The 285,653-nt window shown below is 39.2% G+C and overlaps 1 protein-coding gene across 5 annotated transcripts; it reads right to left on the bottom strand.

Annotated features, from left to right (window-relative positions):
- Positions 1–49,588: 49,588 nt before the first annotated feature.
- TP63 (tumor protein p63) lies at positions 49,589–271,712 on the bottom strand. Of its 5 annotated transcripts, none has more exons than XM_087861513.1 (14): positions 271,453–271,712; positions 189,928–190,056; positions 188,778–188,910; positions 130,504–130,758; positions 81,198–81,384; positions 78,984–79,099; positions 77,683–77,792; positions 76,877–77,013; positions 74,998–75,080; positions 72,538–72,674; positions 59,009–59,166; positions 56,729–56,873; positions 55,301–55,394; positions 49,589–52,357 (listed from the first exon to the last, which is right to left on the bottom strand). In XM_087861513.1, exons 1-14 carry the CDS (start codon positions 271,461–271,463, stop codon positions 52,061–52,063), a joined length of 1,992 nt encoding a protein of 663 aa, XP_087717639.1. In that variant the 5' UTR covers positions 271,464–271,712; the 3' UTR covers positions 49,589–52,060. The 5 variants fall into 5 exon arrangements, with proteins under 5 accessions (XP_087717639.1, XP_045667213.1, XP_045667212.1 ...); XM_045811257.2 differs by lacking the exon at positions 271,453–271,712 and adding an exon at positions 271,150–271,418 and having other exon boundaries at positions 76,889–77,013; XM_045811256.2 differs by lacking the exon at positions 271,453–271,712 and adding an exon at positions 271,150–271,415.
- Positions 271,713–285,653: the final 13,941 nt, after the last annotated feature.

The raw sequence follows: 285,653 nt of genomic DNA, 5'->3' as shown, positions 1-285,653 counted from the left end.
GCCAAAGAAGGTACTTGTTCCCCAGTCTCTGGACCCACGGAGGGCTGTGTGTGTACAGAAGGGGTGCCTTTTTCTCATATCACTCGGCAGTGCTGTCTGTGCTGGACACGGCCCTGGCCGAAAGGCCCCCTTTTTATGACCTCCAGCCCAGGCCTCTTCAGCGAAACCACTTGGGGAACTACCGTTTGTCTGATGACCATGGGGTGAAAAGCCTGCAGTTTTACAAAGTTTTTATTTTCACCCTCTTATTGTGCTGGATGCCTTCTAACACAGAGCATGCGCACACACTAGTCCTCCGGGAGGTGTTCTGGGTGCAGATCCCGATGTCCACTTTCCAGATGAGGAAATGGACAGCGGTGAAGGGAAGTTGGGGCCTGTGATCACTTGGCTTGGAATGTCTGTGTCGGAGGTAGGAGCACAGCCTTTTGAACAGGAGGGAGAAAAAAAGTACCAGGATTGTTTGCTCCCTTGGCCATGCTTCCAGGCATATTAAATATAAATAATACATTAATATGAAAAGTACGATTTTTATAAAATCTGAACTTTTGCTCCTCGCTCATCTTCCTGCTGAGTGATACATGAAGGCGTATTTCCCCTTCTCTCCTCAGAGATGTATTGAATACAAGGTTGCGTAATTCAATGAGATCAGCTCCACTTTCGAAAAAATACCATGTGCCAGGCTCTGCCTTCATGAAGCTCACAAAGGAAAGAAGGTTCTAGTCAGGTGTCTTTTTCCTCTTCCTTCAAGCAGAGAGAATCTTGAACATAAACTTCTTCTTGAGGAAACACGGACACGGGACAGAGTGATGTTCTTGGATATGTGAGGTGCTTTCTTCAGAGCCCTGAATATAGATTATTTGACAAGAAATTTTAGTTATAATGCGGTCTCCGTCATTACTGGGCACATAGCACTTTTTGGCACTTACTCAGCTGAGGAGAAGCCATGGAATGAGTCACCACCATTTAATAATATATACCTGTGAGTTTTAATTGAAGTACAAATGCTGAATTATTTCACATAAGACAGCCACAGGGAACAACTCCCTCACTGACGTCAAGGAAGGAGGTAATGGGGGCCACCTCACCAATTCCTTATGCCAAATAATGAAACATTCTGAGGTGACTGACAGTGGTATGGCTGAGAAGTGGGGAAAAGTTTAACTGTTCCCACATCCAGAATTCCTCAGGGAAACAGGAGCCATTTGGCAAAAACTCCAAACCACAAGTTAGATTCGGGCCCATGGTTACGATCCCTCTCTTCCTCCTGCCAAGAAGCCTGCGATGTGAAGTGACCTCCCCACCTAGTCCCACAGCCCACCCGCAAATCCCCTACTCCCAGATAATTTGATGTTTCCAACATGAGACATAGGGCTGTTTTGTTTGGGACCTGGTTGATTTCTTCAGACACATTGAGACACGTAACATCTACCACTCTTTGAGCTCACTGCGGGGCTGGAGCTGCAGACTCATGCTGTCAGACCTTCCCCCTCACCTCCTATCCCCAGAAAACCACCATGTTCTCTGTACCCCCTGCTGACCTCTGAGGCCAAACAACGTCAAGTTTGGAACAATCTGATCATTGAGCTTGGCTTGCTCTGGAATGGATGGCATCCACCATGCAAAAAATTGGCATGGCCAGTCACCTCTGCCTTCAAAAATCTGGTTAAGGGCTCACGAGAAAAATAACCAAACAAGATGTTCCTGCCCTCTCTTTTCCTGCCACACATTGCTAGGAGGAAAACCTGAGTGCTCCTTTCATTCATTTATACAACACACCTTTTCTAGCCACTTGGTATGATGGACTTGAGGGGAAAGGGAACACAAGGTGACAAGAGCAGAGTTTGAGAGCCTTTCCACTTTATGGGCCCTCCTCCGTCATCTGGTCTGGAAGGGCCACCCACCTGCTTTCTTGCTGCCGGTCTCCACTTGAGCAGTGAAGTGGGTGTCGTCCATCTATCTGGGAACTCTTGCCTTGGCCCCTCTTGTCAGATTTAGGTGCTTTCCCCTCTTGATGGCAGAGCTTGAAAAGCCTAGCCAGCTTGTAGTTAAACCCTCCCTTTCTCTCCCATGTTGATGTGTCTACCTCCGAATTACTACCTGATGGTAGGTGGGGATAGAAATGAGAACCAGCGAAGAAGTATTACCTGCTATGTCTCATCTTTTTCCACTTGTAAATCATACAGCCCATTGTTTCAAAGGGTTGTAATCATGGTTGGCATTTATAAAGCTTTTTTATGGTCTTGAAGCACTTGGCAATCATATGTAACTACACAATTATCTGGAGAGACACATCAGGGCAATCTTCATTTTGTAAACAGGGAAAAGGAACGGTCGCAGCGGAGGGTTGTGGTAAAGCTCTGGTCACCCATGAATTCATTGATCAGGCAGCTTTTGAGTGGCTACTCCGCAGTGGGTTTGAGGAGGTAGTCAAAGATTACTAAGATCCCGTCCCTTCCTTTGAGGAATTCAAAGTAAAGTAGAAAAATAAATACATATAAACAAATGAAACAATACAAAATGAGGTAAGTGAATGGTGTGATAAAAACGGTTATAATAGAAGCACGGACCAAAAAAAAGGCCGCGTGAAGGGAGGGACAAGGGAGTGGTTGCAAAGAGGGAAAGCTTCACAGAAAAGGTGACAGTTCAGCGGTTCCCGCTCAGCGACCGGTAAACAGACGTGAGCCATGTGACCTCTCATTCTACCACAGTGTCCTCCACTGAGAAAGTACGGGGTTTGACCTGGGTGATTTCTGGGGTTCTGAAACGTTAAGCTGTCAGAGAGAGTTCATATAAATGTTGGTATTCTGGAGGGGAACGGAATGGGATCTTTACTGCGGATCACCCTGGGAAAGCACTTTAATGAATGCTGTGAAAATCCAAATAAATACCAGTTGAAAAGGAAGGTTTATTTTATTTCCTTATGAGGAGGTATATTTAAGTGGGTGGGGAGAAGCTGCCAAGGGCCGTGATTCTTACTAAAAAGCACAGGAGCAGCGAGTGTCGGGGGAAGCGGAAATGAACCCTGTCCTTCAGGGGGCTCTTCCATGGCCTTGCCCTCTGCCCGCAAGTCCGAGAAACTTCCTATCTCACATGCCCTGGAGGCAGTCCACTCTCCCAAATTCTTCAACTTTCATCTCAGAAATGGGAATAATGAGCATATCCCAGCCCACCTGAGGATAGTCAGGTGCGTTGTCTGAAAAGCCTAAAGCATTTGGGAAAATTAGTCAAGCTTTTAGCAAAACCAGAAAGCTATGCAGTACTTTTAGTGAAGACATGTCTTCCAATGTTGAAAAGGGAATAGGATTTCAGAGGCTTTGGGAATCCTTGGAAGCAAATCATCTCCAACAGGAGTTAATGGGGCCCATTTGCCTCATTTCAAATCAAAGGGCTGAATAGGATGTCATGTAAGTAAGTGTCCAATCACACTTACTCTGTTTGGTCCCTGTGCCTGTTTTTGGTTTGTTCAAATTTTTAAATGCCTTTGAAGGTCTTAAGCAATTACACTGCTTGGATTTAGAATAAATTATAGAGCCCTGAGGCTTAGAAGCCAACTTCAAGGCTTCTGGTCAGTAATATCCTGGGCTCTCGTGATATTCCAGGGTTCAGCGATGTTTACTGAACAGACACCAGTATTTCTACTCAATTTGAAGTTCAGAGTTTCAAGACCTGTTCTTCTCACAAGATAACATGAATTAGAATTAACTTCTTTGAAGTGACTATTGGTAAGTAAATGAGGCCTGTTTAGCAGCTTTTTCTCCCTTCGGTGTCCAAGATAAAGCTATGAAAACGTTTTTTAGTAAATTGGGTTTTGAGTAGTCATGATCCGAAATTTGTTCTGAGTTTAGCTACTTAGTACAAGTGAAGAACAGGCAGGAAGGCATTGTTGGTCCTCCCTTGACTGGGCAGTGTCAAGATTCCTGGAAGAATGTCCACTCTCCTTCGTTGTTGATAGCATGGTGGCCGCTAAGTGTTTTGCTACCTTCCAGTAGACAAGGTCATGATTCACATACAGGGAAAAAGAAGCCTGGGGTAGAGGAATACTTTGCCTTAAGTCAAAGTCACGGTGGAAACTGAGTGGTTGGACTCTCTCAGGACACTTTGCAGTTCTGACCATTTTTTTTTAGAAATAGGTAGGAGGCAGGAGGAACTCATATGGACTTATGTGACCCCAGGACTCACCACTCCTCACACCCCAGTGGTGATCTAGAAGGAGGCTACTGTCTTCAGCAAGATGGTTGCTACCAGGACTCTGAGTGTGCCAGGTATGATTATGGCTCTGTTCAAACACGCTCTGGTTTCCTCCCAGTGAGCAGTTTGAGCCTCTGAACTTCCAGGCCGCAGGGCTGGGCACAGGGTACAGATTTTTCTTCCAGACATTTGGCATCTCTGTAATGATTTTTGTCTCTAAGGGTAATAAAAGTACATCAGATGTTGCTCCCTGTACCATGAACTTGGCTTTGAAGCACCAGTGAGCCACTTCAAAGGCTCGGGCACCATGTGGAGATTTGGTTTCTGGGGACTCTTTGCTGTCGAGGTGTGCCCATCAACCTGGGACACAGTGCCTACTAAGGCACTTACAACTAAAGACTGGTTGTCAAATATGTCATAGGTGACAAATTGGCATGCTGGGAGCTTCAAACCACGCAGCCTTCAGAACCAGCATGGAATATACATCAGGCTTTGAACTCTGTGGAAAAAAAAATGCATCATTTACATGCAGAATGATTTAAAAATTAAATGAAAAGAGATCGGAGTGGCCTTCAGAGCTCAGCACAGGGTGCTTTTGGTCATCGTTTGTCTGAAGTCCACGTTGACCTGTCCAGAGCTGTTTAGACTAGAAAGATGAAGCCAGTGGTGGAAGCTCAAGGGAGAATCACAGACACAATAAAGTTCTGTATTTATAATTCAGCAAATCAAGGCCACTGCAAACAGCAGACTCCAAGTTGGAAAGGGTTTGGAGAGCATCTGGTCCTACACCCCTTATATAATTTAGAGTTGGGGACACAGAGGACCAGAGAAGAAATTAATTAACTAACTTATTTATTTATTTATTTATTTATTTATTTATTTATTTATTTATTTTCAAAAGAATTCATTTATTTGACAGAGAGAGCACAAGCAGGCAGAGTGGCAGGCAGAGGCAGAGGGAGAAGCAGACTCCCCGCTGAGCAGGGAGCTCGATGTGGGGCTCGATCCCAGGACCCTGGGATCATGACCTGAGCCGAAGGCAGACGCTTAACCGACTGAGCCACCCAGGAGCCTGAAGAAATTTATTTACCCAACTTTCTACAACAGTGACTGGTAGAATCTGGACTTAGACCCAGGTCGCCTGATTCCTGGCCCACAGCACCATCACGGAGTCAGGGTAGAGCAGCAGGGAAGAGTGCAGGCTTTGTACCACTCAGACATGGAATATTTGCATTGCAGCCTCTTCCCAGCTCTCTGATTATGGACATATTTCTTATCCCCTCATATTCAACGTTTTTGTGTGTAAAAGAGCAAGTAATACTTATGTGTTGAGTTATCTGAAGATGTAATTGAGCCAATAGAAGGAAAATGTCAAACACCTAGCAGGCAATCATTAAAAGCCAATTGTTATTTTTACTACATGAGAACAAGTAAAAAGAAGAAAAACGAATAGGACTATGATTTCTCTAACAATACGTTTTCAGCTCTCATGATTTTTTTTTTAAAGTGCATTCTCCCATGAAGCATTTTGGAGTCTTCAAAATTAATTTTCATACAGTTAGATTTAAAAATGATCTGTGATCATAAAAAACACACTTCATGCTGGGGCAGGGGCACAGGAGAAGGGAAACTTGCACAAAATTGAAAAGGTGTTTTAATTCCAAATTGGTTGCCAATCTCCAGTCTAGAAGGAGATGCTGGCTTTCCTGCAGCCACCTCATTGGGCCCTTCTGACTTCCTTACCGCTCTGCACTGGGACATTTCAGTGGCTTTTCTGAGCCAACTCTTTGGAAGGCACATTTTTTTTTTCCTATTCTTTTTCTTAAGCATTTTCTCACTTTCTTTTCCATGGTGTAGAAAACACAGAATCAAAGCTTAGCAGCAGATGGCACTATCAGCATACTTTGCAGGAAGGGGTAAAAAAGATTCATTCATTCATTCATTCATTCATTCATTCATTCATTTTGGCAAGTCTTGAGTTAACATCGAATGTGTGTTCAACATTGAGAGGGTCGCTAAACAAACAGAAGAGGTAGCACTTACAGGCCAGGTAGGAAGAGGCAAACTATGCAAGGATCCGCAGGGGACCTGTGTAAACACGGAGGATGTCTGTTCTGGTGGTTTTTGGAGAGAGCAGGATCAGGGCAGCCTTCAACGGCAAAGGAAGACGTTTTGAGGGAGTTGATCTAGAGCTGTTCCTTTAAAGGATGAGTAGACTACGGAATGGTGGAAATGAAATCGGGAACGTAAAATGGATTGTAAAAGCGAAGAGTCATCCAGCGCTGTGGCCGTCACCACTCTCCCGGGCAGCCGCCGCTCCAACAGGTCTGACCTCCATCGCTTCCGCCAGCCTCGTGGCTCACGTGGGTGGCTCTCTCACAACCGTGATCTCATTGGGCCCTCACTGCTATCCTGTGACTTCAGCTTCACCCCCATTATTATCCTCATTGGATTAATAAGAAAATTGAGGCCCTCGGAGGGAAAGTGACTTGCTTAAGGTCACAGGAGCAGTCTCTGGTAGTGCTGGGGTCCGAAACTAGATCTCATCCCAGCTCACGCAGCAGGAAACCGAGGCTCTTATGACACAGACGGTCACAGCGAAGAGAGCTGGGGACGCAGACGAATAGGATCAGTTTCAGCTGTCAGGCTGCTTCGGGTTACCGAGGGCCTGACCAAGGGCTAGACGAGACTGTGGTATTGGGGCTGATCCTGTCAACCTCAGGGAGGGTTCTGAGGTTTGGGGAAGCTAGAGATGGGGGTTAGATGCTGCAGCTGCATACGAGAGACTATAAGAAAAGGGACAGGAACCAGGGAGACCAATGAAGAAAATGTTGCAGGAGTTAAGGCCAGGGGTGGGGAGTCAATGGGAGTGCTCTGCTCTAGTGGGGAGGACGTTTTATGATTGTCATTAATTCCTGGCTTGTAGAAATGAAACAAAGCCGACTGACTTTTAAAATGACTGGTTTTAAATTCCCTACAGACGGGGCGCCTGGTGGCTCATTCAGTTAAGTGTCTGGCTTTGGCTCAGGTCAGGATCCCAGGGTCCCGGTATAGACCTGGATCGGGTTCCCTGCTCAGAGTGCACGTGTGCTCTCTCTCTCTCAAATAAATAAAATCTTTAAATAAATGAATTCCCTGGAGACAACATGTCCCCTTATTGCCTGCACCCAGAGAGGTCTACTGTCATTATCCACCACCACACCCTCACCCACTATCCTCTGTGACACACACACACACACACACACACACACACCTTAGTCCCTTACTGCCGAGGCACAACACGAGGACAGCCTGCATCGGGCTGGCCGCAGTGGGACGAAAGGGTAAAGGATGAAGGAGAGACATGTTGAAGAAAAAAAAATAAGGACTTGGTGGCTGACAGAGTCACCAAGGAAAAAAGATTAAAATCCTGAGTCTGAGATTTTGAGCCTAGGAAAAGAATGTCATTGATGCAAATAGAGAAAAGAGGGGAAAAAATAAACTGGTTCCGTAGAGAAGATGACCTGATTGGACATGAGGGCTCCTCGTCGCTGCTGAACACTCAGCGGGAACACAAACTTATTTCCTACTCTGGTGATGGGTTTCTTGCTCTTCACTTTTGATGAAAAACATAAACGAGGGAGGTCTTTTTATAGCTCTTTTACAAGTAAGAAAATGAGAGAGAGAACTACCAAGTTATTAGTGTTACCGCTCCTTGTTTAAAACCCGCCTGCTGACATCAAAACAAATTCTATGGCTGTTTTATTTTTAAGGCTTAGAGAACCAGGCACATGGGGGCCCCTGTCTGCAGCCTGTCCTGCCCGTGATCCGCCCCATGCACTGTCCTCTCTTGCCTCTCAGATGTTTGCCATCTGTTCTCTCTGCCTCGAGCACGCTTAGCTCTCAGGCTTCTACCTCCCCAAGCTTCACCAGCTCCCCGAGGCAGGCATTGTGGCCAACTGTCCCGGGTCCCGGGGACGTGTCGATAGGCAAACCTGGACAGCTGGTCACGCTACACCCCATGTCCTTTCTAGTCTTGGATGCTTCTTCCTCCAGGAAGCCTCCTTTGGCCTGCTATGGCCCTAAACTAAGCCCAGTCTCCCTGCTGAGTAGTCAGGCTCCAGCGTTTGTGCCCTTCCAGGACCCTTCTCAATTTCCGAATTACTGAGTTCAAGTCCATCTTCCCTGCTTTCCCCAGTCGCTGTCTTAGGGCCACCTCCTCTCTCCCCACCCTGGTCCAAGCAACCTTTGTCTCTCACTGCATAAACACAGCAGTCTCCTAACTTCTCTCCTACCTTCCACTGTTGCCTCTGATCAGTGTACTTAATACAAAAGCCAGTCATCCTTTCAAAACATAAGCCAGGCCATGTTACTCCTCTGCTCCAAATCTTTCACTGGTTTTCCATCTCAATGGTCCATGAGACTGAGCCAGTCATCTCTCTGCCCTCACCTCCTTTATATTCCCTCCTTACTCAGCCCCAGCAGCACGGACCTCCTTACTGCTCCTAGAACATGCCCAGCGTGTTCTTGCCTCAGGGCCTTTGTATGCACTGTTTTGCATGCACTACTGTTTTGTAGGCACTGCTGTTTATGCCTGTACCTTTCTCCCTTCAGGTGTTCACGCGGCTCATCCCCCCTGTCCAGCAATCAGAATCAAAGCTCCCGTTCTTCGGAAGGTCTTCTGTGACCTCTCCTTATGCTTGAACTCCTGCAGCTGACATTCCCTCTCTGCTGTAGTTTTTCACAGCACTGACGACCTCTTTACAGTTTACCTAAATTATTTTGTCTGCCTGTCTCCCTCCACTCTGAAGTTAGTTTCTAGGGCAGAAATTTTATGCATTACTGTATTTCCAGACTTTGAAATTGTACATTGCACAGAGCAGAACTCAAGAAATACTTACTGAAAGCATACATACATGATTCAGTGAAGGAGTGAAGGCACATAGTGGAGAGGGCACCTGGCTGAGCCTCAGAGTTTTAGGTGAGCCACTCTGGATTATCCCTTTAGCTCTTACTTTCTCCAGCTGTGGAGTGAAGGCACTGGACTCCGTCTTTAAGGATGCTACAGGCAGTAGTATTCTCCACCAGTCAATGCTAGGGAAGAAGCAGAATCCGAAGTTATTATTAAACTGGGCTTGAAAGCCAGAAAACATTAACAGGCAAAGAGAAGCACCGTGCAAGTTACAGCTGAGAAAAAAAAAATACATACAAGAGACATGAAGATTCCATACGTGAGGAAAGGCAAAGAGGGCAGATGACTGAGCTGAGCTGACACGGATAATTCATTACGGGGCTAACATTGAACCTCAGCCCAGGGATAAATTGTCCTGGAAAATGACACCAAGGGCGGGCCAATCCCCATCAGATTACAAAGCCCTGCACTGATACAATGTGTGATTAGAACGCCACTTGCAAATCTTTCCTCACACCCACCAAATGGCCCCCAGAGTGGGTGGATTCTCAAATTAGTCATATGAGAACGGAGGGTTTCACAGAAGGGAGATTCTAGGAGGTTCTAGGCTGTTCCATTTGGAAATGCCCTTCAGAAACGGCAAATAATTCAAAATGCGCCCATTTTTCTACCCAGAGCCACGCTTTCTCGGGTGGGAGAAAGGAGTCAGCCGCCATCTTAGGGAGGGTACTTGGAAGGATGGTGGAAGGGGCTGGGTTAGTCCGTTTCAAGGAGACACTTACTTACGTGCCGCAGCCACCACACCCTGCGTGTGGGGGCCCGGACCGGTTATTCAACTTCTCCTGCACAGCTACCGTGCGGCTGCACACCCGAGCCCGGGAAGGTCAGCCAGTCACACCACAGCCACGGTGGTGCGGTCCTTATCAGCACGATCGCCCTCTGTAGTTGTGGTTGACTAAGTTTTTGCTGTTGTCATCTTGTTTGGGAACACAGCAATAGCAAGTGTTGCAAGTGTAATTGTTACTTTGGAAATGAGCTCTTGGCAGTTCCTGGTGGTGCACCTCTCTCTCTCTCTCTCTCTGTGTGTGTGTGTGTGTGTGTGTGTGTGTCTGTTCACCATCCTTCTGAGTCTTCCCAGAGCGGCTCTGGGAACTTGGATCCCACCTCAAGGAAGTAAGCACCGCTTGGACTTAGATTCAGCTAACAGACAACAGGGCCCTAGCTTGTGCGAGACCTTGTGTTGAATGCTTTGTTGTGCTCTCAAACCTTTTAAGCTTAGTACCATTGGTTCCATTTTACAGATAAGGAAATTGATGCGCCAAGAGGTTACATAATCTAGTCAAAACCACAGTGAACACAGCTTGGCAAGCCACGATTTAAGGATTTTAGGACTTGTTCCCTAGACATAGAAACATTTTTAAATAAAATCTTAGGAAGAATACTACTCTATAAAGCAGGAAAAATCAGGCTGTTTGGGTTGAAGCAGGAGTCTGGACCCTGTCCACTTGCCCCCCTCATCTGCCTCTGTGGTCTCCCTAGAACATTCCAAAAAGCCACCCAGGGGGACTGCAGGTTGAGCCCAGCCTGAAGTGCTATGAATCTACGATTCTGAGAAGTTCCTACGTATTTCAGATGCAGACTATCAACGCCTCCCCCTGGACATGTTCTGGAACCAGCGAGACCGCAGATACAGAGTCCTGAATTTCTTCGTAAATGTACAAAACCATAGAACGTTAAAGGTATAAAAGACCCGAGAAATCAACAAGTCTAAAAATCCCACATACTTAATAAAATGATAATAATTTTTACTCTTATTGACTAATAGAAGTCCAGAAAGAAGAAATGATTTGCACAGGGAAGACAGTTGATAATTGTCCTCTGTCTTTTAGGGAGACATATATTTACAATATATAACAACTAGTTATCCTTTAGCCAATCAGAGCAAATAAAGTGCTGGGGCAGGGTCTGAGGGATGCCTTTCATGGCAGGTTTTACCCCTGTCAGTTGCTGGATTATGAGGCTGTCCCAGGGCTTCTAGAAAAGGGATTGAGGTACTTAGGGTGGCAGGGTTTGGGGTGGTCCAGGGGCCAGGCTGGGAGAAATGGCTATTCATAAATAGCCCAGAACATTTAGTAACTAGTCTATCCACCATGGTGCCTCAGACTAGAATACAGTCCTCACCTTTAAGCACAAATTCAGCAGAATACCCAAATTTGCAGGATTTCCTTGTAATTGCTGAAACTCTATTAAGGTCACTGGGGCTTTGTCTCACTGCTCATGCTGCTTCCTTTCCAGGAGAGGAAAGAAGAGACAGAGAGAAATCGAACTTCTGCCAACCGAGTGTCACATCAAAGAATTCCACCCAGATCTCCACAGGTGCAGATAGCTGAGGGCCATCACCAGGCAGATAGTGCTGGCTCTGGTAATTGGGTGACATCATCTAGCAGCCTTAGAGGATTTGAATCCCTTCAGTGACTCCTGCTACCTCCCACCTGGTGGTGAAAACCTCAGGCTGGAAGCTGGGTGATATGCAAACGCAAATGCAAGGAATCTACAAGGTCACACTCCTTAAGGGAGAGTCCTTCTCATAGGTTTTGGCCCAGATACTTAAGGGGAAAAGCGGACCAAGGCCCCAGTAGCCTACAAGTGGCTGCAAAGAGGGAGCCAAGGATGGTCATAGAAATATATACTCATAGGATGAGAAGGCTTCTTAACAGTCCCTGAGTCCACCCCATGGCCAATGCTTGAATCTTCCAAATGAACCAACCCCAACCCCAACCAGACTGAAAGATGCTGTGTTCCTGAATGAGCCTTGGTCTCCCTCACTTCCAGATCTTTCTACATATTGTTTCCTCAGCCTACAGTACCGTTCCTCTTCCCTGGCAGCTTCTTGGACCCAACTCCTTCTTGTCTTCCAAACCTCATTTCAGAAAATATTTAGGTAAGGGGCTACCGTACATGTCCTTAGAAATGTTTCTGAAGCCACTGGGACTTGACTTATGTAGCATTCACTGCACTGTTCTCATGTCCGTCTTGCTTCCTGGACTGGGAGCTGCGTTAAGATGCCACTGGCTCTATTATGCTGATCCAACGGGGCCTCCAACTGGACTAACACAGCAAAGGCATTAAAAAATGTGAATGAATGAATGAATGGCCACATCTTAAGTCCTGATGAAGTATTTGTATTCATAATCTCATATTATCATCGCACCATTCTTGTGAAGAAGAAAAAACTTGTTAGGTTTGTAAGAAGTAATATGTTAATGCCCATTTTATGGATGAGGAAAAAAGCCTCTGAAAGAAAGGAAAAAAAAAAAAACCCCAACAACCCAAACATGCTATATGTTTGGGAAATACATGGGCCATTCATTATGCCAGGTACTCTCAAAACATTTATCATCTTTATCCTTGTGACTGACCTGTGGAAAGTTATTTTCATCACTCTTCTACAATTTATGTTGTAAATGTACACACCCTTTTCCAGGTACAGTTCTATGGGTTTTGACAAACCCAGCAGGCCCTGTGGTTGCCACCCCAATTGCAACACAGAAAGGACCCAGACCCTCCACAGGCTGCCCTTGTAGCCATGCCCCCCTCCCCTCAGCGCCCTGCCAGGCCCAGGGTGTTCTCCATCACTACAGTTTGCATAATCACATTTATTAACAAATACGAAACGGAAGCTCAGAGAATTTAGACAACTCACTCAAGGTAAGCAGCTAGTGGGCCCTTAAATTTTGCCTTTGAGCCCGGACTTCTGATTCCCTGTGAGGGTGGAAAGTGAGAGTGTGAAGCCAAGGAAGACCGATGTCCCGTTCTCCAGCCCGCCTCCCACCTCCACAGACAGGGCCCTGTCCTTCGTCCCTGTTCCATGGAGATAGGGCAAACACAGCCTCGTTACCCAAGACAGAATCTGATAGAGCTCCACCTCTGATCATTCACGAGGTGCTGAGGGAAGACTGTGTTCCGACCCAACGCACTGACCTGAAAACCATTAGGACGGGCTGGCCGCTTATTGCAAGAGGTTGGTCTGCTCCCAGTTCCCTCACTTCTCTCTAGGACAAGAGGGCTCTGAGAGGAGGTCACTGCTCAACATTTACCTCTCAATTCACCAGCTTCCCCACCAAGGCCCGGTGGGGCCCTTTTTCAGACAGGGGTAGGGCGGCAGGTGAGCCCTGCTGGCACAAGGTGGGTGCCACTGCTAACTGGGCTGATGTAATTAACTGTCGAGTTCCGCCCCCCCCCCCCATCGCACCCCTGGGAAGCCAGCCAGGGTCTCAGCTCCAGCGGACCGGCCCCCATCTCCCTGCAGCGCTGAAAGCAAACAGGTTCAGAGGCAGCTTCAGAAGTGGCGAGTGGGACTGCCACTGGGAGAGGGCCATTTCCCTGGGGGGGGGGGGGGGGGCGAGACGGCTTCATGGGACAGAAGGGATAGAGAAATCATTTCATCTTCATCCTGCTTTTAATAAGGGTGGCAGGATATTGGTGCCACTTTTGTCTAAAGGTAATCTCTTTTCTAAATAATAATAAAACAAGTACTTGTTTGGGGCTGAAGGCAGATCAGTGAGCTCTGATCTGCCCTGACACAGACAGGAAATAGCCCTAGGCCTCCGGCATCCCACCCAGGCCCTGCTGCCCCTGCCCCCGCAGCCCTTCTTCCCAGCAGGCAGTCTGACGCCCCGCCCCTGCCTTTCCCCCTCCCCTCTGCTCCGAGGACCCCTCAGGAAATAATCTGCCATTGACAAGGGCACATGCTCTCCTTCAGGCTGCGGCCCGGGCTGCCCCATGTCCCCCAGCTCTGCCACCTGATGAAGCTGGATCTGCTCCTGAGGGCCTTGCAGGTCTGGAGCCCTGACACTTGCGGTGCGGAAGTCTCCAGAGACCCCGGGCTTTGCATCCTGCATTGTCTGCAGAGGGGCTGCTGCAGAGACAATGGACCAAATGCAAGGCTCTCACCCAAAACTGGGACAGCAAATAATGAAAGAAAGTTCACAGGCTGTGAAAACCCCATTTTCTGTCCCAGTTCTTAAGGACCTGGGTGATCTTGGGAGATTGGTTCACCTTCTGTATGGACAACATCTTTCTCATCTGGGCAAGTGAAGACGCCAAGACTGATCTTACAGAGTTGTAGAAGGGATGATGCCTGTCAAATGGCATACAGAAAACACTGGATAGGATAGCAGTAATTACAGTCACTCCCACCATCGTCATCACCGTTCCTCCACAGAGTTTGGTTTAAACACCAGTGTTTGGGTATCTTTGTAAATTACAGACCTGAGATGTTCTCTGCCGTTTGCTGGCAATTCACAACATGATGCGCTATGAAGAATGCCCCAGCTCATGCCCCGTCTTCATTCCTGGATGGAACTTCTGCCCTGCGAGCCTGTTGTTTTTCACCTTAAACTCGGTTCTACACCAAGTAGTAGATAGGAAAGTTTTCTCTCTCTCTGAGCCCGGAGCCCAGGACTAAGCCAATGCTGTCGGCTCGGGCCCTTTTCTTCCACATCCTATTCTGGTTCTTCTACCCTCCCCACCCCCCGATCAAAGTTCCTTCCCGAATAGAAGGAAACTTCTAAGCAAAATAAACACATGGAAAAAGAAAAGAAAAGAAAAGAAAAGAAAAGAAAGAAAGAAAGAAGAAAGAAAGAAAGAAAGAAAGAAAGAAAGAAAGAAAGAAAGAAAGAAAGAAAAGGAAATCTCAAGAGATTACAGAACAGTGATGAAAAGATGAGAACCAGAACGCTTTCCTTTTCCTACTTCAGCCACTTTCCCAGTCTGGAGATGTATGTACTGCAGGTGGCTGCCATTCCTCTGACCACAAGTGGACATCGTCCCGTCTCCTTCAAACTCTGCCTATAACAAGTGGAGTTCCCTTGTCGGGATACCTGGGCACCGGAGGAGAGGATGTGAGCCCCACATAATATGGGTGTTCAAATCATGAGATGTGAGGTCATTTGAAAGTAGAAAACTACCTTTTATGCTATAGCTAACTATTAGTGCATGGCTGGTTGATGTCACGATCCATTCATTGGCTATTTCCTGGATCAAAATGATAACCTAGACACTCGGTTCACTGTCTTTTGAGCTACCTTCCCACCCCCACCCCAACCTTTCCCTTCTAGACTGTGAAATTTGGGGTCAAGTGGAAAGAGACATGGATCAGGTAAATAATTCATAAAACAGTCCCTTAATTCATAGGAATTCTGGCAGCATGTCTAAAATTAAAGGTTAATTTAGCTGGTGTCTTTGCCCATTAAATGTACATGAATTTTCCATCACACTAATACTTGGAATTTAAAGATCAGCTTTCATCTCAGGGCTTTGAGCTAGTGCTGACATTGGCTTTGAATTCTCTTATGTTCTTTGGGGGAAAAAACTGAGGATCAATAGAAATTTTAAGTTGTAGCCAGTATCACATTGTAAATGATCAGACTATTTAATCTTTCCATTCTTTTTTTTTTTTAAAGATTTTATTTATTTATTCGACAGAGAGAGACAGCCAGCGAGAGAGGGAACACAAGCAGGGGGAGTGGGAGAGGAAGAAGCAGGCTCATAGCAGAAGAGCCTGATGTGGGACTCGATCCCGTAACGCCGGGATCACGCCCTGAGCCGAAGGCAGACGCTCAACCGCTGTGCCAACCAGGCACCCCAAATCTTTCCATTCTTAAACCACTCTTCCAGGCACCTTACAGTCTTAGTTCCTGTAACCCATAAGTTAAGGATTATAATTATCCTTTTCTTTATTTTTATTTTTTTTATTTTAATGTTTTTTATTATATTATGTTAGTCACCATACAGTACATGCCTGGTTTCTGATGTAAAGTTCGATGATTCATTAGTTGCATATTACACCCAGTGCACCATGCAATACGTGCCCTCCTTACTACCCACTACCTTTTCTTATACTATGAAGAACTATGCTAAAAATATGTAAAGCAGAAAATCCTAAAACCAACAGTAGTTATTTTTAAATGGTAGGATTATAAGTAAACTTTTTTCTTTTCATGTTTTCCAATTTTTAACACAAAAGTACTTATTAATTTTATCCTAAAGAGATCATATTTATTTTTTTATTTTTTTTTATTTTTTAAAGATTTTATTTATTTGACAGAGAGAGAGATAGCCAGCGAGAGAGGGAACACAAGCAGGGGGAGTGGGAGAGGAAGAAGCTGGCTCCCAGCGGAGGAGCCTGATGCAGGGCTCGATCCCAGAACGGTGGGATCACGCCCTGGGCCGAAGTCAGACACTTAACGCCTGAGCCACCCAGGCACCCCATAAAAAGATCATATTTAAACTTTGTATTGCATAAGGCTGTATACAGTGGAACATAAGTCTTTTAAATAGTCAAAAGGCATAATGTGCAAAAGTGTTGCTGCTGTTCAGTTTCTCTACCATTTCTCTACCATTCTATAAATTCTTAGGTCTCAAGGTACCCTCTGCCTGCGGAGAAGTCCCGAGCAAGAAATCTAGGGGATTCAATGAAGCATCCTATACCCTTCTAGCCATTTACAGACAAATCACGTAACCTGTGTGTCTTTGTACCAATGCAGAATGTAGCCAGTAGCTCAGTCATAGACTCACGTCACTCTTGTTCCTGAGGTTCAGGCCCGGTGGAATGAAGAGAGCTGGTGGATAAGGACACCCAGGGTGGGAAATAGAACACTGAGTCATTCCATTCTCACCACATGTTAACTGTGAGGCTTCAGCCCACCCAAGAGCCTTAGGCAAAGTCTGTTGGCCACTGTTTCCCCATCTTTGGGCCCCAATGCTGACCAATCGTCCCCTCTGGCACCTTATAAGGGAAAGCTAATTAGAAAGCTCACCTCGCAAGAATGCTGCAGAAAGACCTTTCACACGGAGTAGAACCACAGTGCCCAGAGGCACTGTGACTCAGTGGTAAAGCTGACTTCCAACACCCAGGTCTGATCACTCTCCAGCCAAAAAGAAAAAAAGGGAAGATCTACATGGCAAAGGCTGGGCGGATTCCCACGGGACGAGCCACAAAGTCGGTGCACGGGAGTGGCGGGTCCTCAAAGGACTCTAGAAAGTAGTGGTTACACGTATAGTGACAGGGAGAGAAGGGAAGAGATCAATAAACCCAATTATGCATTTGCTATTTTATTAGTGTATATTGTCCGCCCCTAATGTATCAAGGGCTGTGTTATTTGCTGTGGGGAAAACAAGGATGAATCAGATAGCCCTAGCCCTCAGGTCTAGTTAGAGGGAAAGATAGATACTAAATACGAAATGCCTTATAATTTCTAGAAATGAAAATATATATACAAGAGCCATGAAATTACAAAATCAGGAGTACCTTTAGGCTGAGAGGGCAAATGAAAGCTTCACAGGGGAGTTAAATCCCAACCGGGTCTTGAAGAGTGACTAGGAGTTCACCACACAGTGAAAAGCATTCCAGAAAGACAAGTGTGCCTAAGTAAATAGGACCAACTAAGGCAGAGTAAATGATCCAGCTTTTGAAAATTAATATCATTTCCCAAATATTCTAGAGCTCTCCACAGTCATGTCATTCTCTAAAACTGTCACGGCAGTTTCTCTGTGCCTAAAACCCACAGGAAGTTTGGTACTCCCAAAGTAGTCCAGTGAATTGAGAGAAAGAAGGGGGGGGAAAGGTCAGAGTTGAGCAATAAAAGGCACCCTTAAAAAAAAAAAAAAAAGCCCCAGATCTTTCACTGCAGGCTCCAGGAGCTCTATCTTCAAGGCTGTGTCAGAGGCTGAGCCTAAGCTGGCTTGGGGTCATTCTTCCACTCCATCTGCCAACTTTGGTACAGTTTTATACTAAGCTGGCTGGGAACAACTCAACAGCCATCTGCGTGTTTGTGTATTTTTTAATGTTATTCCTTGTGTTTTATCTTTGCTTTGTTTTTGTTTTTCCTATTTCCCAACTTACCCTGGCCTTGGGTATGTAAGGAGGTGTCAACTTTCCTGTTTGGCACCTTTGGGAGACAGTTATATGCCTGTCACTACCTTGTGTGTATTACTTCCTCTCCATTTCTCTCCCTCTCTTAACAGTAACTATCACGAGCAAAGCTGTGGTATCTTCTACTCCTTCCCCATGCTTCCTTATCTTTTCAGCTTAAAGAGATTTAAAATAATAATAATAAGGCGCAGGAATAACTGCTGAGATGAAAAGGAGCTAGATACTTGGGAGACCAAAATGCCCTCCCTTTTCATAGAGGCAGATAAGAGCAGGGAGGTAGAGTCATCATTTTCATACACCGTTCTGAGCGTGGACCCATAGCCACCCATGACTCAGCAGACGGGGGGGACTTTGAAATCATCCTCCTGAATGACTGTTATTTGAGTCCCTAGAGAAAGTAGAACCTCCTCTGGAATTTTATAAGTGCCATAAGAGGCAGTGATGGCTTTCTAGAATATTCTTCTCTAGTAGAAGGCACCAAGAGGTGCCTTCTCCAAGCTCACAAACTTTGATGCATGGCCCATGGAGACAAACATCAGCTTCAGTTCTTAGACTAAAATAGGTCCACATGCACATTTATTCACTATTTTAAATTAACAGAAAGATGTCTTGGCTTCCAGTCCCTTTCTCTTGTCCTCAGTGACACTACCACATCCATTTTTCTGAAAACACCACCCTCCTATTTTAAAATCTCCGCTAGCTTTCTTCTGCCTTTAAGACAAAATCCCAGCTACATAGTCAGCACTTCAAGTCCCTAGACTCTCATGTAACTCTCCAACTTATGTCTCCATATTCCCAGCCACATACCCAACCCACCCAGCCACAATAAAGGCTTGACAATCCAGTACACACGCGCCCGCCTGCCTCACTGAAGACTGTGACTCACCTGTTCTTTTCTGCTTGAACTGCATTTCTTTTGAATCTCCAAAAAAGAAGAGAGAACAACATAAATTGGGACTGTAACTTACGGCTCACCTTCCTTGACTCTCCTTAATCCAGTGTAATGACTCAATCATTCCTAGGATGCTAGTAACTTTTTATCTGTATTTCTCATTTTATCTGTATTAGAATTTCTCTTTCTCTCTCAGTACCCTTAAATTCTTCCCCTATTAGAATAGAAGTAATTTGGAGGCAGGGACTATTGTCTGTTTGGTTCAGTGCTATATCCCAAGCACCTAGAACAGTATCTGGCAAGAGACGGATGCTCAGTAAGTAAATATTGAAAGAGCACCTATGTTACGCTAGACCCTGTTAGTTATCTATGTGCATACCTACCTTTTTCCATTGACTGTGTGTCCTTGAAGGCATGAAAACCATGGTTTCTTCTTCTCTGATGTACTTAGCATAGAGCCCAGCACATACCAAGAGTTGGTAAACATTTGTTCAGTAAATGACATCCTGAATGAAGGAATATCTTTATGAACAACTAACCCCACCCAATACCTTTTTAATTCTTAAATAACTACTTTCTTTCTGCCTCTATGCTTCAGAGTCCTGTGACAAGGTTCTTTGTTGCCCTTGAATAGAAAAGCCCACAATAGACATTCGTCGTACCTTTGCTAATGCAACCACTTCTTACCAGACCTTTACTCATATTGTGAGTATCCATGTCATTGTTTACTATGGTGTTTAGATCAATGTCGGTGGTGAAATGGGGAAATTGGGAAAGAACTAAATTAAAATGAGTGATTATAGAAGTAAAGAAAAATCCCACACTCACTGTCCCCACAAGCTGCACTTTTCAACCCTTTTATTTGTGCGCTAGGTAAATATTTCACTTATAAATTGTGCTATTTGAATACCCTGAATATCTGCTGGAAAACTTATTTTTCATTCTGGAGAATTAGCTTTCAAACAAGGATTTTGCTGATTGGTCCATTTTTACATTTACTAATACTCTGAAATTAAGGTACTTATCATATTTATAACAATTCTAAGTCATTATGACTCATATAATATCAAGCAATGCCCATTAAGACAGAGTCTAGGTTTATTTACCTTTAGTCCCCATTAGCTAATCCAGTTCCAGGCGTAAGGTACATGAGGTCTAAATGTACTTAATTATAATACAATTGATCATTTAATTGGTCAACTGACTGAATGAACTTTTATTCATATATTACTGTCTGTCAATCAGTTTGCTGCATTCTGGAATAACACAAAAACAAACATGAGAGTTAATGCTCCTGAGTTATTCATAGGCTAGTGGATTAATACATCCACAATGAGTTGCACACTACTTGAAATAATTTCACGATACAGTTACAACTGCAGTTACGAATCTATATATCAAAAGGTAGTTAGCATTCATGAGCACAGATGCAAGAACTTTCAAGAATATATCAGCAAATCAAATCACCATCCTTCTGTCCCTGGTTTGCTGAGAATGGTGCCCTGACAACACGTGAGTAGGATGAATAAGATCAAGAGTCTGAAATCGGGGAGGTCTAAGTGCGCCACTGCAGTAATCTGGGGGAGAGGGACTGATGGTAGAAATTAAATTGTTCGTCAGGGGAGGTGCAGAGGAGAGAACGTGTCTGAGAAATATCATGGAGGAGACATTGTCAAAATTTGGCCACCACTTAAATTAAAAATGCATTTACAGCCTGGAAAGTTGTAGGACCACTAACAGAAGAGCAAGAGGTGAAAAAAGTCAATGTGGGAGAAGAGTCAGGTGGGGCATGCTAAGGGTTGTTTTATGTTTTTTGTTTGTTTGCTTATTTATTTATTTATTTTAGTGCTTATAGGAATTTGAGATGTCTACCACGGAATTTAAATTGTGAGAGTAGAAGAGAAGAGAAATTAAAATACTAAGGATAGAGATTTAGAAGTTACTTATGTAAAGCACAAGGGTTGGCTGATATACTCTTAATAAATGCATGTTAGGCAAAGCTATGAAACTAAGTAAGCATCTCTAATTAAAAAAAAGTGTGGAAAGAGAAGGAAAAAAAAGCTGTGTTAAAAATTACTTTCAGGGAGTGAAAAGAAGTAATGCCAGGGAAGACGAGATTAAGAGAGATGTTGGAGAATGCGGAGTGTGTCTTGGAAGCAGGGGAGGAAGCAGAAAGCCAGATCCTTGGTGAAGTAAAAGGCATGCGTGTGAATCTGTAGAGGTGGCTTTGGGACTATTCAAGGATCATTCACTTTGTCTCTACACTTCCCCATATCTGGGTCCTAAAACCTCAATATTATAATCACCCAAACCCAAATAGTTTAAATGAGTATCTCAGAGATTGGTCTGGGCATTCTCAACCAGCGTCAGAAAGTTTAAGAACCATCACCCTGCATCATCATCTGATGTTCGCATAGTTTTAAAAAATGACTTATAAGCACTTTCATGTACATTTCCCATGTAAATCCTAAAACAAGTCTTTCAGATAGATCTTTTATTCCCCATTTTCACAGGTGAGAAAATAGGAATTCAGAAACTTAAATTACTAGTAACAACCAAGAGTAAACCTCAGATCTTCTGATATTATCCAATGTTCTTGTTGAGTCATACTAACTTCACCGTGCACAAAAGGGACCGTAGAGTTTCAAACACAGGAGGCATTCTGTTTCAGATCCCGACACACTGGGACCCCTTTAGGAGACAAGATGAAGGGGTAATATTCCAAAGGAAGAGAGAAAGTCCTTGGGCATCTATCTGAGTGTCTTAATAATGATAATAATCATCTCATTTGTAACAGGTTTATAGTGTAGAAAGTGGTCCCTTCACTTCAGCGTGACATTGAAGGCTCCCAACACCTCATTGAATCATAATTGTCAGCTCCATGTTACAGATGAGGAAAATGAGACTCAGAAACAATATGTAAACTACTAACAGTTAGATAGCTGGATTAAGAGTGCATTCAACTGTACTTCATCACATTCCTAGTTGGAATTAAATTTTAAGAGAATATGGAAAAGAGAGCAGCCATTTTGTGATGTTAGAATGAGAGCTACTGGTGGTGGCGGCGGTGGTGATCGTGGTGGTCGTAGAGGGTTTGGGGATGGTTCCAAGCTGCCAGAACCGTGAGAGGAGACGATTGTAAAGTTGATGTTCTGGTGCAGGTAAATATGGAGAAAGTTGGAGCAATGCTGCAAGTCCTAATTCTTTGAAACTATCAGAAGGCTGAGAGTGATCAATTCTCCTGCCAGGTCATTCTGGTTGGACATGCTCCCTCAGTCACATGGCACTTCTTCTTAATTTCAAGATAGGGTTGGGGATTATGTGTTGATCTCTATCAGAAACAAACCATTGCCTCCCTAAACTTAAATGAATCTTTTATGAGGTAAAAGACCTTATCTATGCTGGTGCCTGAATAATTTAATGGTTTTCTGAACTAATTGTACCCAGAGGCATGAACGTTGAATAAATTAAGTGAGATAAGCTATCCTTATCCCTGTGTTGGTAACACATTTCTTCTTTCCACCGTCTTCTACTGTTGTCATCGTTCTAGAAAAGTGACTCAGTCTCACCTAAAGGGAAATGGAACTGAGCGGTTGGTAAGGCTGATGACATGTGGTTTGTGACTAAGCATTCCCAGAAATGAAGGGTTGATCTTTTCCCTGTGGCAATATACAGTATGGCGGTTGTTTTCCTGAGACTCCCCTGACTTGGTTGCCAATTTCCTTAATCCATCTTCAGTCAGTACCTAAAACGATGATAAGGGACAATAAGAAAATGGCTTGTTTGGCAGCTGTGCCCGTGCCCATCATAAAACATTGCTGATTTGTGGTGAGAGCAGAGTTGATCCCAAGAATCGGATGAATTGATTTTATAACAGTAATTTATCAATGCTTGGTAATTTCTAATGAATTTGAACCATTCAAGAAGGTAAAAATGCAAAGATTGGTCTAATCCACTCTTCTTAAACTTGGCTGCACTTTGAAATCTACTGTGGAGTTTCAAAAAATTACTAATGCCTTGGCATCAGAAACTGAAAGATTCCCCACGTTCTAATATGAAGCAGAGTTTGAGAACTAATTTAACGAATACCCTTTCGTTGTAGGAACTGGTTTTCAAAGCCTTCTCACCCTCTACTACCCAATCTCATTGCTATAACCACTGTGTGCTCTGGTCCAGGTAGATTATTCCCTTCGTTTTACCCGATGTATCAAGGTCACACAACTAGTCAGCGCCAACATCTTCATTCTAGGTTGACACTGTTTTCTATTTAATAGCTAATGCTCTCCTGGGGGAGAATGATGGACAAGAGTTAGCGGTGTTCATGCTGAAAAGGACACGATTATATGAAAGTTATTCTTTGTGGGAGAATACTCAAACTCAGAAGCCTTTTTACTGTTTTGTCAAACATTCCATATTCAAAAAAGAAATCTAGCAGAGAACTGTTTCTAATGAGTCCCTGTGTTAAATCCATCTGGAGATCTTGTTAAAATATAGATTTTAGGGGCGTCTGGGTGGCATAGTCAGTTGAATGTCTACCTTTGGCTCAGGTCATGATCTCAGGGTCCTGGGATAGAGCCCTGCATTGGGCTCCCTGCTCAGCAGCGAGTCTGCTTTTCCCTCTCCCTCTGTGCTCTCTCTCACTCTCACTCTCTCTCAAATAAATAAAGAAAAATCTTTAAAAAAAATGTAGATTCTAAACACAAACCCAAGAGACTCTGATATGGTCCATCAGAGATGGTACATTTGAATCTGCATTTTAAAGTTCTTTACAGTGATTCTTATATCCGTGGAAGCTAAAGAAACATTGCACAGTGTAATTTTCAAACAGAGCTACCCATTGTCCCAATGGCAATCTAGGGATTCCTCGCACTGGGATTTAGAGTAAGTTTTAGCAATCTGTTAGGACTTTTCTATTGTAATTCTATTGCACTTCTGTTGTAAAGCAAGAACCTAGAAGAACACTCCTCAAAATCTGACTGTTGAGGCATTAGAAATATTCCCCCTAGAATTTCAATATGTCTGAGGATCAGATAGACAAACTGGTAAAAACCAGAACTGCAACAAAACCAAAATAAGCCTTCATATTGATGTACAAGTACTGGCTATTTATAATCAAGAAATACTTTATGTTTCTTATGCAAAACCATTAATGACGTTTTTTGTTTATTAAAGAACAGTACCATGGCAGATCAGAAGAGATAGTGAAAAAAACATTGAATTTATTGTCAGAGGAATTGAGCCATGTTTCCACCATTAATTACCTGTATGATTTGGGTAAGTCACTTAACTTCTCTGATCTCAGTATTTTCATTTCTAAAATGGGATTAATTCCTGCCATGCCAATGTAACAAGGTTATTGTAAATTTCAAATGATATACTCAGTAGAAAAGGGTGTTGCAAACTAATTCTATACAATTCATTCTGTGCAAATATTGTTATTTTATAGTAGACACAGTGGAGTCTTCTTTGGCGGCCTTAGAGAATTAGAGATTTGCTTCCCAGTGGGTTCCTTCCTTCCTCCCTCCCTCCCTCCCTCCCTCCCTCCCTCCCTTCCTTCCTTCCTTCCTTCCTTCCTTCCTTCCTTCCTTCCTCCTCCTCCCCCTCTCCTCCTCCTCCTCCTCCTCCTCCTCCTCCTCCTCCTCCTCCTCCTCCTCCTCCTCCTCCTTCTTCTTCTTCTTCTTCTTCTTCTTCTTCTTCTTCTTCTTCTTCTTCTTCTTCTTCTTCTTCTTCTTCTTCTCCTCCTCCTCCTCCTCCTTCTTCTTTTCTTCCTCTTCTTCCTCTTTTCTTTTCTATAGAGTTGGATGTGTAAATCTTGAGAGAAATTTTCTGTGATAACATTTATCAATATGGTAGAATCTGGAAAAATGTTGGCTATATTTTTATCCTGGAACCAACATGATATATTTTATTATAGTTAGTCCAAAATTGTTTACTAACATATACTGAAATATCATATAGTCACTTAACAGTCATGTTTTCAAAGAATGTTCACAGATATGTTCAAGGCAATTAATGGGAAAAAATCAGCATATAGGTTGTATAGATAGTATTATATTGATATATATCAATATTTTTGATATAAGCTACATGATATTATAAGCTACATGAAATACAAATCGACAAATATTTTTGAGCATGTACTATATATAATAGTGAAATTTCCCCCCAGTCTTTGCTTGTGAACATAACTGTTGGATGAAGAATAGTCTATTATATAGTAATATATAATAAATAAATCTCTATTTTTTATCTATTTATTTTATTTATTTATTTATTTATTTATTTATTTATTTATTTATTTATTAAAGATTTTATTTATTTATTTGACAGAGAGAGAGACAGCCAGCAAGAGAGGGAACACAAGCAGGGGGAATGGGAGAGGAAGAAGCAAACTCCCAGCAGTGCAGGGAGCCTGATGCGGGGCTCGATCCCAGGACCCTGGGATCACGCCCTCAGCCGAAGGCAGATGCTTAACAACTGAGCTACCCTGGCGCCCCCCAATCTCTCTTTAATGACTATTTTGATTGCTAGCATTTGTTGTTGCTTTTATTTCAGAGTAGGATCTCAAGAAAAATCCTCACGCTTTGGAGGATCTTCTCTGGGTTCTTTGAGCCTACACCTCACATTAACCAATTAACAATGCTATAAAATTAGTGTGTGTGTGTGTGTGTGTGTGTGTGTGTGTGTGTGTGTGAGAGAGAGAGAGAGAGAGAGAGAGAGAGATTGCTTGATATTATGAAATTACAAAGTTAGTTAATGGACTATGCATATCTATAAGCAACCTAAGATGGTGGAAAGAAAAGCATTAGTTAAAATGTAAGCCACTATGTTGAGATAGTGCCTAGAATCTAAAGAAGAGAGACAAAGGGATCACAAGAGCATGTAGAGAGAAAAGGACACTAATGTTAACAGAGAAAGCCCAACTGGTAAAATGTGGAGCTTAGCTTCTGGTTAGCACTTGCCCCATCAGTGCTTTACTGAACTGAATGTACAAAAACTTGGATCAAGTTACTCCAAGCTACTTCTACTTTCATGGAAGATGGTCCTCTTTGAAACTCTTTGAAACGTATAGATATTTTTGTTGTAGTTTTTCATCCGCCTATGAGCTGTGAGCCTCCTTCGACCAGTCTTGCCACCCATCGGGAACTTTCTTTGTCACTTTAAAGAGAGGTAAAAGAATTGTTGTACACCTTTCCTTTCTCTTTGTGGGAAGAGGAGGGAATAATTGAGTCCCAAAATAATTGTGGAGGTAAATTATGTTCTCTAAAGGGAAAGTTAAGGAACCTGAATTACCATGGTTTTAAAGTTCAGGTTCAATATATGGTCCTATGAATAAAAACAAATTATTCAGTGAACTTTCTTACACATAAATATTTACCTACGTCCATGATAAGATTCGCTAGTAGATTCTAGGATGTGAAAATTCTCGGTCAAAGGGTATGATCATTTTAAATCTCCCTGAACTTGTTGCTCTGTTGAGTTCCTGAATGATTACACCAGTTTGTATTCCCACTGAAGTGAATGAAGTGCTCAGTTGGCCTCAAAAGAAACAGAACAAAAACACAACAGTTGTCTTCAAATCTTTTATAACCAGTACGGTTTTGTCAGTTTCTCCTTTACCATAAAGTCATCTCTTTCCGTTGGATGCCCTTCATCCAATTAAAGAAATTGTCTTCTATTGTTAGTATTAGGAAAGTTTTTATCATGAATAGGTGTGGGATTTGTCAAATGTTATCTCTGCATGTGTTCAAACGATAATCTTTTCTCATTTATTCTGTGTATAATATGAATTGCATTGACTGAATGTCTAATCTTCAACCAATCTCGCATTCCTGGGAAAACCCCTTTTATGGATATTTTCTTAGCATCCTAAGATGAAAACTTAAATCATGATGTACAGCTTTTGGTTTTTTCTACTATATGTCTGTAAAGCCCAAAATTTTCCTTTTATCAGTTTTAGCTGCACACTACAAATTTTAATATGCCATTTTTGCATGCCATGAAAGTATTTTGTAATTTATTTCATGGTTTATTCATTTAGTCCATGAGTTATGTGAAAAGGACATCAATTAATATGGAAACATTTGAGATTTTTACTTTTTTTTTTGGCTAGGATACTATGTAGTATATTCTTTTAGCAATCACACTCTACATTATTTTAATACTTTGAAATATTAAGATCAAATTTGTTAATAACATGGTTCAAAACTTCTCCATTTGTACTGACTTTTGTCTGCTTATTCTATGTTGTTAAGGGAAAGTTTTAAATCTTTCACATTGACTGTAGTTTTATAGTTTGTCATGTGTAGTCTTACTGCTGTTGGGTACAGACAGATATATAATCGTTACGAATTTTATTTCTTATTATTTCTAACAATGCTTTTTGCCTTAAAGCCTGCTTTGTCTGATAGTAACAGAATAAGAGTAGGTAAATTTTGGCTAGTATTTGCATACTATATCTTTTTCCACTCTTATTTTAACCTCTCTACATATTTATGTTTAAGGTGTGACTCATAAATTGAATGTGCATTTTTATTTTTATCAGATCTGAAATATGTAGTTTGTTTACAGACAATTTATCACTGATAATTTTAAGTTTAACTCTACCATCTTGCTATTTGTTTTTTGTTTGCCCCATCTGTTCTTTTTTTCCCTTTAGTTGTCTTCTTTTTGATTAATCATTTTTAAAATTATCATTTCATTTTCCCAGGTATTAACTTAGGAGTTATACATTATTTTTCTCTTCTTTTACTGTTTACCCTCGGAATCACAACGTGAACTTTTGAATTATTAGCGCCTACTCAAATTTGTGTTTTGTCCATTTCTAGAAAATGCAAGAAATTGAGGACACTTAAATTCTATTTTTCCCATTCAGCCTTTTTTAATATTATTGTCAATATTTTGACATATTTTAAACCCTGCCTTATATTGCCAGTATTGTTTTATATTATTCATATTCATTTTATTATTCTCTCCTATTTACATTTCTGTTTGGGATAATTTCCTTTTTGCATTTCCGTTTAAGATTGTTTCCTTCTGCCCAAAGAACACCTGTTAGTTTTAGTGCATGTCTGCTGCCAAAGAATTTTTGTACTATTTATTTGAAATTTTCTCTATTTTTAATGTACTTTTGCAAGATATTTTTGTTTGGTATAAAATTTTAGATTGTGAGTTTTGTTTTTAGTACATTTACAACCCCATTCTCTTGTCTTCTGGCTTTCATCATTTACTCTGCTGAGCTACCTAATCAGTATTTTACTTCTTCGAAAGAACTGTGTCTATTTTTCTGGATGCTCTTAAAATTTTCTTTTTGATTTTTATTTGTTTTTTAGTAGTTTTCCTCTGATGTGTCTGAGGGTGTTTGTTTGTCTTTTATACTTATCCTGACTGAGAAACATACAGCTTTTTGAATTTGTGGATAATTTCTTTTGTCAGTTTTGGAAAATAATTTTTTGTTTTTTAATGTGATTCACCTGTTGGTAAATTTTTATAGTGTTTTTTCCCCCTCTCCTCATTATTTTATCATATTTCTGGCCTAACTAGTAATTTTGAATTGTTTGATGTTGTGTACTAAAATTATTGTATCTCTGTATATTTTTTCCTCCTGCTGAGCATTTATTTTCTTTTAGTTCATAGATAGATGATAGGTAGATCATCTCAATTCTATAGGGGATTGTGATAACTTGAGGCTCAGTTTCAATCTTTGTGAGGACTGATCTATTGCAGTTTCCCCTGACTCCTAAGCAAGTCATGTGAGTAATGTAATCCTTAGTTCTCTTTTTCCCATTGGTCACCAGGAAGCTCATGTTCAGTTTAATGCTCAAGTACAATAACTATATTGACCTTGCTCTGTATTTTATCCTTCAGTCTTATAAACAAATATTTCTTGTATTTTTCATTTAGTTCTGTTATTGTACCTTTATCTATTAATGTAAAGATTCTTGAATACTTTTTAGAATTCATTCACTCATCATTGAGTATCACCTGTCTACACTACTGAGGCTTAAACTGGGCTCAGGTAGACCCGTGCATATGAATTCCACAGTTTCTGACTTAAAGAGGCTTGCAATCTAATAGCAGGAAAATAACAAACAGATGAGTGGAATGTTTGAGGGTAGGAAGACTAGCTAACAGTACATAAGCCATGTGCTATAGGAAAGAAGACAGAGGAGTAATGCAGTTTGCCTAGAATGATGATGGAGACCATGAGAGTGGCATTTGAGTGAGCATGTGAAGAATAAGTTGGATTACCAGGAGAGGGGCATTTCTAAGGTAAGAGCATGAGTAGAGGTAGAAGAGAAAAATCTGGTGTATGAGAGAAGAGTCTAGTAAAGGATGGGATGAATAATGTGGGAGATACTGTTAATGGGAGTCAGCGGGGATGGGTAAGGCTGGTTTAAACACTAGTTTCCGAGATTCGTAAGCCAGTGATTCTATTGCTTGAAATAGGACCGAGTGTTATTCTTTGGTGATCTTAAGATTTGTGCTAGTTCTTTAATTACCTCCCAAGAGCTATGTTCACTAAATCAAAAACAAGAAACAATTGGTGCCTCCAGGGCTAAGAGTAACCAAGGAAAGAGAAACACACCTGCCTTTTTGGTCACCAATACTAATATTTTACTTTCTTGGGTCTTGAAAGTTAAGCTGAAGCCACGAGTTGGAACGGAATGCAGGCCGCTGTAGGGTGATGATTCAAGCTGACTGTTAGCCTTGCAAAACTAAATGTGGGTGGTTTTGTTGTGTAATCTTTTGCCTTAATCTTTCTGCCTTTAATGAAGTGCTTTGACTGTCTCTTTATGTGTATGCCTGTTAGATGTAGGACATGCACGGAGTTCTTAATGGAACCTCATCAAATTTAAAGTCATGATTGAAAAATTGCTTGCCTTAGGTTAAAAAAAGTCCTCTTTAGTTATAGGAGAAAATAAAATTTAAAAAGAAAGAAAGGAAAGGGAATACTAATAATCAAAGCCAAGCGAAGCCATTAGTATTATTTTATTTGGAAATTTTAAGTCCAGAGAATCAAATAACTTGGTGAAATTTACTTCTCATTGCAAGTGAGTTCCAGATCTGGAATTTATTGCAAAGAGCTAGTGCTCACATGCAGTGTTGGAGGGAAATTTGAGATCTGAAGGGGAAAACTTGATCAAACAGTAAGTAAAATCACAGACTGAATATTTTGTTTGACATTTTGAAAAACAAGGAAAATCAAACATTTTCCCGAGCTGAACGCTGTCACTTCAACTGTTTCCTTAAGATTTCAGTCAGTAGTCCTTCAACAAACATTTGTTGAACATCTATATGCCAGGGTCTCTACTGCCTCCACGGACAGGGATGACCAAAGACCCGCCCAATTCCTGATCTTTCAGAGTTTAGAGTCTCATGAGGATCATCAGACGGTTGTCAAATAAACACACATATGAAAAGAGAATTCCAAATATGAGGAAAATGCTGTGGAAAATAAAACACAATTCTATAAAAGCCAATAACAAAGGGATAGTAAATAAATATCTCTACTGTTTGTGGGCATCGGGAGTGGATGGCATATCGGAAATGCATACCCTGAGCTGCTTGGTACTGTGGACAGAACAGGAGTCAGAGTTAGATTCTTGTTCTCAAGACAGTGAGGGCTTTTCCATCATGTCCTGCAAGACCAGATGTTCCTAGGACATTCTTGAAGTTAGGTTTGTCCCTCTCCCACCTCGACTAGTACCTCTACTAGTCCGCTCTATTCCTCTACTCCATCTCCACAAGACCATCAGAGAGACACTTCTCAAACTCAGCTCCCAGAGTGCCTCACTCCCCCCAGCAGCTCCTGAAGAAGCTTCTCCTTTACAGGGTTACTTTCCACTGCTCCCTATTCACATCAAATTTGAGGTCCAGGCAGACGGGCCCCTCTGTGATCCTAGCACCTTCAACCAGCTTTACCAGCTTTGCCTTTCATCACTCTTGTCCACACCCACGCACCTCAAGGTCCAGCCTCAGTATTTTATAGCAGCGATGCTCGCTTCCCTGAGGTAGATATGCTCTGTTTTCTTTTTCTGGGAAGCATTCTCTCCCTTTTTTGCCTGGAAAGTCCCCACTCATTCCACAATACTTAGGGCAAATGTGACTTCCTTACTCAAGCTTTCTCCTCTCCCCTAAGGCAGGGCTAGTCACTTCTTTCCTGGTGCTTCCTCAGCACTTGGTACCAGTTATTCCTCTCATCACATCGTGTTGTTACTATTTGTCTTTGGGTTATTTCATAAATCAGATTGTGAACTTTCTGAGGTGAACACAAGGTCTGATGCAGTTCTGTAATCTTACTTTGGCTCCTTTTGGGTGGTTACCTAATACCATGTTTTGTAGAGATTAATATGTGATTGTGGAAGGAGAGAAAAAGTGAGGGGTTCCTGATAAATGGTGGCCCGTGGTGCACTCCTAAAGTCTGATGGGATGAATAAAATCAAAGGCTTAGGTGGTTCTTAAAAGTAAAATTTTGAGGGCCAAATTAGAAAGCTCTTCGATACTTAGGAGGAAGAACAGCCCGCAGACTGTATGGCAACTGTGTAAATTATAAAATGCTGCCCTTTTCTCAAGACCCTTTTCTTCTACCTGTAGGGAAATTGCCATTATAGGTGGGTTTTGTTAGAACAAAGCACTTTCTTTTTCTAGCTGTTTATAATTGCTGTCAAAAATATACAGATAGGGGCACCTGGGTTTTTCATTCGGTTAAGCGTCTGCCTTCAGCTCAGGTCATGATCTCAGGGTCCTGGGAGGGAGCTCCATGTAGGGCTCCATGCTTAATGGGGAGTCTATTTCTCTGTTTCCCTCTGCCTCTCCCCCTTCTTGTGCTCTCTCTCTCTCTCTCTCTCTCGCAAATAAATAAAATCTTAAAAGAAATATACAAGTGTATGATGTCTATAGTCAAGGTCACAACTGTGGATTCTGTGCCTGTGTTCAGTGCTGAATCTTCATAACTCTAAGATGCCGTGAGCTTTTGGAAAGCTAATCTGCTCTTTAATATAAACAACACCAGATTCCTGCTTTAAGAAAAAAAAGAAAATTAAAAGTTGATCTTCAAATAAACAACAAGGTCATTATCATCATGAATAAATGCTAACTGAATGTCTAGAATATGTGGGCAGTTGTGTCAGCCTTAGGGAAGACAAGAGACCATACGATGGAATTGATTTCTCCTCCTATGAATGTCTAGATCTCACTATCTCTACCTTGAATTTTTCGATTAGTTTATTCATGTATTTCTCACAAGCAGAATCTTCTGGGGCTTAGTGACAATGTTGGACCAATATTAGGCCACAGAGCAATCTTTGGTATTGGTTTTACCTGCAAGAAGATCAATCTTAATGGGTAAGAAGAAAAGGTCTAAATTATATCCCAAGTTGGTGGATTAAGTGGAAGAGAAGAAAAGTTGGTGTTACTTATTAAAATAATTGTGATAACATAATGATTTATGACCACGATCATTATTTTTTTTTCCTGGCAATTTATCTATATGTTCATCTACCTTCCTAATCAAAACAGTAGGCAATTCTAGTCTTGTTGACTTAAGATAGAGACATTTCAAGGTAGAATTAGAGAACGATGTGCTAGTGTTTCCTAGATTTGATTATAAATCTCTAAGGGTAACTCAGAGAATTTGGGCAGAGACAAAATATTTGAAAAAGAATGAGATTTGGCTTCCTTCAGACCATAGAGGCTTCCCTCACTGACAGAGCAAGAGTAGATTCCCAACTAGACCCTTTGCCTTTACTACGACTTCTTCCCAGAACACTACTACTCAGGTCTTTCTATGGCTCAGGGCTTCAACTCATTCAGGTATATATTCCATTGTTCTTCCTTGAGAGGCTTTCCTTGACTTAGTTAATGATGTGAAAGAGATGAGAATATAGGCATTGGTTGGTACTGAAGAAAGGAGATGTACTTCCTGCTTTAAGAACAGAGCCCTGGGACAGTAGTAAGACTTCAGTATGAGTAACGTGTGTGAGTCTTGGCAGGTGGAGCCCTAAATAGCATAAGAGAGATTACCATGTTTCTAAGGTTGGTATGGAGAGAGCTGCAGGCCAGGGATGGACATTGGCACGGCAGAAAGAAACTTCTCATAAGTAACACTCATGGATATTTGAGTAAGGGCCAAATGGGATCATGGAATCCTTAGTGAATATCTGACCGGACAGGTGACTGAATGCACCTGAGCACCTCCCCAAGCCCCCCATCCCCACACCAATGTAATTTGGACTAACCACCAGGCAAAGGAAGAAAAAAACCAGAACTGACTGAGTCTGTTGCCGTGTTGGCAAAAGAGGGGCTTGAAGTAGAAATTAAGTCAAGGTGTAATAACAATAAAGGAAAATAAATTTCTTGCACATTTAGGTTTGTGGGCTGAGATACATGCATTCTACAAAAGGAAAATAAAAAAAAAGAGTAGGTATGCTGATGGTGGAAAGAGGTGTGAAATTAGCATGACTGAAAAATGATGAGTTTGTTGGGAAAGTCAAGTGATATATGCAGAGGACCTGGTGTACAAAGACATGCAAAGTGTAATCCCGACCTTCAAGAAGATCACAGATGGCCCATAGAAATAAACGTGTCCTTTAGAAGATCAGGAATAATCCAACGGATCATATGTTAAGTGTAACAACTGCAGAAGAAGTTCAGATGAGGGAATAACCAGAGAAGGTTGGTTGTCAGGAAAGACGCTACAACAGAGGTGGGACTTCACCTTGGCCATGAGAGAAGTATAACACTGAGACAAATAAAAGATACAATGATGTGACGGTAAAACTGTGTGTGTTGTGTTTGAGAGACTGGGGAGTACGGCTGTATTTTGGCAGATGTGTTAGAACATAGCTAGCTAAGGCGTATCGAAGGGGTCTGCCTGGTCCGGGGAAGAGGAGGTGTGGAACACTCCGCTGATTGAACTTTAATCCGTAGTCAGTGAGCAGCCATCAGAGGTGTCTGAATAGAGGGAATTTCTGTCAAATGGAATACATCAAAAAATTAATTTCCAACAGGGTGCCATTTTGCTTCTAGCAAACCAAGCAGACTTGTTACATAAGATCAACCTACAGCATTTGGATGAGAGAGACAATACTCCAAAAAGGCGGAAAAACTAAAGGTACAAACTGGAAACCAGCAAAATGAGAGGAACTAAAGATGAAAGATACTCTGATGGTACATCCACAGCCTTATGTTGATATTAGAGATGGCCTCTGTAGACTCACTTTGCAAATATTACAGGCCGTTACTATTATTGTCTGAAAGACAATATAGTCACGTGAATGAGTGAGTAACCCATGTTTACTATTAGAGTTTAGTTTGCTCACTGATCTTGGGGATTATGTGAGATCAAGGGCTGTCCCTAGGAAGCGATGCTCTTGTGCCCTATGCGGGCATATGGGGAAAGAATACGCTTTCAAAAATGTAACTCTGATTTGTCACTTTCTGTGTCACTGTGACCCTACACTTATTTCCTATCACAGTCAGATAAATAAAAGTCTCGCTTCTTACCATGGGTTACTTGGCTCTGTAAGATCTGGTTTGGTTCTTGCCACCGTCCCTGACTTGATTTCCTCGCACTCCCGGCCTGGTTCACTCCACTGTAGCCACACTGGATTCTTCCTATTTCTTTTAACAAGCCAAGTATATTCCCATACGGGGCCTTTGCTCTCACTGTGACCTCTTCCCAAAACACTCCTCAGATCTTTTTGTGGCTCAGGCCCTCGACTCATTCAGGTCTCTGCTCAGTTCTTCTTCCCCAAGAGATGCTCCTTGGCCATGGTATGGAACGATCACCTCCATCTCCAAGCCCACCACTCCTCTTGATTTTTGCCTAGCTTCAGTATTTTTTATTTATTTTTTAGTAACTGACACTGTAGTAGTTACTTATTTGTGTGCTTATTATTTATTTCTCTTACTAGAATGGAAGTTCTGTGAGGCCTTTGTCCAATACCTCTGTAAGTCCTGGCCTGGAAGAGGCTCTGACACCTCGTAGGGGCTTGACAAGTATTTGTTGTATAATGAATAAATAAATGAAAAATATATCATTATTGCTATCATCATCATTCTTTTTAAATTTTTAATTCCAGCAGAGTTAACATACAGTGTTATATTAGTTTCAGGTGTACAATACAGTGAGTCAACAATTCTGCACTCTCGTCATCATTCATAATCACCAGTATTGACTCAGAATTTACCCAACTGCCATGACTGGGTCATTAAAGGCTGTACTTGGTTATTTCATTGATTCTGCACAACCACTTCCCTACTCCCTGAGTCACTTTCCTAAAGTTACTCAGCTAGCAAAAGAATGAATCAAGAGTTAAACACCACTGAGCTCCAGTGGTCTTGCTTTGCCATCAAGTGTATGTGGGAACCACCGTTCTGTATAATAGCATATCGCATGAGTGATAGCACAGTGCCTGCGGATTTGTAAATGAAGGTAGCTAAACTCTCTTGAACACGGATCCCCCAAGTCAAAAGAAAACTTGGGGGAGTGTAGCTGGTTGTATGCCATGATGGGTTAAGGTCTAGAAGCTCTCAGAACAAAGATTTTTGTTGTTGTTGTTGTTGTTAATATCGGGTATCACCAATGATATTTTTTAATTTTTTTTGTATTTCAAGTTTTTATTTAAATTCTGTTTAGTTAACATATAGTGTACTAGTTTCAGGTGTTGTTTTTTGTTTATTTGTTTGCAGACTTAAAAAAAAAACAACAACTTTTGTTCTTAAATATATGCCCTGGGCTTTGGAATATTTCACTTCCAAAAGTCTGAAATTGTGGCTATTTTTGGAGGACGACTCTTGGTTAAGGGAGCCCTTACCGGAAAGCATGGATGGCTAGAAGTGCCTGTGAGTTTACATACCCCTTGGATTGCCGTTTACCAGTAACTGATAGGTGCAAGGTTATGAAACTCAAACTCCATGGCCTCAGGTTGGGATCTCTTTGAGGCAACCTGACATTCCAGAGTTCACCTCCAAGTTCAAGTTGGAGCTGCTTTGCCCAGGGCTTTGCCTAACACCGAACCCCTGCCTGGTTGGCGTTCTCCCCTTCCCTGTTCCGCTTCCCCCACTCTCTTACTGTTTTCCCTTGGAGCAGTTTGTCAACAATCCGCTTGTATATTATGAATTTTTGTTCCTGGGTCTGATAGTAGGGAATCTAAGCTAAGAGAGTGAACCACCCAGTTCCCTCCTAGTGCAAAGGAGACTACTTTGGCCACACCTAAAGTGCCTTTCCCTAGGCATCCATACCTTTCTCACCACTCACGTTCTTCCCAGACTTGTAAATGTGAGATTCTTACTCACTGGAGCCAAGTGCTAGGGAGGATTCACTGTAAAGAAACAGCATTTTGTAGGAGAATCACCTTGGGTGTGTATAGATTCTCGTTCTTTGCTTCCTGGAGCTCAAGCCTAGATTTGACCTAACTCATTTCCGCCCCGCATTCCTGGCTGGTTGACAAGCGCAGGGAAGAAAGAAGAGCTGAGTCACCGTGGCTTAATTCGCTTGTCTATTTCTTTGCCCCTCGAGCTTGCTTTAATTGAAGAAGCATTCAGTGGGATTAATTTTGCTACAAAAAAGCATTCTGGGTCTCATTTCAAGGCCGGCCTTGGGCTTTATTGGAAGAGCAGGAACACTTAAAGCCTTTGAACAATGTGGGTATTTTGGAGCTCTGATTTGGGCCCACGGAACTCACTTTCCCCTGCATAGTCTCTGTGCCTTTAACTGCCGAAAGCAGTATATGGGGGCAGTGACGGAAGCTAACTTCATCCGATAACTGGGCCAGGCCCAGGTGGGGTTCCCAAACATCAGGGAGGTTTAGAGAAGAACAGATTTGCCTCTTTACCATGGAAGACTGGAACACCGAGGGCAGATTGCCCTCATCTAACATCCTGGGGAGTAATTTCCACTCTCAGGATCTTGCTGGCGCGCTATTGTTTGGCTCAGGCTGAACTGGGCATGCTTTGCTCCGGAAAGTCAGAGAATCAATTAGAAATGCTATCACCATGGAGTGATGGGAAGGGCACTGCGATGGACATGAAGAAGACAGCTGGGAAGTTGCTCTAGGCTGATCACTGATGGATTGTGTGAGCTTGGGAGATTGACTCAAACTACCTGGGCAATGAGGTCCCTACCTGTCGAATGAGGTGGTCCCCGTCAGCTCACCATTGTCAGTTTTCTATGATCATGTCTTTCTTTCAGTGGTATCCAGTGTTTTTATGGACATTGGGTGGTTCCTGTATCAGCTAGCCTCAGCACAGAAGACGGGACAATTCCTCATGTGGCATTCTCCCTAGGGCATTAGAGCTTTCCTGCTCCTTGTCTCATATCGTGGAAAGAGTAAAAACTGCCAAGTTGATCCAAGAGTGACAGAGCAATCGTCCAAACATTCTGAAGGGTGTCTAGCCCGTTAGCATTTTTTATTGTTGTTTTTTTTCTTAAGTAAGCTCTATGCCGAATGTGGGGCTTGAACTCATGACACCAAGATTAAGAGTCCCATGCTCTACTGACTGAGCCAGCCAGGTCCCCATGCCCCCCTCATTAGCACTTTTTAAATGGTCAACTGAGCAGTAGAGCACCAGGAAAATAAACTTTTTCTAAAATGCTGTAATCCTTTCAGAGGAAAAAATGCCCTGAAAAAGGTCATATACAAATGGTCATATACAAATATGACACTGCAGGGACCCATTCATGTCCCTAGCCTCATGAAAGCCATGGATTGACTGGCTCCCTGTATTCTCATGCTGTTACAGCTTTGCCTGTGATGCTTACCACATGAGAGAATCCCAATGCCGCTTCTCCAACAATGCCTCACACCTCTCTAATTGGGGCCGCCTTCTTTCCTCCAGAGTCTCCCTAGTTCATACTGTAACGTCTCCCTGAAAAACCTTACAGATTTGTTTATGTTTCTGTATCTTCTACTGCCTTCTCCCCAGCTCTAGACTTTATGCACCTAAAGGACAAGGGCCAAGTCTAACACTTGTCTTGCTCCTAAAGGTATCTTCTGGAGCCTGGAACACATTGGAAATTAGGGGCTTCCAAGTTCAGTAGCATTGGCGCAGGTTTTATTCAACCATTTTAGAAGAGGCAACAAGAATCAGAAGAAAGAACAATGATTTTAGAGTAAAAAAACTGTGTTTCACTCCTGGTCCTTCTGTTTACTCTCTATGTGGTCTTGTTCAAATTATTTCAAATATTCAAAGCTCCGTGACAAATCCACATCCAATCTGCAACATGGCAATATCGTCACTAAACTTACAGGACCGCACGAGGGTAGAAAACCTGGTGTAAAAATAAACCTCAATAAATGGTAGCAGATGCCATGATTATGTCTATGATTATTGTTTGTCTCTATGGGATGTATTTATCTGTACTGTGAAAAGTGACATAAAAATGGATGGGATCTAAATTGGTGATTCAGATTTTTTCTGGTCCAAGGTAATGGGAGGAGGTCACAGGGAGTGACGTGTAGGCTTGTAGATGGGTGGTAAATAAGGGGGCTTTAACTTTGCTGGAATGTCTGGTTAATAATCACACACACAGAGGTTACTAGCAAGTCTGAAAAAAAATGCTAACAATCATAATTTCTGGTATATGCATGGACATGTATCACATTATTTTTTAAAACCTTTCCATACTTTTAAAAGTACAAATGCTATGTACCCTAAAAAAAAAAAAACACTTCCATACACACCATAGGGCTTAAGGTATTCTCTGCTGATACTAAATCTTTTTTTTCCTCAATGCGATGCATATCTCTGGTAAGCCAATGGCCAATCAAGCAGAAGCCAGAGTAGGTGTCAGTGGTGTTTCTGACTCTGGGAGGGAATCCAGAGGAAGATGGAAAGAACAAGGCAGATCTCGAATCCAAGGCTTATTTTCCCAGTTGGGAATTGGGAGCTCCCCATTGTCACAGCTCCTTCTCTTTGATACTAGACAGGAGCTGAACTACGGCTTCACGCAGTGTGATTGAGAAGAAAACCTTCAAGAAAAGACTGTAAAGGTGCATGAAGGGAAACGTTGACTATGCCAACTGGTTTCGTGTCTCTTCACCTTTTTACTTCCTTATCCTGAAAGCCATTTAGAGAAAGGAAAGCATACTACCTGTTTTTCCTGTTTATTATAACTGGAAAAAAATTCCTTCAAACCTTTACTAAATACTTAGTATGTTTTAAACACTTTACTTAGAAATTGGGATAAAAAATTGAATAGTAAATGGCCACTGTGTGGGAAAAACTTTCAATAGCTATAAGGCCACCCAAACCCAAACATAGTAACAATAAAAGCACGTTGTGGTGACCTCCACAAGAGTGGGGGTGATAGTCAAACCATAAACCACCATGCAGAATGGGCACAGACCCCTCAGGACGTACACACTGACCAATGAGAATAGGTGCCTGCCCTAAAAAATTAACATTTACTGTTCTGAGGCGAGAATGATCATTCTTGCATCAAGGAATGCCTGGGTTTTAGAAAGCATTTTTGTAGGATAGTGTAATTGGAAGTAGTCTATTTATTTCATTTTCTTTTTCACTTTTTTTTCCTCCCAGAGGGTAAGAGAAGTATACCGTTCTACATCACAACAATTAAAATGCTTTTTAGTGCTGAGAGACAACCCCCTGCCAAAAATCAAAGTGAGTAGTGGAGGCCATCTATGCCGCGTCATGGGAACAGGAATACAAGCTAGTGCTGTAAAGTCCTACTTAGGGTGGGTAATCAAGGAAGCTTGGCTGTGGAGGTGATGTTTGAGTTCATCCTGAAAGATGGGGAATCTTAAAGATACATGTGGAGATGGGCAAGAGTAAGGTCAAGGCATTGTGTTGGAAAGAATAGCTGAGCAATGCACAGAAGCGTGGGAATCCAAGGACTGTCTGTTCATTTTACGGTCATTGAGTGACTGCTGTATCGAGACTCATCAATGAACGGCATAAAGAAGCCTGCCTAGTGAAGTTACATTCTAGCAGGGAGTGTTGAATAGTCAGAATTGGTTGGGTGCCGTTAGACTTGAAGAGTAAGCCCATGGCAGACTGTAGATGGGCTTTATGTTTTTAGCAATGGCCAGCAGTTGAAGGGTTCTCCCTCCCCTAAGGCATTGGGCACATTGAATATAATCTCAGGAGGACAGATTCTGGAACTGCCAAGCACAAGACCACAGGTTTCTGCATTCTGGATGTGTGTTTGTGTTCCACCAAAGGGGAGTGACCCACTGAAAAATTACTGGCTAATTTAAAGCTCGTAGTACCATGGATAAGAGCTCTGAAATAGATGAATGACCTGGTGGGACCCCTCACTCCACTCCTGCCTCGCTTTGTGAACTTGAGCGTGCACCTGACCTCTCAGAGCCTCGGCTTTCTTAACTGTGAACCATAGCCAATAATATGTGCTCTGCCTATTACACAGGGTTGTACAAGTCAAAAGAGACAATTTATATGAAATTTCTTAGAAAACTTTGAATCAGTATCTATGAAGAACAGAAAGATTTTAAACTTATTTATGCAATCAAAGTCATAAGGTCTTTACCAGATTTTCTTTAGCTTTGTTTTTCTTTATTTTATGTGTGTGTGTATATGTATGTTATATATACATATACATGTATATATATGCATGTATGTGTATACATATATACACATATACATATACATGTATATATACATGTATGTGTATACATATATACACACATTCGATTATATATATATATAGAGAGAGAGAGACTAGACAAGGGTGTCTCAGCTTGGAGAAGCATGTTCTGGAGGGATATTGTTGTGGAAAATACCAAGAGCTGTTGCACAAATTTTTGCTTTTATAGCAGCAATTCCCATTAGCAACTCCCACAGCTTTCCCCTAATTATTATTAACCCTTCTGACCTCTTAATTATAGCTATGTAATGTCAGTATGCAGTCCTGTAGTCGTCTTCAAATGGTGGGCTACCTCATGTAGAAGACACACTTCTAGAATACTCCTGGTAGAAGAAAACTTAAAGCTCTCCTCTTCTCTTAGGGATAGAAAAGACCAAGACTTACCTGTCTTGTCCAAGGATTCACATGTGTTCACAGCACAGGGACAACTAGAACCCAAGGTCTGAACTCTAGAATCCTGTAGTTCAGCTCCTCTCATTTCTACTCCTGTCATCTCTTCATTCCAGATTTGGATTCCTGATGCCTCTGGGCCCAAAGTGGAAAAGACAACCTAAAGTTTCCCTTCCAAAGCATGAGAGGGTCTCTTTCAGAGAAATCCCTCTGCAAAACTTTGAAACTCAGACTAGAAGCTTTAATCTGGTAGGTTCCCAGGATTCATCTATGACAGATGTGTAGAAGTCTTTTCATTAATAAATAAATAAGCAAACAAATAAATTAAATAAATAAAATTGACAACTACAGACCATTAACTACGCTTCTGGCTTTAAAAAAGAATGCTTGGCAAGTATCAACTCATCTAGTTCTCATAGCAAAGTTACAAGGTGCCACACTACCCCCAATTTATGTATGAGGTCCACTAGGCAAGAGAAGTTCAGTAGCTTTTCCAAGGTCACCAGCTGGTGGTGGGAACCTACAAGGTCCCACTAAAGAGAAGCTTTCATTCATATTTCCTACACACACTTTTCTTTTTTTGAAGATTTTACTTATTTATTTGATGGAGATAGAGACAGCCAGCGAGAGAGGGAACACAAGCAGGGGGAGTGGGAGAGGAAGAAGCAGGCTCTCGGTGGAGAAGCCTGATGCGGAGCTCGATCCCATAACGTCGGGATCACGCCCTGAGCTGAAGGCAGATGCTTAGGGACTGAGCCACCCAGGCGCCCCTCCTACACACACTTTTCAATGCCGACATCGATTTGCCTGTGGTGTGGGAGTGGTGATACAGCTTCATTGGGCTCAGGTATTCTCTGGCCTCTGGAGATTGTCCAGCTGGGAAGGACACTTGGCTTGGTTTCTCTAGGAGGTGCGAGTCTTAAAGTAAGAATGATGGCTTTCTCAGGTCAAGGAGCACCTAGGGTTTTCAAAAGGAATTTTTGGTAGAAACGCAATGGAACTGACTATATAACTTTTTTTCCTTACAAAAAAAAAAAAAAAAAAAAACACTGAATGCCAGAAAGTGCTTCAGGTCAGGGGTGTTTGTGGCTAAACAAAAGCATGGCAGTGGGAAAAACAGTAAAGCAAATAGAGAGGGAGAGAACGATCCATTGGTAGGCAGCACCCAAAAGTACTCAATGCCGGGTTCCACTGAGAAAGAGAATCAAAAAGAACCAGAACAAGGAACAAGGGCTTTGCTGTGGCAAGGAAGAGAGACCTCTTCTGAGCAGAGGTTGTGTTGCACTAAAAGTTGGAAAGAAGGTTGGGACCAACAGTTCTTCCTTGTTGTTACTAGTTGATTGCAGTCCGGCTGTCAGACGCTGGGTATTCCTATTTCCTGCCTGGACCTCAGTTTCCTACTCTAGAAACTGAGGAAATTAGACTAGATGATTCCCAAGTTCCTTTTGGTCTGTACTTCTAAGATCATAGCGTTGTGTCTTTCTCCACCCTGAGTTTTCCACAGCGCTTTGCAACAGACCAGAAAGCATCAAGGGAAGCTGAGCAACCCTTCGGACAGGAAGCACCAAAGCCCATGTGCCACTCTGTGTAGACCTTTGATGAGTTCAGCCTGTCTGGTGTGATTCTCAGACCTTGACAAAGTTGACCACCTCTGATTCCCTCACCACAAATGCACACAACCCATTCAACACGAGGAGGGCCTGCCATTACACAAGAGCACCATAGAAATAATTGGGATGGAGCTCATAAGAAAATAGTCTTTCAGCCAAGAGACAGGGGAGCTCTTTTCCTCAGGAAAGGAAAGAATGCATTACAACCATGGGAGAGAGGCAGACATTCACCACTCCTGCCACCCTCACCGAGGGAGGTCAAAGTGTTACAGAGGCTGTGATGATGAGCAAAGACTGTGGTATTGTACCCCAGGACAAGAAGTAATGAGGCTAAGGAGATGAAAGACGGAGAGGAGAGGCAGCCAAGCTACATTCTCATGAATGGGATATTATATGAGGAAAGAAAAAGGGCAGTATATGAGAAGACAGAACTCCCATTGATTACTGAATCCTGATTGAACACCAGCCAGCCATGGGACAGCATCATGCCTTCTGCCGAGCCCTGGTGAGACTACACTTAGATATGACTTACTGCCCTGCATGGGACTCTTGAAGCTATCGTAGGTCTGAGGGTGGAGGTCAATAAGAATGAGGTGGCGGGCCATGCCTCCAAGGAATGGCTTGAAACCCCGGCAAGGTGTTACTTACCCTGAAGCCCTAGCCACAGTAGGGGAAATTACCACTCTCCTAGGAACGTCAAGGGCGCGTGGAGAATGAAATACCACATGGATGTCTTTGGTAGAGAAGAAAGGGAGACAGGCAAAGAACTGGGACTCTTCCAAAGACAACTTTCACATCATCTTGCTGAGTTTGCGCTGCTTATGGGTAAATCAGGGTGAAAGCAAAAGGCAAGGGGAAGGGACCTTGAAATGCCCCGTCCCAAAAGCAGTAAGAGAAAATACACACACACACACACACACACACACACACACACACTTCCCAGTGGCCTGAGAATCACTTTGAACACCAGATGTTAGAAATATATTTCCTAGGGCTTCTCCTGCCTGAAGTGAGTTTCACAAAAGTGAATTTCCTAGAATATTCTTTTAAAAGAATATTGGATAATTACGAGTATCAGGATTCGTTCTAATATGCCAGACATGCTGGTACCTTGATGCCACTCTAATTCCAGAATCCTTGAGAACAGACGTCTGAACATATCCAAAATGCGTTTGGCAGGAGGCCTTGAGAAATGACACAGCAGAATTCCTATTTGTTTCACAGCCCAGAATCTGACAATGAGTTGATCTTTGTGTTCTTTCTCTTTTCGCTCTCATTTAAAACCCAGCCTTCTCTGAGCCCTAGGTATTGTGAGTGATTTCAAATGCTTTCTCTAACTTTTAGGAAGGTATTGGTTAGCTGAAGAAAAATTAGATATAGCTTGATGTGCACCTAGCTGAAAAAGAGTAGGGCAGAATGATCAACTTATAAAAGGTAGTATCTAGAGTTTAGAAATATAAAACCATTATTATTGCAAATCATTATAATTTCTTTTACAGACAAAATTGTGGTATTCCCTCATATTATGGAACAAATTTCAGAGGAGTTAAAGTGCCACAAAATTCTTAATATACGATCTGCTATTCCCTATATAAAGCTTTCTTTGCTTAGAAATCTCTTCTTGTCTCTTGGCCCTCAGCACATAACTTTTACTCGAATTACAAAATACTATACCTCCAAGGTCCTAGGCCTAGAATTCTGATCAGAATGGCAAAGGAGAAATCTACCTGTCAGTACTTGCCACCCACTTGGCACATGGATTCAGGATCAGTGTGCAGAATTACAAATCTCACAAATTTCAAGTGCACGCCCAACATTGACTCTAAAAACTATACTTTACACTAATGAACTATTCTTATCTAAAAATATATATATTTTTTGAACTTCGAGGCTGTAATTTGTCTTAAAGCTATAACCTCATATCTGCTTCAGCAGAATTGTTTTTATGGCATCCTTCAGCTCTTTTTTAAAGGATATTACTGAAATACATGTTAGGGGTTCACACCTCTCAGATTACGGATGCTGAAACTGAGGTACAGAAGGTTAAGCAACTGGCCCCCGTCACCAGACTTCTTTCAGTGCAGTGTTCTTTCCACTCTGTTTCTTTGTATCTCCGCGAAAATCTGTATGTCTGCACAACCGTTTTTGGCATGAGCCCAAAGCACTGGGAGAAAAGACAATGTCGATCAAGTTCAGGGTAATAATAATGGACACTAAGGTTTTTATGGGTACAAGGAGGATGCTGGAAAATCTAGACTTATGGCTGGAAGTGTCCTGTATTCTAGTTTATCTGGTAAGAGACCTATAGGATATGAAAGAGGAAGGATCGTTGAAGGGAGAATGCCAGTCTGTGGGTGCCCTGACTCAAGATTAAGGGTGTCTTCCCTTGGTTAGAAAGGCTCCATTGTGCACCCACCACTCACGTACAGCCCTTTGTTCCATCCTTTTATTCTGCTATCAGGAGTGCCTTGTATACCAACTAGGATTCCTGGGTTACCTTCTTAGATAATTCAGACAATGCACCCAATGGAAGAAATATAGTCCGTGGGACTCAGACATCCTATACAAATAGTTGGGTAATTCAAGAATCTTAATTGACATGACGTCTCTGGTGTTCTGTAACTATTAATATCATGGAAGGTACTTGAATAACATCATAGCAGGAAAAAAAATGTCATTGCCCATTAGCATCTGAGTCTAATTCTTTTAAAATATTTTAGTGATTATGTGAATGAAATACAGAAAAATAAAGGCAGCGTGAAAAACATCATCAGAAATTTTAATAAGAATGTTAGTATAGTAAACCTAAAATTTTGTTCTTGGTTTTCATGATTTTAGTGGTACATGTACACAAAATGGGAAATATCCTCTGAGTGCAATTAACGGCTCATGAACTGTCATGCCATCTGGAACATACCCATCTTGTAAGTACTGACTTCAAATACATCTCTGATATGTGCTAGCTTATTATTGCTTCTGATTGTTCATCTTGCATTTGCATCACCAAAATGCAATACTCGAAAAAATTATGGAACATTTGATGGCTCATGATTTTGAGGAAGAGAGGATGACCATGTTGTTTGCTCCAGAAGTGCAACATGTTTTTATTTTTACATTTATAAACCCCAACTGGAATGACCAATTCAATGAGTTATATTTCTACACCATCCATTTTTTCCCCCTAATTACCTCTGATACACACCTACCTTCAGCATTTGTCCACTTGTGAAGCACCTGGGGTAAATTCTGGTGTACAAGAATTATTGAAGAATAGTGTTCCATGTCATTTTAGAAAGACAGGGTGGTCAAGTTCTTGTCCCCCAATTTTATATGGCAAAATTCTCCTTGCTAAATAATTAATAACTCTATGAGTACCATACACCCTTTGTATCTCTAGAACTCTATTGCTCCACCATTGAGCCTTTTGTTTGAGAAAATTCATCTAGGAGATCATCACATGAAAACTCAGTCTGAGACTGGACATAGACAATCTGTTTCACCATCTTCATTAGCGTCCAAAGTGGCACTGCCTCTTTATATTCATCTTCTGACTTAAAAATTTTGAAACCTCTTTCTCTGTCAATTTTAATCTTTTTGCCCTTATGGGGAGAAAATGAAAAAAAAAAAGGAATTCTTATGAGAAACTAAAAGCAGACTACAAAGATAAAGGTTACAAAGACGACTATACCTCCTTTAAAGATGATTCAGTACTCTTGGGCAACACAGCGAAAAAACTAGATAATTGTGCAACAGTAGACTCATCTTGCCACCCTTCTAGATTTCTTACTGCATCATTGTTCTAGGCCAGTTGTCCAATGGAACTGTCCTGTATAATTTTACATTTTCTAGTGGCACATAAAATATAAAAGGAAACTGATAAAATTAATTCTAAGAATATATTTTACTTAATCCATAATATTATCTTTTAACATGGAACCAACATAAAAAATGATCCCTGAACTATTTTATATTCTTTTAATCTAAGTCTCTGAAATCTAATATGTATTTTGCACTTAAAGCACATCTCAGTTTTAAACAGCCACATTTCAAGTGATCAGAGTCACATGTAGCGAGTGGCTACCATATTAGCACAGGTTGGGACAATTCCACCATTCTTCCCTTCTTAAACATTTTAGTCTTTTGTTTTTTGGCTCATTGGAATAGAGAAGTATGAATAAAGTAATTCCTACAACGGTAAAGAGAGAAAATGTCTCAAGATATGAAAAGGCAAAATCACTACATTTTCATACTGCACTTTAGATTTATAAAGGGTCTAACAGACCCTATGATAATTGCAAGATATACATTTAATTGTTTGGGGTTTTTTTTAAAGATTTTATTTATTTACTTTTCAGAGGGAGAGAGAGAGCACAAGCCAGGAGAGCAGCAGGCAGCGCAGGCAGAGGGAGAAGCAGGCTCCCTCTCCCCTGAGCAGGGAGCCTGATGCGGGACTCAAGCCCAGGACCCTAAGATCATGACCTGAGCCAAAGGCAGACACTTAACCGACTGAGCCACCCAGGTGTCCCATTTTATTGTTTTTTAAAAGTAGTTTTGGAATTGTTAAAACAACAAGAACATAAAACTGAAAAACAAAGGGGGGGCAAAGGCTTTAACAGACATCTCACTGAAAGAGATATACAGGTGAAAAAAAAAGCATGTGAAAAGATGCTCCCATATGCCACCAGGAAAATGCATGTTAAAACCAGGAGATACCACTGTATCCCTATTAGAATTGCTAAAATCCAGAACACTAACAACACCAAAGGCTGGCGAGGATATGAAGCAACAGGAAGTCTCGTTCATTGCTGATGGGAAGGCAAAATGGTACAGCCACTTTAGAAGACAATTAGGCAGTTTCTTACAAAACTAAACGTAGTCTTACTGTGCAATCCACCAATCACGCTCTTTGGAATTACCCAAAAGAGTTGAAACTTTATGTCAATGCAAAAACTTGCACAATCAGTGCAAAATTAATTATTCAGCAAGGGGAATTTTGCCATGTAAATCTTGGGAACCAGAACTTGACCATCCTGTTTTTCTAAAATGACATGAGACAGTATAATAATTCCTGTGCATGAAAAGTGACCCCATATGCTTCACGAGTGGACAGATGCTGAAGGTAGGTGTGTATCCGAGGCAACTGGAAAGAAAAAAAAAAAAGATGGTGTAGAGACTTTCTAGAGACTTTATTTATAATTGCCAAAACTTGGAAGCAACCAGGATGTCCTTCAGTAAGTGGAAGGACAAAGACAGGGTACATTCAGACAACGGAATACTAATCAGCACTAAAAAGAAATGAGCTATTAAGCCATTAAAAGGCATGGAGGAAGCTTAAGTGCATATAACCGTGGGAAAGAAGTCCATCTGAAAAAACTATATGCTGTGTGATTCTAGTTCTATGACATTCTGGAAGAGGCAAAATCATGGAGATAGTGAAAGGATTGCCAGACAGTAAAAGTGGTTGCTGGGGGTTTTGGGGTGGAAGGGCTGCATAGGCGAGGTACCGAGCAATTTCAGGGCAGCGAAACTACTCTGTATGATACTATAATGGTGGATACATGTCACTGTGTATTTGTCCAAACCCACAGAATGTTCAGCACCAAGAGTGAACCCTAATGTATCTCGTGGACTTTGGGGGATAGTAAGGTGTCAAGGCAGGTTTCTCTAGTGCAACACATGTACTGCTCTGGTGGGGGATGCTGTTAACGAGGGCGGCTCTGCATGTGTGGAGTCAGAGGCCACATGGGAAAACTCTGCTGTCTGTACTCTCTGTATCTCTGTACTCTGTACTCTCAATTTTGCTATGAAACAAAAACTACACTAAAAAAGTCTCAAAAGGTTTTTTAAAAGTTTTTTTCTTTGCACTTCAGAAGACCTCTAAAAGACAATAAAAGCCGTGAAGTAGACATCTATAGAAATGGCTAGAACTGCTCAAAAAAATCAACTACAGTTGAGTCCAAAGTGCCTTAATAGTCTATCAAGAATTAACCATTTTTTTTTAAAGATTTTATTTATTTGATAGAGAGAGAGACACAGTGAGAGAGGGAACACAAGCAGGGGGAGTGGGAGAGGGAGAAGCAGGCTTCCCGCTGAGCAGGGAGCCCAATGCGGGGCTCGATCCCAGGACCCTGGGATCATGACCTGAGCTGAAGGCAGACACTTAATGACTGAGCTACCCAGGCGCCCCAAGAATTAACCATTTTCTTTGCTTTTAATTTTTCTTTTCCTAGAAACATTGTATCCATCATTTCATTTTGGGGAATCTATCACCAAGATTTTAAGGAATGAGAATTTTGAAACTTTTGGTACCCCTAATTTAAGCTGAACCTGCTTTGCCTATAGGAATATATATATTCATGATGTGATTCTGTATGTATTCATAATGTGATTCTATATTCCTGTAAACAGGAAAACACAGTGATATTTTTAAGTTTGATATATTATATATGATGTTATTCTGTAAATTATTTATAAATCTAAGGTATTAAGCTGTTTTTATGCCATCTAATGTGAGCCCATAAAAGAACAAACTTTCTCATTTCTTTAGTAAAAATCATTAAACCATTTTGAAAGTATTTTATTGTCTGAATCAATGTATGTAATTGAAGGGTGATATTAACACTAAGTTTAAAGGGGAACATACCCAGAGCCTAGCGTCCACAGTGCCGTTTCCACATACAACCAGGTAATCTGCATCCCTCCCTCATGCTGCTGAGCTCATTGCCACCAGAAAGTCACTAAACAGACATTAGGAATTTCCATAGTCTAGTCCCTGTTCCAAAGCAAACTCATTCTGATTTCAATGAAATTAAGTATTATATCTGGGAGTATCTCATGTACCAAAGGAGGACAGCTTCTTGGTCTTTCCTACCTCATAGGTTGGCTAAAATAAGAAAAAAATGATTATTTGGCCTGAGATGAGAAACATCAACATTTGAACCTCTGTAATATTTCCTCCAGTGCCTCTTCCTCTTCCTCAATGATAAAAAAGCCAAAGGACGGACAGACAGATGGACAGGCAGAAGACAGACAGACACACACACCCCATCGACACTATTTCTCAATGCATTTTTTATTTATTTTTTAATTTTATTGCATGTCCTGGTAAACATAAGTGTCTTGAAGATTTGCCACTGGCTCACCAAAAGCCCATTACACAAAATACAAAAAGACGAGCAACAGAAGCTTAAAAAAAAAAAGTATCACATCTATAAGAAAGAAACTTTCAAAACATTAATAAAGCATATAAAACATTTGACATTAAACTTTTGTACAATTATAAAAATAATAAAAAAAACACAACCTTTAACATTCAACATCCCACATAATGTACTTTAGGTGATTATCAAGAAAACAAAAGGCAAATGGATTTAATGAAGAAGGTTCTATTCTCCCTTTCTGTTTCTCATCACCTCCAAATAAAAACCTAGGCACTTGTCAGCAGACTGCATTGAGCTGAGGCCCCCACAGAACTCCACAAAGTCCACTCCGACTGGTCGGTGCTGAATACGCATGCACCCCTTATCCTAGCTACTCATACACTCAAAGAGCAGAAGTGGCCCCCAGGACATGAGGCTAGTCATGTGCTTAGCCTTGGCTGGGGCCAAACACATAAGATACGATACAGAAATTTCTGAGTCCCTAGTGCTAACTGAACAGTGCTGAAATAGCTCAGAAGAGGTCCTAGGTTTGTTCAGACACTCAGGACAGTCGGGGAAGCCCTCTGCCCTCCGAGCATTGCCAATGCACAACTTTCATTCTTCCCCTCAGTAGGTTTTCAAAGCCGAGCCACATACTTACTCCACACATTAATAGTGCGCATTACCATTGAAGCACAATAAAACTTTGAAATCAAGGACTCACTCTCTTGAGCATACAAAATAAAAATAATAATAAAAAACAACATTCCCTTCCCCCTATCTTACAGTCACGGCATTTTTTTTTTCTTGTTTTGCATTGCAGTCTTACTAAATGGTGTTTCCATGAAAATATAAAAACAATTATAATAATAAAAAAAAGTTTCAACTGTGGTTCTGGAAAACCCACTATCCCAAGAAGAAAATAAAAATTGAAACACAAAGTCTGCAATTTCACACAAAAAACATATATACACTTTTCAGAAGAAACTCACACATTATCTTTTTGAGTCACGTTAACCCTTTTGCACTTTAAAACCTAAGTGGAAGCTTATGTGCAATCATAGCCCTTTATCAGAAAGCACAGAAGGACTTTAGAGCTCATTAGCATATGTACAAAATATTTGTTTTAGAGTTCAGGAAAAAAAAATCTTTCTGAAAGATCTAGAGGAATACTGTCATTTACCCAAAGCTGAAGTCATCTTTGTTTACATGGTTTAAGCAACACGTCTGTTCCAAGAATGAAAAGATCAATACCTTGATCAATAGGAGTCTGATTTTGATGGAAAATAACTGTGAAAATCCCATTTCCCGTCCATCTCTCTTCTGGACTATTAGAGACATAAAGAGGTCCCCAAATATCAGGGGATAATCCTTCCAAATGTGTCATTGACTTAGTCAATGTATTGAAACTTCACTGCAAATATTTTCCTAGTACGTACCAAGAGATAAGGCATCTGGTATTAAATGTAAGGGGCTTGTTGATATACCCAGATACACGATACCTGATGTTTTTGAACAAGCTGCCAGGGAACTTTTAAGGATTTTAGCCATGACCCCCATTCCCCATTCCCAACTAAAAGCAAGAGAGGATATTTCCTTTCTTCTAGGGTGTGATAGTGTGAACATGGACTTTTTCTTGTAATTGGACTAAATAAACCCCAACTTGAACCACCATCATTAGTAGCAACGTCAGCAACATAAAGTACCTCAACATAGAGAACCATGTACATATGTACACAGTCTCACCCATACAGTATGCAATGGTCAATACAACTGGATCCATCCAAAGGTTTGGTGCGGCAACTGCTTAGCATCAAAAGAACTGAAAGGACATTTTTGTCGCTCATATGTGCTATCAAGCTCTAGATACCTATTATCCATACATGATACCCTTGAAAGAAGGGGTATAGATGAGGCATCCAAATAAGTACATTAAAAAAATAAGTTGATAAGTGCAACTCAATTTTCTTTCCTTTAAATTACATTTAAACAATACTCCATGCCCCCCACCCAAAAATATATACTGTATATTTATATATTTATATATATAGTCTTAGACTATAAGGGTGAAAATGCTTTATAAAAGTCAATGAGAAATCTTTGCAGCTTAAGGAGGCACCCACTGCTCTTTTGCTCACTTCCACCTAGCCAGGATAACTTCAGTCCTGCAAGCAATAGATTTGAAGGCTTAAAGCCAGAACTGGAATCAGATGCCAGGTTGGACATTAGATCAAAGACAGCCTCTTACCTCTTCTTCCATTAAGAAGGCAGACTGAGAAGAGGAAGGAGAGGAGCTAGGGAGGACACTTTGAAGGTCAAGCGCTAGAGCCTTGTAGGGAGGTGGACAGAGGGGGAGAGGATGGGAGGAGCTCACACAGAAGTGCTCACTCCCCCTCTTCTTTGATGCGCTGTTGCTTGTTGCGACGAGCATCCATGTCAAAGTTGAAGTCATTCCACTCATCGCGGGGTGGGAAGGAGATGGTCTGGCGCAGGGTGAAGCGCACGGCGTCAATAACGCGCTCGCCCCGGGTCTCACTGGAGCCCACGCTGACTGTGGAGGCACCACTCGGGGTCCGCAGGAGGTGGGGAGGGGAAGAGAAGTCATGGAGCTGCCGGTGGTCCAGGATGCCCTTCCAGATGGCATGTCGGAATTGCTCAGGGATTTTTAGACTTGCCAAATCCTGTGCAATAGGGAAGGGAATCAGGAAGAATTAGCACAGAGGGACAAATGGACATTCAGTCCACATCATTTTGTCATTCCCAGTGTTCTGATTTAACCAACTTGAATTTACTGATCTCTACACTGGAAAATAGAATGGGTTCTCGGATAACCCTTGGCATTATATGTAACTAAGCAAAAGGTACAGTCTTGATGTGCCATTTCTGCTTGTGGCTAATACTTCACTTATTCTCTCCTGGTCTCAGTTTCTTCACTGGTAAATAGGGATAGTAGTTAGATCAGAGGGCAAAGATCCTGCAACAAAAACATAAGATAAAGGTACCTTCCAACTCTTAAATCTACCTGGCTCTAGTCACTAGAAGAGAGAGGTTAATGGACCATCAGCACCGCTCAAATGAGTTGATGAGAAGAAAAGATTACTAACAGGTAATGAACACTTTCCACATGCCAGGCACTGAACTAATTATTTTACATTCATGATCTCATTTAATGCTCAGAGTAGTGGTAGATACTCTTACACCTGTTTTATAGATCGAAAAGCTGAAGGTCAGAGAGGTTGACAAGTCTAAAGTTACACAACTAAGTCAATGAACTGGGGACTCATCACAGCCTCTGAGCCCAAAACTGCCCTAATGGCCAGAAGGTCACTTGGTGTTCGGATAAATCAGGGTATGCAAATGCAGAGTACATGTCCATGTTCTGTGAATGGGAGTGGAAAGCATTATGAATGTGCTCTACCTTAACTAACTGCAGTGGCATCTGTCACATTTATCTGCATTCTCTCTTCATTAGCTTGTTACAGTAATGGCTCACATCTTTTATGGAGCAGCATGGCAGGGAGAAAGAACACTGTGCTTGGAGTAAGACAACCCTGACAGATGTTCTTATTCTGTCACTGACTGGCTCTAGGTCTTCATCAAGTCACTTTTCCCCTATTGGTCTCAGTTTCTTCCTTGGTAAAATGGGACAGAACTCCTTTTTTAGGTCAACACATATTCAGGGCTCAGGTGTAAATATGGATGTGAAAGTATTTTGCAAATGAGAAAGCACACTGTCTAAAGCTAAACCATTTGCATTATCATTACATTACATTGTTATTAACCCATCCTGGCATCTTAGAGGGAATACTCAAGAAAACTTCCAAATTGAACCACATTCTTCTTCCAGGAAAGGATGCCAAACAACTCAGACAGGTATTGAGAGACAAGCTGGAAAAGAGGTTTCTGTTCCCAGTAATGAGATGGAAAAAGCGGAGGCAAAGATGCAGAAATGAGATAGCCACCCAGTTATTTTCCCCATTTGGATGTCCACAGTATGGGTCCTCCGATTTCCTAGTCTAGCAGAAGAAGACATTACAAAGAAGGCGACCCACACGTAGATAAGGAAGTGTAAGACTTTATGCTTCTGAAACTCTCAATAAGTCCAGAATTCTGTAAACTGGCCTCCATCAAGCTGCATGATTCTCTGGATAGATCTGAACTTAAAACTGGCAGGCGAGGAAGCTGTGGCCCAGACATGGGCACGAGATCTAGCCAACACCAGCAGAGAGGGACTTGTGCAGGACATCTGCATATCCTAATAGCCAAGGGAACATCCTGACACAGTCCCTGGTGGGGACAGTCAGCAAGTGGAAGGCATCATTTTAAAAATATAGGGAAGGGACACACTCCCTGTTCTATCACCTAGGACTGTCAAGCACAGGGCAACTCTGTTCTTCTCAATGGATGGACATTATTGTAAAGTGACCTGAAACCTGTCAAACTTACTCCTAAAGCTTGCTCTATAGTTTTCACTTAATTTATTCCACCAGGGAGCAGCAGCCGGGGTGATTTATGGGGTGGGGGGGAGGGGTGGGCAGAGGGGCGGTACGGCGTATTCTTGTCATCACGGGGCTGGGACATTCTCACGCTGCAGGGGCATCTCTAGCATTGGTGCTCAAGGAGGGGAAAGAAGAGATCCCAACTAGAGAAGCAGCAGCAGAGGCAGACAGTATCTTCTTCCACCAGTCCAAAGGGCCCTCTGGAAGCTGGAAAGGAGGATAGTAAACCCCCAAAGAGAGCAGCATGAAGAGCAGCGTGGGAGGAAAATCAGATTGCTGTAGTAAACCAGAACAACAGAAGCTCCCATGTGAGCAGTTCAAGAAGCGGTGCAGGAAAGAAGAAAAAGTCCCCTTCTATCCAGCTTGCTCCAAAAGACAAAGGACATCAAGGCCAGCAGGGAGTGCTTTTGAATCCCATTTGATAAACTGAGGCTCAGAGAGGCCAAGTGATAACCCCAAGTTCTCATTATTACTAAAAAAGCATGGATGGGACTTTTGTCAATGGTCAGGGATGGCTTGACCCTATTCTGATGAACAAAAATGAATGAACACACGGTTCTAGCTGAGAGGAACAGCTGAACCCTCCTTAAGGTCTGACTTTAAGGAAGGGTAGAAGAAGCCAGTTAACAGAGTTAAAGACCAGAAGCTTCCACCTCAGGGCTCTATTCCTGGTTCCGTCAACAACTCATGATGTAAAAGATTATACTGTTGTCTCTCCATGTTTTAAAGTGAGAATAATATCACCTGTTTCCTGCTAGCTTCCCTGTGGTCTCACACCAATTAATGAGAATATCTAGAAAGTTCTCGGAGTTCTTCAGAGATTATAAATCTCATGGAAGTAGGAATTGGATCTCCTCTTTCCCACTCTGAATAGAGTGTGTGTGCAATAGACCCGTGTTGGCTGAGCTGACGAGATGAGGAAGACTGATTGCTATGGTCCTCATGTATAACAGGCTGAGGCCTGGGGGTCTTTCTAATCTGGTAATGGTTTCCACCAAAATTGAGGATTGAGGGCATGCTAAAAACAAATGTTAAAACCAGGGGGAACTGAACTACCAGGTGGATGTCACCAGAGGGAGGAAAGGAAGAAATCAAACTCAAGAGAAAAGTCTAACAGTTACTTACATCCATGGAGTAATGCTCAATCTGATAGATGGTGGTCAGCCCCTGGGTCGTGAAATAGTCCAGACATGATGAACAGCCCAACCTTGCTAAGAAACTGCAGAGGGAGGCGGGAAGAGGAAGGAGGAAACAGAAAAAGAAAGTTCACCCCAACTGCATTGGCGAGATAAAGGAAAACCCAACATTTTGCCCTGGGATGCCCTACAGGAGAGACTAGGGGCAGATGAGATCAATCTACGTGGGCCTTGGATTTAAGGTTTGGGAATGGGTAGTGACTTGAACTTTAGGTCTATAGACATTAAAATCACCTCCGAGGATTCCTGCAGAGCAGCGATTTTCAAATGGTGATTGGTGGAATTCTAGAGGCTCTATATAGATAGGTGCCTCAGGAGCCATTGCAGGGGGTGAAAGGAAGGAGTCCAGTGATCAGGTTCCCAGCGCTCTTGCCTCCTGCCTCTTCACTTCAAAAAGAGCCTCTCTACTTGAATTTCTTTGTATCGGGGGGTTTCTGAGAATGGTTCATAAGGCTAAGAAAAACTGGAGGCCCCTAAACTATGAAGTCATTCATGCTTTCTGATTTACGTCCTAGTCAGAATACAGACCCCTCCTTTTCGGGTGCTGGCCTCAGATAGAGGCTGCCGCCATCCCAGAGCCCCAGGCAGGGTGACGCAAGACGGCCATGCACTTGGCCGTCTCTCTGACTGACACTGCTTAGTCCTGCTGCCTCAGTCACAGGGGGGTCAACGCACAGTATTCCAGCAGCCAAACGAGAGGATCATTCTGCACATTACGCAGGGGCAGGCGATGCGCACTAGGCACGCGATGCGGCCCCCACTCTTGCCTCTGGGGGAGAAGGTCTTCGAGGCTCCGTACATTTCTTTCTTCCGGCTATCTGAACCCCCTTGCCTGGAGTGTGCGTACTTTGCCTTTGGCAAAGCAGCAGCAGCCATCAGGTTCTTGAAAGTCCCTGTCGTTTTTGCACACATTCAACCTTTTTAATGCACATCCCCCTCCAACATAATGAGGCCATGGGGGCTGAGAGCTAGGAGTCCTGGAGAATGGGAAAGGGAGCGAGATAGCAAGTTTACCGCCCTTCTGGGAACCCCAGCCCCGAGCACCAGTTTGAAGGCCCCAACTGACTGTGTAAAACTGTGAGGGAGGAGAGGGGCAAGTGAAGATGGGGGAAACAGGCATGAACAATGGTATGCCTCTCCACTCACATTTTCACTTTTTCCCATGCGGCACGTAATGCTTTTCCTTGATGAAACGCTGCTGACCACCCACAGATCAGAGATAACAGTGCTGAACTGCCACCAGAGGAAGGGCTACTTTCTTTTTTTCACAACTGTGTCATGAACTCTGAGAGTGTCCACCCTCCGCCACCCAGAGTTGCTTAGGACAGGCCCCCAGGGGCTCATGCTGTGGACTCACCTGACAAGGCTGCAATCTGTGGGGTACGGAGGTGGGGGAGTGCAGTGGGAGGTGGATGGCATGGAGAGTGGGGGAGGGAGGGCCTGGGTGGGGCTGAGTCCATTCATGTCTCCAGCCATTGGCATGTGGGTGCCCATCATAGGAACTGGACAGAAGCAGGAGGAACAGAGAGGGTTACTGCCATCATCAGTACCAGCTTCCCAGTGGTCCATCTTGCCTGGTTTAATGTTACCAAGGGCCGAATTCACCAGCCTTCCTAGTCACCCTACATCTCATCCAAAAGAACAGAACAGTCACCAAACGCCAAACTAATTGCACACTTCTCGACCTTTGCACATTCTCTTAGGACAATCCCCCCCCCCCCCCCCGCTTCTTTCCCTACTTCTAATGCTCTAACTGTTCATTACGCCTCATGTTAACAGGTTCTTCTTTTCATTTGCCTTCACGGATTATATTTCTGTCTCTCTCATTAAGCTAATTCCTCATGCGTGGAGATTAGATCCTGCGTGTGTCTCGATCCTCACAAACCCTAGCTCAGTGTCTGGTACCAATCACATGTAAACTGACGTGCAGTGAACAAATGCAGAAACCTGTGAATGAGAGCGTGAGCTCTGGAATATTTGTCTGGGAACAGGAGGATTTATTGCAATATTTGGGAACCATAAGCCTAATAAGGAAGGATGAAATTAAAGATTCCAGCTCTTTCTTATGGCCCATTTCTGGGATGTATTCAGGGACACCAGCAACCCTAATTGGCTTTTTTACTAAACTACAAACTGGAAACGTTCACTTCCAGAGAAGAAAAGCTTAATACTGATAATATTTATGAAGCAAATTTTGTCTTCAGGTCAAAAAAAGAGCAAAGGAACATATCTACAAAAAGATTAATGCAATTTGGTTTTATTTTAGTGGATACAAATATGCCAAAAAGGGAAGGCCACTGATTGGCCAGTTAAGGAGCATGGGCTTATCATATCTCATCAGTTTTCCCACTGACTTTGTTGACAATATCAAAGAAAAATTGTGAAATATAAATGAGAAAAAGTAGGCAAACTATAACTTTCACAAACATGAAGGAACAGAAGGACTCTAAGATGTCACAAGAAAGAAAATAAAGTAAAAATATACATAGCACATTTTCCTCTTACTGTCAAGGCAACAGAGCTGTCAAGTGGTGAGGATTTAAGCCTTAGGATGCATTGGTCACTAGTGAGAGAGCAGTGTGGCTCCCAAGTCTTTGTTGCCAGAGCAGACAACCGTACTGCATATACTCTACCTTTGCCATCAGACCATGGAGAGTCACAATCCTAGCTTCCCTTACCTTCTTTAAACAAACAAAACAAAACAAAAAACCCTAGTCTCCTCAAGGCAATACTGAAATGCACGTTGAAAGTCTTTATCAGAATGATGATTGATTTCAAAGGACAAGGTTGAGGCACTGTTTTCTGAGGGGCGTTATAGGATACATGTGCAGTGTTCAGGCTTCTGCATCCCTGAGGATATGAGACATCCTTCTGCACTTTACCTTCCTTTTGGGTTTCTCTAGTTTGGGAATTCACTCTGCTAGGTTTAGTTCTAGTGGATAAGATAATTCTATTTACAGCGAAGCTATATAGCAATCATCATCCGTTTGGAGGCCCGATTCTCACATTGCCTCTTACAGTTATACTTAGTCAATGTGGGGACTCTGTGCATGAGTAAGTAAAAGGGAGACTCCCTTCTCTATGTCAATTCCTTAATGACTGTATACAAGATGGAGTAGACAAGCTGAGAAGACCAAGATCATAGGGATGCAGAATCATAAGATGTTAAATGTGCAGAGTGATAATTTTATGAATGGAAACTGAGCAGTAGAGCAGAGAGGTAACTTGCCCACAGTTGCACAGCCAATTCTGCAATAGAGTCCAGACTGCAATCTATCTACCATGCTACTTCCCACATGTTGGATAGATCTCCTTTTCGCTTTCTCAAAGGAGGTAGGAGGTAGGTCCCCATCCAGGTTGACAGGAGGTGGACTGTTGTTATCACAGAGATCGTTTTCCCCACTGAAGGAACAACCTCCTCTATCTCTACCACTGTGCTTTGTAATGAACCATACACGTCAAAAGTGCCAAAAAGTTCACCATGAGAAACTCAAGCCATCCAACTATGATCTGTTCTGTCCCATTCTGCCTCTCCTTAGTTTAGGAGCAAGCTTCCCCCACCCCATCCCAGATCAGAGTCTTCCCCTACACTAGCCCCGTCGCCCCCGAAGATGCAGCTAAAGGGAGATGCTCTTACTGTTGGCTCCCATGCCGTCAGGGATGGTGGTGGGGGTGAGGGCGTTGCGCTGCTGAGGGTTGATAAGCTGGCTCACGGAGGGCAGCTTGTTCATGCTGTTCATTTTGTTCAGAGGCGGGGAGCTGTTACCGTATGTAGACTGAGACTGCATCGAGGTCCTAGCAACACAAACAGGGGAATAACGGTGAGTGTGTCACCCTGGAGAGGGGGGACTGGTCATATCCAACAGGTCTCAGATTGAAACATGGCCTGGAACTATACGCTTGTAAAAATACTCCTCCAGCACCTATGACAAGAAGTGATTTGTGTTTCCATATGAGCAATTTTTTTTAACTAGGAAAGGATTGCAAGGCTATCATCAAATCATATTTTTCCTGAATGTATAGAGTACAAAGCTCAATATCTTCCTAAAGAATCTCTTTTGTGAGGGGGGAAAATAATTACATCTTCTTTTTGCCTCTATATTATTTTTTCTCTATCCCTTTCCCCTCTCTTGCCCTTCAAGTCAAACAAGCTTGAAAATCAATGAGTGAAGACCCACAGGCTTATGAAAGACATGCAGAAGCCAATTTCAAACCGCAGCTGAGGCCCTTCATCTACAGCTTCCTGGGCCATTTGGGATGTGCAGAAAATAAGGGCAAAGCCAATCAAAGAGCGAATTTGGCAGCACAGCCTGCTGTCATGCAGAGGCCCCAACACGGAGCCATGCTTTCTCAGCTTAGATGCTCATGGGCCAAGAGAGAACCCATGGGGTTGCCAACAGCCTCTCTACACAGAAGCCCGGAGCCCAAACAACTCTTCTGTTGACTTTTGACAAGTCTCCTGGGAGACAAAGGAATAAGAACAATTCCATTTAGCATGACTTCGACTTGGAAACTTACTGGGATTGGACTGTCATTCTATGCATTATATTACATGCAACATTCCCTACTCAACTGCTATTCCTCAGTTTTTCTCTGATTATAGAACCGGTGATATCTACTATAATCACAGAAGGATAGAACATCAGAAATCGAAGTTTGAGACTTTCTCTAGCATATATTAGAAACCTTGGGTCCCTGTGTGGACCACAAAACATCCATGTATTTGTTTTCTCACAAGAAAACCCTATAAACTAAATACATATACACTTACTTGAGTTGGAGGATAGAGGTAGAAAAACTGGTAAGAAAGAGTCCCATCTGCGAGAAGCTCATAGAGTAGTGGATACATAAGGATAATAATCCAACCTACCTTGTAGGGTCGGGAGAGAACCGGAAAGGAGAAGGTGAGGAAGAGTGTTATAGACTATATGGCATTTACAGTGAGTACTGTGACCACAGAATGAAGATTGGCCTTGAGCCTGTTTCTAACCCATGGTAGGAAATGCTCCCCTTTTACAATCCTCAAAGAAATGCATTATTTTGTTCCTGTCTCTCTCCTCCCTGCAGTCATAGAGGAGAGAGAGAGAAAGAGAGAGAGAGAAGTTTTCTGAGTTTTATTATCAATTTATAAAATACAAAATTTTGAAGGCTCTACAAATACACCCAGGTTTCAGACAAACGTGGTATAACAATGTCTGAAAGAATAAAAGGGGGCTCTAGCACTTGAGTGCTACTGTGGGATGACACTTGGTCTTTGAGGCTGCCGCTCTGTGTTCTCCATAATTACAGGAAACAGGGAAGGCTCCATTCCCTGTCTCTGAAGAGCCACGGCTAGAGGCATTCAAACAATATGCTGAGTATACACTTGCAGATGACAGTCAATAAACCATTCACAATTCAGTTGCATTTTACAATTACTGATTTTAAGGTAGGAGGGTACTAATTTTTCTCCTTAGACCTTTTGAAGAACTCACAATTACAGGTCCATGTTGTATAAACAGGTGTTTACATAATAAGCCCTCCCAACTGTAAGACACTTCAGGTTACCAAGCTCTCCTTTATCCATTTTCTGAATGACCATCACATCCCCATGGAGGAAAACATGGTCTGGCAGGGCAGGGATGGGCGGAAATTATTCTATTTTACAGATATGTAAACATAAGGTCCTAAGAACAAAGGTGTACAAGTCCATATTACTAAATGATGAGTTGCGAGGTCTCCTGGCTCCTAGTCCAAGAGTTTTTTCTTTCATTCTGTGGCAACTTCCTAGAAATAAGACAGTAGTATGCAATAAGTTACAGAATCAAGAAATAGGGCAAGTGGTAAGAGAAATGTGGGGCACCGAGGTATAGCAGGGGCAAGGGATACAGCAAAGGCAGTCCCCCCCAACTGTCATCAAATCCACTCCATCCGTGTGTGGAAGCCTTGAGTTAGGAGTCAGCACTTTGGATATACTTAGGAACCTTTATAAATCCATATCAAAGTACAGAAAAGCTCAGCGCAAGGTGGCCAAGAGATGCTTTGCCAGGTGCTTTTTCTCTCGGCCCACAACAAAGTACCTAAGTTGCCAGGTGGTTCAGACTCCAGAGGCAGGTTGGTCCTCTATGACCTGAAGAGACTTCTACCTCTTTCACTCTCCCGAATCAGTCAAATGCAAAGTAAGAGCTAATGGAAGCATCGCTTGAACTACTGATGTCTACCATTACGAAAACAAAAATATTTTTAAAAGCTTTGCATGTTCCTGGGCCCTTTATTATAATACATTCCTTCTTCCAAATCCTGTTACACTTCTCTTTTCCATTTCTTTTTTGTGGGTCTTTGTTTTTGACCATTTTACTAGGTCATTTATTATAAGCAGCCTAAACAATTTTAGAAAGTTAGCCCAAAAACCAGAGCTGAACTAAGAAGGAAAATAAACTTGGAGTCAACCAAAACATCCAGGTTTAGATGTTTTGGTTCTAACTGACACAAATTAATTGATCTGACACAAATAAATTGATTTCGGATATTATGCAAAGTCTCTGGAGTCTCATTTTCTTAATCTGTAGAACAGATATTATACTCATTCTACAAGAGTTGCTATGAAGACTAACACGAAATGATATGGATATGATAACGAAACAACTGAAGTGTCCGCTGATATGTGAATGGATAAAGATGTGGTATATATATGGATTATTACTCAGCCATTAAAAAGAATGAGATTTTGCCATTTGTGACAACATGAATGGACCTAGAGGGTATTATGTGGAGTGAAATAAGTCAGATAGAAAAAAACAAGTATTGCATGATTTTACTTACATGTGGAATCTAAGAGTAAAATTAACAAACAAACAAAACAAAACAAAACAAAAATAGACTCATAAGTACTGAGAACAAACTGGTGGCTGCCAGAGGGGAGGAAGGTTGAAGGGATGAGCTATGTAAGTGAAGGGGATTAAAAGGTACAAACTTCCAGTTATAAAAGAAACGTCACGGGGGTGTAAAGTACAGCACAGGGAATATAGTCAATAATGTGGTCCTAACTTCGTGTGGTGACAGATGGTGACTGCACTTAACATGGTGAGCATTCCGTAGTGTTATATAAATGTCAAATCACTATGTTGTGCACCTGAAACTACTCTAATATTGTATGTGAACTATGCTTCAATTTTAAAAATAATAGATTTGTAAAAATAATTTAAAAACTAAAAAAAGATATCACATTTTTTGAAAAAAAAGATTAGATTATATAAGAACTCTGGACATTGTCCCGTAATTTACAGATACTCAAGAAACACTGGTACTTTTTACTCTTAAGCTGCAGGGCCAAATGTTTAATACTCTAGTGTTCGGTCAAGGAGATGAGAGGCATCAGTTTAAGAATTAACAGGAGGAAGTGGTGAGTATTCTCACTGGAAGAAATGCAGGAATTAGGTTGAGTGGATGAATGGGGGGGATAAGAGAGTGCAAAAAAGTCAAAAATCCCAAATGCCTCTCCTTTAATGTGGAAAAGAGGGTTAAAACCACAGGGAGCAAGGTCAGGGCAGTCTGTTTATTATTAAGGTTGCAATGTCTGAAATACAAAGAGTATTCTGATAAGCTCTCTGTACTGTGGAAAAGGGAGCAAGGCTGAATAAATCTGTGACCAACTTAAAGGCCTTGAAGAACAAGCTTTTTTTTTTTTTTTTTTTTCCCTTTACACATATAATGTTATAGTCCTTGAGTAGACAATCCCAAAGATTACTGGGGAATCTGGAGAGAAGGAAAAAGTGTTCAAGGACAACAACTGTGACACTATGGGTTTCTTACCTACCACCCCCCAACACACACCCACACCCACCCCCCCCCACACACACACACCTCAAACCTGAAAAAAGTGAGAAAATAGCTATCCTCAGAAAAATAACCAGACATAAGTTCAGGCTGTTTTCTCTAGAGCAGTACACCATAGCAGAGCTACAGAAAGGCAGATTTCATGTATTTCTAGTTTTGAGGAGAAATCCAGAAAAAGTCAAGTCCCAGTTCTTAACTTGAATGACTGAGGCTTCTGTGAAGAAAATGCAGTATCTCAGAGCTGTAAGTGACCTTTAAATCATCCAGGATCAAAAAACAGTTTTCCTGATTCCAAGCCTAGTGACTATCTATGTGGCAGAGAGTCCAAATTCTGGAAAAGATGCAAATTCAGTCATCTTCTCCATCTTGCTGGAGATACCTACAATTCCATCAAAGGATTCCCCTCCCCCTCCTTTTTTTTGCCTTAAATCTTCCATTGCTAGTTAAGAAGTAACTCTCTGGTAGAATGTGGTGATACCCCAGGGTAAATCTATTTCAGCAAACGGTTTCGGGAGTGCAGGACTTGAAAGAGGGAAGAGATAGTGTGGATAAAGCAAAACACCCCCTATACGAGGAAGGTCAAAAAGAGGGAAGCCATGTAAGATCAGAAATGGGGGTGTTCCTCTTCAAAATGTTGCCCACTACATTCCTGCCTGTCACCTTACTCTCCAGCTGGGTAATCCTGCCTCCAAACACAAAAGGCAGCATTGCTTCTCTAGAGGGGTCAACTGTAATTGTAGAATATTTTCCATTAGTTCAAAGATATGAATTTATACAAGTCACTATAAACACATTAAAAACTTACATAAAAATGGGGTGAAAGAAAAAAAAAACCATGAAAGAAAAAGCAAATGTCAAAAAACTAAACACAGAGGCGCCTGGCTGGCACAGCGGTTAAGCGTCTGCCTTCGGCTCAGGGCGTGATCCCAGCGTTACGGGATCGAGCCCCACATCAGGCTCCTCTGCTATGAGCCTGCTTCTTCCTGTCCCACTCCTCCTGCTTGTGTTCCCTCTCTCGCTGGCTGTCTCTATCTCTGTCGAATAAATAAATAAAATCTTAAAAAAAAAAAAAAAAAACTAAACACATTCATTAACCCTTTCAGGGATTTGTGAACCCCTTAAAGGGGTATTAGAAAGTTATTAGATGAATTGAAAACACCTTGCCAATGTAATGAGCTCATCTGATTTTACTAATATGCTTTTATCTCAAACATAAAAATATTTTTTCTTAAGTATTGATTCAAGCTATTATATTCATTATTTTTATTCAGAAACAATTGTTGAAGCTTTTAAAAACAATTACTCAAAGATCGGAACAAAATGTAATAAAAAGAATTGGACAACAGGTTCCATTGCGTATTTCTGGATGAATATTTGCTAATGCCTATGTCACAGAAACCAAATTATTTAATAAACTTGGATTGGACTTAAGTTTGGCAACTGAAGATATAGCTCGAATCTTGTTCAGAGAGGTGGACAAATGATAACTATCGTGCCTGGCTCCGTACGATAAAATGAAACACCCACAGGGCTAAAATATACTTCAAGTTGGTGTAGACATTGAAATGTATTTTTAGGAGCAATGACCTTAATACAGAGCATCTTAAATAAAAACACCAAATAACGACAAAAGTGGAGACAGAACCAAAATGACTGTTCATTATTCTTGTTCTTTAGACTTCCATGTGGTACTTCACACACTCAAATGAAAATATTCTATTATTTAAGGAATTAAAAAAAGGAAGAGAGACAGAAAAGAAAAACTGCAAGATGAACCAAGATGCAAAAGTTTATTGAAAATTAAAATCACACATCCATAAAGCAACAGCCTCAAAAACAAGAAATCATTGCTGTGATAACACAGAAAAAAGGGCTGGTGATCTGGTGTGGGGAGACGTGGGGGAAGATTTTCAAAGTCTTCATACCATGATTTTAAAATACATTTTTAAAATGGAAAGGAATAGATTCTCTAAACTCTTCGAGGAAAAAAAAAAAAGTCAGCTACTCTTTCTAAGTTTCAGATCAGGAGTTGATTTTAACATGTGTCTGCTTGGACATCACTTAATTAAAACATAAGTGTCCTGGACAAAGCAGTGTAAACAGACCCAGCCGTATGGCTAGTTCTATGGTGGGACTGACAGACAGGGACTCCAATGAGCAAATTAGTCATAGGTTTTGTGGAGAGGACTTTGAACTCCGTTTTGGCCTCTTAAGAATGATCTATAACTGCCTGGAACAATATTACTGGGGTGGTTTTGCCCTCCTATTAAAATGACAAAATAGGTTTATCTGCCTTGGGGTCTAGACAACCACTTTGGGTGTAGGGCTCAAGGGTTTCCATGAGCAAGGAAGGGTATCAGTCAGATGCCAACAAGGTGGCAGTGGTAGGATCTGACAGTGTTCATGAACTTTCTATTTACATATGAGGGGAGGAGACTGATAATGCAAATTCTCAAAACGAAGAAAAGAATATCCCCCCACATTGGCTACTTATAGTAACTATCATCTCTCTGCCCAGCAGTACACTTGACACCTTAGTGTGTTACTATTTGCAATATCATTGCATGACCAGCATTAAAAGGGCATGACTGAGGCTCTCAGTCGCCTACAATTTCCTTACGCACAGACAATAACAACTTTTTGCTCCTTTTCTTAAAAAGACATCTTAAGTTTGAGACCCGCTCAAAAGCTTCTTTAAGAGTTTTAGAAACACAACAGAAGGTAACAGAAAAGGGTTCCAATAAACATCTTAATGCCCCTCTTTCCAACCTGAGCCCCTCCCTTCTAAGAACAACACAAAAGCTCACAGACAGACACGGGGGTTCCTGACTGCCCAGTGCTAGATCTAAGGCTGCAGAATCCGCAGAAAACGTCCTTTCTTGTAAGTTTTGAGTCCCTTCAAAAGATTTTCTTACTAGTGGCTGTGTGCCTTTGAGCAGTTAGGTCTCTGAGCCAAAGTGTCTTCAAGTTCTGCTTACGAAGGCGGGACACACACACACACACACACACACGCACACACACACATGTGCGCACGCACACACGTACATGGAAACACAAGAAACACACGCTCCAAATACAGATATGGGGCTCTACGGGTACACTGATCGGTTTGGAGGGCTGGAATGTCTAAAGAAGACGTCAGACTGTTTCGGGGTTTCTCTCCGGGGCTCCACAAGCTCATTCCTGAAGCAGGCTGAAAGGAGACTGCAGAGAGGAACCAGAGAAAAAGAAGAGGTGAAGGCTTCGGACTTCATATATTCACATCAACTGAATACAGAAACACCCTCCTACCTTCATGATCACAGTGAGAAAGAACAGAATGCCTGGGAAGCTATCCCTGCTCCTTCCTCGCCACCCTCCTTTAAAATTTCTCAGAGAGGACTTCCCAAGATTTTTAAGAAGAAATGAGAGAAAGCCGTGGTTGTTAACCAGAACCATCAGAATCACCTGTATAACTTAAAAAAAAAAAATTTTTCCCAGATCCCCCAGAGACCAGGCAGGGACCCAGGCAGGTGTATTTTTAACAGGTTCCACAAGTGATTCAGTCAAGGACTACTGTGTCAGGGTAGGTCATGGTGCTTCGTACTGTGCTTGGCACGTTGGACTCGACAAATTGAAAACGAGAATGTAGAGACAAGAACTAATTTTGATCTTCGGTAAAATGTCATCGGCCCAATTATGATCCCTCATTATTGTTCCTGTCTGGCCTAACTACGAAGCATGAAGAAAAATGATCTTATCAGTCTGGGGACTGCATCATCATGCATTTGTAAAGAACTATTAATGAGCATTTTGTATGTGCCCAGATTGAGATGGATAAATATCTTAATCCTTTCAGTCACAAACTTGGCCTACAAATGCACATCTCAAATTCATGAAAGCAACTTTTACATAATTAAGAAATCAATTATGCCACAAGAATGCCAGGAACAAATCCTTTTATTTTGCTAAAGATTGTGCAACCCTGTGAACTGTTTGGGAATTCCTTCCCAGATGGCTTTTGAGTCATATTTGGTTACTCCTTGCAAAGCAACAAAGCCATTTTTACTTGCTTAGGGCTGGAATTCAGGAAACCAACCTCACCAGCAAGAATTGAGATCATCTTAAAGAATATGCCAGCATACAAATTAGCAGGGAAGCAATTAATTCTCAGGTAAAGAGCTATAGGTTTGACTTCTTGTTTGGACATTCCACTTTGGGGCTTCTCTTGGAGCAAGGGCTGAATGAGACGACATGCAGAAATCATGTTTCTGTTATGATAAGAGTATATGGACCACAGGGGTTCAAACTTTGAGACGCAGAACTGAGATTAGTGGTGCAATGAGATGTGAGAACTTTGCAAAGTGATTTAATCTATCTGAATTTAATTAGTCTGAGTTTTTTCCTCATTACCAATTCAGACCTAATAAATCTCTGCCCTGACAACTTTGTAACCTAGCTATGAAATTCAGAAAGTAACACCGTGTAAACTGTAAAAACTCTGCAGGTCCTTGACCTCTAAGGTTGAACCAAGTGAAACTCTGAATATCTACCTGTTTTTATCTATGAGACTGGAAATTTCAAACAAATACCCTGGACATGTGAGGGATTTCTAACTCAAACCTAGAAATATAGTCTAAACCACACCTAATGAAGAGATAGAGATTTGTGTATTCTGCTCTCTCTTCTATTGATAATGCTGAAACTATTGCTTGCTTCCCCTGCAGATATGCAATCTGAGGAAAAATTATCAATATTCTTGGAGAAAGGCATAGCCAAATGAGCTTAAATAGGTAAGACTTCATACTGAAACCACAAGGATAAATACCAACTGATACAGAGACCCAGAAGTGGGCATAGAGGCTTGCTTTAGTGTTATTATTAAAACGTTCTTAACTAATGAAACAGACAAAACACTGCAAAGAGCTTAGTCTTCCAAATCTGATTCTCATCTTAGCGTTATTATGAACTGGCCATGAAATCACAGGTGTAGTTCATTGGGCCTCAGTTTCCTCAGCTGCAATAGGATGAGATCAGAACTGTGACCATGAAGACCCCACTATGCTCCAATATTTTCTGACCTGCATTACTGATAACCTACAATCGTCAAGGGATCATCAAGGAGAAGGAAGCACTAAGGGCTCTTCAGGATGCCACGTATTTGTACTACGATTAAAATAAATCCATCTGGTAGAAACTCAAAAATAATTTTCCAAGGGAAAACAAGAGTTCAGCTAAGTAAAATTTTAACAAAATGATGTTGGCCTGAGATCAGAGGAGGATAAACTACAGGAAAAAATGAAAAAGCAATACTATTGGTCCAAAGTGCACACATCAAAAGATTGCTAAAAAGGTCTCAAGCAGCTTCTGCAAAGCTGTCTTAAGAGTTAATGTCCCTTGAAAATGTGAAGGTAAGGAGTCTACTGTCAAGAATGGATCCAGTTCGTCCTCCCACTAGATTCTGGCTTCTATAAACATAACCTCAGATGTTTATTCCAGCGTGAGCAAATTAACTAAAATCAAATTTCTTTGTATATGGTATAAAGCCTACTTATATCTATAACAATTTGATTCATAGAAACTCAGTGTAAAATTTAGCCTCCATAAAGCCTATGATCATGAAGGTAACTGAAGGGATTTTTGAGAAAGGAAAACCATGCACAATGAAAAGCGAGCAGAGAGAAAACACACCGTGAGAAACTAATAGAAGTAATTCAACTGAAAATATTTGATTGCCGCTTAGTAGAAACTGTGTATTTCCTTCCCACTAATTTTTCCTCTACTAAAAAGAAAAGCACAAAATTGATCCCTTACCAGCATAAAATTGGTCTGTATTTTTGGAAAGGAAATCACAGGCTATTACAGGCATTTTCCAAGCTGATTTATTCTTTTCAAATGATTGCCAGGGAATTAGATTTCCATTTTTCTTTCTCTAGTCATTCATGCTCTTTCTTGGAGATTTGCATGAAAATAAGAGAGCTGAAAAAAACCCAGGGGTAGAACGCAGCAACTGGAGAATTTATATAGACGTATATTAATCACCAGAGACCCATGTATATATAATATAACAAAGGCGAAATTAGACCAAACATCTGTATTTTGCGAAGATTTCCTTTTGCAGTCTGTCACATTTCCATGCACAAGTCGTCACACTGAAGTTAGTTCTTGTACACTGGGAGATAACAACTCGAAAACATGCAATAATGCTTTTAAATGGACACCCCAGGGACCCATGAGGCTCTATTCTATTCCCTCACTATTTATCTGTGGCTACACTTGTAAAAAAAGGGACGATATGTTTCTAATATGTCTCGGGCTTTTCAAAATAACAATTTTAATATGCATGTTCTTCTTTGATGAAATAGATTGCTTTATGAAAGATGAATTACAAAATAATTTCCCTTCCGAGCAGTGCCAGCCACTCAGACTAAGCACTGGAGAACTCATCCCGTGTGAATGCAGGGTTACGTATGCTCACGTACGCCATGTCAACAAACACAAATTGTCCAAGCCCCCAAATGCCTAAGGTAGATCTTCCTGCTTATAAAATCTCTAAAACTGTGACACTAAACAATTCCTTTTATTGTGTGATCTAGAGGAATTGTTTCAAATTGTCCTATTAATTTACACAGTGCTCAGAATGAATTTCCAGAGCTTTCGTAAGATTCAAAGGGTGGTCTGGTTAGGAATTCACCACTAATTCGTAAGCACTGTGAAGGCAGGAACTTCATCTTTCTCACCCCATCCTTAATGCTTTCCCATAACAGATCTTCAATAAAAAGTTTGCTACATGAACCAACTCAACTATTTCAGTCTTAGCTGATGATAAGGTTTCATCATTAGCCATATTTTGTGTCTGGATGGGCATGACTAACTTTCTCAGATGAAAGAGATCTCTGTTAAAGGCTGTCATTTTGTTAGATATCGAAATACCACTTTAAAAATCACCGTACGCTTTCCTAAAACATTTCCATACCCCTCTACTTAGGATTCACATACTAGCTTCCAAATATTCCTATAAAAAAAAATCTAAGTCATGGGGGCCTGGATGGCGCAGTCAGTTAAGTCTCTGACTCTTGGTTTCAGCTCAGGTCGGGATTTCAGGGTCTTGAGATCAAGCCCTACATCTACTTAAGTTTCCCTCCCCTTTTCCCTCTTCCCCTCCCCCTCCTCTCTCTAATAAATAAATAAATCTTTAAAATTAAATCTAAGCCTTCAGAGGCAATGAAGGAAGAGCCACCAATTTACCTAGAACAATAACTGGCAAATTTACAGTGAATGGGCCAAATCCGGCTTACAGGCTAAGAATGGCTTTTATATTTCAAAAGGTGTGACAGTTCAAAAGAATTATTTCATGATTATGTGGAATTCAAGTTTCAGTGTCCATAAAAAGTATCAGCCACTCACATTCATTTACACACTGTGGTTGCTTTTGTGTGAGAGAGGCAGAACTAGGTAGCTGGTTGCAAGAGACCATATGCACCAGAAAATCGAAGATGTTTACTACTGGTGTTTCACAGAAAAAATGTTTGCCAACCCCTGTGCTAAAGGGTCCGATTTTCTAAACCACATCATTTAATAAGGATCAGTTTGACCTGACAGTACTTTTCCTGTTAAATGGGAAAAAGACAGGGAAGACTTTCATAGAGTAACTAGTTCAGCATGATATACTGATATATAGTTCTTCTGAGGTCATTTTGGCTGAGCCAGACATTTCCAGAGTGAACTAAAGGCAGTTTGGGAGTGTTTCTTAATACCATCACATGCATATTTCCCTTTTAAGAGAGACACACTTAGCCTCTCATGGTCTGTAAATGATGTTACAGGTCTGTTTCTTTGATCCCTGCTGTAAGATTTTACAAGAACTAAATCAGTTTTACACTTGAATATATTAACATATATTTCCTTCTGATATCCTAAAGAATATATAGGATTTGCAATGGGAACTCTGTCTGCAACCCTGAGTCCTCATTCTCCTTTGGAATATTCTGTGTCCCCAAGAAACCTCCTGATTAAACTTCCCACTCAGCTTTACTATAAAACCTTATAATTATGATTTGCAAAACTTTCATGCTCAAAGTAAATGGTGAGGTCCCTTCCAGGCAAATGAGGTCTTAAATGCTCAAGGAGCCTGAAGTCCTTTAAGGGAGAGCACACTTCTTTTCCACCCCTCTGCTGCCCACCCAGTACCCCACAGCCAGCAGGTGCTCAGAAGAGGTCTCCTGAGTATCACAGATGCAGTCGAACTCCTTGGCTGGCTGCATTTATGTCGATTAAAAAGAGGGTGATGAGCCCTCTTTCTTATACTTCCCATAGCTATCCCTGTATGACAGCTATTAATGTATCAGAAAATAACCATTATTGATTGCTTATTTACATTTCTATTGTAAAAGACAAGCTTTGCCTGAGGTAAGATAAGATTTTGGCTTCGTTTCTTTTTGTCTGAGGAGTAGAGCTGAATGTTTGAATCACTTAAATGGTCCCCAAATGTATACATTTTACATTATCTACAGAGATTCTGCCATATTTCCAGTATAGACACTTAAGCTAACACGTGATTATTCTTAACCACAGAAGGGTGAGTATCAACAGAGTCTTGATTTGACAACTTTCCTTTCTCCCGTAAGAGCTATTCTATTCTGATTAGTCATAAAACAATTTATAACATCAAAGATCCGAGAGTCAAGGTAAACATTAACATATAAATATATAACATCTATATTGCACGTAGATCTAATATGGTTGCAAAATCTGGCCCAATTTATGTAAAAATGTGTTGCTGGAGGACAACCTAGAACAGAGATGCTAAAACATGGCAATAAGATGCTACTTTGCCCTTTAGAGCCACATGCTCATGTGCTAGGGTCTCAGAGTCCTCAACGGAGCTCTCCAAGAAGTCACTTAGTAAAGCCGATGTGCTATCCCTAGTCTACAATGGTTTTCCCAAAAGGGGATCGTGTGCATCCCAGGTGAGGTACAGGACAATCCACTGGGATGAGGGAAGGTTACGTGTTGTTAAATATACACAGTATGACCAGAGTAGAGCGTATACTCAAAATTCATCTATTGATAGATGTGTATGGATGAGGGGTTGAGAGAACACACTCTATTGGCGATGAGTCTCTTTGTAATTCACCTGAAATGTTTGAGCTTCAATTTCGGAAGCTAGCTGGACCTTCTCCAGGCTATCGAAAGAAACTTAAAAGGTTGTTGAAACTGAAAAGGGACCCCCATACCAGTTCATGTGAACCTAGGATGTTCTGTTGTCTCACAGCCTCCTCTTCTACATCGCCCACCCATCACCCCATGTCGGACCCCCACGAACGGTCACTCTTACTCACAACTCCTAAAAGGACACACGGACACACTCACTGTTTCTGAAGTAGGTGCTGGTGCTGCTGCTGCTGCTGCTGCCTGTACGTCTCGATCGTGTGCTGAGGCAGGTACTGCATGAGTTCCAGGGACTCCTTGATCTTCAGCAGCATCTCGTAGGTCTCGCGGCCCCTTACCTATGTGAAGAGCACAAGGAAAGACAAAGGAAGAATGAAGAACTCTAGACGAATGAGCAGTCCCGTCAATCCTCCTTATCTGCAGATTCCATGTTGCCGAACTCGCCTGCTTGCTAACATTCATTTGTAACACGGGAACCAATGTTCGCGGTGTTCTGCGGCCATTCACAGACACGCGCGGAGGGACACGTGGCAGCTGCTCGGGCATGTTCCCAGCTCAGGTGCACAAGGGCCTGCTCTGCTGTCCTGTTCCAGCTTTCATGCCGCAAACAAGTTTCCTTTCCATGGTCTGTTTAGTGCCACATTTTTCACATGTGTGTGTGTGGTGGGTGAGTTTGGGTTTTTCTGCTTTTGTTTTTTGTCAGTGAACCTGCTCTTTAAACTGGTCCCCAAGGGTAGTGCTGAAGTGCAGTCTAGGGTGCCCGGTGCCAGAAGGCGGCCATGAGCCTTATGGAGACAATGTGTCCGATAAGCTTCATTTCGGCATGAGTTTTAGTGCTGTTGGTCATGAGTTCAGTGTTAATGAATCAATAGTATATATGAAATAAGGGGTCTTTAAACAGAAACGCACATCAAACAAGGTTATGGTTGCAGAAAATGTTGTAATCAGAGGCTCACAGGAACTTCATCCTGAACTTCCCCACGTTTCAGTATTTGTTACAACAGCACTTGCAGTGATTTTATAAGAAACAGCTACCAAAAGTAATGAGAATTAATGGTTCTTAACTATTTCTGGAAAGACAGACATTTTCAGCTGAGGCAAAATATATTTCTCTCTTTGAGAGGGTCTTTTAAAATTTTTAAAAGTATGATCAGGACCAAGACTGGAGTGAGATAAGTGGGGCACGTGAGTGCTTGCAGGGTCCCAAGAGTGAGTGCCTATTTCGATTCTGCCCCCTAGGCATTTTGCTCCCCTCACCCCAGGCCCCTCCCGGAGAGGCAGGATTTGTCAGAAATCAGAAATGGAAAGGTTTTCTCTACTGTACATCAGATTAACTCCTACTTGTCCCAGCCTGCGGTCACCTCTGCAAAGCTTCCCCTGACCTCAGTCTTTGGGTGAGTCTTCTGTCCTTTCTATGTGCTCCCACGACATCATGCCCAGCTCTGTGGAGGGATTTATTTCATTACATTCTGTCTCCTCACTAGAAGGCAAGCTCTTTGAAGGTAAAAATTATATTCTACTGATCTCTAAACTCTCAGGGTCTAGCATATTTGCCACCCAACAGACACCAACTAAATTCATGTTAAATTAAAAGGTTTTTTTTCTTAATTCATACGTTCCAGTTTGGCTAATTCTTCGCTAAACATAAGATGTAACTGATGACAAGGGACCTTCTACCTTAGTATAAACTGGCTCCTGTCTCAGCAGCTGAAAATGTATTAGGTCTTTTGGAATATTTGGTGTATCAGGATAATGTTGAACTTCAAGTTCACAAGTCCATTTCCACTCGTAGCCTGAGAAAAAAGGCACTGAGAATCTTGGCTAACTCACCGTCTCATTGTTTTACTAGTAAGCAGTCTGTTGCCCCGAAGGTCAGGGCCCAAAGAAGGCAGGAAGCAGGTGTGGCACACCCAAACCTGCTGAGTTGCTTTAGTTCAATACAGGGGCGGCAGCTCCTTCAAATCTCTTGGCCTGGCTTACCTGGGTCTCAGGTACCTTAAGACGGCGTCTACGGTTATGCTGGTTACCAAGACTCTGCTGCCACTCTCGATGGCTGACACCTAAGGTGCTAAGAATCCAACAGACTGCAACCATAATCTAAAAAGGGGACCTCAGTGACCTTGAGAGGACTCATGTTCCTCATAGGAATGAACAATGCTCTTATGCAACAACTGGGCTGCGTCTTCTGGCCATTCACATATAACTGAGGATCCTGTCTGGCTCGGCTTTCTCTATAGCACTTCGTAAAAGAAATCACAGTCAACTCTGGACCTGGTTGTACTGTCAAGTCTGTGAGCTCCTTCTGACAAAATCTCAGTCTTGGTCACGGGGTGGTATGGCCACACTGTCTAGGGTAATCTTATCATTCTTAAACAATGAACGGCAACTTAATTTTAAATATTTGGGTAAGAAAGATCATATTAGAAGAGTAGCTTTGACTGAGTGAGTAGTAAGTACAGGAGTCTGTGCTGCTGACAGATTTCAAAATAGGGGAAGAGAGGGATCTTTTCCTGATTTTTCAAATTATATTTTCTCCCTGTTTTATCACCCTAGTCCCCACCATCCCTTTCTCCTTATCACAGATAATAAGAGGACGCAGAGGAAAAGCTCAGTCAGAGAAGGTAAAAATGAAGCAATCGTGGAGACTCAAGGGAGACTCACTGGTAAGTATAACAGCTCATCGTCTGGGGACCTCCGTTTCTTAATGGATGTCATCTGGATGCCATGTGTGTTCTGACGAAAAGCTGGTGGAGGGAAAATGCAAGTTTCATCCTGGGAACATTTCTGAAGCACTAGCACATTTATTAAACAGACAGTAGCCTCAGCAAAGCTGTGAGATTAGCGTTTCCAGTCCTAAGCCTCCATTTCCTTGGTGATCACTGCATTGATATTAAGTGTATGCCTAACAATAATGAGGTGGGGGGAGGAGTCAGTAGAAGGAAGACATCCAGGAAGCTGGAAGAGAGCCTTTGGCCTAAGTGGTGCTGCAGGAATCCCCGTGTCTTGCTGGCGTGTGTCTGTGAACAGCTGTTAAAGGAAGGAAGATAAATGGGTTTCGGTATTGTATTTTTCAGATCATTTATCTTCCAAGGAGGGAAAGGGGTATTGCAGAAGTTGTCTTGCCCACGCGTTCAGCTTGTGTGTTCAGCTCTCCCGCAGTAGTGCGTACGTCACGCAACTTCAGATGGGCATCCGCTTCCAGGCCCTCGGTTTTCCCTTTGGTAAAGTGAGTGAATGCAGTTCATAAATCCTTAGGGGTTCCAACATTAGAAACTATACCCGGGATCCAGGATATAGAGAGGATTCTTTTGCCAGAGTTCCGATAATCTATTCTTACTTCAAGTTATTAATTTGTAGGTAACTGAGGTGCTAAGGGAAGCATATAGAAAGGATGCCACCAGACAGACTCAAGAGCAAAATTAGGGTGGAGATAGAATTATATAGATATGTATGTATTTTGTATATGTACAGATATATAAGATACATCCTACATATATACATTTTGAGGAATAATCAGAGAGAAGGAGCCTAACAGGAAGGGCAAGTCATACAGAACAGTTAGAAGTTGAGGATGAGTAGCTGTTATAACATTCTGTCGTTCCGTAAAACGAAGTACAATTTATATTTCTTCTGTATACTAACCAGTAATAAGATTAAAATGTGTTTTCAGGAAATAAGTCCTAGTGTGGTGTATTTAAAATACTTGTAGTGATAACAGTCTTATGTGAGGCACCTTCTAGAATCAATTTCTTCTCACAAGTTAGATGCACATGTGGATCAGTGGCTTTTACACTTTGTTTCCTGGAGTAGTCTAGGCCCCTGTACCACACGGGTAGGGGTGGTTGAGAGCCACAGACCACCCCTGACTCCTGTCCTCTTCAAACACGGCCAACCTACTTTAATCTGTATGCACTATAAGAGTCTTTTTCGAAATATTTCATTAAGAAAAAAAAAAAGCTTTTACTGTTTAACAAAAGGAGTTTGAAAACAACAGACCTAAATCATTAGTCTCATTAAAAATGAGGTAACTGAGGCCCCAAGAGGGTCATACATGCCAAAACTCCATGAAACCCAGATCTACATATTCCCATGACCATGCTTTGTGAAATACATTTGTAAATCTCACTGTTCCCAGGAATTCATAAGGTAGACAGATGCTATTTTCAGCCCTCGGGTGCAATTACTGAAAAATAAACTGGTATCAGTAGCTCATACTCAGAGCTTCTAATCCAGCAGGTCTTGAAACTAAGAATTTGCATTTCTACCCAGTTGCAAGATGATGCTGATGCTACTGGTCTGGGAGTCACAGTTTGAGGACCGCTGGACTAAGACATCCTCACAATGATGATCTGCTTTTGCAAAGCTGTCGTGCACACCTGGAGTCCTCCATCAAATAGACAGCCATTCGCACTGTGGGAACTCAAGTCATAGTGCCCCCGAAGCCCTGAGGTCTTCCTATGCAGCTCCCCCACTATGGCTCCTGGCCCGCACATCTGGAGAAGATTTCACCCTACCCCGTTTGGCTACTACAGCTACTTACGGCGCTTCGTACCGTCACCGTTCTTTGCGCTGTCCGACACCTGCTGCTTCCTGATGCTGTCTTCATCCGCCTTCCGGTCCCTCCCTGGGCAAGCACAGATCCGGGCCTCAAAGCAGCGCCGGCCCAGGACCTGCCCACTGGGAATCAGAGAGGAGGGAAAGAAAGGGTGAAATGGAAAAGAATTGTAAAAGTCCCTGGCGTTCTCGCATTTCCATATCCAGTGCCAGCCATCACCCATCCACCATCACCACCAGCTCACTCATGGCTGCTTTGAGGATGGACCCAGAAGCACTTGGCAGAACACGAAAGGACTTACAGGCCACAAACAATACGAGTAAATAACATTCCATTTGTTCTGCAAAGAACCTCCAAGCCATTAACTGAACAGCTGTATTTAGCTACAGATTTTGAAGGAAAGTTGAGTTAAGCCAGTGGATGTTTCTGGATAAAACCCCCTTAGGCAGCCCAGACTTACTCAAAGAAACTGTTAACTGCCTTGGGAGTCACATGAAAACAAACACTGTCTAATCAGAAACTACTGCAGTCAAATGTCAAGAATTCAGGTATGAAGTGACTCGCATGCCTTCCCAGTTCTTTTCTTCCCTCTACCTTAACGCACCCTGTTCTGTCTCCACCTTCTTAGATCTTTTATGTCAGTGTTTGCAGCCAGGATTTAAAGCACAAAGGACAAAATCAAGGGTAGCTCTTTGCTGTACATGGGAAGTTAATGATAGAGCAAACACAATTTCACGTTGCCCTCTGCCCACGGTGTTTTGCAGAATGACAATTCTGAATATGCCACTTACTCTCTGGTTTCCAGAGTAACAATGATTAAAATTGGACGGCGGTTCATCCCTCCAACACAACTGCTGTTACACATGAAATTGTACAGGACTGTCGTGAATTCAGTGCCAACCTGAACACAGGAGGAAGAAGAGTCTGGGTTAACAACAGTTTGAGCTGAAGTTCTTCCTTCTCACTTCTCTCTAGTTAGCCAACTCACTTCTGGTGAGGTGATATGCTTTCCTCTAGCAAGACAAGCACTAAAACCCATTGTAAATTCCTCTTTGCCTTGCCTCTTGGGGAGCTTAAAACTAATGTTTGCAACACGGGACACTAAATTAGATGAAAAAGGCTTTAAAACATAATATTTAAAAAAAAAGATTGATGTATTTTTTTAAAGAGAGAGAGTGAGCAGGGGGAGAGGTATAGGGAGAGGGAGAGAGAGAGAGAGAGAAGCAGGCTCCCTGCTCAGCGCAGAGCCTGGCATGGGCCCCAGCTTACGACCTGAGATCACAACCTGAGCAGAAATCAAGAGTCAGTCTCTTAACCAACTGAGCCACCCAGATGTCCCTAAATCATAAGACTTTGACCCTATTGATCCTATTCATTTGCAAGCTAATCCCTATCACCAATGGGGAGAAATGAAAAATTTATCCAAAATAGCAGCAACACCCAGGGATATTTCCCTTATGGAGATAAAAGAGTATAACACAGATTTAAATGTCCACTTCCATAAATAACACTCCAGAGCTGAAAAGGTCTTCAGGATTAAATCATCTATTCCAAAGTGGTCATTTATGGGCAAGGCAACTGAAGCTTAGAGAGGGAGAGCCACAAGCTAACGGTCCACACGGCAAGCTGGCAAACCAGAGACTCTGGTTTCACTACTCCAGTGTTCTTACCACAGAACCAGTCTGCTTTCCTAATCTGCCACCTGTTTGTCCAAACTTCAGCTAAGAGATCCCCCTCAGAGTCTCCCATTCGTAGGCCACTGGGAGTATACTGGCATCTGGTCCACATCTACTACCAGTTCAATTGCCAGTTAAATTCTCTGGATGAGAAAAGGTCAGGTATTTACCCAATTGCAAGTTCAATTATGATTGGCCTTTAAGAGTGGCACATGGGTACAGAGCAATGTTACCAAGCTAACAGTACAAATGCAGGAGTTCCGAAGGGGATAGAGAAGCAGTGTGGTAAAGAGGGAGAGGAGAAATGCAAGAAGGGTTGTATTTGATGACAAACACTGAGGCAGAAAGAGATCCTCGGAACACTCTAATACCAAAAGAACTGCTCTCCCAAGTCAGCCCAGTACTTATCATGTTACCTGGGGTGGCTCATAAGGTACCAGCACGCTCTGTCTTCCTGTGATGGGGTCTTCTACGTACTGGGCGTGGCTGTTCCCTTCTACTCGAATCAAATGACTAGGAGGAGCAATCTGTCCTGCAGAACACAGAAAGACAAAATAGTTAGTTCTTTGCCTTCAAAAAGGAAAGAAAGAAAAAGAAAGAAAAGAAAACTGCATGGGCAAAATATTGGTGGCTAAAGACATGGTTTGTTTAATAGAGGAAACATACATCCTTGAAGAAAGGAAGAGTCTCATTGCCAGATAGCTAATAAATGAAGGTATACCTCTGTAGCAATAGAAAGGGCTGGAATGCTCATCTATATTTAATGGAATAGTCCTTTGTTTCTGGAACTGTAGGTTAACAATTCAAGCTTTCAAGGAACCCTATGACTGTGTCTCTGCTCTAATCCATAGAGGGGATTCTGCTAGCTCCCATGGGAAAGGGAAGGAAAAGGAACAAGTTCATAAAAAAACAAATAAAAAAAACCCCAAAACTCAGCCTGAGAATAGATGCTTCCCCAAAACTGACTAGGAAAAATATTAACAAGAGGTAATAGATGGCAAGGATATACCTTTCACTGCCTGTTCTTTTCTCTGTCATAAAGTCTCCACATTTACACCTGCCATTTTTTTTTTTTTTTTTTAGATCTACATCCAAGGTGGGGCTTGAACTCATGACCCTGAGATGCTCTACTGACTGAGCCAGTCAGGAACCCCTGGTTTTATACCTGCTTTGGTCATAAAGATGAGAAACTTACTCATTGTCTAGTGCTGACAGAGTCCCAGGTTGGAGGATCAGAAAAGGGAAGCATACTTTCAAAAGAGCACAGGCCACATTTCACAAAATCGGGATACTTGACAGAGCTCCAAAAAAAAAGCAGCTGATCTGAGAATTGGGAGCTGGAGCCATAAAGGTTCTTAATCTTTGGGTACATATTACCAGTCTATAAAAATTGTTACTCTATAAAAGTCAAAAGTTAAATGTGAAAACGCTCTCCGAAGAATCATTTATTTGGCAAAAACTAAAAAGAGGTGTTATGTCAAACAGTGAGAAAGCAAAACAAAACAAAATATAGTTATATCAACTTAATACGTCAAGGGCAGTTATGGAAACCTATAATGGAGCCTAGCTATAAGGAGTCATCTTTAAGGCATGTTATTAAGTGAAAAACAAGATGGAAAGGTATTGAAAATGAGGCCGTGTAGACAAGGACTGGAAATTAATGTGTAAGAAGTAGTTGTGTTAAGGTGGGAGGATTTTAATTTATTCTGTTGACATTTCTATCCGTTCTCTTTCTTCCTCCATTAATTTTTCTCTACCATCTACTCCTACATCATACTAGCTACTTACCAATATTTCTTTTTTTTAAATATATTTTCTATATAAAGTGTCCTAACCTCCAAGCCTCTTGCACCCAGATCACTCTTTTGATGAATACTCATGTGTTCTCTTATCCTTCCTTTCTACTCTTTGCTGCTCCTTACTTAGCCTCTCTTCATAGAACCTTAGAATATCCAATGTTAGAGAATGCTTGGAAATAGAGACCTCCTCTGTAAAGCTGTTGTTGGATCTGAGGCTCAGAACATGGGGCATGACTTATCCATGGACACAGAGCTTAAAGGAGGCCCCAAAATACCTGCTCCCTGACTCCTAGTCCATGACTTTGCTGTCCCCCCTCCCAGCTTATGTCCTAGATCTTCTCTTTGCTCCTTTTGTCTATTATTTGTCTTCATTCCTTTTTCTTTTTTCCCATTTTCCTCTTCTAGTTTTTCATGCTTCTCATCTTTTATGCTCCCTCCAGCTCTCAATTGGTATAGTCTTGGCAACCACTCTAGGAAAGGCTCTAAAGCTGAAGGTTACCCTCTCCTGGGCTGAACAGGTCTGATGTCAGGTTGTCCCTCCTACACGCTCTCATTTAAAAAAAGAAAAAAGAAAAAGGAAGGAAGCAGTAGGGAGTGAAGAGGCAAGTTCAGGTCACCTCGTAATTACCGATATTAAATTACGAACGGTCCAATTGGTATGGAGCCATAAATGTATTTATCATTATTCTCAGACAGTTTGTTAGAAAGGTAGACTGAGCTGTCCTCAGACTGCAGAATTTGGAACCAAATAGATGGACCCCAAAGAAAAATCTCCACAGGATGTCTATTTTTCAGGAGCTTAGCTGAACAGCCCCAGATCCCAATCCTTACCCTCATTGAATTCACGGCTCAGCTCATGGTTGGGGCACCGTTTTACCACTTCGGTGACATGCTCGGCTTTCTTGTAGACAGGCATGGCACGGATGACAGCGCCCTGCGGAGGTGGGGTCATCACCTTGATCTGGATGGGACATGTCTTTGCAATTTGGCAGTATAGTTTCTTCAGTTCAGTGGAATACTGCTTAGAGATGGGCCGATGGTAGCGGGAGGAAAGAACCAATAGGGGATATTGTTACATGCCAAATCAGAGCAAGGAAAACAGGTCCACTTTCTATAGGTGTACGATTACGACTGGCTACTACATGCCTGACGATGACAGCAAGCAATCTTATCAGAAGGAGATATATTCACTAATCGAATTCATCTTATTTTCCTACTTTCAATAAAATCCTGTCAATAAAAGAGTTCAGATTTATCAAAACACATTTATGTCATTATTTTCTGGTATCTTCTCATTAGGATGAAAAAATTGAGTCTCAGAGGGGTTTAAATAATTCATACCATGAACAGCTTTATAGAATCCCAGAACCTAAGTGGAAAACAACAATGTTCTCATATATTGAGTGATATTAAACAGATTATAATTTATCCTGCCCTTACAATACTCTAGAGAGACTCATAAGAAATACGATTTATGGGGAAAAAATTAAGATGCACTATCTGGCAGAGTAAAGAGATTTTACCCAAGGTCAACCAGCCAGAAAACGTCAAAGCAAAAGTTCTCCCAAACTGTTGCATTTATATTCTCATGCCACAGCCTAAGACAGTGGAAAAGCTGAAAGGGGCCATTTGGTCCTATATTCTCATGAAAAGGACTGGCTGTTGCAATGGCACAAATCATGATGGCAAAAGCCATCAAGATACGGATCTCTTCACTCATAAGCGACTGAAACTTCTATTCCCCACACTTCCTTCTGAGGGAGAGGAAATTCGGTGATTCGTGGGTTGGTTGGTTGTAGAAATGGCAAAATAGGGGGAAAAAACATGAGACCTAGAACCAAATAGAAGAAAAAAGTCCTATCCTGCGTTTCTTCCCCTCCATCTCTGAACAATGTAGAAAGTCTCCGTTCTAATCTTTCCATTCTATTAACTGTTAGCATCCCTGTTCTCTGGGCCAATGCCCCATCACTGCATTCTTCCTCATTCTGCTGCTGCAGTGAAACCACCAGGCACCAGCACTGCCAGCCAAGAGTGGGGCACCTAGTAACACTTACCCAAACAAAGGTAAACACACACACACACGCACGCACGCACACACAGGTTGCAATCCTAAATTGGCAGCAACAGTCTTCCAGGGGAAAGACACTAGGGACCAGGAGCCAAGTGGCAAAAAGATTTATTATTGGTATGTTTCAACCCAACTCTGACTAAAGGCAAATGTCTGACTAAAAAGTGCATTTAAAAATAATTGCTTTATTTCTTCCTTTTGAAATATTTTATTTAATCCTTCTTTTTATCCCAAGCCTTTTAGTATGTTAAATTTTGTTAAAAATTTCCTAATGCTAGGAGTGCGTTGCATAATCAGCTCTCCATGCCCACAGGTCAAGGATTAGACACAGCAAACGGGTTTTATATAGCTTGAGGAAACAGGGAGCATGCCAAAAATCAACCACAAAAGTAAAATTCTACTCAGGAATCAATGAACGAAAACTAGAAGACTATTTTTGTGCTAGTGTTTTTAACCAATGACTTTACAAGCAAAAACACTGCCTTAAGACATGTTAAGAACTCACTTTTACTGAGAATGCTCAGAAAATAAGCATAACCATTTGTGTTTTAGTTAGAAGATATATAACCTAAGCGTGAGTTTCATAAGATCTACCTCAGGAAAAATTACTGAAATATAAGGTTGTCACCTGAAGGCAAATAAGGCACCTACCCAAGTATGTCAAGATTGGCAAAAAAAAAAAAAAAAAAAAAAGATTAGTGTTCAGAGTAGTACAGTTCAAAGAAAAAAAAACACATCTTATTTCAATAATTGATACACTATCAATCAAACTTGACAGACAAAAATGTAGAAGTACTAAAAACAAACATAGGCGTCATCAGCTGTTACTCTCACTCATTCTCAGGGATAGGAGAGGGGAATCTCATTTCTGAGTCCGAATAATGGTAAATAATAATGGCTTTACCTTTTCCTGAGTTCTGTCAGAAATGGAATCCTCACAATCCTCACACAACCCCATGAGGAAGGTATTACAGGGATACAGTCTCTTATCTGAAACCCCTGGGGCCAGATATTTTAGAATCCAGAATCGTTTTGATTTTAGAAAAGGAGTAGAGTTCATATAACATATATAATAAACACCTCCCGCAGGATTTAGGTCAGCACCTCAGAATCGAATGTTAATGTTTCTTCAGAATTCATGACTATTCACACCAACTGGGAAATGACTTTAGAGCTTCAAAGTTCAGGCCAGATTTCACCACCAAATGAGTCCATCACAAACTTCATGAAATTAAAACCAAACCAAACCAACTTTCGGTTTTCAGAGCTCTTTGGATCTCAGAATTGCAGATAACAGATAAAGAACCAGCACTATTATCCCCATTTTATAGATAAGAAAGCTGAGGCACACAGGACTTGCCTGCGGTCACAGAGAAGAGCTGGTTAGCAACCAGTATAGGAGGGTGCTAATCCCAGCCCTGTAACAACAGTCCCTTGTCTCGATTTCTCTTGACTCCCTGGTGCAAATCTGTGCACTTTTACCTTTTTCTAATTCCCAACAGCATGGCTATACTCTGAATCAACTTTAAAGGTATACCATCTTCTCCAACATTAAAACAAGCTCAAAAGTGGTTGACTCACCATCAACAATTCCTCCTTATTTATTTCTCAGTGTAATCATGTTGGCTCATTTAATTGCAGAGAGTGGCAGCAAGTGATGGAACTGAAAAAATCCTGGGCTAGGAGGAAGCCAACCTTGGAGTCCAGTACCAGCGGTTCGATTACAGCTCAGGGCAAGTCATGCACAAGGCCCTGATCTTTCCGGAACATGGTTTGTTAAGGCCCTTTGTGGTCTGACCCCATCTATTTCTCTTTCCCTCCCCTCACCCCCCAAACACACTCACTTCCCACTGCACGTTCTACCCATGCAAACCTCTTAGCACCTCCAACACACCGTATATGCTTCACCCTCAATTCAATCATGCCACTCCCTGTCTGGAATGACTCAGTTTATTTCTCCGTTCTCCACACCAAGCTCGGACAAATCTAGATATCCCCCTCTCGGCTAGGACTGCATCTAGTACTGTAGACCACATTTTCCAATTTTAATGATGAAAGTTTCATATTGACTAAACCGAAATATCTGACCAGGGCCAAGATCTATTTTGATCATTGCTAACAGGTCTGCTGCTCTGTAACTAGGGGGGCTGAAGTGGCCTGGCATGCTCGGTTCTTTAAAAGCCAAGCTTCTGCTGCTATATTTCCTTCACTGGCTGCGTGTTCAGTCTGTGCTGATGTTTAATATTTTTCCAGCACTAAATTCAGGCTCCCCGGCCTATGGGATATTCGTAATTCTTTCGACTTCCCCACTTCCCTTATCCTCTACCAAATGGCCACTATCTCTACCAATTTTCCAGTCTTCTGCAGGATCACAAAGAATGGCAATCTGATTTATGCCAACATTTTAGAATACACTGGCAATTCAAGTTGGCACATGGTGAAAAGTGAAACACATCTGGCTCCTTTTAATGTTTCTCTCTTTTTCTCTGGGACTTCTAAAATCTACCTCTAAACAGTCCCAACATTGACTTGAGACTCTTTATTTCTAAGGTCTAATTTTTGGGGGGGTATGTATTTTTTGTTTTGTTTCAATCAGCTTTGAGGTAGAGTTTACTATAATTACACCACTTTTTAAGTATACAAGTTGATGACTTTTGACAAACATACACAGTTGTATAACCTCCTCTCCCAGCCCTGTCGTCAAGATTATCTTTTGCCACTTTTACAGCTAATCCTCTTCCTGACCCCTTCCTAGACAACCGTTTACCTGCTTTCTCTCACTGCACGATTTTAGAATTTTCTAGAGATGGAACAATACAGTACATGATCTTACGTGCTCAGCTTCTTTCATTCGGCATAATGTTTTCGAGGCTCATCCATGTTTTTGCATGTATCAGTATTCCACGTTATTATTTAGTGGAATTCCATTATTTATCTACTCATCAACTATTTCCACTCTGTATTTACTATGAATACAACTCTTGTGAACATTCATATATAAATCTTAGTAAGGACATATGTTTTCATTTTTCCAGACAGGGACCTCCAAGTATGATTGCTCGGGAAGAGTATGCTTAGCTTTATAAGCAATTGCCAAGCTGTTCTACAGAGAAGGTGTGCCACCTTACATCATCGCTAGCAATGGATGAGGGTTCACATCCTTGTCAGCACTTGCTAGTGTCAGTTTTAATGCCATTGTAGCAGGCATGTAATGGTTCTATGGTTTAAATTGGCATTTCCCTGATGATTAATGATGTGGAGTATCTTTTTATACACTTATTTCATATACATCAGATTTTTATATAATATTTTACATAATAAAAATTAAAAATAAAATATATTTATATTTATATTCAAAGAAATTAAAATATTTAATTAAAAATATAAATACATTTATATTCATTTATATTATTTCATATACTTATTCACTATTCTTTTTTGAAGGGTTTGTTCAAATCTTTCAAACATTTTAAATTTTAATCTTTTAAAATTGGGTTGCTTGTTTTCTTGAGTTGAAAGAGTTCTTTATAGAGCCTAGATAAAAGTCCTTTATCAGATACATATTTTAAAATAGATTTTCTCCCAGTCTGCAGCTTGTCTTTTTTACCCATTTTGTGGGCTTTTCCAAAACAGTTAATTTTGAGAAATTATCAGTATATTGCCTTTAAGGCTTATGCTTGCTGTGTCCTAAGCAATCTTGGTCTAATCCAACGTCAGAAGGATTTTGCATATTTGCGTGTAAAAGATTTATAGTCGTAGCTCTTGCACTTAGTCCTAATCTATGTTGAGTCGATTCTCCTCCTCCTTGTCCTCTTCTTTTTAACAGCTATCCAGTTGTTCCAGCAACGCTTGTTGAAAAGTTTATCTTGATCTTTTTCCTCTGTTCAATTGCCTTAGAATTTTTTTTGAAAATTAATTGACCACAAGTGTTCATATCTTTATGTGGACACTGCCCTTTTCTATTGACCTATATGTCTATTCATACATCAGTGTCACGCTGTTTGGATTACTCCAGTTTTATGGGAAGTCTCAAATCAGGGAACCTGCATCCTCCAATTTTGTTCTCTTTCAAAATTGTTTTGGCTCTTTTAGGTCCTCTGAAATGCCATTTAAAATCTATAAGCAACTTGCTGATTACCACGGAATTCTTGGTAGAATTTTGGATGAAATTATTTTGAATATATAGGTGATCTTGAAAAGAACTGATATACTAGCAATATTATGTATTTTAATCTATGAACATGGTATATATCTCCAATTAGGAACTTTTCATTTCTCTCAAGAATGTCTCATAGTTTTTAGTGTGCAAATCTTGCAAATATTTAAAAATTGTTTAAACTTTAAATTTAAATTTTAAAAATTATTTAAACTTCAAAATTTTTAATTTCTAATTTTATTTTTCTAGTATATAAAAACATAATTGATCTTTGTATATTGACTATGCATCCTGTCACCCAGCTAAACTTACTAGTTCTGGTAGCTTTTTGCACCTATCTTATGATTTTCTACATAGATGATTATGTTAACTGTGAGTAAAGACAGTTTTATTCCTTCCTTTCCGATATGCATGACTTTTTTTGAACTATGGTTCAATTTGCCATTGAATTATTTTTATTTTTTAAATTGATATTCTAGATCATTGATTTTAGACCTTTATGCTTCTCTAATATAAGCATTCTACATTCTACAAAGGTGCCTCTGAAGCACCCCTTTAGCTATATCCATAATATTTTAATATATTCTTCATATGGAGGAACACCTGAAGCATTTCTTTTGGAGGTTTGGTTAGTCTTCATATCCAATATAATAAGGGACCACATTTACATTCCTGAGAAAAACAATTCTTTCTCTAAGACCTACGCTTATTTAATGGGTTCTGTTTCTGGTTTTAACTTATTTCCCCTTTGTACCATTTTCTTATCATTCTAAATGGATTTTTTTTTTATTGCTGTTCTAAGGTTATTTTTATCTCTAGCTAGGTTTTTTTCTACTTACAGGTATCAAAGGAAGAAGCCAGTTGATTCTATATCTGAAAAGAGAATCTCCTATATCTAAGAACTTCTTTGGTGATGCAAGTCCATTGCATTGAATTTCCAGCAGCTCTTTGGGTGGACATTATACATTCCAACCTTTACGTTTGAAGATATAACGTATCTCTCCCTATAGTGCTGTCTCTATTAGAGGCAGTTACGAAGGATTAAAAACTTATAAACTTCTTTTCAACGTCTCCTTTTCCATAAAGTTGTCTGTTTTTTCATAATTATACAACACATGCACATAGAAATTCTGGAAAACAAAGGAAATATATAACGTATTTCCCCTACCCAGAGATATATACCATTAACATTTTAGACTTATTCTTATGCATATAAACACATACATACACACAAACACTCTCTCACAAACACACACACCTTATACAAACTGGAACATAACAAACATTTTGGTATTATCCTTTTTATTTATCATGAGTGTGTTATCATGAGTGTGTTCTATTTAAAAATATAATTTTAAGTTTTTGCAAATTATACTATTAAAGAGATATGCCATGATTTACTTAATCATGCTTTTCTTATAGAGTATGAATTTTACTCTAATTTTAAAATATTAAAAATAACACTGCAGAATATATTTTAATTCACAAATCCTTAGTATGTAAATTAGTTTTAGTTGGATCCCTTGAAACTGGATAATTGAGTCAATGCATATTTTAAGGTTATAGAGAAGTCCAAAGTCAATTTGAATTTTCTTCCCTTAAAGTAGGTAAGGTGCTTATTTCTCCCTAGTTCCTTGCAGGATTTTGTTTCCTTCTTTATTTTGTTTCAAAAAAAGTGAGAATATTTCTAATTTTTTTTTCTTGAAATTATTTGTGGATTGGTGAGCTCTTTCAATTTATATGCTTGAACACAACTCAATATAATTTTTCTTTTCTTGTTTTACTTACATTTTTGTTTCTTCTACTCTTAACTAATTTTCAGAAACATTTTGATCTGCATTCTCTATCATACATTTTATATACTCAAACACTAACTGTTAGCATTTATTCCTTTTGTCTGCATTCTGGGAAAGCTTGTCAAGGTCGTTTTCCATATCATATGTACGGTTTTCTAGAGTTAGTTCTGTTCTACTACAAATAACTGTAATTCTTCTATTGCATTTCAAATGCTCCTTATCTACTTCATCTCCCTTTTTACCTTATCCAGTCATCAGAATCTGCTGTTCTAGGTATATTATTTTCTTCTAGCTTTATAGTGCTTCTGTTTTATTTTTTGTACTGAAGCAATCTTCTGAACTTTTTTTTTTTTTTTTTGGCTAGGATGCTTTTGCTTCCTTTGATTCATTAAAATGATGTTCCCTTATATTTAGTTCTTTTACTTTCTTTTTCTTCTCCTTCTTCTTCTTCATTTTGGTTGTCGTTGTTTTTTGACATAGGTCTCTAATTGCTTTTGTAGTTTTCCGTGAACATAACAAGATATAGCTAGAGCTAGTATTTGCATCCCTCATGTCTCTTTGACAACTTTCAATTTGGTTCCATAAGCCTTTAAAAAAAATAAAAATTGGTAACGGGTGCTATCAATATCCTGAGTGCCCAATTTAGTTAAGCATTTTTCTGTAATTCATAATATTCTGGTGGGAAGTTAAGATTCTATATTAGAATCTATATTAGAATCTATAGTAGACACATTTACTAAGCACATACTACACAATGTCAGGTAACTGGTTCTGTACAAGGAAGAGAGAGAAACAAGATTAAAAACCCTGGAATGCAGGAATTCATGTATTCTTACTGTGGATGCCAGTCTTTGAAATATAAAATAAATGGAAAGAAATGCTTACTCAGTCTTACCTTCAAGTTGCTCAGTTTAGAGCCAGAACAAAACACACAAACAACAGAAATATACTGTGTAGAGCAGAGGCATGTACAACATAAATGGGATTATAGAGGAGAGAGGAATAAATTACTTGTTAATAAATTTCCCATTTTTGAGCAAGTATCATATTCAAGGCTCTGTTTTAGGTATGGAAATTCAGAAATAAAGAAAAGCAAGGTCCATGCTCTAAATATTCTAGAATAAACAAATAAATACTATGTCAGACGGTGATAAGTGCTATGAAGAAAATGAAGTCGGGGTAAAATTAAAGGAGATAGAGAGTCAAGAGACAAGAGTTGGGGAGTGTGGTGTGAGGGCGATATTATTTTATCAAGGGATATCAGGGAAAGATTTTTTGATAAATTGATATTTAAAGAAAGATTTGAAGGAAGTACAGCAGTAAGCCATGCATACATCTAGGGAAATAATATTTCAGTTACTGGAGACAGCAAGTACTAAGGTCCTGGGATAAGTATGTCTATCAAGGAGACCAGTGAGCAAAGGCTACAGTGGTAAGGGATAAGATCTGAATCAGACCACATAAAAGACCCAGATCATATAAGGTTTTACAGGCCAGGAACAGACTGCAGCTTTCCTTGGTGTGAGCTAAGAAGCCGTTGGAGAGGCCTGAGAAGGTGACATGATCTGATTTCCACTTTAATAATATTTTGGTTGTTATGTGAAAAACAGACTTCATAGATCAAAAACGGAAATGGATTGATCAGTAGGGAACCTACTGCAAACGATCTAAGTAAAAAATGAGAGTGGCTTAGACCAGAGGTAGAGTTGGCAAGAAGCAGTTGGTTTCTGGATATATTTTAACCAGACATGCTAACAGATTGGTTGGAGATGCGAGAGAAAGAGAAAAGCAAACACATTCCACTGGAGAAGAAAGATTTCACAGTGGTAAAGTTAAAGGCAAGTTATTCACCAACTAGATGGTGTACCCAAGAACACGAGAATGGGAGAGTTTTCCACAGACAAGCTTTCCACAGATAGGGAACATCATGAATATAAGCAGATAGGCTTTATTTTTTTAAATTATTATTATTATTATTTTTAAAGATTTTATTAATTTATTTGACAGAGAGAGAGACAGCCAGAGTGAGAGGGAGCACAGGTAGGGGGAGTGGGAGAGGAAGAAGCAGGCTCGCAGTGGAGGAGCCTGATGCGGGGCTCGATCCCAGAATGCCAAGATCACACCCTGAGCCAAAGGCAGATGCTTAATGACTGAGCCACCCAGGCACCCAAGCAGATAGGCTTTAACTATGGCTGAAATATAGGTGGGGGCAGGGTGGGAGGGGGAAGGGCAGGAGGGTGAGGGGCAGAGCAGAAAGCAATGAGGCTAAGCTAGGAAGGCAGCTACCAGATTCTGAGGAGCCTTGGATATCACAAGAAACACTTGGACTCTACCAACAGGCAAAGAAGAATCACTAAAGGATTGCAAAGCAGGGGAAAGACCTAACCGCTTCTATGTATTAAATAAAGCAAAGCTGGTAGAGGCAAGACTGGAACGGAGTAAGAGAAAGGAGACCTATCAGGAAGTGTTCAGGAAAGAAATGAGGAGGGCCCAAACTTGGGCAATCTAAATAACCGAAAGGGTGGAATGATAGAGGAAATTTTGGGGACTTACTAAAACTTAGTGTTCTAGTTTTCATCATGAACGTACCGAAACAGACTGAGAACTATTTATCATTGGAACAAAAGATGCTTGCAAAAATAATGCCAGTTATTTGCTTATCCCTTTCCTAAAATCAAAGGATGAATGAGAGAGTTAGTTTAGGGCTCCCTAAAGAGTCAGTAGTAAAATGAGACCTGGCTTAGTCAGTGGACTCTTCAACAAATAGAGAAAAGAAAAGATAATTAGTTTTAATTCTGGACAAAGTAAATAAAATAACATGAGGTAACACTGGGATTAATAAGCCAACTTTGTTGTGAAAGAGGAAAGCGGTTAGTTCTCAAAGCTGAGAGCATTAAAGAAGGACTCTTACCCAACACCATCAATTGAAATCAACAGTTACTGAGCTAGGGGTCAAGAGACAAGATTTAAATTCTGCCTTTTCTACTCATTCCCTGGGTCTCTAATGTAGTCACTTTACTTCTCACCAACATAAAATAGAAAAAAAAAAAAAAAAGGAACATAGAGTATGTATCTTTTAGAGTAGAGAAGAAAAAGGATGGATGGTTATGGGAAGCCTTAGTCAACTGCAAAGACCAACATAAACACATGTATTATGATTATTACTGAAGCCTCATATTTCTAAGATCTTCCAATTAGAGTATTTAATGTAGCTTAAGTAATTTGGGGAACACTGTGAAAATAATATTTTAACCTGGTCAGGAAGTAGTTGTTGTCAGATAATAAAAATCTCCTTAAGTTTGAATATTAACCATTTATAATGAATCATATAGTTCATATTTATCTGCTAGTAATTACTAAGTTCTAAATAATGTCAAGTTACTAAACTCATTTGTTTAACAAAATGAATGGATTTGGCTTATCCACTTCCATATATTTTTTAAAATATACGTGCATAGATTCATAAGTAAATACAATACAATATTATGTGTCCTTAAAATTTACTTAAGCTACACTGCTCAAAATTTAATCTCAGCCATCTATTTTCATTTCCCATATTATCAACATTTATCCATGTTCTTACATTATAATAGTTGGAAGGATAGAGGGTAATGAGATAGAAGGGAGGGAGACCTTTTGCTTTATCTGTCACATTTTATTTAAAAAACTAAATATTTGAAGGGTGCCTGAGTAGCTCAGTAGGTTAATTGTCCAACTCTTGGTTTCGGCCCAGGTCATGATCTTAGGGTCGTGAGATCGAGTCCTGCATCAGGCTCTACACTCAGCAGGGCGTCTGCTTGAGATTCTCTCTTCCTCCCCCTCTCTGCCCCTTCCCACCCCCCACACCCTCTTTCTCTTTCTCGAATAAATAAATAAATCTTAAAATAAATAAATATATATGTTAAAAAATTTAAAAAATATTTGAAGCAATATGAAATTTTTTAGCATCTTGGTAGATAACTCAGGTATTTAAATTTATTTGCTGTTTTTGTAGGCTTGAAATATTTCCTAATAAAAAACTTTAATCAATAAATTTAATACGGGCAGCACCTATAAAACTCTCGCAGACTTACGGTTTTAGAAGACAGAGAATATAGAAATAAGATGTTAGAACCCAGAAGGAACATTATAGCAGATCTTGTCCAAACCCTTTTCTCTCCACAATTTCCAGATGTAAAACTTAATGAAATTGGTTCATTAACTCAACAAATATTTATTGAACACCCACTTCATGGCAGGCTCTGTTCTGAGTTCCAGGGAATTAGCAGTATCCTTTAGGCTAAGGGAGTTGGATTAAAGGGAACATGGACACTAACTAAATGATTTCTAAAAGTGTGATATATGTTCTGAAGAAAAAGCAGAGGGATACAAGGCGAAACATGAAGCTCTATTTAGTTAGTGAAGCTCTATTAGTTCTTCGAGTCACCCCCAAAGAAATGATTTCTAAAGGTTGTACAACGAAATCTAGGCAATGTGGGAATGAACTCAGATTTTCTTACTTCTGGAAAGCTATATACTTTTACAATGACATCATACTCCGATGACTGAGTCTCCATACAAAACCAAACTGACATTGTAAGCCAAGGACTTGGTTCTCAGTTTCTATTATGGAATTGCTTGTTTCAAGGCAGTGTTAGTTTAAGATACGGTGGCTAAGCTTTTCTTACAAAGTTAGACCAGGAAAAGCTGAGAGATTATTTGGTTCAGCCCCTCCAGTTACAGAAGAAGGATCCAGGTTCTGAGAGGAGATGAAAGTTGCTCAAACACACTCAGTAACAAGGACCATCTTGACACACAGGCTGATTTCCCTCCCATGCACCATGCAGTCTTAGCACTCCTCGTATGGGGCCCACGTGGAACTGGGTATTTTGTGCCAGTGTGAATTTCCAGAAACATGCAATAGGATTAGGAAAACAAGTACAAGGCTCAGAGCTCATCTACAAAATAAAATATGATCACCACTTTCCTACAAGGTTACAAGGATATTCCATACTGCTATTTGCCTCAATATCACATGCTTTTTAGTTTAGAAAATAAGTTTGTCTAGGAATTGAGATTTTCTTCCCTAAGTTGTAAGTATATTTTCAGAATGGGATCTTGAACAAAAGAATAATATGAAATGCCCACCAACTTTTTAAAAACCAATTCTACCCTATTGGGTCCTAGATTTGCTAAATCAGCAATGGACAGTGGACTGTAATCAGTACTGCGGATTTATCAAATCTAGGACCCGATGGGGTAGAATTGGTTCTAGGTAAGACACCACAAGAACTTGTGGCTCTTAAAATTATGTAAATCTTCATGTAAAATTAGAAAATGAAATCTTGTGATAGTGAAAAAGGAAAAAAAATTAAAGAAAAGAAAGAGAAAGCATTTGTGAAAGAATTTACTTCCAAAGATAAAGTAATTGATGTCTCAAAACAATGTCACAGACTTCGGACACTCAGTCCCTGAGGAATTTCAGGCCACTCACATGATCTCCCCAAGCAATGAGCTAATAATCACCCATGGGGGAAAGCAAAGGAACTCTGTTAGATTATCTATATTTTTTCTACTTTGAGTATTTTATGATCTGGTGCAAATCTGTTAGGGAATCCAGTTACCAGGTTCATACTGGCAAGGTAACTCTTTAAAAAGAATCTGGAAAACAGAGTGTTAATGATCTCTCTGATCAGAAATATATAAAAAGCCTAGCAATCCATGTCTGTACTGATGTGTAAGTATGCACATTCAACAGTGTGTTTATTCCTAGGAATTACTAGCCTGTGAGTTAAAATAAAGAGCCTCCTTTTTTGTTGGGCCTCAACCAAATTTCCTCTTCTACAGTCTTGAGCATCCGGATGAACAAAGGATTTCTACAGTGTCATGGAACAGAGGAGCCTCAAAACTAACAAATGAACTAACCTCTTTCTTGCTATACAATATCCCTGACAAAATGGAAAAGCAAGCTTTGCCTAAGTTTTGTTTTGTTTTGGGAAGGAGGGGAGGAGGCCTGGCATATTGAGGAGTGAACTGCACAAAGCCAAATATCATGTTCAAATAGAATAACTCCAGGGGATTTTGGAAAACAAGAGTAAATTCAGCTCCTTTACTAATAATATGTTGCAAAGAGAAGTGGGGAGAAAAGCATTCCAGTAACTACGACCCCACCATCACCACCTGCCTCAGTAGACATACTATATTACATGCTCTCGGCTGCCAGACTGGTAATTCAGTACCACAATGCATAGAGATGCCAGCTAATATCAGCACACACCTGCATAATTTTTCAACAGCTCCCTTTCCTAAAGGTGCAACAAAGACCCTCCCTCCCCACTCCATCAAGAAGAAAAACAAAACACTTTCATCTCTCAACTTCTCCCAGAAAAAATGCCATACCCTATGCAAATCCCAAATTGCAAGGCTAACAAATCTCCAAGAATATGGAAGGAATAAACTTCCATGGAATAAATAGATCACTCATTACCAAACCCACTTCACTACTCAATCCATCCTCAAGGGAAGCAGCAGTAGGATATACAGGGTAGTGTCAAAGCCATTCTGATGCTACAGGGCCAGCTTGCAGATAAATCCACATCTGGCATGCCATCATGCTAAAAGAAAATGTCTTAATTTTTTTTTCTAATTTAGCATTGCATACCTATGTATTATGACCTATTGGCCATTAGCCCACAGAATAAATCTTAGCATATAAAACCAGATGCAGCCATGGTCCAGTAACACGTAGGGGAAATTACCTATTGCAAGGATGGCTAGGTCTTAAAATGGGAGGAAAACCTAAGCCAAGACTTAAATACACCAACAACTTTTCTGGCCTTCTGCCTGAATATGTGTTGATGAAAGTAAGATAAAAGAAAAAACAATGAGATTTACAAATAATCTAAAAGACAACCACCATTCACTAACAGGAAATGCCAGGTGTCCTTCTAAATGTATGGTTCTAATTTGTAGAGAGTTCAAAGAATACAAGAGGTGAAAGGTCGGGTCTTTCCTACTTCAAATAACCTAAAATAATTGACAAGTAAAAAAGGGCAAGCCTCAGAGTTGTCACGACTTCATTCATCCAAATATAGCAATTATCAAGTACAAAGCCAATCTGAATTTAGTCAGAGTTATCCTAAAACATGCAGTGATTTCAATTTTTTTTTCTTTTTTTAACTAAGTATTCTTGGGAATTGCCAAATTAAAAAGCCCCTTTTATGAGGGTAAGAGGACGATAAAAGCAAAAATTGAAATTGGTAGAAAAGAAAATCATATAAAACAGATGGGGTACTCAAAGAGGACAAAATAAAATTCTGGCAACTGACTTGACAGAGGGAAAGATTAATAAGGGGCAGAAATGAGATGCTTAAACATAAAAAATATTAGGGTCAAAATGTAATTTTTGATCAAGAGGCTTTGGAAAATTAACTATAACTATCTAATTCACTAAAATGCAAAAACAGTCATAGCTAGAAAGAGCCAGCCAGATAGAGCTTTGGTATGATCAGCCTGAAATAGATTGAATAACCTTTTCACATATAATTGTATGGGCTAATGATATACTGTATTCCGGGTCTGTCCTCTATAAATAAACTCACTTGAGAAATATTATAAATTTCATTTTTAGAAGGAGAGAGGTTTTTTTTTTCATTTTTAATAATTAAAAAGCGATCACTTTAAAAGTTTTAGTTACGTAAATACACTCTAAACAAGCATCGGGTTAATGTTCTGTCATGGCTATGATGCATGGTGTATCAAAACACCAAAAACAAAGAAGGAACGTTAATGCACATACATGGCTTGGGGGAGGGTTGGGGTGTTATCTGGAGAAGTCAACTTCAAAGGTTTAGGTGGGGGACGCCTGGGGGGCTCAGTCGGTTGGGCATCTGCCTTCAACTCAGGTCATGATCCTGGGGTTCTGGGCCCGAGTACTGCATCCTTTCTTGGCAGAGAGCCTGCTTCTCCCTCTTTCTCTCCCTCTGCCTCTGCCTGCCCCTCGCCCTGCTTGTGTTCTCTCTCTCTCTCACTGTCAAATAAGTAAACAAAACCTTAAAAAAAAAATGTTAGGTGAAAAACCAGAATATCATTCAAGAACCAATTGATTATTCTTCCCGTGACTACACCACAGTTTTATCACCCCATTTCTAAGCTGCACATGCATAAAGGGGCAAGAAATACTGCCCGAAGAACTGTCAACAGGGAGGCAGGAGGACGGGATTGTAGTTATCCACTTGCCCACTGGCTTCCTGCATGACCTCAGGCAAATCTCTTGCTCTCCTGGGCTCCAGCTTCTTCACTCACAAAGACGGCGTTCCACTTAGGAGTGCCTCTACTTCAAAGGAAGGGGAAATCTGCAAAGTAAGCTTGTCAACAGATCCCTGGCCACCATGTCCTATTGAATCTATCATCATGATTGGGCAGGAAGAGATCCCAAAATTGGCCCCATCGTCCTCTGGCAAGGTATTCAACTTCTCCCCATCTCCCTTCCTGCCACAGTTGTCTAGCTGCCAGACATGTACGAATTGCACGCTTGATAGTTTAAAAAAAAAAAAAATCCTTCCTCCAAGCACTTTTCCTGATGGCCCCAGCCAAAGGGCCGCCTGTTGCCACCTGTCAGTTGTGGGGATTAATTACCTGAGCCCAGGCTGGGAGCGGCACATTCTTCCCAGGGCCGCGCCCACAGATGTTGACATCAAGCAGGTGGGCTGTCTGTTACCCACTTACCATGAAGACCAGCCAGGAGCCCACCGGGGCTTGGCAGGTGGAGGGGGATGGGACATTCAGACTGTACCATAAAACAGCAAAACCATGGTAGGGAGGGATGTACCCTGGGACTTCTCTTTGGGAAGCCACAGACAGCTCTGAGGCTAGCCCTGGGCACTGGCCTGGCTTGGGAGGCAGCTGCAATCTCCCTTTCTGGAGGGCAGCGTGTTGGCACAGACCTTGGGAAGGGGTGGGGTGGAGCCCGCCAACCTGGTTCTATTTGCCTGAGGGTATGAATTTGGAAAGCCAGTTTAAAAAGATTTGACAGACCTGATTGGTAATTTTGCAACAGTATCTCCCCAGGAGGGTAAAATGACCTTTCATTTAGTGTCTCCTGTCAGGGCCACCCCTGCCAACCCTGCCTGACCAGTAATACCGTTTGCAGTTACCTTCACAAGGCCGACACCGGAAGACATTTGTCAGAGTGACTGGTATACAGCAGGTGCTCCATAAATGTTACCTTCCATGTTTCATGAAGTCACAACAACCTGGAGGAGACTCATGTAGTAAGGGGACTCTCCCGTTTCCCATGTGCAGAGACTGGGGCTCAAACGTTTAAAGCACCATTCCAACAAATGTCAGTACCGAGAATGGAACTTTGGGCAATTTGTCTTCTCCTCAGTGCTGCTCAAACACCTGCAAACTAACCTCCAGTCTCCGTGCCGTGTATACTCCATGTCCCTTTGTAAAACAAACCTGGATGTTCCCCAGCAATGCTGGAAGATACAACTGTGTGTGCAGTAAAAATTCTTCTAGCAGGATCCCTGGAAGGCAGGCGCCTTGGAGGACAAGGCACCCCGCTGGACATATCTAATTTAACTTTCCAATGTAGAAATAAGAGAGCAAACTCAGGGGAAAGGTCACCCCAGGCATCGGCAGCAAGACAGGATTAGAACCTATGACTCCTAACTGCCAACCTGTGATCTTTTCACTGTGAAATTTCTATACTATTGTTCTCCGAGAAGGTGTTGTCTGGGGGACAGGTTGGTGGACATGTCGGGGAGCTTCCTGGGAGTGCACACACATTCTAGACAAGAAACAATCTGTGCCAACCATTGCTTCCTTTCCACTGCCAGCAGAAGCACGCCTGGCTAAGCAGGCTACCCTCCAGGGCCCTGCTCTGGGTGGTAGCCCTCGTTTACCCTTAAGGGAGAGAAAGTGTCTTCCTTCCCCTTCAGGGTGACTCACTGTTCCAATAGCTGGCAAAGCCCTGGGATCCTATACTTGTCATTATTCTCAACCTTGGGTCCAAACCTGATGCCCCCACTTCTTTAGTCCCTACCTTGGCATAGGGAGAAGGCAGCCTTGGGTCAGAAAGGCACCAGTCCTGTTCAGAACTCAGGTCACTGCCCACCAAGAATGCTTCCTATCCCTGGGCCAGGACAACGCCTCACATGTGGCTCTCAAGCCAGCAGGAGTCCTTCGCTGGTGGCTATTCTTCAACCCCAGGTTGCTAGAGTTGAAGGTCATGGTCTATACTTCCACACGGACTCTTGTGCTCGCCTTCAAAATGACTCCCAGGGTACAGTTCCTAGCCCTCTGGTTCCTGCTGAGGGCTGCATCTTTGCAGTGAGCAGAAACACATTTAGAAACTTCTCACTGCTGGACACGCTTACAGGCCTAAACCTACATAGTGGCCCAGTTACGCTTTGCAAGATAATACCAAACCTATTAGTTCTCTTTCGTTATATTCATTGCTTGTTTTATGTTTCATCTGTACATAAACCCTGAAAGTAAACTCTATTTCAATTGTGGTAATAATTTGTTTGGATCTGAAGGATACGCTTCTTACTGGAAGGCTAGGTGGGCGAGTCTTATGAGAAGATAGGGGGACTGTATCTAGATGGTGCAGAGGGTAATAGCAGCTACTGATTTCCAGAAATGACAGTCACTCACCATTTGTGTAGTCATTAACAGTTTATAGAGCACTGGCACATACACTGTGAATACTCTTTGAGTAAATCATCCCTCTCCACTTTGTTCAATGAAGAATCAGAGGCTCAAGTAGGTGAGCTAATTTGCTTACAATGATCAGGTCAAGCCTCTAATCAAGGTTTTCAAACTGAGGGCACCTACTGTACACGTATACACCTCATATGGCACACTGGGTGAGGTCTCCCTGTGCATTTATGGAGCCTTTGCTGTGTTCACGTTACTCTACTACGCGTTAGGACAGGAAGGGCTGGAGATTGCTCCCTACTCTCCAGAAACTTACCATTTAGGAAAGAGTAATATAAATAAATACTGCAGACAAACAACAGAATATAAAATGAAGATACAAATAAAATGGATGAAACATGAACACCAAAGTGCTTTCTGGCTTTAAAGTCCCAGAAAGTTGTTGAGAGGGAAAAACAGACAACTCGATTCATTCCTAAAATAAGTGCATAGCTCCCAAGTTCAGGTTTCAATTAGTAGACTGAATTATGAATAGATAGCTACGGTTTTGAGGATTACTGCATGAAAAAGAAAAACTTCAGGATCTGCACTTTTCAATGAACCACAGCATTTGTCATCCCCAATTGCCTAATGCATGCTCAAATATTCAAATATCTGAATATTCTGGCGATACAGATGTACAAAGTAGGACCCATGTTTGCTATATATTAAAAAGAACCCACAAGCTAATACTTATTGAACGTGATTTACTCTAGACACTTTGCTAAACTCTTATGTCTTCATATAGTCTTCACAGTAACTTGTGAAGGAGATATCATGACTCTCATTTGCCAGAAAAGTGAACTCAGAAAGGTTAAATAAGTCACCCAATCTTTCACAGCTACTAGGTAGCAGGGCCAGGTTCAACTCCAGGTACCCCCTGATGACAGCGCCTTTGCTTCTAACCCACAGGACACAGCTCAGGGTGCTACGCAAGAAATGGTCTGACCTGCTGCAAATCCTTATGTGATTTCAGCCGGGTGATGTAGCCTGCTGGAGCTGAAGACTCCCATCTTCAAGACAGAGATGACACCACTACCCCTCTGAGCTTGTTGTGAGGGCTGAATGGGGAAGCCAGGCTGTGTTTCCAGTCCTGTGCTGGGGCCGGGTAAGTGCGTGACGAATGGCAGCTTTCATCACGGTATCACAGCGTTTAGTCCCACTAGTCCTTTCCACTGGGCAGCTTTATTGCTAGACCAGCGACCAGCAACATCATTTTAGTAACACAAAGTATTTTCAAAACAAACTTCTAAAGATTACTCTTTGAGTCAAGACCTAGCTAATGAATTACTTTTTGGGGGGTGAATCAGGAAACAAAGAAGAAAAAGTAGAGACAGAAAGAAAACAACAACAACAACAACAACAACAACAACAGCAACAACAACAAAAAAAACATTGGAAGGCTAGTTTTTCCACTGTAACTGAAATCTAGGTAACTGGATTCTTAATTCTCCTTCTGAATAATGCATCATGTTTTGTTATTCTCTGTGTGTTGGGGGGAGCATTACAGCTTCTGCTTTATGCTTCTACCTGCAATATTTAAACTGTTATCCTAATGCACTGTCCTTCTGACAGAAACTAAGTTAGATTAGCCAAGAGGTTTAGATCTCTCCATGAAAGAGTACCAACAATTGTTGAGAATCATTATTACTCTGATATTTTATATCCTTCCTTTCTTTTACCTCAGAGAAATAGATGCCCAGGTGTAAATATAATGGGATTTAAAAATAAGGGAAATGAGGAGGGGCGACTGGGTGGCGCAGTCAGTTAAGCGTCTGACTCTTGGTTTCAGCTCAGGTGCTGATCTCAGGGTCATGAGATCGAGCTCTGCATTGGGCTCCCCGCTCAGCCTGGAGTCTGCTTAAGATGGTCTCTCCCACTGCCCCTCCCACCACCTCTAATAGAAGTAAATAAATCTTTATTTTTATTTTATTTTTTTAAGATTTTATTTATTTGACAGAGAGAGAATGAGCAGTGGGGAAGGGCAGAGGAGAGAGAAGCAGATTCCCTGCTGAGCAGGAAGCCCAAAGTGGGACTCAATCCCAGGACTCAGAGATCATGACCTGAGCCAAAGGCAGACACTTAACTGGCTGAGCCACCCAGGCGTCCCATAAATAAATCTTTAAAAGAAAAAGAAGGCAAATGAGTAGCAAATGGAATTTAAAACATAAACAGAGACCATGCTTGCTGATCTCCTTTTCAACTACACTTAAGGTATCAGGGGCTTTTAAGTGGGCTGCAACGAATGTGTGAAAAGTTGAGGGGACTTACAGGATGCTTCAACTACAGGTGCCCCTAAGGTTCCAAGTGAACAATGACAGGATGAATTTCTTTCATATAAGCAAATTGTGAAGTTTCTTAATTTCAGATAAGCACAGGAAGTCACCATGCTGGAACACTGAGATCCTGGGGTAATGGAGAATACTGCCAAGGCAAGGTGTAACTCAATAAATTAGATCAGATTTGCTACTTAATACCTTTAAGCCAAGTCTTAAACTTTTGTTCTCCTTCCCCTTTTTAAATAAATCCGTAAGAACTAAAATAATTTTGAGATGTCTATTTCCATGGTTGATAATTAGGGACTGTGTGGCCAACTAATACGTAGGTGTCTGTGTTTGCTGGGGATGAGGGAAGGAGGTGGAGGGTGGGGAGGGATGTAAATAAACCCTTTCCTCTACTTGCAATACTTCTGAAAAGCTTATCATAATGTTACTTCCTATTTCTTTACAATTCATTTGTTTAAGATGAAAACATGCTTCATCTTGCAGGCTTTTTCTTTTTCCTTTTTTTTTTTTTTTTTTTGCATTCCTTATTAACTTAATAGTCGAAGTAGCCCCATGGGGAATAGAATGTAATAGAACTGTCTTAGTGGCACTGTGGAGATAGAGTATATCTATTAAAATGGTTTAGCACTAACAAGAAAAATAATCATACAAACCTGTTAAGAGCAGTTGTCCTTGTGAACAAATGTGAAACAGTATTAGAAAGGGAAAGAGGAAGGAAAGAGATATGACACAAAGGAAAAAGAAGGAAGGAAGAGAGGGAAGGAGGCCCCAAAGGCTATGAAGACAAGCGTGCTAGCTCAGCTTGTATTTAAATGCACGTGCAGACTTTCTGTCACCTCACTAGCGCCGAACTCAGTATGGTAAAAAGGATGGAAAATTCACTTTTGCTTAAAGAGTTGTTGTTTGAGTGGGGAATAGCATTGCCTGATGCACCAGTTAAAATTTAATTTCAAGACCAATGATTGGTTTGTTAGTGTAAGTACTTCCCGTGAATACATGGGATATACTTATGCTAAAATTTTTGTTGTTTATCTGAAATTCATATTTAACTGGATATCTTGGATTTTTTCCCCCTCATCTGACAACCCTTACTGGGAAGGACATACAGACATCTTGGCATTTTCAAATTTATCAAACCCATCACCTATCTTCAGTAGTTATTAACATTTTGCTAATCTTATTTCAGGATAGAGGAGATTCTGGCAGGTAGGAATGAGGGGAGAGAGGGAGGAATATTTTGGACAGAAGAGATAGCGGGAGCCCAGGCATGGGGATGGGAGAAGAAAACAAACATTGTCTTCGGATGACCGTGAAATATCGCTGCTGGCGGTGGGGCAGAGTGTATTTTTGGAATCACAGCATGCTGTGAGGAACACAATACTCACAGAGGCGGAAGGCTCGCTTCCCTAGGCATCAAATTGGTGTCAGATCTCAAGAAAAGTTACATAACTCTTCATCTGAGAAGTGAAGGTAATAACTGCAAACTTGACAGGTTTGTTATAAGGATTAAATGTGATAATACATACGTGTGTGTGTTGAAAAATATAAGACATTTTACAAACAGAAAGAGATTATTGTTATTAGTGGGAGTTTAGGCCAGAAAGGAACTCTTTGATCAGAGCACGACGTGCTTAGAGGTCAGTGTGCAGTCATCAACAACGGGCATCAACGATCCTAGATCTGAGCGGTGTGTTAGAGAGATCCCTGTGCCTGACACTGAAGAGGGAAGGGTGGGAGGAGCAGGGATGGAAACAAGTGCACCAGCTGAGCCACAGGGTGAGCTCACTGGAGAACATGGACAATGAGAACAGGGATGAAGGACACTGCCCAAACCCAATCACTGGGATGCCATCGACTCTAGGCTTCTAGGGGGCGTGAGATGAGAAATGGTGGCATCATTCGGCGAATCAATGTCATTATTTCTACAGGTCACAGGGTAAAACCTTTTTGGTTTGTCCAACCCTAGAAGAGATATACTTTTCAACTACTAGTCCTAATACTAGAAATTGTTTTTTTTTTTTAATAATTTCATTCTCCTTATGTGGGATTGCCATTAATAAATGTTGATGGTCTTTGTAAATCTCCAACACTTTGGGCCCATTCAGTCGCATACCACTTGCCAACTGAAATAACAGAATCTACTCTTAGAAAAGGGATTCTTTGACTTTCTTTTTTTTAAAGATTTATTTATTTAGAGAGGGAGAGTGCATGAGCAGAGGAACAGGCAGGAGAGGGAGAGAGAGAATCTCAAGCAGACAGCATGCTGAGTGCAGAGCCCAATGTGGGTTCGATCCCATGACCCTGAGATCATGACCTGAGCCAAAATCAAGAGTCAGATGTTCAAGTGAAGGAGCCACCTAGCACCCCGGATTCTTTGACATTCTAAGTTGCACATGTTCATTTGATTTATCTCCTTAGAAGAACCAAGTAAAACAAATAAAACAAAACAAACAACAAAATAAAGCTCTTCTCCCAAAATTGACATTTTCTTGAATGTGGAATGTGGATAGAACCAAGAGTCAAATCTCTTAAAAACAGCAAATATTCACTATTCTCTCATCCAAAGGAATATGCATTCTGAGCACCTGCTTCAAAGACAGACATGCTGATAGTAACATCTGACTAGTAAGCTAAATCTTCCCTAACCCCCTTCTTTGGAACATCTCCTCATAGTCTGAGCCTAGATTTGCTCTGGTTACAGACAAATGGCTCTTAACAGAACGAGAATGAAGCATGCCATATGAATGTACTGCAGTGCTTTCATTATGCTCGTTATAGGTGGGACACCAGGAGGCTGGTATATACACACCACAGTCAGTATTTCCACTCATTTATCTGACTGGCCACTGATTCATTTCCAATTAGGACTTGGACGAAAAAAAGATGCTTTAGGTGTTCCCAGTCAGAGAACTAAGGGGAAAGAGCTGGTAAAGGTCTGCAATTTTAAAGGCCTTCATAACCTATAATTCATTCTTCCCCCTTTCCGTCTGTTAGCTTTAGGAGTTGAAGTTTATGAACTTGAGCCATCCACCTGTATTCTTTCAGACTATCCAAGTCAGCCTGTATGTAGCTTCATAAGCTATATAGAATCTGAGAAACAAAGCTCAAAGGGATTTAATTCTCAAACTCTCTGTGTGGGATCCCGATCTGGCTACAAGTCTGGATTCCACCAACGTCACAGGGAATCAGGGACGTATCAGATTAAGACTCCTTTCATGGGACAAGACCACCCAACTCTGTCTCAAGCAAGATTAAAATACTTGGAAATGAATGATCCAGTTCTTGGTCCTCAAAGTTGAGAAATGTGTATCCTTTCACAGTTTAGGAAAAAAAAGAAAAAAGAAAAAAAGAGAAACAACACAAGAAATGAAAAACAAATTTATGAAATCAACATCTAATTATTATATCTGGACAAAAGGTCAAAATACACACTTTGCCTCGAAAAATGACCCATCCTGAGCAGAGATTTAAGTGCAGAGATTTCGGAATTGTGTTCCCAATGAAAGAAGAGTGGGTGGGGGGGCTTGCTACTGTTCGGTGCACCAAACTGTCTCATCAAAACCAGCTGGATTATGGTCTTAATCACCACCATTGATGAAAGTAAACGGCAAGTTGGGGAACCCACAGCCCAAGGGCTGGAAGGAATCTATTCTGTGGGAACAGCAGCAGAAGGACTGGGGAGACACATGCATAGAACTATGTAGATTACATGTAGATTTTCAGCAGAAATCCCTAATGGAAAAATCCCTGACTTAGACGTTACGAGGAGGAGGAGCAACCTCATGAATCTGAATGGCACAAAGCCCACCTCCCCCACACCCTTCCCCAAAAGCATAAGGAGCTATGCGTCCAAATAGAATATTAATAAATTCCCCCAAGTATCCCTCACCAAAACTTAAAAAAAAAAAAATCTGTCAGACTATCAAAGCACTGTCAGTGCCAGTAAAACACATCATTAAGGTGAGTAATTTTCCTGTTTACTTCAAACACTTTTTTTCCCAAACTCGAACCTGGGCAGGTCTGATCAGGTAAGGCTTTGGAACGAGTAAAAGCGTCCCCAATTTCTACATAAACGCTGCAGGCCATGGGGCAAAGACAAGTCTCAACCAGCACTCCACAGTAGTCCAGCTTCCCGGCGCCTCTGGTCTTGTCTCCTCATACCTTACAAGTATCGTCATGTCTCCTGGCCCTCCAATCCTGTTTTATCTGCAACACACACACACACACACACACACACACACACACACACACACACACGTGTGCACACACATCCATTTGTTTTCTTCCTTTTACCTGTAATTAAATATATACAGACATACATTCAGAACAACTCTTCTTATAACAAGTCTTTCTTTCCTGTGCACCTTTCAAAATAAAATATTTTCCACTCTGAATTCACGGGTTCTCCGTGTGCACACGGCAGAATGCAAAAGAATAATCTTTTCTAATTGTTAAAACTCCTGTAGTTTCTAAATGCAGTGGAGCAGAGATCTGTCTTCTCACTCTCTCTCCCTCTCCTCTTTTAGGGAAACAGGTACTATTGTCTTAATTAAACAATGCATTTAAGATCTACCCTCTATGCAACTATATCTACTCCAGGAAGCTGGAGTTTGAGTTTAGTTGTAGATCTATTTTGTCTGCGTGAACAGATCAGTACATCTCCTGACTTGACTTCCCAAGTCTATAAAATAGAGCATTAAAAAAAAAAAAGTCCCTAGATCACAGGGGTATTGTGAGTTCTACTGTTTGCGAAGCACTTCGCATTCTTTGGGTGAGAGGTGTTGCGCTTGTTATTAAGACACTGCACTTACATAACCCTTAACATGCTCACAAATTGGGAAGGCAGTTTTCAAGCCAAAGGCATGATGTGTTGTTGGTTTTTTTTTTTTCCACACTAGAGATGAACGTATTTACATACTGGTCTGAAGTGCCTATTTGCTCCTGCTCATTTACCCTGTTTTCTTCTTAATGCCATCACTCGCATCACTTCTGCTTCCCCCACCATACTTTAAGTAGAACGGGGAAATGAAAAGGAAATTAAATCATGAGTGATATGGGGCTTAAACTGAGTGGAAGCTCCTGTTATTTCCCCACCCTGGGGGCAGGAACAGAAGAGCAAACTAAAGGCACCAGGAATGAAGGAGGGCCTTCACAAAGCTGATCCTATTTATTGTTTGCAAACAGGGAATGAGGGAAGGTCTTGAAGGGAATGAGGGAAGCTCACCTTTGCCCTTGCTTTCTTGATCCCATCAGAAGAACTTGAATTTGAGCAGACAAAAATATAACAGACACCAAAGAGTGAAAGTCAAGACGTTAGTAGAAAGGGCCCTTCATTCAAGGGTCACTTATTCCTGAATTTATGAGCATAGCTTTGCTATTGATTTGCTAGCTGACTCTAAGCCTAGAGAGGTCAGTCTGCAACTGTGAAAGGTGAGTATTCATTACTCACCTTGAAGAACTGCTGCATGAATCAGTTACTGTACTATGAGGTGCCTTGTGGAGTTCTTGGCCTGATGCTCAATAGATGGTACCTATCATTTTTTACTCCCATCATCTAAATTTTGAAGCTGCTTGTCAGTTGCCAAATTCTGACACCATAATACCATATACAGGAGAATAGCATAATGAACTGTACGGCCGGAGGTAAAAATGTAAGTCAAATACTATATTTTATTAGAAAATGAAGGAAGGAGCAAAGAACTTTTTATTTTACCCCTCCTTGTTAAGTCACTACTTTTGGCTTTAGCTGGTAAGCTGTCTCCAGCTCCAACTATTGTACCCGACTTGGACCAGTGCTATGGTACCCGAGCTCTACGCTCAGGAAAGTTGGGCCTCAGCAACCTCCTTGGATTCAGGACTTTGGCTCTACGAGCTGTCCTTCCTCCAGTCTCTGGGGTTGACTATAAGAAGAATAGTTTACCCCATTGAGCCCTTTGCGGAGAAGTTGAAGCAAACTTTCATTAGCTGGTCACTTAGTAAAACCCAAAGACGAGAAGAAATGTGAATGTTCACATGTTCTAAAGATTCATTTCCCCTGATGAGAGCATGATAACATTCATGGCACACCAAGTTCTAGGCCCAAAATTAAAATGCCAGCCGTATATGCTGTACATTAAAACCTACCACTTATAGACCAAATGCCTGCTTCTTTAATGACGGTGCTCCTGCAATACAGAAATAAGCTTAGGAAGGGGGAGGGGCTCAAACAGTGCCGGTGAGATAGACTAACATCGCTACTGCACAGTGAGCACATGACTGGAAACAAAGTCTGAACTTCACCATCTGGGGGCCTGGAGACTCAGGCTCCTCACTTCCCTTGTGAACTTCTTTATCCTCACCCTCAACAGGAAGATGAGGATAACAACACTGAACTTGAATGCTGTTGCGAGGCTCAAATGATATCATGGAAGTGAAAATGATCTGTACATTATAAATGTACAAATAGAACCATAAGTTGAAAAAAAAAACCTAAGCAATACCCTCAAAAAGAACTGTGTGGAAGGTGTGGAACTTTCTGCCTACGTAAACTATCCTCTGCAATAGATTTATATTGAAATCAATGACTGGGTGGAAAATTAATAATAAAGGTGACTAATCAATTCAAGTTGAAATAGTTAATGGACACAGAAAGAATTCAGGAGCCAAGGAACCCGAAACAGAAGAATTAAGTGACTATACTCCATTTTGAAATTATAAGGGTTTTTGTTTTTGTAAACAGAGGGTACAAGACTGTTCTCACCTAACTTGGCTCTGAAGTCCCTATCCGTTTTCATTTCAGGGCGAGCTGGCAGCATTGGCGCCAGGAAAGGAAACCACACAGACAGCATAAGGACAGTCCGCTCCTCGGAGTGAGCACTTCTGGCCCATCTCACCCAGGAAAAGCAGGTTGGGTTTTTTCCATTTCCCTAGTACTGTAGTAGAATAATTATACACACTGCTTTAACCCTGACAGAGTGCTATATGATTGTTTTGTGTTTTAATTGTGCCAGACCTTATAAATGTGTCCATTCTACTTTTACACACTCCTTCCTTTATTCTCACAGTATTTACTGCTTGTGCATATACTCTCTGAATCCTTCCAAGATAAAAAAAAATTATCTTTATTTTTTTCTTGTGACATATATTGTGTCTTTTATTATAATTATAGTGTTCATTTGTCTTCCCAGCCAGAAAACTATGAACTTCTAGACAGAGACCTTACCCTATCCATCCTTCACTCAAGTGGTAAGCATAATAAAACAAGAACAAAATGGCACGCTATGTAAAGGGAAATGACACATATTAAACAAATAACAGTATATTTGAGAATGAATAAATACATCACTGAGGCCTGTAATACAAACTCACTCTTATGAAAAGGAAAGAAGCTATTACTAAACTGGAAGTTTTTTACTCCAAAAAAATAAATGCTGATATCCAATTTTCAGATGATTTCAGAATAATTTTTTAATGTAATAAAGTGAACTTTTGTCCCTAACCCTTGCCATGAAAAGGGGAGTTACTGTAAATCAAATTGAAAGGTAGATTTTGTTTTGTTTTGTTTTTCAAACCCACAAATTATCAATCCTTTGTATCAAGAACTGTGGCAGACTGTAAAAAGGGTGGCTCTTAACTATAATTTATAAAGGTCTAGCTTTCTTCACCACCCAGATTCTTGGTCAGATCTAAAGTCTAGACTCCAGATATGCCAAACTGTCTTTTTGTCAATAATAGTTTGATACTCTTTCATCACCCCCCCCACCCTATTCTAATCCTATTAAATAGCCACTTGCCTTTCTTTCCAGAGTCGGAGAGAATGAAGGTTGACAGTGTGGCTAATACATAACTCAGTACTGACCACCCCGAATTGTATAAAGAGAGATTGTATATCAGATGAGGTATGCCTGCTCCATGAATACAAATTTACCCTGGAAAAATAGTTTATTTGGTTGAACAAAAGGGAAAGTTACACTGTGGTGTGGTAATTAAAGGAAAGAAAGGGCAACTATTTGAAGAAAACTGTAAGGGAAGGGTAGAAATCATTGATACCGAATTTAGTTAAGAAGTGAAATGAACTAATTTTCAAAGAAGTTGCTCTGAAAACTGTCTCACGACACCTTTAAAATAATACATGCACTTTTCTCCAGCTCTTCCTTTCCCTCCCTTAATATCTGGGTCAAGTAATCAGGGACAGAAGAAGGGGAAGCGGGTTCTCTAAAAATTGACAGTCACATTCTAACTTCTTTACATAGATCTAGCTTTATAAATGCTTAAAGCTCTTAATCATATACTGATATAAATCATATATTTATATCAATTAGAGCAATGTGTATAGTACACTTCTCAGAAACATCATGTTCCAGGCACTAAATCAGGAAGAAGCATGTAATTGACTTCCTCATTCCTCTTTTCAGATGCTTGGGTCTCTAGGCGGGTGATTTACAAAATCTTCTCTTTTGGTCCCATTCCTACAGCTAGACTTAGAAATATGGTACCTGTGAAGAATTTTGAATCCTTTTTTGTGTACCAGTAATATTAAAAGTAGTTCATTAACAGTAAATATCCTTTGTAATAAATTCATGATTTCTAACGGTCAGCAAAAGGAATGAAGAAATTTTTATAATTCAATTCGCTGAAAGTTTGTTGAGGGCCAACCACGGGCCAAAGCACAAATACATTTTTCTAGTGATTGACTTTGTAAAATAGCATTGCTATTTTTGAATTGCATGCTTTTTTTGTCCACTATACTCAAAACTAAAGTAAAAGATGCCTCTGTTTTTCCTTGAGCTACTGTTAAATATACTATTTTTACCCAGCAAAAGGCCAAAAGTGTTCATATCTAAGGTAAGAAACAGGAAGGAGGCTTAAATATTTAGTCCAAGGTGTTTCTTTCATAGATAAGAAAATTGAGGCCCAAAGCAGCAGGGTGGCCTGGCCAAAGCCATCCAGACAGTCACTGGCTCCCTGGCCAGAGCTCTTCCCCATTCAATCAATAAAACTTCCTCCCAGACATTTCCAATACAAGGTAGAAGCAGAGAGAACAGGAAGCATTTTTTTTTTAATTTGGCCACTACACACATGTGGGTACTTTCTCACGCACACAAAGCAGTTGAATAAAAAGCCCAGATTAATTCTGAGAGAAAAAGAGTAAAGCAGTGCACCGAAACCTTCCCTAGTGCTTGAGGAATAGCTCATTGGACTTCTTTGTTACTGTAGTCCTGACTAGAAGTAGCTCGAAAGCAACTGGGCAGAAAACGCTATGTTAGTAGTCAAAACAGCCCCAATTATGGAGAGTTTGTGTCTCTGAAATAGACACTTCCAATCCACTCCAAACCCCACACTGACCTGCATTTCCCTGTTCACTTATCTCTTATCTGAGCATAGCCACCCAATCATCTCTGCCCAGTCTTCCCGCCTTCACACGGCTGCTGCTCTACTCACAATCCTTCCAGGTCTCCTCAGTGCCTGCGGCCTTGAAGGCAAACTCTGGAAGATGATCCATGGCCCCCCTCAATCTGGCTTTGTGAACTTCTCCCAGCCCTGTTTCCTGCTCCTTCCCCCGTTCTCCCCAACATTGCCTGGTCCAGGTCTACTCCTATTTCTCCTGGAAATACTACTGCTATTTCCTCCTCTGAGACTTACACAGCATGTTCCTGTCTCCATGCTTTTGCTTACCTGGATCCTCTATCCGGAATGCCCTTACGCTTTCTCCTCCACTGCAAGACCTTGCTCATCTTTGGAGAGGCAACTTTATATGTTAACTCCTCGGTGAAGTTGGGCAAATCGGTCTGTTTTCTGGGCTGTCTCACACTTTGTTCAGACAAGGAATATTATCCGACAACTACCTGATGAGACCCATTATATATACTAGTGCTAAGATACAGAGATAAAAAAGCTATTGGCTCCAAGTTCACATGGTAATCGTGAGACAGACGTGCCCTACCCTGTATGAAGTGTAATGCACATAAGAGAAGGAACTCCTGAGTGTGTGTGCGTGCGTGCATGTGTGTGTGTGTGTGCGTGCGAGCGTGTGTCGGGGGGGAAGGATATGGCAAGGAAAGGCTCCATCTACAATTACAGCTTTCAGTGAGTTTTAAAGGATGAGTAGGAGTCTGCTTGGCAGACAAGGACGGTGGTGAGTAGGGGGACATTCCAGACAGATTATAGCACCTGTCACACTGAATTACGGCTAGGTTTATCAGTTTGCCTGATAGACTGTGAGCTCTTTGAAGAAGGCTCACTTACCTATCTATTAATATGATTACCCTACAGCATCTAGGTCTAAGAATAACAAGGCTGCCTGCTCAGGGGCGGGCGCCGGACTCTGGGGGTCACGTGCTGCACTCTCAATAACCTGCAAACCAGATTATTTACCCCTGAAAGAGGAGGAAATGGAGTCTCCTAGGGCTCTGGTAACTAACTTCATCACCCTAACTAGTAAACTATGGAGAATGTTTGTTTTCACATTGCACCTTCTGGTGCTTAAGAAACGCACTTTGAAACTAAAGGTGTGGTTCAGTGAATTGTAACAACTGAGACCTACTGACACGGGGCCTTCAACCTAGCTTCGACAAAGGTACTTGGGGACATGAGTGCACACTCCTAGGATATAAAACATATGAAGCATCAGATGGGAAATACTATGAGAGCAGTGGTAAGTGTAAGCTTGGTCATCCCAGTTTGGGTGGGGAATTATTCTAAAGCTCTTAAGAAGATAAAATTTTAAATATTACAGGAAAAAAATTAACACTTTTTTACGGAATTATTGAGATCTCCACATCGCTGGTATTTCTTAAAACTTACTGGTAAAAAAAAAGAAAGAAAGAAAAAAGAAAGAATCCTCTTTATCTTTTTATTGGGATACGTCACTCAGATCCTTATTTTTATACAGTTCCTTTATACTGTATTTTATTAATATTTCCCCTCAAAAAGGGACACCTAGGTGGCTCAGTCGGTTAGGCATCTGCCTTTGGCTCAGGTCACGATCCCTGGGGTCAAACCCCATGTTTGGCTCCCTGCTCAGCAGGGAGTCTGCTTACCCCTTTCTCTCTCTGCCCCCTTGTGTGCACTCTCTCTTTCTCAAATAAATACATAAAATCTTTTTAAAAAAATTCTCCACAAAAAAAAATTGTGTCTTGATATACCAAGAAAAGTTAAAAATTTTTGAAAAAGGAAAAATAGTTAAATGAAAAATAGGCATAGTTTTATTTCTTAGATCCATTGCTAACATTTTGGTGTATGAACGAAAGAGAAATTAAGCTTCTGGATATGAACTAATGGTTTTCCAAGAAACTGATCAAATATAATCAAAATTTAAGTGACAAAGCACTTCTGACTTTTCGAATACAGGGCGCAACACCTGTCCTTTATGCATACAATATTTATAGATGCCTCAGAAAGTATGAAAAAAGTCAGTTTTAGAAAAAAACTTTCAGTACACAAACTTCCCTTTTAGAGACTCAAAAGATTCGTTTTACTGAAAAGAACCACTATGCGTTAAGCTTGGTAAGTTTCCTTACTATTTTTCTTACCACTCCCCAAACTTTCCTCACTTTCTTTGCTCCATGCAGCTGATATCCTTGACAGAACTAAAAAGGATCCAGAAGGGGGAAGACAAGGGAAAATAGCAAGGGCAGCAGGAGTCAGGGAAGACCCATCTTTCTTGTAAACTCTGAGAATTTGTTGTAAATTACAGCACAGACTCCCAATCTTCTTCCTAAAAGGTGTGTCAAGAAGCAGATCACTGCCATAAAATATCGTTACTTTTTAAAGCACCAAGATTTAAGAAGGTACATAAGTAGTGTCTATTAAAAAATAAAAACAGAACAAAACAGAAAAGCGAGTAGGTTTCTCGGTTTCTCACTCTCTCCCCCACAGGGTATTACCTATATATATACACACACGTGTGTGTGTGTGTATACATGTATATATATGTATATGTATAATACATATATAATGTGTATATGTATGTATATATGTATAATGTATATAAGTATAATACATATATGTATGTACACATAATGTATATATGTGCATGTATGTATAATATATGTATGTATGCATATAATACATATGTATGTATAAGCATATGTATATAAATATATGCATATTATGTGTGTATACATGTATATATATGTCTATGTATAATACATATATAATGTGTATATGTATGTATATATGTATAATGTATATAAGTATAATACATATATGTATGTACACATAATGTATATATGTGCATGTATGTATAATATATGTATGTATGTATGCATATAATACACATGTATGCATAAGCATATGTATATAAATATATGCATGTGTGTGTGTGTGTGTGTGTGTGTGTGTGTGCATAAAGACAAAGCGCAAGACAGGTAAAGACGATTCAAAATCCTGTGTTTAACTGATATTGATAGCACTTAAGCTTATTCCCCCTCACTAGCTTCTGTCCCCTCTTTTGTTACTTTCTTTTTGATCGACTTTTGAGCAATACCCCTGAGTACTTGGAAGCAAATATCCAAGTATTTCTCTCATTACTTTTTTTTAATTTTATTTATTTATTTGACAGAGAGACAGCCAGCGAGAGAGGGAACACAAGCAGGGGGAGTGGGAGAGGAAGAAGCAGGCTACCAGCCGAGGAGCCTGATGCGGGGCTCGAACCCAGAACGCCGGGATCACACCCTGAGCTGAAGGCAGATGCTTAACGACTGCGCCACCCAGGCGTCCCTCTCTCATTACTTTTTACACAAAATCTCAATCAGAAACATTAAAAACTTTGGAAAGCATCATTTCTTTGTGCCTCTTGCTAGATTAACAGATAGATTCATGAACGATTCCTGTTATTCCTAATATTTTTTATATCCACTTCATATTAGCAACTCTTTTTATACCACATGGCTCAATGTTGGCACTGCCTCCACACCATGCACGTACATATTTTAACTGCTAGGCTATTAATAACTATCCTTGCTCTATGAAGAAATGATATTCTTTCAGAGAATCCTCTAAAACTTTATAAATCTTTTTAAAATTAGACATGTTCGAACAGGCACTAAAACACAACAAGCCTTGGCCCCGTCTCATGCAGAATGGGTTGGTTACAGATGTTCTCCTGCAAGCTATATCTTGCCTATTACAAGAACATTCATCTCCCAAACACATCATTTCACCTACTTTGCCTGAAGCAAAACAAAACACACACAAAAATTAGAAGATTTTTGAAATATTATTATTAACTCTTAAACCCTTCCACTAACTTATGTCCTTACACAGAAGACCAAACATCGGATCTCCGAAATGCCACCTGACGGCTGCTTGCCGTCCCCCATGCGACCGAATGACAACAGGGGAGACTAACTTGCGTCTTCATTTCTCTGACCTACAAAACTGATGCCTGGGCCAGCAGTGACTCATAAAGCTGGAGACATTAGCTCATGGCAATGATTCAGTCGTGAGAATTCTGACAAGGGCCTCTCCCCTCACTGGTGCTTCAAGGGGAAATCAGTCCCTGGAAGGGATGGCTTATGACCGAGGCACACATGTGAGTGTGTCTGGGATCAAGCACAGTGAGAAGGGGCAAGGCTGTCTGTATGACAGCCATCATCCTAATGAGAAAACACTCCACAAGCAAACATCTGCAGCACACCCCAGTTAGAAGCACCTTACAGAAAGGCCCTTATCTCCCACAGCCAGCCATTTCCATCCGCCCAGGAGAAGAGTGTGAATTCTATTCTAGAGACTACTTGGCTTTCTCCTCAGGGAGAGAGAGAAGGCAGAAGGGTCAAGTGTCTGGAGGCTAGTAGGCTTTTGGCTTTTGTTACCAGGGGTGAGTGAGAACATGGCAGGAAGTTTTGAAATAGGCTGGATAATAATCATCTCATTCAAGCAGGACCTTCAGCTTGAACCTCAGTAAAAGGATGTGAATGCTAATTTTGCAAGACAGGAAGCTACAAACCTTACCTGCTGCCTCTATCCCAAGGCAACAGCGACAGTTTGCATGAGGATAAACTTCCAAGTTCACAAACCACTGGAACCTCGTTATCTCAGTTGACCCTTGCAGCAACCCTGGAGTGTAGGTATCATTATTCTTATTTTAAAGATGAGGAAACAGAGGCACCTGGGAGGCTAAGTGATTTGCAAAAGCCCGAGCTGGAAAATGGCTGCCAACTGTTTACTACCATAAAGCCCCCAGTAAGATAGTTAATCATTTCAGCTCCTTCCTTGGCTCTCCGTTACTCTTCCCTCCTTCCTATGTAGCCCCTGGAAGCGGTGACTTCCACATCTGACTCTGGTGCTCTCTCATGTCTGTCCTTCCTCCTCTCTAGTGCACTGTATCAGGGGTCAGTGGTCAGCCCGACCATCAAGCGACTGCACGACTGTAGCATTTTTCCAGACTACTTCCTTTATTCCAGTCTCTCTTCAACCATCCTCCATACACTGCTGGATTAATGGGCTTTATATATGGATCTGAGCATGATAATTCCTATGCTCAAAAGGATTCAGTGTCAGCACACTGCCCATGCGATAGAGTCCAAATACCTTGATCCGCATCGGCTGGCCTCATTCTACCTTCTGAGTTTTAACTTGTGCAGTTTCCTACACATGACCACAGTTTCGGGCTGAAGAGTGGAATCACTGTCCTGGGGAGGGCAGAGCAGGCTTGCTTGCCCCTGTGTTTCTACTCCACTGCCTGTCTGGAAAGTCTACTCTCTTCCCCACTTAACCAACTGCCTGGCACAGAACAGGTCATCCATTGCTGTTCCTCTCTTTCTTTCCAGTCACAAAAAACTTCTCCTCCGGATGCATAGATTTTTTAATTCAAAGGAACTTCAGAGGCTGCTTGATACATTTGCTCATCTAAAACTTGAGTCAAGGGCCCCACCTGCTCCCACACACTGTAGTGGCTGAGCTCACTACCTGGAAGCAGTGCATTCCATCTCTAGAGAACCCAGACCATTCTTCACTTTGAGCTGTAATCCACTGCCCTGTGACTTCTTCTGTTTTGTGGAGATTGGGGTCCACAATTTTTCTCTTTTGTGGAGATTTGTGGACACTCTGGGGTCATCCAAACAAGTCTAGCATGTGGTTAGTTTTGGGAAAGCTGGGCAATAAAGAAGGAGCTCTGCGCAACTGAAATAACAATATCACCCTTTCATACCATGGGTCCTAGCTCTGTTTGGGTGGCGGCTGTCAAAATAATTACTCCTCAGCGGTGTCTTCCAGAGTACATTAATTTATCTCAAAATTGTTCTTCTTGAACAACTGTTTAAGGTACTTGCACATCAGAATATACATGGCAGTATGCCTGGGCGTGACTCAAAGCCACAAGATAAATGCTATTTATCTTCCTGGAGCTACATTTTAAACAATTTTTTTGGGGGTAAGGAGAAGAAATATTTATATTTAAAGATATTAAAATGAAAAAAAAATGGAAATGTTTTAGAGAAACAAAACAAAGCCCAGAAAGTGTATGTCTTCTAAGGCTCAGGACCAACTCAAATTATACCCTCAGGATGCCCAAGGTAGAGATTCATTTTTCTCTCCTCCTAATTGTGATAAAAATTTTAAAGTACTGTTCTCATGTATCACCTCCCCAACAGTATGGTGGCACGCGAAGCTAGAGGTTCCCTCTAGAGAGGATTCTCTATTACGGTACCCTGGAATCCATGAGTGTGGTGGGTTTAGGCTAAATTCTATTCCTAAATTTATGATCTATCCAAGTAAAAAACCAGCATTGGCCAGGGACAGTATTAGGCACTTAACATTCATTATGTTTAATCCTATTAATAAAGTGCTACCTAAAGATGTATTATTCCCATCTTAGGGACGAAGAAGCTGCCCTAGGGACATTGTCTTGCCCAAGGCCACATAGATAGAGAGAGGAGGAATTCAACTCCAGGTCTATCCACCCACAAAGACTGAATTCTTTCCACTCCTCACCCTGCCTCCTTAGGCACTTTTGTTTGTCCTCCCTTTAGTAAAACAGCCACGGTCCCTGGTTTCAGAGAGAGCAAAGATGTGCTGGATATCTACCAGGATGGTCACAGTATTTGTAATTGTCAGTCCTGCAAGATAACTAAAAACGATACACTGTGAGCATCTCCCATAGTTTACAGGACTATATGTGCCATATCACATCTCATTGTAAGTTAGCAGTTGAGAGGATATTTTCATCTTAAATCAGGAAGTGATGGAAAAGAGATGATTCCCTATTCTGCTTAAATGTTTCCAAGTATTCCATTTTCTGCTTCTGCAGTCTAAATTCTGATGTCAAACACATTCAGAGAGCAATAAATTAGGAGCTAATCTGTGCCCCACAACCATATGCCCAAGTGACAACTTCAAAACAAATTGTCAAACCATTTTTAAAAAGAAAATCTGTTAGTTTGGGATGCTTGTAAGCAAGTTTTAGAAGGATGTAACCTCTCACACTGCTCATATAACAGTGTGGGCAGTACCCAGGCAAAATATATCCATTCTAATCCCCTTCCACTTCTAGTTTATTTTTTTCTCGAAGCATTCTCCATGTGGTGAGCACAACTGACCCTCTACTGAGATCAGTGACAAAAGATATCCAAGCCACTCTGGTTATTTCTTTGTATATACTCACTAGGACCCTCAAAGGCAGACACAATGAAGGTTGGACTCAAAGCTAAGCTCTGTGAAGTTAGGTTGTGTTCTGAGACAGTGGGAAGGAAAGTTTAGATTTAAAAGTAATTATAATAAAATAATATTTCTAACAGGTAGAAAGAGCATATAAAGCTTTTAAAAATGCATCTACATTAAAATAACTACTTCGGTTACATTGTGACACTAAGAGTTCACACCTACCAAAGTCAAACCATCAGTACTACATACAGAGAAAGGGGCCTTAAAATTGCCCTGCTTGTCTTTATTTCACTAAAATACCGGCAGATGACTATGGGGTCCTTCTTTGCTGGAAATTTTAAAGCACTGAAAAGGAAAGTATATGGAATGACATGCTTACTGTATTCGTTGACTAAGACCACCTAGTATTGGGTATAAAATGTCCATTTCTCAAAAGGGAACAAGGCTTGCCAGGGAAAAGAAAATAAGAAGTCCCCTTTCTTTCCTTTCCTGAAATAGGTCAGTCAACACTGCTAAGAAGAAAACTGAAGGAAATTAAGAAGTATGTTCTCACTCTTGGAAACAAAAACAACACCCAGTAGACTGTAGAATACATTAGTTAAGGAAGTCAAGATTTTAAATTGAATTTAACATTCAGTTTCAATTGGGTTGGCTCTTTCCCTCATTTTAGAAGTCCATATTATGAAGATATACTATTAAAGCATCTCAGAAAACATCCAACCAACAAACTTAGAGTTCACAATATACTTCTACAGAAGAATCCACTTGCTGTTTTCGCACAAACCATTCTCCCTTCTCCTCTCTGTTTTTCTTCCTTTTAATTCGCCTTTCGCCCCACTGCTCCTATCCCCCAAGTATCCAAGATGAGAGGCTGAGAGCAGATTCTACGAAAACTTAACAAAAGGACTCTTCTCAGCATGATTCTTCTACCTATGCCTAGATGTTTGTGTGAGGAAAAGCATTATAGCTGAAAACCACAGGGCAGTAGGTAAGAAATCACTTCTGAAATGAATACATTACAGGAACCTTTACAAATTAGCTATATATTTAATGCTTCTTGAGGGTCCTAGTGAGTAGCCTGGAAGAAGTCTACCTTTCCTTCAGCTTCTGCTGCGAAGTGAGACATCTTTTCTCTAGACCTTGAGTTCACCCTCACTTGCCATTCTAGCTTTTACACTAAAAAAATGCACAGAGGAGTTACTGTTTGTAAGGGCCTTCACACATAAAATAGAAGTATCTGCAAAATATGCTTTTGTTACACCTAAATATAAAAATGTAAGCTGTAGTCTTTGAAGGTAAACATCAAATATGATCCATTACCAGTGAACACCATGAAAGAATAATAGAAGCCTCAAGAATGAGTTACCTATGGTGACTCTTCGAGGTGGATGACATATTTTTCAAAGACTGATTAAAATAGTTATTTGTCAGGTGCTTTTCTAAACTCAAAGGGAAAAAGGTTAAACTGAACCATTTTAAATGAGTGTGTATTTATTTATACAATTTCAATACATTCTAGGCATGAGAATAAGCAAAGGAGAAAGAGGTTACTTAACTATGTGGGTTAGTTCAAGAAGAAATTCTTAATTATCATAATAGGATACATTTTCTACACATCTATCCTAACTATTGAGTATACAGAAAGTTACTCCAAATTTCTACTACGAAAATACTTTCTAATGTCCCTATCGATCAACCTGCTTTTTCTAATTATCAAACACGATTTCCCACAGGCCTTACATAAAATTCTATGGTTTTGTACAGGAAAGTCAAAAGAGTGAGTATAGGTGATAAATTTGAACAGATAATATTTCAAGGTAAGCACCAAATCCTGAGTTGAGTACACAGCTTGTGTCCTCAAAGACCTCCACGATCAATCACTAACGCAAAGGAACAGAGCTTGCTCTATTAGTACTCACAGCCTGTCTCTTAAACACTTGCTTTTGGGGACATTTTATCTTCTCAAGACTGCTCTGCTTTGGAGATTGTGGTGATGGTCAGGGATAGTAAACACACACAAAAACTAGAATTTCAAATTCAATAGGATCCAGTTTTTTTCTTTTTTTTTCCCCTTACAAGCAAAATCTTTAATAATACCTTTAAAATTTTATTCAAATTCTTAAAATAAAACCTAGTCTACACTACAGAATTCTTTTTTGAATAGAATTCTTAGCAACAGGAAGATGTTTTGTAAGTATCCATTCTAATTTTCCTAGAGAAAATTTTGAGAAACATAGACATCTCAGATCATTACACATCAAGGGCATCAAAATTCTGGCATATCAAAATACTAATTAAAATGTTTGTTATAATAGCATATCAGTTTTAGATAAGTCAAGTTCATTAAAATAACTTAAAATTTTATGTTATAAGTAAACCTAATACACATGTTAAGGCATTCAAGATATTTAAGCAGGTTTTATAGGATTATGAGAATTATTTTGCTATTTTAAACTATTACAGTGGCTCATAGTGGTCAGAATTTTACTTTTATGACATACAGTTAATCATATCTATGACTTACTTGATGACAAATCCTTGGTCAGAAATATAATCCATAATAACAATGTTGTGCTCATGGGAAAATGAGATTTGCTTTTCCAAGAATACAAACTAGTTTAAAAAAAAAAGCAGATGCAATTTATATTGTTTAACACCAGGGCTTTATATTCATAAATACGAAAATCTTAAATTAACAGATAGAGTAGAAGGAAAAAGTAAGTTAAGCAGAGGAGAGAAAAGGAAAAAAATACCTTTCAAGCCCAAATTAAAATTATTGTAAACTAATTCCTTTGTTACTCAACTAGAGTAACATATTTGTATTTATATAAATATGAGTATTTATTTTTGTATTTTTAAGAAAAAGAGTAATTTTTTTCTTTTACGGACCCCATAAAAATGATCACAATTTAAAACTTTATCATTGGTTCTGCTGAAATGTTCCCAATAAAACACTAAGAAAGAAAGTAACTGATTAACAGTTGCAGGATCCAATTAAATATGTTTTAAGAAGAAATTACTTTATATTAGAAATATATATATATATATATATATATATATATTCATCCCACTTTTATTTCTAGGGATTTATATATCTATACTGTTCTATTCATCTCTGCTTATAAATGGAAAACCTCAGGAAACTGACTAAATTATAAGCATGAATTGATATAGCATTCAGCAGGTAAATATAAAAACAAAAATCCAGTGTAAGATAATAACATATTATGTTTTTAGAACTTGATCTCTCAGGCTCCCAAAGAGCTTCATAAACTTTAATTAAGCCTCACAACAATCCTGCCAAGTAAATACTGTAAGACCCATTGAACAGATGGGCAGACACAGAAGAACTTGTCCCAGATCACAAAGCTTGTTAGTATCCAAAAGTTGCCCTCTGAGTCCTGTGTTCTACTTCACAGACCATGCTCTTCATGAGCCTGCCAGATGACTTCTCAGATTCAAATGAGGACCCTTAAGCTAAGTAATCATTGTTTGTCCTATCTAATACAACTTGGAAACCATTCAAGTAAAAAGAAAAGTATTTTGGGGGCACCTGGGTGGCTTAGTCGGTTAAGTGTCCAACTCTTGATTTCAGCTCAGATCATGATCTTGTGAGATCAAGTCCCCCATTGGGCTCCCTCACTGGGCATGGAGCCTGCTTAAGGCTCTCTCTCCCTCGCCCTCTTTCTCCTCTCTCCTCTCTCCCTTAAGATTCTCTCTCTCCCTCTCCCTCACCCTTCTTCCCAAAGTATTTTGAAATGGAATATTCACCTTCATTATATTTTTCACAAGACTTAGTAGGTGATACTGATTGAACGATGTAAGAATTAAAAAGAAAAGCTGAATGAGTAACCCATGAAGGAACACCTGTATGACTGGTGAACTTGAAAATTCCCTATTCCGCATAACACAATCAGAAATTACATTCCAAGTCTTCAGACATTAGTAATACAATAACAAAATGGCAAATTATACTGTTTTCTTCTTCACTAAGACATCATGAGTCTTTATTATTAGATTCAAACTAAAATGAGAATGGTCATTCTATTTGTAAAGTGGGAATCCTTCCCTAATTTATCTCACAATGAATTAAATCTAGGATCTCTGGCTACTATCAAATTTTCTTTTAAATTTCACCTGAAGGCAGACTGATGATGAGGCCATAACCATTATTAAAAACCACAGGAGAGACTGCAGCTAAGATCATTACCTTTAGACCTCCATGTGTCTAATTACAGGACCCCTTGTTCTAAAAGCCATTCCATGTCTACAGAACATCTGCAGGGCTTCAAAGAGTCTAAGATTTTTCCCTTACAATAAACTCTCCTTTAATCTCAGAGAATTGGAAGTGGTTGGGTGAAAGCTATATTATCTCAAGTCGTCTTCCAGTCGTGGTGACCGGAGTAGACATAGTAATTGCTAGTGATATAAAACTATGAGGATTTATTTTACACACAGTTGCTTTACTCATGATGTGACAGGTGATTGCTAAACGCATTTCATGAAAAAAATACTTCTGCCCTTCTCCATCAGAGGGGATGGGCACCACTGCAAGACTTGGTCATACTATGGAAATGGCTAATTATCAGGAATGAGAGTGGAAGAAGGTGCAGAACTCAGGTATGGGAATACCCTCAGAGCAACACTCCCTCAAGAAATGGCACACATCATTCTGGGCTGATTTTAAGGGATCTTTGTCAAGCTTAATGATATACTGTATTTCTTTTGAGTCATTAAAAAATTCTTATGACATTATTCTCTGTTTATACCTCAATTTTTAGGTCATTTTTGTTCTGGCGCACTCTCCACATGCCGATTAAAAATAAGCCATCAGTTAGTGAGCTGAGAAAATTGATTCAAAACTCTTTAAATCTCACTGCCCTTTTCTGATTACAGTTTTGGCCAATTTTAGAGAGGTTAAGTTACAGAGCCTCATCAACTCTCTAATGATAAAAACAAAAACAAACAAATAAGATCCTTTCTTTATACAAAGATTCCAGAAATGCAGTCTATTATATTTTGTATATAATAAAATTTTTACTTAGAATGAGAAGGTGAAAGTCATTTACTGCAAGAAAAAAATTGAGAAAAATCTACAATGACAAGTGTGTTGCTCGGTTTATTGTAGAAAGGGAGTAATCTATACAAGTTTTTAAAGGGTTAGAGAATTATTATTTCTGAATGAAATATATTTACTGGTAATCTTTCCCTTAGACACTTGCTCTAGTTTCCAGTTATATTATTTAAACTACACGTAATCATCTCTTGTCACTGTTCAGTATATGACAAGGACAACATTCAGCATGCCTCTTGGTTCGTCTGGTCTGTAGTGTTTATAACTTTTTTTTTAAACAAAATTATTACTGTCATTTAAAGATCTGGAGATATTACATGCAAATCCAGGTTTCTAGCTATTACTGAAAAATTATTCTTTTAAGGTCAGATCTATTTTCCCCCAAGACAACAGGATGCGGTGCAAAGGGCACGTGATCTCATCTTGCCACCATCCCCATTCTTATCATTTGATTCCCACTGATATTTGGGTTTGCCACCTCTCAGGTAGCCCATCTCTAGTCAAAATGATTTGTTAAACCAAAAGGGCCTGATGATCCGAGTCCCATTCTTGATGAAAATGCCCACGGGGACAGATTTATATCATGATCTTCCCAATATTAATCTACCATTCTAGGAAAGCAAAGCTCCAGCGAAAAAACAAGGTACTGAGTGGCTGGTAATACAAAAACAAAAACAAAAAACTGACCACTACTAATGATAACATAGTGAAGGAGAAAAAGGAAGAAGAGGGGGAAGAAAGGGAGGGAAGGAAGGAGGAAGAGGAGGATCAGAAGAAAGAACAAGGAGAAAAAAATGAAAACCTTGTAGTGGAAAAAAGAAATGCCAACTTTTTAGATTTGCCATTTATTTCTTTTTAATGAGTGGTAGTTCTCATAGTAGATATAATAATCAGTGTCAAAATTTTATTTTTATTTTTTTAAAGATTTTATTTTTGAGAGAGAGAGAAAGAGAGTACAAGTAGGCAGAGTAGCAGGCAGAGGCAGAGGGAGAATCAGGCTCCCCAGCTGAGCAGGGAGCCCGATGCGGGGCTGGATCCCAGGACTCTTGGGATCATGCCCTGAGCCGAAGGCAGACGTTTAACCGACTGAATCAGCCAGGTGCCCCCCAGATTTTTATTTTTAAATAAAAACTCTAGGGGCGCCTGGGTGGCACAGCGGTTAAGCGTCTGCCTTCGGCTCAGGGCGTGATCCCGGTGTTACGGGATCGAGCCCCACATCAGGCTCCTCCACTATGAGCCACTCCCCCTGCTGTGTTCCCTCTCTCGCTGGCTGTCTCTATCTCTGTTAAATAAATAAGCAAAATCTTTGAAAATAAATAAATAAATAAATAAATAAATAAATAAATAAATACTCTACAGTGATTCAACAAATCACTCAGAATAGTGTAAGAGGGGCATAAACATTAGGTGAAACTGGCTTATCACAAATCCATTGACCTAGAGTCAATCTAAACAAATTAGGGCAAACATGCTGATGAAGTCATTTTGCTCTGCCCTGAGGACAATACCCTTGCAGCATGTCTTGCAGTGGGAATTCATTTTTAATTCCAATTGAGGGTTAACTAAGTAGCATGAACCATTGCCAGGAATCTTCAAGTCCTTTATTTAGGAGATTCTTCCTTGAGACTTGGTGAACTCAGAACTAGCTTGGCTAACAGGTGACTGTGCTCAGCGTTATCGTTTTCTTCCTCATGAGAGGGGCACAAAGAGGCCCTCCTACATGCATCTCAGGAGATTTACAGGGTAGCTCTGTCAGGAAGTGAAAATGACCTTGTTATGGGTAACAGATGTATCACTGGCAGGAGCCAAGTCTGCGGACTTCTCTCTGTGTCCCTCAGCAATAAAATCTAACAGCCACTCAATTATGAGATCAGCTCAAGCCCCAATTAAAGCTCAGACTTTGAGGAAAAAAGTGTTTCTTTTGTGAAAAGAAGTTGATAAATCATACTCAGTTTGTACATCAAAGTTTGTCTGTACATCGTGTCCTTTGATGGGCTATTCTTAAGAGTCCCGGGATTCCAGAGGGCCACGCAATGGGCTGGCTTGCATGAGGTTTCTGCAGAGCTGGCAGCCTTGTTCTGGAAGTCTTACATTTCAGGTAACCTGATGACAGGGAGGGTGGGCCACAGGCACGCATCGCAGCTCGCCTGTGAAGCCAAGGCAAGACAGCTTGCAGGGCTGAAATGCTAGGATCAATGAAACTCTCTGGGGAACTGGCTGTTCCCCTTTCAAATGCCACCTCCCTAATCTCTCCACTTGCTCAAGTCAGATTCTTCAAAGCTCTGAACAGGACATGAGGCTGGCATGACTAGGAAAGGCGAAGGAAGAATGCCCTCTATAAATCTTGGGTAAAGGCAAAAAGCACCGCATTTACGGACGGTTAACAATCAAGGTCGGAATTGAGGCATACTGCTTGGAGCTATAATTGCTTCCTTTAGCCATGAAGAGAAAACAAAGTTTCTTCATACTTATTAAGGGCCTACTATATGCTGGAGAGCACGCTGGGCACAAGGTCAGGAGGCCTGCCCTCCAAGACTTTAAATCTATGAAGGGAGAAATCACAATAGTAAAAAAATGACCAACAGCCAGGTTTTTTTTTCAGACAAAGCACAACAAGAAAAAACACTAACCTGAAGGTTTTTTGCAGCGTTCGCACACAGATAATACTGCGTGTCATGGGTTATGAACACACAGCTCTCAAATTGATGAAGGTATGTGAGGCTGATAATCAAGACAGACTGACCTATATTTCCAAAGCGGCCTGGTCACTAGAGTCCAGTGAAAGGGAACACTCTGCCCCCAGAAGTGGTGTTCTCACCGCACCTCTCAATTCTCGAGCAGGTGCCATAGAAAGCTTATCTTTTCCTTAGCAACAACTCCAAAAGCATTCCAGGTCAGTACATATGAATCTTTTCAGTGGCCACAGAGTAACGCACTACATGGATATGCCATAATCCATTGAAATGGTTCCCCCCAGTACTCAGCCACCACAAGTCAATATATCAACTCTTCCATGAGTGAAATCCACTGTTAGCCTTTATTTACCATGATGACTAAAAAAAAGCCACCCCCATAAATGAAGCGGCAGATTAAAAATGAATAATCCACGCCTAATTTAACAGTTCCTTGAAGTCTGGAGAGGGCCCTTCCTTGTGCTGGCGACGTGAGCCTGTGTCTGCTTGGGCAGGTGCAGGAAAACAGCACAGCCACTCTGCAGAAGTCTGCATACAGGACAGCCTGTTAATCATTCTATATCATCATATTCATATATTTGGATAGTGGATAGTATCACAGTCCCTTGGGGCTAGAGTAGGCATGCGAATAGCCCAAAAGCACTAAGGGGAAAAAAATGTAGAAACACTTCGCTTCGCATTCTTTCAAATTATTACTGTTTGTACAATTGAACCCTCACAGAACTGTAATAAACGAAGGGATTGAAATTCAGATTCAGCAAACATCTATATGCCTATGACAGACCAGGTGCCCATGAGAGCACTCCATGGGTCATGCAGTCCTCATAATAAGGAACATATGAACATCCCCTTTTGGGCCGGTCCCATATGCTGTGAGCAAATTTCAGAATTGAAATCCGCACCTAAGTTTCTTGCCATTTCTTTCTTTCTTTCTTTCTTTCTTTCTTTCTTTCTTTCTTTCTTTCTTTCTTTCTTTCTTTCTTTCTTTCTTTCTTAAGATTTCATTTATTTATTTGAGAGAGATAGTACGAGCAGGAGGAGCGGCAGAGGGAGAGGGAGAAACAGACTCCCCACTGAGCAGGGACTCGAACCCAGGACCCCGAGATTATGACCTGAGCCAAAGGCAGACGGCCAACTGAGTGAGCCACCCAGGCACCCCTCTTGCCATTTCTAAAATTCCTTTGGCTCGTGATTCCTTGCTACCATAGTAGACCGGCACCTCATGATGTTAAATGGCAGGCCTCTCTGAGCAGTAGCAATTAGACTGTAGAAATAAAAAAAGAGTCTGAAACTAAGTCCTAAATTCAGTGTGGGTTTGGGTTTGAACGTGTGTGTGCATATCTGCGAGATAAGGAATATGGAAAAATGTTATCACATTTTCATTTTATTTCATTGGAAGCAATTTAAAATAAATACCATTTTTTTATGGAACTGGAAACACAATCACATTTGTTGTTTAAAAAAATAGAGAAAGCAAATGCGCATATATGCCTTAAGTATATTAATTATATTTTGGCAGTAAGTCTGAGTAAAACCAGAATTAAAAGAGAAAACACGAGAGGATGATGACAAGTGATAAAATGGTACTAAAAAGATTTTTTATTAAAAAATTACCAGAAGACGATACAGTAAGTGTGCTCCTCCTAATGACAGCTGCTTCTGCTGCTTCCAGTTTGTGGGCAGTTTTAAATGATAGTATTTTATTTTGAAAAGTTGCTTTAAAACGCACAGATGCCGAAGAAATAGGTGTCGTGTAATATGACATTTAAAAAGTCCTCCATCAGCTGGGCTTCATCTCCGTACCACACAGGGCCTGTCTGTCCCTGAACGTTGCCTTCTATCCATCGGGAGGAAAGACTGTCTAGACAGGATGGCAGAGAGACTTGAACTGGGAGTGAGGGGCCCTGGGTTCCGCTCCCTCCTTGACTGGTGATCAGCCTTGTCACCTTCACGTCTCTGTTTCCTCATTTATAAAAGTGGGGCTAACAGCCTTAGTTAGAAGGCTCAACCAAAATATACACGTGAGACGATACTTTAAAAAAAATGTGAGGTCTATGTCTAAGTGGGAGGATATATAATTTGGCTGAGAGTTAGACGCTGCTGCTTGTGTGTTTTTAGGTGAGTTCAAAAGCTACTCCGATGACGGTTCAAGAGAGGACTTCATAAAACTCTAAACGCCATATGATACACCGGTAGGAGATAACAGACATCTAATTCAATCACGTTGTTCTATAAAATCTATAGGGCAGACTGCAGACAGCTGAAGAGAAACCCAAGAAAGGCAAAACAGCTTAAGGAGGCCATTTTTTAAATGGCAGGCAAAATACCTAATGAGAACCTAAGTCCTTCTAAAAATGTCTTACTTTAAGATTTTATTTTTATTTGTCAGAGAGAGAGAGACAGAAAGTGTGCGCGCACAAGCAGGGAGAAAGGTAGGCAGAGGGAGAAGCAGGCTCCCCGCTGAGCAAGGAGCCCGATGTGGGACTCGATCCCAGGATCCTGGGATCATGACCCCAGCCGAAGGCAGACGCTTAACCAATTGAGCCACCCACGTGTCCCAGGAACTTCTATGCTGATTATTAATACGACCTCACCCTAAGAAAAGAAAGTAGGTTTCACCACACTTGTCCTTATCCTCATCAGAGGTACTGACTGAACGCAAGAAAGACGAAGTGACTTGACTAAAAAGTCACAAAGATGATCACGTCTAGAATTGAGGTTTTCTGGCTGCAGCAGCGGCTCTTCCCATAATAGCAGTGCCTAGCCCTTCATTCAGAATACTGATCTCACTGTTGTCCCACGTAAGGAAATGTAAGTATACTCCATAAGATGTTTTCTTTCCTCTTTAACCTACCACTTAGGTACAGCTCCCCAGCCTTTTTTCTGTGACACAATTTACTTCTCTGAAAAAGGGGCTCTGATGGTTCAGAATCATGTTCAATCTGGAAAAAAACCTTAAGAACCTTCAGATTTCTGTATGAGGAGGTGATGCGGGAGGGAGGCGAGGGGAGACCGATTTAACGTTTCACATGCAGCAAGCTCCATCACTAGGGATCTTAAACCATGTTAGAAGGGAAGTGCTCCATCATTTACTGGCCTCAGTATGCCCATCAGCCCTTCAGATGTGCTTATTCCCAACACGGTGAAGATTGGCCTGGGTATGCAAACAAGAAACTGTTAGCCCGCAAGATCAGGGACTGTGCACACTTAATCGGTGACCCCTATTCTAAAAGCACATCAGGCTCCATTTATAAAATGGCTATTCTAGTATATCTTCAGCAAAGTATTACTTAGATTGATCAACCAATATTTACTTAAGGCCTATGGACTCTAAGTTTACTCACCTTTAGTATCCATCTCCAGGATTATTAATACAAAAGACACTCAAGACTGTGACACAATTGATAAATAACACATGGGAGAAAGGTCAAATTTTAGGCTCCTACTTAGGCTCTATGTTTGAAATATGAACCATGACAGAACTGCTTCTCAAACCATGAAAGAAAAGCACCAAAATAAAATTTTAGACCACTTTTGAACATCCTGATGTGGAATGGTAGAAAAAAAAATAACAGTCAGTGGGGAGGGCAGAATCAGAAACAGGTTCCCTACACAAAAGCCTCTGTCCCTTAACCTCCACATTCTTACCTTTCCTCATTAGGAAAATGGGAATCATAAAACTTGTCCTACCTAGCTCACAAAGAAGTGAAGACAAAATCGGGGAACCATGCGAAACTACATTGGGATGTAGTGTTGTGAATGTAGATTGTTTAATAAACGGTGTACAGCTGGATTAAAGCTACAGTGAACTAGACGCTATAACATAAAAAGTAAAACACTGTCCAAAGAAACCTATTTGCCAAAGAGGGGGAACAAAGAGCCCTGTTAAAACAATTCTAAAGCTACTTCTCAATAAGATGATAATATTAACATGCAAATATTAAGTTGTTTGAAAAACATGCATGCCACTTTGGTGTTGGGCATTCTTTGATCAAGTAATTAAAACCAGTCTTGTAAGTCTCCTCCCTCATATGTGAAGTTTATTTATAATACATTACAAAACAAACTTTGAAATAGAATAAACATTCTTACACCTTTTTAATTTTTGAAAATTTTCCATGTTTTCTTGGAAAAGTTATACATGCAAAGTTCTTTTTCTTCAACATTTTAAATCAGAATCTCTTTGGACTAATTGAGCATTCTGATGTACAGTTTTAGAGGCTTCTTTGAGGACAAAAATTCTAAAGGTATTAAATAAGTACGATTTGTGCTATAGAACCTACATGTATTAATGAATTTAGTCGTTCCATAATAAATGAGATTTTAATTTCTTATTACTCCATGTTTGCGATTTTATTTTTTAATCACATATTAATATGACATTTACTTCTTCAAAATAATGAGGCGATAACTATCCTACATTCTTGGAAATGCAAACATGTATCCTATGCCTAGGATGCTTTTTGTTGGCATAATGCTTTGTAGTTTTCCAAAAGCTTTCACAGGAAGAAGCCTCCCTCCCCCACAACAGTGTGGAGCAGGTGAGAACAGATCTGCTGAAATTGCCAGAACACTGGACTTTGGTTCCAGGACTTTTCCCACTCAATGGCACTTTTTCTCTCTCTAGTTCAGTGTTAAATATCCAAAAACAAAATGTCCTTAGAGGACAGTGAGAAACCGTCCACCATTCAAAATGGATCTGTGAACTCTGACAGAGGAGAAGCCTGTGGGAGGGGCAATGAAGACCACCCTCGGATGCAGGGGTCAGGTTGAAGGGCACAGAGGGGCCAGAGGCTCTTACCGTCCAGGTGGCCGACTTGGCGGTGCTGGACTGCTGGAAGGACACGTCGAAGCTGTGCGGGCCCGGGTAGTCGGTGTTGGAGGGGATGGCGGGGGACGGAGAGAGGGCGTCGAAGGTGGAGCTGGGCTGCGCGTAGGGCGACGGGGCCGTGACGCTGTTCTGCGCGTGGTCTGTGTTGTAGGGGCTGGTGGACGAGGAGCCGTTCTGAATCTGCTGGTCCATGCTGTTCAGGAGCCCCAGGTTCGTGTACTGTGGCTGCAGGACACCCAGAAACCCCAGTGTTAGCTATGTCAGCGGGAGATCACTGCTACCCAAAGGCATCATTTGGTGCACGCATTCTACAGAAATCGACCTTGGGTCTATGAAACTTCACATTCCAGGTAAAAGGACCAATTTGTGATACACAGAAACACCAAGGGAAGTCTGAGGCCTGCACGTGCTTTGTAATGACCGGCGTGGATCCCATAGCTTCGTGAGCAGCCTTTGGAGACTGGGGTTTCCTGAAGAGCAACTGAAAATCGAATATACACAATGATATTGTGGTAGTGTCATCTGGGGACAGAGAGCGGCTGCGTTTGCGGTGAGCACGGCATAGGGTATAGACTTGGGATCACTACACTGTACACCTGAAACTAATGTAGCATTGTGGGTCAACTAATTTAAAAAAAAAAAAGTAGAATATGTGCTTATTAACAAACTGGGGAAAATCTCCAGGGCTCAGCAGTTGTATAGAAGGTCTTTAAAATAAATGAATATCTCCTGCTATTTCTTTTCTTTCCCCCCTCCTGCCATAGTATTCAGAATGAGAAAGACCACTGGATAGATATATTCTAAAGGGGATTTAAGCATGAAATTGTTGTAGATGGAGCAAAATCAGATGTCCTCCAAATTTCCTTGTAGTCTTATTATCTAAATTCTGTCCCAGGGTACCAAGAATGCCCCCTGCTCCATCCCCAAGGATTCAGTTCTTCAAGACTGGAGAAGCATGGGTAGCAAGGTCAGGGAGAACCACCTGGATATTTTTAAAGGTAACATGCTAGTATATCAACCCAACACAGCCTAATTTTTTATCTGTTCTTTCATTTTCTTTGTAGCAGTTTCTTCTTTGCCAGAGTAGAACATGTGTAACAGGAACACCATCTAGGTATGATTAACAGTCTATATTTGATAGAATTCAGAAGTACATTAGCTCATGAAACTCCGCTACCAGATGCTCTTAGGTCTTCTGTGCAAACGGGCACAGAGTAGGCTCTCGATATGATGTGTGTGGAGAAATGAACTGACCTGTCATTTAATCTGCAAAAAAAAATGTATTACTATCAGCGAGCGGGAGTGATTTGTTCAAGCATCAGCTAATAAGCAAAGAGTGGGAATTCTGAAACCAAATCTTCTGACTCTGAGTCCAGGGCCCTGCCCAGCACCATCACACCTGTCAGCCCGATGAGATAATTCAAGTCCTTCCTAAACTGGAGTCGAACTGGACACATTTCCAGAAGGGGCCACCACTGTATGGTACAGTTTTTCCTGTGTGAAAACTTCCGACACATGTTGATCTCATTGTTTCTTCAAGGTAGCGAAGGGGGAAAATAAAGCCAAAGCAAGGAGACAAAAGCAGTCTCGTTGGTACATATTCGATAAAGGAAATGAGGAGTCTGGCGCTTCAGTTGAAGGATAACTCTGAGAGTCCCCCACCAAGTAAAACTACGGAGAAAAACAAACTCACAAAGAAATAGAAGCTGGACGAAAATTGTAATGAAACTAAATTATTTAACTAAACTTTAGGTATTTCACATGGGGAGCAGAAAGGACGAACTCTGCCATTCCATTCAGTCCAGAGAGCATCTGTCTAAATGTTAAAGTCTGCATGTCCATTCCAGTACATTTATACATTCACATTCCACGGCCGGATGCCACGTCCCCATTTGCTCTTCAAATAACTATTAATCTCTTTACACTTCTCCCCATGCTGACAAGAGCAGCTGTTTGTCTTGCCTTCTCTCCCCTCTGACTTCTCCAGCTCCTATTCCTCTCGTCTCCTCCAGCTTCAGCTTCCCCTCTTGACAGGTGAGGCAAAACTGCGGTGAGGCCACTAGGGGAGAAGAGAATAAACTCTGAGGCCCCACCAAGCGTCCACACCCCCGCCCCCGGCTCAATTCAAGTCCTCAGGTATGCCAGCCTGCAGCAGTGGCCTAGGAATGGGATTGAAAAGATGTTATTTGTGTTCAAGTTAAGGGTCAGCATGCGAAGCACTCCTGAACGGCCTGCAGGAATCAGATAATGCTCCCAGAGGCACGTGCTTCCCTACAGCAGTACAATTAGGGAAGCAGCCGGCCCTGACAAAAAGGACAAAGAAACCGGCCGAGCGCTTTCTCACAGGCAGTAAAATGCCTGTGGAGCCACCCCTTTCCTCCTCCTTCCAGCTACACAGAATGGAACTTCGGCTAATTGTGGGCTTGGATGAGAACAAAGAAACGTAGCCCTTTGAATTTTTTTTTTTTCAATATATGTAAAGAGAAAAGTTTTGGGACCAGCTTTAAAAGCCAGTGAGCAAACACTCAGTGCTTCTCGAAGGACTTAAGAGAAATGGAGAATGCATTTACCTCAGAGGCACAAAAGAGACCCCTGGCATAGCAAGAAGACTGAGCGTATTGGGTGGTACTCAAGAAGCAGAGACAGTATTCCCAGTCATTAACAGCACTGTAGCTGCTGATGGCTAAGCTTTCAAATGCCAGCATTTTTAATTCTCTACAGTTCAGGGGAAATATTTTACTTAATAACAACAGAGTGTGCTTCTAATGTTAATGCCTCAACTTCTGCATCAGAAAGCTGGAATTCTCAGCTATAGACAAAGAGCTGCTTACTAGCCAAGACAAAAACGGGAAAATGCATTTCAATTCAAACTTTTCTTAAATTTTACTTTAAGGAACCCTAAGTCAAGTAGTGTACTCAATCGTCTTTTAAAAAATTTAAAAGCCTAAAACCAACATTACTAACTTTTAGTTTTCCTAGAACATAACAGCGAACCCACCAAGGTAAGAAGTGCATGACTGGAAATCTACTTGGACACTTTGCAGAGCTTTATTAAAAATCAGGGTCATAAACGTGCCGTAGGAAACAGTACTTTTCAAGTTAATTTAAAAAGCATTCTATTAACAACAGCAGTTTCTTATTTGACAAGAGAATGGACATGTTGACAGAGTAGGACTGGAGGCCTAGGGCAGATCAGAGTAGCCAAGAAGAACACGTGTTATGTAGGCAGGACCAGCAAAATCATTGGTGCGACCCATTGCAAAATGAAAACGCAGGGCCTCTTGGTCATAGATTATTGGTTCAAAATGGTGATAGCGCGGCATTAAACAGAACACAGGACGCCTTTGCTACTACACACTTTTGTATGTATGGATGAAGCTAGCTTCATACAAGGTTAATGAGAATAATAGTCATCCCTCATTTCCCATTAAAATGAACATGGTGGGGTGAAGGGAGCACTGTCTATGCCCCTTCCTTACTATAATTCCATAAACACAGAGGGGACAAACTTGTGCTAGGCTGGGGTGCTAATGTAATGCCTATCTACAATGACCAGTAGAAGAGCCTCAGAAGTTAGAACCTGACACTTGCATGCCAGTCAAAAAACTGCCCTCAGAAGAAATCTATGGAGTCTCCTAGGTCCCATGTATTTATGTAACAAAAACTCTGAGAATATTTGAAATGAAACAAAAAAGTAGATTGTCCCTTTCTAACACCAAGGTATCTTGATCTTGAAATAAACTTATCATACTCTATAGATAATGAATGGCTGAATGAATGAATGAATGAATGAAAATGTTATATATCTACCCTATTATGTCTGAAAGAGGAGACAGCCATCTTTCCACAAAACCTGAAAGGCAAAATGAATACAATTTGCCTGATAAAGTAAAACAATTGACTTCTTCTGATTTCAAACAGATGCTTCATTTCCTATAAAATAATTTTGAAATAGAAAACTCACCACTTGGACCCTAGGTTTTTTACCAGCATCTAAACTGGAATATATTCAGGCTTATCACAGACTAGCCAATCTGACCACAGAAAGGATGAAACATACCTTGATCCCTGAGACTTACACTCCAGGTAATCACAGAATCCTTGGGGATGTTCTGAAACATGGAGCTGTCATGAGAAGTGTAGGGATACTCAGGGGCTGAATCTCAAACTGCTTGCTTTCACCATTAGGAAAGAGTAAGTGTAGGTAAGAACTATTCCCAAATGTAGAAAAGAGTATTTTTCTGTTTTTCTCCTCTCTTGCGCCCTTTGCATTCTCATAGCCATCTACGGGCTCTGATTTATTTCTTCACTGAGCTTCAGTTTGGATGATTAGAATTAAAATATGGAAGACTGGATTTTTCCTGAGTGGGCACTGCTTTAGGAGTATCATGTAAATGCAATCCCTTTAGTTTCATCTGTTTTTCCTTCCTGGATTACACTGGTAAGTGATGTTAAAATCTGAATATAATGAGAACCTAAATTTTCTTCTCATCTGCTCAGAAATAATGTGTCAGTATGTATCACTGTAAACAAAACTCAGTATTGAGCACCCGGGTTTATGCTTAAAGTTGACAATGTGATTACTTTCCTATAAAGGAATGTAACATCAAGAAAGGATCCCCATCAAGGCATTTGACCGGTGCAATGGAAAGGAAGTCTTAGACGTAATTTGTGTTTCTGCAAATCTTTCTCCGGCAATTTATCTGTGTAAGAGAGATTGTGTTAAGTTCTACTTACCAGATATTACTATTTGTAATAGCTAATTTATGGCAACATGGCAACAATAACCAACAGTCTCTGGCGAGAGGTTAATTAAAAAAAAAAAAAAATGAGAGCCAAAGCAGGGATAAGAGAGGTTCCTGTTGGGATATAGAATAGAAACTTATTTAAATCCATTTAAATGTCCCCTTGTCACAGGAAACAATCACTTGCCCAAATTTTCTTTGGAAGAAATTATACTTATAATCTTTGATTCACTATGAGACAGGCTGGGGAATTAAATATTCTTTGGCACTTACATTCCTCAGTGGATCCTAGGATTGCAAAAGCACTCTGAACTTACACTGGGGGACATGGGGTCTAAGCTCCAGCCCTGCCACTAACATATTGAAAACCCCTGTGTAAGGTGCATGCACCTCTTGGACCTTCGTTTCCTATAAGGAGATTGATTCTGATGATCAAACATAAAAGATGCGTCCATTTTAACATTCTGGTGGGTGACCACACTCACCCGCAAAGCTATTTTAAAGTGCCATGAGGTTACTTTCAAAAAATGAGATAACCTGCTTTTTACTTAAACAGATGGGCCGGGCCAAACCTGGAAACCGAAAATGTTTCAGGCAGTGTGCGCACACGCTTTCCTCAGCTGAGAGAACCTTTCACCTCAGGCTTCGCGGAGGAGCCTTCTCGAACATTCTAAAGCCCCTCCTGGGGAAAGAAAACAGTTTTCCTCATGACCCTGGCTTGACAAAGCATTCATTCGAATATGCTCTAGCAGACAGTACTACATTTTCATCCCCAAATATCAGCAGGATAGTGACTTTTCAACAAGCACTGCCTTAGGGAGAAATACTTGGCATGTTTTAGTTTTCTATCACCTGCCTCACCTGAAGGAATGATGGCTTGTTTTATGCTAGAATTGAACACAACTGAGTTGAAGTGCTCCAGTCGTGGGCCGAGAAGATATTTGTGTTATAATGTCAAGTTTAAGTACCATCTTTCAACCGTAAGAATTTATTTAGCATCACGTTTTTCTCCAGACCAGATTTTGTTCCTTGTCCAATATTACCCTTCTTTCATCTTCCAAATGATCCCCCAAAGTGAACGTTTGGAGGTAAAATACACTCCTACCTTACCATAAATAACATGTAAGAATAAAGCACCTAAGCACTCAGGACTTCTGACAGCAGGCGGAGAGTTGACTAGAAGGTTTTACGTTCCGACACAAAGTGCTGAGATTCCTTTGAGGTCTGAGATTCTGTAACTCAGGAAAGAGCTCCCGAAAAGCCCCAACCAATGCCAGACAACCGCAGGTGAGACAAATAAATACAAAGTGGGCTGATCAGGTGGACAGCAATGTCCACAAATACGAGACAAGAGCATCTGAAAATCGAGGAAGTGAAATGTGTTGAAAACTCAACCCAAATAGACCCACTTTACACTGTACAGCTCAATGATGAAAAAATAACCTTTACGTTCTGATTACAGTCAGTGTTCCCTTTCAGTAAGGACAAATGAACGAAATCAAAATCCTGAGCGTCTGCGTTCTGTAAGAAACTTTTGTCACCATCACATACCAAGGAAGCACTGGGCTGAGCAGAAAGCAGAAAGGTGTAATTTTAATATTCAATAATTCTAGAGGCAGATATGAAGGAAAAATAGTTTCAATTTCTTCAGAGTTGGAACAAAAATACGTTTGAGGACATTTTCAGCGTGCAACAACCGCCATTTCGATAGCTTTATTTAGCAGAAATAGTAATGGGAAAAGAAGATAGTACACGGTAATGAAAATTTTCAGTGAAAATTTGGCCACCTGTACGGAAAGCATACCATGGTGACCTTAGAGGCTCAACAATAATATCTCGTTGGTTTTTAAAGTGAGTTTTAAATACTTAAAATAATATATATCTGTCAGACTGTATAATATATATAGAATATATCTGTCTTATATTATATATGTAATAGGTCTGTTCAGGCCATGTCAGAAATTATGGCTTAAATCAACGGGGCGATTGAAGGTGATTAATATTGACTTACAGGAGAGAACTTTGTTTACCATGACATGAAACTGAAGACATAGCAATTTCAATAGTGGCCATTAGGATTTAAAAAAAAAAAAAAATCAGAAACATACATAGCATCTATATCCAATCCTCTGTACAAAAGAATATTAGCTGTTACTATTACTACCACTATTACTGCTACCACGAATAGTCTTTCTGAGTCCTTAACTGTGTGTTTTATAGTCTTCGAGTTCTATTTATTCATTTAATCCTCATGAGCTAGGTGGCATTACTATCCTATGTTTTACACATATTTTATAGATGAGGAAACTGAAGCTCCACAAGATTAAGTAACTTGCTCAAGGTAGTAAGTGACAGAGCCCCAGTGAGAAACCAGTCAGTCTAGCTTGAGAACCCGCGTTCTTACTATCTTTCATTCCGACTGCATGTAAATCTGAGTCACTCAAATTTCTGCCTGGAATTTTTAGCTAAAAATGACATATATCTTAAAAAAAAAAGTTTTCCATATTAAAGACAGGGTATAGAACTAACCATTCTTAGAACAGGTGTAATTGCAAAGAGTGAGAAACCCAGCTTCTTGGAGCTGCCACCAGAAACTCAGCGCAGATGAGATCCTGTCCTTCTCAAGCTTGAAGACCTTGAGCAGGTCCCTATTGTCTTAGAATAAAGTCCCCAAATCTTTAAAGTGGTCTATGTCACACTATTTGAAACTCTCTCCTTTGCTCACTAAAGACCCAGCAAATAGGCACTCGGCCAGCTTTTCAAAGGCAAACTCCTTCGGTGCTCAGCCTTCACACTGGTGCCTGTATCCTAGCTCACCTTGCAGGTGTTAGCTCAATGTCATCCCCCAGGAGAAGCCCTCTGCCCAGGTGGATGTTCTCCTTTGTTTCACACAGTGACACAGCTCGAACTTTCCTTTGGCATCACCTAATTATAACCGACATGAATTATCTGTACCAATTTATTTTTTTAATAGTTGTCTTTTCTGCTCGACCATAGACCTACGAGAGATTATATCTTGTTTATTACTGAGTCTCAAATCTGGTACAGTGTCTGGGGCACAGTAGCAGCTCAGGAAATATTTATTGAAAGGATAAGTGCAAATCATTTCAAAATAAAAGTCCCTTTTAGAAGATTTCTTTTTTTCATTCTAACACAACTAAGTGTTGGTTTTTATGCTGAAGGAAGTCTGCCTTCAAGTCCGATTCATGTCTTTACATACTACTGCCAAATGAATGTTAGGGTGCATCTCCGAATAATCTCTATGACCTTTACTCTGTGTTTTGCTTTGTTTTGGTAGGTGAGAACTGTGCTTTTAGCTTCAGCTTTTATGGGAACTAGTAGCAGAATAGCCAGTCCTGTCACTCACAAGGCAATGAGTAATACTTGGTAGCTCACACCTAGCTGGGAAGTTTATTAATGAGCTTCTACTTCCTTAAAACAAACACATACACGTTTTTGTGCCAAGGCAGTATTTTTTACCTAATGGCCTACAGTTTGTTTCTAATGCATCTAGGTCAGCAGTAAGAATCTAAATCTTTGTGGTTATATAATTATTCATTTCCTTGGGATGGTGTTTGTGGCCAAATGCAGATTTTTTTTTTTTTTTTGGAAAGAAACCACCCAGAAAAAAGCTTAGAATAAGACGTTAGTTTCTGGTGGAGAGGCTAAAAAATTTGTCCCTCCCTCTCTAATTTCCATGATTTTCTACCCAGTTAGCTAGAAGTCAGTTTAGAATAATGCCCTAATTAAGGGCTTACAATGTATGTTTTGAGGAACTGAGATTGTACTTTATCAGACTTACAAACCATTTCTTGCAAATGCTCTAAATTCATGACTTCATTTCGCAGACTTTATGATACACACACAGAGGTTGAAACATCAGCCTTGATTTACAAATAGAAAAGTAAAGCATGAAACAAGGAGTACACCGCTCAGTTTTACCATTCTATACATATTCAAATGAGAAACACTGTTTCCTGCATTCTAATTTGCTTTTGCTTGTCAAATTCTTTGCTGATTGCTACATTTTTCCATTGTATCTGAGATTAAAGTTTTCAGTGATTTACTACGCTTTGTAATTAGACATGGTGACTTATGTAACATTGGAGTGTTCCTTTAAGCTGTCACTTGTAACTGCAAAATAAAACTGAAGTTTCCAGCTATGCAGAAGACATGCCTTACTTTGAAAAGACAGCGATCTATTCATTTCATCCTATTTACCCCATTATGAAAGTAACAATCAGTTTAATAATTACAACAGCTCCTTGGTGTCTTATTTGAACATGAAAAAACAAACAAACAAAAAACTAGGACACCATGTTTAAGAACAAAATGACTTAAAGATTTCTCAGACATCCTTTAATAACCATAGAAAATGAAACAGGAAAGTGTTTGCAAATCATCAAGCTTATTCACCCAGAGCAAACCACCCAAATCTCTGGTGATGATCGAGAGACATGTAGGCGACAAAATGAATCAGGGAAAAGTGAATCAGTGTAGAAGCAAATAAACACTTTTAAGAAGTGACTGCAAAGCAAGATAAAAATCTAATCTATTTCATTTTTTAAAAAGTCAAACACATTCTCTGTCCTCATGGGTAATCAATGAAATGAAAGCAGCATACACTTTACACTGTTTACCTCTGTCAGAGTACGAGTCATTTCTTACTCAGGAAACTTCCCTGTCCTTTAAAAACTTTCTTGCCACTTGAAGTATAATGGAAATAAATACCTGGGCTCATTTAAAAAAGAGAGAGAGATTGAGAAAGACTTGTAAGATGTCAAGGAAAACCATGCCATTCAGAAATACAGGTGAAGACAAGGCTTGTACGGTGTATGCAATCACTTTGCTTTTTGCACGGGTCGGTTACAAAGAGCCATTTCCGTAAAAGTACATCAATATGCCATTTTTTTAATCTGAAGATACCCCTTCATGCAACAGCAACAGATGCATGCTTCCATCACCTCCAGGGGCATCGTTTGGTGGTCCTGGAGTGGATACAGAGATAAATACCACACATCCCCCATTCACCAGGAGTCTTCAGTCTAGAATTGGGGAGAAGGTATCTGGTCCATAGGGAGAGCAATGAAGGATGAACAGAGAAGGACAAAAGAGTTCAGGGGACAGAAGTGTTACTCTGAAAGTTGGGGTGGTGGTGGCAGCGAACCTGAGAGGGTGAAGGGGGTGAAGTAGCCTCCCAGCAGGTCCTTAAAAACTGGAAACAATTTGACCTGAAGACAAATATCTGGGGGGTGGTGTTGGAGTATAGAAAGAAGCCAGGAGAAGTACTTTCTCCGGAAACTTACTATTCTGATTTGCAGCCTTTCAAGCACTTTGGGACTGACTATTAAAATCCTTTCCCAGCCTGAGGCTTATTATGGGCTTTCGACTTCACCCAGTGTCACCATTTCTCTCTGTGTCTGTCTGTGGGTCCTCAACCTTAGTCTGGTGACAGTCTCGCATGGTCTATTTAGAAGTAATCAAGCCATTCCCAAAACATCTGATGTTGCGCGTTGAGAGGGTAATGGTTTTCCTTTTAATTCTGATTCCATCAATAGAGTGACACTAATCCAGACTGATTTGAGTAAACAGGGCATATTCTCCATTGTCTCTGTGATCTGAGAAAGAATAAACTTGAGAAAGCTCACTGCCTGGATTGGAAATGGCCCCTTTGGGTGTTTTTGCGCAAGCTTGAAAGGAAAAAGAAAATGCCTGTACAGAGTTCTTTCCAAGGCAAGCTGAGTTTGGGGGTGGTAATTCTCATCGGGGTATTATACTAAACTGCACCTATTAGTGGCTTTAGCACCAATAAGAAAGTAGAACTATTTCTTTTGTAGTGTTTCCAGAAGAGCTGACGAGAGTGTTTCATAAATTTCCGCCTCTGGCAACACACCACAGCTTGACTCAAAATTCCCTCTTTCAGCTTTTATAGGAAATCTTTTTTTTTTTTTTTTTTTTTTTTTTTTTTTTTTTTTTTTTACCATTGAAGAAACACAGACAAGATGCAATTCAGATCACAGGTTTTGCATGAGATATCGATTTACACTCTACTCGTTCCACTAACATTCCAAAAATGTTTTATTGCCAGTTATTCCCTCACCTAGAACCAACATGGGCTTTACCTTAACACCAGTTACTGAATTTTAAATTGACAGGTAACTAGTACCTGGTGAAGCCATCTTGCCGTCTACATGACAGCCTGATTTTACTTTGTCTTTGAAAAACAAACGTAAGCAGGGTGTATAAACTTAGTCATTATCGAATAAGAAATACATTTAGAAATGAGAACTTCCCAAGATTTTTTTTTTTCTAGAATATGGAAAGGAATGCCTTTTGAATAGAATAGGTGTGCTATATTATTAGACCAAGTCAGAAAATCGAATATGGGGAAGTATAAAGTACTGTTTCTGAAAAGACTTTACAGGCACTTAATTTAACTACTGAGTTCTGCAAAGGAGGTTGGAAGCAATGTGGTGGCTTCTGGAACGTCACTGTTTCCCCTATTGTCTGCACAAAGTTGAAAGCAGGACAATCACTTTTCAATATTGGATATTTTCAAAATCCGCTTTATGTTAGTGGAGGGTTAGGCTTGTAGGAAAGAGACAGGAATGAGACACAAGCTTGGACTTTCCCCCATTTATCAGAAAGGCCAATTCTCCCTCCTGCCTGCCTCTTTGCATTTAAATCAAGTCACTGAGTTACCTCCCCCAAGAACCTACCCTCACCTACCCCTCTATTATCTCCTTAATTGCCTACATTTTCTTCCTGGGTGAGATGGAAGTGATGAAGGAGGGTGTGGAAGGAAAGGATATTAATATGGGTGAAGACATGTCTTCCCCCCATATTTCTGTTCAGATCCTAAATGCAAATGTGTATCCTTGTCCAAAGTGAAATTTGAAACATTTATGGCAAAGAATTTTTTCATTTGAGGCACCCAAATCTTTATTTCTTTATTGTTGCTTTTTGTTTAATTGAAGGGGTAGGGGTGGTGGTGTTTGTTTCTTAAATGGAACACTCATATTTGCTTCTGCTGTATTCTTTATCAACTGGAATTCTTATCTTCAACAAAAATCATACTGGGTGTATTCGCTCACATTTAGCTCCAGAATTACTATTTGCATTTAGAGCAGCGACCAGAGAAAGTTTTCTCATCCTGATTCTAAGATGACCATTTAATAGAGTTAATCATAATTAACATTAAAAAATCAGTCTGGATTTTGTTCCTAGCTTTGATAATGTAAAAATGTAATTGCTGAGTCCCTAGAAGATACCTTATCTGTTTCTGCAGAGGTCTAAGGAAAGGGATCAGGAGACCTTCAACTTCACCCCACCCCATCATTTGGTCTTATTTTGGTCCTTCCCTTCAGGATGACACTTGTCATGCCTACAACATGTAGACAGAGTTCTGAATCTTGAATTCTGAACATTGTCCGTACTCTCAAAGCAGTCACAGGTTCGAGTTCTTAGGAAGATAGAAGTCCCTAGCATATTATGTCGCTGCTTCTACAACAGCTTTCCGTTTTGACATACATACTAAATACAGATCTGTGCTGAAATCGATGTTCTCTTTCCAAGTCAATATATCATGCTCTTTCATTTGGTCCTGTGCAGTTCTTCCTTGTACTTTTAGGAATTTTCTCATCTACCCAGAATGACCTTCCTTCCCCACCTTGGCTAAAATCTGGTCCTCAGATTATATGAAATGCTACCTTCATCATGAGCAGTTTGAACCCATTTGACTGTTTTGAGAGGCTTCAGTGTCTCCTACCACTTTCTGTTTCACACTGAAGTCATTTATAATTTCTTATGTGGACCCTAGAATTGTGAATTCTCAGACACGAGTCGCTGCAACTTATTCACTTCTGCTTTCCCTATAGTGCCTAGCCCTGTGACTGTACTTAATTAGCTCTCAGTAAATGTTGGGTTGTAAGGAAATGCTTCTTTCGTGGAGGAAATAATCTAAGTGGCTTGTAGGTGAGATATCAAAATTACTGTCTCTGTTTACAACCAAATTTATATTATTTTTCCATTTGGGGGTAGAGGTTGGGGGAAATAATGAAATGAAGAGTGGATCTTTATTTGTAGGGTGACCATATACTTTGTCATCTAAGTGGAACCCTTTTGAAAGTGAAAGTGGTTCTATTCATGATTACATTTGAATAGCAGGCATACATTAGGACAAACTAAAGCCAATGGTTCCCAATTTATCCATGGAAGAGACCATAGCTATTAAAGAGAGCAACAGACAGAGAATGCGTAAATTGTATAAGACTTTAGACACAATCCATTTCTACCCTTCCCAAGTTTCCAGAGAAGTGGTGAATATTCCTGCAAAACAGACAGCCAATGTGTGATGCAGAGAAATGCATGTTTATGCTGCGAGGCAGTCTTGAGCAAAGCCCTTTATTCTTCCCAAATGTGCCCTAGCACGGCTCCAATTATACCACTCCTCTGTTCAAAATCCTTCCATGGCTTATCACTGCCACAATAGTAAATGTGGCGTGGCCCTCCAAGAGCCACTCAATCTGACATTTCTAACTTTATTTCCTAATTTTTTCATGCTTTCAATTCCATCTGAACTATTGACATCGCTGAGTACACGCAGCGTTCTCTGCGTCTCCACTGACGCTTGTTTCTTCACCCCAAATCCTCCTTCCCGCTCATACTTCAAGGACTTAGAAAGTTCTACCTGACCTTCCAAGTGCAGCTGCATCCTACTTATACATACAGACTTTCTTGATCCTCCTGTTTCGAGGTACTCTCTCTCTTTGATCCTTTATATTATCTTGTTCACACTTCTCATAGGACAATGAAGATCTGCCCTGTGTTATAACTGTATGTGTTCATTTCCCCTGTGAACGGTAAACTTCTTGGTGTAGGAACTGTTTCTTACTCATTTTCATATCCTACGTGCCATCTTATACGTAACAGATGCTCAGTAAACACTTACTTAAAAAGAGTAAGTTGATCCTCTAACCTACGTTTCTCCCCATTCAATACTAGTATTCATGACTATTGACAAAATTCAACTTAATGAAAAAGCATCAGTGAAAATTATAAAATGTTGAGAGAGGTAGCACATCAATAAACTCCGTTTTACTATTTTCTTGTGCCTCCAAATTGTGTTCTTAAGAGAGTAGGAATTAAATTCATAGCTTCAATTCAATTCAATTCAATTCATAGCTTGGATCTACTGTTTTACCTTGACACTTCAACCCATTTTCTTCCAGAACCCAAATCCATTACTGTACTGGATGTTCTGCATAGGTGACTCAGTCCACTAGATTGGCACTGGACAATAATGTTCCATCAGTCATCTGACTTTTTCATCATATATTCAAAAGGAAATTCTGAGTCCATTGGACTTGGAACACTTTTCATCTTCAGAGTAATAAGACTTTTATGGAAATAAACACGTTATTTTTCACAGAGGTATCTTTTGGTATCTATGTTCATTCTTCCTTATTTATTGACATAAAACAATTAAAAGAATAAATTAGGGTATTCAATTGGGGGGGAGTTTACTTTCAAAATATTACTATGAAGGGAGGACTTTTACTTACACTCCTCTATCCCAAAAACTCGGTTCTCACCTAAAACAATCATATGCACCTCAAAGAAAGCTCGGGAACGTCTATTGTAACATATTTCTCATCCATTTGACCCATATCCTTCCTTGATAAATCTAAAATCTCCTAACCTCAGACTTATACTCCCTTAATAGGAAGAATATAGAATCCAAATTCCATACATACTCATTGCCTAAGAAGATTTTAGTAACTTTGCACTCAGAAGATGCATGTGGAATGATGAAAAGGCAACCAATATTTTTTTGGTTGCCATAGCTAACTAGACATTCATTCATGTTTCTTAGTTTACTCTCCATACCACAGTTGAGGATCACTGCTCTTCTAAAAAACAAAACAAACCAAACATGCTTTTTCCTTATCTAGGTAAAGGATAAGTGATTTATTATCACCACTCATTTTTCCAAAAGTAGCAAAAGAAAGTATGATCTATGATCTGTGATCTAAGATCTCTTTCTCCCAGTCCCCTCTGGGCTTGAGGGCAACCAATTGTAAAACAAGCAATGCAATCTAAGACCACAGCATGCAGTGAGGAACACAGCCTGGCTGACAGCTAGCTTAAATCTGCAGCTTCTGCTTCTTTCCTACTCTGCTTTTACCTATAGCGCTAAACACCTCAGAAGCACAACATGGGAAAGCTTGAGATAAGACATTTATTGACAGTTAAGAGAAAAATCACTCCCACGAGAAAAACGTCTCTGCAAGACAGCATTAGGGTAGGAAAGACTCTTTCCCTTGACCATGCAGGTCCAGAGGTCAATTAAATGGCAAGGTCCTCAACTCTGAGATCCTGTAGTGCTGCCTTCAAGTTACTCTTCTTGCTCTCAAGTAGATTTGCACATCAGTTCTTTATGTAAATTTTTTGGGGGCATTTGCTGTGAATTACAATAGCCCCTTCCAGAACGCATTCTATCTCTCTTGATATGAAAGAGAAAAAGGTTCAATTAAACAAATGGGACTGACTTATACATCTATGGCTTTCTCTACTCCAGAGAGAGAGATCATTGACCTTGATTTGTAAAATGCGGCGTCTCAGTATATGAGCCTTGAAGTCTCGTTTAGTTCTAGAACACTGGAACCCATTCGCCAAAGTACCTTTCTATCTTCACACAGAAACCCAGATAGAGATTTTTAATAAAAATGTCCTGGGGTGCCTGGGTAGCGCAGTCATTAAGCGTCTGCCTTTGGCTCAGGGTGTGATCCTGGCATACTGGGATCGAGTCCCACATCGGGCTCCTCCGCTGGGAGCCTGCTTCTTCCTCTCCCACTCCCCCCGCTTGTGTTCCGTCTCTCGCTGGCTGTCTCTTTGTCACATAAATAAATAAAATCTTTAAAAAAAAATGTCCTAAATGTCCCTCTAAGGAGGATTTGAGAGTCTCTGTCTGTCCCCCCCCCCCATGTGCACGTGCACACATACAAATGCACACAGAGCCCAGTTTTTTGGCAAGAAAGTTGAACTAAAACTTGATCTGTGAAAAATTTCCCTTCTTTTGATTCTCTCTTTTCAAATCTGAGACCAGTCCCAGAGGCTGTGTCATTCCAAGCCTGGTTCACTGGAATGGTGCTTGCTTGAGGCCTCTCTCCATTGTAACCCAAGGGTGGCTCCTTCAGCCATGCCTGTTACATCCTGCTCATGTTCTCCGCCCTTCCGGACCCCTTCCTGTTCACTAACAGCTTCCCCAAATCCAGCTCTGCTTGGAGGGAAAGAATTGGAAATTCGTGGAACAGGGAGTAGAAAAGGATCAGTGTTCCTCTACTGTTTTTGAGTTATCGACCCAAAGAAGTTACTAACAAATTAAATTAAAAAATTATTTGAAGTCAGAGATTGGGTTATAGTTTCAAAGTCATTTTCACTCTCATGGAGAGTTACAAGCCTCTGTATTCTTAATTTGTCCAATTTTTAAACAATTTTTTTGTGATAATAGATCACTGTTTCTGTATTGATGGTTACTAACGAATGTTATCTCAAGACGAATCCTAAAACATTAACAACTTTTGCATTAAATTTCCGGATTCTCAGGGCCATGCGGGTCCCAGACATTTTGTGTAATCAGATACAGAACTGCATTTCTACAGAGGACTAAATATTAAAACGTAACCCTATACAGCAAAGGAAGCTATTCTTAAGCAATAGGATGAAAATGAAGGTATAAAAATTACTCATAAAACACACATTAGTGGAAAGATATAAAATTCACCACAGCAATATACAAAAAGATGCAGGAAGGTAGAGAAATGCAGCCATATTTTTTTCATAGATATCCTGTTACACACATTAGCAACATTCCAAGAGAAAAGAGACAACTTGAGCACCTGACTATACACATTTACCTAAAGTTTTGAAAACTGCAAAGCCATGGAAAGGTATTTTCTCTCATGGTAAGAGTGTTATACGCTCACATAAGACATGATTCTTTTGCCTCCATAAAAGGCAAGAATTCCTACCAGTATCTTCTAAGCAAAACATTTACTCAGTTTTTCCCTTCATGAGAAAAAAATCATTGCTTTCCACTTTGCATCAACTTCATACTTTTCTTATAGATATCTCTAAACCACCTTTCCTTTCTACCCCTTCCTACTTAGGCACGAAGGCAGATCCCAGCCTGCTCATAAATATATGTGTGAAATAGCGTGTGGACAAACACAAAGTCAGATATGATATGACTGACAGACCACATCTCTAGTGATTAAAACTGGCCAACATGGGATCACATAGAAACAAGAACATCTTTAAAGTCTCCTCCATTTTTTTATAACCGTTTGGTAACATTTTAAGCTAACTTTCCATATTAAAGCAAAACAAGAAACTCAAGTTTCTCCGCTGAGGACAAGCATGCCTGCTTGAATGTTTTAAAGGAAAATAGGCACTTCCTTTTCCTTCTGTGGATAACTCGATATTTCCCCTGTTATATTTACATAGTTCAGGTGTCTAGACAATAGCACGGTCAATATGACAGTGCAGGCCCTGCTTTGTCGCCCTTTGAACGACTCTTCCTTTTGCTGTGTGCACCCGAGTCTTGTGCGCTTTGTTTTGATTTTTAAGGAGCTCAGTTTGAGCACTCCAGTCTACTTTTCCAAGCATTCGCCTGCAAGCATTTTCATCCGAAACACTGAACTCAGGCTCACCACCCGCGCCCCCCCCCCCAATCTGATTAGTGTCAACACAGCTGCCCTATTCTGAGGAATGTAAACTAATATTGTTGTTAGACCTCCCTCAACCTTAGGAAACTTCCTCAAAGCCTTGCAGTCTCTTCAGGAGTTTTGTTTCCGTATCCCTTTGCCTAGTGATTTAAGTCCCTGAGACAAATTTGAGGAGAGATCAGAGAGGCAAATCAATTCCTTACATAAAATCCTATATGCTGTGATACCCATTGCCATATACGCATGTATAAATATTTAATAATGCATCACCCCCAAGTAACTTTGTCATTATACAGTGAAAGTCTTAAGTCAATCACCAGACAATAGGGACATTAGTCAAGTCCCCTGAGGATTTAGATGGGTCTCTGGGTTGATAGAATTCAAAATGAAGATGGTTTTTAGAAAAAAAAATCTCACCTGGATTATTTTGAAAAAGCTTCATTTGCTTTTAGGATGAAGTCTGGAGATAGAACTGAGAACTTAACTGAGTTAAGACAGTCAACTAATTTGTCCTACTGGTACGTGAATACCCAACAGAGGAGTCATTTCCATGTATCCAGCAGAATGTGAGCTGTTCTCCCAGTCTGTTCTTACAAAAAGTGATTTTACAAACTCCTGAATATTGGGTTTCTTCAAATACATAACGTCACCCAGAAATTTTTCTTCTCCCTTTTCTCCTACTATTTCATCTCCTACTTAAAGGAAAAAAAAAAATCTTACAGTCACCACAGAAAACAATAACCAAGAAAAGGAGATTCCTATACACAATTTGCGAAAACATTACATTGGGTGACCAAGAACCACAAATATGTAAGCTTTTATTTAAAAAATAAAAATAAAAAAGCATCTCTAAATGGAGTGCTAAAATCTAAAATCCTTACCTCACTAAATTGAGTCTGGGCATTGTTTTCCAGGTACAACATGTTAGCAGTAAGATTGATCAATGCCGCTGTCCTCTCTTCTGGCTCCAGGATTTTGCCAACCCCCCCACCCCCTCTGAGACCCTGACAATAGGAATCTACTAAGAAGATAACAGAACTCAAGTCCCTCTCTCTCTTTCTCTCTCTGTACATAATTTTAGGTTCCCTAATATATACCCAACTATAGGCATGAGGGGGCGGGACTCTTCTCTTTACCTGTCCAATCCATCAACTTCCACCTGGAGTCCTCCACTCCAATGGAGTGAGGCCTCTCCCATCTCATTAAGTAGTTAGAATTCCTTATCACCAATCTTTAAAAGAAAAAGAAAGAAAAAAAAAAAAAACCCAGGAGAGAGACAGGTAAAACTTTCCCTTGCCTCTTTCACAAGAAAGTGCTCTCTCCTAAAAACAAAACAAAATCTCCCCAAACAAACCACAGACCCGTACCACCACCAGGACTTAGAGAAGGCATTTCAGAAGGTTATTTTACACTTTGCAACTGAAAAGTAAAACTTCAGGGAAAGCATTTGGAAGCCTTTTTTTTTCTTTTTTTTTTTTTAAACTTGATGTGGAGTTTTAAGAATGACTACATAAAGTTAGTAATTTCTAACTAAATACTAAATGCTCAACTCCATTTCTAAATACTCAAATCCATGGTTATATTTTCTCAATATAAAAATTAAAATCCACTGCCGGATAGCTAAAAAATTTGCAACTTACTCTCCACAGAGAAATGCCAGTGGTTTAACACAAAGTTATGCCAACATCAGCCACTTCATTTTTCAGAACATAGTCAAAGAACAATTTAAACCATTGGTCCCGTTAACTTGTAAAAACAAACAAACATCCATATTATGTACAGGAAATAGAAATCCTGGGAAAAGTGCCATTTTTTTTAAGCTTTAAAGAAAAAAAAAAAGCACCACTTCTTTTTATCATCATTTCTTGGGACATGGAATCAATACAATGGCTTATCTATTTAAATATTTTCTCTATTATATCTAGTTTTCATTAATGCTCAAAGGCATTATCTTTTTCTATAAACAGTTAATAAATCACGAATAGAAAGAATAAATCTGGGGCGCCTGGGTGGCACAGCGGTTGGGCGTCTGCCTTCGGCTCAGGGCGTGATCCCGGCGTTATGGGATCGAGCCCCACATCAGGCTCCTCCACTATGAGCCTGCTTCTTCCTCTCCCACTCCCCCTGCTTGTGTTCCCTCTCTCGCTGGCTGTCTCTATCTCTGTCAAATAAATAAATAAATATAATAAAAAAAAAAGAAAGAATAAATCTTAAAGTGTGAACAAACAATTGGTTTTTGCCTTAAAATATATTTACATAAATACATAAGAATATTACTGTAGAATCTGGCCTTGGCTACCATAATTTAGTGAAGATGAAATGCACCCTGATGGTTCTGATCTGATTCACTAACATCCTCTTGTTACTGCTGAGTATTCTAGGTAATTCAGTTAGATGGATCAAAATATCACTCCCTAACCCCCATTTGGAAGGCCAAGTCCCTCTATCCTACCTGAAAGGTACAACTGGACAAGACAGCTAGAAGTGGATACTTAGATTTTTTTTCCCTAAAATTTAAAAGATAAGAAGGTTAGAAGAAAATTAGAATCCAGGCTAGGTTGGTATATAAACTCTAGAAATGAAGTTTGCAAATATATTCATGACCTTAGATTTGCCTCCTTTTTACTTTTATTTTTGCATCCATTAAATGCATATACATAAAGAATAATGTGATTATTGGCATATTTATTTTAAAGCCCGTGAGTCACTGGTAAGAACGCTTTTTTTTTTTGCAATAATTTTCTGTAACATCATTTGAAAATCAAGTGTCCAAGAATATGATAACACACTGTAACGCTACAAATTTATATCAGACATAATGTGCATTTTTTTTCCTCTGAAATATTAACCAAATGAGCTCTGGGTACAAAATGCACTATAATTATTTGTATCATGTATTTAAATTCTATACCCACTGACAGCTTTTGGGTCAACTGTGAAAAGAAGATTGTTGCTTCCTTAATCTGTGTTCTATTCCAGTGGTTCAAAAACTTAGGTGACCCTGGGAATCATCCAGGGTGCTTCTTAAAAACAGATGTGTGGACCCGGTCCCAGCTGTATTTTGTGCAGCCCATGAGGCAGTTCTGAATGAATCAGGCTTGGGAATCAATGCTATAAAGTAAACGCCATTAGGACAAATGTCCAGAGTCAATATTGGATCATTTTTTTTACAGTAACGGGGTAGCATAACTTTTTGAACCCTAACTGTAGGGTTCACAGACTCAAATGTGGACAATGTTCTATTGAAATGTAAACACATTTCATCTTTTACAAAGTCAAAAGATTCCCAGCAGGATTTGATGGGATAAAATGCCAAAATCTTTCTATTGACCAACCCAGCTTCAGCACAATCAGGTCTGAGGATGACAGTCTATGTCTAACATGGCTACTAAGATTCTGGACAAAATCTAAGACACGTGTATCTTATCTATCTATGTGCCACTGTTATTTGGGTGCTTTGGGGATCTGAGGGGAAAGAGCACCACTAGGGGTTACAGGAATAACTAGAAAATACAGGCTGTAATCCCAGCTCTGCTTTTAGTTAGCTCTGTGCCTCTGGGGCAAGTCACTGAACCACTCTGGATTCAAGTTCCTCATTGTGAAATGAGGGGCAGAACTAAATGATTTCTAAAGACCATTCAAAGGGAAGAGTCTCTGTCCAGAATCCATGGAAGCAAGTTAGAGGCTTATTTGCACTCTTCTTATTTTACTTGGATATTTAAATAACAACCTGCTCATCTCCAAACTGTGCAATTGAAGCCATCAAGTTGTAAAGCTACCAAGATGCTTAAATGACTTAAAGAAAAAGGTACAGTGTATTGTGGGGGAAGATCTGTGTTTTTTGCTTTTAGTATCCTCATGATAAAAAGTAAGCTAATAGTTACCAATTCATTTAAATTCAAACTTAACACACACATTGCCATAAAAGAGTTAACTAAAGTGCATCTGATAATGTTTCATTTCAGAATTGGTATATAAATATCAGGCATTTACTTAAGCAGGAGGTTACAGAGAAACAACAATTCTCTGTACTCCCCACGCAATAATGCTTATCCTGGGATCTCAAAGGTTTAGTAATGTGCATTAATTTTCCTAACGACTTAGTGATGTATGTAAGTATTATTATCCCCATTTTGCAGATAAATAAACAAACTCAAAGATTTGAAGTGGGTTTCCCAAGTCCGCAGGAGACGGAACAACTCTGTTAAGAGCTCACAACTTTCCATTTTCAGCCCTTTCTCCCAGATTCCTCAAAGCTTCGTGGCCTCAAAATGAGGGGTCAGTGCTTCCCCTTGGTGGGAATGCCACTGTTGGATATCCTGTGCACTGGGAAGAGAAGTCATCCAAGATGTGGGATCACCATGTCTGATTTCCAGAAATAATACTGCTAACATTTTGTTGGCTAACCTCCTGAACAGTTACTCCTGTAGGAGCTCTTTATATTTTATAGATAATAACCCTTTATTATAAGCACTGGAAATATTGTCCTCTGTGTGCATGTGTGTGTTTGGTTTTTCAAGCTTATATATAGTTTTTTGGGTTGCTTTCTGGTTTAGAAGAATCCTAATTTTTCTATAGTCGAATTTATCATTTTTCCCTTATGGCTTACTCTTTTTCTTTTTTTTTTTTTTTAAGATTTATTTATTTGTCAGTGAGAGCTAGCAAGAGTGAGAGAGAGTGAGTGAGTATAAGCAAGGGGACTGGCGAGCAGAGGGAGAAGCAGACTTCCCACTGAGCAGGGAGCCCAATGTGGGACTCAAACCCAGGACCCTGGGATCGTGACCTGAGCCAAAGGCAGATGCTTAACTGACTGTGCCACCCAGGTGTCCTGACTTATTATTTTTTAAGCATAGTTTGAAAGGCCTCTCCCAGCCCAACATTATAAAATTCTTCAACCATATTATCATTTCAGATTATTATGGTTTTTAACATTTTTTTCACATGCAAATCTTTTAACTCTTTGGTATATTGGTGCGAGAAACAAGTGAAGATCCACTCCCTTCCAAACAGATAACTTACCTTTACCATTTTATTAAAAATTTTTTTTCTCTCTGATTTGACATGTTATCTTTATAATATACCAAATGTCAGTGGTTCCATTTTCTATCTCTATGTAAGAAGGTTAAGCAAGTGTATGAATCTTTGGTACACATAAAACATTTGCTTGAACTTCTTAATCCACGTGTGTGAAGTTGGGTAGGTAGGGAATAATATGGTACCTACAATACTCTAAAAAGTAAAAAAAAAAAGAAAGAAAGAAAAAAAAAGAAGCAATTTTGTGTTCCTGGATCTATGTCTGCCCCCAGTGGTTGGAGGCAGGTGTAGAGCGTGGGGAAATGCTTGGGTTTCATGAAGCCACAGATTAAAGATCAGTGTTTTAGTGGGCTCCCTCATGAAGGCCTCAGTTCTACTGAACTGAGAGAAAAAAGAAGTTAAAGAGGCTTGGGTAAATTTGGCCAGGATTAGGTAGACATGTATTACAGTAAACAAAGATTAGTGACTTGTTGGGGCGCCTGGGTGGCACAGCGGTTAAGCGTCTGCCTTCGGCTCAGGGCGTGATCCCGGCGTTCTGGGATCGAGCCCCACATCGGGCTCCTCCGCTATGGGCCTGCTTCTTCCTCTGCCACTTCCCCTGCTTGTGTTCCCTCTCTCGCTGGCTGTCTCTATCTCTGTCAAATAAATAAATAAAATCTTAAAAAAAAAAAAAAAAGATTAGTGACTTGTTTTTATAGCAGCAGTTGAGACTCCAAGAAAGAATACGTACCTGATTCTAAACATATCAACCTCTATTTAACCACATATCTACCTGAATGAAGTAGGAAAATGGATATCCAGTGATGTCCCTTCTTTCTCCCACTCTCCACAAGAGTCCCCATCGCCAGCACTTTACCTTTCCTAAGGAACAAATCTGACCATGTCACTTCTCAAGATGCCTCTATGCCAATGGAACAAAACCAACTACAGGTGATCCTTGAATATGGGTTTGAACTACAGAGGTCTGCTTATTTGCAGATTTTTTACAGTATACTACAGTAAATGTACTTTCTCTTCCTTATGGTTTTCTTAATAACATTTTATTCTCTCTAGCTTACTTTATTATAAAAATATGGTATATAATGCATATAATAAAATACATGTTAATTGACTTATATTATCAAGAAGGCTTCCCATCAATAGGAAGCTATGAGTACTTAAGTCTTGCGGAAGTCAAAAGTTATATGCAGATTTTCAACTGTGCGGGGGTCAGCGCCCCTAATCCTCATATTGTTCAAGGGTCAACTATACTTCCACAGACACTTCCCTTTACAGTCTAGCTCCAAGCTATGCTGTCAACCACACTTTCCATATATCCCACTCTGCTTGCCAGACGCTGGCCCTAGCTGACCATTCCTGCCCCGCTGCTCAGTCTAGTCCCTCAGTCTGGAATGCCTTCATCCTCTTTATCTGATCAATGAAAACATTTCAGCTTCTTTAAATGTCACCTTCATGAGAAATTCTCCAATTCCCTAATTGACTTTAAATCTTCACTTGTTTTATATGGATGTATACAAAAACAGTAATAAAATACTACCTTACAATGCCAAATTTTGTATACTTGTCCCTCTCCCCAGTGGGCTATGAACTTTGAGGTTAGGGTACATTTTTTGTTCATCGTATCACATTAAGTGTCTCAAAACTTGATGCATACATTCAATTGAACAGTGAATTCTGTAAGAAAGAATTAGAAGCTTGAACGGTAGATTCTTTTACTCAAGGTATTTGTTATGACACAGATGCCTTTCCTGTGGGAATCAATGCACAGTATCTAATGAAAAGAGAAAAGAGAAAAAAAATGATGGTTTCAATTTAAGTACAGCACCTCAAGTTCTTAATAACTATTTGTCAAAAGGAAAATTGTCAGAATAATAAAACCGTAATAGTTTTTAAAAATTGGGTTTTTATAGAGCATGTGTGAAAGCTAAGAAATGTTGGGACTTTCCAAGCTGCCACAGAACAAAATCAATTACATCATTTTGATGCCGGCTACCATAAAAGATGGCCGACACAGAACACACTGTGTACCTCCTAGAGCTCTAATTCTTCCCAAGCGATTCCATTCTCCTCCTGCTCTGGATAGGTGAGAAGAATTAGCATTTGTAGAAGCTACTGAAAGCCACTCAATTAAGTCACCAAATCAACATTCTCTTTATTCCAAGGCTAAGTTCCAAAGCAAGATAGAAGATGACATCCATTTTAGGGTCATTGGCTAGACTGAAAAATCAGTCTTACAGGCATACAAAAGGAGCTGAGTTCTGTCCTAAATCTTACAGATGTACTCAGGCTATCATTTTTTTATTTTTATCAACTGTCAAGTAGAAGGTAAAACGGTGACAGCATTTAGAGTCTCTCTTTCTTTGTACTTTTAATGGGGCCAGGCACTCTTCAAAGCTCTTAATATTTATCAAGTGTGTTTAACACTCATACAAAATTATCAGTTAGGTACTGTTATTGTTCTTATCTTACAGATAAAGGTGAAGACACCAAAATGCAGACAAATACTAAATGATGAAATCAAGAGTAGAGCCTGTATATTTTGGCCCCCAAATCCACACAAACCCTGTGCTGTTTAAGGAGATTATGTCTTCATACCTCCTCTCACCCCAATATTTATCCTTCCTTCAATGCCATGTTCATAGCTCATTTACCAGACACCCCACTCTATGATTATTTTAATAACAGTATTGTTAACCACTTCCCCAAATTTAGATAGTGTCTTACTTTGGAAGGACTCCAAAACAGTCCAGGTAAAGAGATGCACAAATGCACACAGATAAGATCATCTCTCCTAGCACTCCTTTAATTTGCACTTAAATTTTTTAGATTATAAAAGTCACGTGATATTTAGAGGCAAAAAGTAAAAAAAAAAAAAAATACATGCCATCTGTAAGCAAACCTCTCAGAGAGAATTACTGTTAGGTTTCCATGATCTTCCTCCTCTCTTTATGTATGTATTCTGTAACAAGCTAGGATCATATTCAATATATCTATTTATATCTATAGATAGATTTATCTATATATCTATATATTTATATAGAGATTTATCTATATATCTATATCTACATATCTATATATAATTATCATACTATTGTGAGCATTTTCCCATGTTAAGTATTTCTAACATTAAATGGACTGGGTCAAATGTTATGAACTTAAGTCTCCTGATGGGTATAGAATCAAACTGGTTTCCAAAAGGGTGGCATCAATTGCATTTATATGAGGATAAGGACCACGATATTGTGGATTATCTTTTCCAATTATACAAATAAAAATAATATTTTTTAAATTTTAATATGAATCCCCCAGATTATGAGCAAGATTAAATATATTTCTTATAAATAAATATAAAATTATTAAATATTATAACTATTATATTTATTATATTATAAATATTATTAAATATTTCTTATAAATATATTGCATTTCTTCTTTAAATGATGTGTTAATGTCCTTTGCTTTCCCCTCCAATCCCTACCCCACTGGAGGAGTAGTGTTTTCTTAATAGGATATTAACCCTTTGACATTTTTGTCACATGCTTTCCAAGTTTCTTTTCTCTTTTAGTATTATATTTATTGAAATAAGAACTCTGATTACTTTATTACATAAAAAATACTTCTTTTATGTCATTTAACCTAGAACCTAGACATAACCACTGTTAAAATTTTAGTATATTCTCTTCCAGAGATATATACTCCACACAATTCTGTACTTAGGATAGTATACATTAAAGATATATTTGTTAAGTATGTATATGTGTCTGTGTAAATATATACATATGCCTATTTTTAAAAATTAACCTGTTAATATGACTGTATACTCAAGTCATTACATGTATTTTTTAAACACTGTTTTTAAACTGCTACATGGTATTGTTGAATTAATTTAGTCATTTCAGATTAATTGGCATTCATTTGCTTCTATTTCTCTTTAACAGTATAAATTTATTTTTATTTATTTATTTTTAAAGATTTTATTTATTTGACACAGAGAGAGAGGGAGAGCACAAGCAGGGGGAGCAACAGAGGGGGAGGGAGAAGCAGGCTCTCCGCTGAGCAGGGAGCCCAATGTGGGGCTGGATCCCAGGACCCTGAGATCATGACCTGAGCCAAAGGCAGATGCTTAACCAACTGAGCTACCCAGTTGCCCCAACACTATAACGTTAAAGCGAAAAGTATATTATAAATTAAAATACATTATTAGAAGCTGAATCATTCAATTAAAAGACATTCAATGTTTTAAGGGCTAATAGATATCACTGCATTGATTTCTGGATATTATACCTGTTTATCTTTAGACTAACAATGTAAAACAGAGTTAGTTTATCCTACCATGACATCATTAGCAGCAACTGTTACTTAAAATATCTTTAATAGTTTAGAGTACAAATGCACAAACAAAATTAACTTCCTTCTATCGCTATTATACATTATCCATTAAAATGAACATATTTGTCTCCATCTCCATTGATTTCTCTGTTTTGGAAAGTGCAAATTTTTAAATCAAACTAAGTTATATTTGAATACTGGTGTTTATTTAGATTTTTTGAACCTCCATCTATAAAATCAAAATATCAAGCCATATTATAACATTTAACTTCCTAACCAATCTTATGGCAGCAATTAGCTTATGATAAGTTCTAAATAGATTTAAATACCCTTTCATTCTTTTATTTATTCCTATCTGTAGTTCTGGCTTGGCTACTGGATACCTTCTATAAATTTCTATTTCCATAAATACTAGATTTTTTAGTGTTTCACTAACTTTCATTCTTCTCTGTCATAGCCTCCAAATGGCTGTTGCCAGAGGAAGTGGTCTGCAGTCAGTTGCCAGCTTGGAATAGTGGAAAGAGCTCTGGAGTCACCAGCAGAAATCTGGGGGTTAGGTGTCACCTCTGTGCTTGTGAGTCCCTTTTTTGAATGGATAGATCGTGAATTCATTCAAGCTAATTACACAACTCATCACCCTTCCTTCTGGTTCCATACTGAGATATATTTCAATACAATATCAGCTTTTAAATAATTTACCTTACCTAAAACAATCGCACGGTAGTCCATCTTGCGTTTAAGAATCATGCACGGAAGGGTATTATTATCCCAAGAGTCATGGACTTTGGATTAAGCTCTGGCTCTGAAAGTAAATTGATATTACATAAAACAGGACATCTCCCTGTCCATTTTGCAGTTTTCCAATCTGTTCATTGGACTTAGTTTTATTACATATTTGGCATATCCTATATTATTATGATTCTAGTCTCCTTGAAGTTTGTATTTGTCTGTTTAACCACAATCTGAATTTTACTATTGATGAAGACAGACAATGTCCCTATCAACTTTATATCTCACATCTTTTCCTTGTGGTATTTCCTTCCTAAAAAGCCTGTTAGGTAGTTGATTTTATAGATCAGTTGATTTCTATGATGTTTTCAGCCCTAGAGATTTTAGGCTTTACTTTTAGTTCCTCCATTTTTCTCTCCTCAGCAAGAATACTGGGTTGGGGGGAGGTGGGGAATGCCTCATTCTCCCTGGAGGCTGTACTTTGAGGCAACTCAGCTTTCTTTCTTACGTAAATTCTCTCCACCCTTTCCAGGAAAAAAAAAAAAAATCCCTAGGCAAAATAAAAAGGAGGTGCATTCATTTTGGAATCCTGGATGAACTCCAGGGAAAAATCACACTTTGCCTATTTTAATTCAGACTCTCAGAGTATTCCAATGTCCTTTTAGGGTTTCAACTCACTGGTCTCACCATTAGTTACAGGATATGTGTTCAATTGGCAAACCCACTACAGCTTCGGGAAACAGGATGAAGTCACTGGTTTGTTACTTTGGGAAAACATGGTTAATCCCAAGTGTGAATCTCCCCCTGCAGTATATACGCCATCTCTGCTTCAGGGACTGCAGTGGATGGATTCCTGGAGCCCTATTTTCCACTCATCCTCTCTGCTACACTATTCACACTTGCTCTATGTCCATATTCGAAGTATGAAAACTTGGTATATGTAAATGTGATTTACATATATTTTTCAAGTTCCACTTTATGTACCCTGTGACTTGCTATGTGACCTTGAAGCCACTCTGTTTCTCACTCCCATAGAAGTGCAGCAAAGGGTTGGCCAAGTCCTGTGGGATTCATGAAGTCCTTTCTTGGCCCAACATTCTCAGATTCTCCATAGGCTTCTAAGGGACACTAACTACTCTCTTACTGAGCCGCTGTTTAGACAATGCCTGCTTGGGCAGAAAACAGGTCTTTATCACAAAATGAAACAAAGAAAGCTACTTTAAAAGAAGATAGAATGATCAAGAGAAAAAGAGAAAAAGGTAAAAGACAAGCCCTAGCTGACCCCGGGATCATTATCCCTGCCATCTCCAGCAGAGGGGCGGAGGTCACTTAGCTATGACAAACCATAGTGTTTCTCCGAACTGGCAAAGCAGCGTGTACTGGCTGCCCTCTTAGGCCCCAATACCACCAGGCTGTTGTAATCTTCCCTCAATGACAAAGGCCACGGTAGAAAAAGTATCTGTCTCTAGAAACCATTTCCATTCATTCAAAGTATAGGGTGTAGGAGGCCTTGATCCAAAAATAATAGTAATGAAGACATAAAAATTAAAATAATAGGGGCGCCTAGGTGGCTCGGCCTGTTGAGGTTTGGACTCTTGATTTCAGGTCGTGAGATCAAGCCCTGCATGGGGCTCCATGCTGGGCATGGAGCCTGCTTAAGATTCTCTCTCTCCCTCTCCCTCTGCCCCTCGTAAAAAAAACTAAATAAATAAAAAAAAAATAAAAATAATAAAGATGAAAACATGGTTCCCGGTATCGTTTTTGTCCCAAGGCCCCTGAGTACAAAAGAAAGTAGAAGCATTCACAGTATTGGAAGGCAGAGCTTAGGCAATAAGGTTTGGAGGTGAACCTGGGGGACCGTTGACCAAAATGGAAAACCAAATCCAACTTTAAGAGTACCTCAAAACGTTGTGGTAAGCACCCCATGATAAATTCTGGCTTTAAAATAGTCTATATTTCTATCTAGGATGGTGCTAATTGAGTACTATTATTGACCCAGTCTTCTTAATGAGCTAAGAAGGGTGCAGGAGTTTGGAGCTATACGATGAGAGCATTGGGTGTTGGCATGCTTTGCAGCCTAAGAGCATATAGATCTTGTACTTCATAATTTTGCAGCTCTGTGCATCCCGGTTCCTCTATTCTCTCCAACAGGCAAACTCGAATGTGTTCTTCAACACCCATTTAACGTGTTTCCTCTGCCTGATTCAACACTTGAGTGTCAGTTGTGTACCCAGCGTTGTGTTGGCACCTGTGGCTCACTTGTCTTCTCTAAGCAGCCAGTTACTTTCAGCTCTGAATTACCCAATCCTGGCGATCCCTGCATGATTGTAGATCTCATCTCATTACTTTTGGGTTCTGTTTCCATGAATCTCACGCTAAAATACGAGCTCGAGGGCAAGGGTGATGCCCAATTTAGTTCTGTACTTCCTGCAGCTTGGAGAGTGTGAATAGGCATTCAAATTCTGTTTGCCAGATGACTGCTCTGGTTTGATCCCTGAGAGACAGCTGTGCAGCAGGCATGGCCTTATTACCTCCAATTCTCAGATAAGGAAACCAGGTTACAGTGGGGTTCAATGTTATATTCAAGTTCACACATCCACTGTGCTTAAGCCTGCACATGTCCCTGCACCACACAGGTTGCCGGGTCAGAGAAGAGACAGCCCTTACGTGTGTATGCCCAAAGGGGGAGGGATTTGGTCTCCTAGCAAATCAATGTGTTTGCATGCTCTACAGGAGAAAGGAGAGGTCCTGTTGCCACAAATGACTCCTGAAGATACATTCCTACTTAGCAGCTTTTTTCCCTTAATGTTGATCTCCTGAGCTTCCTACTGTCACAGACACAATAAACTGACTTAGTTGCAGCTTTCCAAGCCTGATTCACAACTCGATTAAAAAGTGGTGCAACCAAGTAGGTGTGCCTCTGTGACCCAGGTGGTTAAGCCAGATCTTCTGGCCTCTGGAGGCCACTGGTTTGATTTTGTAAGAAAACATTACTTGCATCGATCATTGCCTGGACAACTCTGCAACAGTGGTTATAGAAAGATTAAAAAAAAAAAAAGACTCAGGAGGAGTGCTGCCTCTAAAAATTATAGGCAATTTCCAGCAATGATAGGAATTTACTTTAGGATTAAAATACATGTTGCTTAAAAGTAAAGAGAAACTAAGTATTAATTGCCTCCGAGACAACAATGCAGAAGTGATTTCTTTAGATGGAAAGCAGTACAGCACAAATTGTTGTGTTCAAGTCACAGAAAGAAACATGTGGCAATGTCAGGTTCTGTTATAAATAATCTGAACACACACACACACACACACACACACCATGGAGCAGTCCCAACAAAATAAAAATAAAGGTGAGGAATTATTTGTTACTCAGGTGCCAAATTAATGAAATAGGTATACTACTCCCATTTTAATGAACTCCTTATGCTCTCTTCTTTTAAGTATTCTTTTTTATTCACTGGGTTTTGTAATTCAGATAGATTCTCTTCGGAGTAAGAGGGTTAAGCTACAGTGTGGAAAAGCTAGGTCAATGAGTGTAAACGGTGTGTCCTAAATCTGTAAGATTATGACCAAACCAGGACCCATGCCCATTCTGAGCATCTTTTTAAAAGATACATTCAACATCTTCTCTCCCAACTGATTCCTGAAATGGCCCATATTCTTTCAATTTTTATTTAGCAACCCCAGTGAATTCTTAGTCATGGTTAATAGCTAGAAGACTATGTAGGTAGACTAAAACTCATGAATGATCCTCAAACATCAGAGCACCTCCCCTTCATGTCTCCACTGTTACTCTAAAGGAAACAAGTCAAAAATGTGTATTGGGTCACATCACTGGGAAAATTGTCAAATTTTGTCTACTTGCCAGAGGAGTTTCACCTCCTCTCCCTTCCTAACTGGGCAATCTAAACAGAAAAATAAAAGTCAAGGCTAATTTAAATCGTTAAACATAAATTGATTTAATTTTACTCTAAGATTAAGTCAGAGATCCATTTTAATGCTAGAAGGGATATTAGAGACCATCGGTAGAGACTATTTTATTTCTTCTCACACATACCTGCACATATACACAACTCATTTCTAACATTAACTGAATACGTCATTGTACATGGTCTTACAATAAGACCCAAAGAAGAACAAGACTCAGTATCTGTCCTCAGACTTCCTGATAGAATGAAAGACACATCTCTGAAAAAAATAAAGCAAAACAAACAAGCAAAAAAAATAAAGTTTATAAAGTCAGGATGAAATGTAGATGAAATAGATGCAATAGAAGTAACAGTTCTAGGGAAACAAGGGAGCAGGAATAATTAATTCCCTGTGAGGAAATACATATTTTAGTCTCCATACAGTTGGACAGGACTTGGAAGGAAAACAAAGAGAACTAAGACATTCCTAAATTAAAATAACAGCATGAGACAAAAGACAGAGACACAAAATTCTGTATTCAGAATGATAAAATGAAGTTAGGTAAGCATGGGGAGTACTTGGAAGATGGAAGATGGAGTGGGAAACATATGCTGGAATAAGACTGGTGGGCTTGAATTATTTCTGTCTCATGCATAAGGTAAGTAAGCCATTATGACTTAGGATCTATGAGTTAACTTCCCTGAAGATAAAGGTATTGGCTAGATCACCTCTAATTTCCTATGACTCTATTTTTCTAACTCTTTGGATTAAAAATTGGAAAACTTCATGTGAATTTAAAGAATACCAAAAAAGATTCTAGAATTCGAGGGAACTGTCTTCTGCCATTGCTATCACCAAAGATTAACATCAACCACTCTTCTCTTTCTCATCCTCTCCAGAGAAGTGTGTCTGCCAACTCTACCCAACTGTCACAACAGCGTTTGCCCTCTGACCTTCAGCAAACAATGCACAGAATGCCTTTTTAAACTGCTAGATGCTACACACTTGTTTCTTTAAATAAGGACCTGCAAGGCTAATTAGAGAGTTCAATGTTCTGCCCATCTGGGGCTAACGTTTACATGTGGAACTATAAAGCAAAACTAGTACTCCTAATAGATCCCCAGCCTTGGGGGACTCTAACCCAGCAGGGGCTAGCTTAGGTTCTCAGGATAATTTAGGGATTCGAATACAAGGACTCATTTTTTCATCATACTCTTCCATACGTCTATGAGTCTCAGTACTTAGCAATCAATTAGGCATTTGCTCATAAATTCTTTTCCCATTATTTCCTAGGACTATAAGTGGACACACCCATAATGACTGTCACTTTCTCTTGGGCTTCAGCAAGAAGAGCAGGCAAAGGAGAGAGAGCTCTGCCATTTTCTCTGGGAGGGAAATGTAGTATTCCAAAGATAAGGATGAAAGAGAATGCCTGGCTTACAGTGAGGGCAATATGAGCAGTAATTCTAAGCACTGGTAAAAACAGAACTAAAAAATCTGTCATGATTAAGAGACTCTAGAACTCATATGACTAACCCTTTCTCATTTTAGAGGCTGACAGTATAAAACCCCCAAATGGAACGTATGTGTTCCGATACTTGGTAACAATTTTGTGAACATGAAATAGCTCTCCTCATTCTCTGTTTCACATTCCTATTTGAAAGAATTACATTACCCACTGTATTTAACTAAGAGAAATACATGGTTACCTATGTCACCATGGCTTACACTCTAGGGGTACTAGAATTGCTTCTTATGTACCCATTCAGCTGCCTCAAGTTCTGCTTTGAAATCAGTTAAGTTTGGGTCACTAGGACAGTTTTTCTAATAAATACATTAAGCTATTAGTAAATATTAACATTTGTTTCCCTGTGGTAAAATGTTTTTCAGATTTGGGGTGCCTGGGTGGCTCAGTCGTTAAGCGTCTGCCTTCGGCTCAGGGTGTGATCCCGGCGTTGTGGGATCGAGCCCCACATCAGGCTCCTCCGCTATGAGCCTGCTTCTTCCTCTCCCACTCTCCCTACTTGTGTTCCCTCTCTCGCTAGCTGTCTCTCTCTCTGTCAAATAAATAAATAAAATCTTTAAAAAAAAGTTTTTCAGATTTAAGTTTGGGCCTTCTAAAAGGTAAAAGAAATATGTGAATTAAATGAGAAAGGAGAAGTTACATAGCAGTAGAAACTGAGGACAAGACGTGTCAGACACGCAGAGAGGTGAAGAGGTGGGCATGGGGGGGGAGGATAAGGGTTGTTACCTCACAAAAGCTTGGAAGCAAAGTGTGCACTCAAGCAAGTAGACAAAACTAAATGGAGACGAGGAGAGAAGAAAATGACATTAGGATCTAGGTACCTGTTCAGAAGACAGTCTTCACTGCGCCCCGAAAGGACGGAAGGACAGAATGTAAAATCTAGCAAGAAGAGCAGCATCTTCTGGGTTTGGGATGAAAAAAAAAAGGAAGGAAGAAATAAGACTGACTTGGGGGAGTTTGGAGTCATACAAACTTTACCTATATTAAGCTAAATCAAGTGGATTCAGTTCATAGCAAATGACTTATTTATACATAGTTTTAAACTCTTCTTCCTCTCTGTAGAAAGATTTGTACTTAAAATGGTCAATTAAGTAAATGGGTTCTGTGGATATATTTGATGATGGTATTCACTGATTTTACATGGCGCTTCATCGTAGCAGACTACTGTGCTGTATCTGATGCGACACCCCAAATCCCTTTGAACTTGGCTTGGAGAGCAATGGCTCCAAGTCAAAAGATGGGCCTTAGAGTCCTGGTTCTGATCTTTGCTAAGTCTGCGGGCTCGATGAAAACCTGAAACACTGTCTTCACATTTCTGACATGGGGACATCACAACTACATTACCTCACATACAAGGTACCTGTGAGGATTGTCGAAGAGGGAAAAGGGTTGGGGTTCCTGGCTGTCTCAGTCTGTGAGCAAGCGACTCTTGATCTCCGGTTTGTGAGTTTGAGCCCCACACTGGGTGTAGAGATTACTTAAAAAAATAAATAAAGAAAGAAAAGAAAAAGTGTTTTATAAACTATAAAGTGGAAGGGAAAAATAGAAGAGATTAGAATTACCAATAGTGTATTAAGATTGCCAAAGCAGTGATACATGTAATATCTGTGTGTTCTCTTATCATACTCCTTCCCCACCCACACACACATACAAACACACAATCTCTTTCACATTTTATCTTTAACTATCTCAACTTGAGAACCATCAGCTCACAAAAGAATTCAGTCACAGTGAAAGATGGCTGTGGAGCACTATTAAATATACATAGTTCTTTTTTATCTTCTGCCAAGTATGAAATTTGTTTTAAAGGAAACACTGTTTGTTAAAAGAAAGCAAATTTGTCTTTAGACAAACCATAAAATGTGATACAGTTAGCCATGAATTAAGTGGATTTTTCTTTTTTTTTCCATATCCAGTGAATTTTTTTGATCTTTAGGGGACACAGACTGGATGGATCTGTGTCCTCTTTCCCTCCCAAGGTTATGCCAGTTACTTACATATTGTAATTATGGAGCTAAATGCCAGACTGCTTGGGTGGTGAGATCTGATGACCCAGAAGATCTCTCCTAACCATAAGATTTCTATGATTAACAAACACACAAAAACAAAAATGTGGGGAGCCCACAACATAGTTAAACTAGCAATAAAAATGGAGACGATGTTCAACAGTATTTTTAATGCCACTTGGTATTTATGTTTGGTCATTTAATGTCTAGAAAATGATTGTAGACTCTGTTAAATAGGGAACAAAGTTACCTACAAAAACTTGTGGCAGCCAGTATTGTTCTCTAACTCTACTAGGAACTGGCCTCTGAATTTTGAGTCATGGTCTGCTAAAAGGAAACAATTTTGGCTTGGCAACTCACCCTCTTTGTCAGAATTAACAAGATGTGTGCAAAATTAATGAAGGCATACTCAAAGAGATCTCTAACTGAGCCCATCAACCTTATTAAACACAGCTTCGCTTCACAATAGTTTCTTGGAGCCATAATGGCCTGAAGCTGTCTGAAAGATTTACTGTCTAAGGACTTTGACCTAAAATAAGATTTACAAGGGAAATTTTTGAGGAGTAATATAAATGCAAGAATGAGAATTACTCAAAGGGAGTGAGTCTGACATGATCAGAAGGGATGAAAAAAATACAGTAAATGCCTTAGTGGATACAGTAGAAGTTTTTTTTTTTTTTTTTTTTTTTTTTTTTTCAGATCCAAACATTGTAGGGGAAAGTGCATACAGATCATTGCATCAAGATCAAGATAACTTTTAGAGAGATTGCTTCATATCCTGGTGGCTTAACTTCCCAGAGAAAAGAAGAAAAAACAATCTTTGCCACTGGTCTTCCTTAGGAAATCTTTCCCCTGATTTATGGATTGTAGAGGAGGCCACCAAGTAAAAGGGGAGATCCCGTTCTCTCCTTACATTGAGAGGCCTTGATGTTTGAGGACACAGCTGCCTTCAGATGCTCAGATAAAAGACACTAAGTGCAAAGTAGTAGTATTATCTACTTATTACCCCACTTATCTGCTTATTTCTTCCTTGAAGTCCTACTTCTGTCTGCAATATCAATCACTTCTCCGGCAGCTTGTCTCACTACAAAGGGAGGATTTGATCCCCTGCTTAGCCCTCCACAAGCAGCAGACTCGTGCAAGACTAATTCATTACACCACCAAGGCTGCAGGACAAGATTATGTGTGTGTGTGTGTGTGTGTGTGTGTGTGTGTGTGTGTGTGTGTGTGCTATGCTCTTAGAGCACAATTCTCGGAAACAATGCAGAAATTCAATCTACCTTTCCATCAAACATGGTAGTCTAGGCACTAAACTTGGCATTGAGTAAGCACCAAACACATTAGAGGAAGTCTTGATACTTTCTCCAAAAAAGAATAAGCTGTGGTTAGGCAAAATGATGATGTGAGAGCAACTATTTCACGTTATCTAAGAAAAATTGACAGTCTCAAGTTGGTACATAGAGCTTGGTGAAATACAGAGTTAGTTTCAAGAGACAGTATATAGGCACATATTTTTCTAAAGGGTGCATCATAATATATTACAAACCATCAGGAAATGAGGATCCTAGGCCGGCTTCTTCACCAACTAGCTATGTAATCTAGGGCTTGCCACTTAACTTCTCTGAACTTCATTTCCTTTACTGGTTAAAAAAAAAAAAAGTTACTAGATGATCTCTAAAGCTGGTTCCAGCACCAACATTCCAAGAGTGTGCATATAATATTAGGTTATAAAGAAAAACAAGCTGGTTTGCTATTATATCCAAAATAGGTGTTCTGCTTGGGAAGTGATACATAAAAGTTTGGGCCAGGGACAAGAAACAAATTAGCAGACTGTGCTGAGCTCCTAGCTGACTTGAACTCCTAGATTCATTACAAAGGTTCATTTAACTGTCTTCATTAGCTGCTCTTAGTACATCAAAGGAGTGTTTCCAAACCCTTACAATTAGCCATGTAAACAAAAGCACAATTTATCACTTTACCGTGCTCAACAAACAAGCTTTCTGATACACTATCACATCCTACTGAGGATAATATCCTCCCTAACACCATTAGGTTGGACATACAAATATTAAACAGGGTCTTATACAGCGAGAGGTTGCAATACACTTTAAGAAGTGAATCAATCAATGAATTTGGTGAATGTCGATGAGAACTGACCCTACTGATCAACGTTAGCAGACATTGCCCAGACATTTTCTGTTTTAGCTGAATGAGAGCCAAGATCTCATTCTCCGATAACTAAGCAATCAACCAAACAATCCTTTATTCAGTGCTAAGTAGTGCTGATACTATTGAGTATGCCCAGATATTCAACTCAGGAAGTCTAAAAAAGAATCTATAATAAAAAGAAGGCAAAGACGAGTAATTAAAGAAAGTAAGGGTTCCTCAAGGCCAATCAGGTGATCAATGCTGAAAATCTCTTTCATGGTTAGTTGTATCATAAATATCACCTGCAGGTAGAGCATGAAACAATATTAAAGAACATGCATTTTGGGGATCCTATTCTTTTAACTTAGAGCTCCAGAACAAGAGCCATATTTTCAATTGTTTAACAGTATGAAACATTATGGGTGCCTTTTATTTAGACATACATACTAACCTGTTCACTAATGAAGTTAAATTGCTTTTAATAACCTTTAATTACATCAAAAATCCAGAGAGTTAATGTAGTTATAATGGCATGAGATATACATTACATGTTGTTGTGAAGATCAAGAGTGATAATGGACGTGAAATAACTTTTTTAAACTGCAGAAGGTTATTCAAACATAAGCTATTTTATTTATTTGTTTGTTTTTGATGAATAGGTATCATTTTCTAAATCCTTAGTGCAATTAGCTTTGATTCATTCAAACGAAAACCTCTGACATAGAGCATGATTTATACAGCAGAAGTGACTGACTAATTTCACGAGAAAACTTGCAACCTTAAACATTTTGTCGGCTTAACAGTCTTTAGAGATGACTTGGATTAGCCTCTTCGAATTTGCATAAACTCAGAGAAAAATGTTCTTCAAAGAAAAAAAGAACAGCCTTCTAGGCACAATACTTTTTGATAATTCCCCAAATGCCGAAACTTCTGTTGCTTGATTACTACTGCAAATTGCTTAATAGATGTCAAAGAAGAATTTTAAATTAATATTTACATAGTTTAGATGAACAAAAAAGCAATAGATAGCATATGGAACTGGCAAAAAAAAAAAAAAATCCAATGAGGATGGACAAGAAATTGTTGGAGGGATTGTGTCTAGCTTTCAAAATTTACATCAAGACAATGGCAGAGTAGAATGATTATATAGTGTTCCTTAGGTTCTGGGGGGGCATTCAGAAGACTCACATCGCACCACTTCCTTAGGGAGCTAACAATTTGGTTAAATAGGTGAGCCAACTGGACCTCCAAACCATTCAATAAACATCTGGTGAGCACTAAATAAGGCCAGGCTTTATATTGTATAAAATAATTATATTATATTTTCTGTTTTACAGGAAAAAAAGTAATGATTCCTGCTCTCATGGAACATCAAGCTTTGTGAACAATCTGTCATAATTTATAAATCACTTTGTGACTGATTATTGGAATCAAATCAATGGTGACAAATTTTCAGCCTTAAAAAAAAAAAACAACCAAAAATGTATTTAGCACTGCCAAATTTAGTATATAAAATGATCAAATTGGATAAGATGATTCTAATTGAGGGAAAAAATAACTTTAAAATAAGGACATATATTTTCCTAAGTTCCTGATCAGCTGTCACTGAAGGTGAGTGCCAAGGAGAAGGTCCAGCATGGAACTACCCAAGGTGGCCACCATGAAGGACAACTTGTTTGAAGGTCTAAATGGGTACAGTCATTTAAAACAACTGTATTTCTCTTTTCATACATTGCTATTAGGGTATGTAAATCATGTAGGTATGTATTTATCAGAATCATATTTTCACTCAAAGACCACATTACCTAGTCAATTAATTCTAAACAAGTTATTATGCTTCAAATGAATATCAAGTAAGTGGGAAAATACAAAGCAAGGATCAAACATAGTTCCTCCATCCACTGGACACATAATCTGTAACCCAAATAGATGGTGGAGTGGGTTAGTCAGACACAAATCACAGCTAAAATACCAGCATGGATCAGAACATCCGTAACACTGATTTCCATCCAATATTCTCAAAGGGACTGACAGAGATAACACTTCATGAGATAAAATTTTACTTTTTACCCGGAATAAATTTCTACTCTTCTATTCAACTTGATCATTACATAGAATCCAAGTCTTGGAGGATGGTAGAAATTATAATACCTTTAATTTTAAACATTTAAAAAATACATACATGTACAAATAGAATCAGAAAACAACAACAGTGAGCATTTGTTCAGCACTTCTTAAGGTTAGGTATGATTCTTAGTGCTTTAATTTACATGATTTTTATTTATGACTTTATATTCATATTAGCCTATGAAGGAGGTGCCATTATAATGCACATTTTACAAATGAGGGAAAAAGCATAGGGTGGTGAAATAACTTGCCCTAAGTCATGTAACTAGCTAAGTGGTAGACATGGGTTATAGACATGGGTTAACCCATAGACATGGGTTATGGGCTTTGAACAGGGTTCCTGCAGCCACATTAACTTGCTTTGGTGCTGAGCATGGCATGAAGCTTCTCTGGCCATCTCTGTGTACATGCTTGTACTTCTCATCAATGTCACTGACAAAGAAGTTGTACCTGTGTGTGTGTGTGTGTGTGTGTGTGTGTGTGCTTGTTTTTTTACCTGCATTTTATCCATTATCTGCACTTGAATCTATATGAACTCTCACTATGGCATCCATATACCACTGCCAAATACATTTTCTGTACATGCCTCTGTCACAGCCTAAAGTTAAGTCAACCGTACGAGGACAAGTCAACCCTCATTGTGCAGAAGGTGTTATTGTATCATAGGTAGTTTTAATGCATATGCTAAATTTGGGGTCCGAATTTTTTACTGTTTATGATAAGGAATGAAAATAATTGCCTGATAGTAGGACTTTGACTTTAATATATATATTTGCTATTGGTCTTTCAGGATTTGGGAGAAATTTGATGACCAATTACCTAGAAATTGTAATGAAAGTTTAAAAAATAATTTGCAACTACTTAGAATCTCTGTGACTCAAGATTTTTTTTAAAAAAAGAATTACATAATAAAAATAACACCACTACCAAAAAAAAAAAAAAAAAAAAAGGAGCTGGATCTTAAAGCTGATAAAACATTATTTCTATATAAAACCACCCCTTAAGTTGTGTTTATTTAAAACAACCCATTGTGTTCTATGGTTGGCCTAATAAAAAGCAAATGTTAAAAAAAAATATTGAGCAATGCTATTGTGATAATCTCTTTTTATTTACTATCTCATTTAGCTTTCACAATAATCATGTTAATCCCATTTTATAAAAGAAAAAATACGACAACCCTAATGCTTAGACATGGGTTAGTTATTCATACGCTCAGGATATTTAAACACAGAGTTCAAGTACTTAGCCCTTGGAATAAATCTCTAACAGTAAAATTCTACTTGATTTGTATGATGTGTTGGCATATTCCATGAGATTTCACTTTTATGGGTTATTCTAGGAAAACTTGATATCAAAATCTAGATCTCAAGATGTCTAGATTTGAATATCAGTTATCTATTTTGTAAGTGAAGAAACTGAAACTGAAGAGTGGTAGTGACATGGGTCAGGTCACTCAGCTAAATGATGTAGAATTCATGACCAGAATTTAGGTTCCCAAACTTCTATGGCAACACCCTCTTCTCAGTACAATAGCCTATTTTTGTATAGACTGTACAGTCTATTGAAATGTTTGAACCGAGCGTTTCTTTCTTCTTGCAATTCAGTCATAAGATAATGGCTTGATTCTATCACCCATCAGACAATTTAGTGTCCTAGATTCTGCATGGTAAAAGTTGAGACTCTTGGTTTTCCAACCATGAGCTACTTCTTTAACTGAACCTTTTGATAGACTAATAAGCTAGTTTCATTCTGTTACAGAAGGATAATTTGAAATTGAAACCAAACTTCAAATTTGCCAAACCTCAAATGATTATGGGAATTCCTTTAAAAATAAACCCAGCAAATCCAATGCCTATTTTATCCTTTACCATTCAGACTTTAACCAGATAAAACAAGAAACTCAATTTCTGTAACACTATGAACACCATCCCATTACCACTACATAAATTAAGAGATCGGCACACTTTTATTTCTTTTCCAGTGAATTCAAATCACAAACTATCCTTATTTATTTAGGAACTGTATACAACCAGAATAAGAAAATATTATGGGAGTCATTACCACTCAAAGTTGTTTTTAGTATGACCCAGATGAGCAACGGGGTCAGAAAAGAAAAAAGAAAGTGGAAAAAAACCCACAGACACCTGTTTTTTGTCTAAGATGTTATTATACAATGAAGCCAGGTTTTTAAGTACATACTCCGTAATTATTAAATTTCTCTCATAGATGACGTTCTTTTTATACGTCTGTCTGAAGGCACAATGGTTACATGGTAAAATTGGTGTCAATCCATAGTTCATATCTTTTGCTTCACACTGTCTCATTTGTCCATTTTAAAATGCCAGTAAGGAGAACATATCCTTAATATTTTCATAAAAGCACTCCTAGACTGCAAGTTGAGGGATCGACAAGGCGTGTGTGTGGTAAGCAGGAGAGATTACATCAAGAGAGCTTAATTCCTTTCGCCCCAAAGACCAGATGGAACCAAGAGAAAAAGCCTTCTCTTTAAAAGGTGCAAGGCAACTGTTTTTCCCAATTGCTCTTAACTTCTGTTTTTGTGTCAAGGTGGGGTGGGTAGGTTTGTGTGTGCATTTTTTTTAAACCAAAGAAGAGATTTTTGTGTGTGTCCCATCCACCACTGTGTTTTGTTTTTTTAAACGTGATTTATGCTTTTAGAGAGGTTCATTTTCAGAAGAAATCTGAATGAGGACACCGTCTGCAGAAAGACATTCCAATGAACTGGTTAGGCGAGTAGTTGTTTGGAAGCAACACTGCCTGGGGCTCCTGAGGCAGCTGGAGGTAGCAGCCCGTGGAGGAGTGGGGAGGAGTGGGGAGAAGCAGGACTCAGTCCCTTCTCCTTTCTCCAGCTCCAGACAGGATTCATAGTCGTGACTAATCTTCAGGAGTACAATCCCTCACCGCCCACCTCGCCCCCACGAAAAGCACCGATGAGGAAGTACTCCTTTGCTCAAAAATGAAAATGGTGCTTTTGTGTACTCATTTTTGCAATTCCCCCCCCCACCCCGCCTTCCCCTTGCCCTAGAGAATAAAAGGGAAAGACAGTCACTAACTCTTTAGATTCCACGCCACATAGCAAGTATTTAGAACTGGTTATTATATATGTGTCAAGCAGGGCACATTCGTTTATGTGTTTTCACTAATCGTTCTGGAAAATGTGTGTGCCTGTGCTGTGTTCCCATCAAAGTCACATGAAGACACAAAAGGAGTTTTGGCAAGACCGCATTCAGAAACAAGGATTGATGATTTATCTGTTACTAAGGATGAAGGGATGGGGTTATCAACCAGTGCAATTTCATGCTTTTACATATAAGGAAAATAGGGTTCCGAAGGGGAAGCTACTTGTCTGTCAACAGAAAACCAACTAGTGACAGCAGCATGAGGACTAGACGCCCTGACTGCGGACTCCTGGGCCAGTGGCTTCTCACTAAACCTCATGACTGCTAAAGTTTGAGTGCTTTTCAAGATGGAAGACAGTAAATTTATACCATAAACCCTGGTTTATCTGCCTATGCCAAAAGACCTCCAAAGAGCTTAATTTTACACATGACGCATTAATTCTTGAATCTCAAAAAGAAAAGAGGACATACCGGAACACACTGGTTTCCCATTTTCGATGATTCACAAAATAGATTTTTTTCCTCCTCCATAGCCTTTTTAGTTTTCTTTCTATCTGGTCAATTTCAAGCAGCCGAGTTGTTTCTTTTTCAAACTAAGCTATTGCCGGAAGGCACATACAATACCTTGGTTAAATGGGGAGTGGGCTGTATCTAAGTCACTAGCAGAGATGGTTTGTGCTGATTCCCTTGGTCCAGGGCAGCCAACATCACTAAATCCATAATGCTCCACTGAAGTCCAGGTTATAGAAAATCATCTTAATACCCAACCCAGATGTCTAAAGGAGAGGGCTGTTTTTAAAAGCCATATTTTATAAGGCCATCTAAGTTCTAATTAGGTAGTAACATGCACTGGAAATGAAGTATACTCAATTCCAAGACAAATTATGTGGGTTTTATATTTAATTTAGTTTCTGATTCACTCTCCCGTGCCATGGAGGTACACAACTGAAATGTTAAAACACCTGCTGTCTTTCTATCTCTTTAAGAGGGTGTGGTGAGAAAAGCTTTGAATAATATCCATTAAGAGCTCTTCAACTTCTTGGGAGGATGATAAGTAAATACAATGAAGTAAGAACTGTGCTGTTTTTTTTTTTTCTTAATCTATAGATGAATTATATGTCTTTCTTAAATACAAAGAATAACTTTGGGGCGCCTGGGTGGCTCAGTAAGTGAAGAGCTCAAGTCTTGGTTTTGGCTCAGGTCATGATCTCAGGGTGATGAGACTGAGCCCCTCTCTGATCTCCATGTTCAGCGGGGAGTCCGCTTGAGATTCTCTCTCTCCCTCTGCCCCCCCACCCCGCCATGCACATGTGCGTTCCCTCTCTCAAAATAAATAAAATCTTAAAAAAAAATAACTTTGATTGACAAAAGACATAAAAATGAAGCTCACGTCACCGCAGATAATATACTTCTGATAGGCACCCCACTCAGCTAACCTATATCCACGAGTGAAGTAAGAGGCTTTTACTACATAAACTGAGACTCTGTCTTTCTGTTTCTCCCTCCCTCTCTCTTTCTCTTTCTCTCTCTCTCTCTTACACACACACACACACACACACACACACACACACACACACACACACTCACATTTATGTGTTACCATTTACCAGATGAAGATTCCCATAACCCTTCTAATCAGAAATAATCAATCCAGCTACTGGTTTTATCAGCCATGTTTGTTTGTTTCATTGGTTTTTGTTTTGTCTTTTTGTTTTTTATCTCTATTCCAGTTTTTTAACAACGTGGTTCTCATTTTCTAGTTAGTAGCCTATTTACCTTGTCCCTAAGTAAAGGGACTCTCATTTTCATCTATGCTCCTACTTTAAGAGCCGGAGAAGAAAAAGCAGATAATGAACAGGTCCTCATCTGAAAAGAATAGTCCTGTAGAGAGACACAATTTCTTAATCCCAACACACCTACTTCTCTTAACAATAAGCACATGAGTTTGGGGTCCTATGCATGTGCAGGCACCTCCACATCTCCAGCCACCTTCCTCTAGTTGCCCATACTCTGTGTCCTACAATCAGTTCAGCAAGACCATCAGGTTAGAATGTATCCCTGTTTTCCTTGATCTGACCCCTACTCACCTATTTGTCTATTTCCTTATTTCTACTCTTCCCTGTTGAGTTACAGCCAAACCAAACTGACCTTCCTTCCAATATGCAATTTACCAAATTCATTTACACACTTAACTCTAGGGGTCTCAAACTGATAGCCCACATATATGTTCTGTGAGTCCAGGGAACTTACAAAAATAATAATTTGCATTACTCTAAGTGAGGCAAATATTCTCTAGTTTTTACTTATAACCATTTCCTATTCTCTTGCATTGAATGCTTCCCACATTTAAGCCTGCTCCTTAACTGACTTAGATAGCTCTCACAGTCTAAAATACCTTGTCTTTCTCCTCTTTCACACGGCCAGTATATTTCCTAAGCTTTTACATAGACATGATTATCAGAATTCCTGCTGAAGTTTGTCTATATTCTCCTCTGGTGCTTACCACTTTCTATCTCGATAAGAATTGTTTGTATGTGTCTCCTGCCTGGTAATAAATTGTGAGGTCCTTGGGAATAGAACATGCTCTTTATTTATTCATTCATTCCTTAGAATGTCTCAAGTATAGAAAGCAGCCCATGTTGGCTAGGTGCAGGACCACTGAGTTGCTTAATGCCTAGAAGCTATGATTCTTATAGAGTATGATGTGAATACTGTCCCCGAAGTTCTAAAGCCCAGCAGTCGTTGCTGATGACTAAACTGGTCTGTTGTCCAATATGGGTACCTATTTATTGTCTTGTTTATTTATCTCTCAGTAGATAAGCAACAAATATTTTCTTGGATATGATCATTTAGATGATTCATAACCTAATTCATTAACTTCATAGCTGTCTCCCCCACTGATTTTAAGTTATAAGTAGTGACAGTCTTAGCTCTTTCATGTAAACTTTATACTCTGCGGAGTATCTTGAAATTAGTAAATAATCAGCAAATTCTTCTCGAATTGACAAAAATACAAACATGAAATTTTACACTTTTTACCAGGCAGGAAAAGATTCTTATGAACCTACAATTTAAGAAAATCAGATATGAGAATTTGTTTAACAAATTTCTTACTGATAAAGACATGAAGCCAACCACTTAATAAATATGGTTAATTACTTTCTAAACTGTTGCATTCTACCTTCTTATTTTCTCAATGGCATAACTCAGCAGAACTTTCCACATGTTTTAAGATGAGTCACAGCTAAAAATGTCTATTTTAAAGTAGAGACTGACCTAGAAGTTTCTTCTCTGTCATTATGGCTCTGTACCCTTGGGCAAGTCACCCCGCACTCAGAGCCTGAGTTTCTCAGCCTATAAAAATACATATGTTAAAATATTGGATTGCACCAGTGTTTCTCCAACATCAGAATCACCTGCAGGGCTTATGAAAGATTGTTGTCCTCTCTCTCTTAGTTTCTGATTCAGCAGATCTGGAGTGGAACCCAAAATATCTGCATCTTTTAAAGTTCCTGATGGTGATGGCCAGAGAACACATTTTGAGAACCACTGAACTAAACTGTTTTGGAGTCCACACAGCTCTGACTTTATCACACTAAGATTCAAACCCAGGGATATCTGGGTATCCAATTCCAAAGCTTGTGCTCTGGAGTAGAGAATATTTTATTATGTTAAGATTACTGAATGACACCCAAATAACTAAAATAAAATACTATTTAGTAATGAAGTGAAAATATTTTCTGGGAGTTCTATGAGACCTGAAAGGACATCAGAGTACATGAGCTTTTAAAAGAAATCTGCTTCAAAATTTGACTTAATTTGAAGAAAACTCAACTCTATCTACTTTCAAGTGGGAAAGAAAAATGGGCTTAGTGGATTTTATAGCATACTAGCATATCTTCAAATATTACCTTCTTTTTTTGAAATACAAAAATACAAATCCATGCAAATACCACCTTTTTTCTGCATCAGTAATTGTTCTACTTGGGACTAATTAATTTCCTGTTTCTAGATTTATCATATTCTAAAAAGTAACAGTAATGACTATCACCACTGAGAGGTGACCTCATACAAGATGTTATGTTAACTGCTTGATGCGTCTCATCTCAATACACTACGTTTTTCTCTGGTATGTCACCAATGTTATCCTCGTTTTGCAAGTGGGTAAACTGAACCTCAGAAACATACCAGAATTTAGCCAAGGTCATCCAAGTAATGAATGAGAGATCTGGATTCAAATGCAGGCAGCAAGCTATTCCAGAGCCTAAGCTCATCAGCTGATGGAAAGGCAGGTCTACAAATCCAGAAAGTTAGGTTTAATTCAGACTCAACCATAAACCCTAGTGGAAACATTGGAGAAATTTCACCCTAATCAACTTGGATCTTAGTTTTCCCATCTATTTAAAGGAAGGCTAGAGTAGAACTACAACCTGTCTACAGTTCCTAGGTCGCATATTCTAGAATTTTCCAAGTTTTATAGATTAAACAATATTAAATAAACTGGTCACTGAAGGAACGAACAGGTGACTCACAGCATATTACTTCAAACAAATCAGATTCTCTCTAACCCAGCATGCTAGGATTTCAAACTCATCGGTTTTTAAGAGGATGTAAGGTCAGAATCAGCTCCTGTGTTTCTGCTGAAATCCCTTTCTGTTTATCTGCCCTCTTCAACTTTGTCCTTCTGAATGCATACACACTAAGCACAGTGTCTTAAGTAACATTGCTGAGGTTACACCAAAGACAGGTGTTAGGGGAACTATTTCCCTAGGGCTATCATTTCCAACTCTCCCTCGTCAAAAACAGAGGGAGGGGATAGAAGGAAAAGGGTTTCTTTTCAGATTAAACACAGGACTGCAAACACCTTCCCCTAGGCAATAAATTCTCTGCCAGTGCGTGCTGCAGTTTACCCAAACACCAAAGCAAAAAGCAAACAGCCCCTTTTGTAAGGGAGGAGCTGTCACCTGTCAAGTGATGTTTGTGAATTTCTAGAGAAGAAAAAAAAAAGAAAGAAAGAAAGAAAGAAAACCCTTTCCCTTATTTTATTAAGCAGACTGTTTGTTCAAGGTTTGAAATGCATACTTGGGTTTAAGGTAAAAGTCCCTGGCTTGGCAATCTTGAACAAAGTGGTGCCTTCTGATTGGCTACACCACACAAAGAACAGAACAGGAAAACAGTCTGCTCTTCTGGGGACACCTGAACTCAATCTAATCTGAATGGATATCGGGCCATCTCAGAAGTAACTGCAAACCCATCTTCCAAAAACTGGAGGGCTCTTTCTATGCAGAATATATTTTGTTTCATTTGTTTTCATAGAACTAATAAACAAAAGCTTATTTGGTACAAATTATGGTTGAATGATTATTTTAATGGTAGTAGCCAAGGAGTAAGGGTAGTAAAGAGCACGGGTTAAGAAGTGCTGCAAAGAAAAGGAGAAAATGCTATGTGCATTCCTGTGTTCAGGGCTAACCCTAGGGCATATATATATATATATGAAATACACTATGTACTCTTCTTTCTCCACCCCTTTCTTCATATTGTTCCCATCCCAATGAGGCCTGCTCACCCCACTCAGAGATGCTCCATTCTCCAAGATGTCTTACTCATCTCCAGTCAAAACTACCATCCCTTCCAACAGATTGCAATCAAAGATATATAAAGAGGGACTATTTCACCTCTTTGTGCAAATGACTATAATCTCCTTTAGTCACCTAGAAGTATTTACAGTTTTTAAAGAAGAGATTGGGGGACGCCTGGGTGGCTCAGTCTTTTAAGCGTCTGCCTTCGGCTCAGGTTGTGATCCCAGGGCCCTGGGATCGAGCCCCTCATCGGGGTCCCTGCTTGGCAGGAAGCCTGCTTCTCCCTCTCCCATTCTCCCTGCTTGTGGTCCCTCTCCCGCTGCCTCTCTCTGTCAAATAAATAAATAAAATCTTTAAAAAAAAATAAAGAAGAGATTGTTTAACTAAAATTGATTCAAGTTTATAGATACTTTTGCACAGTTGTATGAGTATAAATTGAAAAGAAAACAAACTCATGAAAAGAAATTTGATAATAAGTTTCAGTAACACTGGTGTTCATACAATCTTACTCAATAATTACACTTCTAAGCATCTAGTGCAAGAAAATATTCTCTATATAAATATTCTTCTTAAAAATCTGTGAGTAAAATAACAGTTAAATAAATCATTGTGTATCTGTGTACTCACATAACATAGCAATTAAAGTTGTCTTGAAGACTAGTAAATAAGAGAACTATGGTCACCGTTGGATGCAAAAAAAGAAGTAGATTATAAATTTATATATGACATGATTCAAATACATCTTATAAAATCTGTTTCTTCAAGGAAAAAACTGGAAAAAAACTAATGGTTTTATAACTGTTGTCACTATGTAGACATTACATATGCTTTTGATACTTCTAAAGTTCTTTTCCATTAGCATGCATTGCTTTTATAATCAGATCAACTTATTAATTTGCATATTATTATAAAAAGTAATATATATTTGCCTATCTTAGGGTTCTTATTAAAGAAAAGCATAGACAGGGCACCTGAGTGGCTCAGTCAGTTAAGTGACTGCCTTTGGCTCAGGTCATGATCTCAGAGTCCTGGGATGGAGCCCCATGCTGGGCTCCCTGCTCAGTGGGGAGTCTGCTTCTCCCTCTCCCTCTGCCTCTTCCCCTGCTTATGCTCTCTCTGTCTCTCAAATAAATAAATAAAATCTTTAAAAAAAAGAAGCAGCATAGATGGACAAGTAATAACAAAAATAATAATTTTTAAATGATCATATTTTTATACACCAGGAACTTTGAATGAAAACAAATCAGATAATGAAACAAACCATTGCAATTCTCTGAGGCCAATGATAGGTATTATCGTCTATCCATTAAAATGAGGCAAGTCTCATAGAAATTATCAAGTTCACACAGCTGAAACTGATAAAGACAAAATTCCAACCACAGTGCATCTGGCTAAAAATTTTATGTCATAATTCTAAAGTAAGTAATAAACTAGAAAATCCTATGAAATAGAATGTAGTCATTAAAGTAAAAACAAGAACAAAAAAAAAACACAAGATTTCATCAAGTCTCCCTACACTGAACTGTAGTGCTTTTCTGGAAGATCCGATAAGATGGGAGAGAAGTAGGACACTTGGAAAGGAATGAGGGAATGCATGGGAGGAACAAAAAGAGGGTAGTAGTGGAGATGTGAGGGTGGCTTTGGAAGCCTGAGGGAGACCAAGTAGGAAGAGAAGGTAAGGAAAACAGAGCTGCCTTCCTTTAAGTGAGCTCTTGATATTGGTGTCAGACTTAGAGTTGGCAGACATTATGCATCTCAGATGCCTGGGAGACCAAGACATACAGAAAATGATTGCTGTTTATATGACATACCGAGGATCATACCCCTTCTACCTTTTGAGCCAGGAGGAGGCACGTAGGGAGGGAAATTGAGAATTTTGAGTGACTCATGTAGCAATGTTGTTAACCATCCCCTTACAGCCTGACTAGAATGATTTACTGAAGAATACTCTGTTCACAGTATATGTGCTTCATATATATACACATGAAGAATGAAATTTATCAAATGAGGACAAAAGAACTGGCATAACAAAAACAATTTTGACACGGTTCTACAATTTTACAAAACATCTATAGATGTGGTTAATATTGAGTTATGATAAGTCAGTGTGTGCGTCTGCATCCATGCGTATATGTGTGTGAGGAGGCAGGGAAGGAGAAAAGGTTGATGGAGGTATGGAGGGAAAGTTTATAAATTTATGTTCAATAAAAATTCAACAAATTAGAGCTCTGACATGGTTTATGGTCCTGCTTAGAAAATATAAGTACTTATTGTTCTTTGAAAAAAATCGTTCTGATGAACAAAACCTTACATGGAATCCCCTATTCTTCCTGATAGTATTCAGTCAGAATTGTAACTTTAGCATGAAGGAAGAACAACACCAGTGATAAATATCCTAGTCAATAAAATAGACTTATTCTCTTGAGTTCTTTAAAAATACATTTGACAGTTGAAAGCAAAAATTATAACATTGTCTGATGGAATGTTCAATGACATAGATGTGACATATATGACAACTATCACATCACTGGGGAGGGTTATGAAGCCAATATTGTGGTAAGTTTTCCACATTCCATTCGAAGTGGTAAAATACTGATTCTTAATAGACTAAGAGAAATTATGAATATGACAATCCCTAGAGAAACAATTAAAAATACACAAAGAAATATAGCCAAAACTAAGGTAGAATAATTAAAAGAAAATACTAAAAATAGGTCAAGTGATCTAAATAGTGGCAGAGAAAAGGAAAACAAAAGAGCAATGGAAAGAACACACAAAACACAAATGGTGTGTGTGTGTGTGTGTGTGTGTGTGTGTGTATCATATACTATATATATACCCCAACTAATAGAGATTGCCAAAATGGATAAAAAGTGACCAACTATACATTGTAGAAGCAACTCACCTCAAATATAATGATAAATAGAGGTTAGAAAGAAAAGGAAGAAGAAAACATTTACCGTGAAAACATTACTCAAAAGCTAGATTGGCTACATTAATATAAAAACAAAGTAGACTTCAGAACAAAGTACATGACCAGGAATAAAGAGAAATATATAATGACAGAAAGATCAATTCACCAGGAAGATAAAAACAATACACCTAAAAATAGAGCTTCAATATATATAAAGCAAAAACAGACAGACTTGAAAGGAGAAAGAGACAAATCCATAGTTGGAATTGAAGACTTCAATATTCATCTCTCAGTAATCAGTAGAACTAGTAGACTGAAAACAAGCAAGGATAGAGAAGAACTGCGTAATCCCATAACCATAAACCAGTGGGCCCTAATTGACATTTATAGAACACTCCTCCAACAAAAACAGAGTTCGCAGTCTTTTTAAGTGCCCCCAGAACATTCATCAAGATACACATATCTTGACTCATGAAATGAACCTTAACAAATTTCAAAAATTGAAATCATACAAAGTATGTTTTCTGATCATAATGGAATTAAACTAGGAGTCAGTAATGGAAAGATAGCAGAAAATACCCAAATACTTGGAAATTAAACATGCTTGTAAATACACACAGGTCAAAGAGAAAGTCTCAAGAGAAATCAGAAAATATTTTAAACTGAAAAATATAAAAATACAACATATCAGATTTAGGGGATGCCACTAAAGCAGTGTTTCATGGGAAATTTATAAACGTAAATACTAACATTGGAAGACAAGAAAGATCTCAACTCAACAATATAAACTTTCAACTTAAGAAACCTGAAAGAGAAGAGCAAAATAAACCTAAAGAAGCAGAAGAAAATAAAACCAGAAATAATAAAGTTGACAACAGAAAGACAAGAGAAAAACAATGAAACCAAAAAAGCTGAGCTGGCTTTTCGAAGGACCAATACAATTAATAAATCTCTAGCGAGACTGAGAGAAAGAGAGAGAGGACACAAGTTACCAATATCAGAAATGAAACAGGAAGATATTACAGATCTCACAGACATTAAAAACATAGTAAGGGAATACTCCTAATCATTCTGCATATAAAAATTCAAAACTTTGATGCAATCGACCAATTCCTTACAAATCACTACTTATTTTTTGTTCAAAGGTTTACTTATTTATTTTAGAGAGAGAGACAGAGTATGCATGTGCATGCACAGGCAGAAGGGCAGAGGAAGAAGGAGAGGGAAACTCAAGCAGACTCCACGCTGAGTGTGGAGCTCCACGCGGGGCTCGATCTCACGACTGTGAGATCATCACCATGGGATCACGACCTGAGCCAAAACCAAGAGTTGGGTGCTTAACCGACTGCGCCACCCAGGTGCCCCTACAAACCACTATTTATGAAAACTTACCCAAGATAAAATAAATCGTCTCAATAGTTCTATAACAATTAACGGAACTGAACTTATAATTAAAGAGCTTTCCGAAAAGAAATATCCAGGCCCAGATGGTTTCATTAGCAAATTCTTGCAAACATTTCATAAGAAATAATATCAATTCTACATAATCTTTCCCCGAACATAAAGATACCTCACACAAAGCACAAACACAGAAATCACACTGAGGTTCATGAACAATAAAACTGGCAAGATGAAAATGACCATGCATCATAATTGCTAATACCATCTCTCAATGGTGAGCTTAACCCTCATTTGCTTTAAACTGTAGTTTCTTTCCTATCTGAGTCCAAACCTTCAAAGCCTACAAAATTCTACCTGGTCTTATCATTTTACAGATATTATAAACAATGCTGTAGTGAAGCCTTCATTTCTGTATATGTGGTGTGTGTGTGTGTGTGTGTGTGTGTGTGTGTGTGTGTATCAGTATGTATGTATGTGTGTGTGTATACTTATTTACATATTTTAAATTGTTTTGTGAAGAAAATTCCTAGAAGTGGCACGTAAGGATGAAGGGTAAGTACCTTTAAAATTAAATAAATTAGAAGAGGCAAATTGTCCTCCAAATACATCAATTTATATTCCTGCCCAAAGTGAAAAGATTCCGTTGCCCAACAATTTCATCAACACTGGATATTATCAATCATTTAAATCTTTGTTGACCAGGTAGATGACAATCTGTGACACAATTTATGATGATAACCAATGAAACCCATTGTTGGAAATCATAATTGTTTTTATTATTAGAGACACTGAACATGTTATGTCTGTTAAACATCTGTGAAGTACTTAAGACTCTTTGCCAAAGAGCAGGGACTTTACCTTTCTCTTATTAATTTTTAAATGTTTAGTTTACTAGGGCCATTAAACCTTCGCCATGTGTTATAAATTTTTCAAATTTATATATATATAAAATTTTCAAATTTTGTCCTTTTTTCTATAGAAATTCCTCCTTAGCCAAATGTTTAAATCTTCTCTTTTAAAACCTCTGCATGTTACCTTATAGATTTTTAATAAATCATTTTCATAATAGTTATTGAAACTTGGACCTTTTTTCCTTTCCCTGTTTTGATCAATTTAACTCCTATTTCAAGGCCTACATAAAAATCACCTTCTCTGTAACATATTTCCAGTCTTTCTCAGGCACAATAAATCATGCCTTTTGTGTGTGTCTTTAAAAAAATACATACATATGAGTAATTTTGTACACATGGTCTCATTTGCTGTATTATGGTGTTCTTAAAGCTAGAGACCATGATTTGTTCATCTGTATCACAAAGAACACAGTATGCAGTGAGTACTAAGGAAATGCTTGTGGCTAGATCTAGTATATAGACTTGGGATCTTATGGGAATCTTGGATCATTTAAGATGTAGGGCAGTATGCTTGGTGCTGGGCGTAAGCCTTTCCGAAACACAAACACACTTATTTGTTCTTCTGAAATGCAGAGCTGCAGACTCTTCATGTATATCTGGGAAGCTACAGTAAGAATTTCCAAAAAAGGGATGGTTTTAGATAATTGCCACTCAAATCATAAGGGAAAAACCCAATTCAACTAAATAGGGCTTCGTTTAAAGCCCAAAGAACAAATAAATGCAAAAATAAATGTTATGTAGTTTCCATCAATCATTCCAGGAGAACGTTTAAGTGTTGATGCCCTTATCTCCCTCTCGACGATATGGCAGGCATGTTTAGACAGTTTGTAAATAAGGCAAGGCTGAGATATAAAGGAATATATTAGACATTAGAATCAAAAGCCAATAGGATCTTGGAAACATAGGCCAAATGATGAAAAATTTTTAAGAAATCTCATTCACCTTCATTTGCTAATTCAATGTAGTTCATTCTTCAGTGACATTAAAATCATTTTAATGAGGAAGGCACATATATTCTCTGCAATTCAAATTTCCTTTTATTAATAATCAGAGCAAAACATTATGATTCCATTTCATGACTAATTACTAAGGTGAAGGTTGTATCAAAAAATCAGTAAAAATAGGATGCCATTCTCAATTTCAAGATTTCTGTCCTCAATAACCTGACATGCTGTTTCATGTCCACAGATTCATACTTCTTGCATAGTGAGAACATACTTGGCGGAGATCCCAAATTTTTAAAATATTATATGCAAAAGGAAAGTAATTTATGTGCAGAGTTTCAGAACTATTTAGCTATTAACCTATACATAAGAAAAGTGAAAATATGCTACCAAGTAGCAAGAGCTGTCTGTTTGAAGGACTAAGAATCTAAGAGGATCCTAGTTCTTACTTTCCAAACCAGAATACTAGTTATAGGATCCTGAGCGTGTCTACCATTTTGCCATTCCTGTTGCTGAGGACCATCACTGTTATGTATTCCCATCTATGTGTCTTCTACACGTGGACATAGATGAGGACGTCGGAATGATCATAAGACAAGGGAAGACACAGGATTCATATGGAACTATAACGTACTAGCAATATCTCACTTCTTTGGATATTAAAAACAGAACAACGACCACAGAGAGTCAAGCTTATGTCATCAAGTTCCTTCTCCCTCAGCTTGTAGATTTCTTTCAATATCGTTGTTCCTAAATACCTATCACTGGAAAAAAAAAATCACATTTCACTTCATTTTCCAGCTTTTCCTGAATCATTTTAATCCCTTATTCCTTGCAAAATTTCTGGGTCGTATTTCCTGATTTTGTGTTACCCTCAATTTAAGTGGTAAACAATTTCAGGCTTGAAGGTTCTAATAAGTGATGGGACGACTGTTTTATCAACCATCATTACTGATGGTGACCTGAGCCTCTTCAGAGGAGGAAAAGTGTGGAGTCTACTATAGAACTATCTCATGGGGGAAGAGCAGTTTCTCCACACAGGCATCCCTAATCTCATAGAACAGACAGGTACTTAAGAAAAAATAGAGCTCAAGTTCCTCTCAAATACAGTACCCTGGAGGAAAAATGAGAAAAGATGGAGTCCAGTAGCAGGGGTAGGATACTGACACTGCTCTAGAATGCACATGGCATCCTAGAGAAGTTATTTAAGCCCTTTTTCCTTTGATTTATTAATTTATAAAACAGCAATAATAAATTCTATCTCACAAAGTGATTGGAAAGATTAAATAAAATATCAAATATGTTAATCATCACCAAATATTGATAGCTTAAGAAAAGTGTAGTTTCAAAAATTTGTAATTTAGATTTATAATGGGAAAATCTGGATCAATTTCAAATTGAACACACACTCTGTTTCAATCAGGTCAGTCCTCCTAGCAGCATTATTGAAAATCTATTTCAAGGAATCAATATCAAGTATTTACATATATATAAATAACTGACACTTGGGAAAAAATGTTGAATGTAAATCAGTAATTCTCTTAAATATCAGTATTTCTTAAATAACAGTAACCTGCAATCCATACAGCAGTGCATTTTTAACTAGACACTTATCATGAGGGCAATGGTATCTATGTAGTTTCTTGGCTTTCTCCCCTTCTCCATTCTTCCCTTTTTCTAACATCATTGTAGAGCTTCCATGACTCTCACTCAGATACTCCACTAGGATTTCTCTAAAGTTTCCTTTAGATGATTTGTAAAAGCACCAAAATGGACTTTAAATGACTAAAGTTTTGGTCAAACAGCAAATCTGGGTACTTTCCAGCAGAATTGAGAAAACAGTGGAAGTAAAGGATAAAGTACCTAAACAGTGTAGCATTTTCCACACGGACAGGCCATAGTAACAAAAGAAGGAATATGAGAGGCAGAGGGGACAGGAAGAGGTGCTGCTGTGAATGTTCAAGAAGAGAACAGTCCCCTGACTGGAGATATTCTAGAATTGTGCTACCCAATAATCTACCAACTAGACACATGTGTGGTCATTTAAACTTGAATTAACTGAAGTTAAAATTAAGTTCCTCAGTGGCACTAGCCACATTTCAAATGCCCAAAGGATACATGTGGCTAGTGGCTACTGCATCGAATGGTACAGAATATAGAACATTTACATCACTGAAAGAAAGTTCTCTTGGACAGGACTGCTTGAAAGAGAAGTTTTTGACTTTTTTAGATAACTTCCAAGTCTCATTTCACAGGAGTTCAAAATTTCCTGGGGGTCTATTATACTGAGCATGACAAAATACGGCCCCAGTCCCCTTGAGAGACAGAGACATTAACAAGGATAATATTGTATAATAAGTAATAGGACTAAAAATAGACCTATGTTGCTTCAGAGGAATGATCTCTAACTCAAACAGGGGGCGAATAGTGATATGGAAGTTTTCCCAGAGAAGACAGGATAAACTGGTTGTTGAGGGATAGATAGGAGTTGGCTAGAGGGGGGGGGGGGAAAGCAAACACAAAAACAAACAAACAAAAAAACCAAGATGTTCCTAAGGAGAAAATTTCTAAATATATATATATATGAAAGGGCATGGCACATTTAGAAACCACATGCTTCTGTGTGTGAAAGTGTGTGAAACAAGAGTAGAAACCTTAAATAAAAAGGCTTGAGTCTCCATTTCAAGCTTTATATAAATTCGCTTGCTTTTATGAGTTCAGAAATCAGAACAGAAAATCCTTGAAGAGAATATAAAAGATAGGTTTGCCTAGGCTTGTGCTACCTATCAAGAGGTGATATTATTAAGTGAATTGGAGATATCCTAATTTCGAAGTCGCAGTCAAATCAGAATTTACCCCTACTTAGGTTTAATTGTATACAATCCAAGGCCTTGAGGGACCTTCCCTGTGGATTTATCCATCCGTTTCCTTTCACTAGCTTGAAGATAACTGAGAACAGTATTGGTATTAGAATGGAAGGGGCCACTGAAGAATAGTTATTTTCCTTTTATCAATTTAATGGCAAAACATCAGCATATTTGCAAAGTTTCAACTTTAATTTTTGGCTGTTCCCTCTTCCCTTTCCTGACACACCTTCTCCCAAAATAAAAAAAAAAATAAAAAAAACAAAGTACAGTCTAGATCAAAAAATATATAGTGAAAATTCCAGTGAAATCTTCTATCAGAAAAGAAAGGCAAGGTATTTTTAAAGTGATCTCCAAAATCATGTCCACATGTGATCTATGAAATCCCCACATTTTTCTAGAAGGATTTGTTTGTATGAGTTGTGTGTGTCTGTGTGTGTGTTTGTTTTTTTTTTTGTTTGTTTGTTTGTTTTACAGAAAAAGCAGGATTTGTATGGTGAATGAATAATAATTTAAAAAAAAATAACAAGACAAAAAGAAGCCCCCCACCACTATGTACTACACAAATACAGAAAATTTCATCTAAATATTTCAGAAAAGTGTTTTATTATTATTAACCTATTACACTCCTGGTCTCCCCATTTTACAAATGAGAAACTGAAGCCTAAGGTCATGAGTGACTCAGTGGCAAAGCAATCCCCACAAAAAATACTATTTTATGTATTACTTACCTTCTTTCTCCTTATTCTATTACTAGGTACTTACATCTGTACCTAGATTCACATCGAATTCACTTCCTCCTCCTTTATTTAAGAAGGATAGCTCCATGGAAGAGGCAGTCTGCCATGATATAGATAGAATTTGGATAGAATTCAAATCTAGACTCTGGTTCGGACTTGAACTCGATCTCCGTAAAACCCTGGACTGGTACCACCCTCTCCAAATTGGGATAGACAATTCAGATAAAGAATGTAAGGGATTATTCCCAACCCACCTTCCCCACACCATCAGAAGCATATGCAGTAAGAAGAGTTGCAGAAGATGCAAAATCCACAAACACTTAATTTTCTCTCCGCTGACCACATTGACTCTGCCCAATGGCCTTGCCCATTCAGGGCCACCTGCCTTTTCATATCCCATGAAATACACACACTTCACAGAGATGTGGACGGCATGCGCCACAGATTAAAGGAGAAGTTCCTGCCACTCACCCACATGGGGTCACTGAGGTCCGAGTCCTGCATGCGGATACAGTCCATGCTAATCTCAATCTTGTTTCTTGCACCATTTTCTGATGGTTCATCCACAAAGTTCAAGTCAATGGGCTGAACTGAACATATGGGCCTACCATAAAGGACAAACAAAAGTATGTTAGGCAAGGAATGGGACTAAAACACAAGCACCCAGTTAATAACAATGAGCTCTCTCTCTCTTTCAAAGTTGGCAAGGCTCATTGGTTGGAGTTAGAAACTCTAGGTTTGAATTGTGGGTCAACCACATGCCAAATGTTTCACCTCAGGCAGTTCAAATCTAAGTCTTATTTGTACAATGGGAATCATGATCCATGCCCTTGTCAGAGAATTGCTAGGTGGAACATGGGAGAGAAAGGATGTATCAGGAATTGAGTATTTTATACCCTATCTTGTAGGGTATCACATACTCTGATATTCTTTTCTCTTCCCCTGAATTTACTCACTTACCCAAGCTCAATCTTGATAAAGGAGATAATAATCATTTTCCTAGTAAGGGATGAATGACCAACAAAATTTAGTATTTTACCTTCTCAGGGGGTATTTATACTGTAACAGCAGATAAGAGTCTTTGAGCAAAAGGAACAGATATTGGGTATCAAGGGAATCACTGGAGAAGTTATTTGGAGTTAGGCAGGAGAGCCTCCCCACCTTTTTTAAATTTCAATTCAATTAATTAACATATAGTTTATTATTATTTTCAGAGGTAGAGTTCAGTGATTCATCAGTTGCATGTAATACCCAGTGCTCATTACATCATGTGCCCTCCTTACTGCCCATCACCCAGTTACCCCATTCCCTCACCCCCTCCCCTCCAGCAACACTCAGTTTGTTTCCTATGATTAAAAGTCTCTTATGGTTTGAGGAAAGCCCTTCTGATCCTCCAAAATTATACCACCTTGGAATAATGATCTTTTGGTGTTGTAAACGGAATAAACCTGTACTGAGTTTTGAACACAGAAATACTATTGGAGGATATAAATTTTTCCAACAATATTGACTAGTTTGTATTGATTCTAGAAACATGCCCTAGTAAGCAATATTTTTACAATCTCCATTTACCTATTATAATAATTCAAGTACAACATGTTTTTGCTTCTTTGATACTCACTGTTCCAGAAAATCCCAGATATGCTGGAAGACCTCTGGACTGAGGAATTCACTTGTCTGTGTGCTCTGGGACATAGTGGATCGGTAATAACTTTCTTTCCAAGAGAAATGAGCTGGGGTTTCTACGAACCTTAAGAGGACAAAAATGAAACTAGAATTACAGTTTCTGTATTTATGATATAGGATATCAAAACTAAAGCATATTCAATCAAGAAATCTCAGGTGAATTTTCAGAACCATGGAGGCATATAAAGCAAATTTCAGAAGTTGCATGATTGGTGTTTTGTTGGGCAGTGTCAGGGATCCCATTTTGCCATAAAGTCGGATAATCACATCCTCTATCAAATTCTTTTGTAACTAATAATGTTGTTACACTCTACACTTCCACTACCCAGCATCTATGTTCTGAAGATTCCAAAAAGAAAATAAACATTCCCTCATTAAGTCTGACAGCCGGAGTGACCTATTATTAAACCCGTTTAAATGTCTCAACTGATTATCTGTCCATTCTGCCTCCAGCAGGTGAAAAGTAGAATCAGAAAACAGAAAGGAGTTCAGAAAATTTAAATTTCACCCTCAGTAAAATCACCTCTCTCATAACTACCATCTTAGCATTGTGCCCAGGGACAATAAATGCAAACCTCGGAACCTAGAATTTTTTTTTTTTTGAATCACTGGTTAACTTACTTTGATGTGTGTGTGGGGGTGGTTTTTAACTGGAGTGTAAAATTCTATGTTAGACTAAAGGATAAGTAAACATCTGAATACGTTGCAAATGAATACCATTTCTGTTTGTTCCGTTTCATTGCTGGGTCCCCAAGTTTGCCTTTACTTAATATATATATATATATATATATATATATATATATATATATATATATATATATATATATATATATAACCTTGATCCCTATATACGTGAAGGAAAATACCAGCTCTCTCAGGTGATGCTGTCTCCAAGTCTGCATATTATCTACACAGATCATCTCATTCTATGATCTACTGTGATTATCAGTAGACTAATTTTACCCCAGGATGAAATTAGCTAAGCTCTTAATCATTACTGTTAATACCATAAAGCGTTAATAAATAGTGGACTAAGATAGTCAATCGTCTTAAATTTGCAAATGAATACTCTTGTCTAGTTACATAATAGAAGATAATAGCATTGGGTTTATTGTTGATAATTTCCAATCTATATGGAGAAGCACATTCATTTACTCAAGTTAAACACATAGACAGAATCTATTCTTTACTAGCAAGAATAAAGGCCACTGAAAATAAAAAGCAAATAAGACTGTTTCACTCTCTAGAAGGTATAGAAGGTAAGACAAGAAACCAAACCTCTAATAAATATAGTAAGAGTATGTATAACACTATGAAAGTATAAAGATAAAATATATCATCTCATCTGAGGGATCAAAGAAAGAGCCTTAAATAATCCAGAGAAATTAGCTGTGCCAGGTAAGGATTAATGATATGACTGAGCAGTCTATGGCAACAGCAATAAACAAAATACTAAAATGGAAAATAATTTGGTGTATGTGAGAAAATTGGAAGCAACTCTGTTAGCACAGTGTTAAAATCTGGGGAAGAGAATGCTGGAAAACAGAGCTGGGGAGAGAAGAAGAAAATTGTATGCTATGTTCAAAGAAGCTAAGGTATTTCAATACTTCTAGTTTTTGCAAAACATTTTTAAATGAACTTTTTATTTTGAGATCAATATAGATTTACATGCAGTTGTAACAAATTATACAGAGAGTTCACGCACCCTTTATGCAGTTCCCCCAATGGTAAGTCACAACTTACAAAACCCTTAAAAATATTATAACCAGGATATTGATACTGCTACAATCCACTGATCTTATGCAGACATTCTTAGTTTTACTTGTACCCATTTGTGCACACGCACGCGTGTATATGTTGTGTATATATTTAGTTCTACCCAAGTTTTTGATCATGTGTGGGTTGGCATATCCACCCTCGCAGTATTAAAGAATTTGAAGGATGAGACTGACAGAATACATTTCATATCAATAAATCCAGAAGCTGTGTGGAAGAAAGGTTTAAGAGCATATCAGTTTATGCGCAAAGTGGTTACACCAGTCCAGGGAAGACAACAGGATGCTAGCAGAAGTAGGGATGGAGAAAATGGGGACAAATTCACTTATTAGCAAAAAGGTTAAATCAGACATTGTTTATGTTATGTTCATGTTTTCTCTCTAGTTTCTGTCTGACTCCTAAAAGACCTTGCCTGTATCTCTGATGTCACCACTAACCATCTGCAACACCGTGGATGAGCCTCCCGGCTCCATGAACTTCAGCTTCCTTGATTGTGACATGGGGATAGTCATTTCTGCTCTGTTGCCTCAGAGATGCCTATGCAATCTGGGATTTCATCCCCACAAAGCATTTCCTGGTCCTATAATCTTTCTTCTCCAAACTTTCCTGGCCTTTTGTTGCGTCTCTTTAATGCTAATCCATCCTATTTTACTTGTACAACAATCAATCGAGCATAGAGGATTTTAAGTAACTTGAAGGCAAAGCTCGTATCTCCTTGAATTTCTTACTTTTATATTTCCTTGAGGTTTTAGTGGAAGGAACATGGGTTTTGAAGTGAGACAGACTTGGGTTCAAATTTTAGCTCTACTACTGACATGCTGTAAAGTCATGGTCAAGTAACTTAACCTCTTTGTACCTTATTTTCTTCAACTATGCTTCCTTCATAGGGTGGTTGAAAGGCTTACTTGAAATAACGTGCTACACATTTTCCATACAGTGCCTGGTAATCAATACACTGGTTGGATTAGATCAAGTACATAATTTGTACCCAGGAAATACTTGCTGAGTTGAACTAATTAATTAATTAATTTGAAAAGCTTCTTAAACCTGTAAAAGTGTCACACAAAAGTTTAATTTTATTAAAATTAAAGTTTTAATAATTTAATTATATATATATGTTTTAATTATATTAAACCTGAATTATCCCTCATTTCTCTGCAGTTCAAATTGTTCTTTCTCTTTGTGTGTCCTTAGTCCCAAACAGTGCTCCTATTACCTCTCATGTTCTCCTAAATCACCTTTAGCTTGGGCTTGCTACATTGAATTGGACGACGGCCTCTCCCCTACCCCTACTTCCCACTCCAGGACCTCAAGCCTTAAGGCGATTTGATTACAAAAGTTGGGAGTGGGGTTTGGAATAGATCAGTGGTTTTCAAATTGGTTTCATGAAATTCTAGGGTTTCTGGTACCTCAGTGGGTTCACCAGATGTAAAGAAATGTCCCTACTGGTAGGACTCTAGACACTCCTTACCACCAGCAAGTTTGACTTTTGCCTATCTTGAGTATATTAGTGTTCCGAGCAAGATTTCACTTGAAGAACAGGTTCTCTTAACAATGTAAAAATCAGTGGTCATAGTGAGAGGATCTTCAGGGTCTCTCCTGTGCAGACTGAGAATTGATTCTTGGTCTCTGAATAAAAATGGAAAACATTATTGAGAGAAAGGAAGGAAGGAGATAAGCTAGTGCCACAGGGCAGGAAGAGTCAGGAAAATCCTACCTATCTTCACCGGCTTTGCCTTTGGGTGAATCTCAGTATCAGTTTACTTATGGAACAATCACTCTGTTCAAATGGTTTTGTCAAATCAGTCACACCCAAAGATAGGAAGTCTCAAGTCACTTTTTTTTCTTTTCAACTTTTTCATGGATGAACTATCCTACACTCTTTGCATTAACTCAGCCAAAAAAAAAAAAAGAACCCTACTCTGTAGAAGTGACCTGAAAACCCCAAAAGGTATCTGCTAATAGTTTGCATTCCCTCCTGCTCTTCCTGTTCTGCCCCAGAAGTCACCACTCAAATCTCCTGCATTAAGTTTCTTTCAGCACTCCAGATCTAATATTTCAGAGTTCAAAACAACCTTAATATTATAGATAGATTTTAGAATTAATAGACCTCTCTGAGACCATCTAGCCTACTTTTTCTTCTTTAATAGATGGAAAGCTAAAATCTATAAAGAACCAGTTCACCCCAGCTATATTATATGCAACATAGGTCTTCAGCCACGGTCCAGGAAGAATAAATTGATGCATCAGACACTAACTTCCATCATGAATTACCCAACACTTGGCCTCTTGTAACAGTTCCCATACTTAACATTTTCTGGATATTTAAAGCCTCCTTACTCCCTTTTAGAACATCCAAACTTAATACTATGAGAGAAGTACATTTGATTAAACATCCTCTAACTCACTTAACAAAATAAAACAGCATTTAGTAGTGATGCAGACCAGAAACTCACTGGCTGCTCCTAGACTTCCTGACTCAAAGGCTCCTTTGACAGGATGTCATTCCTCTTGGTAGAGAGAGAATGTGGCATGGGGAACTCTGGGAAAGCAGACATGAGGTGCCCCCTCAGTAACTGTACCCACACTTGGAAAGAGGGGGTCACATATGAATCTAAACCTTTGAGGCCCACATAGAATGTCCAAGTCGGTTGTGCCCTTAAAGATGGTCTAGTCTTGCTACCTTATTTCACAAGGAAGCTAAGGCTGAGACCTGAACAATTTAGCCTATATCCATCGCCATGCCAGACTACTGGTTAATGAAGGCACACTGCTCAATATTCTGATCACTTCCTATTATTTTACTATTATCTGTGTTCTCGAAAGCCGTTTAAAAAAATAGTGTAGTGAAATTGTTCAGATTTTAAAAAATCCTCTGTGAATTTATTGCTATACTCATCTAATAATGTGTTTTAGTCAAAGGCTTATGTGCAAAGGACTCAACAATACATATATTGAGTATCATGTGAAAGGCTATGTGGGGGATTTAGCGATGAATGAGACATGTACCTTGTTCCTTTGAAAGTCTTTCATAGTTCAGTGCCAGAAATAGAACACCTTCAAAGTTTGTCTAATTTTTACCTTTTGTCATAACCTTTTGTGTTCCTAATTTCCCACTGGACTGTGACCTTCTGAAGGACAGAAAAGCCAGCATGGGCCATTCATTTTGGTTTGTGCTCTATTTGCCTGGTGATTGGCAGGAAAGGATTGCCATTGATTATGACAGGATTTCACTTCACTGGGCCTGCTTTTCCAGTTTTCCACATGACAATTTTAAGCTCAGAGAGGAAAAGGAAATTGTTCAAGGTCACTCAGCTAGTAAATGATAGAATGGGGCTTGCTATTTATTTATTTATTTATCTATTTATTTATTTATTTATGTTAGAGCTGGGCTTTAAATTTAAGATTGAATGACTTCAAAGCTCATGCTTTATTAAATTATATATGTTATATATATTATATATATATTTTTCTAATTTTCTAATTTTCATTCATCTTAAAAGTTGAGCAATATGAGGTGTTTTTCATAGTTAGAAGAATATTTTTTCCGTAAAAGAACAAAATTTCCTACTAATTCTGTCTCTTCATAAGAGTTACCCTTTTCCTTCAAATGAGCAGGAAATAGTGTCGAAAAAACAAGTATTGATCAGTGAATGATATTGACAGATTATCTGTTCTTTCTGCAAATTCTCAATATTGATAGGAGTTGACTCTCAAATGTAGGGTAAGAAAAAAGACAGCTGAGGTCCCTATTGTTTTCCAAGGGGACTTGAACACTCAAATACTATGGGAGTGTTCCCAGTTCTCAGATAGAAGTGGTTTAAAACTCTGAACCTGACTTGTTCTTCTGTATATCCATCTATCCATCCATCTAATCTATCAATCCATCAAATTATTTCCTAAGCCTTTATTACCAACCTCTCTGGATCTTCCCCAGAACAAGTCTTCCAGTTAGCCTCAGGAGCATTCCAAATCACATAATTCTATTTTTATTTTTAGTTTGGAAACACTCTTATATTTTCGGTTTACTCTGCTATTATGATAACCATTATGATTATTAATTGTCACACTTTGTTATAGGGATGCCAAAGAGCACTTTGATGCCCCTTAATAAATTGCCCCATCACTGCATGCAACAATGCTGAGAGCCCTGGAGGAGTAAATTTATTCATATGCCTGAGATATGTCCCCTTCCAGAAAGCTACTTATATAATCTAACTCAAGTCCATCAACATCTTTTCTTCATTAAATGGAATTTTTTCCTTTTCAACTTCATGTTGAAAAATGACCAGTCTGTTCCTTATCTCTGCATTCACCCCATCACCAAACTCATATGCCAGCTTCACTCCTGGCAAAGAAAACTTAGATGGATAAAATGCATTTAGATATATCTTATGCCTTGAAATATTGATTTGCCACAATTTGAACAACGAGGTGTCATAACCAAGAAATTTCATTTTATATTTTATTACTGAACTAATTAATTAAATTCTTAAGAAAGTCTCCTTTGTATCTTTCAATATCTGTTTATCCTCCATTCTGCCATAATTAGGTCACTTTCCTTTCATATTCAGAAGACTTTTCTCTTCCCACTACCAACTGTCTGAAGAGCTGATTGCCCACAGCTTGCTTCTGCCATAATCCTTTATTGTGTATACCAAACTCCCAATTCTCCTATCAAAGTCTATATATCTAGTGTCAACTCACCAGTTACTAACTCTGAGGGAGTGATCTTTTTTTCTCTCAAGTACCAAATCCTCTAAGCCCCCTATTTTGTGTCCCATTCTCTATCCTAACCAATTGTTGCTTTAAAAGTAATGATTTCTCTGACTGTAGCCCCCATCTCTTACAGCCCCAGCCCACTGAACCTTCCTCCTGCCCTCACTGCATTTGTCAGCAGTCTCTCCCAACTGATGTGTAATCATCAGTCTTCACTAAACAGCATTTTTATCCGGCTACTTCTTCCATGATTTAGAATTTACAATCACTCATCTTTGTGCCCTGGACAAAATCTAATCAGATCTCACCCCTCATCCTTTTCATTTCTTTGAGCAGATGCTCTTTTCCAAATTATTCAGCCAGCTATATCTTACAGGATGTTTCTTTTCAGCCATGAGTCTTTTCGAATTATGACCTCTTCTACTCCATTATCTTCCCCCAGGTCATAATCTTTCCTTTTGCTACCATCCAGTACAAAGCTCAACTCCCCTAGAAAGGGTACGCTAAATGTTTGCATCCCCTCCAAAATTCATAGGTGAAAATTTAATCCCCAATGTGATAGTATTTAGAGGTGGGGCCTTTGGAGATGATTAGGTCATGATGGTAGAGCCCCCAGGAATAGGATTCATGCCCTTATTAAAGGGGCCTCAGAGAGCTCTCTCCCCCCTTTCACCATGTGAGGTTACAGAGAGTGAAGACTGCTATCTAGGAACCAGGAAACAGAACCTCACAAGAACCAAATCTGCCAGAACCTTGATCTTGGACTTCCCAGCCTTCAGAATCATGAAAAATAAATTTCTGTTGTTTATAAGCCACCAGTCTATGGTATTTCATTATAGCAGCCTGAATGGACTAAGATACTAGACTATTTTTTGTTTATTGTTTGAGTTTACTTCCTCAATTTGGCATGTTTTAAGCATTCTTGTTCTTTGTTAATCCTATTATAATCTACACATGTTGAAATGATGTTTCCATTTTGTCTACACAGGTCCTCTAACAAATGAGGAACTGGGAGTCAAAGCCCACGTTACTATTTTCCTGGTTCTTTACAGCACAGAGTTTTATGAAAAAAACCCAAAAAACAAAAAACAACCACACACCCCCCCAAACGTGAAAATGGATTTATTTCTCATCCTCTATACTTTCTTTCTACAAATGAGGACTCCCAGGGATTTTATTCACAGTCCCACAGGAAGCCCACAGAGGTCTAGTCCTAAACCCAGGGCATCCTGGGTCCCTCTGCAATGCTCTCAAGAAAGTGGATAATTAAAACTTTTTGTGGGGCACTTGGGTGCCTCTGTCAGTTAAGTGTCCCACTCTTGAATTCGGCTCAGGACATGATCTCAGGGTCGTGAGATCAAACCCACACACAGAGACTACTTGGGATTCTCTCTCTCCCTCTCTCTCTGCCCCTCCCCCTGCTCTCTCTAAATAAATAAATAAACAAAATCTTAAAAAAAAAAAAAACAACCAAAAAAACCCTTTCTGTAAACTGAGCAGTCTCTCTAAATCCATGAACATAAAAAAAAAAAAAAGTTATCATCCAACATCACTCTCCTATAATCAATTGATCAGTTAATAGTCTGATCCATTTCAATTTAGAATTTGGCATCTGGTAGAAGATAATGATAGGGGAGACTTGAGTCCATCTTGCTTGAATGCCATTTTTTAACATTACAGCATGCAAATACAGACACATGCAAGCTTACACAGAGGGAACTTATCTATAACCTGCTCCTGAATTAGAATTTAGGAGATATTTGAATAGCTGTAATCACCATGACATCAGGGTTTGGATATGATAGGGTTTTGCACCAATTGTGAAGACCTGATAGGAAGTTCCTGTAGCAACCATGACTCAGATATGTGAGCATAGAGTTTTGGAAGGACTATGGGGAAATACAAATCTACAGATGTGTTTTCTTAGGCTTGAGGAATGTGCTAAACTGAATTTAGACAAAAAATAAACTTAAGAAAATGGGGGAAAATAAAAGTAGCGCTTTTTGGAGACAAATAGGAGACCAGAAGATCTCAGGGTTGGAGGACCTTATGGTCACCTAATCCACCTGGAGAATAGAGACCGTGGATAAAGACAGAGATCTCTCTATCAGTGAGAATGATCTTGCAATGTCAGTTGAGGAGGATGTCACCACCACATAGGGTTCTTCATTCTTTGTCAGACAACTCAAATTTGAGTTGTTTTTGAAATTGAAGAAAGTTTCACTGCCCTGAAACCTCCAGAAATTCATCTGATTCATTCAGAAAATACTCTACTTATTGTGGCCTTCAATCTTTTCTCATAGACCTATTTTGGGAATCTGGTCATAGCAACAACCTCACACAATAAATCCAAAGAAGAGGACAAAAGAAAAAATGCACATGCCGACATATACATAAATGATTGTATTTGATTTTCAAAGATTTTATAAATCTCTTCCACATTTCCAACCCAAGTCCCATAGCTGGAAGGCAACTTAAGGATCTGCAGTGTAATCCTTCATCTAGACCAGTTGTGGACACATTACCACCCATGGATCAAATCTGGCCCACTGCCTATTTTTGGGGGAAAAAAATTGGACACAGCCAAATTTATTTGTTTATGTATTATATATGGCTGCTTTTGAACAACAGCATAACTGAAAGAACTACAATACCAACCATGTGGCCCACAAAGCCTAATATAGTTATTGTCTGGCCCTACACAAAAAAGTTTGCCAAGCTCTAATCTATATGAAAGATCTGAGATTTTAAGACAAATTATAGTTTAAATTGATTAATATTCTGTGAAGTTGGAGAAATTTTCTTGTGTCCAATTATATTGGGGAGTATAAAATAGGAGGGGAATTACAATTTGCTCAGCGTAGAACTCACTGAATGACAAGCAACTTGAAATCAGAAGTGGACCTAAAAATAAGAAATGATCTTGGATCAATGAAAAAAACAAACAAAAAAAAAAACCATAAGCCCAAAGGATATGCTTCTCACCCTGAATGCTTACAGACTACTACCTGATCATTTATTATATTCGAACACTAGAAGATGATAAATTATCATCAGATCCAGTCAAAGCTTCTCTTTCCTTGCTTCAGTGCATATTTTGTATTGTAATTATTTATGTATTTGCCTAATCATCTCCCTTAATATGTAAGTATTTTAAATGTGGATGGTGACCCAATTCATAGAACATATCTCACACACATAGTGGTCAATATTTTATTGCTACATAAATATTGATTTCGCATTCGTTATAGTTCAGTATGAAATGACTTCCACATACATCTCATTTGATAGTCATATTCTGAACTGTGTATCATCTGAACCATACGAAATCACTATTCTGGAGGTCAAAAATGGTGAGATATAGCAGATGCATATGGCTCAAATTCATAGAATGGATATTATTGTCAATATTCTGCAGCTGAATAGCTGATTAAAAGACTTGTTAAGGTCATATATTCCAAGAATCAGTGGCACATCCAGCTCTTGTGCCTCATTCTTAGGAGTGATTAGATGAACCACCCACAAAGAAAGTAACAGTGAGTTGACATTTATATTGAATAGTAAGAGATTTTCTGTTTTTTTTAAATATAAATTTGCCTAATCTGTACATTTTATTCTAAATATCATCTACAATTTATAGCAAAATAATTTTACATGTTTATTGGCTATATATGTGAAGGGTTGAAGAATTAGTAGTAAAATTAAAAAAAAACCAAGTATGACAGGAAGCAGAGAACTCAAGAACAAATTCTTTGGAGCACCCCACCCCCACCAACTTGCTAAATTAGCTTACTGGCTTCCTTCAAAGTAAGGGCACCATATATTTTCACCTGCCCTGGCTCCATTTGTTCCAAGTCTTGGTACTGAGAAGCTTAACTTAGAATTTTTAAGATGTATTTTATTTTATCATAACAAGTGATAAGATTTGGGTGGGATAAAAAATAGAAGTTTTTAAACATTAAAAATCAATTATCTTGCTATTCCTGATCCTCATAAGTCCCTTCATTTTCTCTGTTATCTTCATTCTACTCCTTTGGACCTTGCTTTACCCATTTTACAAAAGGGTTTTACAGGGTCTATCTTGTGTATAAAGTTCACATTAAGGTTTATTTAATCCCTTCACATTCAATGTAAAAATTGTTTATGCCATGCCTATTTCAATAATTTGTCCTGGTAAATTTTATTCTAAGTAAATTAAATATACAAATTGGCTAAAGGGAGGGAATAAATTTTATATAATAAGAAACCTTGAATTTTAGAGATTTTTTTTTTCTGAATGGGATATGATACATATTAAAGGCTAGTACCTAGCAGTAATGTCTGATATTTAATTAATAGATCATAAGGATTTATGTCTTAAGCAACACATTTATGAACACTGTTGTGAGAAGAACCAGGAGAAAAAGAGAGAGAGACCCTCCCACCTCTGGTTCATCTTCTATCGACTTCTATATATATATTTTCAGATCACTTATCTAAAATTGTATTATATATTTACTTGTACATTGTCAGTTTCCCCCCACAAGAATGTAAACTCAATGGGAGCAGATTGCCTTGTTCACTGCTGCATCCCCAAGGTCTTGAACAGTCCCTGGAAGTGCTCCCTAATGCTTGTTAAGACAGAATGAGAGCATAGCGTTTTCCTGGATTGGAATACTATCTCTATTTAACTGTTTCCTTCTTCAACTACCCCCCACCCAAAGTTCCTAACACTGCAATGTTAGTCATTGCCTCAGTTCCACTTTAAAGATGTGAGGAAATTATGTTATGAATAGCTAAGAAAATTCCACATTATAGCCTCCCAAAGACAAAAACTTACATATATGTAAGATATGCAAAGATACATTCATATCCCAATAAATAAAGAATTCCTGGCATAATAATGGGACATTCATAAATATTTGTTGAATGAATGAATGAATGGCCTTTGTTCACACAGACTAGCAGAGTTAGTATACAAATGGAGATCAAATTGTTTCCCAAGCCTTTATTCTTTCTGAAAGTTCACAATGATTTCTGTGGGGGAGTGGGTTTTTGCAACAGTGAAAGAGAAAAATTAAAAAAAAAAAAAACAAGCCCAAGAATAAAGAAACAGGTATACCTCAGAAGCTCCTGAGGACTTCGATGTGATGGTAACCCAGTAAAAAGTTCCCAATGGTGATCCTGAGTGAGTTCACACGGCACATACTCTTCTTTGTTTAAAAAGAGAAGTATGCCTTATTCTCAGAAATATATACCTTCCAACATTTTTTAAAAATGCTATTTAAAGAGTATATTTTATCTAGAAAATGGAACTGCCCAGAATGACATATTTCTTAAGGGCTTCTGGTAGATACATTTTGTTTTTACTAAGACAATATGGCTCTTTGTTCTTTCTGATCACGTCTTGTCTTATAGTACAGTTTCTTATTTATAGTTTCTAATGGAACAGTTGGCTCTTGGAGACAAAGTTCACATTACCATTTATTTATTTCAGTAGTCTGACACAGTAGCAGGCACCAAGTGGGTGTCAAGTAAATGCTTGTAGAAAGAAATATTTGGAAAGTAGAGTATACAACAAAGCCAATATCTAGAGCAGAAATAACAGTGAATATTCGGTTGCTTCTATGGGCAAGGATCTCTGCAATATGCCTGACATGCATTAATTTTCACATCTTATGATGTAAATACCACTATTATCCCATTTTACAGATAAGAAAACTAAACACATGGTATGTGGGAGGATGGTGGGTCTGGAGTATAAAGGATTTGGTTTCAGAGTCTCTAGTCTGTTAACTGCAGAGTCGATAACTATGGACAAGTTATTCTGCCTTTCTAAGCCTCAATTTCCATATCTGTAACAGGGAAAAGTGGACGGAACCTACCTCAAGCAAGAGGGGAGGCGTTGGGATCTTACCGTGGAAGGCTGTCCCACTTCCTCAGCAAAGGGCAGTCGGTGTCACACTTTAAAGTTCAGCAGAACTACCTGACCCACATTTGGAAAACACAAATTCCGGGGCCCTGCCTCCCAAAGATTCTGTTTCAGATGATCTGGATTGAGGCTCAAGAATCTGCACGTTAAAGAAACTGCATGTGCAAAGATAGGGCTTGGGGGTTCACCTACATTCTAATCCCTTTGAAGTTTTTATCAAAAATGGAGCACCTTGATAAATCTAAATTTTCTCCAAATATCCTCGCACAGGCAAGGTATTATCACAGTTTCGTTCACTGAAATGTGTTTTTATCAGCTAAATAAAACAGTATGGTGTAATAATTACGGTTAAATTTTTAACACATCCTACATGCTAGACATTATTCTAAATGCTTTTTGGATATTAACGCACTTCATCTATCCAACAATCCATGATGAAGTTTGACTGTTAATCCTCATTGCATAGATCAGGCAACCGAGAACATAAGTAACTCCCCGAAGGACACACTCAGTATGTGAGGGCAGCAAACTCCGCAGGCTGGCTCCAGAGCCTGTGCTCCTACCTCTCACACTGTGCTGACTGTCCCAGGGACAGGCGGAGGTCAGAACCCTGGCTTCCAGGTGATCTTACTCAAGTCCCTGCTCTTCTGTGGGATTCAAGTTCCTCCTCGAGGAAGTGAGGGGGCTGCCCCTAGTGATCTCGCAGGCCCTCTGGTCCAAAGATCCTATCATTCATTTTACAGGAGATTTTTAACCTTGTTATCTGAAGGTCGAAGGCTCTAGAATTACCGACAGTAAGACACATTCCCTCCTGTAGAACTGGCCCATTATTATTTTTTCTTTACCTGCCAATTCAGAAAACTCCTCGGAGTCACTTATCCTTTGTCCTTTCTTCTTGGTGAGGAAACCAAAGGCACTTCAGTCTAGAGCCCGTAGTGAGATCTGTCTCCACAGACTTCCTTCTAGAGTCTGGCTGTCTTTGTTTAATCAGGCTTCCAAAGTGTTTCCGCCTGAGCCTGTTTGAACCTCATTACTCTCCCAAAGAGGCCCACCAGCTTCTTGTCCCAGGTTTCCTATTCTCTTGAGCAGCAGCTCTCTTTAGAGCTAGCTCGTCCTCAGTCACATGTGTACAGACTGTCTTCCTCAGGCCTGTACTTCTGTGCTCCCATCCCCGTCCCCGCTTCAGCTCTCGGGTTTCTTCTAGCCTCCTAGTTCTCAAATCTGGCTACACATTAGAATACCTGGGGGGCTAAAATACAGATGCCTGGGTGCTACCTCAAACCAATTACCTCAGAATTTTGAAGAATGGAATCTGGGAAGGAGTATTATGGATTTAGAAGTCCCACAGGAGATTCTAATGTCTGGCATCTTTAAGCAACATTGGTGTCTAGTGCTGGTGATGCTCTCGTGGGGGGATAAGCAAATCGGAATCACCTGAGCAGCTGACTCCTCTTTATCTCCAGGGAGGGAAGTCTGGGCATGTGAGGCAAACAAGGAGTCACCTTCCAGGTGGTGTGGAGAAGCCCTTGATGAAACAACGTTCTAGCTGAACCTCTAAAAGCAAGATGGATCACTACACCTTCCTCTCACCTTAGAGGACTATCCTGTGGCTTCTCTCTGCGTCCTGTACCAAATTAGTATTTCTAATCATGAAGAGTAATGCAGAGGAAAAAGCCCTTGACGGTGAGATCCATATTTTTTTTTTCTCTGTCTGGACTAACTGGCTAGGGAGCTTGTGGGGATTCCCGTTTCCTGTCAAAGCTTCTTTTTCCCCAATGTGTACAAGAAGGTAATTGGATTCCTAGATAATCACTAAACTTCCTTCCTATTTTATTACTCTACCATTTTAAGGCCCCAAACCTATTGCTTCTCAACTGTTACACAATCAGCCCCAGTTCTTTCTACATTCAGCTGGCGCCAGACAACCCACCTAGGCAAACCTATTCCCAACCCCTGGCGAAGACGGCCCACTGCCAAGCCAAGACTAGGGCTGCAAAAGCTTTTTTAAGCTTTCTCGCCATACCAAGAATTACTGCTGCCCAAGCTTCAGTTCAGGCCTCTGGGTCTTCACAGAGGTCCTTCCTGTCAGTGTCCTCTGGCAGTCACCCCATCCGACAGCAGTCCCCCTCCACATTTCTGGGCTTCCCACCTCCTGTAGGAAGGCAGTCCAGCGAGCTGGACTACAGGGTGACTGCAGTGTGGCCCTGGATGCCTTCTGTTTATTCCCTTTGTCTTAATGGGAGGTGGCTGAGTCTGTGAGGAGGTGCTGGCTGACCAATGTGTGGCAGAGAAGCAGTAGCCAGAGTCTCTCCCTTTCCCTCCCTGCCAGCTTTCACTTGGGAGATGCACCGTCTAAATGTGTTGGAGAGGATGGCCTCCAAGGCCACTTATACCGATCTTCTGTCTAGATACTGTGTACAAGTGTGTGGGGTTCTTCCTTTTTTTTTTCCATAAGTAATTGGAACGTACCTAAACTAATAATAATAAAAGTACTAAAATTCATATTTGACAAGATGAAAAATTAAAATGAGGAATCATGGGTTTTGACCTGCCCTCCAGTGGCCTAGATCCTTTCCCTCTTTGCCCTAGCTCCTTGACTTTTGAATCTGGGAATGGAGAAAGGAGAAAAGGAAAGAAGAAAAAAAAAAATTAGCAAGGGTATTTTAGTTATCTGTAAAATAAAGGGCTTTGAGTCAGAGGTTGGTGGGAGGGATGAAATGTTTGCAGACTGAGTTTGCCGGGGAGGATGGGTTTGGGGCAGGGTTTGGTGGAAAAGAGATGAATAGAGTAACCTGTGAAAACTGGCAAGAAAAGCAAGGAAGAAAGGAACAGATGTGTTCCTTCTCAAGGTTATGAACTGGCTTTTCTTTAGCACCCTTCCAAAGACCAAAAAAAAAAAAAAAAAAAGAGAGAGAAATTTAAAAGAATGGAATCAAACAAATGTAAAAAATGAAACTTCTTTTGTGTTTGATTGCTCTGTGCTTCTTAAATGCCATATCACTTAGAGAGCCAACCCAGACTGGCCATCAGCTCAAAGGTATACGAAGCATGATGATATTAAAGGCATTTATCTGCATTCAGAAAAGAAGATTTCAAAATATGTCACAGGGAACAGGAGAGGCATAATTCCATAGAGAAAGACTCTCAAAGGAAACCTCGCTGAAGAAAAGTGCAAGACTCTCATGTGAAACAGAGGTCTACCAACTACCACCCACTAAACTACTGTTGTCTGCTTCCGGAAACTACTGTTGTCTGTTTCTGGAAAGTGCTTTGGAGCATAGCTTTGCACATTTGCTCAAGACAGGCTAGGGCAGCTCTCACATCACAGTGGCAGAGTCGAACAGTTGCAACAAAGACTGCGTGGCTTATCAAGTTAGAAATGCTTACTGTTTGACCTTTTATCAGACAAGTTTGCTGACCATGACCCCCAAAATAAAAGTTTAAATGCATAATCATGAATATTTCAAATTACAAGGGAGGCACAGGGTGTGTCCGCCCGTTGGTCAGGTGGAATGTTTATAAAAATGATTTGGGATATAAAAAGATTTCTTTTTGTTGTTGTTTTTATTTGTATTTGTTTTTATTTTAATTCAATCAGCCAACACATAGTACATCATTAGTTTCAGATGTAGTGTTCAACAATTCATCAGTTGTGTATAACTGCGATCATACATATAAATGCTTATCATATAAAAAGTGTCATCATATAAAAAGATTTCTAACAAGTTAGATGCCAAAAGAACACCTATGGAAGGGTGAAGTATGGGTGCAGTGTCAGGGAGACAAACGGGACGTGATGGCTACCGTGGGAACAAATTCAGAAGTCGCTTCAGGCTCAGAAGGAGCTGAGTTGTGCCATGTAATGCTACAGACTGCTTCTAAGCCAGATGTCCTATGAGCAAGGATAAAAGGAAGTTATGGTTACTAGGAGCAGCGTGGTTCTCTGGTCACCGCGACATCGTGGGAATCCTGGGATTTCCCTCCAGACTTTTGGTATCAGTGATGTTAAACTTCACTCCTAGTTGATGCTTGGGACACATCCTTGTGGCTGATTCTGTTACAGATAAGCACTTCCTGTTTTTCCAATAGGCAGCCCCTGTGCACAGAGCATCCCCTTGATGTTATTATCTGTCTTTATCATTTTTCTTTTTTTTTTTTTTAAGATTTTATTTATTTATTTGAGAGAGAGCTAGATCACGAACAGGGGGAAAGGATAGAGGGAGAAGCAGGCTCCCTGCTGAGCAGGGAGCCTTATGTGGGACTTGATCGCAGGACCCGGAGATCATGACCTGAGTGAAGGCAGAGGCTTACCTGACTGAGCCACCCAGGTGTCCTGTCTTTACCAATTTTTAATTTTAGCTTCTTGGAGCCTGAGGGAAATAGCAGATCACAGAGAAAGCTGTCTCCTTTCCCCACATAAATGCATTTCTCAATTCTATCCCTTGTATATATGCTCCTCATTACTACAAATTCTGCCTTCCCTTTCTAAGCTCAGTGTGAGGACAGACTTTAGGAGGGTGGATCCAATTTCAGGCTAAAAGGAAAGAGGAAATGAAGAAACCTTCTCTAAAGGACAGGGCTTATCCAGTGCAGAACAGATCTCCTCAGGCCTAATTCCCAGATTTTACAGAAGCAATAAACAATTTAGGGATCAGACAAGCATGATGACTTTTGATTAATGAGACTGATCTCATTTACATAGGATATTTAGAGCTCCGATTTCAGATATTCTATGTGACCTGCAAGCTTGTGAGGTCACATTATTACTACATTGAGCATAGAAAAAATTCAAATTTAGCCTATTGGTGTGAAAAAAATGCTATAGGTGCAGCTGTTTAAAACAGTATAACTTCTCACTCGCCATTCTACCCACCTTCTCTTAAGGATAGTCAGCTGCTATCTGGAGCCATGTTTCCTACATCTTAGTTATCAAAACAACGTCATGCATTTCTTTATTTTCCAAAGTTATTAAGTTTGGTGCAAGTATGGTGTGACACCCTCTCTCAAGTGAATAAGTGACTTGATCCATGGAAAGATGATATTTAGTATATTATCTATTATAAGATGGTCTGTGATTGGTCCAGATGAGAGCGTGTGTTCATGGGTCTGGAAGGTTATTAAATGGTAGTAGCAACAACTACTTAGTCTTAGGGACGCCAAAACATGGAGCAGTTTAAGGGCAGAACACACTGTGTGTGTGTGTGTGTGTGTGTGTGTGCATGTGTGTGTCTATCCATATGTATTTACCGTGTACATTTATGTTTTAGCAAGTTATTGCAACAAATGGTTATGAATTAGGTGTAAAGATTCTTGGAGATTCTGATAACTCACTCTTAAATGAGGCAAGGTCTATGATAGGTAGTGGACTGCAGAGAAATTTCAGAATAGATTAGTGCCACAACGGGAAAGGAATGTAAGATAACTTTTTTTCTTTTTTTAATAGTTCATTTAATTATTTGAGAGGGAGAGAGCAAGGAGAGGGCAGAGGGAGAGGGAGAGACAGGGAGAGAATCCCAATCAGACTCCTCACTGAGCACAGGGCCTCTAATGGGGCTCAACCCCACAACCTGAGATTGTGACCTGAGCCAAAACCAAGAGTCAGCTGTTTAACTGAGGTGCCCCAATAAGATAACTTTTTATTTTGGGTAATTTTCAAAGGTTTGGCTATAAAATTCAAGCTACCATAAACTCCTTCAGACCTGTCATGGTAAAAGCTATAGATTTCTTGCTTCTCCAGTGTGCTGAGTGAGGCAAAAGCTGAAAAGTTCTTTTTCTAATGAAACCAATCCACTGCTCGTACAGAATTAGGGGGGAAAACGTGTGATAAATTCCATCTCTTTAATAGAGAAGTGATCATGGTGTAACTGTTCCATGATATTTTGGGGCTCAAAGTAAGTGAAGGGTGACATAAAAATACGTCATCTATCGTATTTGTCTCCACAATGCATTTAAAGTCCAATGACTGAGAATCTAAGAAAATCCTATGATGTAAATTCATTACAATAAAATTGTCTTGAACAAATATGCTATTCCTTGGGGCCTGACCTCACTCAAGAAAAGAGAGAATGAAAATATATTTTATGACAGGGAGCATTACACAAGAAAGGGAAGTATCTAATATAATTAAAGATAAAAATTCTAAAGGTCCATGATGGGAGCATTGGGAACCAATTGGGAACGTGAACTTCGGAATCCTGATTTTGCCACACTACAGATGTTTGACCTTGAGCAAGTTATATATAAACTTCCTAAATCTCAGTTTCTCATTTGGAGAACAGAGATACAAATACCTAACGCTGTATATTGCAGTAAGAGTGAAGTGTCTGGTCCAGATCCTGGCAGGTACTCAATAAAAGGTAGGTAAAGATTATCACTGTTCTAAACTGGGGTCTGAAATTCCCATTCCCTGGGAACGATGAGTCACAGCAGTTGTAATGAGGAACATGTTTCAGTTCCACGGACACTCACAGTTATTTCTCAATTTTATGGTCTCTTTTTTTAAAAACAAAAGAAAAGCAACCCAAACCACTGCACAGAAATGTATATAGTGATAAATCAATTTCACACGAAGATCCGTTGCAGTGTATGTACAGAACCCAAATTCTTCACATGGCTAGCTACTTTGCTTGTTAGTGTCATATTTATATACCATAATGGCTGGACCCAAAACACCACAAGGATGGTCTCAGACTCAGTACTCGTGACCCTATTAAAGGTCCAGAGTCATTGGCCATCAGTGTCAGTATGTAATTGCAATAATCCTTGGCTGTCAGATACATACATACTAGGTTTTCGTGCTGATCGAGGCACATTCCCTAAAACAAAAGCAGTGCATTCATAGAGAGACCAAATGTATCCTCCCTGAGAACTTCATCTTCTCGTTGACCAGAAAAGATCCTACGTGATCCTTGTTTTAGAGTAAAAGCTAACTACAATGGAGAATAAATGCCATAATCTCAAAACCAACACCACAGTCAAACTTGACTTCTCACTCACACAAAGTCTTAGGAGGACATTTGCTTCCAGGCAGCTCTCCTGCTCAGCTTTCCTGTAATCAGTGACTCAGAGACCCACAATCCTTCTATCCAGGCCAGGCTATCCTCTAGGGCCTCAAAAACTTCTTCTGGGTCCTTTCTATCCAGCCTATAGGTAAAAAGAGGAGGGAAGGGGAGAAAAAGGGAGGAGAGCGGAGGAGAAAAGAGAGGAAGCGAGAAGGCGTGGGAAGAATCTTATGGTAATCTTAGTAAATCTGGGAGTAGCAAGCAGCACTCCTGCCCATATTGCATTGGTTAGAACCACGTCACATAGCCCCATCTCACTTTAGGGGAACAGGGAAAATAAAGTCAACTGTGGAAAATAAAACAGTTTGGTAAATACACACCAACAAATCTTTCTTTTTTTCTTTTTTCTTTTTTTTGACTTCGGTTTTGGTTTTCAGCTCACACTTTTTAAAAAAGATGACTTTGATATCTGTACGTGTGTGTGTGTGTGTGTGTGTGTGTGTGTGTATAAAGTTGACTCAGTTCTGAGACACATGCTGAGTGATATCTTTACCTCTATTTATCCCTTTTTTCATACTCCCTCTTAAGAACCTAGAGGCTCATTTTTGAGAGAACTTTGGAAAGCTGTAAAGATGATTTCTAACCAAGGGAAATCTATCAAAGACTGTGATGTACACCAATGAGAAAGAACATCTTGAAAGAGATCTTGAAGGCACAAGAGGAGTCACTCAAACAGCACCATAAGTTGACATAAAGGAAACTTCTCAAGATTCCCGAACACCTGACTTACAAGCATACACCTTAACAAAACTCTGCCAAAGCAAGATTTCTTTCTTGTTTGTTTTTCTGTACTTGTCCTTTGTTTTTGTTTTTTAAGATTTGATTAATTTATTTGAGAGAGAGAAAGAGGGAGAGGGAGCAGGAGGGTGTGGGGAAGGGGAAGGTGTGGGGTGGGGAAGAGGAAGAAGCAGACTCCTTGCTGAGCAGGGAGCCTGATGAGGGACTCAGTCCCAGGACCTTGAGATCATGACCTGAGCTGAAGGCAGACGTTTAATTTACTGTGCCACCCAGGTGCCCTGTACTTGTCCGTTGAATGTTGATATTTCTGCAATGAGCCTGCGCTATATGAAGGGATGGCTCCTGGGACCAAAGCTGAGACCTAAGCTCTTTGCAGATGTCTCGGTAGGCTTTCAGGACAAGCAGAGCCCCAAGGTTAGGAAAGAACACTGAGAACACGAGCACCTCTTAAAATGTTATGGCAAGGAAAAGATGAGCCCAGAGCTTGAAGAGAATACACTTAGAAATAGTTGCTTTTCCACATTCCAACTTGTGAGAACATTGTTACCATAGATCTCACACACACACACACACACACACACACACACACACACACACACACACGATTCCATGCACAGGGTGTCTTTAATTTACCGACAGGTAACAACAACAACATACCACAGAGTATCCATGAATATCTCATATAAACCAGAGAGCTGGAAACCAGCTTTACCCATATTACTTTTAGATTTCATATGTGTTAAGCAAAAATGGAAACTTTTAAAAGTATGCTTTGGAGAGAATGTAAGACAAAGCTTTAACCATGCTTTCCATGGTGGACAAAATCTTTTCACTTGATGAAATATTTCCCAAGTAGTGATTTGTACAATCTCTTAAAAAAATTAAAAACTGATTTGTACTTATTATATTATTATTGGCATGTTTATTAATATATGCAATTGTCAAGATTATGAGAGCATCAGCTGCGATTATAAAAAAGGATATAAAAATTTTCCAGGAAATAGATATCTAATATTAGAAATTTAATAACTGACTCAATTAACTCTGCATATGATATTGTAGTTTATATGTAATTTAATTATTCATCTATAGTATTTATAAGAGAAAGATTTGAAATATATTTTGTTATTTTATGGCAGCCTTCAATCTCTGCTCCTTTCAAATTTCAAAGAGGAAGTAAGTCAGGGAGATGGGAAGCTTGACTTTGCGAAGTTGCAACTGGATCAGTCCCCTGGGGGTGGTGGAGCACATTTGAGACTGCTTCCTAGTGGTTTGGGATAAGATAAATTTGTTTCAAATGAAGGAGACTCACCTCGGGAAAATCAGCTATTTGTCCAAGAACTCAAAGACCAAAGAGAAAATATCAAAGGCTAGCTTTCAGTCCCGCTCAAACCAGATGCTCATGTGTAGATCGTTTACTCAAACACTGATAACCAGGCTCTTCCCCACTTGTTAAAACAAGTTAGTAGTTTGTCCATTCATTCAGCAAACATTTACTGAGTACCTATTACCTGCCAGGCAGCGTGTTAAGTGCCAGAAATACAGAGAATAAATCAAATGCTCTAAGAGCCCAAGGGGTGGGGGTGGAGATGGAGGGGCCGTCAACCCATATTAAGAAGCTAGGTTTGTGCATCTCAATACATATCTAATCTTTAAGCCAAATAATAAGGAATTTCAATCCTGACCTATCTTCCTGTGGTATGGTGGTCTGGGGGAATTCCACACAAACGTAGCTCTTTCTTGGAGCCATAAGACATGGCAATAATGGAGCCCTCCAGCACCCCTGATTTTTTTAAATCAACCTGATTATGGCAGATATCTTCAATGGCTCCCTATCAGGTTTGAAGTCCAAATTCAATGGCACAGCTCTGAAGATGCTTGATGACCTAATCTCATCTTATAATAAAATAAAATTCATAACCTAGTCTTAATTTCTGAATGAGTTCTTGCATTTTATGGCCTCTGTCTTGGCTTACTTTGCTTTCTTTCAATCATACTTGTTTACAAATCAGTGACCTAGCGAATCTTTACATCTCACCTCAAATACAATTCTTCAGAAGTGTTTCTTATTCCTTTCCAGTCAAAATAAATCTGTCTTCCATACTTCCATGGCAAACTGTTAGCTCTTAACGGTATTCTGCCTTGTGCAATAGTTGCTAACATGTCTGTCTCCATTCCTTATAATTGAGAACAAGGGCAATGCATTACTAATCTCAATATTCACCACTGTGCCTATTAGTAGTGTTGGTACAAGGTATGACTTCAATAAATGTCCATTAATTTGAATTACTCTCTATTTTCCTTGTCCAGCTTGGGTCCTAAAACTCTCCACAAGAAACCCAAGTTCTGCCTACCAGCTAGCTACTACTTTTTTCCAGGGGTCTTCAGACACTTTCCACTTTGATCCTTCATACTCTTGTTCTTTCTCTGTCCATCCACCAACTCCCAGGTCAACATCCTCCTATTACAGAAATTCCATCAACCCACCTCTTTCCCTCATATTCTTTATTCAAGCCCAGGGGTCACAAATTCAAATGCCCATAAGCACAAGTCATATAACATCAATGCAAGAATCCAATAAGAATTAGATGGACCCAACTGGAGACAATATGTCCACATAAAGGCAAGGAGGTTATTATTTTTCTAATTGCCAATTAATACCATGTATATTATAATACAGTCATAATGTCACCACCTTAACCCAAGGCAACACACCCTTCCTCACTAACTCTATTTTCTGTACATTTTTCTTTTTCCCTCCACCTGAAGTGCCTCTATTTTTCTCTGTCCTTCAAGACATGGAGCTGCTGCTACTTCCCCCTTTGAATCTTCTCCAATCCCTCCAGGTAGAATTTGCAATCATTTTTTTTTTTTACCCCGTTCACATGATACCTTTTTAACAGCTCTTGTCTACCATTTTTCAGAGCACGCCTCACACCAGTCCTATTAGCCTTTGTTAGCTCTTTCTCACGTTGCCATCCTCTACCTCTCTCAGCACAGTGCCAGACACACATAGATACTCTGTATATACTATTGAATTAAACCCGGATCCTTTTCATCCTTCTCCTGAGCAGTAGCAATTGGGTTCTCGGCTTTAAATTCTATAAGGCAGGTTTCTGAAAAGCGCTACACCCAAATTATGGACAGGAATATCTATGTTTCAGATGATGAGGTAATGGCCCTTGTTTCAACTAGAAGACTGGTAGCAACATCAAGGTCAAAAGCCTCATCTCTGACAACACAAGACCCACACAGAGTTAGTTACCTTAGACTTGGCCACCATTAACCGATGTGTTTACACAATACTTCACACTCTCCAAGAGAACAGAGAGGCACTCTAATTGATGAATACACTCTTGATATTGAACTTATTTATAGTTTTTGGAGGGGAGGGAGGCCGTTTGGGGAGTGTGCTGTTAAAACTCTAGGAACTTGGCAGCGGCCTGTGCACAGGAATTCCCCTGCTTTGCATTTTAACACTGTTGTGATTTGTAGACATCACTATTTAATGAAGCACACAGCTGTGCAAGAAGAGCAGGAGGCGGGGTTTGGCAATGAAGGGTCAGCAGGAAATCTGGCAACCATGTCATCTGGAATTTCCCTAACTCAGTCAAGGGGCCTCTCCTTCCTTTGCCCTCCTCCAGCTCAACCTCCAGTCACTATCCAAAATGACCATTTTAATTACACAAATAACCAAGCAGAGAAATTGCAGTATAAGTCTTGCCCTTTAACTCAACTTTGGCAAGTATATTTTTATAAGCCCAGGAGCTAGAGTGGCCAAACCTGCAAGATAAAATAAGAAATGATCCAGATCTTCAGCTAAAATTGTAATGGAAACACTGAGGGAAGCTAAAAAAGAAATCTCTTTGGATAATAGTATAAATTATTTCTTTTAATTAAATTAGCCCTGCCCTTTCCTATTTTAGCTGTAAACAGAAGTTTCCAAAGCAGCAATTTGAAAGTTGAGAAACCTGTGGTGTCCTGTGAAGCTGAGTTTTGTAGTGGGGTTCAAATCCTAGCTCAGTAACCTACGTATCATGAGACACAGACAAGTTAACGTGGCCTCTTTGGGCTCTGTTTTCCTCCTTTCTGACATGGGGATAATAGGATATATCCACTGGGGATGTTAGGAGGGTTAACCTGAGGAAGTATACTTACAAGGTCTGACATCTAGGGGCACTCAGTGTGTTTTCTCTTTACCTTTCCTCTCTCACCCCATTTCCCCAACACATCCGTACACCTCCACGACTTAATAGTATCATGTAAGTCCAGTGAAAAATAGACATCTTTTTAAAACATTATATATTCAAGTAAGTACTTGATATCTGAGGTATCATACAACACATTCTTCTTGCTATTGCTAAGTAAATGATATGATAATGATATCTTTATTTTAAGAATTCAAAGCATTTATCAACACATATATTGATTCGTTTCCTAAGTATTCCTATGAAGTATAAGGTCACAAGTATCCATCCTATAGACCGAGAAAATGGGAACTAGGGTTAAGTTGTATGACCCAAATCCTTAAAGGAGAACTATAATCCTTGAGTTCTATCATCCTTTATTGTAGCTTTCCCCATATTATCTCAAAGTATCCTCCTCGGAGTTATAAATCAAAGACAAGACTGATAATTCAAGAAATGCTCACTAAAGTCATCATAAATAAAAAAGCAACTGCAATTCTTAAATAGAGAAAAACAAACAACAGACCAATGTTCTATTTTACTACACGCTCCACTAAGAATACATAACATAAAGCTCTATTAAGTAAGGATGAATTAAAAACAAAGACAAATTGATCTTTTAACATTATACTTCAGCTTTAGATTTTTATAACCATAATAGAAAAAAAGAAAAAAAAATACGACAAAGGAACAATGAAAGGGTTAGACAGAGGCTTGTGAAGTAAAGCTATAACTAACTCAGAGATTCAACTCTTTTGTGGGGAAAAAAGGGCTATTTAGGTTAGAAGCTGGAAAACATCAGTTTGTTATAAAGGCCCCCGGCCCGTTGATCCCCCACACTCGCACATGTGCTCCCTTTTGTAATCTGTCCATCTGTGGTGCGCAAGCCAACATGCTCTAAGGATCTGCTCTGTGTCAGGCGCTCGCAGCCACTTTGGCATACCGCATCTCAGCAAGCATATGCCATCTGAGTTTTTCCTCAGGGGATAGATGTATTCAGGTCGAAGAAGAAATTAAGCAACCAAACCGAATCCTTCTATATGCCATTGGTCACAATGTAGACTTTGGCATCAAATTTACAAGTGACAGAACTGAAGACCCGATTCTGGCTACGGAACAAAAGAAAGATAGATTGTGGTTTCTTTTAAACTTTTGTTCACAAAACACAAGCTGGTTTCCTTAAATGAATATATTTCTCGTAACTATTAAAACTGACAGAAATCATTTGCTGAAACGCGTTAAAATAGTTAAAAATAGGGCATATAGTTATTGGAGTTCAAGGTTAATAAATCATTTTCTTAAGTTGTACCTATTGTCAAGGCTGCTTTCAAAGACTATTTTTTTTTAAAAGATTTTATTTATTTATTTGACAGAGAGAAAGACAGCCAGCGAGAGAGGGAACACAAGCAGGGGGAGTGGGAGAGGAAGAGGCAGGCTCCCAGCGGAGCAGGGAGCCCGATGCAGGGCTCGATCCCAGGACCCTGGGATCAGGCCCTGAGCCAAAGGCAGATGCTTAACGACTGAGCCACCCAGGCACCCCTGCTTTCAAAGACTATTAATTTACTGATCAAGATCATGAAGTCAATTTAGAGAGCTCAAGCTAATTTACAATACAAGAAATGACTCTGGAATGGAATAAATCACAAGGGAATAACTGGAATATATCAGATCCCATTGCATGTAGTATGGGTAAGTATTGTTTTATGGAATTTTGTGGTTCGATTTATAGATGATTATGTGTCTATGTATATGTGTGTGTATGCACAGTACATATCTGCTATATAAACAGCATACTTTTATTATGACTAGGGACCAAAAATATGGAAGAACCACTCTACAGAACAGTTAAGATACATTTTTTAATTTTCTTTTTTTCTTTAAGATTTTATTTTTAAGTAATCACTACACCTAACGTGGGGCTTGAACTCACAATCCCAAGACCAAGAGTCACATGCTCTACCAACTGAGCCAGCCAGGTACCCCTAAGATCTGTTTTTAATTAGCAGTAAGTTTCTACTTACATAAGTATAGCAAAAATTTTAAAGTATATAATGGGCTTTAAATTGTCTTACTTCAGTTTTTTTTTTGAGGTATAATTTACATAAAACAATATATTAAATTCAGGTGTACAACATAATGATTTGATACTTGTATAGATTTTAAAATGATCATCACAACAGGTCTACTTTATATCCATCACCATACATAGTTATGGAATTTTTTCCCTTGTTAAGAACTTTTAAGATTTACTCTCTTAGCAAACTTCAAATACAAAATACAGTTCTATTAACTATAGTCACCATACTATGCAATATATCCCCATGACACCTCTGTTTTATAATTAGAAGTTTATACTTTTTGCCTCTTTTCGCCATTTTGCTTACCTTCCCCCACGCACCTCTGGTAACCACAGATTTTATCTCTGTATCTATGAGCTTTGTTGCTTTTCATTTCTCCTTTTTTAAAAATATTCTTACAGAAGTGAAATTATACAGTATTTCTCTTTCTCTGACTTACTTCACTTAGCATAATGCCCTCAAAGCCCAGCCATGCCACGAATGTCAAGATTTCATTCTTTTTTAATGGCTGAATAATACTCAACTGTATATATTTATAACACATCTTCTTTATCCATTTATCTACTGATGGATACAGGTCGTCTCCATATCTTGGCTATTATAAATAATGCTGCAAGCACGAACATAGGAGTGCATAAATCTTTTTGAGTTAACATTTTACTTGTTGTTGTTCAAGTAAATACCCAGAAGTGAATTGCTGGATTATATGCTAGTTCTATTTTTAGTTTTTTGAGGAACTTCCATACTGTTTTCCATAGTGGCTGCACCAATTACATCCCCACCAACAGTGCACAGGTGTTCCCTTTTCTCCACATCCTCAACAATACTTGTTATTTCTTGTCTTTTTGATCACAGCCATTCTAACAGCTGTGAAGTGATACGGCATTGTAATTTTTATTTGCATGTCTGATTTTTAAGTTATAATGCTTATAATGTGAGTATTAATATTTATGATAATTTTATTTTTAAAGTAATCATTTTTAGGAAAATGATCTAAATTTTAAATTAGTGTCATTCTGCTTAATAAAGTTTCACTATGAAATATTTAAAAGAGGCAAAATTTTAATATACTATAATCATAAACATATCCTTACCTCCTGAGAGAACAAACCTATGCTTGGAGTTATTTCCAAAGGAAAAATTTTGAGACAAAGAAAATACATGAATGTACACAGATTATGACTATTGTTAGTTACAACAAAAAATATATAACTCACCTAAAAATCAACATGAAAGACTGTTTTTTTTAGTCTATCAGCAAATCTACATAGTACAGTATGATATGCAGTCATTAAAAGGATCACTCTGGCAAATTCAGAAAAGGGTGTCTATGATACATTTAATTAATAGAACTTTATCTGTGTTGTAATTATAGCTATTCAGATATTATGCAAGCATCTAAGCTAAATATTGGAAGAAAACAGGAAAATAGAAATATTTAAATTGCTGGAGTCATAAACTAATGAATTTTTTAAAAATTCTGTTTTTAGCCCATGTTACCATAAAACTGTCCTATTAAAAATGATCATATCTTGAGGCACTTAAGTGGCACACTTGGTTGAATGCCGACTCTTGGTTTGGACTCGGGTGGTGATCTCGGGGTGGTGGAATCAAGCCCTGTGTCGGGCTCCGTGTTAGCAAGGAGTGCGCTTGGGATTCTCTCTCCCTTTCCCTCTGCCCCTCCTGTTCATGCCTTCTTTCTCTCTCTCTAATAAATAAATCAATCTTTGAAAAAAATCATCATAACGTAGTATGGTTCTAAAATGTAATCCAGGTTGCCAACAATTACCAGCAAAGCTCAAATTCTTTACATATTGCTAAAATCTTATGAAAGTGAGCTAGCAAGAGGCCTTTCAAGGTAACATAATGAAGCAAAATGAGGCAAGACCAATTATATACAGTTGGGGGTCTTCTCATGTGTGTATAAAATTCTGCAACATGTGGAACATTGTTCCTCCTGGGTTTGGGGGGCCTGTATGGGTTTTCCATGAAGCAGCAGGGTTCTGGAGTCAGAACTGCTCCTGCTTTAGGCAACATTTCAAGCCCTCTCTGTGGCCCTACCTTATCTATTAAACACAGCTGCTGATAACCTGTGTTCCTTGGTCTTTGAGAGATTTACCTTTTGCCTGGCTGATAGTAGGATCTAGGTAATTCTGGGTCTGATTTATCGGTGTTAGATGGAGAAGTACACCAGCATCAGACGTATGGCTTGGTGTGTCACAAGATGCCGAGAGCCCACGGGCAGAAGATAGGAAAAGTCTCTAGGGCAAAAACCAGAATTAAGGACTAAGGTCACAGTGGCAAGCTGATCTATTTTCCTGCCAAAATAATTCTTGCTATAATTGTCATCCTGCGTGCTAAATTATTTGGATCGGGGTATGGTAATGCTGACACTAGTGAGTGATTGGGAAATATTACAATGTTCTGTAAAGATTTTCTCCATATTTAAAAAGCACATTTGAGAACAAGGTGAGAGAAGTCCATGCCTTGGAAGACGGTTTGGGCAATATGGGATTAATAAATTCTTCCTGAGTTTTGACTTCTTTTTGAGGGGGGTGCAGAAAGAGAGAAAGAATCCTAAGCAGGCCCCACGCCCAGCATGGAGCCCAGTGCGGGGCTTAGTCTCACAACACTGAGATCATGAATTGAGCCGAAATCAAGAGTCAAACGCTTAACTGACTGAGCCACCCAGGTCCCCTAAGAAATTCTTTAGTTTTGCAAGCCAGGTTAACGTCGGCCTTTTTTTCAGTTGTTCTAGGCTCTGAAGTTCCACATCTACTGTTAAAGGACTGCTGGCATTATTCATCACAACAAACTGGTATTTCCCCCCCTGCGTGAACAATATAAAGTGGCAGATGACCTCCTGTCAGGTCTACGCTGGGGTTCCTCTCTACCTTTTGACATATAAAAAAATCTTCCATATACCTGAAGAATCCATTGTACCCCTAGAAGGATTTTCCTTTCCTGAGAGTCTTGAAAACAATAGGTTCCTTTTCAATTCTCCAAATACAAAATTACGTCTTATAGTAAATCTGTGTTTGTTTGTTTTAATAAACACTATACACTCTCTGGCCCCCTAGAGGTTTTGAATTAACTCAAGGGCGGGAGGCATGGCCTCTCCAGGTGAGAAAGGCAGTAGGTCTATGCTAAGGTACAACTTCAGGTATAGTAATGACATCTGTTAGGTAACACCAAACATAAGCTAAGAAGAAAGAGTGCTGAACTATATTTTATATATATTTATATATATGGCAGAAGTTTTTATGAGATCAAGACAATCACTTGTTCTATAGGAATGTCTTTCAAAAGTATGCAAACGTTGAAATGTTTCCAATCATTTCACTGAAATATGACAGGCACTCAAATGTTTGATATTTAAATTTATGTGGGGACATTGTGCAGAAGGGGCGTGTCTGAGAATTAATACATTTGTTTAACTCCCTGGATGCATATTAGAGTAATCTGGAAAGCTGGAAAATATTTATCTAAATAATAGGTAGATAGATAGATATTATATATCTGGTGCACAGGTCCCAGATTCATTAAATCAGAATCTGGAGGGGTTAGGTAAGGATATCAGTATTTTTCACAAACTCCCCAGGCAATTCTAACATATCACCAGGATTGAACGCCCCAGGTTAACAGATTGCAGAATGTTAGAGGGAAAGAGTCTTGGAGATAATCTTGTCCAATGCTTGTCCTTCTGTGCTTATTTCTCCACTTTCATGAAGAAAAGCATTTCAACTTGTATTCGTTGAAGTTGTCTCTGTTTCTCAGTAAAATTTTATTTGAAAAAAAAAAGTTCAGAAGTAAGATAAAAACCCTAGACCAACAAAACTTCTTTCTGCATCAATAAGGACCTGAGATCTCAGGGAAGGGACCCTGCCTTGCTCAAGGATGCCATGTTCTGGATAAGAGCGAATCCTTTGTTTCTTTATTTCTAGGGCATGGGGCTTTTTTCTACTCCCCAGCAGTGTCTTGTTGTTACTCCTTTGCTTCGATAGAAATAGGCAGAAATTCATACACCCAACTACCTAGCAATGATGATACCACTCTTGTGGTATTGATATTCCTATTACGAATTAGCATGTTACCATATGGAATCATTTTATGGAACGATTTATTATTTGCTGTAATATTGCTTATTTGAGGACATATCTATTGCATACTAATGGGAACTAATGTCTTTAACACTTCCTGAGATAGGTGACTTACATCTGTTTGCTTTCCTAGCCTTCTCTCTCTTATCTCAGAGTCCTAAAAAATAGTTACTTAAATTCTTTTACATAACAAAAAATCTGTTATTATGAGAATATTTTTTTTAAAGCTGGGATAACTATATTGTTATTGCTTTTTAAGATTTTATTTATTTGTCAGAGAGAGAGAGTGCACAAGCAGGGGGAGCAGCAGGCAGAGGGAGAAGCAGGCTCCCCACTGAGCAAGGAGCCCGATGTGGGACTTGATCCCAGGACCCTGGGATCGTGACCTGAGCCGAAGGCAGAAGCCTAACCAACTGAGCCACTCAGGTGTCCCTATACTGTTTTTTTTTTTTTAAAGATTTTATTTATTTGACAGAGATAGAGACAGCCAGCGAGAGAGGGAACACAAGCAGGGGGAGTGGGAGAGGAAGAAGCAGGCTCATAGCAGAAGAGCCTGATGTGGGGCTCGATCCCAGATCGCCGGGATCACGCCCTGAGCCGAAGGCAGACGCCCAACCGCTGTGCCACCCAGGCGCCCCTGTTTTTTTTTTTTTAACTCAAACTTATTCATCACTTACTATATACCAGACATTGTGCATTATTTATCCTTATTACCAATTAACCCTTATTACCCAATGAACACAGATACCAATCCTATGAAGTAGATTTCATCATTATCCCCATTTTATATATGAGGAAATTGAGATGCAGAGTGGTTAGGCAATTTGTCTGAAGGACACATCCAGAAAGTGGCAGACCCATTCTGACACCAAAGCTCAAGTTCATAAGCCCCTAGAATATATTCCTTCCCAGGCATCTTGGGCATGGAAAACCTGGACTGTCAATCACTAAGATTTTTAATGCCCACATATTATACATAAAAATATTATACCAATGTGGACGACATTTGAGGGAAGTCATATAGCTGGGTAAATATAAACCTAAAAATCATAGCACTTTACAAATATTTGTAACTCTAGATTTCTGTGATTTTCGTATTTTTCCTCTCAAAGGAAAAAAAAAGTCACTTCTAGGAATTTTTTTTACCTGTGTGAATTTTCAAAATTTATAGAACTTCCGTGGGGAAGGAATTTTCACCTATTTTATTCATTTTATACTTTCAAAATGATTTTTTTCTATAAACGATCCTAAAACTTCCACGAAAAATTCCAAATACCCAAAGTGACCTTGAAAAAGAAAAGCAAAGCTGGAGGCATCCCAATTCTGGACTTCAAGTTATATTACAAAGCTGTAGTGATCAAAAAAGTATTGTACTGGCACAAAAATAGACATATAGATCAATGGAACAGAATAGAAAATCCAGAAATGAGCCTGCAACTATATAGTCAATTAATCTTTGACAAAGCAGGGAAGGATTTCCAATGGGAAAAAGACAGCCTCTTCAACAAATGGTGTTGGGAAAACTGTACGGCAACATGCCAAAGAAGGCAACTGGACCACTTTTTTTTGTTTTTAAAGATTTTATTTATTTATTTGACAGAGAGAGAGGCAGCCAGCGAGAGAGGAAACACAAGCAGGGGGAGTGGGAGAGGAAAAAGCAGGCTCCCAGCGGAGGAGCCTGATGGGGGGCTCGATCCCAGAACGCCGGGATCACGCCCTGAGCCGAAGACAGACACTTAATGACTGAGCCACCCAGGCACCCCTGGACCACTTTCTTACACCATACACAAAAATAAATTCAAAATGGATGAAAGACCTAAATGTGAGACATGAAACCATTAAAATCCTATAGGAGAACATAGGCAGCAACCTTTTTGACATTGACCATAGCAACCTCTTACTAAACACATCTCCCAGAGGCAAGGAAAACAAAAAATAAAATTATTGGGACTTCATCCAAACAAAAATCTTCTGCACAGCAAAGGAAACAGTCAACAAAACTAAAAGGCAACCTATGGAGGGGGAGAAGATATTTGCAAGTGACAGATCTGATAAAAGCTTAGTATCCAGAATACGTACAAAACTCAACACCCAAAAAACAGTCCAATTACAAAATGGGCAGATGACATGAATAGACATTTTTTTCCAAAAAATACATACAGATGGCCAATAGACACATGCAAAGATGCTCAACATCACTCATCATCAGAGAAATACAAATCAAAACTATAATGATATGTCACCTCACACCTGTCAGAATGGCTAAAATCAACAGCACAGAAACAACAGGTGTTGCAGAGGATGTGGAAAAGGGGAACAATCCTGCGCTGTTGGTGGAATGCAAACTGGTGCAGCCACTCTGGAAAACAGTATGGAGGTTCCTCAAAAAGTTAAAAATAAGGGGCGCCTGGGTGGCTCAGTCGTTAAGCGTCTGCCTTCGGCTCAGGGCATGATCCTGGTGTTCTGGGATCGAGCCCCACATCAGGCTCCTCTGCTGGGAGCCTGCTTCTTCCTCTCCCACTCCCCCTGCTTGTGTTCCCTCTCTTGCTGGCTGTCTCTCTCTCTCTCTCTCAAATAAATAAATAAAATCTTTAATAAAAAAAAAGTTAAAAATAAAACTAACCTATGATCCAACAATTGTACTACTAGGTATTTACCCAAAGAATACAAAAATACTAATTCAAAGGGATACATGAATCCCAGCGTTTATAGCAGCATTATCTACAATTGTCAAATTACAGAAAGAGCCCAAATTTCCGTCGACTGATGAATGGATAAAGAAGATGTGGTGTGCATGTGTGTCTGAATATATACACAAACAAAGCAAATGAGCATGGTGGGGGGGGGGGGGCGGAAAGAAAGAGAGGCCAAACCAAAAAACAGACCCTTAACTAGAGAGAACAAACTGGTGATTACCAGAGGGGAGGTGGGTGGAGGGATGGGTTAAATAGGTGATGGGGATTAGGAGGGCACTTGTGATGAGCCCTGGGTGTTGTGTCGAAATGTTGAATCACTATATTGTACACCTGACACTAATACTACGGTGTGTGTTAACTAACTGGAATTTAAATTTAAAAAACGATTTTGTGTAATTTTTAAAGCATGTGCTCAGGGCCAACATCGTACCGAACTCTAAGGAAACAAAATACAATAATAGTGCCAGAAGTGCTAACATTTATGTATAGTACAAAGTGACACATGTTACTCATTCAATGAAGACATATTTATTGAGTGATTCTTTTATGCTAAGCACTATACTAGGTCCTGAGGAATTGGAGCTCTGGACAAAAGAGTCCTGTCCCTCCTTAAACTTAGAGCCTAGTGAGGGAGACAGACAACAGGGAGACACAGTAATTGCTCTCCTAGAACTCTGACAAGCGCATGAAAAAAAGAAGACAGGGCACAGTGAAAGCACGCATTAGAGGGGTCCGAGCCTGATGTCAAGGTGTTTCCCTGAGAGTGACAATTAGACTGAGATCTGAACGGTGGGTAGATGTTATCTAAGTATTGGGCTGTCTAGAAAGCTGAAGAAACTACTTTATAAGCTGTGAATGGCTTCACAAGGGAAATGATGGGAACTGAGGCCTGAAAAGTTAATTCAATATTGCCATGTAGAGAACCAGAAAAAGAGCTCTGTGGAAAGAAAAATAGCATGAACCAAAATGACCTCACTCCTTAACGTTTTAAGTCAGAGCAGGACAAAAACGCCCACACAGGCATGCACACACATGTGTCCACACATATACACACTCTGGCATACTGACAACTTTGCCACCACCAAGGCTCTTCTTCCTTTCAATCTATTGCACAAGACTAGCCTAATGTGTAGGTAAAATCTGGTTGGGAAGTGGACAGAAGATGTGTGTGGCTTGGCTGTCCAAATAGGAACCCAGAGAAATGTTCTCCAGGATAGGTAACAACAAAGAACCTTTCATTCACACTAAAGTGTAAGTGATTGCTATCAGGTTCTTCCCCGTGAGAAAAACTTGTTAGAGATTTTGAGGCTATCTCATTAATTGTGGTCCCTCCATTAGAGGCTAAGATGAGGTTGCACAAAGTATGCTGGAAACTTGTGTTCCAGCCTTAGTTCTCCTAACAACTGACTTGAGAAACTCTGGATAAATCATGACCACTTTCTGAGACTCTGTTTCCTTCTGTTTTGAGAAAAAAAATACAAGTGACAGAGCTCTAAGTTCTCTTGTGGATCATCGACGACTGTGTGAGCAAAATACGGAGCATTGACACACTTCCTGGCTCTTCTCTGCATTAGGATTTAAGGAGCTGGATTCTGAAAACTACTTTTATTTAAAGCCCTGCACATCCCTTCTACCTCTCCTTTCAATCCCATCATATATAAATTATGCAGACTAGTGGCCACCTGCCTATTCTTTCCCTGTTCATATAGGCAGACCTTCGGACTGGGACCCCTGAAAGCAGCAACAATGAAAGTTGTTTGTGGATATGAGGTAGGCTTTGGAGTCAGCCCTGGTTCCAGTTCTGGCTGCACCACTCACCAACTGGCTGGGAGAAGGTTATTTAACCTCACCGTGTAGTGTTTCTCATCTGCAAAATACAAGTGACAAAGCATCTATGTGTAGATTTCAAGAGGTTGGATGTGAAAATACATATGGGGTACATAGCGTAATGCCTGGCACATACCGCCCGGGTCAGTCTCAGTACCTGTTAAGGATGTGATTTATTAATTTCTTACTATGCTTTATACATACATTAGTCCCAATACTATCAATAACACTTTGAGACAGAAATTATTCAGTGCACTTTACAGAAGAGGAAAAAGAACAGGAGAGAAGTTTATTAAGTTTCCTAAAATCACATTTCAAAGGAAAGAGCTAACCTCAATTTCAAGTTTGTGCTTTTTGCTCAATTCAATCCTGATTCTTTACCTAGTTAAAAGCAGAGTAGCAGTCATGGAAACTCTCAGCAAGGCTCAACCTCAGCCTTCTCTTTTGGCTCTTTCCCTGTGGCATCTACCCTGCTCATTATACCCTTGGCATGGCTTATGCTGGTTGCCTTGGGACCAGGCAGGGGAGAAAGCTTTGTGGAATGCATTGTGGAGTCCTACTTATCTTCTGAATGAGTAAAGAATTTGAGGCCCTAGGGAAGAGGCGACTTACCAATCACATCTCCCCTTCAACAAGTCAAGAAACAATGGAGAGATAATCTATGACAGCAAGGAAAAAGCTCCCTAATGCTCTAAAGTCCCGAAGAGGCCCCTGGAGGGTTTCAAATCTGAATCATTTTGGCTGAGAAGGAAGTTAGTTTCAAAATGAACTTTCGGAAAGTTGAGATTCATTGTCAATAAATCTTCCCTACGTTTCTGTCTGATGTTTCACATCCAGTTAAAACCTTTAATTCCCCCAGGGAAACTACTAAAACAACAAGGGGCCCTTTGGAAGCTTAGTAATCAGCCCACTTAGGCAGCTCCAGAACCAGGGAGCCCCCAAGGCCAATTCAGCAGGTCCGCCTAACCTACAAGCACAGGTCTGCCAGGGCTAATTTGAAGAAAGTTCTTTGGACAACATTATACTATTAGGGATTTCTAAGGGCTCATAAAATAATGTACTCACACTCAGGTATTTCAAACCTGCAGAAAAGTTACCCACTTACCCAACTTACTAAGGGTAAATGGTACATTTATATTGATCTGCATGGAAAAAGAAAAAGAGAAAGAAGAAAAAAGCCTCCCGTCAAATCAAAAGAGAGATCGGATTAAAAAACTGCATTCGACTAACATTGCTAAACATGACTGTGCCAGGCATTACCACCCTTACTTTGCAAAAGTAAAAAAAGAATATAAAGACAATGAGCAAACTATCCAAGGTCACTTATCCAGAATATGACAGAAAGAGGATTGGTTTCATATTGGCAAGTTCAAGTCTAGGCTTCTTTCCACTGGCCTTTGTGTTCTTGTGATTTTTATTTTCCATTTTCATTCTCCATAGAAATAAATATTATCCAAAAAAAAAAAACCAACCAACCAAACAGAACTGTTTTGCATTCTTCCCACATTCCCTGGTCAGCTTAAATACTATATAAATCATCATGTTACTGTAAGTCAATTCTCATATACCTTTATCTGGTTTCCTGAAATATACTTTCCCATAATCAGTTGGAGTTTCCCATGATTTCTCATTCATATCAGGAATGCCTCACTTAAATTTCTGTTTTATCTCTTTCTTTGTGAGTTTTACAAATACAGGAGAGGAATTTTCATAGTCTTCATGTCCTCACAGAAACAGACACATTCTTAATTCCCTTTTGTCAAACATAACTCTTTAGGACCAGTTATTGGAGTTGTTGCCTGCTATGTAAAGGTTTTCTTGAGGGATGCCTGGGTGGCTCTGCTTTCGGTTCAGGTCAGGATCCTGGGGTTCTAAAATCCAGCCCCTCAGCAGGCTCCCTGCTCAGTGGGGAGTCTGCTTCCCCCCCTGCCCCTCCCCTTTCTTACTCTCTCCTTCTCTCTTTCTCAAATAAATAAATAAAATCTTAAAAAAACAAAACCCCAAAACAACCAAAGGCTTTTTTGAAGCCCAGTACAATAGTACGCACAGCAATAATAACAACGATAACACTTACTGAGACTTACTCTGTGCTAGACTCTATAACTAATTTTATATACATTTGCTCATTTAATCTTCACACTAATCATATGAGACAGGTAAAATTTATTTTTTCCTTTTTACAATTGAAGGAACTGAGTCCTGGAGATGTGTAATAATCAGCAAGCAGCTGCTGAGCTGGCAGCAGGAGAGAACAAGTAGTTTTAAAGTAATCTCCAGAGCTGTTATTCAATCCTTTTTATCATTAACTATGGAAAGATAACAGCCTCAAACTTCATTTTGCCATTATAGGTAAACACAGGTCCATCTCTAGTTTCAAAGTCTCATCTTCTTTTTAGAAAAGTTGAAAACCAATCTTAACTACCTTTTATGAAATCACAAATCACAGATTCTTTGGTTTGGGTGGACTTTGATAATCTGCCTATAACTGCAGTTCATTAATTCTGTGCTGTATTAACTGTCAAAAAGATTTGGAATATTATTACTATGACCCAAGGCTTTTTATGTTCCTAGAATGGTATGATTATTACCATACCATAATCGTTCCTAAAATTATCCATGGACTATTTAAAGGGTATAGGAGCACTTACTATCTTAACTTCAAGAAGTGGAGCGGTCAGTGCTACTAGATGGCCCTTTTCTAGCTCTCTGTGTGTCAACTCTTTTCATTAAAGTATATCAGTATTAAGATGAAAATGGAAGGTTCACCTTGACCACATCAAGGGCATAAAACATGTCATTGTCACAGCTATTGTATTGGCTGCCCAGTCATTAATTCTCATGAATATCGAATCCTGAATGGTGATACCACACTCAAGCCATGATACCTATCTATCTACCTACCCTGTACTGGAGTTCCTGCATTTGTAACTAGGAAATCACCATGCTATTGATTGGCCTTCACCATATGGGGCTTCCATTTCTCATCGGTAATTTTGGGATAATAATAATGCTTAAGCAGCCGTGATTAGCAATAGCCAAATGAGACAGTACGGGGAGCATCATACACTGTGCCTGACGCAGAATAAGGTGTGCAGTCAATGCTTGCTGAAATAGATTCTGTGAATGATGGCACCACTTTTTTTATAAAGGCCACATTACCTAGGATGGAGAGCCGTCAGAAAACTGTTGCTGCTAGTGTTTCTGAACCACTGTTGTTTCTACTGTTGCTGTTTAACAACCTCAATTAGAAAAACCAAAAGGATCGCCAACCAAAAGGAGCCTCTGGGCAAGCATTTAACCTCAAATTATTGCACAACCTGTTGACCCACCTTTTATCAAGGCTCACTCCAGACACTTCACATGTCCATGCAGATTAAGCTACTTAGGCTTCTAAAAGGTACAAGGGAATTTATCCACTCTGTATTGCAGTCAGACAAGTGGTTCCTAGTCACAAAACAGCATCAGCACACGAAACTCTTCTCTTTCTAGAACAAGACCCTGCCAAAACTAGGATGACTTAAATAAATTCCTCTAGTAGCTAGTTGGTAAAAATTTATATAAAGCATCACAACTCAAGTTTAATTAACTACTTAACTTCAAAATTTTAAATATGAGGATTTATTTTATTTCCCTTTTTATTTCAGGTCAAAAAAAAAAAAAAGATTCAAATTCTCTATATAATTACAGAGGTGGCTTTCAACAAACCAAGCCTGCTATGCACAAAGCTATGTCAGAATACAGATTTACAGTTTTGCAAACTCTAGAATTTTTTTAACGTATATTAATAATCCCATTTTTTAACTCAAAGATATCAAATCTATGTTGATGAATTATAATTAAGTCCTATTTTCCTATCATTCTGGATTTTTTACATCATTTCTGTGGACAAAACAATGGACAACTGGAAGATTAATTGATGGTACTTGAATCTAAACTCGATGTTTTAGAATCCTTGAAATGTAATTTCAAGCTTCCTTTCCTACTCTAACACAAATAAGAAGGATATGTGACAACTTTAAATTAACATGCATAAAGTTAATAAAAATAAACTCTTTTCCAAATACCAAGGTAGCAGGTAGTACATGGGGACTTGCACAAAAAGAGCAATGACTTTGAGTAAAGAGAAATGAGTGAGCTCAAACCACTTATTGGTTTGGGGACCTGAGGCAGATCTTCATGTCTCTGTGCCTTAGTTTCTTCATCCTGTAGACAGGGATATTAAGAGCAACTTGAGAGGGTTGCTGTGAGTGTTAAAACGAGGCAGAGAGGGTGGAACTCCTGGGACAAAGGAGGGGCTTACTGTTGTTTTCTGAAAGAAAGAACTGATGAGTTAAAAAAACAAACAAACAGGAAAAATGGTCTTTCCCGTCAGGCTATAAGTTCTGCGAAAGCAGGAACCTTGTAGGCCATTTCATCATTGTGTGCCTAGGATTTTACCATGGTCCACACTTGGTTCAAAAACAGTTAAATTGAACAATTCAGTAATGGTTACATTGAATCTGCTTGTATCAATGTCTGTTATTCCTTTTATTCTTTTTCATTTGTTGAGACGAGTATAGTAGATACTATTCTTCCTATTATCCACTGTCATTTCCACAATACTGCAGTCCTGTATCTACAATAAAACATGAGATCAAGTATTCAAATATTGTTTAAAAAATTATCACGAGCTACAATTTAAATGGCATTTGGTTTAAGTAAAATCAATAGACCTTTACTTACGATGGGCTAAGTAATCTGCTGAACATGTGAGTGATAGAGATATAATAATAAAAAATATTTGTATATCTACTATATGCAGATACTACGATTCTAAGAACTTTACGTGTGTCCATATTTTTAATCTTCATAATATGACAGATGCTATCATTAGCCTATTTTTACAGATAGGAAAAGTGAAGGAGTACTCTATATATGGTTTCATGGTTAATTAAAAAGTAAAGCTGGACTGTGAACTCAGGCACTCTGGCTTTAGGAAAGTGTCATTAATTATTACTTTCTGTATCTCTTCTGTGAGGTGTAATCCATAGCCTCTTTCTTAAATGAAGGAATGATTGCCACCTCTAATTGAACAAAATTAAGAAAAGTAAAATATGATGAAGAAAGGAGGGAAGAACTGATTATTGAAGCTCAAAGATATTTTGATGTAAACTTTTAAAAATTATTTGACTGTATAAACAGACTAAGGAAGAAAAACCCTATAATCATTACAAGTGATACAGAAAAAGCATTTGACAATAACCAACATTCATAAAGGAAAGTAGGAATAGAGGGGAACTTTCTCAGCTTAATCAAGAATATCTACAAGAAAGGGGCACTTGGGTGCCTCAGTCAGTTAAGCATCGGACTTTTGATCTCATCCCAGGTTTTGATCTCAGGGTTGTGAGTTCAAGCACCACATTGGACTCCGCACCCAGCATGGAGTCTACTTTAAAAAAAAATCTACAAGAAAAAAAAAATACAGCTAACAACATATGTAATGGCAAGAAACTGGATGCTTCCTAAGATTGGGAATGAGGCAAGAACATTCTTTCTCACCAATTCCATTCAAAATTATACTGGGGGAATAAGACAAGAAAAGCATATAAAATGTATACATTTTATATAGGAAGAAACAAATAAAACTGCCTTTATTCACAGGTGACATAGTTGTTTATTTATAAAATTCCCAAGAGTTTACAGAAATCCCCTGAACTAATAAGTTAATGTAGCAAAGTCACAAAATACAAGGTTACCGTATAAAGCTGCTTTTCTATATATCAGAAATGAACAATTAGAAATTAAAAAACAATTTATACTAGCACCAAAAAGGAGAGAAATATTTGAGGTTCCTTTCTTTTCTTCTTCTTAATTTCCTTTGCCTGTCTTTGTGTTTTCTTTTTATTTACATCTTGTCTTCTTTCCTTCCTTCTCTTCCTCTCCACACTTCAACTTTTCAATGTAGGTTACACCACATTCCAAAAGGAACGCGACATAATTTACAAAGCAATAGACTACAGATAGGCAATGGTCTTGGTGAAAAAATAGATCTTTCCTCATTCCATACAGGAAAACAAATTCTATATTGTTCTAAAATGAGGGTCAGGATAGTATATAAATGATATATACTTGCATCTTCTTTCTGAATTTGAGAGGGAAAAGAGACTCCATGGAAAACAAAACAATGGGAGAAAAAGAGTGTGACAACCACAGTCACTGGATCAGAAAAAAGTCTAGATTTGCAAGAGGCAAAGACACTGAGGGGTTAGGGGCAGAATCCACTCAGAGTTACGCGAGGCTGACCTGCTACTAATCTCAAACTCATCATCTCCATCTCCTTCAGGCAAACCTAGCATGGATTAGATTACTGGCACACCAGCCTTTAGCAAGTGTATTAGAGTCTATTTAATATGGTCTCGAGATCAGCACAAAAGAGTGACGCTCTGTAGATGGAATTCCAAGAGTTTCGAAAAATATATACAGGAAAGAAAATATCTGAATCCCCCCCGAAAACAAACAAACAAAAAAACAAAAGACAAAACAGAAAAACCAACACATTATTTTCAACCATGTCACAGATACCTATTACCTACAATCTTTGACTTACAGCACCATCTCAAGCAACCACTTGCATGGCTTCATTGGTAAAGTAACAGAAATACCCAAGATGACCTCTCCTCTGATGTGAGAAGTTAATAAAGGCTATAAACGGAAACAAATAAAGTGCTATATAAAGCATATTTATTTTAGTATTTGACTAATTCTTCAAATTACTTGAACTAATCCATTACAGATTAATTACTCTTTCACAAATTTACATATTTCAGAAAAATTTTGGATTTTGAGGAGTGGATATTCAAAGAAATGCTTTCCTTGGAAATATACATTAACCAAAACCAAGGAAGAAGATAATAAGGCATAACAGGTGTTTTGTTTTTTGTTTTTTTTTGTATGAATTAAGCTTAATAAAATACCTGAAACACGAGTGTTTATTTCAGGAACGATAGTGCCTAAATCTAAATACGGTTTTGCATCAGTAACCAACAAATTCCTTTATAAGCATGGAATACCATGTATGCAAAAAAGGAGTCACTGAATGAAATTTGAATAGGGACAATTATTTTGAACATGCACTGATCTACAGGTAAGAGAATTTTCAAAGTGGTAAAGAGCTTGTCTTGAGCAAGATGATCTACTTGAGTGCTTCTAGCTCTGATGTTCTACATTTCTATTGGTCACTCAATTAAAAAAAAATAACTGACCTGTTTATAGAGTAAATAGTAGTAGACACCCAAAAGGACAATAGCAGAAAAACAAAAGAACATCAGGTGCTATAGGCAACAGAGGACAGTAATATAGACTTAAGACTCCTTGACTGGGAAGGTTGCTTTCTTTTACAGATGAGAACCCTGAAGTTTAAACAAGGCAATGAATCATTTAAAGCAGTGGTTCTTGATTAGAGGTGATTTTTGTCCCCCAGGGAATATTTGAAACACTTGGAGTCATTTTTGGTTGTTAGAGAGCCTGAGGAATAGGCATAGTATTGGCACCTGGTGGAAAGGGGCCAGGGATCCTGCTAAACATTCTACAACACACAGACAAGCCGTCCCCTCCCCCAGCAAAGAATGATCCTGCCCAAAATGTCAATAGTGCGGAGGCTAAGAAGCCCTGAGTTGCTACACAACAAGGCAAGCTAGTTACCTTTCTATGTGTCTAGGAGTAAGGAAGGCTATATTACTAAATATACTGTGCATCACTGAAATCATTCCACTTGGCTTCTCATGATGGAACAGAGACTGAAAATTCTTGATAGTGCCAACTCTGGTTATCTTTCCATTACATAGTGCACTGGATTCAAGAGTCTGGTCAAACAAACATCATCAAGAAAAATTTCAAACATACTCAACTCTAGTTGAAAATATAAGGTATCACACAGAAGAACTAAATACGCCTCTAAAAATAGTTTTAATTATTAGCAACTGCGTTTACAGAGAGATTCTACAAAAGCAAATAATATCTACATTGGGTTGGTCTAGACAAAAGAGAAAAATAATAGAACAGCCAAGCATGGTAGTAACAGGCCTTAGCCATCATTCCTCACTTCCCCTCAGTTCAGCCAGGATTGGATTCCTTCCTGAGGAATTCAATTCTTGGGCTTTGAAGGTATCACCCAACATCAATTGGAAGAAATGTGTCTTTAGGAAGTTCTACAAGGTACAGCTCTGGGGGACCCTTAGAATGACAACAATGTCCACAAATCCATATGACACTGCAATGATAGCTAAAGAGAACACAGAATGTTAGAGCTAGAAGTTGGGAGAGTCATTTTAGTCAACTTTCAGTCAAGGAAACAGATGTCCTGAGATGGGAGATGGAGGAGGGTGACTGGTCCAATGTCAAATAACAAGTTAATATCAGAGCCAGAATCCTGCTCTCTGGACTAGCCTGGCTCCCATTCGATGAATGGTAGATGTGCAGATTAAGTAAATACGTACTCTACCTACTCTGTACAAACTTTGTTGGGTTCCATATATGTGATTGGTTTTACCCACATTGTGGGAAGCACTATATTTCATTCTAGTGAAAAGATTATCCAGGCGATTGGAAGTCTAAAAAGAAAAAAGCAACTTTTCCAAGGTCACAAAGCTAGCAAGTGACAGAGCCTGGATTTAAACCAATGTCATCTCATTCCAAGTTCAAAATATTGAACTGTTTGGGTTACTCAGCGTGTCAGGGAAAATAACAAAGTAGAGGAAAAGAGGCAAGGATTACCATCATATTTGAGATGAGAAGCACAAGGACTTCTCCTAATAAAAACATGACAATACAATATGTACAAGATTAGAAAATAAACCTGCCTCATTTATTTTCAATACCCACATTCCTCTCTTTCTTCAATTCCCTGTCCCATACTGTAGAAATAGTACTGTCAAGGAGATGAACTATTGGAAAGACTTTTCCAATAATCCAAGATAGAACCTTTTCCTGTATATGACCCTAAGGCTTCAAAAAAACCCAAAAAAACAAAAAACAAAAACCAAAAAAACCAACCCCACAACTGCTGCAAGGAATAGGTAATCTAGGATATACTTATTCTTTTGGGGGTCATACCACTTTTGCCAATCTAATCAGAGTTATCAATACTCTCAGAAAAAAACGCACACATAGGCACACAGTTCTGACACACTTCCACCTACAAACAATTCATGGAAATCCCAGAAGCCAATCAGTGGACCTCAAATTCTTTAGGGGAAGAATTTTTGTTTTAGAACAAGCTCCACCACCAAGTAGATGTATGACTCTGAACAAGTTAAATGAACCTCTGTGTCTCAGTTTCTCCAATTTAAGAAGTTAGATTTGCACTCTACATTTGTCATTCTATGTTGATGATGGAAGCAGCTGAGTACGGTGGAAGATACTCCAGAAGTCAGAAAACCCCAACTGCCATCACTGACCTGTGATCCAAGGAGGTTCATTTCCCCTCTCTGGGGCTTATTCTCTGCAGTTGTAAAGTGAAGAATTCATAAAAGATGACCTGTAAAGCCTTTCAGCTCCAACGGTTTGAGATTCCTAATTCAAGGAAGAATAATATGGGGCAGGAAACAGCTTTATCTGTTTAATGAACATTAAAAGTCGGGGTCACCTGCTTGTAAGAGAAACACAACTGGACTTCTCAAGCTACCATTTGTATAAAGACATCATACTTGCTCCTGGCTAGGTCTTAGGGTGTGACGGATGAGTAGGGATGCTGTAGCAGCGGATAATCAGTTTTTTGATCAGCTCCCTTGCCAAGCTTTGTGACCATAAACCCCTGGAGGATGGAACCCTATCAGCAGCTACATCTTCACTTGCTGAAGAGCACAGTTGATAAGGATTCATTTGGGCTTGGGGAAAGAATGGGTCAGGAAGTAACCTCACAATTAGAGGAAACTAAACAGCTGTTTCTTGGACAGAGGGGCATTGTAGCCAATACCCTCAGTGTCAGAAGTGTGTAAACTGCATCCTCTTAAGCAATCAAGTATCTGTTTGAAATCAAAGAGCTTTCCTCAAGCACAAAAGGATCAGAATAAATCTTTCTTATCTTTGGGAAGATCACACCCTATACCAGCATTCACTGATAACATTTCTAAATTTTTGAGATTCGGAGACTTGAGTTAAATTATATCCCTTTCCTAGGTCTCAAGTTTTTTGCAGTTGTTGGGGGGGGGGCAAGGGTGGGGAGTAGAGAGAGGATTAGACAAGACCACCTCTAAGGCCTTTTATTGTTTGAAGATTTTTAGCGTATTTTTCTCAAAACCAAAATATTTCTCTAAACTCAAACCCCCCCAACCCTCAATTCTTTTTAAGGAACCAGACATTGAATCTAATTTCTGGACTTTTGATATAACCATTGCTTCACTTTGCCTCTAATACAACTGCAGAACAATAACAGATAAAGCAAGTTGCAACCTTCCAGATGACACTGTGTTGAGGGTTTCTTTGAAATGAAAAGGAAGTAAAGAGCAATAACTCTCTAATCTTGATAGACATCCTTCCAAGGAGATCTCCAATTGTTTGCTTTCACTCAGTTGTTTTGCGTCCACTCTGTTTTTTAGCAAGCATTTTCTGGAAACCTGCTATGTTCCAAAACATTATGATTAAGACACTGCTTCTGTTTTGAATATGCTCATGGTAGAGGAGAAGTTACTAGGACAATACCACAATGCTCACAATTCCTCTACCATGGTTTTAGAATTTGAAGGTCCTTTGAAGGTCTCCTAGTGCAACCACCCATTTGAAGCTTGACATTTCTTCACAGTGGCCCTACCATGTGGTTGTCTTGCTAGTCTTCAGCCAAGTCAGATAATCAGGCTTCTCACTCTGTCTTGGGTCAGTCCACTTCATTTCCATTTCTAATTCCATATTCCTTTGAAATTATGCGAGAAGAGCACAAAACAGGTTCCCATTATATAAAGCATGTAAAGATATAAGGCAGAGCTGGGAGGGGGCATCAAGGTCATATATGAGCCTCGCATCAAGGGTAAAATACAAACTGTTTTCTGACACAGAGAGGGGCTCATTCAAACCAGGCAAGTGCTTTCCCATTTCTTGTGCTGGTTTTCCCACCTACGAAATGATGGGGTTGGATTGTGTAAAAGCTTTGCATTTGCATGAACACTAGCCTAGAAAATATCAAGATAGTTCTGATACTCCACAATTGAGTTGAATCAAGTTAATAAAAAAAAAAAAGGACCATGGGCTTCAGTGGTCCTAGTTCTCTAGTCTCTATTGAACCTAGCTGAAGACTGTTTTCTGACCAGTAAATGATGGGAACTATTTGGCCCTATAATCTGCTTCTCTCCTATCCAGAGTGCAAATTTTTAGTCCTTCATTAGTCCAATCACCATGGACCTCCTCTTTCTAGCACATAAAAACCGACTTTCCCATCAATAAACTTCTCAGTGAGCTTTTTCACTGGTGGTTTTTTCCCTCACCTCACAAGTTGGTAAACTTTGTAATTACCTTGTAGCTCTTGGGAGTTGTCTGATTTACTCTTTTTTAAGTAGGTGGACTCTAAGGTCCTGTCTAGCTGTAGCAGTCCATGAATCTATATTTCCAAGAGAGCCACAGGCAAGGCCACCTGCCATTCATTCTCTGAAAGTTAGGATGTGAGGATCTGTGGTCTCAGAGAACAGAGGACATTCCATTGCGCTGTAACTCAGGTTCTCTGTATGGCATTACTCTCTGCCCTGGCTAGAGTTCTTTTTGGATCTCTTCGTTATTCACCCTCTTTCAGTCTCACCCTCAATATTGAGGAGAAGAAGCTGCAAAGACTGGTTCTGATATATACCAGAGGACAAAGTCAGAAATCAGTGTCTAGGATACACCCAGACCTGGCCATTCAGAACATTCCTACCTGACTTCCTTTTCTCTCCTAGAATGACTACCCACAGATTTACACCCTCTCTTCCTTTCCTTCTATTACAAAATCAAATAATTTAAAGACCCTCTAGCCAAAGTCCTCATTTTACAGGGGACACCATGACTCAGAAATGTGAAGTGCAACAAGCAAGGCTTCAGGGCCATGTGCTTGTCTCATAGCTCCATGCTCTTTCTCCCTGTCAATTTGTTTTTTAGCTAGTTTCTTTTTCTTTTTCTTTCTTTCTCCTTTCTTTCTTTTTTTGTGCATATTGTCCCAGGGTTATTTTTGAAGGAGCAATGTATGACCACTGTTTCACCCTTTAACCCTTAAAGTTAAGACCACTGGGAAGAGACAAATGCATTAAATAAATATTACTATCAAATTACCACTTCTGTAGAAAAACCAGCTGAGATAGAAAGATCTTTCTTTCTTCTTTTTTCTCTTTCCTATCTTTCCCTCTTTCTTCCAAGGAACACACACATGCAGTTCCCACTTTCTGGAATTTCCTTTCCCACGTTTTTTTTTTTTTTTTCCACTTCCTATATTGGAATCTGTTGCTCTGTTTATATTACCCTCAGAACTCTGTCCAGCTGTCCACCATAGCATTTATAATGCATATGGTGCTTGTTTGATTAGCTCTCTCTCCTCCTTACAAGAAGTTAGGTTTCTGAAGACAAAGAATGGGTCATGCTCAGCTTTATATTACTGGCACCTAACAAAGTACCTGGCACACGACAGGTACCAAATCACTGTTGAATTACTGATTGGAAGAATAAAGAACGAAAGAAAAGCATTTCTTTGAGGCCATATGGCCCTGTCATCATGAGAGATTGTCACAATTCGCCAAAAAGACCACATCCTGCTGTGTGCTCTCTTTCACCGACTCACACCCCAATGTAGTCATAATAGTATTTCACCAACTGCTCTCCAGCAGTTGTTGAAACTGCAGACGTCCAGGATGTAATCAAATCTCGTTAGTCCCCAAAACTTTGAATACAAAACCTTACTGAACCTATATTTCATCTTAGGTGACATGTCTAAATTCTGCAGATTTCCTTCTGGTGAGAACATTGGGCGCTTTAACACTTTGTGAGCAGGTGCTGAGCTGTTGTTATTCCAGGTCATACAACACCGAGATTCTGTAAATTCAGAAGCAGTGAGCAGGGGCCACGACTGGCAGGCTACTGTGATGACTTCATGTTCAAGTATAAAGAGGAGACTGCGTTCCCAATGAAGGAACAGAGGATGAAGTCATCATCTTGGATGTCCGGGAACTGAAGTTGTCCAACTAGATGGTGGAACATTCAATATGCTAAATGGAATACTGATTCCCCAGATACTGACAAAGAAATGTAGCCCTTCATGTTTTAGAAATGGCATTTCTCCTGCTGCTCTGGAATCTTGTATGTCAGCAGCTGAGTTTTCAAAGAAAGATTTGTCTCTAAATGAGGTAAAGGGGTTGAGCATGTATTATAAATTGTTATCAAAGCAGAGCATAAATAGTAGGGGCTTCACAAGGCAGCAAAGCGTAATGGATATGGCTTTATTCTAGCACTGCTACTCATTAGCCAAAAGGCCTTGGGTGACTTATATAATTGCTTTGTGCCTATTTTCTCATCTGTAAAATGGGGAAAATAATAGTATCTATCTCCTGGGTTTGTTTTTAAGCTGAAACGAATATATATACATATATACACAATATATTACATATATTATATATATGTATATATATGTGTGTGTGTATGTGTATGTATAATATAATATATAATATAATATATATTATAATATATATGTATATATATTCATTTCAGCTTAAAAACATATATATGTATGTATTAAAAACAAATATATATACATACACACACACACACACACACACACACACACACGCACACACACATATATATGTAAAGGACTTAATACAATGCTCAGCACATGGTATGTACCAGTTAGACATTATTACTCTTTTAGGTAATGTCTTAATAATCATTAAAGATTTGAGCCATAGAATAAGATAACCCTGGGCTTGTATCTCAGCTTTACCTCTTAATAGCTGCATGGATCTGACAAGTTCATTAGCTGCTAATCCTGAGTTTTCTCATCTGTGCTATGGAAATGAAAAAATCATCTAAAGCATAAGATTTTTGTGAAGATTAAAAGAAATTACATGTGCAATGTGCATAGCATGATTCCTAGTGTATTTGAGTGCTCATTAGTATTATTTATAATACTCTCTATGTGCCATTTGGTAACTGAGGGAATTAAAGATTCATTGTCTTTAAGAATCCCAGGCTAGTGTGGGAAGTGGAAGGACGGTTTGTTGCAGTGGGGGAAGGAGAACCCTTGACAGTATGTAGAGAAGACCACAAGGTCACGGAGGCAGGAGTGATGCACATCTTACTTCTGAGTAGAAATTTTGAATGCAGAACAAGAGTGAAAAGCTTTCTAGGCAAAGTCAAGGAACTTAAAGCCATAGAAGATATTTCAGTATTGATTTTCTTTGTTTCATTTTTTGCTATTATAAATAATGTTCAATGAACAACTTTGTACACAGTCTATACCTAATTTTTTCCCTAGGGTCAATTCCCAGAAATGAAACTGCCAAGTCAAATGGCAAATATTCTTAATGCTTTTACAAAATATTGCCCTCTTCTCCACCAGGACAATGTAATGATTTTAAGCAATGTAGGAAGATACCAGTCCCTAGAAACCTCTATAACACTGGGTATTAAATGTAAAAAGGAAAAGAAAGGTGCCAACTAATTCAGCAGAAAATGGAAGGTCATTCTTAATTTGCCTTTCTTTAGTTTCTAGCAGAGTTGAGCATTTTTCATAAATGCATTGGCCGTTTGCAGTCTTTTTAAAAAAATTTTCTTTTGGATCTTTTATTTTGCACCGACATGTGAAGACATGCATTAAGAATATTAACACAGTGCCATGTATTGACATATTTTTCTTAGTTTGCCTTTTCAATTTATATATGGTAGTATTATTTCAAGGTAAACAATTAGAATTTCTATAACAAAAGCAGTTAGTCTTTTCCTTTATGGTTTTTACCTTTGCCTTTATACTTAGAGAGGCCTTCTTCAAATTCTAATAAATATACAATTTTGGAGACACATTTTTGTTGTTTTGGTACTTAACTGTTAAGCCTTCCTATTTCTTTCACAGGCATGAGCACTAATAATCTGATTTTTAACTCCAACCAGCAGGATCCACTCCTTGGATCTCTATTGTGTTTGATTGACTTGTTTGTCCGCTCTTGCACCCTATTTACTATACAATTTTATTAGTATAATACTACAGTGTGTTTTAATAACATGTAATAAAAATCTAACTATTTTTTTCAATTGCTTCTTGGCCATTTACCTCTCCAGATAGCTTTGTCAATTTCTAACAACACAATAAAGTCAGTGAGAATTGTGATTGGAATTCCATCTCATGTGTACCTTATTTGGGGGAGAATTGGCATCTTTACATTATCAAGTATTTCCATCAAGATTCTGCTTTTTCTTTCCTTTTTTTTTTTTTTTTTTATTATTTGACAGAGATAGAGACAGCCAGCGAGAGAGGGAACACAAGCAGGGGGAGTGGGAGAGGAAGAAGCAGGCTCATAGCGGAGGAGCCTGATGTGGGGCTCGATCCCAGAACGCCGGGATCACGCCCTGAGCCGAAGGCAGACGCTTAACCGCTGTGCCACCCAGGCGCCCCAAGATTCTGCTTTTTCTACACTTATTCAGGTCTTCTCTATTTCTCTTTGAAGTTTTGTGTTCTTTCTCAGATACATCTGGCACTCTTCCTGTTAAGTCATCTCCAAATAATTGATGACTTTGCTATTATTGTTCCAAATAAGATATTTTCCCATTAAAATTTAAACATGATTTTGTCGGTATATGCAAAAGCTATTAATATTTAAATATTTAAGTATTATTGCTTAACTTAGCTAATTACAAACTTTAAAATTTATACTAATGATTTTCAAGGGTTGTAGAGGTTTTTTTCTCTTTTTTTGGTAAGTGTGTCAATGGCCGCAGGAAGATTTCTGGTTCCATTGGAGAAAGGGAGGTGTGGGAAGACATACCTATTCTGCTCTTTAGAAGAACTAATAACAAACCAGAGGAACTTGTCACATAAGAATTAAACTTCTGTCTTGAGGCTCTTAAATGGGGCCACACTTAGATCAGAAGATAGATTTAAGCAACATTGTATCTTAGGGCTACAATTGGTTTCATTTCCTTTGACGCAATTTACTTAAATCCACGGTGGGGGAGGGGGTGCAGGGAGGACACAGCCTCATAGAGGAATTCTTCCATTTAACCTGTTTGCCAGTCAAGATTGGCATCTAGACAGTTGATGTGACAGGTGATGTGGATGCAGACTACTACTTAGAGTAGCAGAAAAATCTATGGGTTGAGAATATAGGGAATGTTTCTGAGCTCCAAATTAGCTATGTAACCTGAGTCACATAGCCTTAGTAATCTGGACTTTGGCAGAATATGAGGTTAGGTTATATTTGGGATTTCCAGCTTCGAGTTCCCTATATTTTTACAAACTTTTGAAAAATAATCTACAGGCATAGCAATCTTTTCTATGTAGTGTAACAATTAGATATTCTAATTTAATGACTGTCTTTTGATGAAAAACCTTCCAAAATATATGATCCACTTTCCAGCCCTAGCTGAGTATACAACACCTCACCTAAGTTTGTTTCCAAACTTGGTGTCGTAAAATAGGGCTTCAACTTGGAGGTCATTATCACCTCAGCTCATCTCTGATTTCAGCCCCAGCTGCAGAGGACGCTTCCATGCCAATTCAGATCCACCATACATCAGTGCAGTGTCATCTCAAACTCATTTCACGTCTCTATTTGCATTCTGCTTCAAGGCGTCCTCTGATGCTGCAAAAATCTGCTCAGCTTAGTTAGGGCAAGGGTAGCCTGGATAAATGGAGAGTGTCAGGGACTTAATGCCCCTGAAATCATCTTCAATTAAAGAAGGCTGCAGATTAATAGTCTAATCTTCTATTCTGTTAGTAGAAAGTTCTGGGAAGTATTCTGGATGTTTATCAGCGCCCCCAGTAGTAACCTTGATAAATCACTTTCTATTGACTCTTTTTCCCTATCTTATTTCCTCTGCACCTTCGTTCTTATTGCTTGGGATCATCACCCAAATAAACTACCGGCACTCAAGTCCTTGTTTCAGTCTCTGAATTTGAAGGAACGTGAATTATGACACTTGAAATCATCATTCCAAATAGTAATTGCAATCGTGATTTTTGGAGATATGCAGATTTTCAGTGATATGTTCTAGGATCCAGTGGGTCTGGATTAGAAGTCCTGGAACATGCTATCTCATTTTCTTAGGAAAAGAATCCCTCATACTGACAGTCTTCAGTCTCTCACCACTTCTGTAGAGATCTGGGATAAAAAAGGTACACTAGTGTATGCACCATCCATATACTGTTCTCCAGCTTCTTGTCTTCAGAAATCATTAATAAATACAGGCTAAAGGGACTTCGTTTTCTCACCATTAGCAAAATTAATCTTCACTCATGATATCAATTATATTTTGTTGGCTTTATTCAAAGACTTGCCTGTGATTTCTTTATTACTAAAGTAATAAACACAAACATCTTAGTTTGTATCTTAATACTCATAGTAATCACAATAACATAATCATTTGCTTTGTTGAACTGACGTCAGTTACAGGCTCTATGTCAATTATTAGATATCATATTTCTTTTTTTTTTTTTTAAAGATTTTTTATTTATTTATTCGACAGAGATAGAGACAGCCAGTGAGAGAGGGAACACACGCAGGGGGAGTGGGAGAGGAAGAAGCAGGCTCATAGAGGAGGAGCCTGACGTGGGGCTCGAACCCGGAACGCCGGGATCACGCCCTGAGCCGAAGGCAGACGCTTTAACCGCTGTGCCACCCAGGCGCCCCTAGATATCATATTTCTAATTCCATTAATAACCCACCTGCAAAATAGATCTTAGTAATAAGCCGAGTTTAAGCTAAGTTCAGGGAACTGTGGGAGTGGAACAACTGTGGATGATGGAATAGTGTTGTTTTTGTTGTTTTGACCCCAGGAAATGTCAATACTAAAACACATGATTAAATTTCTCTCATCAGTGTTTCAATATAGATGTCTTGTCCATCTTTTGTTAAGTTTATTCCAAAGTATTCTATGGTTTTATTTTTACACTATTATAAATAATATTGTTTGTTTTCCAACTTTTTATTATTGATGCACAGAAATAAAATGGATATTTTTTTGTATCTGTACTATGTGACCTTGCTAAATTATTAAGTCTAATAAGTTGTTTTTGTAAATTCCTTAGGGATTTATTTGATGTACTTTATATGTTTCCAATCTTTATGATTTATTTATTTATTTATTTATTCATTTGTTTGTTTAGATTTATTGTGACAGGAGCCTTCACAATAATATTGAAAAATTGCTACTTATATTCATTGGCAAGAACAAACCTTCCTTTCCACCCCACTTAAAGAGGAAATGATTCAATGTTTAACATTCACCAGAACGTTAGCTGGAGGTTTTTGGTGGTTTTTGTTTTTTTGTTTGTTTGTTTGTTTTTGTAGATGTCCTTTATCAAATTGAGGAAGATGTCTTCCTTCTTAGTTCCTGGAGTTATAAAAGGATATTAAATTCTATCAAACACTTTTTCTGCATCCATTTAGATTATGTGTTTTTTTCTTTTATTTTGATAATGTGATGAATTAAATTCACTTTCAAATTTTGAACAAACCTGGGGTGGATGGAACTAGAGGGTAATACGCTAAGTGAAATAAGTCAGAGAAAGACAAATGTCATGTGATTTCACTCATATGTGGAATTTAAGAAACAAAACAGATGAACATAGGGGAATGGAGGGAAAAATAAGACAAAATCAGAGAGGGAGACAAACCATAAGAGACTCCTAACTCTAGGAAACAAACTGGGGGGTTCTGGAGAGGAGGTAGGTGGGGGGATGGGGTAACTGGGTGACAAGCATTAAGGAGGGGATGTGATAGTAATGAGCACTGCGTGTTATATGTAACTGATGAATCACCAAACTACCTCTGAAACTAATAATAATAAAATAAACAAACCTTGCATTTCTAGGATAAAGCTTAGTCATTATATGCTATTAGTTTATCTACTGTTAGATTTGATATGCTACTATTTTTGTTAGTATGTTTGTGTCTATGTTCATGAAAGATACTGGTGTGGAATTTTCACTTTTTTGTAATGTCTTTACCACATTTTAGCATCAGGAATATGGTGACTTCTTAAATTAGTTGAGGGGAGTTCTCTCCTCCTCTGTATTTTGAAAGAATTTATGTAAGACTGCCATTATTTCTTGCTTAACTGTTTGACTGGATTCACCACTGAAACTATCTGGGCCTAGAGTTTTCTCTGCAGGAAGATATTTGAATTTATAACAAATTCAACTCATTTAATAATTTAGAGCTATTAAAAGTTTTATATCTCAATGAGTCAATTTTGGTAAATTATATTTTTTAAGGAAGATGTCAATTTCAATTAAATTCTTAAATTGATTAGCATAAAGGTGTTCATAATATTCCCATATTACCCTTTGTTTTCTTGAGTATCTGTTGTGATACTCTTTTTACTCCTGCTATTGGGGTTTGTGAGTTTCTTTCTTTCTTTTTTTCTTGATTAGTCTTGCTAGAAGTTTAATAATTTTTATTAATGCTATACAAAGAACCAACTGTTGGCTTTGTTTAATTTCTCTAATGTTAATTTCTGTTTGTGTCTTTTTGTTTTCCTTTTACTTAGGTTTTAATCTGCTCTTTTTTTCCTATCATCTTAATGCAGGAACTTACATCATTATTTTAAAACTTTTTTCCCCTAATATAGATGTTTAATATATAAATTTCCCTCTGTACTATTTTGACTGCATCGCTATGTTATTTATCGTTTCTGGTGCTCTTTATTATTTCTTATGTACTATATTTGTATTCCTATCTGGTATAATATTTTTTTGGCTTAAAGAATTTCCTTTAACATTTTGTGTTGTTAGTGCAGGCTTGCTAACAACAAATTTCCCACATTTTGTTTTTTTGTTTTTTTGGGTTTTTTTTGAAAATGTCTTCATTTCACCATTGTTTTTCAAAGGTATTTTCATGGGATATAGAATCCTGCTTTAATAGGGTTTTTTATTTTTATTTTTGTTTTTGTTTAGGTATTTTTAAAATGCCATTCCATTGTCTTTTGGCTTCCATTTTACCAATGAGAAACCAGCCATAATTTGTACTGTTTGTTCCCTGAATAAAATTTTTCCACTTTCTCTGTTGACTTTCAAGGTTTTTCTTTGTTTTTGGCTTTTAGAAATGTATTTATGATATGCCTACAGGTGGTTTTCTTTTTATGTTTCTGCTTGGTGTTTTCTGGGTTTCTTAAGGATTTGTAAGCTGTCTCTCATAAAATTTGGGGAATTTCAGCCATTACTTATTAAGTATATTCTCCATCAATTCTTACTTTCCTTTTCTTCTAGAATTTCAAGTAAACATTTGTAATTTCCTATCATATTGTCCCATATGCCCTTAAGGTGCTATTCATTTTTCTTCAACCTCTTTCTTCCCTCATATTGAATAATCTCTATTTGCTTCGAGTCCATTGATACTTTCCTCCCTATTTCTAGTCATCTGGAAAGCTCATGTTGTGAATTTTTAAAATTTCAGATTCAGTTATTGCACATTTTAATTACAGATTTGCTATCTTATTTCCTTTTTTATTTTTTTCATTTCTCTACTGAGTCTTCATCTATCATTAAGACGGTTTTTTCTCCTTTTAGTCCTTGAGATTATTCATAACAGCTTCCTTAAATTTTTTATTTGTTAAATCAAACTCTAGAGCTAGTTCAGTCTCTTTATATTGACTTCATTTTTTTTTTTTTTTTTGGCCTGTCTTGTAATTATGTTATTTTATACTGGGCAGTTTGAACGGTATGTTTTAAATACGTTAGGTCTTGTTATTTTTCTCTAAAGGTTGTGGATTTTTGTTCAGAAAAGCAGTTCAATTACTCTTTACCTTGAAATTGTATTCACTTAGTTTTATGCTTGTTGGGACATATCTGTGTAAAGTCTAAAATGTTTCTCAAGCCCCTCTAACTTGGTGAGACTTGACATTTAAGTCCTGCATCTCCTGTGGATATTACCAAAACTTAGTTTTGGGCTTTAAAAATGGTATGGAGGAGGCCTTACTTTGAAGGTAGGGGTCAGGAAACTACTATCTGTCTGAATCAAGTCTGGCCCAGTACTTGGGTCTTTTGTAAATAAAACTTTATTGGAACATGGACACACTCATTCATTTATGTGTTGTGTATAGATGCTTTTATACCATGAAAGCAACAGAGAACTTATGGACCAGAGACCCTAAAATATTTACTCTGTGGCCCTTTACAGAAAAGGTGTCCTGATGCCTGCTCTAGGATATGATCCATATTCTTTTTTTTTTTTTTAAGATTTTATTTTTAAGTAATCTCTACACCCAATGTGGAGCTTGAACTTACAACCCTGAGATCAAGTGTCATAAGCTCTACTGACTGAGCCAGCACCCCCATGATCCATATTCCTAATGCATGGTCTTTATGATGTCTCAGTTGATAGCTCAGGATATCAACAAGATTTCTTCACCCTGGTTCGGTATGGAACATCCATGTCTCCCAAAAGTGCACACCCTTCAGTCTCTCTATTCTGCTCTCATTTCTATAGCATATGCTTGCTTGTAAGTTTCCCACAGTCTCTTCCTGCACTTGGGAAGCTCAGTCCTCAGCCAGAGACTTGATAGAAGCAACTTCTAGGATGCACACTCAGCTCAACTCTACCTTCCTGGTGTGCTCTCCTACAGATTCCAGCTGTTTCAGCAACTTTTAATTCTGCTCTCTCCTCCAACTTCAGTAAGATCTCTGTGCTTTGCTCAGGCTACAATTCGATGTCACAGTTTAGAAAATTGATCCCAGCCAGAGAGCCAGGACAATCGTAGGACACACATGGTGAGTTTTTCTTTCAAGGATTTCAGGCTTGCACTATTCGTTGTTCAATGCCTTAAAACAGTTTTCTTATATATTTGTTTAATGTTATAGTGTTTACATATGATCACAAGTATAAGTTCTTTTATTGTCACTTTAAAATACCAAATCCACTTTTTTTTTTGCAAGTGCACATGACTGAGTAAACACATAAATGCATTTTACCTGTTAATATACATCAACCCACTTATAGGATTATAGTAAAATGTGCCACCTGAGAACTACCCGTATGGAATAGGCCTGAATTTAGGATAACACATCATTCTATTCTCCTTCTTAGAAGCTTCAAAGAGTTTCTTCAGCTGCCCTCCAGATCCTTAACACCCCACGGGCAAATCAAGCTCATTAACCAATATTGGATCATCTATTACTATTTTACTCTGTTTACCTATTCTGAATCATTTTTAATATTTTTATCTCTCTTCTCTATTTCTCTAGAATGTTGAAATTCAGACTGTAGGTTGACTCTGAACACTCCTAATTTTATTGTTTTCTCTAGAGTATGCAACCTCATGTTTACCATAGAAATCTATTTCACTACTCTCTGTCCCTCCATTCCATAGAAGGAATTACACCATTACTTCTGTGTAACACTCCTTAGGGGGTTTTGAGTTATAGTAGAGTGTATACTTTCTTATTCAACCCAAATGGAGTTTCTCTGTTAAAGGGTTACAACTTTAATTGCATAAAATCAGATCATTAGGTCTTTTTACAATTATTAGAATTCTCAAGGAATTGGACAAATAATGTTTAATTAAATGGTACTCATCAGTTTATAATTGAATGCAGGCTTACTGATAATATATTTGATAAATACGTTATGGTTATAAACAACCTCCAAAAATAAGAAAGGCCTAGTAAATATTTGAATAATGGGCCTCTGTTGTTACTTCCTTTGCTAAGGAAAACTGTATTTATTTCAAGTTAGATATCAGATATTCATGATAGTCATTAGTACTCATAATCATATGAATATACATTTGGAGTGTTCACACTTCAGGTTTCCTTCTGGTTACGTTTCACATAAAGAACCTAGGTTCAAATAACACTTTCATATACTGGAGGCTATTATTAAGTCAAAGTTGAACTTAAAATTGAAAATAAAAAAGACAAGTTTCTAAAATAGAAGTGCTAATAAGACCTTAAGTGAACTTTCATATCTTGGCTGTAGAAACTAGCTGACTTTTATCTATAAAAAGGGTAATTGGTATATTAGGTAGGTTACTTTCTGCTGCAAGTAATAGACATCCCAATTAAAAGTGGCTTTAAAATAATATATTTTTCATATAACAAGATGTCTGAAGTATGATCTCAGAATTAGTTCAGTGGTTCAATAGCATCATCAAGGACTGGAGCTCTTCTCTTCTCCCTGCTCTGCCATCCTCAACGTGTGGGCTTATGCCCTCAGACAGGCAGCCTCATAGTTTCAAGCAAGTTGCAATGGTTACAAGTATCATTCACTTGCTCAAGTAAAGTTTCGGCATCAATCTGTTTGGAGTTTTTACACAGAACACACCAAACTGGGACCTGATCCTGTACAAAAGCAGTTTAACAGATACAAATGCAAGATTATAATATCAAACTAGGCTCGACTATGTGGTTAGCATGGGCCAATCGATATTTGTGAAATTCCTCTATTCTCAGCGGTATGCTGGTACATGCTTAACAGTTGGGTTTCTGGGGAAAAAATATCCCTGAATTCTCCACACTGGGTTTGGAGTCTGCTTAAGATTCATTCTCTCTCTTGGTCTCTCTCTCTCTCTCTCTCTCTCCCCACAACCCTTCTCTAAAAAGAAGAAGAAGAAGAAGAAGGAGGAGGAGGAGGAGGAGGAGGAGGAGGAGGAGAAGAAGAAGAAGAAGAATTATTTCAATATTTTACTTTCATTTATTCTTTCTCCAATCCTCCTCCTTGTTTTATATAGGAAAGACACTTTTATTCAAGCATCTTACCTATACCATTTTTCTTTTGCCATAAGGACTTATAAGATTTATTGCAGTCAGGTCTGATGGCAATAAATTTCCCTGGTTTTTGTTTGTCCGAAAGTCTTTTCTTTTTTCTTTCACTTTCGAAGGATAATTTCACCGGATGTAGAATTGTACATTTGTGGGGTCCCCTCCCAATACTTTCATTATTTTACTCTACTTTTTTTTTCTTGTTTGCCTGAATAATTTTTAGAAGTCTGCTGTAAGTCTTATCCTTGTTTCCCATTAGGTAAGGTGATTCCTTCCCTTCCCACTTAGCTTCTTTCAAGATTTTCTCTGTCTTTGGTTTTCTATAGTTTAAATATGATATTCCTAGAAGGGTGTGTGTGTGTGTGTGTATGTGTTTGGTGTTTGTGTTTATGCTGCTTCTTGTTCTCTGAGGTTCTGAGATCTTTAATTCTTTGTTTCATTAATTTGAGAAAGTCTTCAACCATTATTACTCTAAATATTTCTTCTGCTATCTTCTCTGTTTTCTGGTATTCTAATGACAAAGATGTTATACTTTTTGATACTGTTCTTGGATGATCTGTTTATTTTATCATTCTTTTTTTCTCCTTGCATTTCAGTTTGGGAAGACTCTATTGACTTATTTTCCAGTTTACTGCTTCTTTCCCCGGCTGTGGACTATTGATGAGTCTACTGATGAACTCATAAAAGGCATTTTCATTCTTGTAATAGTATTTTATTTGTTTGAATAGGCTTTATTTTTTACAGCTGTGTTAGGTACACAGCAAAATTGAGCAGAGCTATAGATATTTCTCTTACATCACCTACTCAAATACAAGCACAATTTCCACCACGGTCAACCAGAGTGGTACATTTGTGACACTTCATTATTGCCCAAAGTACATAGTTTTTATGAGGGTTCACTCTTGGTGCTGCACATTCTATGCATTTGGGCAAATATATAATGACCTGTATCCACTATTATAGTATCATATGGAAAAGTTTTACTCCCCTAAGACTCCTCTGTGCTCTGTCTATTCATCCCTACTTCTCCCAAAGTCACTAGCCATAACTGATCCTTTTATTATTTCTATAGTTTTGTCTTTTCCACAATGTCATATAGTTGTGATCATACACTATATAGCCTCTTCAGATTTGTTCCTTTTACTCAGTAATATTCATTTAAGGTTCTTCCATGTCTCCTTACGTCTTGATAGTTCATTTCTTTTTAGCACTAATATTTCGTTGCTTGGACATACCAGTTTATTTATCAGTTCACCTATTGAAGGAGATCTTGGTTGCCTACAGCTTTTGAAAACTTACGAATAAGGCTGCTATAAACATCCATATGTAGGTTTTTGTATGAACATAAGTTTTCAACTCATTTGAGAAAATACAAAGGAGCACAATTGCTGGGTCATGTTATAAGAGTATATTTTGTTTTGTTAAAAACTGCCAAACTGTCTTCCAAAGTGGCTGTGCTATTTTGCATTCCTGTTTAGCAATGAATAAGGGTTCATGTTGCTTCACATCCTTGCCAGCATTTGGTGGTGTTGGTGTTTTAGATTTTGGCCAGTTTAATAGATGAGCAGTGGTATCACATTGTTTTAACTTGAAATTCCATGATGCCATAAAATGTTGAATGTCTTTTCATGTGTTTATTTGCCATTTGTATATCTTCCTTGAGGAGGTGTCTGTTTAGGTCTTTTGCCCACTTTTTTTTTTTAAAGATTTTATTTATTTATTCGACAGAGATAGAGACAGCCAGCGAGAGAGGGAACACAAGCAGGGGGAGTGGGAGAGGAAGAAGCAGGCTCCCAGCGGAGGAGCCTGATGTGGGGCTCGATCCCATAACGCCGGGATCACGCCCTGAGCCGAAGGCAGACGCTTAACCGCTGTGCCACCCAGGCGCCCCTTGCCCACTTTTTAATCGGGTTGTTTCTTTTCTTATTGTTGGAGTCTTAAGAGTTGTTTGTATATTTTGGATAACAGTACTTTACCAGGTCTGTCTTTTGCAAATATTTTCTCCCCGTCAGTGGCTTGTCTTATCATTTTTTGACAGAATCTTTCACAGAGCAGGAGTTATAATTTTAATGAAATCTAGCTTATCAATTCTTTTTTCATAAATTGTGCCTTTGGTGTTATATCTAAAAAGCCACTGCCATGGTCAGGGGTCATCTAGATTTTCTCCTGCTGTCTTATAGGAGATTTACAATTTTGAGTTTTATATTTAGATCTATGATGCATACATTTAAAGTTAATTTTTATAAGGGTGTAATGTCTGTTTCGAGCTTTGGGGTTTTTTTGTTGTTTGTTTTTGCATGTGGTTGTTCACTTGTTCTAGCACCATTTGTTGAAAAGATTATTTTGCCCCATTGCATTACTTTTTCTCCTTTGTCAGAGATCAGTTGACTATACAATGGTATTGTAATAACGTTATATGGTGACAGGGTAGCCACATTTGTGGTCAGCATAGCATAACATATAGACTTGTTGAATCATGGAAATTAACGTAGCATTGTGTGTCAGCTACACTTCAATTTTTAAAAGAAGATCAGTTGGCTATATATATGTGGGTCTATTTCTGGGCTCTCTATTCTGTTTCATTGATTTACCTACTGTTTCACCAATACTACACTGTCTTGATTACTGGAGCTTTATAGTAAGTCTTGAACTGGGGTATTGTCAGTCCTCCAACTTTGTTTTTCTCCTTCAATAATGTGTCTTCTATTCTGGGTCTTTTGCCTCTCCATATAAACTTTAAAATCAGTTTGTTCAATATCAACAAAATAATTTCCTGATATTTTTATGTGGATCATATTGAATGTATAGATCAAGTTGGGAGGAACTAACATCTTGACAATATTGAATCTTCCTATCCATAAACATGGAATATCTCTCCATTTAGTGGTACCTTGGTTTCTTTCATCAGTGTTTTATATGTGTCCTCATAGAGCTCTTATACGTATTTTGTTATTTATACTTATTTTTTGTGTGCTAATATGTTTTTCATTTCAAATTCCACATGTTTACTACTAGTATACAGGAAAGAAATTGACTTTGTACATTAAACTTCTATCCTACAACCTTGTTTATAATTACTTATTAGTTCCAGAGGGTTTTTTTTAATTGATTCTTTTGTATTTCCTATATAGACAATCACATCATCTGCAAACAAAAGAGTTTTATATCTTCCTTCCCAGGTGTATACCTTGAATTTCCTTTTCTTGTCTTACACTGTGATAGTTAGGACTTCAAATGAAGTAGTGGTGAGAGGGGACATCCTTGCCTGTTCCGAATCTTAGGAGGCAAGCTTCCAGTTTTTCGTCATTAAATATATTAACAATAGGTGGTTTGTAGATTTTTTTGTTAAATCAACTTGAGAAAGTACCATTCATTCTTAGTTTTCTGAGAGTTTGTATCATGAATGGGTGTTAGATTCTGTCAAATGCTTTCTCTGTATCTGCTGATATGATCGTGTGATTTTTCTGGTTTAGCCTACTGATGCGAGAGATTACATTAGTTGATTTTTGAATGTAGAACCAGTCTTGCATACCTGGGACAAATTGTAGTGTTGTAGAGTTTCTGATTCTATCATTTCCTTTTGATTCTTAGAATTTCCATTTCTCTAATATAATTCATCGGTTCTTGCATGTTTTGATTTTTTCTATTAGAGCCCTTAACATACTAATCTCCTATTGGATAACTCCAACACCTATACCATATCTAAGACTGGTCTTGATGATTGTTTTGTTTTTAATACTGTGACTTAACCTTTTACATGCTTGGAAACTTGTTGAAAACTGGACATATAACAGAATAATGGAAACAAATAATTTTGCCTTTAGTGGAATAATTTATGTCAATACTGCTAGAAGCCAGGCTAACTTAAAATTTTGCTATAGGTATAGGTGTCAGAGGCTTCAAATTCCTCTAGTGGTCTGATTTTTATTTTTCTTTCTTTCTATTTTATTTTATTTTTTTATTTTTTAATTTTTTATTTTGGATTTTCCTCTATGAGAATCTGTGCCTTGGAGCCCTTTCAGTTGCAATCTACTAATCTTATACCAGAGTCCAGCTGATATAGTGATGCAATGTTGTAGAGGAAAATGCTCTATAATATTCCAATTAAATCTCAGTCTTTCAGTGTGTTTATATCACAGGCATGCAGTCGTCATTTCTCCACTGAAGTGGCTTTATTCCACCTGCCCCCTACTCCCTTTCAGACTTCAGTATTCCTGGTCTATTTCCTTGAAACCGTGACACTGTCAACAATGTTACTTTTTCTCCTCACTAAGACATTAGGCATGAATGGGGACCCACCCAGTGAGAGATTCCCAAATGATGAGCCTCCAACAAAGTCTTCTCTTCTGGGTAATAGTCTTTTTGTGGTTTTATGGAGAAAACCACTTATTTCACAATGGTTGCTCTTTCCCTTCCCTTCAATGGAAGATTTTACTCAATCTCCATATTGAGGACCTGGCAGGGCTCCGGATAGAAGCCCAGGGAAGTGTGGGTCTCCCCTAAGACTTCAGTTCCAAGGGGTCTGTCACTGTTGAGTTACTTGACACAACCTCCAACAATTAAACAATATTACCAATTAAATGTTCCAGCCACCTATGGCTTCAGCTGCAGCGAAGCAGATCTCTACTGTCTCTCTGGATGAACCTATTTTTTAGGTTTTATGGTAGCCACTCGTCCTACAACTTCATTTCACTGATGGGTCCAAGAAAAGTAATTGTTTTTTGCTTTGTCCAGTTTTATTTATTGTAAGAGAAAGGGTGACAACCTCTAAGCTCCTTACATGTTGTAGTTAAACCAAGAGTCTCTAATTTTTAAAGATTTTACATAAGCAGATGTCTCAGTTTCCATTTAATTATATGTCAATAGACTAAAAATAGCTCTTAAAAATATTACTAGTGTTCCTTTCACTTCTGCAAATTCTGAGAGTCCCTGAGTAGATAAGCTATGGCTTTTCTCTCCTAACTGATGATCAAGACTTGAAATCACTAAGAAATTCATTTCAGGGAGCTACAGTTCAAGAGCTGTCCCATGATCTTCCCACTCAGGTGTTCTCAGTGGAATGCAAAAGCTAGAATTTGGCTTTTCTCCACCAACCCAATTAAGATCCCTTCCGGCTCATCAAGCTGAACAAAAAATACATTGAGGGCATGTGACAACGGAAAACAAGAGGACATGGCATGAAAGAGTTGGGCCAAGAAATTTTATGTTGAAATCTGAGTGTGAGGTATCTCAGTACAAGAGAGATTTCTGAATAACTAGGTCATTAACGCAAATATGGAAGGGCTTTGCAATTTCTAGTTTACTCAAGTTGTTCTATTGGATTTTCCTTTAGGGTTTGTATTTTTTATATTTAGATATTTTTTATAAGAAGGCATTATAACACTGGCATGAGAACTTTAGTCTCTTGCAAGGTAAACATTAGTAATACCATATCTGTCCCGCAAAAAAAAAAAATCAGCTGAAAAATACTTCTTAAATTAATATATATATAATTTGTACACTTTTTACTTCTTAGTAAATTCCGTAAGTAGTTCTTTCAGATATTTTTAGGTTCTAATATCAAAGCCAATAAATAAAATAATCACAAATTGATTCTAAGAGTAAACTGATTTTCTTGCCATATAACATGTGGAAGAAAATCCAACTTATCTTCCTTTCACATACATTTCCGTTTTAATAATCTGTATTTCATTTTGTCACAAATGGATACTTGTCATCTGTTTCTTTGGCATGATTACATTTTTTAAAAAATAAAAAAAACATTATTTTACTTAAGTACTTATTTATTTCATATGTTTAGTGGGGTACTTCCACTGGTTTTGTACTTTAAGACATTTGCTGGCAAATGGGTCTCATACTTTCCCAGCTTTAGCTAATAAGCACAAAGTTGTCTCGCAAATAAATGGGGGATTAGGTATATAGCATTTACTATGAATAACATAAACACACATAAAGAGAGGATCTAATCATCATTTGATTCTTTAATCTTTTCAGCCCTAGTGGAGGGTGGGCTGAAATTCAACCATTTCTCCCCCAAGCACAAAGGACCACATGAAAGACTTGAGATGCTTCTCCCTAACACACTCTTTCAGAGCTAAAATAACAAAGACTAACAATCCGTTTAGATTTAATCCCTTAAAAAATATAAATGTTATAGACAACTAGACAAGCATCTTATTATAAATGAAACATGGTTTAGGGCAAAAGCTTTAAGAAAATTAAATGCTCAAAGGAATTTTTCCTTAATATTTACAGCTCCTGAAAGCTTGCCTACCACATACCCCAAAAGATCTAGTTTTAGGTAGACTCAACCGAGACATCTGGAAAATTATGTTATTTGAGTATTATTACAAAAGTAACAGCAGCAACAACATGACCAGCAGGTACCCTGATTTAAAAAGATGACGGTACTTGTTTTAATTCAGTCTAAATTTAGGAGATAACTACTGAGCAGAATTTTACGACAATTATGGAAGATAGTTCATAATAGTTATGTGTATTAGGGACAAGTTAGAAACTGAGATATAAGATTCATCGCCTTTTGTAAGTAAAGCAAAAATATAGTGGATCTCATTGGCAAAGCTACCAAAGAGAAATGATCTCAGGCCAAAACTAGAGTTAACTTCAGTCAAGCATATTAACATCTCTAAAGGAAGAACCTGCTAGTCAGAGTGCTGTGGAGAATTTCTTGGTCCTTGGTCAGGTCTGAGGAATACGAAGAGAGGTACACTCTGTTGGGTCTCTGGCTCTGTTCTGACACCTGTATAGTCTGGCCCAAGAATGAGTATTTATATGTTCCTTTCAGTGTGTATCTTTATGGAGTTAGTTATATGGAGATGGATTGATCGGGTTAACAAATTATCCATTCACCTCCATTCCATATTCATCTAGCAACATTCTGAATCTAATTTGCTATCTCCTACAGTAAGTCTGAAGGAAAAGAATAGGCTTATCAGTCAACAGAAGCTTATTCAAGACAGTCATAATATAAGACGGTCTTCTTATAAGAGTTAACACATTGACTTTCTCATTTTCATGTATCAACCTCAGAGTATTTAGTTAACCAAGAAATTGATCTTGTGCTGAAACATCAGGTTTCTAAGCTTTCAAGGTTGAGAACTAGCTTTGAATGGGCGTACACTCACTCAGGTAAGGCCGTGCTGTGGAAATGAAATGCCCTTTTACAGATGACAGCCAAGCCCCAAATAGGGTCCATCTGTAAACTTGAACAATTGTATTGGTCATCTTTTGAAATACGTCCTTGATACCACCACTATTTACCACCTTAGTACAAAGCACCACCAACTCTCATCTGGAACAAAAGCCCCTAGACTTGGTCTCTATAGTCTTCTACCCACAGAGCACACAGCCAAAATGTTTCTTTAAAATGTAAGAAAAAATAAAATCCTTATGAGAGAAATATCAATCCTTCTTTACATCTACCTTCTGCAGTCCAGCTCTCTGACAATTGGTCTCGCCTCCTAACTCTGCTTTTGCTCACTCTGTTCCAGTCACTCTGATCTCCATGCACTCCCTGCCTGGGATTCTCTTTCTCGCCCAGATTCCCTTCGTGTTCCTTTCAGATCTCCACTCAAATGTCACTTCATCTAAGAGGATTTAAAGATGGCCATCCGTTTAATATAGTACTTCTTCCAAACCTCTCATTCTCTCTCTATATCCTTTACCTTGACTCACTTTTATACAGAGAATTGCTACCACTCAACATATCATGTGTTGATTTGTGGGCTGAAGATATAAGTTCCATGATAACAGCGACAAGTTTTTACTCACCACTCTGTGAAATAGGGCTTGGCACATAAATGGTATTCGGTACATTTTGTAAATTAACAGTTGCAAGAGAAAAATATGTAGTAACAAAAAGCCTATTTGATTAGAATCCAGGATTCTACCTTTGCCTCCAACTAGGCATCTGTGTGACGTTCGTCACGTTACTGGCTCTCTACCTTCAGGTTATTTATCTATAAAATGGAAATAATAGCTCTGTGGCTCAAATCCTATATGTGAAAGGGTTTTACATAATGAAGCCCTGAACAACTGTGAGGGATTTGGACAAATAAGATGCCCAAGCTTACGAACAGGACAGGTGGCCAAGTTTAGCAAGAGAAACAATGTATTGTGAGTAATGGTGACTGTGAGTCCTGATTCCTCTGCTGACCAGCTCTGTGATGTTGGCTTAATTACCCAACCATTTCAAGCCTTATTTCCCTGATGAAAGAGAAACTTTTTCCAGTATGATTTTTTCACTCATTTTTAAGAAATATATCTTATCAGGAAAAACAATATAAGTAATAGTGACTAAGGAATTTGTATTAGCTCTTTCTCCATAACTCATCAGCCACAAGTAAGTTACTGAACACCCACATGTGTCTAGTCCTGTTCTAGGTGTTTGGGATAAATCAGGCCACAAATGAGACAAATATCCTGCCTTTATGGAGTTCGACTTGTACTGTGGACAAATAAACAATACATATAACAAGTAAACAAAATAGTGTTTTGAAAGGAGGAATTACATGGACAAACAGCGTAGTAAGGAACTGGGGACTCACTCTGTTGAAGGGGATGAAGGGAAAGGAGTCAGGTTACAATTACATAAGAGGACATGACATTTGATCACACAGTCATTGAAAGACGTTTTTTCCTCTTCCTCTCTTCCCTGCTCTCACCTTTTTTTCCCCTTAAAATTTTGAAACTGCTGATATTGTGAATGATGCTGCAATGAACATACGGATGCATAAAAAATTGAAACTATGCTATCGATACATTTTACTTAAAATTATAGAATTATGTATTCCCACTGAGGCGCATATTATAATAATATACCTTTGAAGAAATACTATTATAAGAGAACTTTGAAATTAGTCATTTAATCTTTGCATGCAGAAATTTGTAAGCATCTTAATTATGACATGCGGGTGATCTCATCGGGTCTTAATATTGATTTCTTTAAAAGAAGTGATATTTTGTATTCATTCATCAGCTGCTGGACACTTGGGCTGTTTCCATAATCTGGCTATTGCAGATAATGCTGCTACAAATGATCAGGGTGCATGTATTCCTTTGAATTAGTATTTTTGTATTATTTTGGTAAATACCTAGTAGTGCAACTGCTGGATCATAGGGTAGTTTTATTTTTAACTTTTTGAGGAATCTCCATACTGTTTTTTAGAGTGGCTACACCAGTTGGCATTCCCATCAACAATGCAAGAGGGTTCCCCTTTCTCTGCATCCTTGCCAATACCTGTTGTTTCTTGTGTTGTTGTTTTTAGACATGAAGATGTGGAATATTACTTGCCCATAATAAGAATGACTCTTGCCATTTGCAATGACATGGATGGAGCTAGAGCATATTACGCTAAGTGAAATAAGTCAGTCAGAGAAAACAAATACCACATGATTTCACTCATGAGTGGACTTTAAGAACCAAAACCAACAAGCAAAAGGAAAGAAAGAGGGAGAGAAGCAAACCAAGAAATGGGCTCTTAACTATAGAGAACAAACTGAAAACTGATGGTCGCCAGATGGGAGGGTTGGAGGATGGGTTAAACAGGCGATGGGGATTAAGGAGTGCACTTCTGGTGATGAGCAGCGGTGGTATATGGAAGTGTCGAATCATTATACTGTGCAATTGAAACATTATGCTATATGTTCATTAACTGGAATTTAAATTTAAATAAAAATTAAAAGAAGCACTATTTTCATTGCAAATGAAATAAATAGCAATATCTTCAAAACTCATGCATATTCTTTAGTCCACTTATTTGGAAATTCATGATTTTTAGTGTTAATTTTTCCATTCTTGGGAGTAGAGGAAGGACAGAGGCTTTTTTTTTTATGACAATGACCCCCTCATTTGGCTTCTACTTTCCTAGGGGGGCTGCATGCATGCTGCCCGGGTAGCTGTACGTTATAAGAGGATGATGGTTAAAGGGAGGCCAGCTTTCTGACAGCAAGCCACGTGTGTCTTTGTAATGACTTTCCAGGTGAACATAATGAATCATTTCTCTCCATCAGCCCTCTGGATTGTTTTGCGTGACTACAGAAGCCACCAGAGGAGAACCTGTTAAGTAGTACCCTCTAAGAGAGAGGTTGTTGAAATTATCGGTTATGTTTAGTATCTTCGGTTAACTACTCATCATAGAACATAGACATCTGAACCAGTCATGGTCTTAGCACCGATACTCCCATTTTTAGAAAACTTTTATGCCCCAGCAATGACCTAATTTTTAGGGTGTGACTAATTAAGAAAAAGCCCAAAATAACAAAACAGTCATTTTTAGCCGAGAATCTGATATTGGAGAACCACATCAGCATTTAGATTGCTGTTTATAGTGACCCACCTCTTTGTGTATTAAAAACTATCACCTGCAAGCTGGGGTGGAACATTTGTGTCTCTTTGTTAGGACTCCTGGAGTTCTTGGAAGTGACAAAGTGCCAGACAAATGCAATTATTTATAGTCTGTCTCCGTTCAATGAAAAGGATCCATAAGCTGCTGTTGCCAGGAGTAGCATTAGTTACCCAGCCTGACAGTTTCATTTCAGGGTTCTCCTTGGTGGAGACTGAACAGAATTCTTGAGCAATGAAAATCATGGCACTCCCTTGTGACTAGAGAAGCCTGTTTCAGACCCAAGCTGCCTCTGGGTTCTAGCAGCATCTGCCCTACACGCAGTCGTCATGTCAAACAGTGTGAGAACAAAACCATTTTGTCAGGGAGTAAATTATGGGTGTGGCCAGCACACATTGCTAGTCTCAAACCCGATTCACTTGCTTTTCTCACTTTTTCAACTTTTTGGCCAAGATTTATTTCTGTTAAAAGGAGAAAAACTCCAATAGGTTGCGTTCCCACCTGCCTACGTCTTCTATTTGGTCCTCACTTGGTCTAAAACCACGTATCAAGGAAGGGAAAGGCAGATCAGGAGTGAGGGGGAGGGCACAAAAGTATACAAATATAGAGCAAAAACATTTCAATGGAGTTAAGTAATTATTGAATACCTACTACGTACAGGACTCAAGGTCCTCAGAAATAATTAAGAGCTTAGTCATTTAAGCAAATATAAATACTATAAGATAAAAATAAATTTCTATGGTATATAAGAGAGGAACATAACACATTCGTGGTAAGCCAAAGTTTCATTCACTCATTCATTTATGTACCATGCATTTGTAGGACACTTTGTTCTCAAATTGGGCTCTCTACGGTTGTATTTATGGTACGAAAGATGCTTGGTAACATTTTCCCTCTTCAGATTTAGACTGTTTTTCTAGAATGTTAAATGGTTTTATGGTCTCTAAGCATAAAAAAGACAAAATTTATGGCAAAAACCAGTCCTCCACAAAACTGACTGAGTGTTAACTAAGACACTGACCATTAAAAAAAAAAAATTGTAGAAATCAGGACCCAACTCATCTCCACCAGTGTCTAGCTGTTTTCAACCTGGACAAGTTACTTTGTGCCTCAATTTCTTCATTTATGCAATCTGAAAAATAAGATCGATGGCCCATAGAGAGCTTATTATGGGCCAGATGCTATCTTAAGCCATTTACACAATTAACTCATTTAATTCTCATAGCAACCCCAGTCAGGTAGAGGCTGCTATGCATGAGGGAACAGACACAGAGATTAAGTTAGGAGATCTAACAATTGGCAGAGTGAGAATCTGCACCAAGGCACACAACCCCAAAATCCAGTCTCTTAAACATTATACTACCTATTTGGTTAGCAGTTAATACTAGTAAATCTTAAGGTGGTTTGAGGATTAAATGTATAAAATTAAATAGAATAGTTTCTGGGATATAGTAGGAATTCAATAAATATTACATACTCAGCAGCCTTATGTCTCACCCTCATTTTCTAAAAATACAGTATCAAAAGTTGAGATCTTTAAAAATTCGTCATTATGGTTTCTGTCATTGCCCTACTTAATAAATAAGTGCTCATTAAAACCACATCATTTTATATCCATCGAATTAGCAAAATTTAAAAATAGTAATAGTAAAAGCTGGGACTCTGGCAAAACACATTGGCATGTCCTTTTAAATAGTAATGTTTTCCAGAAACTTGAAAAATTATATCGCCCTTTATGTGTCAACCCTCTCATTTCTTAGATGGCAGCATATTGTGGGGGAAGCACCAAAGTCTTCAGATCAGATAGTCCTGGTTTCAAATTCTGACTCAGATGAGAATGAAAATACAAAGAGGTCCTTCCACTTACTTCCAGTAAAGTCACATGGTCAATTAGTTATCTCTCTGAGCATTTTTCCCTTGTCTGCAAACTGGGATATTACTTTCCTCAAAAAAATGTATTACATGAAATAATGCAGATAAATTACATGGCACTTTGTATGGATTGAACCTGTATTAGTTTGTTTTCCTTAAATATTTGTTCCAAGGAATGATCCCAAGGAAATAACTCAAAAGAAAGGTGATATATTATATTTTAATTTTTTAAAAAAGATTTTATTTATTTGACAGAGAGAGAGAGACAGCCAGCAAGAGAGGGAACACAAGCAGGGGGAGTGGGAGAGGAAGAAGCAGAGCAGGGAGCCCAATGTGGGGCTCGATCCCAGGACCCTGGGTGACACAGTTGATTGAGCGTCTGACTCTTGGTTTCAGCTCAGGTAGTGATCTTGGGGTCATGGGATTAAACCCTGAGTAGGGTGCCATGCTCAGCATGGAGTCTGCTTAGGATTCTCTCTCCTGCTCCTTCTGTCACTCCCCTCCACCCTCACATGCTCTCTCTCTCACTCTCTCTCTCTCAAATAAATAAATCTTTTAAGAAAACTTTAATAAAAATTATAATCAACCTAAATGCTCAATAAAGGAAATAAAAACATTAAGTTGCCAATGAGATCCTTAGGCAGTTACTTATGTTAAGTGCAAAAATACATGACAAATTGAAAGTTATGATATAATTTATATAGTGAATAAAGCATTTATTATTTTATTATAACTTCCATGTATAAAAAATTAGAGACCAAAAAACAACTGTCTTACTATATTTTTCCTTGTTGGCTTCCATTATTGTTGGAAACATGTTATTTGTCTAATAAACAATTTTTTATATCATTAATATCAAGTCCCAAGTACCTTTATCTGAATGTTTCATCTGAGAATACCTAAAGTGTTCTAATGTTTATGTTTCCTCCTGAGTTTCAATGATCGTTCTTAACCTCACACTTAATTCAGATGATTCTAGAACCAGTTTTGCTACAGTAAAAACAGTACTAAAAGCCTCTGAATTTTCAAATTACTTATCATATATCTAAAATCTAAGATTTATTAAATATTTACTGAACACTATTGAATAGTTTTATAGTTTACAATGTTGAACTATTTAAAGCATTATCCTTTTTCTCTCTCTATTCCCAGTCACCCAAACCAGAAGTATTTATCAATTTATTTTAATATTAGCTAATTTACAAAGCTCCTTTAAAAACGTGCTTAGCAACTCGGATAAACTACATACTAAAAAAAAAAAATCAATTTTTTATAAAATCCCAAATTATATGTCAGTTTCATGTATTTTTATTTTGGATATGTTATTGTCATAATTACTTATTTTTTTGTTTACAAAATGCCCCAATTTCACTTTTGCAGAGGAACGCTTAGACTGGTTTAAAAAAAAAGTGTTTTGTGATATTTTTAGCTTTTTCATATATATTCTGTCTTCCCTAGAAGCAGAGAAATAGAGAGCTTCTGTGAAAGAAAAAAGAAGGAAGGAAGAAGAAAAGCAGAGAGGGGGGGAAAACAAACAAACCAACAAAATAACAAGCTTTCTACTTTATTGCTTTGAAGGATTCAAGAATGAGAGATAAAATTGTATATAGTTGTACATACGGAAGATAAGGTGGTACATAGAAGCCCAGATCGAAGGGCTGGTAGTGAATTCATAGGGAGGACAACACTGAAGGCTTCTGCTCAGGGAGAAAACTTGATTCTACATGAGATTTTGCAGAAAGCATGTCAGTGCACATGCGATACGTAGGATGGCCTACATTCACCAGCACTAACTTGAAAGATAAGGACTTTATTAATATGCCAAGTTTTCGCGAAGAAATCTCAATTAGATCCACATCAACTTCTACAGGATACTTAAAAATCACTGACACAGGTGCAAAGATTTATAACACTAGAGAGTATCAATAAAGATGCTGAAAAAATTCATTTTGACTGGAAGTGTTTAGATTGCTCAAAATTTAGTTTGAAAACCCTGTCTAGCAGAAAGTTTTCATTCATTTGCTGAGATAACAAAAATGTGAAAGAGAAAATAAAATGGAAACACATCTTATTAGCACTTCTTATTTGGAGGAGGTTGCAATATTATGGAAAAGTTGGAAGATATTTTTCTCAATGAAAACTTTGATAAATATACTATATTTTATTTATGTAGTTAAGAAGTAAATGACATTATTAAATTCAAGCATAAAGATGAAAGTTTGGCTGAACCAGAAAAAAAAAAGAAGGAAAACTAATGACGAATTTCAGATAAAATATGTAAGGCTTGGTATTTCTTTAAGAGGAAGGAGGAGAGGGGCAGAGGGAGAGGGAAAATCTTAAGCAGGCTGCATGCCCAGCACAGAGCTCAATCTCACGACCCTGAGATCATGACCTGAGCTGAAATCAAGAGTCCGATGCTTAACCAACTGAGCCACCCAGGTGCCCCTGTAGAGCTTGGAATTTTTGAGGAAGCTGTAATGAAATGTCAGGATATGTTAGGGCAAGCAGGTTAATGCAGTTAAAATCTTAAGGTATAACATATTTAACTTCAGAAGGCAGTCTGTTGCATGTTATCCCTCTCATGAATTTGTGTGTTTTCTATTATTTAACTCAATCTATACCACCATTTGTAAAAAAAGCTTACATTAAAAATTCACCCTAGGTAACCATGTGGTTGATTAAATTATCACACCAGCATCCAATTCTGTACTTCTTGAGTCAAAATGCTTTATCAGTTTTAACATTATTGTGATGCTGGTTTTCCCCTCAATTATGAAAGAGCTAACCAAGTTCATGGAAAGTGAGAAAGGGTGTTTTCTGTTCAACTTGACAAATTAAGCTTGCTCATTTGAAAAAGAGAAAAAGGTACTGGAAATTTGAAAGTGGCAAGGGGATTTTGAGCCTTACAACATTTTTCTTTTACCTTAACAATTTCTGAACTTAGAGGCTAATTCGTAATAAAGACTCAGATATAAAGGGAGACTAGAAGGCAAACAATAAGAACAGAGTGACGATTAATTCTCTCCATTTAAATTATCCCCGAAATATTATGGCTTAAGGTAAAACCGACATGTTAATAACTGTCATTTCCAAAACCCTGACTAACCAATAAGTACACATCACCTTATGTCCATTTCTCATCCTATTTTAAACGGAACAAAGTGACTTTCAGAGGTTGGGAAGTGCGTAATTACATAGACTGAAGTCTTTGGACTTTGATCATAATTATAGTGCTTTATCCATCCATCACTTGTTGCTTGAGGACTGTTCCTGGCGAGTTATTTAAAGGAGATAGGAACTCTGTCAGGACAAATTTGAGCTGCAAAACAGCTAATCAGAAACTTGGCTCTCTTGACTTGAAACAGATTGAAAATTGCCACTTTAATCTCACAATCCATTTGGCTCTTAAGTAAAGTGAGAACTTGAAGTCTCCCTTTAGGAAGGCATGTATCTGTTGTTCATATCATTGGGTACCTTTTTAGAAGCTTCTATTGAGACCCTGGGTCCAAGTTTGCCTCACTGTAGTGGTCTCAAAATGGACTGTGCAAACAAATGAATGCTCTGCGGAGGTTGATAAAAAAAAAATGCTAGTTTTGCATTCCTTCCCCTCACCCTCCATTTCCCAGAGAAAGGTAGCAATGCAATTGTAAACCGAAAATTAACTGGGAAACTACAGCATCAGAAGGTCTAGAGCTGTGTTTTCAGTAGTGGCCTGAGAACGACATGAATCGAAATGGTTTTCATTTACACTGCAATCCCAAGGCTCCACCGAGACTTATCTAATCATGGTCTCAGGCTGTGGATGTAATATCTCTCGTAATTCTTGACAACATCAAAGGTGAAAATGAATGTTACCGTGTTTTCCTGAACCTGAAGTTGGGCATTACAATTTTGGGCTTCAGTTACCATCTATGATTTGAATAGAAATGTACCTCCAGGGCACCTGGATGACTCAATTGGTTAAGCATCTGCCTTTGGCTCAGGTCATGATCCCAGGATTCTGGGATCAAGCCCCACATCGGGGCTCCTTGCTCAGCAGACAGCCTGCTTCTCCCTGTCCCTCCGCTGTTCCCCCTGCTTGTTCTCTCTCTCTGTGTGTCAAATAAATAAACAAAATATATATAAAAAAAGAAATATACCCCCATGCATGTCGAGGAACGTTGACAGATGCCACTAATAAAAATCACCCTTCCAACTTGCGGCCTCCAGGGTGGGTGATCTGCACTTGCAGTCGTCAGCAAGCATGCCTCTCCCTACCCTTCCTTGCACCTTGTTATAGGATTTCTATATTTGATTCTAATATTTGGATTCCTTGAGTCTAGGATTATATCTTATATCTCTGCTATTTCCACTCAGCACCAAGAAATAAAAAATAAAGAAAGTTCCTGGAATCCTTTAGTTAAACAAATCAAAACAAAACATAGTTTTAGTTTTCATGTTTACAATTTGGGCATAAAAATCCTTTGCCTGGTGAATTAGTTTCCTACCGCTGCCGTAATGAGTGGCTTAAGCCAATACAAATGCATTATCTTAGAGTTCTGTAGGTCAGAAGCCTGATGCAGGTCTCACTGGACTGAAATCAAGGTGTTGGCAGGGCTGCATTCCTCCTGCAGGCTGTGGGGGAAAATCTGTTATCTCGCCTTTTCCAGTGTCTAGAGGTGCCAGCCTTGCTTGGCTCATGCTCCCCTTCCAACTTCAAAATCTGTTGAGTCGTTTCTCACATCACATCCCTGCCTCTTTTTTTCCCTTCAACTTTCACTTTTAAGGACTCTCACGATTACATTGAACTCACAAGGGTAATCCAAAATAATCTACCTATTTTAAGATCATCTGATCAACAGCCTTAATTCCATCTGAAGCCTGAGTAAGAGCACATATCACAGGTTCTGAAGATGAGGACCTGGTCATCTTTAGAGGTCATTATTCTGCCTACGACACCTGCCTACCTCCCAGGTGGATCCGATACATAAAGGACTGGGAAATACTTCGTCAATGGTAAAGGTCTATACAGTTCTAATAAAATGATAATATATTCTGTGGTAGAAATAATATTGAACTGGATCATGAGACTTAAATTCTAGATCTGGTTCTGCTACTGTTTTGTTCTGTGATTTGGGGAAAATCACTTAAACCCTCTGGGATTCAGATTACTCAATCTGAATTGTGAAGTATAAACATGGACAGAGACAAGCCAAGATCATACCAAGACCCATAATTGCTCTTAATTTAAAGATGATATCAAGCAAAATGGAACTTAAGGTATGTCCACATGAGGACACGATCCTCGCTGGAAACGAATCCCCAGTATGCTGGTGTGCTGCACACACAGTAGTAAAACTGAGGAATACACTAAAGCAATGCATTTCAGAGATCTGTTGGATTCATATACAATTCTCCACGTCCCAACTGTGAAGAGTAGATCAGAGGCTGTAATCCCTAATTACTTTATGAGGAAACTTTTATTTAAATAGCTTAAATGATTTCATGAAGGTCATGTAATCAGTTAGTGGTGGAATTAAGACTATTATTCAGACCTTTTGACAAGTTCTATGTGCATTCAGCTAACGCACTCCCCTGCCTCCCTGCCATTTAAATGCACTTACAGCCCAGGAGTAGCATCTAGAATTCTAATACATCATACTTTGGACTAACCACAAATGATCATAAAGGTCTTTTAGAATTTATTCTTGTGAAAATTGTAAGGGTTTGAAGCAGGATTTCTCCCCCTTGGTTACAACTGATGGATACATTAGTCCCCGTTGATAAATTGTACTTTCATATTTCTTTATGAACCAGTTCTTCCTGCCTTCTGCCTTGCTTCAATCCAAGTACAACACACACAGACTGTAGCGTGTTGGGTTGTTATAGACAGAGAAACAGTGACTATGGAGATGGCTAAAATGAATGGATTAGCCTTACTAAAAGCTGGTTTGCTCACTGCAGTGAATGGATACATCCTTTATGTCACATCAGAAGTTGTATCATTATATGTTATATCAATTTTGGAAGACTTTGTGCATAGACAACACTGTGGGCATATATTTTATCTTTGTACTTGCCATGATCCTGACAGGAATAAGAGCACTTGAAAAAAGAGTGATTGTAGAGAGTTTAATGAAGGGACTGTTTGCCAAGGCATAAAGGATAGGATATGGCTCTTTGGAGTTAGTAGTGGCTGGGAATGCTTACCATTTCTATGCAGGAAAGAGAGGGAGGGTAGACACACGGACCTATGGCAAGGTGCTGTCTGACAGGACCTGCAGCCTTTAATAGAAAACCCAACGGGGAATTGGCCAGGGAAACATGTACCCTAATTTCCCACCTTACGCACTTCCTTTTTTGAATTTAAATTCAATTAGCCAACATAGAGTACATCATTAGTTTTTGATATAATGTTCAATGATTCATTAGTTGCATATAACACCCAGTGCTCATCACATCTCCTTCCGTGCTTCTAACCCAAGAGGAAACCAGAGGAGAAAGGAAGTGTCAGTGTAGTCTGTAGGAGCCAGCTTCCTAAGGTACAGAACAAGAAGAAGAATGGAGGATGCATGTGGAGAGGCAGGTGAAGGACACCCAACACAGAGCTGCATCTGCCCTTTTGTGATATTCTGTCATAAACGAAATGATGTTCCCGTAGAAGTTCTCTGTCATCACACTTCCCTTTGGGATATATTTAGAAAACGTACTTAAGACCTTTTAACTAGTAAAGCATAAAATTCACAATCAATATGCAATTTGCACAGGAAATGCTTCTTACTCATCCATATACCATGTTAGCACTTTGGACTTTTTTGAGTAGAGGGTGACCGGCAAAAATGATACAAAATCACCTCGCAAATGGCTTGAATCATAACCGGTTGCGTTTCCTCTTATTTTTAGCCCTCAGCTATCATATTATTTCAAAATTTGATCTTGATTCATATTTATCACTTCAACTGGTTTATTTTCAAAATTACATTTTGAAAGGATTTAATCTGTCTTTTAGAATTACTCAGTTTAGAAATCTATTTTAAAAAAACTGTTGGCAATTCTAAAAACTAAAGGGTGAAAGAAGGCCCGAATTATTACCCAACAATAAACTAACGGAGATTTAGATTGTAAAATGCTACATTTTAGATTCATTTTGATTTTTTACCTAATAAAAAATAAACAGAGCTCACTGTTTACAGTTTTCATTTTTAAGGAAAAGGTAATCTACCCATTCGCTCTTCTTTATTGATCTGGCATAGCATTTCACCTATGGTTCGACATTTTTGTTAAAATCAAGTTAGCAATAAAAGGACAAGCCTTGTTTTTCCCCACCTTTTCTTCTTTGTAATGGTCAATATCATCAAAGGGGGAAATTTTAGCCCTAAAGTTTTCATGCCCTTTTGATTATCAGAAAAGTTTTTGCAGAGACTAAAGTAAATTAGCATCAACACTGGAGCACAGCTAAATGTATTGCATGTCAATACGTTTAAGTGCAAAGAAAAAAAAACCAGAGGGTGAAATCTCAATTTTAATTGAGAGAATAATTATCATAGAACTTTGAAATTGGCTTTTTGGGAATGGCATTAACATTCAGTAATAAATGATAATAGCGTCTCTCATTTATTCTATTCTGTGATAAAAGGAAACCATGCATTAAGGTAGCTTGGAGTTAAAAATAACAAGATATCCTGTTCTTTCCTTTTTTGAAAATTTCCTTTCATGACTTCTTTCTAAAGACGAGGTCAGGAAAAAAGACAAATTTAACTATGTAGATGACTATGATTATGGAATGATTAAATTTGGTCTTTCTTAAAATAGATTTTGTAAACTGAGAACTACAAGGTTTGTCTGCTAAGAAAAAGCAACTCAAACCCATTCACTCACTAGGCATTAAAGAGAATATTACTCTTACATTGACAATACGTGATATTGTAGATTTCTTATGATAAAAATCCACCTACTCATTTTTCACTAAGTAGTATGGACAAGAAAATAGTAATAATTCAGTCTTTAAAATACGTGACAAAAACAGTTAAAATATTTGAGGGAAACAGATCTGTTATTAAGTATATAAGTACCACAGAGGTAAATAAATGAACGTTATAGCCATATCTTACTCATTTTGCTCTTTCCAGTGCCTTGCACAGAATAGAGGCTCGGCAACAAACATTTCTCTGCTCTTTAATTTAGCTGCAAGTTAAGTTTTCATTACAAATGGACGGTACACAATCTTGCTGAACACAATTTATTAAACTATTTTAATGTACTATTAGTATTTTGAATTTTACAGTGTGTCAGAAACAGATGATTTTTGTTCCATGAATTAACAGGTTTGGGGGACAATATGAGAAACAATTTTCTCATTTATTTATATTTACAGGCTTCTCTCATCCATCACTGGAAATGCCTGTAGACAGGGGTGTACAGGGTTGACGTGTGGGTTGCTAGTCAATAGAAGAAAGTTTCTTCTAGAGCTGAGATGGATCCAAGCACCTACTTTAAAAGAGATGTCCTCAAGGGAGGCATTATACAGCTAATATTTCATCGGAACTATGCTCTTAGAAGACCACTTCAAAAGATTTTTAGTAGAACAGAAAATTTTGAGTCTGGAAAACAATTTTGAGAACTCGAAAACGTAGGGTGTTTTGCTCTTTCTTGACCCAACCCCCAACTCCAATGAAACTAATTTGCAAGTTATCCAAGAACATAAACTCCAGAGCCCTTCGTTTTTGCTAGCGTTGTGATTGGTGGCAGAGAGCAAGGCAGGAATCAGATCACGATTCACATTTCTCATTTCAACCTGGATGACTGCAAACTTGCTCCCTCTCGCTCTCTTCCCCCCCCCCTTTTTTCCCCTCTCTTTTCTTTCTCCACCATTTACCTTTCTGCCTTACTTTTCTGTTTCTGCTTCCTCAGACAGCCCATCAGAAACCTCACAGGAAGAGGAACAAAGTCTACATCATCCACATTAGTGTCCTACTGGTGACAAGTCATATTAATGAAAAAAGATCACACATCTTCCGTAATTGCCTAGGCAATGTGACAGTAACTGAGCCCTGCCCAGAGAGCCCACTCCACTTCTGGTATGAGCTTCCAATAAGCCTCGGTGGTGACTGACAAGTTAACCCCTTTGGAACCCCACCATTTCAACACTCAGAGGACCTCTCTCATTAGTCTTATAAAATAAAGTATGAAATTCCAACATCAAATCTCATGCTGTTAAATTAACAACATCACACTGCTACATATGACTTAAATATCTCCCATAACTTTATGACTGGAAAAACACTGTTCAGATTTCATTTACCAGTTTAAAAATAGCAAACTCTAATTTGAAACACATACACACACATCGTGCACACTCACTAATATTCCCTCTTAGTGCTAGGCAAATGTTCCTTCCTATAAACATAAATAAAATTCAGTACAATCATAAATTTTAAAAGTCAGATTTGTCAAAAGATGATGTTTGTTATGAAACAAATCAAGAAGACATTATTTCTTAGAGCCAAAATGACAAGCCACAATCTGTTGGCATAACAATGGCTATTCATCTATTTTTTAATGTATAAATCAAAATTATTCCGTGTTTATTTTGACTTGAAGATAGTCTATAGATTATTATATCCCGGACCAATGAAATTTCTTCTTCCTGGGTGGGTGAGTGCTAAGCAAGGCAAATAACAGATTTTAAACCTCTGCACATGGTGTGATCATTTTTTTTTAAAGAAACCATAGGAAGCTTGTCTTCCAACTTTGTCACTTTGTAGATCCAGACATGAACTAAAAAAGAAAATTAGAAAAGATGCCCGTAGACCACTCTAAGTTCACAGAAAGTCCAAAATAATATCACTGTGCTCATAAACAAGGAGGGGTTGCTCTTTGTAGACAGCAGAAACACTCATAATACACAAGGCACTCCAATTAAGTTTTGATAGAAGTTACGTCACGTTTCAACTCACCGCTGGATGTAGGGGTCGGGACAGTACTGTAGGGTGGCACACCGTGAAGTTTCACAATTCATTTCCTTCAACTCTCTTTGACAATCAACCAATGGAGAACAATTATAGAACATCTACACATATACCTGTGTATATATAGATAATAAAGCCAGGAGGCTAAAAGCAATAGGGTCAAATGCTATCAGACATAGAAGTTGAGACACTTCCCCCTTCACACACATTTGCAAAGAGGCGGAGCGTTTCTTGATTTTAGCCAATGAGATTCATCAAGTAACTCAAACATCAGAAACAGTTGATTCTTACCAGCTGGGCATCCTCTCTAAAATTGTTCTTCCCCGTCTACCACGGCTTTAGAGTCCTGGAGGTATAGTGGCCACACTCGTTGGCAACTTGGAGTCATCTCTGAACTTCTGGTCTCTCTGGTGATTGGATGCTGGCGTGAACAGCATCAGAGTTTAATTTCAGCAGCCTGGACTTTTATAACAGAACTGAGCTGATGAGTGTCCATCCTGCTCCGGCTAATTAACGTTTCCTTGTATCTGTATACTGATTTGAGGACTTCTGTAACTGCTTCTGGAGTTGCTTTTTTTTTTTTTTTTCCATCTCCACCTCCCCCCCCCCCCCCCCTTCATTCTCCCTTTCAGCCAACCGCCTGTTGTGGTCACAATCTCAAATAGCAAAGACAGGGAAATTCCTTGATTATATTTAACCTAGAACTCACTCTTCGTCTCAACTAAGAGAAAGTGGTATCCATTCACATCCTTTAAAAGTTTTTCCTGCCCCAAATAAAAGAAAATAAACTTTATGGAGTTATGTTTCATTTTTAAATATCCTACCTCAAACACACGCATAAGATTTTCTTAAAGTGATAATAGTATATTATTTCAGACTATATTGAAGCTTACAAAATTATTTTAAATTGCCTGTTACTGAAAACATTCTGGTTTACTTCAATCTCTATCGGTCTGTCTCACTTTCTTATTATGTATATTGGTTTTGCTGGTTTTGGTTTTACTTTGGCTCGACCTACTTTAGAGTAAAATCATTAAATTCTTCATATATCCAAAAATGAGTATAATATCAGAAAAGTCTACATACAGAGTCATTTATTTCCTTTCTGAATATAGGCTGTAAACCTATCCCGGTTTTGTGGATTTGGAAGTTGAATGAAATATGATTCAGAAGCTAAATTAAAATAGACTCCAGCAGGAAAAAAAAAAAAGTTTGTGTACCCAAGCGTCACTAATACAGCAAGTTCACATCTTCCACTCACCCCCTAATCACGGGTCACCTGCAAACGGGTAACATCAACAGTAGTCAAAGTTATGAGCCAGTCAAAAGTCCTTTCCAGAGAAATTTGACATTTCCTTTAAAAAAATGCAGGTTTTCAAAATGTGTTTCACAAAAATATTTTATTTGTTGCTTCAGCCAGGATAGAAGGGAGAAGCTATTTAAAACTTGACATTCTCTTCCCTTACTTAGCCGGAGAGTGTCTAACATCTGTGAATTGTGAAATTCACAAACATGCTGGCCTGAGCCCCAGCCAAATCAAACAGCTTGCTCTACAAAATGAGAAACTTGAAGGGAAGATCATTTTACTAATTAATTATAGATTTGTTAATCGGAGTTAAAATGTTTGGCTTTACTCCTGCTATTAGAATACAGGTGACTGGAATATACCAAGTTCTTAAATTGAAAATACTCAATTTCCTTTGGCCATGGCCAAGTTGTTCCATCACACAGGGCCTTGTTTTTCCCATTTATAAAATGAGAGGTGAAATAATGATCTCTAGTGCAGTGCTTCTCAAATGTTAATGCAACTGTGAGTCACCTAGAAATCTTGTTAACACATCTTCTGGTTCAGTAGGTCTGTGGCAAGGCCTGAGACCCTGTATTTCTAAAAAGCTCCCACGTGATGCTGATGCTGCTGGTCCTTGCATCACATTTGGAATAGCAAGACCTGGTGCTCTTTTCAGGCCTGATATTTATTCGCTTCTAAGAAATAAGCAGGATGCATCTACATATTTTAAATTACGAGGAGAGGCTCTAGATCCCCAAATAAATTATCAATTTGCAACCATACTAGCATGTTTTTAATTTCAAAAGGTTTATAGACTAATTTATAGAAAAAACGTTTAAAATGCATGCCTTGACATCAATAGCTGTTGTAAAAAATCCTAAATTTAGTTAGCTAAGAAGGACAGATATTACATGGCAAAAAATTTTTACATAAATAATTATGAAAAACAATGGGCCCTATTGCGTTGCAGAAATAAATGCCAAGAGCTACCTTGACCAAGGGCAGAAAGGCAAACTCTCTAAGATTCGACAGCACATCAGTAGCACACAACCATCTATAACCTGGGAAAATAAGTGACAGTTATACTATAATTACCATAATTGCCACTTATATTAATATTACATCTGTCTTCCCTTCCTCACCCCAGAGTCTCAGGTTACAAATGCATAAGTTATTTCTTTGGTGTGCAAGTTACATGCTTGTCCAGCAACTTAAATCTCTTAGGCAAAGACTATAATAGAATGAGATACACAGAAGCCTAGGAGAAGACAATTGCCTTTCTGACCAAGACCTACAAGTTTGAATGATGTTGTTTGTGGTGACTTCTGATGTGCATGAAAAGGAAGAGAAAGTTAAGGACTTAGGGAAACAGCATTTATGACCCCAAATTCTGGACATAAATAAGAGAAAGAGACACTTTCTCCTTCCCAGCTCCTAGCAGCTGAGAGTGTGCGCTCTGCCAAACTCAGTTATTTAAAACACAAACCTTTCTCACTTATGTCCATGTGAATTACTTCACTACAGCTCCTCTATATTCATTCCATCCACTAGTTACATAGTTTCCTGGTTGCTCTGCTCCCCTGGATCATATTTTGCTCCCCCTCCAGAATGTTTTTAAACCCTATCTGTATATATCCACATCTCAGAAATCCTTCAGAGTACGGGAAGCCTTTCTCATTCCTCCAGGTGAAAGGAAACTCCCTCACCTCTAATGTCCTGAATCATATCTGTACTTGCGTAAGGGTACCTGCTACTTCCTTCGTGAATGTGAGCAATTTTTGCATAAGCCCCATCTTCCGTACTGGACTGAGAACAGGTTGAGGGTAAGTTTGCTAGTTGATTTGTTTCTGCATCTCCAAGGACCAGCAAAATACCATTCAGTGGATGAATAACATGTTTATGTCATTGCAAAAATCATCGAATTGTAAGTATTACAGGTGATTAAAAAAGAGCTTCCATGAAACACTTGACTTTTAGAATCAACCTTACTGACGTGTAATTTACATACAATGAAATCCACTAATTCTAAAGTGTTCAGTTTGAGGAATTTTGACACATCATATACCATGTAGCCTTCACCACAACCAAAATATAGAATATTCCGTTACCCCAAAATTCCCCCTCATGCCCCTTTGCTCTTCCCACCGACTCCGGACAATTGCTTTCTTGCCTTTTGTCATTATATACTAGATGTATATTTTCTAGAACAGCATTATCCAATAGAATTTTCTCTGATGAAGGAAATATTCTATATTTGCACTGTCCAACATGGTATACACTAGTCACATGTGACTAATATGATTGGGGAAATAGATTTTTATTTTTATTTTTATTGAATTTTAATCAACTTAAATAGTCACAGATGGCTAGTGGCCACCATGTTGGACAGTGCAAATATAGACTATCACATAAATAGAGGCACATAGTATGTCTGTATTCTTTTGCATTTAGGTTCTTTTCCTAGGCACACCATTTTTGAAATATACCTATGTTGTTACAGATGAGTAACTGGTCCTTTTTTATGGCTGTTGGACATGTGAGTTCTTCCTTTTCTTCTTCTTCTTCTTTTTGTTATTAAGAACAAATTCTGGTCCCCAATACTCAATTATGGTCAAAAGTAAAAGTTCAATAGACTTTTAAATAGCTCAATCATAATACGTCCTACTGGGTACCTTAGCAATGTGGAATAGCTCGTTTTTTCCAAGGTTGCTAAATCTCTAGAGGAGACAGCAGATATGTAAAGAAACTGGCTAACCTGGATTTCATCTGGTCTCTGGTGCCAACTTACTCCCTGACCCTAGGCAAGCAGCCTACTTCGAGCCTTAGATTCTTGATCTTTAAGAGGAAGGATGTATCAACGAAGATTCTTTTGTTATAAGCAATAGAAACCCACTCTGGCTAAATGAAACCAAAAATATGAAAATATATTTTAAAAAACATGAAAATTCACAGAGTGGAAGAGAAAGTTGAAAAATGCGGTTCAGGAAAGGGTCAGAAGCAGGATGGCTTCAGGGATTTAAGTAATAGGCATGAAAAGAGTCACTGCATTATGCCACAGCAGGAATTAATCAGACCCAACAGGTTTTTCTGAACTTGAGTCATTTAGCTTAAGATTCAAATTCTTAGAAGGAAGATGCCATGTTTGGCCAGGAGAAGTCTGAACACACTGATCATAGCCCCACCAAGACTGGGGCAAAGAGAGTTTCCAAAAGAAAATAAAGTTTCTATTACCAAGGAAAGAGCAACAGGTACAGGACAATTGAAAACAACAGATGCCTCACGAGGGGCTTAAAGTGGCTGATCTCCCACATTCCTTAGAGCTCCGGCCGTCTGTGGCTGTGGGATTGGAGAAGCTAAATGTCTTTCCTTCGGGTAACTAAACCTCGGGTCCTGTCCTCTCCAAGTCATCCTGGCTGGTGCCTCTTTGATAATAGAGGAATCAGGAGAGAACCTTTTAGCCTACAAGGTGATAGAGTAAACTCAGCAAGTGTTGGTCACATTGGAGGGACTGAGGAGTCTGGTGAGTTTTAGTCTTACAACACTCTGTAGTCCATGACTTCAGGTTAACCGCACAATCTCCGTTTTAGTGGAAACCAAATTCTGCTTTGGGGAGGCTTCTACTAACCCTTCCAACTTTGTGCTCTATGAATCTAATATTTGCTAAAGTTGGTCATCTAGGAGGAGTAAAGCTGGACCTAGACCTTGAGTGTGCTGGATTAAGGTCAAATGCTTTTTTGTATCAATGAAAAAGCAGATGCATTGCAACCTTAGCAATGTGCCTCCTCTGATTTGACCTCCACCTTTTACAGGTCACTGGAATTCATCGAATAGAAAAAATGCATAAGTAAGCTAATGTCTCAGAATCTACTGAGAAGTAGGAAGATGCTTCAGGGAGGTGTCTGAGAAAAGGGAAACTTCTCTATTCAGAGGGCATACAAGGAAACACAGAGGCCAATTGGGGAGGGAGGACGTTGGCAGTTTCCCTAACAGACAAACCTGATACCCTCCAAGTCACACCCAGTGTCCGAAAGCAATGTGGGTGGGCTTCTTTTCCAGACATCACTGAACAGCTGTCTGAGGGCTGGTCCTCACTCCCACCCCTCCTTTGCTTAATGCCCACGTGAGTGAGACATAAATAAGGAGACACAGGAAGTCCTTATTTGGCACTTTCCAGATTTTTTTTTTTTCCTGAACCATTTGCCGGTCACAGATACGATGCACCTTACTCTGAAGGTCTTGGTGTGCATTTTCTAAAACAAGGAAATCTCTTACATCATCACAATTCAATAACTGAAATGTAGAGACTAACACTGATAAAATTTCATCTTCTCTATATACCTTATTCGGATTTTTCCAATTATCCCAATAATGTCCTTTAAAGCAAGAGAAAATCCTGGCTCACACATGTCTTTATGTCTCATGACATAGATATTTTTGAAAGACGCAGGCCAATTATTTTGTAGAACATACTTTGGTTTAGGTATGGCTGATGTTTCCTCATGATAAGAGTTAGCAATGTCTTTTCGGTAGAAACATCACAAAGGTGATACTGTGGCCATCTCCATTCATCATTTCAAGAATTGCTCAGTTTTCCAAGCCCACCAAAAGGTTTTCCCCAGGGCTTATCTGAGAATTAGATTTAGTATAAACCTAATAAATTTCTATGTCAAGCCCTCTCACCTGCACAGTCCTGGGAACTACTTAGCAATATTTTTATATCGCCATTGTGTTTCTGTAAATTATAAGAATGTGAAATATTATAACTATAATCTTCTAATGTTACTGCACCAGTCTACTCCAATTTCCCCTTCATCACCTTTCATTTCACACAAAGGGGTTGTAGAGATGCAGTGGGATTTTTAGGATCCAGCCAAGAGCAAGTTAGACAGGGGATTCTTTTAGTTTGTGTTTCGAGGGGATACATTTATGAGGTTTGTAGTTATCTTTGTGTAGAGTTCAGCTATTGCTATTCATCCTGTACTCTGCCCATGTATTGACTTAGTAGGCATAGCGTCACCTGAGCCAGGGGTTGGGGGTCCTATGGATATCCCCTATAATAACTGCCTGGTGACGGGTATTAAGGAGGGCACATACTACATGGTGCACTGGGTGTTATATGCAAAAAATGAATCATGGAACACTAAACCAAAAACTAAGGATGTACTGTATGGTGACTAACATAACATAAAAAAAAAACCTGCCATGGAAAATGTGTGAATAGTAGACGAGAAACACAGTCTGGAACACACAAAACCAGAAACTAATCTGTGGAGACTTTTCCTTCTTTTTATTGGGCATGTAAAATTATAAGCAGTGGAATCAGTATCATCAGTATTTACCAAACCTAGGTTCTCTCCTATCTATTATGTAGCATATACAATTATAAATGAACCATATGTGATCTGCTCATCTATGATGGGTGATGCATTAAATGGAATTTATCTCTATATTTGAGTTTGTAGGAACACAGGTGTGTGACAGCAAGTGTGTTTGTCAAGCCTTAGATTGGGGCCGCATATGTTAAGGTTGTATATGTAACATATTTAAGAGTCCAAGATTCCTGTAAACTTGCAGCCTACATTTATATATGATCCATTGATTTATCTATCTAACGAAATCACTTTGTTTCAGAATGATTTGAGGTACCTTATAAAATACATACACTTATAAGAAGATTAAAGAATACATATGCAGCATTACCCAGAGCTGAAAATAGGATACAATGGGAAGTTGTTGTTGAATGGCTATAGGGTTTCAGTTTTGCAAGATGAGAAAGTTCAGGAGATTTATTTAACAACAATGTGAATATATATCTAACGCTAACAAACTACACTTGAATTGTTATGATGGTAAATTTGGTGTTAGGCATTTTTTACTACAATATAAAGATTTTTTACGTTAAAAACATGTAGGTAAATGAGGAAATCAGTAACCACTATAAACATCAAGGGTAAGAAAAATAGGAGAAAATCAAGGACAGTATTTGTTCACAAAATAATACATGAGGTTCCGCACTTGACCTTCGGGGCCATGAACTTATCTGTAAACTTGTAAGAAGCTAATGGAAGGCAGACTTAAATGTCATGTTTTTGAGCCACAATAATAGCTTAGACTGGTTATACATCGCACATTCTAGGTACAAAATATATCTTTTAAAAGCATAAGGGAGAAAAGATGGCATATACTGGGTCTTCCAAATAAATTGACCTTTGGCTTCTAGTCTGTAAATCTAACGCATTTGTTTGATTGCATATTACAAATAAATGACAGTGGATGATGTTGTAATGAGGCCTGACTTTCTAGTGGCTTCCAGTATTATTCTGTTGCAAGACTCTATGGCACTCATTGATTTGACAATTGATTTATAGATTCAACATGTATATTCTTTGAAGGCTTCTTCTGTGTGTCCATCAGGGAACCGGGGGCTCTGAGTAGCAAGTGGGTCACTTTGACTCAGTCCCTGCTCTCAAATAACCTTCAGTAAAATTGAAAATGATTCTCTGTGTTTCTTTCTTTTCTTGTTTTCTTTTCTTTCTTTCTTTTTTTTTTTCAAGATCTTATTTATTTATTATGTCAGAGAGAGAGAGCACAAGCAGGGGGAATAGTAGGCAGAGGGAGAAGCAGGCTCCCCACAAGGAACCCGATGTGGGACTCGATCCCAGGACCTCGGGATCATGACCTGAGCCGAAGGAAGACACTTAACTGACTGAGCCACTGAGGCATCACTTTCCTTTCTTTCTTCTTTCTTTCTTTTTCTTTCTTTCTTTCTTTCTTTCTTTCTTTCTTTCTTTCTTTCTTTCTTTCTTTCTTTCTTTCTTTCTTTCTCTTTCTTTCTTTCTTTCTTTCTTTCTTTCTTTCTTTCTTTCTTTCTTTCTTTCTTTCTTTCTTTCTTTCCTTTCTTAAGCTTCCTAGACAAAGGGACAACTATGGTATAGTTGTGTCTCTTGAGTTACTGATGAACAATTTGTCACCTGGGCTTTTGGTTTGGGGTGTTTGGTACTCGATTAATGCAGATAAGATAAGAATATGTTTACTAGAATTCATGAAACGTGTGTAGGTAGGACAGAATATAATGTAGCATTCTTATTTACTTTCTTGTGGTTGAGTCCAAGAGAGTCAGCTGTGGCTGAACATCTCCCTTAAACACACATTCATTCCCAAATTTGTGTCTTATTGTTTGAGTACTGATCATCAGAAAGTCATAAAAGCTATCATTTGTGGACGGAAGGACTGTGGATGTGAGCCAAGAAAACAAGGCCCAATCTGTATATCCAAAGACTACAGCATGATTTCTTTCTTTTTCTTTCTCTTTCTTTTCCTCCCTCCCTCCCTTCCTTCCTTCCTTCCTTCCTTCCTTCCTTCCTTCCTTCCTTCCTTCCTTCCTTCCTAGATACAGAGTGTGTGAGCCTGGGGTGGGAATGGGGTGTAGGGGCCAGTGGGGGAGGGGCAGAGGGAGAGGGAGAGAGCTGGGCATGGAGCCTGCTCTGGGACTTGATCTCAGGACCCTGAGATCATGACCTGAGATAAAATTAAGAGTCCAGTGCTTAGCCGACTCAGCCACTCACGTGCCTCTATTTCTTAAATCACTGGATGCTTTTCTGGTGTGTAGTTTCCTGAAATATACTCTTTGTCTATGGAACACAGATCCCCAAAGAAGGGCCAAGGACATTTGTAAAGACTTGTTAATTTTTATTTTTAAAAATTAGCTATACTCAAAGTTAAAAGGGAATTTAGAGATCATTTTTTTAGAAAATGTCCCAGAAAACAGAATGACTTAAAAATAACAAGCCTGTGTATAGTGCTTTCAATTTTACCAAACACTTTCACAGGCAGTCTCTCATCAGAGCCTCCCAAGTGCCATGTGAGGACCAGAAGTGTATCATCACCTCCATTTAATATGCATGAGGAAACTAAGACACAGACAACTTAGATAAACTCACAATCACATAACCATCAGTGGCAGTAGCCTGTAGTAGACCCAACTCTTACTTCCAGCCCTGAACCCATCTGCTCAATAGAATAACATTAATTAAATGCCTATAGTATACCTGGTGTTGTGCAGGGCTCTGGAAAAATAAAGGTAAATAAAACACTGTCTCTTTCCTCCTCGTAGTACATGTGCAAGTCCAGAACTTTTATAGTGTTTGGCATTTACTAAATATTTTATGTCCATTATCTATTTAGATAAAAACCTAAAAGCCCTAGGAGTTAAATGCTGTTATCTTCATTTTGCAGAGGAAGAGACGGTTGGCCACCCTGCCTTCATCGTTCAGCCAGACGGTGTTGGAGCCATGATCTGAACTCAGTTAAACCTGTTTCCCTAAAATTATTGCCACGCTTCTGACCCCCTCCCCACCAAAGACTCAGAATACATTGTGTGCATTTTTATGTCTTGGAGTCCCAGGCATGGTCCTAGCACATGTCTCTCAATGTTTTTTTTCCTGGTCCAGTTAGCCTGTGATAACATAAGCACCACAAATGCCAACCCTTAAAGAAAGGCATGAGCTCATGACAAGCACCCACATTTGGGCCAGGAGTCAAGAATGTTAGCTCTGCTTATTTTGAAATCTGGGTTGTGCACACTGTTCAAGCATGTGGGAGTGGATGCACTGATAAAATGCTTCTGTGGGATGGAAGTGATTCTCAGGGCACCCTTACAGGGGAATCCACATGGGATGACCCTTGAATAGGTCTTGTTTACAGCAACATCTCTATGCCAAGTTTCTAAGGAGTACATTTAAAGTACAACCTTGGAGGAATGACACCAGTCTGAAAACACAACTACTCTTGGCTGCCTGTAGGTAGGTAACACACCACTCTGCGACTCAGCCATGGATCCATTTAAATCATCTGGATTCTCATTCCGTATCTCTTATATTATACTTCTGAATAGAATAAATAATTTTCCCCACTGACCTGAACAACTATGTATGCTATGATAATGATTGCATCAATATATTTTCAAAGTAAAAACCATCCTTCTTTTTCAGATCATGAGACCCTGACCATATATATATAATGAGAAGTGTGTGAAGAGATAGAAGGGAGAGAGTGGGGGAAAGAGAGAGAGATAGTAGATAAAATGATGATATCTGTATAGAGATATATGTATATGCATATATATGTGTGTGTACATATATATTATGTATACTATGTGTATATATGTACATGTATATTTATAATAAATATATTAATATATATGCACAGTATCTATATGTGGAGAGAATATTCACTAGCTAATTTTCTCTTCTAATTTGCTTCATTTCATACCAATAATCAAAGCACAGAAAGCAAGGCAAAATTATTTTAAAATCCTCTATTGGAAGAAATAAAACATTCCAGGCAGCTTATTGTCATGGGGTGAAAAATGTTATATAGACACTATCACAAAAGCAAAACAAAGCAAAGAAAGTTCATAAACTCTTAACAGTAATTATTTCTAGGTAGATGGGTTAATGGAGTGAAGAAAATATTTTCTTGCTAATACTTTTCCATAGTTTACAAATTTTATACAGTGAATATGCATAACTTTTATATTCTGAAATAACCTACATGAAACAAATATCAAAAATACTTCCCTGCAGAACTTGTCTCTGGAAGGTGTGTCTAATGGAGGAGTGACAGATATTATGCCAGAATACATGGGTCTAAAAGAATGTGTCTCAATTCTTTGATGGATCTGGGTCTACATGGAGAATTTCTACTAAGGAATGGGAAAGACTTAGACTCATCCTCATTTGAAATATGCCCAGAAGTGCAGTTCTAGAGGTTGAATTGAGTTCAAAGAGTTTACGTGGACTGGTTGGATGAGGATGGAGTTGTGTAACCCATGGTCAACAGGACAGGATGCCATGTTTTACAAGGAGTTCTCTCCACTGACAACATTGAATCGTTAAGGGAAAAATAGCTTTTATAAGACATCTGTGATGTGAGTATGACAGCCTTGAAAATACACAGCTCAGCTCTCCTGACATGGAGCACATAACCGACTGAGAGCCACAGCACTCTTCCAGCCATGTTGCTATCTCAGAAAGGCCACACTACCTCTAGGCTCCTACCAGCCAAGTACTGATCCTGGTGCGGCTACGAAACCAGGTCCATTAGGGCAACACACGGGACATCTCCAGTGGGTGATTTTGACTCAAGAATGCCTCGTTGGCCAGGCCAACTTTTCTTGAAACTATACTTCAGTCTGAAGCTCTTTCTCCTGAATCCTCCTTCTTATTCCCTCCTTCTCTTGATTTTCAGAGATAGTACTTATTACCCTTTGAAGTAATACCCTTCCTTCCTGGCCTTCCTCTGCTTCCTCCTTCTTTATCTTCCACAAGCATCCTCCCTAGTACATCTTTTGCACATCTAATTTTATCTTGGAGCCTGCACCTCAGAGGATGCAAAATATATGTGGATACACGTGGTCCTGAGAGTTGTCTGAGAATGCGCATAGAAGCTGGGTATTTAGGACAGACTCATATACCACCTGAAAAGTAAATAGGGTGGCATCCAGAGCCATGTGGAGCATAGGTAGTTTCTGGCTCAAGCTGGGGCCCACTTGATACAGATTTCATTGATGTTGACCTGGGCAAACATCAACTGTAGGGGTAGACTTGCAGGTTCTAAGATTTAGTTTTTTAGGAAGATAGGGGGGGAACATTGCCTGCAAGTGAGTGGAATTGTGTGGTTACTGCTAGGTTGTATTGACTCTCCGCAGAAGGATATTGAGAAATTGAGGGCACTTAACAAGCAGTTAAAGGCTAAGTGTGAGAGCCAGATGGCCTCTTTGGTAGCTTACAAAGAGATGAGGACCTCTTTGCAAAACAAACAAAGCTAAGCAGCAGACTGAGAACCTGATCAAGTCACAAAACTCAAGAGACATTTGAATGCTCTGTCAAGGCTGCATAGAAATACCTGAGACCCTGAAATGTGGGACAGGAACATTAAGTGGATGCCTCTGATGACCGGGTTCTGTAGACTCTCTGTCTTAGAAGGTTGGGGCTGTTACAACAAAGTATCACAGACTGGATGGCATATAAACAACAGAAATTTATTTTTCACAGTCTGGAGACTGGAAGTCTGAGATCAGGGTCCCGGCATGGTCAAGAAAGAGCCCTCTTCCCAGTTGCAGACTTGTTGTGTCCTCACATGGTGGAAGGGGCTAGGGAGCTCGGTGGCATCTTTTATAAGAGCACGAATCCCATTCTTGAAGCCTCAGCCTCATGACCTAATCACTTCCCAAAGGCCCCACCTCCTGATGCCAGCACTTTGACATTAGGATTTCAACATATGAATCTGGGGGGAGAGCAAAAATATTTAGACCATAGCACTCCCCTAAGCCCTCAGAACTTATAGAAATGGATCACTCTGTCCTAGTAAGAGCCTACTAAGAGACTGGCTTGGATGGGGCAAGCTTACTGCTAGGGTGGCTCTTAAAAGTCTGGGCAAAGTGATGAACAGTGATGAGTGAAGAGGAATTGCTTGAGTTTCTCTGGCACGTGGTAGAGAAAGAAGAAAGAGGCTAAGGGAACTGGACATGCTAGAATGGATATATAATGTAAAGCCAGAAGATCTGCCAGGGGAATATGTTAGATGGGAAGGCCAAGGTGACACATAATTTTCCAAGGCCATCAAAAATGTGCTGGGGAGAAGAGTAGCAATATCACATCACTAAGTTCAGTGCTGGCTCTCCTCTGCAGATCAGGACTGGTGGTAAGAAAGTTTGACACATAGCTGGACTTTTTAATATCCATGGCATTGATGCCCATCTACCCCCTGGGTAATAGAGGCCAAGTGGTGCCATTTTCCTGTCTGATACTAGGAGGTCATAATTACCATAATGACCAGCAAGGTCAGAGGTGTAGCCAAGGAGCTTGACCCACAAGGAGCTGTGGAGATGTTTAATAGATCATGGCACACCTAGGGCCAAAATAAGTGGGCAGCCAACAAGGGTTCTTCTTAAAAATACAGACAGAAAAATGCAAGAATGGGAGAGTGAGAGCTGAGGGTAGTACACAACACAAAGTGGCAATCTCTTGCTTGATTTGTTGATCTAAGTAAGTCAAATATTAGATCTGAAAGCCATTGGCTGACGAGGTAGCTGGATCCCTAGGAAAAAGAAATCTTGACACTATGGCAAGTATATGCCATAGCAATTCCTTAAGTTTTCTCTCTGAGACCTGCAGCTGTAGCCAGCTTCAGGAGTGTGGACTGAGCTCTGCACTTTGAAGGGCTCTTCACTTGACTTAATGCTATATTGTCACCATCTTGAACCTCTTAATTTTAAACAAGTGGCCCCACATTTTCATTTGTATTGGACCCCACACATTATATAGGCAGTCTTACCCACAGCTATTGCCTGGGTAACTACACATTGGGTATAGAAGGTCTGAGTTGACATCGATGCCCAGAAACTTTAAGTTGAGATTACTCTCTTACTCTTAAAGACTAAACTCTTGGAGTGGGAGCTCACGTGATTAGATAATAAGTGGAATCTTGGTTCGAATCCAGCTCACAATGGGTTCACTGTGTCTGGAGACCCACCCCGTGGCCATTTTTCCAGTCATCAAATATTTAATTGGAATTAATATATTTGACAATTAGACTGATGCCCACACTGGGTTCTTGGCCTTTAAAGAAAGAGTGATCAGACTGGGAAACGTTAAATGAAAACCTCTGAACCTGCTCATTTAGTCAAGGGAGTAAATAAAAGGGAATGTCACATTCCAGGAAGGATGGTGATTAGTGCCATCATTAAAGAGCTAAAGGGTATAGAACAGGGATGACAGGAATATCTCAAACATATCTCTCTTTAATTTCTCAATATGGTCCTGCCATATTGAGAACTCAGATCTATCCTGGAGATTACATGTAAACTTTCGAAAGCTCATTTAAGTAATAGCTCTGATTGCAACTGCTATGCCAGAGATTATATCTTTGCCAGAGCAAATTTACAAGGTCTCAGGTACATGATATGCAGCCATTGATTTGGTAAATGCATTCTTGTCAATTCTGATTATAAAGGAGGATCACAAACAGGTCATATTCACATAGGACATGCAACAATACTCATTTATAGTTTTGCCTCAGGGTTATGTTAACTCTCCTGCTCTTTGTCATATTGCAGAATGAAGGTATCTGGGCTGTCTGGTCGACCCACAGAACATCACACTGATGGTGTTAAATGAATAATATGCTGATCAGTCAGGACAAA

The sequence above is a fragment of the Ursus americanus genome, chromosome 4 (assembly GCF_024610735.1).
Source record: "Ursus americanus isolate L20-20 chromosome 4, mUrsAme1.1.p, whole genome shotgun sequence".
Taxonomy (NCBI): Eukaryota; Metazoa; Chordata; class Mammalia; order Carnivora; family Ursidae; genus Ursus; species Ursus americanus.
Note: the sequence above shows the minus strand (reverse complement) of the source record. Positions and strands in the feature narration are given on the sequence as shown.

Bases quoted from the DNA above. Each gene is read 5' to 3' on its own strand.
- TP63 (XM_045811256.2), bottom strand. From the start codon at position 271,262: ATGTTCTATAATTGTTCTCCATTGGTTGATTGTCAAAGAGAGTTGAAG. The intron at 59,167-72,537 runs GTGAGTGTGTCC...TTGTGTTGCTAG, and splicing joins CAGCACCTACTTCAGAAACA to GACCTCGATGCAGTCTCAGT. The intron at 52,358-55,300 runs GTAAGTAACTGT...CCTATTGCACAG, and splicing joins TTGAGCATTACTCCATGGAT to GATTTGGCAAGTCTAAAAAT.